The 248,343-nt window shown below is 45.5% G+C and overlaps 1 protein-coding gene across 5 annotated transcripts; it reads left to right on the plus strand.

The window, feature by feature from the left end:
• Window positions 1–33,182: 33,182 nt before the first annotated feature.
• PDE4B (phosphodiesterase 4B) lies at window positions 33,183–230,364 on the plus strand. Of its 5 annotated transcripts, none has more exons than XM_059822328.1 (17): window positions 55,881–56,214; window positions 80,774–80,776; window positions 167,735–167,929; window positions 170,485–170,521; window positions 170,629–170,686; window positions 173,536–173,542; window positions 186,856–186,886; window positions 202,302–202,445; window positions 217,830–217,923; window positions 221,434–221,612; window positions 222,205–222,303; window positions 222,442–222,606; window positions 223,008–223,107; window positions 223,815–223,969; window positions 224,066–224,188; window positions 225,229–225,411; window positions 228,295–230,364. In XM_059822328.1, the coding sequence occupies exons 1-17, from the start codon at window positions 55,979–55,981 to the stop codon at window positions 228,658–228,660; spliced, it is 2,175 nt and encodes a 724-aa protein (XP_059678311.1). In that variant the 5' UTR covers window positions 55,881–55,978; the 3' UTR covers window positions 228,661–230,364. The 5 variants fall into 5 exon arrangements, with proteins under 5 accessions (XP_059678308.1, XP_059678311.1, XP_059678310.1 ...); XM_059822327.1 differs by lacking the exons at window positions 80,774–80,776; window positions 186,856–186,886 and adding exons at window positions 184,131–184,161; window positions 184,799–184,819 and having other exon boundaries at window positions 170,629–170,666; window positions 173,523–173,542; window positions 202,286–202,445; XM_059822325.1 differs by lacking the exons at window positions 55,881–56,214; window positions 80,774–80,776; window positions 173,536–173,542; window positions 186,856–186,886 and adding exons at window positions 33,183–33,224; window positions 35,754–35,989; window positions 174,470–174,519 and having other exon boundaries at window positions 170,629–170,699; window positions 202,333–202,445.
• Window positions 230,365–248,343: the final 17,979 nt, after the last annotated feature.

Raw genomic sequence — 248,343 nt, forward strand, 5'->3', positions numbered from 1 at the left:
AGGGTAAATTTCATTGCCTGATCACAGGAGCACAGACAGCATCTGTTATACCCCATTTAATTCCCCTCTATTTGATATAGATGAGCTTCTTCAGCTATTTCAGCTGCAGTGGAAGGACAGAGATGGGAGCGCAAATATTCATTAACTCTGCCTAACGAATTAATTCATTGGTCTCTTACAGTATTCAGGGTATTTGTTTCCTTCCCCTATTTCCATATTGTCCTATTAATCTCCTAGCAGTCTGCAGCCTCCCATCAGTTTTCACCTGAATTCCTTTTTGTGGTACCAAGGCCTTTATGGAAGAGGAGAGGAGATGACAAAGCTGTTTGGGTTTGAGGAAAGAAGACAACTGTGGGGGGAGGTACTCTGCTTGTTGGTGTTGGCAGTACCAAGAAATCTCCTCCTGCTCCTCTCTGAAAAGAGGAATTTTGGAGGGGGCAGGGGGGAAACGAACCAAGAACAAACCAAGAAGATTGTGCAAAATACCACAAAATGGGAACCATTTTCTCAGTGGAAGCTCTGGGGCTGCGCTGCCTGTTGGGGGAGTGGTGGAGGGCGTAGGAACCGCAGGAACCAGGAAACGTGTCTGCTGGTGACGTCCTTCATGGTGCAACCCCAGCCAGCTAACCAGCAAAGAAGAGGTTGGGGAGGGAAGAAATTTCACCTTAGAGGCAGAAAAATTATCCTTTTTCTTTTGGCAATGGAGTAAGGGCTGTGTTCCCCTTCGCTTCCCCTTATTTTTAGCATCGCCAATATCAGCCATTCTCATTCAAAACACATTTGCTTTTACTCCCTTTCTATTTTAATAGGAAACATATCTTCTTTTTACTGTTTTGACAGTACCTCACTGAACCCATTTATTCTATTCTCTACAAGCTCTCCTACCACATTTATCGCCAAAGTATCCGAGTGCATTAAGCAAAATGACTAACATCTGCCAGGTTATTTTTTTCTCTCATTCTCCTCAGGAAAAAAATACGGATGCAACAGTGTCCTATTTTGTTAAGTGGGATGTTTTCCGGATCCTCTTTTACATATACATTGCTCTATTTTTTTATAGTAGAGAAAGCAAAGCTCAAGAAATATACACTTCACATGCAGCAATAATTGGCAACACATTTATTAATGATATTTACTTCTTGGTTCATTCCATATCCTCAGATTTGATCCCGAGATAGTTCTACTTTCTGGCCACAAAGCTGTACCACCCTGTCGCTGACCAGCAGTGATGAAGGTGTCTGCAATACTCTTCATCCTACTGGGCAGCCTTTTGGCTACGGTGAGCTTGCAGCACGGAGGATTAGGAAGGTGGGAACTCTGCACTTGATTTTGTTTTACGGGGAACTTGAGTAGAGTCCAGGATGGTTACCAGTGCTGCTGAGGTGATGTTCTGCAATGTCCTGTATACTAGCTGGAGTTTTTGCAGGGCTGTGAGCTTCCTTCCCAGCTGCATCACACTGCTGTACTTCAACTGAGACGTGACGAAGGCATGAATAATTGCAGTCAAGTCATACACCAGAATGGAACAGAAATGGTAAAAATTCACCTGGAGATGATGAAAAGCATTACTCAGACTGGCAAGTGAGAGCTCAGTGTCAACAACGCATCCAAAAATACTCTCGAGTTACTGCCTGAACTGACCACTTGTGCATCATCTCTACACTGTTGGCACTCAAGTGTTTATCACCAGATGTCTGTCCACTGACTGCTATGGGACCCTGTAAGTGGAGGAACACGGTCCCATTCCTGTGAAATAGATGTCCCCCTTCAGAAAACATTCAAAGCCTCGTAATGTATTATCCTGCCCGTTCCTGTATGGAAGGCAGTGGGATCCCAGGGTGAAAAGTTTTAGCATGAAGCGGCTCTCGAGAATGAGAACAGATGCCTCCCTCCTACCTACTGAGAGGAGGAGACCAATTCATCACTGCCGGTTAAACTGTTTCGTCTCTATGCCTTGGCCTAAATTTGTGCTGAGCTGTGAATATTAGCATCAGAGAGACACACGTGGAGGTGGCCTTTGGGCACCTTCTCTGTGGACTCTCACAGGAATGGGGAGGTTTCGCCATGAGCAGATAACCTGGTATGCCACAAGCGGGAATCTTCAGGATTTGCCCGACTGCTGGGTGTTTGAGAGTTCAAATGATGTCTGTGAGGAATGACAAAGGCATTGATCATACAGTATTGGTCAGTGTAAGTCGCTTGTAACCTTTTCACACAGCTGGCAGGATATCAGTCAGATTTATGGGTATTAAGTCCTTTAGGATGTTTAGAGCTTCTTGATAATGAAAAATTTGTGCTCATGAATGGTATTTGGTAACTATTAGTACAGCAGCGTTAATAAGAGTAAGCTTTGCAGCTTTCAGTATTCAGTTCTAGTGCAGATTATGAGCGTTCAGGATTGGTGGAATATCTCAATGCCATGGACGACGACTTGAAGTTGACTTGGCAGCTGCAGCAGAGGAAGGTAAGAATAACACAGGCTGTGATCGTATCACAGCCTGAGCTCTAAGAAGTTTCTTAATTTCATCCTCCCTGTATCAGCCTTTGCTATCTGTATTCAAGTTTCCAATAGGACGTCAGAAAGCCAGAGAACTGTGAAGAGAGGAGGATCATTTGAGTCCCCTGCTGCAAGCTAACATGCAGCAGTAACGACCAGGTCCTCCTCCCATCAGGGTGAAGCACTGCTGTCTATTAGGCTTTGGAACTTCGTCAGTGTTTGTGAATCGTTGACTGAATCAGGATTACTGATACTTCTTGTTGCCAGGGAGTTAAAAGATAGTATGTGCTGCCTGAAGGCTGTGGGGGACTAAGAGCAAGATTTTAATTTTCCTGGCCTTGTAGTCTAGAAGATAAGGGTTTCTTTTGGCCATTTGAGAATTTTGTGTCCTGCTGTAACTTATGTATGTTCAGTGCTTACAGTTAAAGAAACAACTCTCCTAAATACTCCATACCCAACAACCACGGATTTGCCTGAACCTAAACCACAGCGATTAAATCTAGAATCTAGGGAAGGGGTGCTGAAACTGACCTCACTGCAGAGTTTCACAAAGTTTAACACCCTTTCACACGAGACTCTTGATCAGATTTCTTACACGACTGTCCGACCAAGGCAGCACACAGAGGGGGGAAAAAAAATCACCTTGCTTCTTACTCACTGTTCCTGCATGCTATCAAAATGCTACAAATGGTTTTGCAGCCCAAATTTTATAAAAGGTACTGGCATGTTTTGAGAGGCCTAGGAAAAAAATCGTATAAATGTTTGAAGAGTGAAGAAAATGCCATGTATAATTAATTTGAAGAGTTTGATCTACTTGGTTTATCAAAAAGTGGATTACGCAGTGACTTGATTAGCATGTAAAACACGTTAAGTTTTTGGTTTAGCAGGGAAGGGCATAAGAATCACTGATTGAAAGCTGAAGTGAAACAAGTTCAAATCAAGAGTGTTAAGTACATACTTTGTCAGTGAGCAACCAGAGGAACAGACTGCTAAGTGGTGACTTCTCTGTCCTATCTTCTGACCCAGGCTGGGTGACTCTAGGAGATAAGCTTCAGTCAAATACACAACACTGAGCAGGAGGAAACTGGTGAAATGTAATGGCCTATGAAGTACAGAAGGTCAGACTAGAGCTGGTGCTGGTCTAGCTTGTCTCTTTTGGAGGCATTGGGACTTGTGTGCCTTAGTCTCTCCCAAAAGCACATCCTTCCCATGACAAAAATGAAGATGTTCCTTACCTAAGGGTGAGGCTTGCGGCAGGGAAAGCCTGTGTGTGTACTGGTGCAGACGGGTACGTGTCCATCCCTGTGGGGCAGCATATGGGGCCGTAAGCCACCCCAGCACTTTCAGACCTACGGTGCCATCCTGACCAGGGCTAGCAGAGGCTCACAGCTCCGTCTCAAGCAGGGCTCCTGCACACGCTGCCACACAGGCTGCTTTGGCCACTGGTGCTTTGCACGGGGGTGAACTATCCCTGGACAGCCGCTTAGTAATGCGGTATGGCACCGAGCGGCCTTCCTTTGCAGGACCTGGAGGTGGTCACAGCGGCAAGAGCCTAGCTGGCTGCTCTGCAAGGTGATGGCTCCTGTTTCTGCCAAAACTCAGCTGGAGTCCCTGTTGCCCCAGCCTCTAGTGTCTTGCTTTTGTGTGAGACAACAAAGTTCAGCTCCTGTGACCAAACATAAGCATCCTAAGGATGTCCACATCCAACCACGACATTGGGAAGAGTTGTCCGATCTAGTGGTGCAAATCTTCCTCTTTTGGGACTTCAGACTTGATAGGCTAGTAAATGCCTAATACCGGTATTTTACTGGCAAAGGAAAGGATGAGGTGGTAAGTTATAATTGTGCAAAACATTCTAGAGAAATGCTTTTTGCTTTAAAAATTCTGGCAGCACACCATGTATTCATGGCATCATGTATTCATGGAGGTTGCCTTTCTTCTGTACCCTTGCTTGCAATATGAAGTAATGAAGGAAATACAGTATATACCCAAAATGATCATTTGAATTACAACTGTTAGCAGTCTTACACTTTTTTTTTTTACACTACATGTACAGAAATAAATTTGCCCTTATTTGGGGGGGAGGGGAAAATGGAACTTTTGTTGATAATTAGTTTTATATTTTGTGTATGCTAAAAAGCAACTTCTGCATATTACAGAAGTCTATCAAGCAGTTATTGACTCTTAGTTTTACCATAATGTAACTGAATAGCTATACAGACAATCTTTTTTCCTCTTTATAATTATATGGTACAAAACTTTCATTCAATATCGTTCTTTTACACTGCACTGCATAAAGACTGGTTTATCAAGATCTGGTATGGTCTGTGCTGTGGGATACTAGGCTATGGGATGGTACTTGAGCAAGAATTACAACACAGCAGCCTTCTGTTCGGTTTTCAGAGGCTGTAGTCATTAATCCCTGAAAAAAATGAAGGGTCTATGTGTCACCCACAAATAGCGAGTTTAACTCTTAATTCAAAAGGTTTTATAATGAATACATTTTATTTTTTGTATTCTGAAGTTTTGGGAGTTGGAGTGGGTTCTTTAAGCCTTTTAAATGCTGTTCCTCAACCGTGATGACTAGAAACTTCCTCTTTTTTTTAAAATATGAACCAAGTTCTTCACGTCATTACTCCAGAAACTGGGCCTTTGATAAGGACATCAAACACCCAAAGATGTCACATCACTGTTAGGATCAAACAGAAGTTCCTACCGTGACAAAACCATATAAAATGAGTTATCCTTATCTTCCACGTCATGGGTGTTTGGGGGTGGTGTGACCATCCAGCGGCCTTAGCGTACAGATGTGAGACGCTTTGCCATTGCACCTTTAATGTAAGCAGCTGCCTCTTTGCCAGCCCAGCCAAGCTGTGCCGGCGTGGCTTTCCAGGCGCGTACAGCCGCGCGGACCTTCCAGGGGACGGATGGTGCCCCTGCCACGGCTGTGCTGGGGCGTCCTCCGCTCCACGCCTTAGGCTGCCGGGTGCTGAGGGCCACGTTTCCTGAGGCAAGTCCTCGAAGCGCCACGAGCTGCTTCCTCTCCTGCTCGGCCCCTACGCATGCAACGATAAATTGCCTTCCTGCGTTATTCCCGGGGAATTTGCGGCAGGCCTTCTCCCAGAGCTCACCCCGGAGGGCTGTTGGCCAAACGCGGCCGGCGAGGCCCGAAGGCTGTTGGTGCGCCTCACCCGTGGCTGCCCGTCCCGGGGGGCTGCGGGGGGACACCCTCATGGCTCCCGCGGCGGGCGGCGCTGGGCCTGTGCTCCCAGGCAGGGCCGGGCCGAGGGCTGCGGAGGGCCCCCCCTCGCCGGCGCTGCCGCCCCCCTGCCCGCGGCCGCCGCAGGCCCGGCCGGCCGCAGCTCCCCCCCGCCTCCAGGCCGGCCCGCCGCCGCTCGCCCCTCACGCCGCCCCCGCCCGGCGGGCGGGAAGCGGGGCGCTGAGGCGAGCCCGCCCCGCGCCCACAGGGGAAGGCGCCGCTCCCTCCCGGCAGCGCGGGGAAGGGCGCGGAGCGGGGCGCAGCCCAGCCCAGCCCAGCCCAGCCCAGCCGCCGGCGCAGCCCTGCCAGGTGGTGGCCCCGATAGCTCCGCCGCGCTAAGCCGCCGCCGCTCCCTGCTCGCGCCCCGCTGCCATTGCCGGCGCCGGCTGGGGAGAGCGGCGGAGCCATGGAGCGCTGAGGAGCGGCGGCGAGCGGGGCTGACGGCGAACCGCGCCGCCGCGGGCAGAGGAGCGCAGCTCCCAGAGACGCCGCCGGCGAAGGTAAGCGCTCCCCGGCTGCCCGCCCGCCGCTCCGGGCCCCCGGGCAGCCGCGCTGGGCTGCCGCCTGCGCCTGGCCGCCGCTCGCCTCCCTCGGCCGCCGCCCGGGGCCGGGTTCCGTCAGCCCCCGGCGCGGGAGGGGCGGGGCGGGGGTCCGTCCGCCGCCCTGCCCGGGGGTGCCGGTGGCGGAGGGCGTCGGGGCCCCGGGACCTGTTCCGAGCCCGGGGCTGGTCGGGGTGCGCGGCATCGCCGCCTGGGCGCAGCGGGCTGGGCTGAGGAAACACCTTCGGCACGTGTGGGCTCTTTCGGTGGCCCCGGTAAGTTTTGTCGTATGGAACCACACGGCGTTAAGAAGGGGCGGTTAAAGAAAAGGAAGGGTTTTGGTTTGCCGCAGAGGGAAGACGTACTTGAATTGTTGGGGTTTAAAATCATTTTCTTGCATCTTTTTCCAAATTTCTCTTGGAGTTGCTCATTTTACTTCGGACCCGTTCGGGCTGTCTTGTCGCAGCATCGCGTTCCATTTAAACCCGCGCCCCGGCGTCGTGCTCTCCCCCGCGCCGTCCCACAGCCGTGGGTGCCATGCCGTGCCTCCACCCCTGAAACGGGTCAGGCGTCGGCGGTACCTCCAAAGTCACCCGCAGCCTTGGCTCCGTGCAACTTCTCGGCGGGTCAGCCCTCCCAGCGTTGAATTTCTCCGTGGCATTTTCTCTTCTAGGCTTTACAGCTATGCATCATGTTCGCTAACATGTGGTTTGAGTCAGTCTGGGTTTTTTTTTCTGATTCTCCTTTTCTCAGTTCGGTGCCTGGTGGGAGTTGTGAGTTTAGAGAGGATCTGGAAGTGGAGCGTTTCCTCTGCGTAGCTCCGCATCAGCTCCGAGCAACAGCTGCCTGCAAGCCCATGGGGCCCCGTGCCGGAGAGGGGTACTCCTTTCACCTCCTCGGGTGAAGGCTGAGGAGTGATAAATCATCTCTGATGGGCAACGAGCTATTTACTCTAGGTCTCTCGAGGTGGAACGTAGCCACGGAGTTGTTTCGCGTGGTGCTCAGCGTCTGCTGCAGTAGAAAATATCCCAAGAGGTCACCTACACTGAAGAGAGAATTCCTGATAGATTTCTAAGTTATCTTAACAGCAGGATTCGTACCATGCTTTTTATTTTTTTCCTCTGAAATTCTGACGTCCAGAGGAAGCAGCAGTGAATAAGCTGAATAATTGCATTTGTACTTTTTAAATCCAATGAAACAGAGAACTTTCCATACCACTTTGAGAGAGACACTCCTATGCTGTGTCCTTCACTATCGGCTCCAGAGATGGTGGCCAGATTGTAAACAAACCTCCGATTTATAAATCATCTAGAATCTAAAGCTCTTTAGTACAAAGGGTGCTTTTCTAGTACGCTATTAAGTATACCGGCTGCATATAGCAGATTATTCATTGCACTTGTCTGTTTCTCTTGTCATCTAATCTATTTTAGTATGTTTCCACATGCCTGCTCAGGTACACCTGTATCTTACTTTATTCTCATCTTTGGACATTTTAGATTCCAGTAAACCGTTTTTAATGTAATGCTTAAATGTGAAAGTGAAATACAAGATTCAGCCTTGTTGGCTGCTTCTTCCAAAAACATCTTCAGGTTGAATTTGCATCCAGTTGCAGAAATTCAAGCGAAGTCTACTCTGTGTCATGGAGATAAGTGGTATACCAAATCCTGATCCCACGCTATTTTGGTATTTGTAGGGAGGACCCTTTTCTCATTTTCTGGTAGTAAATAGGGTGCTATCGTCTGCAAATACAGCCTCTTCCTAGCTAGGTTGCAAAAACTCTTCATTGGTCTTTGTGCCTTCTGATTATTGCAGTTTCCTTCTTTGCAGTTACCATTATACCAGTATGTGCCTTTGTATATTTGATGAAAATCTCACTGTCCAAACTGTTTTCCATACCTGTTGGTCTGACCACGCTGAACGCAATCATTAGATCCTTCTGCTGCTTCCTCTCTCGCCCCTCTCAAGTACCGTGAAAGTGCTACAGAGAGTTATGCTGCTTTGTTCGTTGTCTTTCCTCTCGCTTTTCCGGGCGCTCACCAGCCCATCCGTTTGCCCAGCGCTGGCAGCTTTGTGTCCCAGACCTTCCTATTCTTCCCCAGCCACCCCTGTAGTTACTTCCCAGCTCTTTCCAACTCACATGGAGGCTTCTCCTTATTCAGCATTCAAATCCTTACTCAAGGGTCTGACTTATCTATCAGGAAGCTTATCGCAGATTAGCTGACTAATCCTCCCTGTGAACAGTAGTCTTGTTTAAAAAGTCGTTACAATCAACTATCTCGAATTTCCATATTTAAAATGGATAGCCATGGATAGATTTGTAAAATCCTTCCTAAAATGGCAATTTGAAGTGCTGACAAGTTGGGCCAGTTGGGAAGATTTGTTTTACCCAAACAGCCCTACCCTGGAGTGATCCAAGCGGTGCAAGCTATTCCCCGTATAGGTGTGGGTAGTTCTTACACAATGAGAAAAATAGTGACAGAATGGTGTGGAGAGATACCTTTATTTGTTGAAAAAAAATGCCTATTATGCAGAAAATAAAGCATGTAAATCTTTACACTAGTTCCACCAATAAATGAAATTGTATAATTATGGCAGTAGGACAAATATAGCCTTAGCAGATGGAAAAAAATATTAGAAAGGCATAGAATGAATGATGATGGGAAAGAACTCCCCTAAACTTGAAGGCTATTGCAAACGAATGCATGTCTACTTACGTTAAATATTGCTTCTTCAGAAAAAGGATATTAATCTGATGTTGTTACTCAGGCTCCGGTTCCCCGCCCCCCCCCCCCCCTCCGAATTTCTGTTAGTTTAGAGAATTAAAATAATTTGTCAGCTTCACTTTCAGATTCTTGCTGCTGCTGCTGCAATGTTTTGGTTTCAGGCAATGCAGAGGAATGGTTATTTAGCTGTTTTAGGTAAAACATTTTAGCTGAATTTCTTTAATTATGAAAATATTCTTCAGCTTCAAAAACTTGTTTTTTCAAAAAAAGGACAAGTTGATAGTATCATGTTGCTTGCTAAAAACATGCATGAAAGGCCTGTTTCTTTTTTCTGTTAGTGCTGTTCTGCAAGTGTAAAATGTCATTGGTTCTGTTTGCCTGTAAGCCCTACATGCCATTACATCTAAAATAGTTTAAGAGTATATCCCTTATTCAGCTTAACAGAGAGAGTGTGATGAACAGCATAGAGAAGGTAAGTTAAGAGCCTTTTTCATGGTCATACAATATAAGAACAAGTAGGCATGCAGTGAAATTGAAAAATTCAAGACTGTTAATTTATTTTTTTTTCATTAGATGTATAATTAGGCTGAGGGACTATTTGCCAGAGTGTTCCTGAAGCACAGAACTTGGCTAGATCCAAAATAATGTCTTTAAATCACAGAAGTATCCAGAAGTATGAAAAACTTTCCAGATACTAAAAAGACAATTTTGGGGAGCTGTAGAAAAGATGTAAATGTTTATCCTTCATAGCTGAAGCCAGTCTCTGAGAAATAAGGCTTGGAGGAAACTTTCTAGGAGAGCAGATTATTCTACGTCTGCCTACAGTGGAATTTCTTGCACTTTCTGTTGAAGCATCTGGTGTTACTGTCAGTGATGAGAAAATAGATTAGTGGATGGCAATGAATTAGATCTGTGGCTATTCAGATGCTTAAAAAGTGTAATTCTGTAAGTGCACATGTGCGCTCTGATTTTGGCACTTTCCCATGTTTGCGCACTTAAGGATACACTTTGTTTATTTTATTAGTAAGTCAGGGGAAGAAGATCCAGAAAATTCCCCTGTAGTTGTCTTTGCATCTCCCTTTTCTTTCTGTCTGTGTGGGTTTTCTGTGTGTGTGGTTTGTGGGATTTTTTCCTCCCCTCCATCCATCTCTCTCTCCTGAATGTTCTCTCCTCTTTGGAAGCCAAGGAAAGAGCGTTATATATATTTTTGCCAATGGGGAATGAGGAGGCAAGTGGAACCAAAAGCTGTGTCGTGAGCTTTGCGCACGTGATGGTATTCGACTGCCTCCTTCAATCTATGCCTTCTCTTTCGCCTGCTGAGAGGTGGCCGGCAGGCAGAGAGAGGGGAGGGAAGAGGTCCCATTATGGGGGGAGGCATTGCCAGGTGTGGGTAGGACACGGATAACACATTTCCGTGAGGGCAACCAGGGTTGCTTACTGTTGGTAGGGGAGCCGTGAAACCAGGCTATGACAAACCGAGACGTAGGATCTGGAGGGGTCTGTGCAGGTTCAGGGCCTGGAAGAAGTAAGGACAATTGTGGTGGTACTGAAAATGTAGGTTGGGAATTCAGACAGTGTAGACCAAAGGTATTGTATAGAGTGCGTTATTTTATATAGAAAAAAAGGTAGCTTGTTTGGGGTAGAATTGTAAAGCTCGGTGCCTTATGGGCTGAACATCTTTACTGTGAAATCGTTGAAGAGTTGAGAGACAGATAAGAGTTGGTGCTAGCACAAACAAACGGTTGATGATGGGCTGTGGGACGGTGAAATAAGGCTGGATTGGATTTGGTGTTTGGGCTCAGGATGACGCGGGTGGGTGATAGGAGGTTACTGTTGGCTTAGGTGAAGTTACAGGAGGTTCTGGTGGGGTGGAAGTAGATGAGAGTTCAGTGCAACACGGCATAAAAAGCCACTGGAAAAGGGATGAGATCTGTCATGAGCTTAGGTGTTTTTCCCCACGTATAGAAATACTACATGTAGTAGCGTGACTAAAATTACAGTTAGGGATTGGCAAGCTGTGGATTGATGACCGTGTCTTTCTGTAACGCCAGTAAGGGCTGATACTAACAGGGGGAAATGCCTTGAAGGATAAGTCTTGGCTAGATGATGGTTAAAGCCACAGACAGGGCTAGGGTTGAGTTTCTGAGCTCGGATTTGGAAATGGGAGCAGCTAACACACTAGAAATGTGCTAAATTATGGTCCTTAAACTGTCATGGCTGGAGCCAAGTAGGCAAATGTCTTTTGATGGGCTCTGAAGATGAGCAGCCTTGCTGAGCTGGAGTTAAGATCCAGGTTTCCATTAAAACTTGGCTATGCTTAGATGTTTCCTGTCAGGCGGTGACCCTTGCCAGCAGCAATATAGGGACTGCTTTCCTGTCCCTGCAAGTGGAGTCAGCTCTAAGGTTTTTTGAGCCTTCGCTCTGTGAAGGATTCCATCCAACCCTTGGTGTAGCCATACTGACCCTTCCTTAGCAGTAAACCAAGCTGTTTGTCTCTTGCCTCGCTGGCTTTAGCCTTAGGAATAAATGTAGATGATCCTTTCAGAGACCTAAATCATAGGTTTAACTAGAGCAGTCCTAGCCCCCTGGGGTTGGGACGTTCACTACCCAACATTATACGTAGTGTGTCAGTGCCTTTTGTGCCCTAGACCAGAGGCTCCTTCAAACCAGGCCGTGGAGGCTGTCTTGGGGAAGCTAGAGCCAAAGGAACGTCCTGTCTGGGCACTTACAGGAAAGATGAACTTGGTCAAAAAGAGCTACAAGCTTCATGAATTCTTGTATCACTCAAGACTTTAAATCCTTATTGCTACTCTTCAGGGGTATATTCCCCTCTCTTTGCATTTCGTTCTCTGAAAATGAAAGCAGTAAGCTGACTGAGTCTTTTTAAGTTTCTTTTTATAGTTGAAACACTAGTTAATTCAGAGGACCTTTCCTTCTCAGGTGGTTGAAAACCTATGTGTTTTTGCTGTTGGTTGACCAAGAAATCTTACAGCAGTTCTGTTTTCCTGTGGGCTGTAGGTAATTTGATGAAATACCAGTATTTCAGTGTGTGAAGGGCGACGGAGCTGGTGAGGGGTCTGGAGCACAAGTCTGATGAGGAGCGGCTGAGGGAGCTGGGGTTGTTCAGTCTGGAGAAGAGGAGGCTGAGGGGAGACCTCATCGCTCTCTGCAACTCCCTGAAAGGGGGTTGTGGGGAGGTGGGTGTTGTTGTCTTCTCCCAACTGCCAAGTGACAGGACAAGAGGAGATGGCCTCAAGTTGCGCCAGGGGAGGTTTAGATTGGATATTAGGAAAAATTTCTTCACTGAGAGAGTTGTCAAGCATTGGAAGAGGCTGCCCAGGGAGGTGGTGGAGTCCCCATCCCTGGAGGTATTTGAAAGATGTGTGGATGAGGCGCTTAGGGGCATGGTGTAGAGGTGGACTTGTCAGGGTTAGGTTGATGGTTGGACTTGGTGATCTGACAGGTCTTTTCCAACCTAAATGATTCTATGATTCTATGAGCTTCTGATAACAGAAAAGCAGTGGAAGCCACCAGGATCCTTTGCGTTGCATCAGAGAAGTTGAGGTGGCTGATGTTCTCTTTGTTTCTTGGAGCGTTGTGAGCGATGCCTAGAAGAGGATGGAAAACCTCCTCAGCCGTTTTGTGTTATGTTGAAAGTCTAGGCTATGTTTCAGTGGGAGCACGAGCATGCAATCTATTAGATGGCATTTTTGAGAAATACTTTGAATGTCGTTTGCTGTATTTACTCTTCATTTGCAAACAGCTGTCTGTTGAGAACGTTAAACTGACCTGACTTAGCTGCTAAACAGTTAATATGTACTCGTTTGCTGGCCAATGACTTGCAGCACAGCTGATAATACTCTACTTTTGACCTGATTATCTGCAGCAGATTTCCCAGGGAACAGCAGCTATTTGTGGTAAAATGTGTGCCTTCCAAGCATGAAGTGCTAGTGAGCAGCAGCAGAACTAGAATGTCTGTAGTTAATACATGACAGGTAATAAAAGGCTGAGTAAAAGGGTAACCAAGCAGCAGGTACTAAGACCTTTTTTATCAAACGCTTTTCAACTTGCCCCAGCTAGGACAGGGATTGTTGGTGTGAGGTTTGCAATGAAAGAATTATTTTGCACAAGGTACTCCAGGCGTGTGTTGTAAAAGAATGCCCAGAGCAGAAGCTCTGTTCTACAAGTAAAGAAGAAGGAAGAGAGAAAAGGGGAAGGAGAGGTCATCTAAAATAAATTCAAGGAAACAGTATGGTCTCGAAGACTACAGAGAGCCAGGCAAGCACGGCCGAGTGGGGAGCAGCTAAAAAGCTCATGCCATAAGGTGGGTTTGTAAGTCATGTCTGTAAGAGAAAGTCATCTCTGCTTTCCTAAACCCAGAAGGAAACCCAACCTGTTGGCAATGTTTGAGAGACAATATTCTGCTGAGGTCGTTGTGTGTTTGTTACAGACAACGATACTTCAGGGACTCTGCAAAAGATAGTGCGAGCAAGAGCTTAATGCCAGGGTTTTCTCCTCAGTAGTCTTTTAGATGTTTTTCTTTTATAACAGTGTTTCTAAACTTGTAAACAAGAAGTTGACCCTTTCCTTTGCTAGAATAAATAACCATGATATTTTCATTTTTGTTTTTGCCTGGGGTCCTGAGTGAACTCAGGTGCCACTGACACATGGAAGAAACAGCGTTTCTTCTGGAAACTAATCCAAATAAAGTGATTGTCTGCAGCACACAAGAAGTCTGGGAGTTGTTGGAGCCGCCGTGTTTTCTCACTGACGTGTAAGAATCAGTTTTGGGACATAAACTATGAAATGTCAAGGAAAAAGGGGAGAAATTTCCCTTGATGGGGGAGAACCTTCTCTATTCTTCTTGTTGCTAAACAAAGCTTAACATCTGAGTCATGCAGATTGACGTGGATTGAATGCTCTCTGCCTGCAAGATGGTCGCCAAGTGAAAAACTACTTCAGACCTTTGGTTGAAGGAACAGTACTATGCTCAGATTGAAAAGTAAATTATTGCAATTGATTTTTGTTTCATTCATGCTTCTGTAATTCAGTAATTGCTTGAGGAAGCAATAGACTGCATACCACTTGAATAAACAGTACCAAAAAAATCTTTTGAAATTGCCAGAGCACTTGTTAAATGCGAAAGATAAATTTGGAGTGGAGCTCCTTGCAACAGGGATACTTTCAAGAGTGCTTATAAATAGTGAAAACAGGAACTTCAGGAAGAGAGGAATCCACAATGATTAATCCTCGGTAGTAACCACTTCTGAAACTATCAGCCCAAATAAGAAACAGAAAATGATCCAACCTCACAGGAGCTCTTGAGAAGAAAATAAGTATAAAACATATGGAAACCTTCAGGGTGAAGCTGCTCTGTTTGATGGGATTCTGTTCAAAGAGAATCATGTTCTCAGGATGCACAGTGTGCTCAGGAATACTAATCATAAATCTCACAGTGCCTGTGTGTGGTGCAAGAGCTAAACCCACTGCTGCCTATTTTGGTCATTCCACTTGAAGAAAAGGTGTCCATGTATAACATTTGCAATCGCTGTAGGCATCAGCTTGGAAAATTGTCACTGAAATAGCACAAGATTCCCCACTTTTCATCTGAGAATGGCTAGTGGTGTTTCGGGTTCACAGTAACACTGGCCGTCCTTGGGTGGGAGGCAAAGAACAATTAGAAGCAGGATGTTAAGTGTTATTTTGAGAGCTTGGATTCAGATCACCGCTTCTTCCAGAAGTGCTCCTCTTCCCACTGGAAAAAACTCTCAGGGTATCTAGCGTATATCTTTCAGGATCCTCAAAGGAGGGCAGAAAACTTGGCCCAGCATTCTCATCCTTGAAAGTTATAGAGGCTTCTCCAGGGAGCCTTGGTGGTGAGGCACAGCACAGAAAGAACAGAGTTGGAGGGTCGGATCGGGTGTAGCAGCATCCTTGCCTGCTAACCCCGAGGATTTCATGACAGGTTCTTGCTTGAGACAACTCCAAAAGGGGTACATCAGCAAGAAGCTCTAGGCAAGTGGTCCACTGCTATCATAACAATTAATATTTGGCCGTAATAGTTCTTATGATACCCTTCCCCACTGTTTTTTTCCCACGTTTGCAGGGTTGGGAGAAGTGAATATGCCTCAGTTAGTTTTGTTTTGTCTCAATTTTGCATTTCCTTTCTAGAATTCATTCAGAAATTTCTATTATAACCCCTCTTCACTGCACTTTCCTGATGAATGTATATATGTAACTTACAGACTTTTGGATGAAAACCATTAACAGAAGAGAAGTACTTGGGTAAGCAGGATGATTAGAAGCCTGGCACTTTTGCAAAGCTGGTGATCTTTTCCCATTCTGAGCTTTTCATTTCCTTTCAGTATATACATAATGTTTTGGTATCCTGAAATCCTCTGCCTATGCTGTTAAAGGTTTGATGTGTCACTTGCCATGTGTCCAGTGTTTCCCCTGTTCTGTAGGTGAATTGAGCCTGGGTGCTTTGCACGTTTTTCATTCATTTTTATTCATTTCTGTAGTTTTTGGAGGAGCCACAGGACCTTTTTTTTTTTCAGGCTGCTTGTGGGTCACCAATGGATCAATTCAGATATGCATTGAAGACTTTAAATGCCTTTTCTCAGAAAGGCAAGAACAAGACAGAGTTCAAATGAAGTCAGGTGTAAGAACTACAAAAATAAATACTTGTTTACTTAATGGTTAGTTTTCTTCTGGAGCCTATTGGCATATTCACAGAAAAATATATATTTTTAAAAAAGGAAAAATAATCAGGTCACAGGCAAGTAGCTAACTAGAAGGAAGTAGAAAGTTACATTCTTTAGCATCTTTGCTTGTTTCTTAATCATCCACTATCAGTGTAAAAAGTGTTTTGTACAAGTACTAGTCTACAAGACTAGTACTGTTCTGGTGCAAGAATCCTGTCGTGTAACATAGTTATAATGAAATTAATTCCTCAATTCAGTTATGTGTAGTAAAAGTTAGGAAGTACTTGATAAGCAAAAGGTAAGGTATTTGTTTAGACTCATGTAAAAATAGAGAAGCTTTATGATAAAAAATAGTAACTTAGCCCTAAGCGAACTCCTGCTGACTTTGTGCACATCAGTAGAAGTCTTTGATGGATTTTTCTAGATTAAATATTACTTCTCTTCTTTGACCTGAGATATTACTGTTGTGGAGTTCGCTTGTTGCTCTTATGACTAGGAGGAATTGATGCTAGCTGCATGTTTTTTGTGGGCACCACTGTTTTATTTTCAAAACAAGGAACAAGCAGGAGACATCTTCCAAACTCCTCTCTGTGGAATGGCTTATGCTTCCACACGCCTCTTCACCAGCAGAAATGGACATGCTCCCCTTCTGCTTCACCTTAGGGTAGTGGTAGTGATGTTCCTCCTGTAGCACCCACCTTTTAGGAAACTTCTTTTCTATGCTGGGGTTGAACGTATCAGAGAGAGCATTTGCAACCAGCCCCCAAGAAAAAATGCCCTTCTCCCTTCCCATAATTCACTATATGATTAGACTGCAATATGGTGCAATCCCTGGAGTAGTTATTGCTTTTTCCATTTTACTCTAATTGCTTCTTTATTTGGTAGGTCTTGTGGCTGCCTAATGGATCAAAGACCTGCATATGGGTAGGCACCAGCACTTGCTTTCCAGTATAACAGTGTAAAAATAGTAAGGAAATGGTGAACTGAAATGGAAGCCTCTACCTCAGAGCTGCCGTGCTGTCGGGTCCAGGCTCAACTTTTTAAAGTCTGCTTGCATGGAGTGGGCTGGGCAGCTGCAGAGCTTTGAATTCGTTTTTTCAATGCTCTTTTTGAGAGGTGGATCCCAGCCAGGTAAAAAGAGTGGATTGATATGGCAGTGCAAGTGGGCAATTGCTGGATGAAGGTATCTGTACATCGTCTGGTTCTGAAGGCAGTGGTTTGCCATACCTATAGCCCTGTTACCTTCTGTTCAATACCTTATAGTGCACTGAGCAGTGCAGGGGATCTTGCCGGTCTGCAGATTAGCTATGGATTTGGGAAAACACAAGTGATAGTTATAAAACCGTCTTAAGATCTGCCTGCTTCTTCCCAGAGCCATGGCAGACCCGTCTCCAGTACTTCAGGATAAATACGTATGCATTGGGTAATTATTCCCGTCATTGAGCCAGAGCACTTTTAATCCAGAGCACGTTCATTCTATTTCTACATTTGTTCCAGTTACTTTGTGGTTGTGTACAGCAGGTTTTCTTCAAGAAAGCTTATGCTTTTCAGGAAACCAAACCTATTTTGGTTTTCATTATTGATATTGTGTCTTTGGGAGCAAACAAGCTGCACCTGGATTAGTGCTGTGAAGTCCAGTCATGTGGCACACACAGCTGCTTCATACTGCTTTTTACTTCAGATATACACTTGCATTATTTTTTTTTTTAAAGTATGGTTACAAGGATAGGTTTTAAAAGGGTACTTGTAGGTGTCTAACAACTGTACTTTATAATCAGAGTAATTAAATTCATAGAAGGTAGTCGTTTGAAATAAAAAATTTGCAAGCAGCATAAAATTGTTCCTCGTGTTCTCATAGTTATCACTGCATACTTGGTGACTAAAATTTAGTGCATGTTTTTACACTGTAAATATAAACAACTATTGTTATCGTTTCCGTGATTTTTTTTGACTTAAAATGTCTGGACAAGATTTTTTTCCCTGTTGGAAATCTGTAGGATCAGATCATCTTTGCTTTTCCTGCAGAGGAGGGTGAAAGGAGTGTTCTCCATATGTCTGTGGGGTTAAAATTATCCTGAGCACTGTGTGGCTCTGGTTCTGCAGATGAGTGCAGTTCCACACTCTACAGCTAATATGGATAAGTCTAAATGGAGAAAGTAGTGCAACACTTCATTCCCGAGTCGTTCAGGCTGTAGGAAGATCAGGTTCTCCATTGCACCCAGTTGTCCCCATACCTATGGTTTGGCCCCTTTAAGCAGGACTTCTTTAAGTAAGCAGTAGACATTTTTGCAAAAATAAGCATATGAGGTGATACTGTAATCTTAATTTATTAACTCTCTGGGTATCTGCCAAAACTTCTATCGCAGAGACCTGCTGTCAGTTGTAAGGATACACAGGCTGTCTCCCAAGCCTGGTTAACTCAGCTGGGTGCTGAGAAGCCTCTGCCTACGGAGGGATGCAGCGTGCTGAACGCTGACACGCTGCAAGTGCCCGTCTAACAGATCTTGACTTACTGATTTTCAGTCTTTTCCATCCTGTCGCCCTCAAAATAGCTGGCAGTCATCTTGCGGCGTGCCAGGGTCCTGCCGTCCTTCGGAAGTGGAAGGAATTTGGTGTTTGGAGCCTTTCTACGTTAATTAAACACCGTGCAGGTCTGAAGTGGCAGGATGTCAGCCCTGTTTAATCCCTGCATGAATGGAGCAGGCAAGTGTCCTCCTTCCCTGCCCGCCTCGGGCAGCCAGGCTGAGGAAACTTGCCCGTCCTCCCCGGCCCGCGGCGCTGCCAAGGGAAGCGCAGTCTTCGCTTTTCTCCTCTGTTTCTGTGCTGTTGGGTAGAGGTGGCACTTCTGATCTCCAGCTCCAAAGCTGAGACAAGTGAAAAGGAAGGGGGCTAATTCTGCACGCTGCAATGCTGCTGGACCTTGGGATTTGCCTTGAGTTTCTTGCATTTCCCTGCCATTTCCAGCAGCAGAGGTCTGCCTGTTCATACCCCGAGGCTGTGAAATGTAGACCTAATAATTAGATTCTGACTGCTGCTTTGCTTGGGCTGTCAGTAGTTTTGCTTGCAAAGTGCTCAGTCTTTCTCTTCTGGGATGTATTATAAAATGCCAATTTCAGCCAGGTTACAAGCTGTTCTGTGCACCATGTTTATTGTAGAAAAACAGCTGAGGATAGATCTTTCTCAGATTTATTTTGGGCATCTTACTTGGTTTCAGGAAAAAAACATTTCCTTCTATTCTGAGTTCTCAAAGGAAGGAATATGAGCATTTCCTTATCTCAGTGGAAGGAGATTTATGGGGGGAGCACCAGAGTGCTGGAGCGAGTTAGGAATGTAAAAGCCTTTTGAAAGGAGAAGAGAAGCTATCATATAGTGCCTCCCCCAAAATCCTGTATGAACAGATTAAACTGAATGTAATTAATAACATCAAGAAGAAATCCATTAAGTTGTTATAGTAACTGGGAAGCTAAGGTTTAAAATGTATGATCTGAGTGACTCAGCTCTGGGGGAAGGGATCTGAAAGCCCACATACGGAGAGCTGGCAGCATCCTTTTCCCCGGTCTCTTCTCTGTCCGTGCCCTGGGAAGCTCCGCTGTAGGCATGTTGCATGGTTAAGGCTCTCACCAAATCCTGAGCTTATTTATCAGCAGGAAGGACGAGTTTATTCTATCCGCCCTATCTGCTGCAAAAAAAGCATGTGGTTTTCCTGTTGTGTATCTGTGTGACGGTTCATGCTTGTCTCTGCAGCATGTCTGGTGATCCTTGAAGAAAGTTGGCGAAACTCACCCAAAATATGTGGTAGTGGTAGCAGTGCTAGGTTGTTCTGAGAGGCTCATTCATAATGGGGAATAAGGAATCTGTGGGTTCTTGTGTCTTGCAGAGTAGCACTACCTCGTTTCTGGAGGTTCCCTGGAAGGAGGGAATCTACTGAGGTTTCAGAAAAGGGAATTTGTTCCCTATAACTTACTTGGGATCTGCTTATTGATGTAGGAGGAAGAGCATTACTTTCTTTGACCTCGTTAAAAATACTTGTGTAGAGTGAATGTGGGAAAGGATTGTTTTATTTGCCTGTCTACGTACTTTTGTTATTTGCACTCTGTATTTTCTCAGAATGCAGCTCCTACCACAACAGTACAGAAACATTTAGCTGCTTCTCTGCAAGAGTTCATGTCAGGCAGTGGCATGGGGTGTCTGAAGAACAGAGTGCAGATATCTGGGATGCTTCTTTCAGCCTGGTGTGAAGATGTTTTTTGCTGTTGTAATCTGGTTGGTTCTTAGTATGTAGTTCTGCATCCAGAATTAATAATAAACCTTTGAAATAGCAAAGGCTTGCTATTCCATTGTGAAATTCTCGTGACTGTGTGTAGCTTCTGCCTTAGGAACAATGAAGTTTTTGTTGAGCAATTAACTGCATAACGGCAAGCTCTAAACCTGGAAGTAATTTTGTAGTGTAGTGGCCTATGTTGATCTTAAAATATCTAGACAATATATAGAGATTTATTGCGTCTTGTTCCGTTAAAAAGACTAGTAAAAAGGCTTGTCGCTTTTATACAAGAATTTGGATTTATTAAAAAAAAATACAGCGGTAAGAGGCTGACTGTGTTGGACAACCTGTGTAGACTTCTTGGTATGTGTTTGACTGGTCTGATTTATCAGCTGGCCTGGTGTTGCAGTTACATCAGGTTTACGTGGAATTCACGTGCTGTAGGTAGACATTAATTTCTGATGAAATTTAAGGGTATCAAAGTATTTAATTTCTGATCCAAACTTAACATTTTGTTGATCAGCAATTAAGGTTAAAAGTAATCAGGCTCCATTCAGTCAATAGAAATGTTTATTATATTAATAGGAGATAAATGCACGTATATTTAACTATACAAAAACTGCAGGTGAGTATATGGTTGTACTACAGGCCCCAAGGAAATACTCTGTTAACTTGTGTAACGTGGGATTCCTTGATCGCTCTACTGGGGTGACGAGAATAAGGTGAAAAGCTGGTAGTTTTTTCAAAGGTGAGAAGCTGAAACTTTTTTCTTTTTTACCATTATATTCTTCAAACTATAAGAAAGATGTTGATATATTGCTTTAAATTTTGTAGGGAGAATAATCTCTGCTGTGAAATCCATCTAGTAATTTAATACTGCTGTTTTACAGGAATACAGCTGCCCTTTAGCTTTTCAGTAAGGTAATCCTGAAGGATGAGTTTTAAAACTCCTTTGTCCTGTTTACGCATTGGGGATTCATGTAGCTGGGTGGTAATCTAATGATTCGGTAGGGCCATAGTAAGTCGTATATCCTCTTAATCTGCTATCCACTGAAAATCCTTACCTTTATTTTTGTACAGCAATTTATAGAAATGAAAGAAAACATGCCAGTAGCCCTAAGTCAGTTCTCTTTCTTAACTGACTCAAAATTCTGTTGCCTGGGAGTGGTGCGGAAAGCCCCTGGTTGCCTGACGGTGCTGTAAGAAGTTGGTGGGTTTGAAGATTTTTCCGTACTGGAGAGGTGAGTCTAGAGGGCACCTACAGTGAGGGGCACATTACCACGGCTGTCCCGTTGTTGCATGGCTGAAACAGGACTGTGGTGGCTCCGTGCGGAGGCATCGTGTCCGCACGCAGACCCCGGACGATCCAGGCAACCTCCGCAAGCCTCTCTGATGCTCGGCGCGGCAGCGGGAGTTTCGTTGCTGAGAGCAGCAGCGACAGCAAGGTCAGGTCTCCAGTGTGTGATCTTGCTTATGGGAGAAGAATATAGGACGGGCAAGACATCTTTTTTCTTGGAAGCTGGCATTTCTTCTGCCCAGAAGAAAAGTCTGCTTTGCCATCCAGAGAAAGGAGCGCATTTTTTGTCTGAGTAAGGCACATCGTGCGAACAAAATGGGAAACCTGGCAGAACTGTTAGGCCACTCTTGTGACTTACAGCATTTTGTATGCTGATGTCTTGTGGCATAAAAAGGTCATTTTGTGTCTGCATCATGCTGCTGTTCTGAATTTTTTGCACTGGAACAAGCAAAAGCACCATATTCTTCCACCCTAAACTAAGAACAGTTTGAAAGAATGCTGTACTGATAATACCCAAATATTTTATTTCTGGAAAAAAGATACATGAGCTAGTACTTGATAATCTATGGCAAGTAGAATTACCTGTTTTAAAAAGAACTCAAATATTTCAAATATGTTCTTTTGCTTCATTGCTGCAAAGGTGAGGAACTGCCTTTTACCCCCAAATTTTCAAATCTTACTAGAAGATCAGCATCAATTGCAGTTACCAGCCTTCTTTTCAGCTGTAGTTGAATATCTCTTACTTTATAGGCCAGATACTATGGAAATGGTACCAGTTATTACAAACGTTGACTTTCGACATCACGACTCCATTTTCAGTTGCTATAATTTATCAAAATTACCAGCTGTGTGCAGAGCAGTAGCCATTTTCTTGGTAAGGCTGCATGTAACCAGGTTGGGATTCCTCCGACCGTGCTTTGAACAACCTGGGACTCTCATACATCCCTATGTCTTGGAATTTCCAGTTTTGCGATTCCCTTTGCAACTTCAGTGTTGAATAATTTGGACAGAAGAGCCAGAATTTTCTTGGTGATGCACACAAAAGAACCGTGACACAATGCTCGTCCCTGTGAAATGGTAAGTCTGTGCTCTGAAGCATGGGGATGCTGCAAGTAGAGGTTACGGAACAGTGCGCTCCTCATTAATTGCACTCTTTGAAGTGATTGAATTTGATCAAAACTTTCTAAAGTGTGCAGCATGAGGCAGACACTGAGTGTTGGAAGTATCACCCCACATAATTAAAGGTTTGAAGAGTTTTAAATAACTAGGCAAAAAATTACAATGAGAAGTTTGAAGAAAATGCTGGTGTTATCACTTTCACCTAACATAATAGCACTTGATTTCTGGGGAAGTTGCAGTGTGATCTAAAGTATTCTTTCATTAAAAAAAAAAAATTGCTGATCATTTCAGCCTGAAATCTAGAATAATGCAAATGTTTTCCCAACAAGCAAAATATCAGGCACAGAAGGAAACAAAATAGCAGTAGTATAAAGAAACAATAACATCTGCTTAGGCTAAAAGAAAAATCCTGGAATAAGAAAGCTTAAATATTCTTTTAAACCATTTTTTTTTAAAATCTCGTGTTACAAATTAGTTTTTCAGAATACAAAAAATTTGTCATGGATGCCTCTTAAAATATATGGAGTAAAATACTTTAATGGAAGTGGTCTTAGCTAGTGGTTGGTAGACAACGTCTGTGCATTTGAAGAATGCCAAAGGCTTTTCCTTTAGTCTTAATTTTAATAAAAAAAATTTTATTGGATGGACAGACAGAAATTTCATTCTGGAAGAAAAAATGACATAAATCAGGTTTGTAGCTGACCATGCTAAGCTAATGCAGTCATGTCCTTTTTAATATTCCAAATGCCATGCTTTGTCTTTGCAGATGAGATGTGAAATTTAATTTTTAGTTACTCTTTGTTTCTGTATGAAAAGGGGACTTTCTGAACAGCGGAGCCATTTGATGAACCACTTACCCTCCAAAGTGAGAGCATTATGACAAATGCTTTTAGGCATGAATTTTGGAATGGGCTTGAGTTCTCCTGACAAGCCTCAAATCCTACATTTAGAGGTTTTCCTTAGTTCTAAATGAACAATTAAGTTATTTTTGAAACCTCAGAATGCCACTGTTTTTTGATAAATAGTAAATAGGGGAGATGGGCGAAGAACGTGAGTTAAAAATAGGTTCTCTTCTAATCTGTGCATGCACAGTTTGTGTACTCTTTCCTGGGTGCTGTTGTGCAATGGTAAGCATAGCTGGTTTTCCGTCTTCTTTCTGGTTCTGCTTTGAATGATAAGTGATCTTGAGTCAGTCACGTATTTTTCTCTGTGGGTTTGTGTCCACTACTGTAAGGCTGAGCACGCTTGCCAAATGCTTTGAGGTCTGTGGGTGAAAAGTGTTGTAATGCTGTTAAATATACCCAAAGCCTAGGTAGGAGATGCCGAGACAACAGTTAGCTTTACTGGTGATATATATCTGTTTCTCTTCTGATGTGCACGTTCCGGTATATTTTATAAAATTTTTGAGACAATGCACTGTAGCACAGAATGATTATTCCTGTACTTGACAACAGAGTAATAGCAGCTACTGCTGCACAAAATCTGTGATCTAAAAAGAATAAATCCTTCGTATTTCACTAACAAAAATGATGCTGCAGACAGGCAGCGTGGTTAGAAACAATCTATCGTGCGTGGCTAGATGCTGTTACCCTAGAAGTAACCTCATGTTGTGCTCATTTAACAGCACGGAGGGGTCTGTCCCCGACTCTTCTTTCTCAGTCCTTGGGCTCCTTACAGGATTGTCTTTTATGCGCAATCTAGGATGCGTAATTTGTGAAAACGCAATTTATCAGCTGCACAATTCTTCTTCTCAGTGAAGAGAGCACACGGGGGCCAGGACAAACAGCAGCAGCCGTTTACCTTGTAACGGAGCATCGTTTTTCCTTTTTACTTAGTTTTTGTGTCTTGTCTGTGGTCAGAAAAGCTGGTTACCTATCTCGCTCTTATCACTGTGGAAGCATTTACTCTAATCGGCCATGGAACAGATTTTGCCTCAGGCAATTAAATTGTTTTGTTAGGTGGTGTTCCATGGCCCGCAGGGTTGTGGTTTTGAGTCTGGGCTGTGAGGTGAGCAGGACCTGCCCGAGCGTGAGGCCTCACGTCGAATGCTGTGTTCAGTGTTGGGCCCCTCACTCCAAGAAGGACACTGAGGCGCTGGAGTGTGTCCAGAGAAGGGCGACGGAGCTGGTGAGGGGTCTGGAGCACAAGTCTGCTGAGGAGCGGCTGAGGGAGCTGGGGGTGTTCAGTCTGGAGGAGAGGAGGCTGAGGGGAGACCTCATCGCTCTCTACAACTCCCTGAAAGGGGGTTGTGGGGAGGGGGGTGTTGGTCTCTTCTCCCAAGTGACAGTGATAGAACAAGAGGAGATGGCCTCAAGTTGCGCCAGGGGAGGTTCAGGCTGGATATTAGGAGAAATGTCTTTCCTGAGAGAGTGGTGAAGCATTGGAAGAGGCTGCCCAGGGAGGTGGTGGAGTCCCCATCCCTGGAGGTGTTCAAGGAATGTGTGGACGTGGCACTGCGGGACATGGTTTAGTGGACATGGTGGGGTTGGGGTGGTGGTTGGACTTGGTGATCTGACAGGTCTTTTCCAACCATAGTGATTCTGTGACTATCTGGTGCAGAAAACCACGGTGCCGCAGCACGGAGAGCTCTGTCCCCAGCTGTTGGCTGGGGCCTTCTCCTGTTTGAAGATGCTGCTGGGTATCTGATTGTGTGTGTTCAGCCCCTCATCTCCCTCTTTATAAGCCATCTGCAAATACGACAGAACAGCAAGAAGGGTTATGGGAGACTCAAGGTAGATTCTTGTTAAGGAAAAAAACAAAAAAGAGGGGGCAGCGTGCCTGGCTGGGGAGGAACCGAGGTGGTGCCTGGCTCGTCGCAGGGTGGGGGAAGGCTTCTGGGGCAGTGTGGAAGCGGCATTTATAGCAAGACTCTTACTTGCATGGGGCCTCACCAGAAGGAGCCCACCTTGCCTGCAGCATTGCACCGTGACTTCTCCCCTCGCCTGTAGACCTCGTTGGCCAGGCACGGCTGGTCAGCAGGTCAGAGATCTTGCTCCGGCATGTGGGGTGAGCTTCTGCCCTGTGACGCAGATGCGAAGCGCAGATGCAGCAGTGATAAAATAGAGTAGCTAAGCCTGTCTCTTGCATAACATGCAGGATTTGAGGGGTCTGCTGTTCACTGGGCTGTTAGCATTGCTTGTAGGTGCTTTGGACTTTCTCCTTCAGCCTCTTGCTGTGTAGCCAGTCTTCTTACTTTTGTGGGTCCCCTCCTTTGCAGGTCTCAGCTAGCTTTATTTTGGTTCTCTGTGGACCTCTTGCTGTTCTGATTTTGCATTTCATCTTTCCCCATCTATTCTTCAGCATTTTTTTTTCAAAGGGAAAAATTGGCAAGGTTAGGAATATTCCTCTAAGAGTTCTAGAGGATGCATTCTTTTGAGGATGGTCTTTATTTGTAGGCTTGATTGTGTACTTCTGTGCTTAGGATCATTGTGTTGCTTTGCTGCGTGGCTCCAGTATTAAAAAAAAAAAAGGGGGGGGGGGGAATCCTTCTTGTAGGCTGTTTGAACTTGGCTCTTCCCATAAAAACTGTAGGAGAAAGAGAGATCTGAGGATTTTGGAACTTCTCCTCTTGGACTACAGCAATACCTGGGCGAGTTTAGGAAGGTAAGAAATAAATCAGTGGTGTGAGGCAAGTGCCACATTAGCTGGCAGTGACACAGTAAGTTTCCCCACGCTGTTCATCCAGCCCATGCTAATCCTGCCTGATCTGCAGCGTTTCCGTTATCTATGTAGACCAGCAAGGCTTAGTGCATTATGCTCCTTTCCTAACAAAAACACACGGGCAACATGAATTCTGTTTTTTAAAAAGCAACCTACCAATCTAAAGGGGGAAAATTTGCGTTGCGTGTGTTTTCTGCCGCACTGTTTTTGGTTGTATTTTTAAACTGACGTGGTTTTTTTTTTTAAAAGCATAATTAATAATTGTTCTTTGCTCTCTGAAAGCTGTTCAGCTCCGCTCCGAGGAGTGGGAGGCTCTGCTAGTCATTTGCACATGGAACAAGAAAGGTATAAATCGCGTCTTTTAATAGTACACTCCACTTTCCTAAGTAATTACCTTGAAAATCCTGTATGTGCTGGTAGGTAGCACTGTTAAACTGTATGCTTTGTTGCTGTCAGAACTGAGTTTTAAATTAATTGCTTTTGACCGTGATAGCAGACAAACTGTTTTCAAAATACAAGATTTAAAAATCGGTAACAGTAAAGAAAATAGAATAGTGCTTTCTGCAATTCTTTCTCCTGCTCAGACTATTAACATTTGCCTGAAAGTTTCCTGAAAAAAATATGGTCATATTTTCTCAGCAGTAATAGTGAAAAATATTGCTTGTATTTCACGGGAGTTTTGCAGAGCACGTTAGGCCCAATGACAGTAAGCAACGTAATGATACGTTCAAATTAGTATTGATTTTCCTATCGCAATGGAAATAAATGAAGAGCAATGACAACCTGATTTTACCCTCTGCTGGAAATCAAAGAGTTACAGGAATTTCTGGAATAGACTGACTTGGTTATTCTCAGCTTTAATGATTAGATTGCCAGAGAAAAGATGAGTCTTTGCAATCCTCTTAACCTTGGCGATATCTCAGTAAGAAACCTCCTAATGAAAGATAAGACACTGTTTTAATAAGGATAATTTACCCAGTGGTAAGATGGGAAGGGAGGTGGGTGGTTTTTTAAGTTTTTTATTTGGCCCCGCACAACCTTGACTGAACTTTCTCAAATATGTACAAAGAGTATCCTGCGTACAGCATTCGCTTTTTGTAACAAAAGAATTGCTTTCATTTGTATTGTAGATAAATTTGCAACTTCGTTACGTCGCACAGATGCCCGATAGCTTAAAACCAGCAAACTAATTTAGACTAAGTTTGCATACTCAGCCTGTAATTCACAGGTTGGCAACTATGAGAAAGCTTAAAGCAGCCTTGGAAGAGGACAAAGTGAAGTAGTCACTTCTCTAGTTGGATGACATTGCTAGATCCTTAGCACTTCTATAGCAAACTTAGTTTCTGTGAGAACTGCAGGGATAAGAAATAAAGCTAGTTTTACCTCTCAGGGCAAATCCTTCTTTTCTGAGTCTGTTTTCATAGGTTACATGCATTTGTGCTAATAGATGCCCTTGCTTTTATTTTGCGTAGTGCTCTGAATTCTTCTCAGCATTTTATGAAAATTAGCGTGAATTGACTTTTCTGAGGAGTAGTGAGTTTCTTGGAGCTGCCATAAACTCTGCAGACCAGTTTGGTTGTTTCTGTTCACAAGAAATGGGAAAAGACCACTGAAAAACCAACTTCTTGCTGTCTAAATAAGGAGTAAAAAGGGCTGTTTGGGAAGTTCTTATGTACGTATTTCTGGGACGCTGTGTCCAAGTAGCTGGACATAATAGTGGTAGTCCCAGAGCTAAAAGTTTAAGGCTCAATACTAGAAAAAATAAGCCTGGAAAAAAATTGAAGGGAAAAAGGTATAGTTAATTCTTCCGTGGCTCAAGACTTTTGCGTCTGTGTGATGCAAAAATAAAATGGTACAATTCCTGAAACTAGTTTTTCAGGGGAATGTAATTTCTGCAGAAACATTTGGCTGGTGCTTCTTTGAAGTTTTATTTGCTGTGTGTACAGCTTGTAAACATACTGCATGTTTGGTCCTGCCGTAGGTGTATGGCTCCAGTACCTGCGGTGCTGCTGCCATGCTGTGCAGCCAGTTGGCCGTGACCTCCATTTCCTTTTTTGTGAGCAAACTGACCTTCTTAGCAATCCGAGGGTGAAGCGTCGCTCTCGCATTTTGAAGTTGCTGGTTTTGTTTAAGATAAAATACAAAACTGTCACCGTTCAGGTACCAATTGCTGTTTATACCTCAACTTGCCTTTGACCAATGTTAAATCCACGTAGGGTTTATTTTTCTTACAAGGAACCATGTGCAATTTCCAAGCCTGAAGTAAGAGCCCATGTGTTTTGTCTGGGAGAGCTAGACCTGAGATTAGCACTTTTTTTCTTTTGGTGACTGTCACCCTGTCTGAGTAGGTACTTCACCCCGTGAAGTTTCGATGATCTTTACGGAGAATCAAGTTTGAATCCCAGCTCACAAATGATGTAATTATCTGTGCGATCAGATAATCTCCTTCATCCCAGCCCTTTCTTTAGTAAAGCTTCTCTATTCATTCACCATCAGGTTTCTGTTTTTGTCTCTGATCATCTTCAGGTTCTGCTGAACCTGGAAGGATCAGCATTTTGTTGCTAGGAAAAACACCTCCCCAGTAATGTGTGTCATGGCCTGGGCAGCGCTGCTGGCAGTTGGGAAGAAACAGGTATGGTACTGCAGAATGTGCGCTATTCTCTAAGTTTCACCGGGTTTTGTTTTGTTTTTTCGCTGTCTCTCAAGCTTTGTGTCTTGCCTTCTTGAAAGGTGGGAGGAAATGAATTTAGAGTATGAAAGCAGCCAGATAAACAGCCCTGCTTGCCAAAACCTTTTGTTAATCCAAAGAACTAGCACTGCACGAGCAGGAAAAATGTAATCCTCCTGGCCCTGCCTTGTCTGTGTGTCATCGAGGAGGGGAGTATCTTTAGGGGTGAGAGGGTTAATGTGCTTGTCATATAACCCTGTGGCTTTAACGCTGCCCATGCAGAAGCCAAAATGTGTGGAAAAACAGCGACATGGTGAAATGTGTGTCTTGTATTTCAGATCATAGCAGAACTTGCACATTGAGATGCATTTTAGGAATTTCCTTAAATAGTGGATTTCACACTGGATGAGTTGAATAGCTATTTTTAAAAAAGTGTGTAGGAAAAGCAGGCTTTATCACACACATCCACGTAGTTTTATCCTCACTGCTGTCAGTTGCCAGTTTTGAACCCTGTTAATCCATACCTTCTCTGTAAGGCTTTATCACTCTGAAATTGCTGGAGCGTTTACTGTCATTTTTGAAAAACACGGTCATTGAGCACAAAAAAGTTTGGGTGGAAGAACTAGGTCAGCTTGGTGTAAAAAAAAAAAAAAAAAAAAAAAAAAAAAAAAAAAAAATCTCATACCCTACCTAGGATATGTTCCAGCAAAATGGATTGGACCCAACGGCAGCACTGAAAGAGTACTTTTCTTTGTAGTCTGCTATCAAATGCAAAGCCTTGCTGCTTTTAGGCATTCCCTGTTACCCACACTTAATCAGCCTGCTGGGATATACTTTCTTTTTGGAGAATTTGGGTAGTGGAGAGAAACTCTTTGCTTGTAACAAAAGATTGCATGAATTAGAAAATGTGCATGGGAAACATTTGCCAGTAAGCCTCTTTGGGTTGTTTTTAGTTTTTTTTTACACTAGATGTTCATCCCAGGTGTCAGATTTTTATAGAAAGACACAAGAAAAGAATGACTCAGATTCTAACAGTAGTTTAGTCATGACTAACGGAAGTCTTAGATTTTCTTGCTCGGCTCTTCAGATATGCAATCCACATTGAAATAAATATATAAGTTTTTTATAATTATTCATGTTCTGGCTGGACTTAGTTTGAAAAATTGATAAATATTTATAAAGGAAAGGAAGTTGTGGTATAAGAGGACTCAGGCTTTCACAGAAATGATCTGCTAGTCAGTCTGGTCCATCTCTCCATGTCTCATCTCCTTGTGTCGGTTCTGATCCTAAAGGTCAGCAAAATTTAGGAGACACTCTCAGGCTCTCATTCTTTCCGACTTTTTTCCCAAAGTTGTTTTCCTGGATACTTACTTATGTGTTTACTTATTTACTTCATTATGTATTTACTTATTTATTTATGTCAGTTTGTGAACTGACATATATTCAGGAGGGAAATGCGGTTGTTAGTCCCACTGTGGGACATGCCGCTGTGTGAGCTCCTTGTGTTGGGCATCACAAACTGCACAGCAGGGCAGTCACAAACATCTCAAACTTGTGCTTTATTAGGCACTAAAGGATCCACCTCTGAGACACAGATCTCTTAGTTCTGCTGCTTATGAAACTACTTCCTTCTTTTGTTCTTTCTGTGAATTTTGTCTACATATTACAGAGGTATACGTATTTATTTCTGGCAGCAAATGGTCATGCTGTATCTTCCTAGTCTGTGGATTCATGCCACTGTTATGGTCTTCTTTACCTGCATGGTATCATCTAATTTGCTGTCTGCTGTCAGTTTTGGATTCTTTTTATAACAGGGCTTTTTAGTTTCTCCCAATTGTTGAAGACTGATAACATTGTTAAACTTATTCTAGAATTTTATTCTGATACTGTACAATGACTTTTATATATTCTGCTCACACAGAATCACAGAATCACTATGGTTGGAAAAGACCTGTCAGATCATCAAGTCCAACCACCAACCCAACCCCACCATGCCCACTAAACCATGTCCCGCAGTGCCACGTCCACACCTTCCTTGAACACCTCCAGGGATGGTGACTCCACCACCTCCCTGGGCAGCCTCTTCCAGTGCTTCACTGCTCTCTCCGTAAAGACAGTAGAAACCTCCCCTGGTGTAACTTGAGGCCATCTCCTCTTGCCCTATCACTTGTCACTTGGGAGAAGAGACCAGCACCCGCATCTAATTGTGGTATGGATCAAAAGCTAGATAAGGTTTGCAGAGAGAAGTAACGTTGCCACACAACCGTGCTGCCAAGTATCAGGTTTTTAATAGCCATTCCACTGCTGTAATGTCTAAACCCACCCTGATTGCTTAGCTGGTGTGTGCATTTTGCCTGTTGTCATAAGAAGAGGGTTCTTGATCAGGCCATAGATCTGGTTTTCCCACTGGCCTTGGTCTGGTGACAGCCAGCGATGGATGCTGAGAGGAGAGCAAGCCTGGTGGGAGGCGTTGCAGAGTGCTTTTTGTTGTTTTCGGTCCTTTGCTCCCGGCCAGTCCCGTTCATCCTTTTCTGGAGGGAAGCTGTTTAGGTGCTTTAGAAGACAAATCCCTCAGCTCTTTTCCAATGCTGCTTCACAGAAGATGACGCGTACAGCCCTGTGTGCTGGTGCTGGTGCTGAAATGGCGAGTTATGTCTGGCGTGGATCTGAGCGCTCCGAATGCTTTGGCTGGCGATGAAGGGATATATGTGTTGGATGTGTGAACCCCGAGGAAATGAAAACAACTGGAGGTGCCTGTGCCACAGCCAGAACTGCAGGCAGACTCAACTACAGTGCTGGTGTTGTGTGTTAGTGTTTCCTTTGAGTTTGTTTTGTTCTCTTTCTCTCTCCTTCTCTTTCTTTCTTCCCCAGAGTGATCTGGTTTAGAGGGAAGCAGGTTCATTACAGCACTTCTCTTGTGCGTGGAAGAGCAGATGAGCAGCAGGCTCCTGGAGACTCTGATGTCCTTAGACCTCTGTCATGAGAGGCACCACTCTCTATTTAGATGCTATGCCTGAGAGTTAGTGTGGCTTTTTTTCTTTCAGCTTTTTTGATTTAAATAGGTAGAGGTGCAAGCTAAATATCATTTAACCTCGGCACAATGGTATTAAGCTGAATCTGAACCCTTGATGGCACACTTGTGTGGTGGTTGTAAGCCAAGCCGAGCTGCCACGCTTGAGCATTCAGCCTTCTCAATTCATTGTGGGGTGGGAACCAAAGAACCGGTCTGTAAAGCCAGCAATTGCTGTGTAAAATGGCTTTCAGTACCTGCTGCCGGGGCTTCGAACCTCGCAGTAGAAGTGAGTGGTGCAGGCTGCCTGCTTTCTGGCACCCTGACTGCTGGTAGTGGCAGGGAGGAGAATTAGGTGCCTGATTTTGATTCCCCATCTGCTCCTTACGGGCTGGGTAGATCACCAGGGTCTGGCAACCCTTTTTTGCAGGCAGTCTGAACTGCTTATTACTCTCCTGAACTTGGACTGCGTGAACAGGTGATGTGAATACAGTTCAAAATCCCCGACTTCTCAGAGTGAGCATCATGTTAGAAGTCTAACATCGCCAAGCCTGAAACCGTTGCACAGCTTTTTGTGGTGGCTTCAGCTCTGAAGTTCATGAACAGTGGCCCTTCAGCAGTCTTCTCCCTCAGAGATAATCCTTCCGAGCAGGGGAGAAAATTTGTCAGCACACAAAAAGCAGCACTCCAGCTCTACCTGTTCTTTGGGGAAAGAAAAGAAAAAACCCACAACCCTCAGTGTTCTCTCTATATAATCACGACTGTAGCTTTTTTGAGCGCTAAATCCACAGCAAGAAAGAGCAGGGGGCCATGTGCTGGTTTTCCCTGCTGCTTCGGCTGCTCGGCTGGGTTTCATTCCCCTTAGCACTCTTGCACAGTTCAAAGTGGCTGCAGCATCACCCTCTGCAGAGGCTGTAATTTAGTGGCTGAAGTGGTGTGTGCGTGCCAGTGTAATAATAAGTAATGTTTGTGAGTTATGATTAAATCTTAGAATCACATACAAATGCAATTCCTTTTCTTCTATGAGAGCCAGCTCAAGTCGTTCTTGGAGACCTTCTATACTGCACCTCTGAAACGGGCTCATTTAAAGAAAAATTCTCTGCAAGTAGAACCCGTTAGCTTTGGTCCCGTATTACTAGACATGTTTCAGGGCTTGCTTAGATTGCAGAGCCTTGTGGATACTGGTTACTTTTAACGTGGTTTTACTAAATATTGAATTGTCCTTTCACTAATAGCTATGCTTGCATAACATCTGCTGCCAAGTCTTTTATGAAAATGGACAGTAAGTTATAAATCAGCTGTGACGTTAGCAGTTAGCTCCATAGTTTATTATCAAAACAGTTTGTTATTCAAAAGTACAATTTTTTTCTTTCAGGTTTCCCATCTGAAGAAATTGGATTGAACAGCAAGAGTTTTTTATAACGGGGTGCACTTTAGTCTCGATAATGAAGAAAAGCAGAAGTGTCATGACAGTAACTGCAGATGAGGTAAATTTCTTCTAAAGGCATGTTTTCTTTTTCCCAGTACTTCATGAAAATGAGAATAAACGTTTGGTTTGTCTTATTTTGTAAGCATCAGCTGGTTTTGCTTTCATTACTCATGGATTTCCTTGGAGTTGTTTGTAGCTCATATAATAAGAAGAAAATAAGCCCTGCACATTTAAAACCAAACAAACCAAACCCCACGCTTACGAAAGGTTTAGAGGAGTCTTATGCAGAGCATATACCTTACTCTTCTGGCGGGCAGCAGGGAGCGTTCCCATACCTTATGGCAGTTCTGTTCTGGATCCCATCTTTGTGCCTCTGCTGTACTTGTATACTTAGAAGTGTTTCAGCATCTCTCCCCACTGTAGTTGCTGAACACCTAATGTGATGATGCATGTGTTATTCCATTACTGCGCTTGCTAATCATCATCATAATCCCCTATTAATTAAACTCCAGTTCCCATTCTCTGGAGAAATGTATCAGTTTGTAATGATGGCGTGATAACCGCAGCCTTAATTGTCTTGTTTGTCACAGCTGGGGCTCATCAAAGATGGAAAACCATGCGGAATGTATACGAAAATACAATGGAGGAACGGAACCTAATAGTTAGTGTATCCTATAGCACTCCTTCAATAAATAAGTGTTTCTTTTACACTCTTAGACCACATGTTGCAATGCTTCATAGTCAGTTTGCTTGAGCATGATGCTAGGTCCACTCAGTCCTTGGTGATTTTAATGAAAGCAGGCATCTGAAATCTAATGGGACGCTAGAAAACTCTGCTGTACACTTCTTAAATAATAACAAAAAAGTTAAACAGTCTTATAAAGATTGTTAATAAAGGCAGGTTAAGTCAGACCCTCATATAGAAGGCAGACTTTCTTTTCTGGAGTTCCTAGGAGTATTTTTGACCTGATTTTGCGCTACGAAAGAGTAGGGTTTGGATCACTGAAGATCTTTAGCATGTTTTTGGAAGCATAGCATGCCAAATATTTTAAACTTCTATCTAGGTCATTATGATTTTGATGCCGTAGTAACTTGATGAATCTGCACCAGCATGCCTTATAGCACTTCAGGCTATAATCAAGGAGTAAAAGTAGCTGTGGACCATCTTGTTTCCTGTCTGGGTGCTTTGTGTGGTTGTGGGATGGATAGCAAGTAGGGAAAGTTGAGAAAACTGGTAGTATGCCATTCTCCCATCAGTCTTGTCTTTCCTTCCCGTGTTGAGAGTCCCTGCTGAGAGGTAAAAGAGTAGACAGTACCACAGAGTTGTTTAATAGTCTCATGACTATGGAGAACATTACCGGGTTACCAGTTGTCACTCGTGTTTTCACTGAAGTGAGGTAGATCCTTCTATGCTCAGTGCTGGGCGTAGTGGTAGCTGTTCACAGGGAAAGTGAACCCAGGGATTTGGGGAGGCTGTAAGGTGGGCTTGGAAAGGTCTGAGAAGGGTGGAGGGAGCAGGGCAGAGATCAAAATTCAGGAGCAGGTAAAGAAGAGGAACAACGTAGAGGGCTTGCCATAGAATATATCCCTATCACAGTAAACCTCCAGCTTCTACTGGTAGCTCATCACACGCAATAAAGAAATGTTAGTATTGGACAATTATATTTGACTAGCTAAATTCTCTAAGACCAAAACTGACAACCCTCTCGCAGTGCTATATAATGTGCTTAAGTAATAAAGCTAAAAAAGATTTTTTTTTTTTCATTTGTAAAAATTTGCTTTCTCTGTTTGGGGATTTGAGGAGGGAAGGATTTTTTTTTCATACTTAATGTAATATCTGCCTCATAGAGTACCTGAAAAAAATGAAGATTTTACTATTGAGTAGAAGTACTACATTTCTAAATAAGAATAATAAAATAATAAAATAATAAATAATAAAATAATAAAAATCTGCTGTGGGAGGATTTCTGCCTTGTGTTTGAGAAGATTGACATCCAGTTCTGAGATTGTGGTGATGTTTTTAAATAAAAATCAGTCGAAACTAGAAGAGGAAAAACTGCTTCAACTGAGCAAAACCTTTTTTTGAGACTATTTCTATTAGGAATGCCAGATATGGGGTAGGGTAGCCTAGCTGGGAGTTCTTCTCACTGAATAGCTCTTGGATAATTCAGGATGTGTCCAAGTCCAGTATTCTTGCCACCTTTCTCTGCCTGGTGATTCATCAAAAAAAGTGGCAAACCAGTATGTTTGTGCTGTGGAGAGGAATGATACTTAAGATGGATGTTGAGCGGAATGTTCTCTGAAAACGTTCAAAATATGAAAAGTTTAACATATCACCGAATGACCTGGATTATTGAAGTGTTCAATTAGATTAGAATTAGATGTTGAATTTAGCTTATTAGTGAATTTTCAAGTTCATTCATAACTTCATAAATAACAATGCAGTGGAGTCAGGCTCTGCCGAGATTTCATTGTACAGTTATCTTTTGTGAGAAGCTATGACTGTAGAACAACAATTGAATGTGTTTTATCCTCACGGAGGAAAACATTTGTTTGCGGAACTTCAGTGCCTTCTCTGTCTTTGCAGAATGCTCTGGATTACCTGGAGTGTGGGTTGAGTAAGTCCTACAGTACTTCCAGCCATGCTCTGGGCATAGACCTCTGGAGAGGAAGAAGATGTTGTTCTGGTAATTTGCAGTTACCACCACTATCCCAAAGACAAACCGAAAAAGCGAGGACACCTGACAGAGACATCGTCTGTAGACCAACAACTCTCCCGTTGTTGACACCTCCAAGTATTGCAATCACTGCTTACCAAGACTGGTAGGTTATTTGCCTTTGTTATGAATCTCACGTGGTTGCTAGGGGAGTTTTTTAGGGTCTTTTGTTGTTTTCTGGTTTTGAGTGGGGTTTTTTCCCTTTTTTTTTTTTTTTTGGAAGAGACTAGGTAATTATCGTGTATATACTAATCGGTATTGTTGATGTCTATCAGTTGGTGTGTTGTGGACGTAATTTTACAAAGTGACTGCCTTCTTTGAAGTTCTACTTCTGTTCACTCTTTTTGTGCATCTTCATGAAACTTTTGTGTCGTAAATTCCAATCTTGGCCACAGGATTTGTGTAACTAGCTTTTCACCCACAGAAGAATTCGGGATGGTGGTAGAGTCTTCTACAACAGATTGAGGAAAAAGGCTTTAGCTCTCTGGCTATTTTCTGTCCAAGTGTTAGAAGAAAGGCTTGGAAAAGCATTTGAATGTGATGTTAAGCTCAAGAAAAGTCCCAAAGAAACTATCAGAGAGCTGATTAAAAAGGGGTTGCTAAGAGATGAGTTCCAAAACAGAAACTGAATGTAAAGTGCCAAAACAAGGAATCTCATATGGAGGGAGGAGAGGAAGACAAAGCCCCGAGTGTTCATGCATTGGAATTGCAATGGTAGATTTTAATGGCAAAATAAGGTTAGGTGTCCAGCTTGCCATATGAATCTTGAAATGGCATTGCAATGCAGCCTTAAAACCTGCACTCTCAACTTCAGATTTCAAGTGTGCTTTAGACTCTAGTTTTTAAGTGCTCCACTCTCAATTTCATTTGCTGGCTGCATGACTTGTTCACATCATCATTTCCAAGTCTGAATCTGGTTTTAGCGTCTGTTAAGCTCAGCTGGCATTTCAGTTTGCATTTGAACAATTATAGAGGACATCCTAAATTAATTTGTTAGAATCCTTTAAAAAACAGTTTTCCTACTGAAAATAGGGGTTTTAAACTATACATTTGAAGAGGTGAGATACAGAAATCAAAGAGGAATTAGCAGGGGCTTTGGTTTGATTTTTTGTGTTTAATTGCTGTGGATAAATTTAACAAAATGAGTTACCTAATTTCAGATGGATTGTGAATTTTGACAATAAGAGGGTTGCTTTACCTTGAAGAGCATTTTACGAGTGTTCCCTTTTGTGTATCTGCAGCAATGTGTAATCTTGACTGCAAGAGAATTGAGAGCCTATTCATAAGGTGTGCTTTTAAGAATGAGTTAGTTTTGATCTTTGAATACACCTTCATACACAATTTAGGGAAACCCAAGGGTTTGCAATGGATTTATCATTAGTTTCCCTTGTAACACAAGGGGGCATTGCTGCTCCTCTCTTCCGTTACAGCAGAATCAATGGATGCGTATTGTGTCGCACAACATGTATTTTTCTTGAACAGTATGCCAGTCAAAGAGAAAACACTCACAACTGTTACTCGGCTTACTGCTATTTCCTTACTGCTGTTAATCTCTTAGAAGTGAGCGGATAGCTTCCGACTTCTCTGTTTTGCTTGAATCTACCGTTTCTGTTTACAGCCCTATAGCAAGTTGGGAGTTGCTGGTTAGTGTGACTGCGACGCAGAGTGCTGTTCCACCACGTTGTTACACAGGCATCTTTGCATCCCCCTCACCTTTCTGACGTGGGCACCGGTTAGATTGACTGCTCTGGCAGCTGGGCAGAAAACTGGTCTAATCTTTCCCGTTTTCTCTTTAAGTCCTAGTCATCAAGGGCTTTTGAATAGGTTAGCACTGTTCTCCACCCCATGCCATGCAGTTCCTTACCTACGCAATTTCCAGTTGCTTGGGGCCTGACCACACTCTCGGGGAGCAGTCATGATTGAGATTTTTTTTGTGTAGGAGCGGTGCAAGTGGGATCTGGTCTCTAAGGTGTTTGGGCTTCTATATCGTGGTTCAGTTCTGCACCAAGTATGCCCCAAAGGCAGGTTATATTTGTGTAAGTCCGATATGTGCCATTGTGTTGAAACAGCTCTGGAATGATATGAGCATTCAGAGACTCAGTGAGTGGGCAATAAAGTGATAGGAAAATTTCAGTGTAGATAAATACAAAGTGATATATCTGAGCATGAAAGAAGCGTAGCTGCAAAACAATATTACTACTCAGGAGCAAGATCCTGGGTATAGAATAGAAGTCCAACAGAGTTGCAAGTTCAGTTCTTTTTAATGGTCAGAAAAGCAAATTAATTGTTAAAGATTTGAGGGAAAAGAATAGTGGGTAAAACGGAGAACATCAGGACGCCATGGTAGGAACCCATTACTTGGTCGAATGTTGAATATAGTGTACAGTTCTGGTCCTGCCTCTCAAAAAAAGGGTATAACAGAACTAAAAAGAGTTGAAGGCCTCTAAGATGATCAAACATATGGAATGGCTTCTGCACTGGGATTGACCAAGGAGGCTGGACCTCTTCAGCATAGAAAAGACAGTTCAGGAAAAGGATAGGACCAAGATCTTGCTAGTGCTACGAAGATGTAGTTGATCTATTGCTAACTGTCCCTTCCAATATGAGAACAAAGGGCCATCAAATAAATTGGTATGGCAGGCGCGAAGCAAGTGCAAGGAGGTGGTTCCTTATGCAGGTTCTGGTTAACGCTGTGGAACTTTGTGCTGTAGGACAGTGTAGATGCTAGGAGTTTGAGCAGGCTCAAGGGAAAGCTTAACAGATCCCTGGAGGAGTAATCTGTTGTGATTTCCTTCTGAATATGTAAACCCCATCCCTTGTTCAGCTTCTGAACTCCAAGTTGTTCAGGACTGGGAAGTATTCAAGGGGAAATATCATCTGTGTTTGCCTTTTGTTCCTTTCTGTTCTGTGCTTTTAATCTCTTGTGGCAGTCAAGATTATGGGCTAGGTGTACCATTGGCCTGACCAGTAAGACCATTCTTATATTACAAGTCTGGTTTTTTTTTCATCTCACTTTATGGGTATCTTTCCTTGGAGCTTTAATAAAAATGCTTGAGGCCACAGGCAGACAATTAACATGTTTTAAGCAATCAGGGGAAAATAAGGCTTTACATGCAGGGAGGCTGATGCCATTAAACAGTGTAAGTCTCAGGCTGGGACAGGAAAGAGGATATTGCTTGTGAAAAGAGTATCTAACTCTTAGTTCCATAGGATTATAGGATAATTCAGGCTGGAAAGGACCTCAGGAGGTTTCTAGTCCAACCCCTTGCTCGCAGTGAGGTCAGACCAGGTTGCTCAGGGGGCTTTATCTAGTTTGATCTTCAAAACCTCCAAGGATTGAAGGCTTCACATCCTCTTTGGGCAACCTGTTCTGCTGCGTGACTGTCATCAACTTGGAAAAAAGTGTCTGTATGTCTGGTCAGAATCTCTCTTGATTTGTCTTCTGCCAGTTGTCTTGTGTTTCCTAGCATTTCGGTGGAAGGTAATGGCAGTGTGCTGTTCCTTGGAAGCGTGGTGTGTATCTTCGTTAGTCCGTAAATCTACCCCATTAATGCAGCATGGAATATTCAGGTTGCACTGCTTTAGGCCCCTAATACTATATCTCTGGGCTATGGAAATAGTTCACTAAATTTATTCCCTGGGTTTAGCTTCAGGATGCAGAGGTTTCCTGACCTCTGTTTATGTTCCCAAAGGTAGAGAGTCTTGCTACAGCTTGTACAAGATCACGTTCATGGATATCATTACAGCAGTGGAGTTTGTGAATTGTGCAAAAGGAAACTCTTAACTGAAATTTAAATGTAAATGCCCTTGGTCTAAGATATTCGGGGTCCGCACAGCTAAAATGCTTAAACGATGTAAGGTCCAGATTTAGGTTTTCTGTAAGGTAAATCATCATACCTCTTATCCAATACAAATTGTTTAACATTCACTTAGTGTGGGTTTTTTTTCCTGAGGCTTCATAGAGTTGTAGCTTGGAGACGCTTTCTACAAGACATCATGGGACTCATTCAGAAGTGTGTAGGTTTACCCAAGCTTTCTGTAATCTGTTTGTGTGCATATGAACCCCCAAAGACAGATGTGAAACACCTCATTATGATGAAATGAAACACGATTCCTAGAAATAATGTCTTTATTTCCTTTCTCTAGTGTGCATAGCAGCTATCATCTTTTTTTGTAATGCCTGTAAGATTGTTAAAGAGCTTCCTAGTGATATCATGATGACGGTTGACTTTTCATGCTGATACACAAGTTCCTCATTACACTGTTATATTTAGTCGATCTTCAGAAATGCATACAAAACTTCTACAAGGGACATTGTCTCTTTTACTAGGACAGGTAGGGTGGAAGTGAGGCTTCCCAGGGGCATTTCATACTGAGCAAAGAAGTTACTTCAGTTTGGCGTTTTGTTTCCTATTTGTGCAAGCCATTGCAGTCTTTGTAGAAATTTATCATCTTAACCAGAAAAACAATAACGAAGTTTCTGGAGGGGCAGGGATAAATCGAAACCCGATCACCAGAGGGTTGCTCTGAACTGGAAGGTGCAAAAGCTCTGCCTCTTTTGTGGTTATTTCTCTTTTCTCCTGTAACTTGATTAAATCCCTGGGGAAACTCTCACTGTGAGTATTTGGGGTGTGCATTCTGCTGAGCCATTTTTCCCAGTTCTTCCATTTCCTGTTAGCACAAAATCTCCGCTATACGCTCATTATTTAACTTTTTATTGCTCTTGTGCTGGAATACTGTTTCGCGTTCTTCTGGATGGTTTATCTAGGCCCACTCTCATCTCCATTGCTCCAAAGCATTTCACTGTTTGTGCTCTGTATTGAGCAAAATGCCAAATGGCAAATATCTCTGTTATCAAATGAGATTTCTAAACTAAAATCCAGGAAGAGAGTTGATGTATAATAATATATCTGTGGTTCTTCCTGGAGCAATTTAGGAGGTGCCACAAATGTGAAATACAATGCTTCCCACTATTACGTATCCATCTTGCACAGCTCTGTATGTTACCAAGTTCTTCGCAAAACCTTACCTATCAATGGAGAACATAGCCACATTATATTACAGCAGCTTCAGTACTTTCTTTCCTTTGAAAAATATTGTTCGTTCTTGGTTAGTTGAAATTTGGTTCTATCATCACTGAAATGGTACAAAATTCATCCTGCAACATCAGTGCTGTGGTACAGACTATGCACTAAGAATGCACTGATTGTGGAAATTTAGCTGTTCCTGGGATTGCAGTAACTGTGGTTTGAAGAAAAGAATAACAGAGTTCAAATACCGAACACATTATCTGGGAGGGCTAGAGGAAAATAAGGCTATTCCTTCTGTAAGTAGTTTTTCTGCCGCATTTTTTCAGAAATCACCTTAGATTTAACTTTCAGTGGTAATACAAAAGTAAGAACCGTGAGAGGGTGAGCCATGACTTACATAAATATTTTAACTTAAGATACATGGGAACCTAACAAATAAAGCTGCTCCTGAGCTTTTTTTTTTTCATTTTTTTATTAGAACTGTTTTCTTGAGACCGGTGCTGGTCTGAGAAGATCTGTAACCAGCAAAGAAATAGCAGGCAGGCTGACTCCAAAGCAATAATTCTAAGCCAGCTGCAATGTAATAATATTTTGTGTGAAAATGGCAAGGCAGTACACATATAAAATAGCTTTCATGAATCATGCAAGGAAAGAGGTATATAGGATATAGATCTTCAAGTGGCAATCTGAATGTAGAATTCTTATAAGCTTCTTTTGCACAAATTTTCTCCATGTTTTCATAAATGTTGCTAAAATGTTTTCCACAATCCTGCTCCATATTTTATAACTAAAGCTTTGTGAAAATAAATCCAGGCAAGAGGGACGAACGAGGGTGTGAAGAATATATTTGTAGCTACACTTAGAGCATCCAAAATAGTTCTCTTACCCTATTTTTTGATACTTACCAGCTCCTGGGTTAGATTTGACGGCTAGCGTCTGATTTACACCATTTCTACACATTTGACTCAGGTCTGTGGACACGTTTTGACAGTTTTACATCAAGTTCCTATGTTGAAACAAAAATAAGTTCTATGATGAGTCCCAAAGCGTAAGGAAATAAAGGCCTTAAGAATTCTATTAAGAGTTGATATAGTTAATATTAAATATCGTAAGGAGTGCACTTTTTCAGGGCATAGAGATTCTGTTAAACATTCAGACTATGGTATTAAGTGTTGTATTGAAATGTGTGTTGCTAATTGTTCGATGCAAAAGCTACCTCGCTCTTCTGCAAGAGTGAAATGAGAACTCATTGGGTTTGAAGGAAGTTGTCTGCTAACAGAGTTGGTCGCTATTTGAGCCATGTTCTTGCCACTTACTAAAAAAAAAATTAACCATTAGTCTGTCTTTACTTTTTAAGATTTTTCTTTTTTTACAGCATTCGTAATTAACCAGCAAACTCTAGTGTTTTGCGTGTTTGTGAGCTTGGTGTATTATTGCTAGTCATTTGTCACTGACCAGCTCTACAGCTTGTTTTCTTCTGAAAGAATTTTATTGTGCAGGTTGGTGGTCAGAATCGAAAAAGAAAATATTAAGGAATTGATCCTATTTTCCATGTCCTTCTGAAAATCTTCCCGAAGTTGGGATATACAAAGAAGGACGTGTGAGGACATTACCGCATTCTGAAGTGTGTGTGCATGGTGAGGGCTGGCGCACGTATGTAGCGTCAAATCTATGCTTGTAGTACTGCACGTTGTTCTCCAGATGGTGATCGTGGGCAGCAAATTAGATGCAACATTAAAACCAAAACAAAACAAAAATTCAGTATAATTTTGGGCAACTGAGTCTGAGACCAAACCTTCAGCAGAAATGCCGACTTCAGCTAGGGCTGGCTCGTAGCCATCGTGAAGCTGTTAGGCTGGTAGTAATTAATAGAGGGATAGATAGGGTAAGGTAGAATGATAAAGGCGATGGAGATTTGCATGGAGGATTAAAAAGGGTAATAAAAATGTAGTCACGCCAGTAAACTAAGCAGAAGGTAGTATGCCCAGTCACTCCCTTACATATTTGAAATCTGTAAATCCCATGGAATGAAAGGAAGTATTTAGGGTAATAGGAAGATTAAGTAGGAACAGTGGGATGAAAACCAGAATTTCAGAAGGAGTAATGCTGTTTTGGAGAAGTGTGGGGCTTTTTTGTTTTGTTTTTTTAAATGTTGTTTCAGACTGTGGGATAATGCCCTGTGAAATAGGTTAAAGTCTTATTTCTTAGATCATTTCAAATTCAACCAGATAAGAACTGAAGAAATATGCTGCAAGCTTGGAGTAGAAAAAAATAGATGAGCTGGCTTCCCATATGAGGTGAAAAATAAAAACCTGGGAGGAAAAAAAAACCACCTTTAAAAACATGGTTTTTATTTTTATACCTATATTTAAAATTATTTACATCACAGAAAGGTTGACGTTGGAAGGGACCTCTGGACATCATCTGGTCCAAAATGTTTATTAGTTATATAAATCACATCAGTTTTTGTAATAAAGCAGGATCAATTATTCTGATTGAACATGCTCTCTGTATTTCACAAGCCTCTACCACATTTCGGGGGGGCATTTACTTACCTTGAAAAAGGAGGTCAACTGTATTCGTCATCACATCTCATATATTCTATGGGGAGAATAGTTTTTAATTACACCGTGCTGTTTCTGGAAAATCTATATGATAGCTTAGTTTTGAAAATCAGACTTACTATGATTTGTCCTAAGTTTCCTAACAATATGCAAGATGTAGAGAGTATTGAAGAGTGTTAGGTCTGGGAACAGTCCTAAAGGATTTCATCTGCTCAGTGATTCTGTTTGTTTGTTCGTCAGTAGGTAGAATATTATCTGGTACATTTAGGGATGGCTCATTCCTAGTGCTGAACACGGGATTTGGTAGGAGCTTGGAGTGCTGGGGACTCCTCAGGATAGCCTCTGAAAAGCTGAAAATGTTCTGCTGTACGATAGTTCTTGTATGTACATGTGTACAGGTAGATCATAAAAATTACATAAAGAAGTTCACTAAGGCTTAAATCTGTTTGGGTTCACCAAGGTGGGAGGTAGGGGCTGCTTGCTTAGTATGGGAAGAGGAAAATGCCTTGATTTTGTTGTCATTGTTGCCCCTCCCAGCCTCATTTTAACAGCCCACAAAGACGTGGAGGAAGAAAAGTAGGTAGTGAGATAATTTAGAGCAATGCCTTCTCTAAAATTTTGCTGCTTTCTCCCTTGGTAAGATGTTTCCACCAGAGAAGATCCCATCTCGACTTGGTTGGGGGGATGGTGGTGCTTCCTGGCCAGGAACTATGTAGAGTAGAGGATCAGTCAAAGAAAACAAGACTAAACCACGATGCTGTGTCGGCACTCGCGGTTAGCCTGCTCCCCTGGCTCTGCTACGAGAAGGTGGGTTTGTGGGGGGTCACTGGTGGACCCCCCATCCCCATCTGACATTATGGAACAAATCCTGGAGGGCTGTTCATAAAAATAAATCACAAGAATCCTTCATAATAGGAAAAAATGGTGGGCAACCCAAATATATAGGGGTCACCGCTTTCTCATTTTATATCTAGTTGGTACAAATGCAAACCTATCTGAAAAGAAACTGCGGCAGAGATAATTTATGCTATCTCTGAGTTATCACTGAAGTTATTTTCTCAGCTAAAAATACACAGATAAGTGTTTTGACTGCCTATATTTAGACATTGTTGCTCTCAGTTTTTGATGCTCTTGGATCTTCTCAGTTGGAATATTTTTTTATTTTTATGTTTTCAAGAAGGGCTAGGTAGAATAACTGTGATTTATGTGTGGTGTAGTTGGTATAGAGGAATTTTAAGAAGAAACATAATGTTGGATTAGTCATAGATTTTGAATTAAAAATATAATTATTTTATAAATGTCTTTTTGTAGACAATTTATATTTTGGTATTGCATTATAATCTTTTCCTTAGTTTGCATTTATTTGGTTTGTTGGATTTTAGCCTGTTTACGTGCTCAAAATGATAGCATCCCCTTTTTGTATGAATTGCAAGGTGAGCCCAGTAATTTCATTGAAGATGATCCTGAAGTTTGGTGCTGCAGGATTTGCCTGGAGATACTAGTCGTTCAAAGCAGAGGTAGCTGTAGGCACACAAAAAAGGCTTTTAATGATTCAATTATAATTATATACCTCAATCCGGAATGAGATAAGACAGCTTGAAACGTATCTAGAAGGGAAAGAAATGAGTCACTGTTAATTAGCAAAAGACAATGAAGCTTCTGAAATATTATGTTCAAACTTCATCTTCCCTAGAATATAAAATAAATGGAGATTATGGGAATACAGTTGATGTAAAAGGTGAATCAGACAAGAATTTGACACGACTTTCTTGTATCTTTAAACTTCTGACTAATGATAACTTCATCTGAAAGGAAAGCTGAAACCCAGTTTGCTTTGTAACCTGGAGAACTACCTTCTGGTTCTCAGCTGATCCGGGGCATTAGATATATTTTTGCTCAGTATTACACGTGATGGTGTGTGGTGGTGGTCCGTTTTGTGCTGCTGTGCAAGCAAAGCAGTTGTTTTAAATTTTGCTGTGAAGGTGTGTGTACCTCTAAAACGCACAACAGAATAAAAGGAATTGTTACGTGCATCAAAATGGTCTGTGTCCTTCCCAGCTTTCTTTCCCTGCGTGCTTGCTGGCAGCCGGCAGAGTCGTGCCCCGGCAGCACGGTGACCAGCGCTGTGTGTGGCATGTGCCTACGTGGTTTTTCAGCGATGCCTGAACTATCGCTGAAGCTCTGGGATACGGTGCAAGAGAAAGTGTCAATCCTGGTGCCAGCATACCAATCTGGCCATGCCGCATGGCCTGCACACCATCATATGGCCTCTCATGCTTTACACTGCTGTCAAGCAGTGGAGGAGTAAGCCACGGAGAACGAGAGGAAATGGCCTCAAGTTGTGCCAGGGGAGGTACAAACTGGATATTAGGAAAAATGTCTTTCCGGAGAGAGTGGTGAAGCATTGGAAGAGGCTGCCCAGGGAGGTGGTGGAGTCACCATCCCTGGAGGTGTTCAAGGAAGGTGTGGACGTGGCACTGCGGGACATGGTTTAGTGGGCATGGTGGGGTTGGGGTGGTGGTTGGACTTGGTGATCTGACAGGTCTTTTCCAACCTTAGTGATTCTGTGATTGTATTTGACAAGGGATAGGGGTTTTTTAGGTTGCTCTGGGGCTGGGATGCTACTTCGCTTTCCAGCATCGTGCCATGCCCATTTAACAGACCACCCGCTTGTGCAGCTCCCGTCCTGCATGTTGTATGTCTGGGAAGCTTAAATGCTTGGTGATTCCACACACCATGCACTCATCTCCCAGCCAAAATTCAACAAAGTCCACTTATAAATCACGTTTCTAAATACTCGTAACCAAGCTGCTAAATCAGTTTACTAACAACAATCACTGATCTGCTGTGAGCGGTTCCTCTGATTGGCAAGTCCCCCTTGAGACAGAAGTGCTTCTGTTGTCAGGACAGAATAAACCTATTCACTCTGCCAGTGATAAACCCTTCGTCCCTGGGTTCGGTTGTCTTCAGCGGTTGTGGTTAGTGTCAGACCGAGATGCTAGCCTGCCCTTTGTCTCCGGTGATTGCGGCTGTACCGCGTCCTCTGGGTCTGTGTCTGTCTGAGGAGGCAGCTACTGCCCGACAGCCTTGCGTGATACAGCTTGTGTTTGTGACTCGTGACTTCTTCTGTGTCTGGATGTAGGAAGCGCGTCCCTGGATGATTCCTCTTGCTAGTTTTGTGTTTGCCAGAACATCTCCAGGTTAGCTGGAAATCAACTCTTCCAACTACTGATTAATCTCGATAAATCTAGTAGAGGGTGTCCCTGCCCATGGCATGGGGGTTGGAACTAGGTGATCTTTAAGGTCCCTTCTAAGCCAAAGCATTCTGTGATTCTATGAATTACTTGTGGTCCATATCCACCTGGCACTGGTGGGTGTCAAATGCCTTTAGACCTTCTTTTACGTGTTTTCAGTAGCTACGTTGTGACCTCCTGGAGTCTCTTTAAACTTATTTTTTGTATCAATTCCTTCCTGGGTCCTTTGAAAAGAGACCCTGATAACATTGAGAGCGTCATTGGAATGAATTAGAGGACCAAGAACGTAGCGTTGTCCTCTGCGGCCGGCCTCAGCCACGTTCTGCAGGTTCTCACCCCGACTGCTGCTCCAGGAGGCTCGTTATCCATCGTTGGACACTCTCTTTCCATTAAGAAAAACATGAGACTTCTTATGTACTTGGACAGGCCACAGCCGCCTCCTCTCTTTAACCCCGTTTTTATTGGCACTAGGAGTGCGCTGGTCTCTAGGCTTTTGGCTGTGAATTTATTCCTTTAATTAAGCTGTAATGGACAAAGCTGTGTGTGAATTCTGACAATTTGCACAACGCATTTTCTGTTGTTTGCCAGCACCAAACATGAGGCACTTGGCTGAGCTGGAGGTTACAACCATGCTGTTGAACAGTAAATGTAGTGAGCTTTGTCTGTGGTGGGGTTTTTCTAGGGAAGACCAACTATAAATAAATGCACATTGTAAACCTGATACTGTTTAATTTGAGAGAGCTGATAAGGCGTAGATGATCTGAAGCACAAAGGAATTAAAATAACTTGCATGCAAACTGGAATGATGTTTTGTCAGTCAACTGCAGCAGAACTAAGAATCTGGAAGAGCAAGAGTGAAATACAAAACCTAAGCAGACTCAGATTAATGGTGAAGTTTTCTGTTCAGCTATCACAGGTGAGACCAGTAACAGAAAAGTATGTTTGCTCCTGAAAATGATTTAAATTCTTTCTCCGAAATGAGGAGAAGGATTGTCCAAGGCTAAGCATTCATTTTTGTACCCTTTCCATTGCCTGTGTGAGTGGAGATGTTGCCGACCAAACCAAACTGTAGCTTTCCAGGGGAATGTATGCACAAATGACCTGACAAAGTGGGTGCCTGAATTGGTTACGTGGGATTATCTGTTATCAGTAAGAACATTGCTCTGACAGAGCAATATTGATTTTTTTTTTTTCATACTTGTCATTGTATTGTGTCATTTTCATTCTAGTTATGTGAAAATTACAGATGCTAACATTTGTTTGCATTTCATATTGAATAAGGAGATTACCTGTGACTGAATTACAATGGGTGATACTGGCCAGTAGATACCGTGCCCGCAGTTGCCTCCGGACATGGGCGCAGAGGCATCTGCAGAGGCATCTCTGCACAGCCTTGAGCAAAGACCTGATCCTGGCTGTGGAATGCTGGTGACTCATGCGAGATGAGGTGCTTAGTCACAGGCAAATTCCTGGCAGAGGCAGGTGCAGCTAATGCTAATCACAGTCAGATAACACCCCGCTGAACGAATAAACCAACAGCCTGGCGAGAGGTGAGCTAGCCTGTCCAGGCGAATATCTTTTTAGAGATTCCTTCATACTACGTCTCTGTCGTAGCATAAAGCCGTTTCTCATCACATCAGATGTAAAGGATGTCTGAAATTCTAAGACTTTTTTGCATTGGCTTCTCTTTTCTCTGGAGTCAGCCCAGAGGTCTCTGCCTGTGTAGAATAAGTTGGCTTATTGAATTAATTTGTAAAATATTAATCTATAGCTCTGAAATGAGAAAAGAATCGCAAGTAATACAGATTGGTCTGACATCTGTGATTACTCACTATGGATAATATAGAAGGCAGTTAAATGTTCCCTGAGAAATACTCTAAATCAAGCACAATCAAAGTTGCTAAGGAAAGTATCTTACGTCATGCCCCAAGGGCTTATACTATATCAATTTGTTTCCTCATATGTATGTGCTAGGAGATAACAACATAAATACCTGTAAGAAAAAAATGGCATTGTAGCACAATAAGAAATTGTAATTTTTTTGTTTAAATACTAAAAAGTGCAAGGAACCCAGATAAATTGCATCTCTGACTTGCTGTGGTGTGGTTTACTGTGGACAAAAAATGTACCAAATCCAGTTCAGGACTAAATGGCAGGTGAAAGGCATCAGGCTTTCTGTTACTCTTGACTTCTTCATCCCTGTTCTGAATGCAGATAATTTTTCTGTGACAGAGGGCACCTTGTAGTGCTCTAGTTGAATGGTACAATGACCTGGTTGTCATACATGACTAATTCAGTGGGAACAGACGAGCATCCAAGCCACTCAAAACTCTCAAGGTATCTTTCTTAAAGATGGAGTTCGTTTATTTGTGACTAATCTGAAAAGCATTCTGGATCTTCTTGACCTTGTTAGGGGTAGTGGATGTTTTAAACACCTAAAAACGTATAAATTCATATACAGAAGCTGCGATTGTTGGGTGCAAAACCAAAAACTAATATACAAGCTGCTTATTGAATGTGGAATGGTCTGTTTGAAAGCAACTGGATGCTAATGAAATGGGAAGAGCTCAAAAGGTCACCTTTTATATAGGGTGGGTCCTGTTCAGCCTTTGCTAAGCTCATAGATGTGGGTAATTTCTCTGTGCTCGTCTCCTGACTCTCTGAAATAAACCAGGACGGACTTTTCCAGTTGCTTCTTTCTTTTGCAGTTGGCTCAGCTCTTACACTGCAAACCAAAGGGTTGCTAGGTGCTGTGGTTCTGTCTTCTGTGACCATTTATAGCGCTCCAAAACATCGCTTCAAAGGCCTATACAAGAATTACTAGTGTCTGCCCTGCAGAAAATTTCAGAGGCCCCTAAATCTGTGGGAATGGAGATACAGACTATATAATTTTAAACTATTAAATATAGAAAAACCTTATCTTCTAATGGTAATAGAAATTGCAGTGAATTGTTGTTGTTACTTTTTTTTGCCTCTTAAATGTGGGAAATTTGTCATGCAAACCAGTGATTAGTGATGTATTTCTGCCTCTCATTCAGCATCTCAATTCTGGAAACTTTCAAGGAAGTATAAGAAAAATCCTCAAACATGTCATTTGAAGTTTTCTGCCATGGAGCCATCTTTCAGAAGCTCTGGCTTGTGAGACAGCAGACGTTGTGATTGAGCAAAGGCAGGCATCTTTTTTTTTTTTTTTTTCCTTGCTTAAAAATTTACAAACCAAGCACCAAAAAACCTTCCACTTCTGAGCTGAAGAGACTTTCCTGTATTGGGCTTTGCTCAGCCCTCTGTTAAAGAAGATATTATTAAGGAAGGGTTGAAGAAGTTTACTACATCAGCATCGCTTCACAGCTTCCAGATAATATTGCTTTGCTGTTACATTTATATTATTGTTAAGCACTAGGTTTGTACTGCATGTTTTGGAAGTTTGATCACTGTGCTGTGGCTTTCCTTTACTGCGTTGTAGGAAGATGTGGCTGATCAAATTCATCTCAAATTACAATGGTGAATTCTTAGTATTCAGGCTAAATTACTATTTTAAAGCGTCAGAATTTGGTACGATGGTTTAAAAATGTCAATCATAGGTATATGTTTAAGTAGAGGCTATCATCAGATTTGCTGCTCCTCTGAGGGAGATAAAAGTAAATTTGGGACGAGGATGACGTAGAAGTAACTAATACTGATTTCTGCCTCTTATGTAATCAGTAGCACTCACCAGTGGAGTGGACATAGTGTGCCTCTTGGTCGTGATAGAAGGGAAATAAAGAAGGCATGAAGTACGTATTTTATCGTTTCCTCTTGTGTCAGTCTCTTCAGCTTACAAGCTTATAGTCTTCACCTTTCTTTTCCCTTTTTCTCTACTTCTGTTGTGTCTAGAGAATTAACTCCATCACTGGAAAGATTTAAGTTCTCCACCACAAACACATCCTCATGTATAGCACTAGCTGTACAGCTTTTTTTTGTTTTCTTGGCATCTTTTCCAGGTTTTAGCAATGCTGCATCCAGCTCTTCTTTTCACATCATTGTCGCCTTTCTAGCTCTTTCTCACCAGCCATTGCTCTGACTTAAAGCCTTGGCTGTCGTTTCCTATCCTTACATTTTCATCCACAGTGACTTCTGTTTTCACATTGAAGCATTATTCCTTGGCATCTGTTTTCCTGGCCACTTACCCTTCTTCAGCTTCCAGTTCATTGATACATTTTTTGTCTTGCTCTAAGTTTCCTCCTAGACATTTCTCTTTTGTTTGATTCATTTACCTCCCCCATCTTTGCCTGTCTCCCATTGCCTGGGCTGCTCTTATTCATTCCCAGCGCTGGCTCATCTCGGCAATTACATCTTCTGCCTTAGGCCTCGAACATAAGATCACGTCCATGTCAGTCCCGTGACATTTCCACTGCAAATTTATTCCCTCCTGTACTGCAGTCTTTTTAACTGAGTTGTTTTCCAGTGCAAGTGACTATTCCCATATTGTTGACTCTCTCTTCTACCTTCTCATTGCCTCTGCTTCTCTCTACTCACATGTCTTTCTTTATTGGTTTAGTCCAAGAGAAAATTGTCATTTTATAGCTTTTTTTCTCCCTTACTTTTCCCCTTTTCCTCAAAATCTTGTTCTTCTGTCCTTTCACAAACACAGATGTTCCTCAGCTGCTCTGTTCCTCTAAACTCATCACTTGCTTCACTGACCCAATTCTCATTCCAATTTCTAGTTTCCTGCATGATCACTCCTACTCTCATCAACCCTTTTCTTTTGTAATAGAAATATGATTTAGCTGACCTGTTAGAAGGGGACAATGATTTCACTGCCTCCTACTTAGGATTGTATTGCCCTTTCATCTCTCTCTGAGCTAATGGAGCTAATTGGCTTCTAGAGTTTCTCTCCTGGAAGTCCATCGTAGATCCTCTCCCAACCCATCTTCTACACTCTACATTTGGCAGAAATCCAGATGTTAAGTAGCGACAGTGCTGTGAGATTCCATAATGTTGCTGGCCCAATAGGTATTTTTACATCAAATGTATTCAAATTATAGTCTGAAAGAAAGATAGTGGCTTCTAAGAGTCAGGTTAAGTCCTTCCCTTGTGCATCCTCAACTATTAATAAAGGTTCTAGAGATGGCTATCCCTCCAGAGTGACCTTTACAGTCCCGTGTTTGCACAGATGCCTGACTTAAACCAAGCAAACACTGATATGTATGAGGGACCATGAAAGTCCTTCCAGGACTAACAAGCACAAAGGAACAGACTCTATTGCTGCAGGAGCGCATATTACATGTATGCATTTACACCGCAAATTGCTTGAACAACAATTAAAAATACGTGGGGAGGATCTGTGTTTTATATTTTATAATGATTGGCACACGTAGTAGTCTTAATTGTCAAAATGTTTGAAAGCTTGAAAAAGATCTTTATTTTTGGCTTTAAAGTCAGAATACTAAAATCCAGGATTTCTGAAAAGGAGACTCTGTACTTGATCAAAAATACGCTTCCCCTCAGTTTCCTTCCTTTGAAAAAGAAGTAGAAGTAGTACCAGCAAACCGCAATCCCTTGAAATAATTTTTCTAATTAATTTGCTGTCAGGTTAGCATTATCTTTGTGGGATGCCTTGCTAATGTGTTTGGATGGAACAATGACCTAAGTAACAGAGGAGAGGTTCCTAACTGGTTTTATCTAAACGTGCTTCTAGAAAGTGTGCTGTATGGAAGAATTATCCAATTACTCTGCTACCGGCTGAAAGTGCTGTGAAAAGTCAACTAACCACTCCTTCTTTCCTATTGAAGCATGTGGGACGTTTCACAGTTGCCTCTTCCCTGGCATTTTATTTTATCCTGGCAATTATGACTTAGAAACAGGTAAATAATAGTGCTACTGTAAAGAGAAAGTATGTATTCTTGTTGCTTAGCAATTGCTTGCAACACAATGAAGGTCAGCCTTTGATGAGGAATTCCATGCCTGAAAATGTTGTTTACCACCTATATCGGTTATTCTAATGAAATATATTAAAACCTTCTACAGTCCTAGACACTTTGGTAATCTAGGAAACTTGTATGAAAACTCACCCAAGTATACTTAAACATTTGAAAATTTCCTTAGTTGTCCTTGTTCTTCCAAGTGGTTTCATTTTCCTGCCAGTGCTACCAGGCCCTTTTCTTTAATCATCTTTTCCCCCTCCTCAACTCTTGCTTCGTATTACTGGCCCCTTTTCTGATGAGCTGGAATTACTTGTTACTCTTGGACTACTGATCCTGTTGCACACAATAATCTGTATTGATAGACAAATTATTGCATTGCACTGTGTTACTGGGACGTGACAGAAACTGAGGAAAGAGCGAGGTGCCTGTTGACCATTTTTGTTTGTATATTAGGGGAACTTCAGTAAACTGGTCCTTGTACCTGGTAACCTCTCCAGGTGTGCTGGTACCCTAGGTGTTCTGTCTACCTTTGCCTCCTGTTGCTGATGGTAACCTCGGCAAGCATAGCAAAATTCATTTTTCAGAATTATTGCCAAGTTTACTCTGATACCGAGCTTTCTTGCCAGTTAGCTCAAGTCTCTTGAGATGTTCTTGTTCTCACCTCTTCTTGGCTTATCCTGGAGTAAAGCAGCACGTCTTGACAGAAGTCCAATACTACAAATCAGTAGAGACTATATAGACATAGGCTGTGCGGTCCTCTGTGCATGCAAAATCAGAAGTTGGCAGCATGAAGGACGGTAGCTGAAACAGAGAGAGAGCTGTTCTACAGCCTTTTTCAGGTAACTGTTAGCTCCCATTGCCACCAAGATCTGGGAGGTATTTAACAGAAGAAATATCCTGTGCTGTAATGGTCAGCCTTCAAAATACTCTGAGGTTGTGTACCAAGCAACTAGTGTCCTAGACCTCAGCTTGGAAAAGCACCTGCCTTCTGGCTACCTAAAGCAGCGGGTGGCACTTTGTCTTTTCATTCTTTATGCTTCCACAAGGGTGAGCGGAGGCTTGTTTCTCCCCACAGCCTCCTTTTTCTGTCTTGTTAGCTTAATCTTTCTTGCATTTCTTCGCTCCATCAACGGTCTTTGCACATCTTGCCACAGTACTGCAGGCTGTGGGGCTGACATCTCATTACTAATTTATGACTGTCCAAATAACGAGAAGCACTCCCTTAATGGCCCCTGCTTCTGAAATATCTCTGAATTCAGGTAAGGAAAGTACATACTCAGTATGAGGAGCGTGACGTTGTACAGCATGTTTCATTGCTGAGTCCTTTTAAAAGGTGGGTTTCCCTTTATTCTCTTTGCCATTTTAATAGATTTATGAAAGGCATGGAAATACTGTTTCGTTAATATCAGATGTATTCTCACAAACCCCCTCCAATATCCCATTTTGCTTCCTGGTGAGTTAGAAAGTTCTTTTTTTTCTGTTTGGAATTCCAGATTCTAAGCATTTGTGTGGTTTTTATTTATCGTTCAGCATAGCTCTCAAGCTTCCCTTTGTCTTTCACTGGCTGTCAGTACAGTCGAGATGTAGAATAACAGATCACAGTCTAACACGTCATGATTTCTAAAGCATTAAATGGTCCTGTTCTGCTGCGGCGTGAACTTCTCAGTATCAGATAACACTGCAATTTCCACTATCTTTAGGTTAGGCTCAGGCAGGTCTTTCTACTTTTTTAAAAAAAAATAATAATAAATACGAATGGTGAAGAGCACAGCAGCAGGTTAGGTAGAATGTCTGGTAACTCTGTAGTCTCTGCTATAGGGAAGCTCTCTATAGCAAGCCATTTGCTTGAAGCTGAGGAAGGCATGCTAATGTTCTTGTAAAGTGGTGTGGGATATATGGAATGTATAGGGACTGGTGGGGATTTGTTGCGTGATAGATGCCTGTACCGTGCAATCAACCTCTTGCATGCAGATCAGAGCACTTTCATCGCAGGCTGGCTGGGTATACTCTTTCCTGTCTCCTCCTCCTTTAAAAAGAATTATTGTATTTACATTTCAGGTCACCTACTTTTGACCAGTTAGAAAGATGCTCTGCCACTCCCTGCAGTGTTTAGTACGTTCTTACTATCAGCATTGAATCTTGTTTTTAACTTCCTTGCCTGGATTTTTTTTTTTTTTAGCCTTGCAAGTGTAGAAGTTGGTTTCATGGTGTTTATGTCCAGAAAATATCTTTGCTTTTCTGTTTCTAAATACATATATTACTTAAATTAATTTGAATTAATGCCCACTGTCTTTGCAGGGAAGTGCCAGGTCCCCCATCCTTTGGTGTTTCTCTCTATTTTCTCTCCCTGTGCTAGCTTCTCCAGTGTTGGCTGCTGGGCTGGGGCTGTGCAGTGTCTGGCAGTGATTTTGCCTTTTGACCATATGTAGATCCCAGGACAGCAAAGGGCGCTGCTTCGGCCGTGTCCAGCTTCATCTGTGGAGCCTGCATTCTTGCACGCTTTGTTCTTGCAGAATATTATTCCTTGCTCCCCCCGCCCCCCCCGCTACTAGACCTTTTCTTCCTGGCCCACCCCGAGTGCTGCGCACATCTCTATCGGAGCCAGTCCTGCTGCTGTCCCGGGGGTCGCTCCGGGTGTGCCTGGGGTGCGCTCGGTGATGCCCAGCAACAATGTCATGGTGTTAGACGGCTCGTTAAAATTTCATGAGAATCCGACACGCTCATCACACAAGACGGAGCTGAACAGAGTCCAGTTGTCAAAATAATATCGAGCCAATAAGCATGTCATGGGTGGAGCTACTGCAGTACGGGTAAAACTAATTCTGAATGAAGACCTTTTTATTAAACATACTGGGCCTGAATGAATCGGGTTACTGGGCTTGCGACAGGCTAGGGAATTCCTTGGTTTTATTAGTGCACACTGAAAAATCCCGTGTTTTTCTGTTAAGTCTGTGAAGCCAAAATGCTGTAGGAAAGGGATTGATCAGGAGCCGGCTGTTATGAATTTTTCATGAGCTGGTGTGCGGGGCTGAATGGCTCCGGCGCGCGTCGGTGTGTGGCTGGCAGGCAAGCCGCATCCACACAGAGGCTGCTGACACAGAAACACTTTGGCGCATTTTCAGAGGGAGAGCTGGGCTGATAAAGGGTTTTCTGACAGCCCTGGCTTATCGTCCTTCAATTTATGCTGCTGTTGCTTCAGGCAGCCTTTCCATTTGGAGCCCAGCCTTGTGAATGAGCAGGGTAAGCTCCGCCGATTTATCAGCGTTTTTAATCTGCGGCGATGCCTGCGTGATGTGTTTTTGTTACGTTTTCTGAATGGTGAGAGCTCACATAACGTCTAAGCTATGACAGCAAAAGATTCTTCTAGGGAACTTGCTGCTCCAGAGTCAGAGATTTACATAAGGACTTTCAAAGAACAAATGCATTTAGAGCTCGAGCTTCCCAAGCTGCCTGGGAACAGACCTACGTCTCCAAAAATTTCTCCTCGCAGTTCACCGAGGAACTCTCCGTGCTTTTTCAGAAAGTTGCTCGTGAATAAAAGCATCCGCCAGCGTCGTCGCTTTACGGTGGCACATACATGGTAAGATCTGCTGGGTATCAGCGCGGGTTTACAAAACAGTGTGCGTAGCTGTGGTTTTAACAGGGGAAAATGAGCTGAGATTCATTCACGGTACTCCCTGCGAGTGTTAAATGAATAGAGCAGAAGGCAGCCAAAGTATGTATAATGCAGTGCCTCGACAATTGTCATTCAGCTTCTGTTCTCCAGAATAAATCCAGCCCATTGTTCATGTGTGCCACGGTTAATCTCTGTCGAACAAAGGCAGCAGCCGGTAACTTTCCCAGGCGTTATGTTGTTGTAGGTAGAACACATGAATTCATTTCAGAACCTTCAAGACATGTTTTTATCTTTGCCCGTGTCAGCTCCGACTGCAGATGACAGTACGGCGCAGACCGGGCGATTGGGGCAGGGTACTCTTGGAGTGGAATGCTGGAACGGGCTTTAACTTCACTGTGAGGTGCTTTTAAACAGTTTTTGCTGGCTACAAATATCCCTTCTTTCAGCCATTATTTTCAAGGAAACTCCAGCTAAGAGTCGTCTTCTCCCTCCCTTCAAATTACTAACCCCAAATAGTCAATTTGCATGCCATTACAGTTGATTGTGAGCTGCCTCTGACTGTCAGTTATCCTGGTTAAACCGTGCCATAAACAGTAATCAAAATACATAATTCAGGAAAATCTATGAGAATCTCATTGGTTCATTTTCTAAATTTACTCTATATGGGTCTCGTACGGTCCACCTTTTAAATTCCAAGTGTCTCTATAGATATGCAGTAGCTGACTGTGGGAATTAAACCAGAAAACTTTCAGTAACATGAATATTTTTAAACCCTGCTCACACATAGCCATATCCATTACCTTCCTGTTCCATAGATCGAATCAGAGGGGAGAGGGTGAGGCTATCCCATTTGTATCTGTATGAGCCAGTTGTTTCGGGGTATCTGAAATACCCATCCTTGTCTGCTACTTTTTAAAATAGAACATTATTTTAAAATGGTTTATTTGAGTCGTGCTGAAATATTTCAAGGCACTATTTACTTCTGAAGTGAATTACGAATTGCTTAGAGTGGATTAGTAGCTCTTACAGTTGTTCTGTGCTGTTAAACAGTAAGAAAAATAAGAGGAAAAACTGTGAACTTTGATACCAGGGGATTGTATTGAGTAGAACTGGCATAACCGACTTTTTTAATTTTTTTTAAAACACAGTCTGAAATGCATTTGGGGTGTAGCAGCATTCAATTCAAATTAGAATTCTAGAATCATGCAGTCTTTCTGCTTTTATGTTTTTCTTTTAAATCCAAGCAGTAATAGCCACCCAAACTGGTAACATGCTGTAAGGGTTTCAGTGTGTTCTTTAGCTTCCTCTAGCATTTTAATTAGTTGTAGTCAGTAATGTTTAGGTTTATAGACCTTAATTCCCTTGAACATCTGTCATATCTCTCAGCACTGAAACAGTGGGGGGCTGCTCGTCTTACCCCGACTAGCATGTTTTGAGAAATGCGTACTGTGGAAAGACGGTCCTGCGGGGAATTGGTAGAGCAGAATGTGGGCAGACTCAACGCAGGGTATCTGTATCATTCGGTGAAAAATACTTTTTATATATATATATATATATACACATACACACACATATATGCGCACAAAGGCACATATTTATAGGTGTAACTAATAATCTCTACTTGAATCCAGTTGAAAAGGCGGTGGGATTACTCTAGGTTCATTTTTTTAATGGAATGATGGAAGGTTCTCATACTCTTTCCATTTTTCACAGTCTTTATATCAGGTGGTCATGAACCGCACGTAAGTGTTTTAACCTTGGATAAGAAGTAAACGATTGTAGAACTGAAGAAAATTGCCCTTGCAAGGACAGGTTTCCACAACGTATGAGTGCGAGTACATGTTTAACGCAGTCAAAACATAGCAAATCCAGGCATCTTTTCAACTTGCTTTAGCATGTTATAAAACAGGAGGGAATTTAAGCTATTGAAGTGTGATACAACATTTCGTGAGAATGTCTGTACAGCTGTTGCCTGTGTGTTGTAGATGGTGCACTTTCAGCTGTGTAACTGAATTTGCTTATTAGTTGTGCGGTGCATGAAAACATCATCACCTGTGCTAAGCAAAAATGCCACTTATGTAAGGTGCTCTTTTGTGTTGAGCTGGGAAGTAGTATCTGGGTAGCAAAGGAATTACCTCAGGAGTGAGTGTACAAGAAGTATCAACTACACAGGATTACTAAGCGAGGAAATTAATTCATGCTGTTGGATAGCATATAATCTATAACTTTCGTAGCCTCATAAACAGTAAAATTCCTCAGCTGGGGGTTAGTGGCGTGGTAAATTGTCATCTTTCACCACCTTTATCATCATTGCTAATGTCGTTACTTGATGAATCTTCTGTTCACTCTTCTGTGCCCTTTCTTTTCAGTTTTCTTCTTCCCTTGCTCTTCTCCTTTCCTCTTTAACTAATTGACTTTCCTAGGCATTTTCCTTCTTTTATAACTGAATACATTTCAACTTCTTTCTCCTGATTATGCTGATGAAATCTCTGTCATCACCAGTCTTCTCCAATATCCACTCATCAGATCTTATCCAAAAACGAAGGCAAAATTTCGGATTTTTTTAAAAATAAGGCCATGCCTCAAATGCTTCTGTGCTCTGAATCTTTCTTTCCCTTAGCATCCAGGTCTCACGACAGCGCATGACCAACACGTCGACACAATTGCCTTCAAATATCTGTCAAGCTGATCCTTTCCTGCTCCAAACCCCTTCAACAGTTTGCCGTGGGTGCTGTTGCTGTGTCCCGTCTTCATATGCCTCATTCATACTAAATAACAGTACAAAAACTCCTAAGCCTTCGGTCTTTTTCCTCCACGAGAATCCACATCTCCTTTTCTTGCATCTAGCATTTTTGTCCTGGAGATCCTGAAAGCCCATCTCCTATTTCTCCCTTTCTGATAGTTGTATCACTTGCATTTTGGGAGGTTTGTGAGGAAAAGAGCAGGCAGTAGTTGACACAGCTTGAGACCTGTTAGTAGCCGTCTAAATTTTGAACATGCAGTGCACCCTACTTGCAGAGTTTCCTCTGCAGTCACCGGAGAGAGGACAGCATCTCCAGAAGACAAGGAGATACGCTTGGACCACAGCGCTTTCTCGTGTGAGCCGGGGCTAACACAGAAACAGCATGTTCCCTCTCCACCGCTCACCGTCTGTTCTCCCTCGCCCTGGCCTTAGCCCCAGGACTTTCAAAGCAATAGTTTTAAAAATGGCTTTTATTCTCTACAGGTCTGCCATCTTCTTTTTGTCAAGTAATTCTGTTAATATTACTGGGATTACACCCAAAACAAGGTTCTTCTCGGCAGTGTCTTGGAAGATCCTGAAAGTCTTCTAAAAGAAAGTAGATATTTTCTACGTGCACTCTGCTGCTTATAATACAGTTTCATGTATCTTGCAATATTTATCTTCAAGATTATGAATAGTTCTTAAATATTATTTATATAACCTAGATCACTTACTCGGTTTCTTAATGTATAGACCGTCATTGGCTATGCTGTGTGATGAGGACTAGCTTTTTAATGAAGTGATTTCTAGAGTATGATGTTTATTGTCTTTTCTTAACTAAGACTTTTGTGGGTTCTTTTAAATTAATTCACATTTAGCTTTCATCATTTTAGAGGTTTTAAGCTGGTTTGTTTTTTTTCCTTTATACCTGTTATCTAGTTTGTAAAGAAAATACAGTATAGAACAGAAATGGTATACTAGGAAATTTTGCTCTGTTTTTTCTTTTGGTTATCCTTCAATGCAATTGAAATATAGACACACATTTCCTTTTGAAAATACAATGTAAAATGTAAATCATATGCTAGCCTTAATTCTTTGAAAACATTATTTGTTTTCATTACACAATAATCTTCAGTGGTGGAATTTAGTAAGTTAAATAGTATGACACAATCCAGTCAGAGGGGTAGCATTTGAGTTTTTTCCAAGCCTGGTGAAAACCAACTGATTGGTTTAATTACTTGAAGCTGCCCAATGTACTGTAGGCATATCCAAGGCATCAAAAGATGTCATGTTTTGTTTTGCTTTCTGATCATTGTGCTTCTAGAACCAAATAAGAAAGACTTACCTAGTGGCAACCCACACCTGGAATAGCGCTCCAGAAAATTCGATTTTTGGAGACTGTCTGTATACTTGAAATTGCTGAGGATATCAGAAGTTTCTAAGATTCATGAATTTCTCCAGTCGTTTTGTCATGTTGTGGTGGTGTGTACAAGTCGCAGGACAGAACTGATACGGTGGACTGGAGCTCCTAGTGGGACCTCGTCCCTGTTGGAGTCCCTTTCAGCACCAAGCCCTAACGCGTCCAAGCGCGGAGATGTGGCCTCTGCCCTGTGCTGGCATCCCACGCACCAGGGCCTCTGCTCTGAGATCTCCTGGCCGGCTTCATCCAATACTTGGGCTAGAGGAACCGACTTCTGCTTTTGAGGCAAAGCTAGTGTCTCTCACCATAGCCTGTCTCCCTGAAAGCACTGTATGATGTGCTTCTGGACCCGTTTCAACTCTGCTATATATATAGTAGGATGCATTTCCATAGTTCCAGTGTTGAATAACACACTTGTCTTTACTTCAATGAGCTGATCTGTTTGTGTTTCTCACTGACTGTTGATGTGATTTGAAGCTTTTTTTTTTTTCATTTTGGAGAAATAGGATGATTCGCTTGCTTTCTGGAGTTTCTCTTTTGAGGTGGGACTGGTGTTGGACACACTGTGTTGCTCTGTTATCTACTGAAAGTCCTACGGGAAGCAAACTGAAGTGAGTAGGGAAAGGGATGGGGAAAAAACAGATGGTCCCCCTCGTTTTCTCTGCTGAATACGTTCTCACATCTGTCCTGAAGAGAGTTCCTGAGCGCTAGCAGCGAGTGGCAGGAAGGATTCCAAAGGACATGAAGGTGAGGAGGGAAGAGCTCTTCAGACAACAGAAATAAGTACCCACAACAAACACAGAACCAGCTGTGTAATCTTAACATCTCTTCTGACTGTACATCTTGCCTCTAAACCCTGTCTGCAGCCGTGGAACACGGAAAGGAGAAACTTCTTTCATCTGCCAGCCACTTATGTGGGAAAACATGGTGTTAAAATACTCACCAGCTATTAAAGATTCAAGCAAAGTACAACAGATTATTACAGTAATGATAATTTGATTTTGATAGGTTCAGACATTTCTCTGAGAGGGGGAGAGAGAGAGAGTGGATCCGTTCTCTGAGAAATAAATGCTATTTCTGGAATTTGTAATACCTTTAAGTTAGAGTAAATTTGTAATGTTTACAGTGTGCTAATCTATGAGGAATATAGATTCAGAGAGTTTTCATGACTTACTGTGGTGGCTGGGACCTGCCTAGAGAATCTGTGCCCTCCAACTCTCGTGCGCAGTTAATGTTTTCTGTGCCAAAATGGTTTCTTAAGGAAGCTTCACGGTTGAATTTAGCTTTGTTGAAAGCTATGTTGATGTGTAAAACTCGCCATTGTGATAGCATCTACAGATTTGTGCTGTACGTTTCCAGGAGATACAGTTTGATTCTTACGTGCTTGAGTTGGTTGCCAGGACAGACTGATAAACCACGAATGTACCCGCCACATAATTTATGCAGTGTCGATTAGCTTTGCTGCAGATCTGTACATTCACTGGTCCTTCATTGGTTTGGGGTTTTTTAATCTTTTTCAGCTTTTTTGTTTCTGAATAACCACAGCTAGCTCTCCTCAATGTTCTGCGTGTTTTTCTTGTATTACCTGGCATTACCTTATGAGAACATCACATGGGTTCCAAAATGATGGTGTGTTTCTCTGTCTCATAGCACGAGTTTGGGGGTAGTTTGACAAGTCGCGTTTGTAGGTTCTTCCGTAATGGTCATAGTATGGGCATTCTGCAATAGTCAAAAATTCATTCAGGTTAGAACAGGGACGATGTTCTTGGCAGAGGTGAATTAAAGCAGTGCCACAGAAAATGCTCTGCTGATTCTGTGATGGGCAGACTCGCAAACATAGATTTGGAGAAGTAGAAAGAAGAGAGCAGATTTGGGAAACTACAGCGTGAAAATTACAGTTGCTCTCGATTTCCTATTGGACTGCCTGAATGGGTAGGACACACAAAATGTAAATAACAGACCTGAACTCTGCTCATGGGATGCTGGGACTTTTACCAAGTTTTGGGAGGTGTTGCCTTGGATGAAAGCGTTTGGATCTGTGTTCTTCATTACACCTTATAATTCACTTCTTGCCTTTTCTACTATACTGTCTGGTCTGACAGAAAATATGGTGCTTTATGAATCAATAAGGCAGCGTTGCTTGATGTGTGCGAGTTCCTCTCTCAGCACAATATAAGGCTATAACTGATAATAAGTAGTAGACATTTGTGAAATGTACTGAAATAGTGACACACCAGCCTAATGATAAAGTGAAAGAAAAAGACTGGTGCAACAGCAGCTGATAATGTCTTGGGGTAAAAGATTGCCATAGCTTCCCGTGGAAAAAATTATTAATATGAAATATGGTTTTATTTTCCAAGAAATACATGCATAGATTCAATCTCTTCTTTCAGATAAACCTCTACCGCTGGGAAGCACCAGAAGAAAACTTAATATTAAGTTTTTAAGTTTCTCAAATTTTTTTGTCCTCTCAACACTACAAATAGGTATTGCTGAGGGGCAGAGCAGGTATTAAATAATATAAGACTCTGGAGAAACAGCATTATATTAGCTGATTTATTTTCCTCTTACGGTAAAAAAAACCCTAATTTTTTGTGTTGGACAAAATACTTGATTGATCTACTAGTACCTCCTGATAAATATAGACCTTCTGTGGTGTGGTATGCTATAGAATACTCACGTTTTCCACATCGCTCAGATGCTGCACTTAAATAGGAATCAGGTTTGACCCAGATCGCTTTGAGCTTTGACTCTCTCCAGTAAAACTGATTGACAAAAACGTGAGACGAGCTTGGAGTAAGAAGGCTGACAGGAGTACGTAGATTCAAGTTGGCCCTTAAATGAGTTGAGGAGGGAGGAAAGAGATACAGGTAGGAGGAGAGGGCAGTGCTGAGGGACCAAAAACGTACAGTTTGAGGTATTTTTTGACATTACAGACAACATCAGAGGAGGAAAAAGAACTGTTTCAAAACTTCCCAGTGGTGCAGAGAGGCTTCTGTCGCTTCAGAGATGGGGCCGTACCACAAGCGCTAGGGTTGAGATGGATGGCCAGCGTGAGACAAGGGGGTTACAGCTGCAGGGGCTGGACTGACCGACCCTGCTGCCAGACGTATCCACCAGCCTCTCTATCTCAGCAGCTTCCCTCTCTGCAGCAGCAGCCGCCAGCTGGCATGCTGTCATTGGCAGAGACAGCACTGGGGACATGGATTTTTTTTTTTTTCTTTTTTCGTTGTTGTTGCCATAATAATTTGCTACAGTAGGAAGCTGCCTACTTTGCTACTGTCTAGAACTTGTTTGGACTAGAAAGGGAGAGCTTTTATGGGCAGAATTAGGATGCCTGCACTTGCTAGAACTGAATTTACCTTTATATGCTCAATGTAACGTTGTTTAAAAGCCTTCTGCTTTTTTTTTCTAAGCCAGCAAGTTGCATTTTATCATGATAGAGCAATTTATTGCAGCTTTCTCCACAACAGATTTAAGCTCTATGAAGGCAAAACATCTGCACGGCAGTTAATGGAATTAAATGAGAGCCATTTTATCAGTTTGCCCTGAATCAATCTGTACTCATATGGAGAAAGAGTTTTTGTTGCACTTCCAATAGCCCCATGTGTCCAGCATTATGTAGTTCAGTTACTGCTAGGATGATGATTTTTCATTGTGCAGTTGTGTACAGTGTATGATGCGTCATGATGCAGACCTCAGAAAAGGAGTCTTATTCTGCATAAAACTGTACTGCAGGTAGATTCCTACATATGCATATACTGAATAATTTCCATTTCATTGCATATTTGCCTTGGTACGGTAACTTCTTGGATTCCTGTTTTATTGATTTCTGACGTAGCGAGCTGTCCAGGCATTGGCAAGGAAAAGCAAGCACATTGTACCATCTGAAAACGCACCTCCTGAAAGGAAACATACGGAGACATTAATCTCATTTATCAGTAGAAGAAAACAGAAATAAAATTATTTTTCTCTCAGCTCAGGCACAGCTTTTACACTGATACAGGTTGACAAAGGGCAAACAACAAAAATGTTTAAGAAATTACCTCCTTTTATGATATTGGCATGTAGTTTTCTACAATGGTATCACAGCGTTTACTGTATGTTCATGAAATGTGCAGAATATAGTTTGTAAATGAACAGTTGCTTGCTGCCTTTTCAGTATACAAAATGAACCATATAAAGAGCTATCTGAAAATTAGAAACATTTTGTGCTGCTACATCATTTCAGAAAGCTTTAATGAACCCTGCTGACATTGTACATATGCAGGTAATAATTGCATAATGATGGACAACTTCATTAGGTTAGAGGGAAAGTTCTTTCATAACAATAATGCAAAAATTAGCTCTTCTGTTTTATTGGATTCATTATTACCAAGATAGTTGGAGGGTCTGAACCTGTGCTGAACCCAGTGCATTCTGGAGCTCATGCCACAGAAATGAGGTCTACGGGAACTCGGCACCGTTCAGAAGGCATTCAGTCCTTGTAGGTTCAAGGGTATTTTCAGATCTCTGTTCCTTAGAATGGTATACCAAGTCAAATTTTATGTATTACTGTTTAAAGTTAATTTTTATCATGGACCTAATCATCCAGTTAAGACTGAAGTTCTGTGTGTCGGGTGCTATGTACTGCAGTGTTTCTCTTTTTTAAGCAGAGAAGACAAGATAGGGGGAAAAGAGTTACCAAAATGAACAAGTTAAAAGCATCCTATCCTATATTGCTTAGATAAGCACTCCTCTTGCGTATCTATGGATTATTGTATTTTGTATTTTTTCTGAGGGGGATGGGGAAAGGATGAAAAACAATCGAATATGACATGTGGAAACTCAAGAAGAGGTTGACAAGGAACGCAGAGCTGAGGCAAAGAACAGAATGGGACAGAAAGAAGGGCTAGGCAGGAGGAGCTGGACAGCACACTAATCCAGCGGGAAACAATTTCCAGATGACTCTGCATCGATTCTAATTGACGCAGTCACTGTTTGTCACTAGTGTGTCAGACTGTCCTTAGGCAGTTACAGCTCTGAGGGCCAGCTGCCGGAATGAAAGACCGATGCCGCTGGAAGAGGCAAGGCTTTGAAGACCTGACCCAGAGTTCTTCTCAGCCTTCCAAACCTGACCATCACTTCTGAAACTCCCTTTGGATTCAGGCTTTGGAGGAAGTTTTGTCTGTTTCTTTCAGGTGAGGACCTGATGTGAGTAACCTACACACTTATTGCCTTCAGGGTCTTTGCATCGGCACGCGGTTGTGAATACCTGATGAATACACTGCCAGCCTCGAGGTGGCTTGTAATACAGCCGTCTACTTCTCAGTTAGACTTCAGTTTCAGCTTTCAAATCTTTATTAAACCATCCTTAAGAGATTTGAATGCGTGTTTCCTGAAGACATGCAGACTATTACTGTTCAAATGTTGCAGAAAGCAATGTGGGGACTAATTTACCTAGCTAAGAAAGTAAAATCAAGTAAATCCACGTCCTGATGCTATTCATACAACACAGGAAAACTTCTGGGAAAATAAGCAATGTTCACTGCATGAGACACATCTGTTCCTAGCCCTACCTTATCTTCAAAAACTAGAATTTTATCCTGAAGAATCAAGTTCCCATGAATTTTCATAGCAATAGCATTTGCTTTTAAGAGGCTTAGGTAGTGTACTCTGGCAGAAGTATTTGCTTGAGACATGCAGGTCCATGTCGTTGAGAAGCTATGCTGGAGAGCCTTATACAAGCATCTGCTTCTGGTGGGTCAGTGCTGTAGCTCTCCTCAGGCACTTAGTCCAGCATTTGGAGTTCCTTCTCTGCCCAGTATTGTAGATGTATTTCATAATAGTGGTGTTTTCCTATGAATATGCTGAAAGCACAGAGTAGGTAGTATAATTTTTCTGATGTAGATACCTCTGTCTACATTGGCATCTCTTCTTGCAGCTTCAGATGACCTTAGATTAGTAGGTTGTACTCCTCTGGGCATATACGTTTCTGTGGGATTCCTTTACCTCACAGCCTGGAATGTGTTCCTATTTCTACCAAGACTGTTCATACTGCAGCTTTCACAGAAACAGAAATAGCAGCATAATGACCATCAATATGAGTAGACTGAGTTAGAGCAGTGTTTCCTCTGTCACGAAATCAAGCTGTTCTTATGCACCGCAGATGGAGACACCTCTCTGCTGATGGATAAATGGCATGGCACTCAGTGTGAGATTTGCACGGTTTCTATTAATGGCTGAGTGATTGGGAGTCCCACTGTAGGAGTTCATACACAAGTGTGTGATCAGCTGAGGATCTAATTCCTGTACATGCGAGTGCTCATTTAAGAGGTTCTCGGCCTATTTGCCTTACTCTGTCCCCTCTCAAGCAAGTTAGATGGGTGGGAAATCAGAATATTTGAATAAAAACCAGACGAGGCAGGTAATCCTAGGGAGGCTCATTTTCTGTAAATACTCACTTATTACAATCATGAGCACTTTCACAGTGCATACAAGGGCTTGATTTCCTGAGGGCTGTCACAACGATAGAGCTCCTAGCATCCTTATTTTGCATCCTTTATGGTATGCAGTGCCTAAGGGAGCAGTGTCTTCGCTGTGTCCCAGCCATCAGACTGGGCTGGGGCTACCTGGATGCTGTGCCCCTCCAGCCACGCTGCCTTCCCCAGTTGCTACTACTGTGGTAATTTACTCCGCAACCACGTGTTTGGTTCTGTCCTTATCCCAGTTGCCTGAGTTCTCTTTTTTGGGAGGGAGGGATGTAGGATCACAGAGTATTGTGGCTGGGAAACATGTGCTTTCCCGTTTGACGCAGAGAGCTTTGAGTTACCCATTGCGTGGGTGGACTGCAGGACTCTGGAGATGAACTGGGTTTGCTCGTGGTTATCAGAGTAACTGGATAGCATTCTGTATTTCAGTATTTCTTTAGTGGTTGACTTAAGCAGGAAAGTTTTCAAAGCAAGTAGTCATTATACGCATCTCTTAACTATCATCACTATAAATTAATGATGGCAAGCCACAGCCCCCCTTAACTTTTGAGATCTGAGTATCAGTCTGTTTTCCAAAGCTATCTCTTCCCCCTTAGGGAATGCATCCTTTTAAATCTAGGCAACGTCTGTATTGTCAGACTGGATCCCCTTAACAAACTATTCTGTTCAGCTGCTGGAGGTCAGAGGTGGAACATGAAAACAAATGGCTCTCTCCAGTGTTTGTAGATTGGGCTGCCTCCAGCCATTACTGGGTTTGCTGCTTACTTTTTTAACAGTTTGCTGTTAGATTAAACCAATGTATGCATTCAGTAAAGATACTCATCAAGAGGTCACAGTGTATTCATAAATTATTACAAGGCAGACCTTTTTATTTGATACTGAGCTCCTTCAGGTCAGATGAAATTGATGGAAGCTGCAAATGTTGCGTATTTCTGAATCATAGCCACTGAGACACTATTTGTTTATTTTTGTTCTCAAGGACAGCTGGTAACAAATGATAAATGATGTCCTTACCACACCTCACCTTACCCCACACCTCAACCCCCCCAAAACCCCCGAAGAATTCCATTGTCATTTAACTGATATTTGCAAGACAAATATCCTTAAATGCTGAGAAGAATGTATGAGGAACAATCCTACTGTCTCAAGAGATCTCGTCACAGTCACATTGGTAGTGAGATGCAGGTGGTTACATTGTCATAATGGCAAAGAAGGAACAAAAGAGAGAAGACGGTACAGGACGGAGAAGGTCACACTGGAAGATGCACGTTGAAAGAGAAGTTGGTGTAATGAGAAGCCCACTCTTTGTACAAACATGATCTTGAAATGGGCTTCTCTGGAGTACCACATCGTGGCAATCTCTGTAAGTCCAGGATCTATAGTCAGCTGCTGCCTTTTCTTCTAGCTTACAGAAGTGTTAAGCTATCATCTTAGGTGTTCGAGGAACGTGTGGACATGGTATCGCGGGACGTGGTTTAGTGGGCATGGTGGGGTTGGGTTGGTGGTTGGACTTGGTGATCTGACAGGTCTTTTCCAACCTTAATGATTAAGTGATTCTTATCACTCTCTACAATTACCTGAAAGGGGGTTGTGGGGAGGTGGGTGTTGGTCTCTTCTCCCAAGTGACTAGCGACAGGACAAGAGGAGATGGCCTCAAGTTGCGCCAGGGGAGGTTCAGGCTGGATATTAGGAGAAATTTCTTCATGGAGAGAGTTGTCAAGCATTGGAAGAGGCTGCCCAGGGAAGTGGTGGAGTCACCATCGCTGGAGGTGTTCAAGGAACGCATGGACATGGCACTGCGGGACATGGTTTAGTGGGCACAGTGGGGCTGGGTTGGTGGTTGGACTTGATGATCTGACAGGTCTTTTCCAACCTTAGTGATTCTGTGATCTCCATAGACTTAAGTGTGTGTTCTCCCACTCTCTGCCTACAACAAAACCACCTTCCTAAATCACCAAGAACTGAGGCTTCGTTCTGTTTTCAAGATGGGATTGATGAGAATCTGCACTATTGTACTTGAAACCTGCCTCCATAAGGAAAAAGAAAAATCTTTAAATGTCAGGCTATGCTATTTTTACAGCATATCCCAGGAAGAAGCTCTTGCATTGCTGCATGCATTCGCAATTGCGATACACTGCATGCCCACTGTAGACAATTATTACCGTTTGTCTTGTACTTGTCAGTTGTTATTTTACAACGAACAAAAATTTTGTAGGAAGTTGTAAATGCTTTCAGTTGGTCAGCCTGTTGTGAACTGAACGTGAATCTTCTTCAACCGTGCTTGGAAAGCGTTGAAGTTTTTTTGAGAACACTCTTCATACTTTGGGTTGGAATTTCATTTACTCAAATTCTGTAAAATAGGACTCCCCAGAGGGCTAAGTAAAAAAATGTCAGGACTCTGCTCTGTAGGATAGGAATATTTTCTGATAGGTTGTTTTTTTGTATTCAGAGCATATTTGTATTGTTTGTGATTCAGATAATATTAACCGCTAACAATATTTGACAGCGTACTCCCTTTGTAGTGTACTCGCTCAAAATAGCCTCAGGGTGGACTTGAGAAATGGGTTTGGTTTTAATGGTTGGTTAAAATAATTTAGGATGAGTTAACAGGACTTAAATTGATGTTAATTGACAAAGTGAAATTTGAAAAATATTATGAATTAAAATCATGGATCTATTCTGTAATAATAGATGTAGAAGAAATTACAAATTCTCCCTGTGGCCTGAGATGACGATTGCATTTCTGTGTCAGAGTATTCCTGTCGATCCTGATCCAGATCACTCACTCACCGTTCCCTCTATCGCTGGACCTCTCATTCAGACTCAAATATCAGACCTGGCTTTTTACTCAGTCTTTCTGTTATTTGACTTATTCTCACTTATTAGGTAAATCTCAAAAGAACATTAAAATTGAGAAACCATGATCTTGCTCCTGTGCTGAAGGGATGGGAGATGAAGCAAAAGAACGTGGCGGGAGATAGTCAAGCACAATATTGAGGTTTGCGTTATTAACTGTGTAAATAATGAGTATGGAAGCGAGCTCAAAAATACATAGGGCTGATGTTTAAAAATCTCATTTAAAGTTGCGTGCATGACAGTATAAGGCAAATATTCACAGATCTTCAAGTGATGCAATTTATCGGTCATTTCGGTCAAAATTTGCAAAACCAGGAGCGTAGCGTTAAGTTTTGAAGTTGTCTCTGAGATAAGTGACCAGACATTGGAAAATGTTGCCAACAGGAGGGCAACTCGCCCCCCAAGCTGGTGACAACTGGAGCAGTCAGCCTGGAGGTTTAAGTCCCGGGCATTTAGCTGTTTGGTTGCTTTTTTTCTTCAGTGATTCTCACCCAAACCAACACGCTGTTTCATTGTTAAAAATCTAATTTCCAAGTTGTTAAAGATAAAATTGCTCTTACAAGAAAGGTCTTGGTTAATTTCTGATGTCTCTTGTTAGTGTGTTATGAAGGTAAAGAGAAATAAATTCAAATCATTTCAAGACTTTAGGGAAAATATTTCTTATGTAATAAACACCACAGGTTTGTTCATTGAAATGTACTGGGGTGGAAACTGATTTCTTGGTGAAAGAGCAATTGCTCGTTGTAAATGAGTGGCAGCAGTCATTGTCAAATCCAAATTTTTTTCTGTGCAAACTGAATGGTCCTGGGTAGTAGTGACACAAACTTGAAATGGCATGGCCTGAGGCAAATAATACCCTGTCTAATGTATTTGATTTAGCAAAGATAACAAGCTGAGTTACATTTTTGCTTTCACTTACATTAATGGTTCCAGGAAAGGGAAGATAAGAAACTGAAACAAATTATTAAATCTGCCTTTTATCATGGTATCACTTAAGGTAAAATCCAGTGATGCCTTAAGAAATCTTTGGAAAAAAATGTAGTATTTGGTGCTATATAGAGAAAAATAGAATATATAATGTATTTTTTGTTAGATTTACAGCAACTGGGGGTTTTGGTAGAGCGTTTGGTTAAATATCTAATGAATAATTCAGGGTCACTAATTTATGAACCCTGTCATATGGACTAAAAGCCAACCTTCAGGGCCTTAGACAAAGAGAATAAATACACAGAATTTAGCTAAACAGTGACCAAACTGGGAAGTTAGTGTGGTGGGAGGGGATGCTGTGATAAGCCTGGAAAACTTGAAGGGCATCAGCTCTTGGCTGAAAGAGGGAATGATTTAATTCTGATAGATTATTTTAGCAGTCAATATTAAAATCTCTCAGCAGAAGCAGTAAGCCTATTATATTAATAAAACACTAAGTTATATGAGCAGAAGCATTTTGATATGAGCACACAGGTGGACTTCAGGACCTTCGTGTCTATACTCTGTAATTCTGTGAAACGGTTTTGTTGGACCAAGTATCCGATGCATTTTTGATGCTGTACTTCTGCCAGGCGTGATAGGGAACTGGAAAACAAAGGGGAGGATGTCTCCCCGATGAGCTTGCAGTCTTAATTAACAAGACTTAACGAAAGCAACTACCACAGATAAAGGTTAAAAAGAGATAGGAGACAGAAAAGTAAATCTCAAATAGGGACAAGAATTAAAGCAGAGATGCTAATGTCCAAGAATACTTTGCCTCCGCCAAGATCAGCAGACATTAATACAAATGCTTTTCAGAGCTGCAAATGGCCTATTTTCATCCTTGATCTCTTGATCTACATTTTCAGAAATTTAAATTTTGGATTTCAAAGCCAAATAACGCATTTCACAGGCTTACAGAACAGTTCATTGTAACGTATGTCACCTTTCCAAGCAGACGCATTTTGAAAGCATTTGGGGTTTAAAGTAATACAGAAATCTCTAAAAACAGCAGTATGTTGCAATTGGAAATAGCTTTTTATTTTTCATTTCAGTGCGACCCTAGTGTAGGCAATTATCTGATATTCCCCATTTGACATAAAGGCCCTGGGTTGGGAATCCTGTAGCTTGTAACAATTGAGCAGATAGGCTTACTCTAAGGGAGAACCGTTCACAAAAATTACAGGTAATTTTATCCGAGCGAAAAGAAATAGCAATGATCACTTAAAGTTTCAGAGCTGTTCGGTACCCTTCAGTCGGCCTTTTCTTGTGGCAGACATCTCCTTCAAGTAACTCTTTGTTGATATGTGATGGTACAATTGTGGTTTTGGGGTACAATTTTATTTATTCATTTGTTTATTTATAAAAGGCAATAGAGAGGTGTTGGTTTTTTAATGGTGATGTGGTCTGTCATAGGGCTTGCTGAGTCTCTTGGGATCTAGGAACCAGGAAACTGTAATGGTGAGAATTTTGGGATGTTGAAAAATTGATCTCTGCAGCTTCTTGCAGCTGAAGCAAGTTTGGCTTCGTGCACTGAAGCTAAATTGATGTGATAACTCTGGCTGGTTTTGTCACCAGTAATTCTTGCCTTGAGCAGGGTATTAAAAAGGGCAAATGAATTAAAACCAGAACTGCTACTGACTATGCATTTTTATTTGACTTTCTTGAGGTTAAATTAATTGTTGACAGAGATTATTTAGGTAGATTGGTTTTGTGCTACAGTTTAAATTAAGCCATTGTGGTATTACTTAGCATGCAGAAAAGATCCTTCCAAATTTTGAAAAGGTCACTACTGTTAATCATTTCGGGAAGGCAATAAAATATTCTAGTAGTGACTCAACTGAAAGGAATAACCAAGATTAAAAACTTTTTAGTTCTTAATAAGTGTAAGTGGGATATAAGGGGGCATATGGAAGAGAAGCCTTTGCTGCGGCGTTCAGATGGAAGACTACTGGGTACGAGTGTTTACAGTGATTTGTTAGTTTTGGTTAATTCATGTTGTCAATCCTTGCGACAAAGGTATTCAGCTAACCATGTTGTATAGCTAAAGAATATAATTTGGGGGGGGGGGCGTTATTTGGTTTTAGGTTTTTCAGCTTACTGCCACAATTAAACAAATTGGAGATTCATCATGGGTTAGATTTTGGACTCCTCAAATTTCAGAGGTGTTTGCTGTAGTAGGTATTTGTGGTTGAGTTTGATTCTGATGAGCTGCGGAGCTCCCAGTGACTTCACTTTGAGTAAAGTGAGAAACTTCTGTGTATTGAGACCCTTCTCATTTTCCAGCTGGGTACCCCAAAATGGAATCAAACTTTATGCATTTTTAAGGTTTTCATCAATAATATTAATAGGTCTTTTGTGCTACTGGAAATGGCATTCACTTTGGTAAGGTCTTGGTAAGGAGGAGTCAGTGCAGACCAAAAGAAGGTATAAGCACATATGAATAATAGGTACCTAATGCAACCATTCCTGTTCAAGAATTACTACAAATATATTTTCCATGAGATAACTTCTTTATGGAAAAGTTGTCACAGGTCTCATAGGAACAAGATCCTATTTTCATTTTAAGACTGGTTTATTTTTAATCATTTTTAGTCATCCTTTCAGGATCACAAAATTATTTTTGAAAATAATCCACTAACCTTCTCTGCAGCTTGGTATTTATGTTAAATAGGATGTATAGATGCAGTACAAATAGAAGAATAGACAAACTATGAAGTAACTCAGAGTTATTGTTTAGCCATGCCACTAATGAGATCTTCCTTCCCCCTCACCCCCAAAGTCTGTGAATCCTAACTAATGAGGAGTTCCTTTAGTTTACAGAACACATGAGCAGAATAAATATTGAAGGATTTAGCATAATAACATCTATTTGTTGTATCTTTGAATGTCTAGCCCATGTTTAATTCTATTTTGTATATACCCGATGATCATCTGTTTGCTATTAAGCATTCTATTCCGCACAAGCTAATCGATGCTCTGACGATGCACTCCGCATACTCTGTGCTCGCAGTCTGCCGGGCGAGGGGGACTCCTCACCCAGCACAGATCCTGCCCCAAAGGTGCACGGTTTCCTGTTCTGATAACCTGCTCAGCTGTGGAGTACACGGATGAGTATTCCTGCGGGTCTAGAATAAATTGTCCTTAGTGTCAGAGCTTCAGCTATGTGACAGACTATTCGTATTTAGTAAATATTGTGGTCTAGAAGCTTCTTCCAATAGCCTACACTTTTATTCTGCATTTCATCTCATTATTCCTAGCAATGCTTTTATCTTTTAGCATTCTAATATGTTTTTTCCTTCTTGTGTTAATACCTGGAAACAAATGTTGACAATCAGCATAACTATATTAGCTATAACATGCCTAAAAGATTACTGTTTTCTTATTTTAATCTTTCTTTATACTAATCCCACGGGGCCTTTTATGCTTGTTTTCTATTTCCTTTCAAACCTGTCTAGTTTCTCCATAGCAAAGACTGTCATTTCAGGTGTCAGCATTGTGTTTGGTTTTCTGTGCCTGGAGTATCCCTATCCTACTAATTTTTACTCATAAACAAGGGAGTTTCTAATGTTTTAGGCATATGATCTCAAGAATCCAATTTCATTTGAGTGTCCTGCTGTTCGTGCATCTCTCGGGCTAATGCATTTTCCTGTAGACAATTTGTTTAGCTGAGGTTTTAATCAGCTGTAGCATCTATTTTTTGTTCCTGCTTTTACCAATCTGTAGAGAGTGAATCGGCATTCAAGCTGACGTGGAACACATTGACTTCACGTTTCTAATCTTGCATTTAATTTTTAGAAACGTGGGGGACATCTTCATATCTTTAAATATTTTTAAGATACTGGCTAGCTTATTTAGCTTTTAAAACAAGTTTTTTCATTCCACTGCAGTAATCCTTTCCTGAACTGGTTGGTTTGAGCCATTTTGATTGGTGTGACATGTGGGGGCCTCCTGCTGCTATACTTGGATTTACGTTATATGCTGAACATTAATCTCCAGGTCATCAAGTTTAAGTCTTCTGAGGACAGACCAAGAGGAATTTTCTGTGCTGAATGTTTCTGAGTTGCTGTCTGTACAGAAAGTGCCTTACCAGCATCCAGACAGTGGTTCTCCTTACTCTTCACCTTTGATTTGCAGTAGTCAGTCATTGTATGTCAACGCCAGCCTGCACGGGGCAGGGCTGTGGTGTTTTGTCCCCGGTGTCCCAATGGGAAGCGGTGGCACTGGTCTGCACTGCCGATGGAGAGCGGCAGGAATGGAAGTGGCCCTTCGCTCCCATGGGACTTCATCTCGCAGCTTGAAGCATGGTCAGTGAACGTCATGGTTGGGTCTGAGGAGCAGAGTTATCACTCAGGTTTGTGCTTTGATACTTGGGGGGCTTGGGTAATTGCAGGGCCTTGGAGGCTTGAAGCAAGACCTTTAGTCACTCTGGATGCTGGGTGAGGAGCGGGCGCTAGCAGCAGATGAGCTCTGTGTCCAGAGGGACATAAGCAGGAGGAGAAAGGCCAATGGCAGGAGGAAAGAGCCAGGAGGAGTTATGTACGTGATGTGTCACATTTACTTTAATTTGGAAGCAGCGCTGCTTCTGCTTCTCTAGCCCGAGAGAGCCCCTCCTGTGCAGTGTGTCAGAGTCCTGTTTTCCAGAAGAGCCCCTCACCATGCCGTCCATCTGTCTGTCTGAGGAAGCAGCCTGTCATCAGCCATGCGAAGGAGGTGTGTGGCCGCTGGAGCACCGAGCTCCCTGTCAGCTGGAGGGGCTGCGAGGTACCATGGATGGAGCTATCTCAAGGCACCAACAAAACAGGCAACTACCCACAGGGGCAGTGGGAGAGGGCAGCAGCTCTCCTGCTGTGCTGCCAGCTCAGGGGGTGGCGAGGAGCTGCACAGGGCTGTCCCTCCCCAGTACACCCCCGGGAGAGCTCGGGGTGTGGAGGTGCAGGACAGTTGCCTGCCACCAGCAGCAGGACAGAGCCCTGCTCTGTGCCATGTGCTGGAAGAGGAGAGGTTCTCGCATGGGCCGTGCCAGAAGATGGAAGTGAGAAACACCCTTCTCCCTACCACCACCCCCGGCTCGCTGCCCTCGCCTCCATATCAGCCCCAGCAACATTACTGCTCCCCGTCAGACCGCTTGTGCTGCTGCGATGAAACGCAGGCTTTCCTTCACTGCTGAGAGGCTGTGAGCTGGCTCTGCAAGGCACCATGAGAGACCCCAGGAACTCTGCTGCAACGTCATTTTTAAGGATACAGTAATTAATGTACAAATTCTCCTGTAGCCAGGGTAAGTCCGGGAATGTGAGAGGCAGCGTTGCTCTGGGACATGTGCATCTGCCGGAGCAAGTGTTTTGACAACTCCCATATGTTGCCACCTACACAAGGAAATGTAATTTCTGCCAGATCAGCCTTAATCCTTCCTCGGTGAGAACGCTAATGTTTCGCAAGGCACTTTACTATTGACCAATCTTCCACCAATTCATACATCATCGTTCCAGATCGGTCATGTCATTTCTAGGGTCTGATGAGATATTTAGAGTATTGAAGTTTCTGCTGTTCCCTCTGCACCAGCACTGCGTATGTTTTCCAGGAACGTTTAAGCCGCAGTGTGTTGGAGAGGGGGCTCGGGAAGCTCTGTTATGGGGAGGCTCTTCGGAGAGCAGGAAAACATCCTCCGGGGAGTACCTGAGCAATACGTGTTGTCTCCTCATCCGTCCCCTTCTCCTGCACTGAAGGTTTCATTTGGCTGTCACCAAGAGATTATCCCAAAGTACAAATCAGATCCATGAGAAGAGATTAAATTTACTTTTTTTTTTTAAAGCTGAATTCATCCCAGGTTTTGTTTGTGGGTTTGTTTTTTTCTTTTTTATTGGCAGACCACTATTGCAGGGCACCATGCTGTGACTGAAGCGGCAGTAGACGGAATGCAGTAGTTACACCAATTGCTGTTTAGGTTCATCTACTATTTTTAATTGGTCTGTTGTCCCTTCGTAAGCTATCTATTGTCTTGTGGATCATGCTGTTAAGTAGCGCAGTGTGTATACTTCATTTCTCCAGTCTCAAAATATCTGTGTGTAAAACAACCATGGTTAAAACTGCAGTCCCTCACAGAGCACCACTGGATTTTGGCAAGCTGGATTTTATGAGTTTTGGAAAACAATTTGCTTTTCAGTATAAGGAGCCCTTCAGTTAATGCACTAACTTTTAAGGGCTGAAAATATCGATGGAGTGTCCAGGTGGAGTAAAAATGAAAATTGTTTCAGTTTTATTGTTGAAATAAGAATTGGAAATTTGGCCAGTCCAAAATTTGAGTTGCTGTATGATTGTGGGCAGTTGATGATCTCTGGTAAAAATGAGGCTGAAAACCAGAAGGTTGCACCATAAACCACAATTCTTTGTTCTGCTTCCAACACAAATTAGCCAAACTGCTGCCTCGTTTTGTTGGGGTTGGTTTTGATGCCTATTGGTATGCTTTTAACACAACCAGCATGAGAGGTTACATGCAGTTTCCGTGATGTTTTTCGTTTGCACGTTTTTTCTTTCAGAGGTTCATAGTCATCCCATAAATTCTTTTCTGAATTTTAGCAGTTTTTCACTAATGGAATTAATACATATTGCAGAGACTAATTATTCATATCTGTATGACTTGGTTTAGTGAATGTTGTGGTCAGGATTTATGGGCATCAAGTGTACCTAGTTTGTTGACCTCCAGCCAAAACCATGGAAGAAAGATTCGGTGGAAGCTCGCTTTGGCATAACCACAAATAGCAATTTCCGCCAGGCTCCGGTGTAGATGAATTCACCGTACATGATGAGAAAAGAGAGGGAGGGGGTGTGAGTACAGTGTATTGGAGACTTGTGCCTCGTCGTGGCTGCTGACTGATACCCAGAGTAGACGATTCTTGGCGGAGTGACCATCCAGTTGTTGTTTTTCATGGCTGCCTTGGGATTGCGGTATTTGCAGATACCAGTCAGGTGAGGAAAGACTTGTCTTGGTGCAGCACTCTGCAGAACGGGCTGCTCTCTCTGCTGGGTGAAGCTGATTGTGTGGAACACCCAGTGTCACCCAGTGCCACCTTCTCTGGCCAAGGGGAAACTCTGACAAATCCTGATGAGCCTCCGTTGCCCACCCCAAAGTGGTGGGGCATTCTGGAAGCAGAGAGTCACGAGAGATTTATTTTTTTTATTTAAATGTATTCATGGATGATTTTTTTCCCTTTGAGAAGCATGACTGTTCAGATGATTCACCGTTGCATTCTTGTAGGAATTTCAGCGCCACAGAACAAGCAATCACAATAGCATATACTCGTGTTGCAGCTTGTTTACTTGAGAAAATATTCATAACACAAATAGTAATCATTAATCCGTATGCATCTTCTCAACTGTAATTGTTAAATTAATTTTAGGATATTTTTAACCAATTTCATGGTTATGATCTGCGTGTCAAGTCTGTGTATAGACATCACACTCGAAGACTACTTCCACTGAAAAGTCTGTACGTTTACTGAAAAGCTGAGCTACTTTAATATTGAGTTATTGATATTAGGCCAACAGAGTGGATAGATACTTTTGCCTACAGCACTAGAAGCATATCATTTTGTGCATTGTAATCTGTTACAATAATAATTTTCTTGTCCTTGCAACACATATCTCTATTTGGCTGGCTGAGCAATAATTTTGCTTGTAATCTCTATGTCCAGAAAGGCAAATACAACATTAGAGAAGCCTGAGGAAACATCCTCGGAGCAAATCACTTGCATTTTCACATGTTACTTTTATGAGATGTTACAGAATTTTACTGCGAAAAAGTGTGGTAGACAGAAAGAAGCAAGGTAAGATAGTCGTCAGAAAGGCTTTGGCTGCTGTGGTTGTTTTTAATCTATATATAGAATTGCAACAAAGCAAAGAGTTGCATTTCTAGCAGTCGTCCTAGTGGTCTGGAGATGGCTAAATGCAGTATTGTCAGACTGAAAGTGGAGTGACAACTGATGCTTTTTTCAGGCTTTGAACACAATGCTGAATATTACTGCTCTGAGAAAACAAGGCAGGTAGGAGATACTCGGCCCTACTGCAAGTAGTGACGTTGTAGCTGCACGATTGTGTCCAGGGACCTCACTTGAAGAAGAAGAATTTGAGAGAATCTGAAAGAAAATGGCAGAAATAGCAAACATTGCCTATCAGGAAAGATTAAAAATTGGTGTTATTTACTCTAGAGGCAATTACTTTCTTTTAGTTACATAAAAAGTTTCAGGAGAAGGAGTCTTCTCTCTATGACTGCTGCAGGTAGGGCAAGAGATAATTAGCAAGTCCTGCAGCAAAGGAGATTATCAGGGTGTAGGCGTTCAGACAAGCTTCGGTGGAAGGATGATGAAGAACTGAACTCCATTGCCTGGGCAAGCTGTAAGGTCTTCATCGCTGGATGACCTGAATCGTTCGTTGAATGCAGCCAGAAAGTTTTGGATTTAGTTGAACCTACTTTGGACTGTGGGAAGAGCCCAGATGACTTCTTGAAATCCTTCACAGGGATGTCTTTCTGTTCGTAAAAGAGGTACGTTAGATATTCAAGGGAACTTCTGTGACAGCACTGAAAGAGATCTTCTATGACAATGTAATATATATAGTAAAATACCAGGAATGAACATGAAAGAACATTTATCTTAAGAAATACTACTCCTTTATCTACTTAAAGTCCCTTTTTTATGCAGGCATGTAGGTGAGTACAAATCTCATTCTACTTCATAAAAACAAGAGGAATGAGACATCTGATAACACTACAGCTTGTGTAACGATGTTCTCCACTGTAAGTTGTCGTACTAAGCCTCCCACCTGGTACAAATGACTGTAAGGTATAAAGGCTGTGTCTGCAGTGAAAAGAAGCTGGCAAAGGTCTATAATGCAGTGAAAAGGAGGATTGTAGCATTCGCATTACTGCTTTTACCTAAGTTCTTAAAAAATATCTCTGTGGGATGCGCTGCTGGAATTGCAGTTACCCTGTGCACAGTACAGGGGGTTCTCAGGAATTGTAATTAACCTATATCCCTCCGTACTCGCTGTGAAGGCGTAAGTCACCTTACGTATGCGTCTGGTGCTTTGAACCATAGGTCAGAGTGGAAAATAATTGCTGGGAAGATTGATGATTGCAGTTACATAAGGCATTGCAGGTCACGTATTCCATTTGAGTCGCCCCTACGGTCACACTGTGGTGGTGTTAAACGTGTCCGAGGTGTTACCAGGATAACCTTCCCATCCTCCATGTGGCTGTTCCCTGGGCAGATGTATTGAGCTCCAGGGCACACCATGCAAATCTCAAGTCCTCCAGGTCTCTTCAGTGGGCTCATTTTATTTGTTGGGTTTTTCTTCTCGTTTTACATTGAGGTGCTGCTGTGATCTCTCCTGCCTCCGTTTGCCAAATATTTATCACCTGTATTGTTGGAAAAGCTGGATTCCATTACCAGCCCCTCCACAGTGTGCGTCCCCTCTCCCCGATGAGACCAAAGTCCTCTCTCCAGAGGGAGGAGATGATCTGTGAATTTTTTTTTAAGTGTAGATCCTTAATTAGAGAGGAAAAAAAAAGGTACACTTGAACAAGACAGTGCAACATCTGCTGTGGACTAATATTATGAAACTGTTACCAGCTTTTTAGTTTTTCCATGAGAAAAAAAATGTTATTCTTCTGCAACAGGCAGAGGTACACAGACTGACTTAGTTTGGTCTTTAAGATCTGCCACCTTGATGACCACAGGAAAAGCTATCGTTGATACAGTCAAGTTTTGTCCATGTTAGCAAATAATGGTAATAGGAGGCTCAATAAGAGCAAGTCTGGAGCGGAAAATAGTGGTGAAGAACCAGCGTCCACAGCCGTTTGTCCTCAGGGTTTTACTTTGGGCTGGTTCCATAAACTGAGTGCCCGTTAGGGGCTGGAGAGCCCTGGGTGCCTCTGGGGTGCACCTTCCAGTTCAGCGTCACCAGAGAAGCTCCAGTTTGTGTACCTCAAGACTGCCCCAGACTGCAACCAAATACCGTTAATGGGGACAGCTGGGAGAGTTGCTTCAAAAGTCAGCTTCCAGTGTGAACAAGAACAGGAATGAGGGCATACAGCGGGTGACACCCATTGTTGGACGTTGATCATGGTCCCTTCCAGCAGAAGATACATTTATCTTCTGCTTCAAGCAGTAGTGGTAGAAACCACAGCACCTGTTTCTTCACGTGGGGTCGGTGAGTATCCTTGCGTGCCTTGCGTGGTGGTGTCCATCATCCGTATTTCTTCTTCCTCGCTCACAATTAACATGAAGGGTTTTTGGCATGATGCAGCATGTGGAAACTAGTGTCGTGAATTGCCTCTATCCTCTCACCTCAAGAATAATAACTGAAATAAAAATAAGATGAGGTAGTTGGCTACAAATCCACTACTACCTGGTTATTATGGCAGTTATCAAGGGACAGTGGAAACAGTACAGTCTGTATTTCATGGCTGATGCTACCACCTTTAAATTGGGTCAGTAAGAGTGAGGAGGAGCAGAGAGTCTGGTGGAAGCCTGTATACACTGAAATGCGTGTCAGTATACGTTTCTGTAGAAGGCATATAGAGAGGAGGAAAAGCCACGGAGTGGTGGGGCCTGAAAGGGATGCTATTGTTAATGTAGAGCATAGCATGTACCCTTACGAAAAAACAAACAAACAAACAAGATCGCCCAAAGAGGAAATCTTCCTAATAGTCTTGTGCCCCCTGAATTACATCCAGGTTGTTTTTGTAACAGGAATGAATTTTTTTAAAAATCCATTGCAACTCTGTCTTGTCCAGCACTTCAGTGAGAATGAAGTTGTTTTATTAAAATCCTGATAATTATTATTTAAATACACATTTTTAATTGGGTTGAGAAACTGGCGAATGGTACAACTCTCCCACAGAAGTTTTCACCTATTTTCATTATTGGCGAATGATTTCAGTTATTGCCTCTATCCCCAAATCTCCTTCGCATGTGACTGTAGAGATGAAAATGCCGGTAAGACTACAGTGGCTGTTTCGATATAATCTCATTGAGAAGTTGAATAATATGCATTTATATTGTGTTTACCACCCATGCCAGAAGATAATATTTTTTTTCATTCTTTTTTTCACTGTCGTTTCAGAGCATGTGCAGTTGGTTAGGGACTTACGTAGGGCTGAAAGTCCAGCCTTCCAATGTCAAAAACCGCCAGGATTTTCACGGGCAGGATTTCATTTCATAGTTGTCTTTCTGAGTAAAGTATAAATCTTTGTATCGTTAATCTAATTCTTGGGTCTCTTCTTGTCTTACAGAATAGAATAAAAGGCAGCTCTTTATGTTAGCCAGGAGCACTTCATACAAGGTTAATTATAATTTTGCGGATAATCCCTTACTCTGATGCCAGCTGTTCTGGACAGAATTGGATGTACCTACCCAGGGTTTGAAATACAGCAACATCACATCCTTGATAAGCTTTTATTTTGCTTATAATGCATCTTGCGTGGCAATTGGCAGCCTGGATCAATGTAACCACTTAGGTACCAGCCTCAGTAATGTGTTTCTTGATTGTTTGATTTTTAATTTAGTAGAACTTGTACTGTGAACCACAGTCAAGCCATCCTTCTGTTGTATCAGTGACACTTGTGTTCTACGTATTTTATTATGAACGTTATTTTCTGTCACTTACTCTTAGATTAGTAGCTGCTTTGCTTCATGTGACATGTTGTATGTCCCCTCACCTAGGATTTTGTTCTGTAGGATAAAAAGTCATGCAATTTTAACTAAGAAATTATATTTATTTTTTTATTAATGAAGTCCGTTGTGAAAGTTACCTAACATTTTCAAGGATTAAACCAATTTTAGCTGTCAGCATCTCTAAAGGCCATTTATATTATAGAGAACTGTAAGGATATAGTATAGTATAGTGTAGACCTCTAATTACAGGGCCACTGGAGGGAAAGGGTTGCCACGAGGGTGTGCTTACCCTTGGCAATGTAGTGTTTGATGGGTGTGCTCTTAATAAAGAAGCCTTGCGTGGGGCTCAGGTCCCTACAGTCAAGGGGACCGGAGATGCATCTCTCCAAAGGAAAGGTCGTTACCGGCTCCAGCGGTTTCCCTAAGTACGTCAGCACAGCACAGGGGACAGGCTAACGAGTGTCGAATAATCCATCTCCTCTGCAGTGGGTAGTACTTCAGTACAATTAACCTTCTTATTTCACGTTCATGATGAGATGAGATGACCTAGTGAATTTATAAGTGGAGTGAATTCTGCCGTGTTCCTGGGAGATTCTGCTTTGCTCTGAAGAGTCATTGAGCGCTATCAAATTGCTGTCCCAGTAATGGCAACCCTTTCTGCTGTGCTCTGTCGTCATGTCTTTGCTGCTTGTGAATGGAGATCCTTATTTTTAAACAAATTGTATCACTTTCAGATTGGCAGGAGCCTGTTGTCTGCATATATAGTAAAGTTTAATGCAAACAAATAAAAAACAATAGCAAATGATTGCATATATGAGTGCAATAATGAGAACTAATTCAGGGTATTTATTTGTTTTGGAGAAAGAATTACGATTTGTTCCTTTTCATGGAAGTGGATTCTCTATTGGGAGCAATTTCTGAATGTCCCCTTCTTCATTAGGCAATAATTCTTACCATAAGCATAGGGAGAACGCTTAAGACACCTAAAACCACATCCACACAAAAAAGGATTTTTAGTGTTATTTGTAGTGCTTTAGAAGAGCTAGCACTGGGAGTTTCGACCTTTAAACATATATATCGCGTGCCTTTTTGATATTTAAATTAAAACACTATTCTTCCTTTTCTTTTCACCTCCCTGAGGCTTTAGAATAGTTTTGTGAGACATTTAAATGAAAACTTGAATGGCTTTAAATTTTACATGTCCTGACGAAGAAATTAAGGCTGCCGTCATTACTGTGAAGAGAGAACATGGAAACCGTGATCACAACAGAGGCAGGCAGGGTTGAGGTCTGCACCTGCAAATAAATCAGAGGAGTTTGAGGTACTTTGGGACACTGAAAGTTTAGCGAGAAGTTACAAGGGAGAGGTACTGAAACGTGGCTAAAATAAGAAAGAGGGTGGAATGGGGGCAAATAAGCAGCGAGGGACAGGCTAAAAATTTGGATTCCTTTGCCTTTTCTGTGTTCTGTGGTTATACACACACTAAAGGAGGTGCCAGCACCCAGGTACCATCAAGATGCAAACGCTGTAAGAAAAAAATACTGTGTTCTCTGTTGAGTTATCTCAAGGTGGGTAGTGCATGCAGAGGAAACATCCTTCTTGTTGGGGGGCTGGAATCAACAGAGGCTGATAAAGGAAAATAAATGTCGCCCAATAAAACAATTCTTTTTTTACAAAGTATTTCTTCAGGTGGAAATTTCCATTCTGTCTTGCGGTTTGATGTGTTTGTGTGCTCGGACTTTCAAGTGACTTTGTGAAATGCCTGAAGTTACTCACACACTGAAAGCAGCAGGAGTTACTCCTCTTCAATCATCAGAAATCAGTAGATTGTACCTTGTGGTAAGACTTAAAGTCTAACAGCATTAATTTCTGGCAGGTATTTTCCTTGCGTAGGACCTGATTCTTCTGGAATCTTAAAACACGTTTTTGCAGTAACTGTTAAGGTTTAGAGTGAGGAATGTGGGTACTGTAGCAATGTTAGGATGTTTTGTCTTCGGAATCTGACTTTTCTTGGTTTTATTTCAGTAGACAGTCTTGCTTTCCTCAATGCATACACTGATTTACTGATAAAGAAAACATGAGAAGAAATCAAGAAAGGAAAAAGTTATTAAAAAGATCTTGGAAAACTTTCAAGTCAAGTAAATATACCTGTATTTCATTAATCGTATTTGCAGGTAGGAGCAAAGCCCAGCAGCGTTGCAGCAATGACCAGGCAAGCCAGTCTTGCTGTTATTGGAACCTGCTCCCTCCAGCGAGGCTGTCCTTGCCCGCCTTGCGCCCGTAGTTCAGTAGGACTCAAAGGATCTCGTGACGTACTTCAAGTATGTCAAGTTCTGGTGGCTGAAACTTTGGAATGCAAGCAGATTTTAACAGAAATGGAGGGGTTTTTCTTTGGGCTGTTTTTCTTTGGGCTATCATGCCAAGGAATGAGCATCTTTGAACACCAACATGTGCCAGGCATTCAGCGGGTAGATTAAAAAAACCCAAATAAAGGGAGAAAAAGGCAAAAGCCAGCAGAAAACAAACTGGCGTGGGTTTTGCCCTTTTCAAACTTATTTGAAAAAATAATTGCTTTTACCTATGTTGATACTGTGTCAGAGGGGGTGGCCAGACTTCGTGAATTATATTCAGTCACAAGTCATTCGCCATCGATCTGCCAGTTTTCCGCCCTGACATTTAATGGCTGTCAGTTGCTCATCATTTTAAGAATAGTGGTGGAGGGAAAAATGGTAGTCTGATAATGGGAAAACAACCATTATGTCAAGAAAATGTTTGAAATTCTGCATTTTAATTATTGCCTTCTACCATGAAAGACACAGGTGGGAGTCATTAACTCAAAAATAACCCCCAAAAAACAACCCACCCCAAACCAACCTCTTCTTCAATTCTGATTTGAAAACAGGTCATAGTGAAATTACAGTAGTATTCGGTAATGTTAAAAATGAGAAAAATTGCATATTAAGAAAAAGATTGACCAGAGTAATCTCCTTCTCAGGAAGGACCAACAGGTAACAGAAAAGGGGATATTTTTTGAAATTCAAATGAAGATTTAAAATTGCGTATGACAGAGTTGACATATAAGCAAATATTGGGGGGGACGGGGACACGACCCACTGTGAAGCCCAGCTGATGAGATTTCTACCTGAATAAGGTTTACTTATTTGTACTCAAAATCCGTTACTTGGTTATTAAGCTTGGTAATGTTTTGGTGAGTGAAAAATTAGTTGCTTTGTATTTGTAAATGGGGAAAAATAGTATGTAGAACAGGCTTAAATTACACCTCTCAGGAGAAAAGGTTCAGAGACCTCTCCTAGAGCTTACAGAGATGACTGAGTGTCCATACAGCCGGGAATATTGCTTGCTTGTTCTTTCTTGCATGAAATAGGGACTTTGAAAAATTATGGAATAATCAGCACAGCTCGGAGTCATCTAAGGAGCCTTTGCAAGAACTGACTAACTTTTTTAATAAGCAAAGACCATTAAAATATAATGAGGAAATGCGGGTTGTGTACCAGTACATGCTGTTGTTAAATAATCCTGTACTGAGCGACAGTGCTTGGTGCAAATTTACCTTCGATTCCTGCCTATGCCGTTAAAACAACAACTGGCTGTAGACCCCCCCGTGCTTCTCGTAGCATCCCTCCGAGCTGCCTGGATGCGGGCGTTACCCCGGGCAGGGGGTCAGCCCCGGATGGCACGGAGAGGGAAGGGAGGTGGCGGCAGCTCAGCTGCTCCCAGGGAGCTGTTATATCAGCGGGGAGAGGCAAGAGCGATGCTTTATGCAGCATTGTTGTAACCATGACACTAAGGACGTCATCCCGTGAAAATAGCAGTTGGAACATTTGTGGAACAAAGCTGAAGCGGCTCTGCTTTTCCGTGCGAGAGTCCTTAGCAGAGCGATACCATATGCATACTGTTCATTTACATATAGATTAACTATCCCCTCTCAGCTAGTTTCTGGCTTTTTAAAAACACGCTCAGAATTAAGATTGGAATTGCAAACCAGTCCACAGGCTCGAGGAATCGTTCTAGTTTTCAGCAAGGGGATTCTTCTACTTGCAGAGAAACATCGTGCACTGCAGGCATGAGCAGGCTCCTCCGCGTGCCGAGGGGCGGTGGGAGAGGAGGGCGGTGGGATGGGGTCCGGCCAGGTTTCTCCTCAGCATTGCTTTGCGTGGCAGCTCTGCTGATTCAACAGCCTTGCACTTATTGGGTCCTACCCTCCTCTGAATAAAACTGATGAAAGCCAGAGCTGGCTGTGCTGTAATGGAGAAGTATTAGTGCCCTGGAAATGCTATTAAAGCAATTTTTATGGCCGTGTTGAACCCAGAGCAAACCTATAAGTAAAAACACTGGGGAAGGGAGGGCAGCAGATGCGAAAACAGCCTAAAGGTAAAGGAAAGGGATGAAGTAATGCCAGCGAAGAGGGAAGCGTGTTGAGGGGAAGGACAAAAGGGATGGAGGCTGGAGGAGGAGCGGGGAAGGAGGGAGACAAAGCGGGGCAGGGGGTCAGCCGGGCTGACGTCACGCACCGGCTGCAGCTGCCTGCGCCGGGCTCGGGCGCTGCCGGCCTGGCGTGCCTCCTCTTTCCCCATCGTGTCAGTGATTTATACTGCAGCAGGTTTTCTGTATGGTTTTGTGTCTAAAAGCTGGGAAGGGGGTAGAAACACGAAGCTCCCAAAGAGCAGCTGAAGGCACGGTCCTCTCTGAGATACGCCACGCAAGAGAGACCCGTGAGAAATCCCTCTGCCCGTGAGAAAGTGGGGCATCGCGCTCTGCGGGTGCTGCCGTCGCCTGCCGAGGCGGAGCAGGGCTGAAGGCACGCTCCCCCTCTTCTTCCCTGGCCACCTCCATGCCACGGTGGGGTATTTTCCACCTGGGAGAGCCTAAGAGAAAGTACAGAGGTTGCACCTGAGGGCTTTCATGCGTGTCACTCGTGCTGGTGTATTAGTCACAAGAACACTCACAATTTAATTTTTGGGGGGTTTTTTTGTTTATACTAAGACCTGTCAGTTCTGTTTCAGTTTTCCCTGGAGTGGTATGAAAAAGAATGGGATTATAAGGGAATCATCGCATTTGTAATGCTAGAAAAGTAAATCCTTCTTTGTTTGTAATGGAGTTGTTTAACAGGAGGTCAGATGCAACAAGGCGTGAGAAAGAAAGGTAAATCATTACAAGGGAGTCCCAGGTGTGCTTCCAGGCTGACATTACCTCCCTGGAGATCTGCAGGATCTGCAGCCTTCTTGCAAGGAATAGTTCTTTTCCCATGAAAATTGAAAGTTTACCGATAAATAACAAAATCAATGACCAGGAAGATTAATTGCTAACTTGGACATTTGACCTCTCTTTCAAAAAGAATGAGTTATTTATGTTCATAGATAAATATTATTAATTGAGCTCTTTCCTGCTTTAAATAAATTGTCAGAGAGTAAAATTGATGTTAAGCATTTTTGTCTCCAGTATGTAGTGAGAGAGCAATGAGCTCCAAGTTTTGAATAATTTTCAGACTTTTTTTGTACTATTGAGAGAAATTGAGGAAAATTTTACTTGACTTCAGGGAATAAATTCAGCAGAAATGCTAGAGAAATTGAGATCTCTTTTAACTCCTGTGGGCTTTTCAAGTCTAGAAACTGGATATCACTTTTGTATTAAATATTCAGGGTTGTGTAATGATTTGCATGCTCCCTTTTAAGCTGAAGGTGCGCTTTCTTCCATTGAATGTATGTTGAGAAAACCCAGTAAGTCATGCAAGGAGTTCTACACTGTGTTCCATGAGGCTGCTTCGAATGCGATTCTCCCAGCTGAAAGAAGCATTTGGGTAAGTTTTTCCCAGTGCACTTGAGGGCTTCCATAGCGTCTCCGGTAGTTCAAAGCCTCTCTCGCTGCCTCTTCATTGAGTGATAGGTCTGACTCATCTCCATCTTTAGCTTACTCATACTTAATATTGAAAGTGTCTTCAAAGGAAGGAGATCTAGAAAAACTTTTCACTCCTGGCAACACCCACAACAAAGGCTTGAGTCAATATATTCAACACAAAATGATTGACGTAAAAGGAATCAAAGTTTGATTTGGCAAAAGACATTTCAACCTGAGAAGAAATGTAAATCCCTTAACTAACAGCACAACCAAGACAGCATTGTCGAAAACAACCGATCATCTGCATCAAAGGCACTGCTGGTGCTCTTGTTCTGTGTCCTCGGATCAAAGTTTCCTCTATCCATAAATGATCTTCACTAGAAATTGTTGATTAGTTTTCCATCAGCTCCCTCGCACTCTGCAAAATCCTGAAGGTGATGTTAGGAGTGAACCGCAGGGAGGACGCAGGAAGAGAGGACAGGAGGAATGAGCTCACCGACCAACTGTCTGAAGAGCAAAATAAGTGGCTGCTGCATTGATTCTGTTCTGTGGGTCTGCCTAATGCATCCTGGCATTTGTATTCTGTATTATTGTCTGAGGCAATTACTTCCAGTCCTGTTGCAACCCAGCAGGAGACTGTTAGAGTAAGGAACATCCTCGGTGCAGCTCGAACATGGTTGAGGTCCTTGTGTTGAGCAGTAGGGCATAAAATGGCAGAAGTGCCTTGCTGACTTCTTGGTCATCAGCATGGGAAGCAAGTCCAAACTGCAAGAGTTTTCTGAGCTGCCAACATCGTCTGGCTGTATCTAGATTAGACACGGTATTTAATAAAGATAGCAGTTCTTCATATTTAGCTTTTAGATAAACATCTTGGGTTGGAAGTTCCTCTTATTTTCTATCAATGTTGTATACATCCAGTCTAGGTTTGCAGCTAGGACAAACTCTTCACTAAATATAACGCGTATTTTAGGATGTCGAGCATTTCCCATGACTTGAGGCATGCCAGCAAAGTCAGTAGTCTTCACCTCACTCTACACAATGCACTATTGCGCTGTCCATTTTCACACAAAAGCTGATTTTCCACTGGGATAAGAAAAGTGTTTATTACTATTATATACCCATATATAGCTGTATGCTGTTTGTCATCAGTTCTCAAATTACATTTTCACTGCTGCATGGCTGTCATTATGGTACATGTATTCAGCCATATTTCTCCTCATATTCCTGGTATCTCCAGCTTTAAAAATGAGCTCTATTTATTCAAATTATTTCCCAAGGATATGTTGAAGTGTGATTTGTACTACTCCATCTGCTGCCTGAGGAGGAGGAAGAGAAATGCACTTTAATAATGAGAGCTTTAAGAAGACAAGCATATGTAGTTCAGAAATTCTTTTTTTATTTTTTTTTTTTAAATACTGTTTCAGGCTCTAAAGTGGGGCTGAAAGTATTAGGGTTCTCAGTAAAAAAGCATGGGGAACATCTCTCTAATTGAATCCGAACAAGATAATGTTAATATAAAACAGGGCCGACTGAAATAGCTTGCCATGGTAGATTCTCCGTCATCTAAGTGGAGTTTTACAAGAGTTCTTCCCTCTTAAATCAACAATTTGAGATAAAAACCCATTCAGTTTCTTGGCTGGCTTTTTAAGTGTGACATGATCGTATAAATTTGTAAAAATGGAACAAATGGGGGCTTCCAGCACTGTTATAGAACTATCACACTGTGCTATTTTTGTTGCATTTCTAAGTGGAGTGAAGCGTACAGCTACACCAAGTGTTTTTTTTTTTGGTATGGAACAGACCCTTTGGGTATTTTTATTTGTAATTCATAGCTGTAGTTTTTCCCTGGCTTCCACCTTTCAAAAAAAGTCCCCTTTGGATGGCAGGTCGCACACAGCAAAGTTGCATCTCCACTCCCCCGTGCCGTCTCCTCTCTCTTCTGGAGCGAGGTCCTGATTCTTCTAATCAAAGAAATAGTGCTTTCCACCTAAAAGTTTCCAGTTTTTTACTTCCCTTCTCGGGATTTGATGCAGAAACTTCTGAGTTTCTTTAAAGCTTTTAAAAGGAACTTTTCATTAAAAATAAATAATGTGGAAGAGTTAATTTTAATTTAGATCTTAAGAATTCAGAATTAAAGAACTTAACTTCAGAATTACATGATACCAGCGAAGGACACCTGCATGTTTGTTTAGCCCTACAGCACAGAGGGGTCTATTAAACTTTTAAGGAACAATTTTGCCATCATTAAAGTCAGTGACAGAACTCCCTTTAACATCAGTGGAAGCAGGATCAGGCCTTTAGCAGGGTAAACTATGACTCCTTTAGCGTACTATCCATTTCAAATGTAGGAGATACCACAGCAGTATTGCCACAGTATTTAATAGCGCCTTTTATATATTTAACCTGCTTGAACCTTTATTTTTAAGGATTCACACGCTCTCTGTATTGTGACCCATAGGCACTAAAAGAACTAAACTTCAATGTTTTATTCTAATTCCTAGAGTATTTAAATGACTTTCAAAAAGAGCTTTGCATAAATAATTCAAGTTCTAGAATATACTTGGTTAAATGCAGATTTTGTGTTTTCGTAATATATGTGAAATACGCGTTTTCATTGCTTTTATACACTTAGCATTTTTACAAACTGCCTACATTTATGGAAAAGTTTCTAGTTGCCAGCTGTGGGGCTTGGTAGTTTCCTCCCTTGTGCCTGTGTGATGAAGAGTTCCTTCCCAAAGAAGTCAGTAGAGTTACAGGCTAGTAAGCAGGTAGGTACTTTTAAAAATATAAGTGTATATATGAATATAAATATATATATTTATATGTATATAGGTGTGTGTATATATAACATATGAAATACTGAGCTGGCAAACAACTCAAATATTTCCACTCTGCACCAATGCCAGATTGCAACTGTTTCTGAAAATGCTTCTGAATCACAGAAGCAATTGAGAAAACAAGTTGGTACCATTTTTAGTACATTGTCTCAAGAGAATGGCTCATAAAAAGTGCATGAAGATAGTCACGAAAATGGCTTACAATTTTCTTCCTGCCCACATTTTTTTTGGTCCGAATGTTGTGTTCTGCACATTGCAGGAAGAGTTCAAGAGGGTCAGCCCTCACAGCAGGCTACACTGTACCACGGCGCTGGCTGATGTATCAGGCTTGGCAGCTCCTTGTCTTCAGGGGTTCCTCGGTAACTTCATTGTTGAAGCAGGTGACCTGTTGTTAAAGCAGAATTAGGCTTTTGTGTGCCTTCAGGATTTTCCCCCTGAAGTTTCCCTTGCCTTTGCGATTTTCCAGGTTAGCTATTGATTTAAAACATTCATCATCATTTTAAAGTGACGTAAAATGCAAAGCAACCGGATCCCTGCTCGATGCATCAGGCCGAATGTATCCTTGGACCTACCTACCAACACCTGGAGGGGTGGCACTGAAGGCTCGCTGGGCTCATTCAGATATATTATTGGCTTTCTTCTAACATGATTTAGTCCGAGAGAGCCAGCCTGCGATTTGTGCGCAGTTTGTGGTTCAGAGGGGACGTGAACGTTGTCTGAGTGCTCCTTCCCGTCCCTCGGCGCTCTGGCAACAACTGAGAGCTGCTGCTGCCGCCGTCTCTGCCACCGGCGATGCCACCGGCGATGCCACCAGGTAATCCCTGGCGTGAGCTCAGGTTAGCGTAAGGTTTAAACCTCTGGGCTAGTTTGGGGAATTTTGTGTAATGTAGAATATCACATGAACAAATCGATCCTTTCTACTCTTCTCCCCGCCAAGTACGCTTTGGTTTTTTCTTTTTCTTTTTTCCATGATTAAAAAAAAAAAAAAATGCACTTTCTAGGCTCAGGTTTCTGTGCTGTCCTTCCCTAACAGCGACGGGCTGGGCTCTTTCAAAGCCATTGCCATTGCGAATGCGCATGAGCCAACACACGCCAACAAATGTAAACTTTGGCTGGTGACTGCTTTATATTCCAGTTTCGCTCGTATGTATATAGCGGACCTGATGCACAGCTAAAGCCGTGAGCTCAGCTGAGTGCCACATCTTCCATTTTTCTAGATGTTTTAAGCAGAAAATAAATTTGACTGGTTTCTTTCTTTGTAGAGAAGAATCCAGCCAACCTGGAGTTTCAGAGCTGCTGCATTTCTGTGGCAGAGGTTTGTGAAGCGAGCACTGACACAGCTCACACTGCCATGGGAACAGCACTTGGATAATGCTTTTTAATCCACTGTAATCAAGTACATAATCAACATAATTAATTTTTATACTGTTGCTCTCCTTGGTTCACATGGAAAGCTATCAGATATTGCTAAATTGGTCCTAATTCGGGGGGAGTATTTTCCTTAAGTATTCTAGGTAATTTCCTTTTTAGCTAGCTGCTAATTGCTAATCTTTATATTGACGAAATTTGGTTTACCTGATGTTACCTTTACCCTACTGCTTTGAGATTTAATTACGTGGAAATACTACTTTGGGAGTGACATCTGTTTCTTTGCAAAAAGCCAGTAAAATTCATAGCTCCATTTTTTTAATGGACAGAACAGTAAATCGGGGCCAGGATGAAAAATTTAAAACCAGAAGATTATTTTACTGATTATCTATAATTATCTAAATTTACGTTGGAGGGCCTTTTCACTGTTAACTGGAGCTGAAATACTGACCTGCGTGAAGCATGAAGTTTGCATTGTCACTTTTATTGTTTGTTTTAGTTGAATGATAATGAACATTTAAATGATCATTTCTGGAAGTTAATGACTAAGACAAAGGACTTGGAGCTGTTCTCTGCAGTGCCCCATGGGCGATACCCGGCATCTCTGCATGTTGTCTGGATGATCAGGTTGGATGCAGGTCCAGTGTGGAAATAACCCCCCCCTCCAACTCTGTGATTATTTCTTTTGTCACTAATGGTTCGTTCTTTGCCGTTTCTTTTGTCCCTGATGTTCTGGACCGGCACCGCCTGGTTCTTGTCCCTGTCCACGGCAGCAGGGTGCCAGGGTAGGAAAGGAGCGCTGAAGGGTAGCAGCGATGCCCGGAGCCTCGTGCTATTCTTTCACACCGTGGGAAGTCGGCCCCAAAGGCTCTCTAGTTTATTTTTCTCGACTTGCTGAACTTGGCTGCATCGTATTGAGCCCAGTGCTGGGCAGAATCGACTTTGCATCCCCATCCTCAGATTCCCTACGAAATTCCACCTAAACTGTGAACTTCAGCTGGGTTAATTAAGCACAAATTTTTAAACTCTTTTCATCAAGACAGAGGAGTGTGTTCTGCTGTCACTGTTGCAGACACAGGCTGTATTTCCCAAGTTGTTTTGGTTTTGCTTTTATACATTCCTTTTATACTGAAAAGGGGGATTATTATAGTTGCAATTACCATGGAAACAATTACCATAAAGTATTGATCGACCAAGATAGATTAGTAAGCACAAAAGGATAGAGGTTGTCTCTATGGAAACATGGACATTTAGAGCTATTTTTTTTCTTAAGAAAATAACTTGTTTCTTTCCCCTGAACAAGCTTCTAGTCCAGTTTAAAACCACTTTGTAGTTTTAATTCAAATTGCTTATGTAAGCAATACTGTGTTTTAATATAATTTTCTTTAGAGAAAATCTCTGAAATAGACCTTTTTTAAAAAAAAAAAGAGGGCTTGCATCATTTTCACAGCATTTTTTCATATTAAAACGTAGCTGAAATGTATCATTAATCATTAATGAAAACAGGTCAACAGAATAGGCCGTTTGCTTCTGAAAGTTAGCATTTGGTAGGGGTTTGTGTTAATGGATTAACAAAGGAATAACTAACCTGTTGTTACTTTGAGTGGCACAGGGAGTTCAGCATTCAGTAATGCTTTGTGGCGTTAGTTGTTGGCTGTTCCAGCTCCTGCTGTAAGATCCAGGTGAGCATTCCTATCCAGTTCACATACGAAATGGAATTCAAACACTTTATCACTCAGAAGCATGCCCTCCTCTTTTTCTAGCCGCAGTTGATCGTATTTCTTGTCTTCTAGCTTACGGAAGTGTTAAGCTATCATCTTAGGTGTTCAAGGAAGGTGTGGACGTGGCACTGCGGGACATGGTTTAGTGGGCATGGTGGGGTTGGGGTGGTGGTTGGACTTGGTGATCTGACAGGTCTTTTCCAACCATAGTGATTCTGTGATTCCTCCCGGTGGCTGCAGTGACTTGAGTTCCTCGTGTTTTGGGTTTGGCACCAAAGCGAGTCTGAACGATTTTGCCACATGGTCACTCCTGTCAGGTACTATCTTGTTTAGTAAGAGCTGAAGTTGGATTCCTCCTTCTAATATAAAGTATATAGTTACTCATCTTGAGAATATGCAGCACTTAGAGTAGCTGGAGATTTGTTTTAGTCACTCCTTAAATTCCTCTAGCGAAATGAAATGAGAATGGGGTCCTTCATTGTTTCATAAATGGTTTGGATGCTCTAACCTCTAATGGCAATATTTATTTCTTTAAGCAAAGAGCAGTTGCATTAAGCTGTATTCTGTGTATCGCCAACTGCTTCTATTTTCTTTTTAAATTTTATTGTAAGTCAGTTTTTGCTAGTGCTGGAGCTCTCTGGCACTTTCCATTGTGAAATGGTTGCTCCCATGCAGGTTCACCTCTCCCATGCCTTGGGTAAAGGTGTGGGTTTGGCAGCAGCTCATCCACTATGGTTTGCATACGCCTCCTCTCCTAATCTGGAGCTTAGCTTACGGACATAGGTCTCCGCACTGTGGAGATGGGTGTTTAAAATAGGTGGCAAAGGAAGACAAAAAGGAGAATAGCTTGAAGGGTGATCTGATAAACAAGCAAATTATGTAATTTTATTCTTTGTGGGTTCCTCTCCTGCAAATGTTAAGAAAATCTTATTCTTTTCCTGTCCCCTGTGGGGAAGGCAGCCCTTCCCCATAGAATGAATGAAGAGATCAGTATTGCTGTTACTAAACTTGTTGCTACAATAGTCGTAGTCTCTGCTCTTTAATGAATGGAATATAAATCACGTTGTTTGCTTGCGTTCTCCCGCTGGTTGTAGTACATACTGCTTCCTGCAATGGGAGACGTGCCCGCCAGCGTCCACAATCGCTCGGTTGCTCCGTCTCTTTGCTAACTGAACTGGAGAGGATTGTTCTGTTGTAATGGATATTTTCTTACTTGACCGTACCTAAAACATTCAATGAGCAAACCTGTTCTTACGGGATGTCAATTGCCTGGCCCGCTGAAAGGGATGGAGAAGTGTCGTCGTAACCGGAGACGTGTCAGCAGCCTCTGAGGGACACGTGTTTCGTTGGGTAAAGAGGGAACAGGCTGCCCAGGGAGGTGGTGGAGTCACCATTGCTGGAGGTGTTCAAGGAAGGTGTGGACGTGGCATTGTGGGACATGGTTTAGTGGGCATGGTGGGGTTGGGGTGGTGGTTGGACTTGATGGTCTTGCAGGTCTTTTCCAACCATAATGATTCTGTGAACCTGTTTTCATCGAGGCAGCTCCGAGTTACGTTGTCAGGAGTTCTTTTCTTAAGCCTAACGAACATGACATGAAGCTAGAGCCTTGTCAGGGTATTAATTGATAGCTAATCCCAAACGACTGTGGAGCAGCGTGCTATGCAAGCATCATTTTTCCTAAGTGCTCGCTCAAGTTTTTGTGGACAGATAATGAGATTTAGTGTAAACTGTGTGCTAAAGTGACACAATATGGAAGTCCTTATTACTGTAATGTCCTGCAGTTTTCACGTTCCCAACTGCAAAACTGTTTTGGTCAGCCTGTCCCAGATAAGGAGGAGGTAGAAGAGGCTGACCGGCCGGAAAGGTGGGCCAGGGCAGCTCAGTGATCCCAGTGCTGGGGAAGTTTCTTTTGCTGGAGTTGCATCTTCTGTTACAACTAATTAGTACAAGTTTCTGGGAGCAGGAATTGTCTTTACCAGTTAGTTTGTGCCGCACCAGAAAACGACAGCTTGCGCCACAGATTGAACGAAACGATGACAGTGCTTGGGCTGCTGTGATTAGCACAATCCTGCAACGGGTGCAGGGCTCGTCATTTATCTATTCCGCTGTGCTGCTTTCTCCTAAGTGCTGTATTCATTCATAAAATACAAGAAAAGGGGCTTATATGTAAAGGTAGTAATTCAGAAAAAACATTTTTTTCTGTGTACCAAGAGCTATAATTTAAAAAATAATGTCATCCTATGCTTATACATAGTTGAGCCTTCATTACAAACGATGTAAAGATACTTAGTTCCGTGTCAGATTTTTGACAAATAGCTGGTTTTAGTAGTGCAAGTGATTTGTGATGTTTCTTGCCATGAAGTATTGCTTGAATTTATTTTTCCAGTTGTTTGTATAGGAATTCAACAGCCATATGTAATATTTATGCCCTTTCAGGGGAAGTGGAGATTTTAAGCTTTGTAATAACAATGTAAATGTATATATAGCACCTTTCTTCATGAGAAATTCCATGTGTCATCAAGATGTGAATTACTGGAATTTCATGGCAATCTAAAAATAATTAGCATAAAACACAGAGAAGGGGCAAATGCAAAAAAAAGAGAAATAGCCGGGCTTCTGCCAGACAACGAGGTTCAGTGGCGGAGCAAATGCTGTGTACGAGAAATGTAAAATGGTAAGGTCTTACTACATTTGAAAAATACAGGGCTACGTTTTACTTCAAGCTATGGCTTGTATAATGCACCAGGGCTGGACTGGGAGCGTTGGACTGTCGGATAAGGAAAATCTCATCGAATTTCTGTGTTTTCTGCGTAATGCTTTGCCGGTAGTGATTGTTATTACAAGTTAAGTGCAAAAACTCCTTTCTGCTCTTGAGGTTTTCCCTGTCTTTGTCCTGGGTTATCTGGATTGCATCTCTTAGACTTTTGAAAACTTTTGTAATTTTAGACTTAGAAAATCTAAAATAAAAAAATCCAGACATCCTAAAGGTTCTTCTTGGTCATGGAAAATATGTTTTAGTATATCCATTGGCTGTCAAAATCACTTCGATAAATTACTGTGACTTGGACATTATGCTGTTGTGTCAAACACGGTGAAGATTTTGAAGAATTACAATTGAATGCTAATTAGATTTTGATTAAAGTAATTCTGTGGACAACACTTTCTTTTCCTGGGGGAAAACGTGCACTGGTGATCCCAGAACCGCTAAATATTTAAAAGTTTGTTTCTGCTTTAAAATGTACTTTATATGCAAATTATATTAGAAATAATCAGGCAGCATTTTGAACATGGGTTTCATGGAAATTCTTGAAATTATTAGGCAGCATTGCTAATTGGAAGTGCAGACATGAATGTTGGAGCCAAGGAAAAACATGATTAAATCATTTGTTGCCCTTTGATAGGCACATTGGATTCACGTAATAATCTTTAGTTTAATTTCCTTTTTTTAATGCATTCAAAACAATAGCTAATTTTTCTAACTCGAATGGGTATTCTAGTGGTTGACGTTAATTTGTCAGGAGATAAATACTTCATATAGAGTCTTGTCTGTCAAAAACTTGTAAGGTCACCAAACACCAAGGTGTGTCGTCCAGATAAACTAAATTCAAGAAGTTTATAATCCAGATCCCTCGATATAAACAAGCCTCATTATTACTGCAGTATTTTTTTTGCCTCTAACACATGAGGACATGTTAAGAGGGTCATTTCAAGAAAGGTAAATTCAAGGGTGGGCTTTGCATTACGTTATGGGTGAGCTGCGGGTGGAATTGTGTTCGCCTTATCTGACAGTTAATTCTGGGATCCAGGAGTGCCTCCTCCAAGCCTGCATCCCTCCTCATCTTCCTCCGGTCCCACGATTGCGTGAAGTTTTGGCATTAAGTTATCGTAAGGCAAGAGGTGAAATCTAAGGGGACACCTGGTAAAATGCAGACTTCTGAAAAACAAAAAAACAAGTAATGGGTTGCAAAATTGATTCTGCTGGATTTCTCTGTGCGATGGTGCAGCATTCCAGCGGTTGGAGATGTTCATGGTGCTAGAAGGAACCACCTCCCAGAGGGAACATCACCAAGGAAAGCTACATTTTGTGTAGTCAAACATGCAGAGTTAAAATAAACATTGACAAAAGGGGCTTTGCATTAGAAAATTGCAAGAAGAATATAAACAAACACTGAGAAGTTTGTTAGACAGAAGGCAGAAAGCTAGGCTGCTCTGCAGTGAGCAGGAGTTAAATGCTGACGCAGGTACAGGTCCGAAGCTAAGGAAGCAAGCTTATTTAATCCAACAGACAAGAATGAATTAGTAAGACCTGACAATGTAAGCTGAAAAATGGAAGAATTTAGTTTGGTTTAAACTGCACGTCAGTAGGTGAATGGAGTTGCATGTTCTGGTTGCTTGGGCTGGCAAGGCATTGACCTTGAGCAAGGTCTGAACCTTTCCTCTCCTGTGTCTACAGAGAGCTCCGAAAAACTGAACGTGGAAGACAAAAATGGTTTGTCCAAGTTTTAGCAGAGAGTCTAGAAAGGAGGTGGGGTTTGGGATCAAACATTGGAAGAGGCTGCCCAGGGAGGTGGTGGAGTCACCATTCCTGGAGGTGTTCAAGGAAGGTGTGGACGTGGCACTGCGGGACATGGTTTAGTGGGCATGGGGGGGTTGGGGTGGTGGTTGGACCTGATGATTTTACAGGTCTTTTCCAACCATAGTGATTCTGTGATTCTGTTTTGTGGCTGGTTGTTTCAGCATCAGCACATTTGAAAAGGGCTTAGGTAGCATCCGGTGGTGGCCCGTCGGTCAAGGGAAGGGAACCGGGTAACGGGACCGCCCTAATTCTGTTCACATCCCCTGGCTCTTAGGAGCTGAGGGTACCCGGGCAAAGGCACCAGAAAGTGCGAACTCTAGTACAAACTAGTCATAGAAAACCTCAGCTTTCTTTCCAAATAAACGACCTGCAGTGACCCTATCACGACAGCTTCCCCACGTGAGTATTTCTAAATAACTGCTGTAGAAGCCAGCTGTAGGCTGGTCTCACACTCATCACTTGAACCTGCACTGTGGCTTTCAATGTATGGGGTGCGAGACAGATGTGTCCTTAAAAAGTAATTGTGCTCACCTCTGATTAAATGAGTGCCTCTTAGTTGTAAAACAAGAAATTCACCCTGAAAATATTGAATAGAAATTGATTTTTATATTTACCTAAACACTCTTTAAAAATTATTTATTTTTTCTTTTATGCAATTTTATCCATTTTTCAAATTTTAGAATACAGCAATTCTTTCATCTCTCCCTTTTTAAAATCAAATGTAATATAGTCCAGAGCTGACCTTACTGACAGTGTTGTTTCCCATTCTGCTCTGCATTGTTCTTTATGTTTATATCTCGATTATTTCTAGCAGCGTACACACAAATACAATATTATTCCTGTTTGCACTGTCACAAAAACATTTGCTTTCTGTGCTGTGTCTTTTCGTGGTCTGGTTCCCTTCATTAACACAAGAGATGTTAAATATTTAGTGTTATATAAATAAGTACCTTAATAGTATCTTAAACATCTCATAAATTGAATTTCTTACTGATTGAAGAGAACTTGCAAAAAAAATGTCAGCCTGAAGGAAAATAAGTCCATTAAGGTAGGAAAAGCGGCATTTGAGAAATAATGCAATGTCCTTGTCAGCTACAAAACAATTGCAGGCTTCCAGATTGTACGTAATTATTTTCTACTCTTTTTAAGCTCGTCTCCATGTGAAGGGAGGATGATAACTTGCTGGGGATTCCCCTGACAGCATCCATAAACAGGAATGTATGAACTGCCTCCTTTTCGCCACAAAACAATCGGGCTGTTGAGGCAAAACAAAGATTTTTTTTTTTATTATTGTTTTTTTAATATATATATATATTTTTTTTTTCATCCCAGGGTGTCTTTTTTGCCTTTTAGACTGTGGTATCACGAAGTGTCATTTTTTGTAACTTTGAGTCATTTGACTGAAATAATGTCTACTTGTACTTGAATTTCTGTAGTCCACCCCTGCTTTAGCTTGAAGACTTGTTCTAGCAGGTGTATAGACACATGTTGGTCCAGATGTGGTGCTCGGATCTCTTGGGGAAATTGTGCTTAATATTAAGCTTCGTTCTGCAGACCTCTTCCCAGGAGGTGGGTGTCAAGAGCAAAAATTTGTTCTGCCTGTCCTTGACACGGGGACAAGAAAAACCTTCTGGAGAAGGCTGGGTGGCATTATAACAGTACGTGGTGGAGGCTTCAGAGGAGAAAGCATCAGAAATTTGCCATCATCTGTAACTCTTGCGATATGGAGACTAATTCTGATGAATCTAGTTGTACATATGAAGTTGCCACCAGCATATTTCCACAATGCTCAGCACCAGTCATCAGAATATAACCAATAATATTCTGGCTGTGCGTTTAATTTTAGAAATTAGGAAAGCAAGTGGAGATTACTTCATACAGTAGAGTGATCTGATAGAGCAAGAGGAAGGGAGTAGTGGTATGATACAGGAAAAAGCTGAATATGTAATAACAGATGCAAGCCAAGATGGGCGTACAGATGAGCACCGAAGAAGATGGAAGATACGTTAGCGTGTGGGCTGCCAGTACATGTATATTTGTAGGAGACAGAATACTGTCGTCTGGGGCAGGGGTGGCAGGATGACAAGGCAGGTATTTAAAGCTGAAAGATGAGACTCCTGTAGAGATTTTCTTCCCAGATTCTTTTTTTTTGTACACTGTTGGCATCAAAAAGAAGAGCTGCTTACATGTAGCTGAAAGCAGAGCTTGCCCCTGGAGCTCTGTGCGCAGAGTGGCAAAAAACAGCACCGCAGCAGGCAGGAAAAATCAGGAAGTTTGTGATGAGGACAGAGAACGTGAAGTGCCATACTTGGAGGTGACCAGAGAAAATAATAGTGAGCCACACAATATGGTTTCATGTTCTTCTTTCTAGAAGAAAATATACAAATCGTTTATGGGAATGACCCAAAAGATTTTCTGTAATGGGATACAAGATTGCTTTGGGCTGATGAGTTAGTTCATGTTGAGTCAGTGAAGGCATCAGCCCTAGAAAGCAAGATGTTCCCGCTGCTCGTTTGTGCGGCTGTCGCTGCGGATAACGAGCTCAGCCCACACGGCCACTTACGGGCTCCATATTAATGTGTTTGTTTCCTTCTGGTATCAAAACAAGGACAGCGAGAACTGAACCTCTGCCCACCACAAGAAATGGAGAGAAGAGGGAGAGCACTAGAAAATGTTCAGGCTGGGAATTTACAATTTTATCACTGACATTACCCTTTTCAGTATTGTGTGTTGAGTATGGTGGTGCTTGGGAAGGACCCATCAGTAACACTAGATGCTCTCAGCGTGCTTCTCCTTCATGTTTATTCTAAAAGAAATCTGAAACAGGGTCACGGAAAAATGAAGTCCTGAAATAATCAGCCCCTTGAAAGTGAAAGAAGCATAAAGAACTATTTATGCTCTATTTGTAATGGGAGCGGGTTCAGTAGCGTTAGTTGTACCCCTAGTTTAGCGTGAGCTAGAGCCCGGGGTGGTCGGCCATCGGCGCTGCCGAACCGTGAGCCCCGTGGCAGTGCTCTTGGAAAGCCCTTCCAGGGCAAGGAGCCTGAAGGTCCTCCCTGTGCAGAAGGACATGAGCCATCCCAAAGCTTCCCAGGCTGGTGCCAAGGACCAAGAGGAGCAGCCCTGTAGGGTGTAAGGGCATCTCAGCCCAGAGCTGTGAACTCATCCTGCGCGTTGGTGTGACGCAGAAGAAGCAAAGCCGGCCAGCGCTTGGGCTCTTCCTTGGTGTATTTTGTTTTTAACAAACCAATGTTTTCTGCTTAAAGTTTTCTGATTGTTTTTTAATGTCGTTCTTGGTGGCCTTGGGAAGTATCTTCTCTGACTCCCCTCTGGAAGCTGGTGCAGATGGTGCCTATCCCTCACCTGAGCCTGCTTCCGACGAGTTGCAGTGTCTCTCCCGACCGAGTAAAGACGGCATCTGTGGCTGCATGTTCTGCTTCTTGTCCCAGCAGTGTGCCCGATGGCCATCTGAATTAGCTTTGTGCTTTCTCATTTCAGGAAGGTGATTTGTGGACATGATTATTTCACGGAATCTGCAGCCATCCAGGTCCTGCTATTATTTATTGTTCTTTCTTGTAACTTGTGCTGGAGCTGTAGGAACTGGTGTGAGATTTTGGGTTCAGGTGTGAATTGTTTGTTCTGTTGGTCAAGATCTTGGTGGATTTAGTTAGGATAATACCAATGCAGATGACTGGGTCTCCTTTTAATTTGGGGTTTTTTAATCTTTGGCCCTTTTGCTGCTCTGCATGGGGGGGGGCCCGAGTCCTGTTCTGGCTGGGATGTCACCAAGTAGAGCCTCCACCTCCATTTGCCGGTTGCAGAAGGGCTGTAGTTCTCCTTATCTCCCTCTCGCAGGAGCTTCAGAGGACCTGGGGCGTTAGTTTACAGATCAGTAGACATGGCGTTTGCTGACGTCTGATGGCTGTCGCTGTAATGAATTGTTCCGGGGTGCTCCCCATCCCTGGTGCTGGCGTGGCTTGAACTGGCAGTGGGGCCGTTTCCCATCGTGGGAGAGGAGGCTGCTCGCAGCCAGTGCTGTGCTCGGGATGTGCGGAGCTGCTTTGCATGGGAGCAAGTCAGTGTGTTGCAGCCGAGTAGTCGTTTCTGATTTTCTGGGGTTTCTCTGTGTTATAAACATAATTTTGATGCTGTCTAAATCAAATCAGGGCACAGCAGAACTGTATTTCTCATGGTGACACCTGCATTGCCCTGGTAAATCAGTTTTTCACAAGGTGAAACATATTCATGTTGTCCGTTACGAAAAAATTCCGGGTTGAATATTACAATATACAGAGAAGTAACTCATTTTCTATTTAAAAATGAAATTTATCCATTATCAGGTTTAGCAGAATTGTGCGATTAGAAACGTTAAGTAGAAAAGATACTTTTCTTTTTTTTTATTCAGGCCTTCAGTGATGTTTTTAATCTCTAGCTGAAACGCTTTCATCTGTGATGAAAAAGACGTTATTGGATATCCCTGCAAGCTGCAGAGCAAACCTCAGACTTGACGTCTCTGCTTGTCTCCACACCACACCAACACGGCAGGTCAATAAGCTTTAATTCCGACCCCTCCCCATAAGCCCTGCACTGCTAAGAAGCCCATCTGGAGCTATTTTTTTTAATTCAAAGCAAAACCTTTCATGTATAAATATCAATTGCTACTTCCATTTCAGTGGAATTTGAGGGGTTATTTTTGTGTTACTTCAGAAAGAATATTTTAAAAGTTAGAGGCTGCTATCCATCTATGTCAGTAAATTGAGAAAGCCCAGGAAATTCAGGGTAATACCGTACAGCATATGCAGATCGTTTATAACATCTCCTATGTTTTCCCATTTTATATCCACCTCTGAAATCCAAAAAGAAAAAAACGCCTCGTAACTGACAGCCTGTAAATCTTTTCAGGATTTTCAGTTGATGGTACAAAGGATTGTTAACAATGGATAGTTTACACGAGTTTTTAAATGGATTTTATAATTCTGATAGAATAAATGGCCCAGAGGAAACCATTGGTATATACACGTCCCCACCGGGCAGCATCAACGCTAGCGGTGAGTTCTCGCTGCAAGTGGAGTATGACGTGGGTTACACGACAAAAAAATTAATAATGCTCCTCAGGGACTAGTTTTATGTTAATTTTCCAGAGTTTTTCAGGGGACATTTTGTAATCTGAAATGTTCAGCAGATTCAGGAAAAACCTGTTTATGAAGAAATTCCTATTTTTTTACTTACTGTATTCTGATGGTCTTGTCAAAAAGCGAGTGGTAGATGGGGCAGATCTGTAGATAGGAAATACCAGGAGCAATGAATAAGAGCTGTTGAGTTATGATGCGTAGGGGAGAAATCCTACTGACAAGTGTTGGTGCCTGATACTTGTTATCACGTGAATCCTCACTGATTCCTTCTCTGAAGGTTTTATTTTCTCCTAGCCTGTTTAGTCCACTTTTACAAACAAAAATGCATTAACTTTGAATTATAAAAGTATTATTCTAATTTATTATTCCAAACAAAATGCCTCTTTCCTGAAGAAATGCATCCCGTCTTTTTAGAAGTTGTATTAGAGATCTTAATTTCAAGTTTTAATTTGTTGTATTGCAGCTGTAGGGAATAAATGTCATAAACTGAAAGTTTACTCCTGAGAAATACTTCTTTTCAATCCATCTTTTTCAGCTGTAGTTTAAAAGCATCAAGTTTCTTAAACCGTCTAAATAAATAAATAAATTTCCCCTCCTCAGAAGAATATTACTTTTGTATAACGTCGCTTAATTTATGTGGCTGTTTTATTAATTAGTAGGTATACCTGGGACATTCCTGGTTTCTGGGTGGTTTTGCATTTTGTCCATCACCTCTTAAGGCATCGTGATAAACTTCACTAATCCTGTCTCGTTAGCAGCACTCATTGCTCACACTTCCAAACAGATTAATCAATATGTATTTCTCTGACATCGCTTCAGACATGAATCGTACGCATTTGCACGCACAAACGAGGGCAGATTTGCTGGATTCTCGGTTTGCCGGTCCCTCCCGCCAGCTGCCCCACGGGAACTTATTAAACTCGGGGGAAGGAAGAGCATCTCCTGTGACAAAGCGTTTGCCATGTTTTCTTTATTTTTAACAAACACTAGAGTACATGCAGACAGTGAGTTTTCATTGTGCGCATACCAAAGAGATATTTCTAGACAACCACTAGCTGATACTTGTTTTCTAAAATATAAATTCTTATCTTTTCAAGTTGAAGAGGATCTTCTGTCTTCCTCAGATTTGCTTCTGAATAGCAGCCGCACCTGTTAAGGAGCAAGTCGATAGACTATTGAGTCACCCAAATGTTCGATAGCCCTAAATTTTGGATGGAGCCAGTGTCCCTTTCGGTCCCACAGCCTTCGCGCGCCTGCAGGTGGTTTGTCCATGCTCCCCATCCACAGAGTGAAATGGGCTCGTCAAGGACTAGATTTCAGTTCCCGTTCCTTATTTCTATGAGAAGGATTGCTGTGGATCTTCACTTCCCAGAGAGCTGAAGGAAGGAGGTCTGCATCGTATGTAATAAGTAGGAATTTATCCAGGCACAGCAGGTCGGTGGTAGGAGCTAACCTAAGTTCCCTACATTCAGGGTGATTAATAATTCATGCCTAAAGCATTAGACATCTAACTCGAGTGCATTGCTAGTCCGTACAGTGGGAACATATATCTCCTGTTTTCTTTTTTTATACTTATATGGTATTTATCTATTTCACAAAGAATTCCGTGTGCTTTACAAGAGTAGGATGAAAAAATGTCTTTTGCCCAAATCTGGTATTATTGACGTGGGGTCATGGGACGTTGAGGCACATTCGTTCACTAGAGTTTGCCAAATGGGGATTTCATCTGATGATCAGGTATCAAAGCAAGTCAACAAAGACTATGGAGGGTGTGGAGCTAAGGGCAGCTATTGCAACCCGTGCATAGGGGTCTCTCATGGAGCATATGTCTCTATCAGTGACACCGTAAGTGATGTGTCGCATGCTGAGCCTTGTAAATTTAGTCTTTCAGGTCAAGCTGGTTATTTGCTATAGTCAAAGGGCAACTAACTTCTTCCCTTTAGACTTGATGCATTATTCATACCGCCTTCTTGGAAATACCTGGTGGCAGTACTAGAAGAGTCAATTATATTTTTTAAAACAAAATCTTCCTATTGTGTTTTTGAAGGGTATGTATTTTTCATAACTGTAATGTGGATAGTCGCTAAACCATTAGTATTTTTTAAAGTCAGTGTTTTTCAAGATGCATACTTTCCTCATGAAAAATGCATGTGTTTTGATAACATAAATTATCCCTATGCTTCAGTTCAAATTAAAATCAGTTCCGATGATATAGTGAATATTTTAAAAGTCTGTTGTTTGTTCATAAAAGGCTGATGGGAATGGTGAGTATACTTTTAAAAACAACTACAATTTCTGGAATGAAAACAAATTCCAAGCAAAGGCAAAATAGCATAGATTTAATCAACAGCTAGAAGAAGAAAATAATTAAAGACAAGGGCAAGGCCCCAAGCAACCTGGTCTAGTCGGACCTGCTTGTAGCAGGGTTTGGATGAGACTCTTCCAGAGGTCCCTTCTAACCTAAACTGTCCTGTGAGTCTGTGATTTCTGGGGTCCAGAAGGATTAGAGTCCTTCTGTGCATCAGATATCTCAGGAAGAAATGTAGATACCTTGCAGCTATGGAATAATCTGATTTCTTACTCAAAACCTGCTGTAACACTTGTAAGTTCCTGCATATTGCTGCTAGGAACAATCTTCTTACAAGACCACTATGAAAAGAGGAAAAGAAAATAGAGGAGAAAAGGGGAAAGTACGGTGATGAAGCAGAAAGCAGATGTAAATGGTGTACATGTATTACACACTGTAATATTCTGCATCTCAGCTGTAACCAGCATTATTCTTTGTTGCAAACGTTTCAGTTGGGTGTATGTCAAATGCAGGATTTTCAGCAGTCAGTGAAGGAGTGAACCTTGGTAAAAACTAGCCAAGAAGTTGATTAAGTTCCATACTAATCCATTCAGGTAGGCTTCCTGGGATTTCCTCCATCCAAGGTATTTCATGGTGTCCTGGCAGCCCTGTGCCTGGGCTACGGGATAGCGCATCCCCACTCTCGCTTCCACCTTAAATCTGGGAGGCGAAGCACAGTAAATCCCGATAGTTTTAACTTACACATAAAAAGCAAGATGAATAATATATTCCTACTACTACACATGAAGCTACATTTTATATTTTGAGCAACCTGGTCTAGTGGAAGTTGTCCCTGCCCATGGCAGGGGGTTTGGAACTAGGTGATCTTTAACCCAAACCATTCTATGGTTCTATGATTCTATAAAAAATACCATCTAATGTAGGACTATGTAATTATTTAGAGGAACTTTCCAAATTAAAAATGCTATCAGAGACCTTTATTCAGGTGGTAACTGACACCTTCTTGGAAAAATACAGAAAACAGAAAAATCTTACCCACTTTAATAATTTATGTTATTTTAATTTCTTTGTGTTCTTTGTGAGAAGACTGTTTTCAGAGAAGCTTTACAATTTAATTTGCAGACTCCCACACGCGGCACAATGCTATTGCCTCACAAATGCAGCAGGTTAATGCGTAACCTGGAGCAAATCAGACTAATAAAAAAAAAGAAACATTTTGTTTTGCTTGAAACCTAATGCTGTTATCTGAGTTGCCAGTGAGGGTATCAGAATGTCTCCCACTGTCTTTTTACTTTTGTATTAGATTTGCCTCTAGTAAGGGGATATAAATAAATTTTATACGTTGGTTCCTCGAAATTAATATCTTTTTTAAAGCCTTCTTTCTGCCACCTGGTCTGCAGTCTATGTGAAAATAACTTCTGTAGCTCATGGCAACAGCATTTTAACAGTTCCTAGCCTGTAGTTTGCCCAACAACTTTTAATTCAGAGTTGACATTTGGTTTAGCTGATGGCAACTCTTCCTCGCAATTAGCATGTGTGGCCATCAGGTTGGCGAGAGTGACTTCATATTCTTCGTGCATCCTTCAACTGACTGCTCTTGGCTTGGATGGGTGCACTCTTTGCTGGGTAAAAACTGGCTGGATGGCCGGGCCCAAAGGGTTGTGGTGAATGGAGTTCAATCCAGTTGGCAGCCGGTCACAAGTGGTATTCCCCAGGGCTCAATATTGGGGCCAGTTCTGTTTAATAGCTTTATCAATGATGTGGACGAGGGGATCGAGTGCTCCCTAAGTAAGTTTGCAGATGACACCAAGTTGGGCGGGAGTGTTGATCTGCTGGAGGGCAGGAAGGCTCTGCAGAGGGATCTGGACAGGCTGGATCCATGGGCTGAGGGCAATTGTATGAGGTTCAACACGGCCAAGTGCCGGGTCCTGCACTTGGGTCACAACAACCCCATGCAACACTACAGGCTTGGGGACGAGTGGCTGGAAAGGTGCCCGGCGGAAAAGGACCTGGGGGTGTTGGTCGACAGCCGGCTGAATATGAGCCGGCAGTGTGCCCAGGTGGCCAAGAAGGCCAACGCCATCCTGGCCTGTATCAGAAATGGTGTGGGCAGCAGGAGTAGGGAGGGGATCGTGCCCCTGTACTCGGCGCTGGTGAGGCTGCACCTCAAATGCTGTGTTCAGTGTTGGGCCCCTCACTCCAAGAAGGACCTTGAGGTGCTGGAGTGTGTCCAGAGAAGGGCGACGGAGCTGGTGAGGGGTCTGGAGCACAAGTGTGATGAGGAGCGGCTGAGGGAGCTGGAGTTGTTCAGTCTGGAGAAGAGGAGGCTGAGGGGAGACCTCATCGCTCTCTGCAACTCCCTGAAAGGGGGTTGTGGGGAGGTGGGTGTTGGTCTCTTCTCCCAAGTGACAAGTGATGGGACAAGAGGAGATGGCCTCAAGTTGCGCCAGGGGAGGTTTAGGCTGGATATTAGGAAAAACTTCTTCACTGAAAGGCTTGTCAGACACTGGAAGAGGCTGCCCAGGGAGGTGGTGGAGTCCCCATCCCTGGAGGTATTTAAAAGACATGTGGATGAGGCGCTTGGGGACGTGGTTGTTGGTGGACTTGGCAGCGTTAGGTTAACAGTTGGACTTGATGTTCTTAAAGGTCTTTTCCAACCTAAATGATTCTATGATTCTGTGATTCAGTGACCTAATGCTGGAGCTGCATCACATCCTCTTCTTTCAAGGCAGGTAGTTTTCCTTCTTGCATTAGCCACTGTAGCAAAGAGCAGTAGCAGGAATCCCATCCTAGTGAAGAAGTCTTGCTAATGTAGTCTTGATCGGCAGAACAGCTAGAAGAGAGCACTTGAGTCGTCACATTTAATCCTTGGCAGACAGAATCCAAAAGTGCCCACGCACCACCACTGCATTTTCCAGCACCCTATAACAAACTTAAAACATGCTGTAAAGGGCAGAGGCTACATCTCATCTCTGTGACATTCCGTGATGCTCCTTGACCGTTTGAACTGGTAGGAGGATTTCTCCCTGGCTCCAGATATTGTCCGTTGGCTCCCAGCAGGGCACGCTTACCAGCTCCTTAAAATGGAATGGTCCTGAGTGCAACTGCACTATTGACATCCGTGCTGTGGGGCGGGAGGGGGCTCTTCTTTGCTCCCCCAGAGCTTTATCTTCCTTCCCTGGGCAGACCTAAGTAATCTGGTCTTCTCTGGAAGGCCAACTTAATAGACGCTTATGTCCAGAACTACCGTCATCGGCCTTGCTGTGCTTACACATTGCCAAATCTTGCTGGATTTCGGCTGTTAATATAAAATTTTGGAAACTATCTCAAAGGAAAAAGACACGCTTCCATAGCTGCATTGCCTGTTATGCATGGTTTAAAAATGAAATACAAGAACTGAGAGTTTTTTAGCATAAGCATTATCATGTATTTGGGGAAAAAAACCTGAATACATTTAATTCTTGGTTTTGAAAATTTGCAGTCAAGTGGAAAAATAAAATCCTAGAGGGGGTATTAGATGACTGCTGTCAAATACAGCTGCATACAAAAAATGAGAGTATTGCTATGGAAGTATGCCATCACCTTGCTATTTGAAAAAGCAGTCCATCATTTTAATAAATGTTACAGCTACAACAGCGGCCAGAGTCGTTTCAGTCTAGCAAGGGGCTTAGTTTGCACCTCTTCCCCCAGAAGAAGGGCTGGCGTGAGAAAGTCTTAAGTTCTTAAAGTGTCACAAGTCTGACATGGGTGGCGTTCCTTTTGGAATAAAGCAAGGAACAGAGTTTATCACATCTCCTTTCACAGCTGTGGGTTGCTCCATGTAGACGATCACGTGGGTTTGTGCTCATGGTAAGCCAAGCCGTCTCCTCACTGGTGCCAGAAGGGACAATCACGCGTTCCCGGTGCCGCCTCATGGTCAGCCACACCATAGCCGGTCCAGTAGGAAATTAACTTGCAAACCAAACAAAAATATCTCTTCGCGTGCAGCTCAGCCAAGTGAAACGCTCAGCCAGCAGCAGGAGGGAGAGGGCTGAAACCGCACCCTGCCCTCCCTGTTTTGGCACCAAAAGTGGACAGTTTTGTGACTGCGCCCACGTTGACAGACCTGAGCTGGGCTGATTTAAAGGCAGTTTAGTTACTGCTTGCACTGCGTGCGCTAACTGGTGATCCTGTGATTCTGGCTAACTGTGATTTCTGCTAGGCTTAGTGCTTCTACGGCGCTTGGTTCGAGCAGTGCTGGCTTGCCTACAGCCAGTGCGTTTGTGCCCGGGTGAACTGGAGCACAGAGACCTCAACAGTGGTGAATAAAATGTGCGAATCCAGCAAAGGAGGGAACGCTGACAGTCATAGCAATATACAGGGGAAATGCAAGAGCCTGCCTTACCCGGAGTCGCTGCCACGGCTGTAAGGAAAAGCTTTGCCCAAGTCCCATGATGAGAAGGTCCTACAGGCTCAGCCCTAGATCAGACCAGGGACTTGTCTTCTTCCTCTCTACTTAGGTCTTCTATTTCCTTTATATCAATTAAAATTTAGTAGAGTTACAGTTTTTCAAATGTTTCATCCCCAGTATCTTACAGATGACACTTCCGTTGCATTTAACAGTAAGCTATGGAAAGTGAAGTTTTCTTTTTCATCTTCATGTTTTGTTTTAATTCAGATTTTGATATCAGAATGTTGTGCATACTGAGCTTTGGACTAGCAGAAAGATTCATGACTGTATCTTGATTGTATTGAGAACCATGATTTTATCCATACGGTATAATGCAACGCCGTGAACAATGCAGTAGCTTCACGGAAAAGTAATTATAGTATGTACATACAAAAATGAAGGCATATTCTGCCATCTATTCTGGAAGCTCCTTGATGTGCGTTGAGGCTGGAGCCTTCATTTTGGCAGTTGAGTTGCTTGTGGTTTTATCACCGTAGTATTAATTCCAATACATGCCGGTTGCTTATTTTGTTTTGCTTTTTTTTTATTTGAATGAGGGGGGAACAAACATCAGCTCTGAAGGATTTCTTAAAAACCCAAAAAACCCAATTCAGATTTCACCAGAGACTCCTGGGTAAATCTAGCCACTGCCGCTGCTCAACAGTGTATTTTTATCCGAGAGCTGTCTCTGCAGGTAGCCGTGGCGGGTAGGCACTGTAATACAGGTTTCATGGTTTCCTGGTGGAATCCCACCGAATCTTGCAAGCCGCTTCCCGTCAGCAAATTCCCTGTTCAGCAGTCTCCGTTGTAGGCAATTGGAGAGATCTTTTGAACGCATTTTATTTACCAAGTGTATTAAAACGCCCACGTAGATGTCACTGGGGGTTTCTTGGTAAAGGCTGTATTTAAAATGTTTAGGCTGTGTGTTGCTTGACTGATGGGGTGCAAAAGGCTCATTTTCAGCCATTGTTTCTACTGCTTAGATTGTACCAGTCACTTTTTTAAAGCTTTAGAGGCAGTAAACAAAGATGCAAAGATTTTATTGAATGGTTTTCGTAGGATGGGTCTAACTGCTTTCTCTGCTCGATGGCTGTGTTAGGGGTTGCGATGGACATGCAAGCCGATCATCTTGCCACCGACTAGTGCTACCAAATGTACCAAATTTAGTGGGACAAGTGCTGGCCCACCATGATGAATAATTATGAATCTATTTTAAATTTCATTAATTGATGGAATAAAATTTCATTTGAAAGGGGAAGCCGAACTGTGTGGCCTAACACTGGTGGCTGTGCACGTGTGTAATGTTGGCGCTCGTTCTGTTGGTGGCTTTGGCAGAGGGGTCAAGAGGTGGACGAGCCCTTGGGACTCAATATGAAGGAGGACCTTCATGATGAGGTAGCTTCCATAGCAAAATCAGGAGACTCTTATCGCCATCATGTGGGAGCTGTGATTGCCCAGAGCCCGACGGGGCATCTCAGCGCGGTGGCCGCCCTGTGACATCCACTGCGTGCCCTGTCCTGTCGTAGCTGTCAGACGAGCCTTGGCAGTTGATGGCTCTCTGGCAGTGAGTGCCACCGCCCTCACTTCTGGTCTCTCCAGTGGAGTCCCAGTGGGCTGGTGGTTCTCCTGGCAATTGGGAGGTAGAGATTTTCCAACAACTGTTTCGTCTGTTGCCTCTCCCAAGCGGTGCTGGTATTCCCTTTAGAGGTAGGTATCTGTGACAACTGCTTATTTCCCCCATGCTCTTCCCAACAGCTTCCTTTGATTTCTCTCTGTTGAAGACCAAGTTGAAGACCAGCGCTGTTTCTTTTTTGCCAAACCACCACCATTATTAGCAGTACTACTATCTTTAAAATTAAAACTTCTAAGGACATTCATCCTTGTTTCTTTCTGAAGAGCAGTGGAGCATATAAATAAATTTTGATTTTTTTCTTGACCTGGGGATGACTAGGCACCAGCCTGGCCTTACGATCCTTAATGATGTTTTCTACTGCTTTATTTTTGTTGTAGTAACAGAGTTTAAAAGTGTATGGTTCTGCAGAGAAAATCCTTCTTTTGTAAAATCCCATAGTGTTCCCACCTCAGAATTTACTGATTAGGCATCAAATACAGCAGTCAAAGCCAGAAGAAATTGTTTCAGAGGTCTGTAAGCTTTAATTTGATTCCCTTTTGAATTGGCTTGATGGACCGAACCCTTGCTCAAGTCAAGTCCACTCTTTCTACTTATATGATGTGTGTATGCTCATGAAAAATAAATGTGAACAGTAAAAGAGCTCTGAGTTTTTGTAAGTATCTTGCTCAGAGTAATAATGCAGTGCCATGAATTCAAGAGCAGCAGGGATATTTGGGCAAGTTTAAGGATGTTGATGCATATTACTTTAATATGCAAGAGGATGCTGGGAATTAGTGTTCATTTCCACTAAAGCAGGATACATTGATCGTTTTCCAGAAAATCACTGGATTGCCTGTTTTCACTCTACACTGATAAAGTCTTTAGTTTTTCATTTCGTAACTCTCATTAGGTGCTGATTTGGAAAATACTTTGTTACTATAAGGTAAACTATTCAACAGGTTTTTTTCCCCCCCAGTGTAAGTATTTGTATATTTGTGCTGTGAAGATTTAAAATAAAGATGTGGGAGAGGGCAGGAGGCACCAGCCCAAACCTTTTTGTTTCAGTTTGCATCTGGTCGGCCTCTGGTGATCACCTTTTATGACTGCCTGCCAGGAGTGGATCGATCACGTGCAGAACAGCTTCGGGGCAGGTGCTTGTCTCAGCAAAAGTGCTTTTTAAAAATTGGTCTTACGTGACTAGCTTGGTCATTGAACCCCACGGGAATTAAGTTACTTTGGAATTCTTTTTTTTTTAATTCGTGCTTGCAATGCAATCGGGCGTTGGTAGCTCAGGCTGTGCTCTCGGTTGCTGCAGCTGGGTTGTTTCTCCACCCAACTCAAGCATCTAAATCGAGCTCAGGTCCAGCTGCCGGCTGCAGGACTCATCAGGGAGAGAAAAAGGCAAACTCCCTTCATTTATAAAAGCATTTTTTGCATTTCTGAAGACCACGACTCTGATCTCTGACCTCTGGCCAAGGCTGAACAGAGGTTGGCCATGTTCAGGAAGGCTGAAGTCCTGTGAGAAACCGCAGAATAGCTTTGTACCGTCAACTCGAAGAGCAATTCTTTTGGTGAGGCTAAGTCAGATGAATTTCCACCACTCCTTTTTCAACTGTCTTAACCAATATCAATATCTTACGAACTCTTACATATTACCTAGCTGTTATTAAATAGCATTGCCCTGAGTTCTGGCTGTGTTCATTCTTAGACATTCAGTGAATTTTATGTGCAGCATACCATTAGGATAATAACCATTAGGATGGTTATTTTTTATTCCGATAAATCTGTTCCACACCTGACATCAACTCGCATCCTTGTGCAGTTCCAGATGTTCTGTCTATTAAATCTATGCTTGCAAGTACTGTATCAAGTTTATTGTAAGTATGAAAGTGTTGTTTAATTCTTATTTTATCTCACACTTTCTAGTTCACATTAAATTATTAGTTTACATATTACTTTGCTGCAATGGAAAAGAGCTCTACTTCATTATAAAAGTGCAGAGCCTAATTTTTAAGAGTTATGTATTTGCTGCTGCTGTCACTTTGATGCTTTCCTAGTATGTGATTTTCATATTTTTATATTACTCATGTTTGAAGTAATGAATGTTAATGCCGATAAATTGTCACAAACAAAAAATAGAAAAGGTTACAGTTCATTATTGCATTTGTTTGACTAAAGATTTTTTCCAAGATTTAACTTAAAATACCTTCTAGTATTGTTAAAGTGTGTCCATAGCAAGTTGCCTTTCTAGTTTTCAAGGATTATCTCATTAGGATGTCGTGAGCTGACCCCTGTTTTGAAGCCTGCCATCATTGCCGTTGTGGCTTGGGCAAGTTGCTCTCTGTGCCTTGGGGAGATGTACGGGGAGATGGGTGCAGGTGGCCCACGAGGAAGGCGCGTCTTGCTGCCTCCGGCTCTTTATGGACCTCTTTGCCAAGGGACAGTTTGGGTATGGTGAATCTCTGTCCCAAGTGTGGATAGCTGCCAAATTCAATGGATTCATGGGTTAGGCTTTCCTGCCAGATTGGGGAAGCCTAATTTGTGGATCCCAAACAGGGTTGGGGTGGGAACGAGATACAGTGGTAAGACAGACTGTGGGCATCACGGATGGATGCAAAACTAGGATATTAAGCAAGGGAATGACCTTACTGGTGAAAGAGAAACTGCAAATTGGCAGACTTGTGTGGATCATTTACTTGGAGCTGATTCTTCTGAATTGACATGCTTTTTAGGATCTGTCCTTAGTCATCGTTTTAAAACTCATATTGCATTTCAGTATTAAAGCACTGCAGTTTGGCAGCATTTTATTTATGCTAAATTTTTAGCTTTGTGAAATTCATAATGAACTTCATAATGAGCTACCAGGACAATTAGCGAAAACAGGGCTTTAAAATGATTAGTGTATGTATTGCATGGAAGGATTGATTTCATGTGCGTGGTGGTGAAGTTGGGCTCATTGAGTGACATTTTCAAAAGTAGAACTGGGTTTTTATTAACAAGTATTCTCATAGCTCCAGTGTGCCCTATTTACACTGGTTGGCATGTTGGAGACACGTAAACAGTTACGTTTAATTATTTGTTAGCAAGTATGAGTTCATCTGAGTGGTTACCTTCAGCCAGATCTCCCATCTGTTGCTGGTGTGTCTTAGTCTTTCTGGGACAGATTTCCAGATGCTCTAACAAGATCTCCTTGAAGTCAAAGGCAATTAGACGTGCCAGCTTCCCTCAGATAAAGAAAGAGTTAAAAATTGGTGCGCCATGAGAAGAATATAGCTGAAAGCACAATGAATTACTCTGTTCGGTTTTGAAAGCAGTGAGTGCAGAGAGGAGAAAATTCATAATGAAAAAGTTGGAATAAAATACATATTAAGCTGTTTTTTTTAAACAACCTGAATTATTCATGTGCAGCTGAAATCCCACGGAGGGGCTACTGTGAGATTAATAACCCGCTCAGCCTTGTTAATGTCACTTGAAGCCCCCTCGGTAGAATTACTGTCATGTACAATTAGACAAACATTAATCTATATGTTACTGTTTTCTTTAGCAGAAATGACATTCAACTTGTTTGTTTCTGATTCTATTAACTAGATACAATTTTCAGCTAATATCAGACATAACAGTTTTTAGTTGCTCCTCAAATAAAGAAAATATATATTCACTGGGCTAGAAACCATTTTGTCCAATTCTTAAACACACCAATATAGGAGGCTAATGTCTTCCAGATGTGCTTCTCACATGGGGGACTTAGAGAAAAATCAGGTTGACTCCAAGTTTCCGTTCTCCAAAGTTCAGGAACAGATACATCTTGCAACTGAGGCTGCTCACCACTGGAAACGCCTTTTTGGCTTGTGAAACCTCAGAGCTTTTCAGATGTTCATGTTTGAGATTTTGGTGGAGCTTTTGATTCGCCACAGAAAAATTGGCCAGTATCCATACGGAATATGATGCAAGAACAGAGATAACTGTAGTTGCTTAATCTTCTTAACACAGACCGGTCTTGTTGCGCTCCCAGTGAGGGATGGTTCTGTGGTCCATATTGCCCTCCACTACACTTATGCATATTGATGACTTTATTCAACGTACAACATGACCTACCTTCTTTGTCATCCATAATGTTAAGTTGTCTCTTGCAGAACAGAATTACCCTAGAGATCGGAGGAATGGAAAACATTAAGAAGCTCAGCTACCCATCGTTCAAAACAAGATAGTTTTCACACCAGCTGCTTCCCGGTATATGTATTTTCTGTGACAACCGGGGCAATTTTCTGTCTCAGCAGGTAGATTGTCTCTTTGCAGTATGTAGAGCTGTATACAGCTGTTGTTTAGGAGGAGCTGAAGAGACAGAGGTATGATATTAGGATCCAACGCAACTCGAAGTCAGTGGATCATTTCGCTCTGAACAGTAGGGGTTGAGCTGTGCTTCTAATGAAGCGTTTCTTAGGCAGACAGGGAAGTGTCATTTATCAGCCGTGAATTGCCTCATTTAGGAGACTAGATGCATCTCAGAATTTTCTGCTGTTGTGTCGGTTGCTTTCAGAATAGAGAGGGAATTTAATATCTAACCTGCTCTTTGGGGAGAAGTAGCAATACATTGCGTACTGCAGCAATAATTTGTGTTTCAGCGGGCCAGCCTTCCTGCGGCTGGAAGCACGAGGCTGGGGGTGTACGGATAACACCCGGCCACTCACACCTCGACATTTGAAAAGGTCATCACTTTTGAGATAACTACCACTTCTTGCTTCAAGCATTGAGGTCCCAACACATTGTACATGCAAGGGTATTGTAACATGAACGGAGAAGGATGTTTCACGAATGCCTGTTTATGATGATTGCAAACCATGCTAAATCTGCGTAGCTTTCTTGCGATTCAGGGTTGTGTATTTGCTGTCGACCATGAAAACAGTGGTAACAGTTCTGCAATGGTACATTATTCTTCAGTTGCTGTATGAATAATAGAGAAGGACCAGAAAACCAAAAGATGCTGGGTTGCATGTAGTCCCTGTCAGAGTCCTTCAGCCTTTTCTTTCAAAGGAAGGCACGAAGCACAACTGACTGAAGACGGGAGAGGATATATTCTTCTTAAATCAACTTAAACAGAAAGGCAAGTAATGCTTATCTTGCCGGTAGTCACTTCAGTCCACAAGGTAGGAAACCTTGCTCAGCCTGGCCCTACCTATTGTATTTGTAATGTCAGTGTAACTCTAAATCCTGGTCTTTAATAGGACGAGCTTCTATAGAAGTAAGAGGAGATGGCTGCGCAGCTCTCCATCAGAAAGATGAGCAGATTTCTTTCAAGGCTGTCTGTGTTAACTTGTATTATGGTAGTTTTAGTCACCTGAAAGTTTCTGACTTACAGAAGCAGTAGACACCGTAACTTTTCCAAGCAGACTACAGCAGGATCTTCAAGAGGATGTTCATCATCTTCTTTTCCCCGTAATGAGGTTTTCTGCCCAAAAGGCTGTTTATATATTGCCCTAAATATATGACAGAACTAATTGCTGGTTAATAGAAATACCGGATTTACTGCTGTGTGTGGTAGTACGTGGGGGTCATCTGGGAAAACACACATACCTCCCAAATCCAAAATAGGACAGTCTGACCTTGCTGACTCAGCAGCAGTATCTACATACACACATCTATTTGTGTGTGATAACATGAGGTGTAATTTAGCCTGAAGTCTCTTTCTCTCCTCTTGCCTTCCCTGCCTCCCATTACTTAATATTCTCTTTTTTCCCCCAGTACTTCCCCTGTAAATGACCCCACCATAGGTTGCCCCCTCCAGTCTAACAGGCTATTTGTCTCTGATTTTGGTGAATCACTTAAGGGCATACGTTCCAGTTACACCACATTAATTTCCTTTAGTGTAGTCTAGACACGTAAGAAAATACAGTATTTTGATGCAGAGCTTTACATTTTCAGATGGTGATTCGAGATTCATTTCTGTATCAACTCTTCTCAATGGCTGTGATTCTTCTCAGGGCAGTGCTTTAGTCATGAAGAGATTAAACCCCTGCTTCAGCCAGAAACTTAAGCGCATATTCAACATTAAGCACAATAATCTTTATCCATAAAAGCATTCAAATTCCCTTCCCTGTGATTTACCTCTGTTTGTTCAACGGATTCAACTCACAAGTGTCATGACGCTTTCTTTTATTGAAAATCACTCTATTTATTGTGGAAAAAACCTTGCAGTGTAATGTTTAATGAAAAAGACGTGATGGTCAGAGAATAAACCTTTCTCATTTTAAAACATTTAGACAAGGAAAAGGAAAATCTATTAGAAGCAAGTGAGAGAATCTCCAGAGAATGGTAATACAAGTTAAGGGCTGTGAAACAGTTTTGCTCCCAGGTTCAGTTTTGCTGTATGAAACATGAAGTTATAATTTTGTAAATCTTTTTTTTAATGATCCATTTCCCCAAGTAGCCCAGTAGTAGAAATTAACAGAAATAATATTTTGATAATCTGTTCAGTGCATAGCAAAAATACCCTATAATTTATGAAAGTATAAGAATTAAGAATAGAATTAGAGAATTATATAAAATTACAGACTTACATAATAAATAATTCTATAAGTCTTTAAAACTTCTTTTTAGGAAAAAATACCTACTTGACAGTAGAATTTAATAGGTAATTCTTTTCCATTTATCTTTTCAGATAATTTTTTGTAGAATTCAATTGGCATCTTTTTAATTGAAATTATATAGAGATTTTCTACAGTAAAAACGCCGAGGAATCATAAGCAGAGTAGAATTGGCCAATATATTTTAAACGAAACTGTCCAGTTCCTTTTAACTAAGTTCCCCAGGCCGTATTTATCTTTCTAGTGAAAGAATCTACCTACTTTCTCTGACTGCAGGATTTTGATTCTTGAACAATTTTCATGTTGTGGATGTGTTTGTTAAGAGCATAGCGCTGGGCCTGCAGCCACAAATACAAGCTTTTACCTTTGTTTCTACTGGGTTAAGTTGTGCTGGTGGAAATCTAGAACGGTTGACTCTTTGGGCCATTCTGTATTCTGACTCCTGGTCCATTATATCATAGAATAGAATCGTTTAGGTTGGAAAAGACCTTTAAGATCATCGAGTCCAACCGTAAACCTAACGCTGCCAAGTCCACCACTAAACCACGTCCCCAAGCGCCTCATCCGCACGTCTTTTAAATACCTCCAGGGATGGGGACTCCACCACCTCCCTGGGCAGCCTCTTCCAGTGTCTGACAACCCTGCCAGTGAAGAAGTTTTTCCTAATATCCAATCTAAACCTCCGCTGGCACAACTTGAGGTCGTTTCTGTATATTTATGAATATAAAGATTTGGAAAGTGGACGTTGTGAAGACCAGGATACATGTGTTTCTTGATCCCGCTGGCTGAAGCAACCATGCCAGCTCTTGCCGAAACTTGTACAAGTGTATCTGCAGTGGTCCAGCATCTTCCTGGGGTGTGAAAAAGGATTTTGCTCCTGACTACAAAAGCTCTATAGCTAAGCTGATCAATCAAGCGATATTATTTTGAGTTTTCTACAGTAGTTTATAGTAGAGCAAACAGTATTTGGCTAAAAGTCGGTGCTAACGACAGTGCTTCGTACTAGAGCCCAAGTAAAGTACTGACAAGGTATGTGCGGGTGGTGGTACTTGATAGTGCTTCAGCCTGTGCGGCCAAATGTTGTTTACAACAGGCACTACCAGCAGCACGTTGATGGTTATTCAAGCTTTTAAAGTCTCCTAAACAAATAAATGTTACCTCTTGATTGTTTCAGCTTTGTTTGTCACTTAAAGGTTTTCTTTTAATCTAGGTGCAGAGTATAGCTAAATCCAAATTACCAAATTCTTTTAAATGGGCAAGCAATTATATATCTTAGAGTAATTCAGTGGGTTTATTGTTTTGGTTGATACAAAGACTTACTACTCCAATAATTGAGATAAATGCATTTTCATTGTGTTCTATTGCTAATAAAATAGTTGCGATTTAACATCTTGCTGGCTCAAAATAGCTAGACCTTGGGCCTAATTACAGAGTTTTCTTCTGCTTAAGATTGTGTGCGATGGAGGTTGAAAGGGTTTGTTTCCAAGGAAACAAATGCGCTGCACTTGCCTTGCATCAAACGTTTCCTGTAAGAAAATGCCATAACCAGGTTCCCGGGAGAGAAAAGTGTCGGGAGGTAACGGCGGCCTGTGCGGAGCCTTTCTCTAAAAACATCTGGGTTCGTGTTTTCCTGAAACTGGGAGTGTATTTCTCAAATTGCTGTTTGGGTGTGTGAAAAAAGCGCTGTAGTGTCAGCATGAGAATTCTGGCGTCTCAGGCTTTGTCACCCCGGCTCAGCGGGGTTTCTTTTGTGCAGGTGTCATATGTGCTCTTGAAAGAATATGCAGTGCTATTGGAGCATCCTTTATGGTTAAAATAATATACCCACTATTTTATATTACGGCTCTACTGTTAGGTGCAGCTTTTATTTTCCATATTAGAGAAAGAAAGTCAAGATAATTTGGGTAGACATATTTTTGACTTTTTATGCATCACTACTGTCAGGTCTAGAAAACCTTTTGCAGCTGCGCAGTGCTTTGGGCTGGGGAGGTGCTTCACGTTTCTTGCCCTTTTCTCTGAAATTTGGTTTTGTCAGGGAAATGGGGGCAATTAAAAATGGTTTGAAAATCGTAGTAGAGGGTAAACAAATTGGAAAGAGTCCAGATGCCCAAGTCCAAAAGTTTTTTGTGTGTGTGTGTTGTTTTTTTTTTTTTTCCCCAAAGTTGGAAACATTTAGGAAGCGCGTGCCTTCTCTCTGTTCCTGAGATAGTGATATTTAGAGGGTAGGGAACGTAAGTGATAAGGAATACAGTTAAATATACATGCTCACGATGCCGGGCTGCGACATGGACTATTCTGAGATGCATGAGTAAGTCTCTTGAAGGACTTAAACCTCTTAATGAAATCTGTTCTGGGAATAGTATTTTATCATCATATACAATAGGTCGCCCAGAAAGCCAGACAGGAGCAGTCCACAGAAAACATCATTGAGAATGGTGGGAGAGGCAGACTTTGTGCAGAACAAGTCTGTCCTTCTTCCCAGGTCCTGGACTAGGTGGGACTGAAATCCTAAAATCCTCATTTTAGCCCTGGTGTATTTGGAAACGGTGTGTTTCTACCTATAGTGTTGAACTGCATGGTCAAGCACGATTAATCAGTTTTATCTATTTGAAATTAATATATATGTCTTAAATTATGTGCAATGTCATTTCTCCTTCAAAACGTTGTTATAATGCCAAACTTCAGTAAAATAGGTGTATGTTTTCTGTGGGGCTTTGGCAGGTCTCGCACTCTTGAAAAGTGAGATCCCCAGTTTCCTGCAAAGCCGTTGCTGGCAAAATTTCACCTAGTTCAGAGAGAGCGATGCTTTGGGGATTCCTGAGTCCCGAGCCTGATCCCCTGGGAGAAGCGGTGCTTCCAGCGATGGTGGGAGAGGGGTGCGAGTGCTGTAACACACCCCAGCACTGCCCGAGGCTGCCGTACCCTGGGAATTAGATGCTTTTCCACTGCTGGTAATAATGGCAGGAAAAGGACCGTTATCTGGACAAACACTTTCTGTACTGCGACGTGATATAAACCCCTTCAGTGCACCTCTAAATGACAGATGGGTACATGTGCTCATGTGAAGCTGATCCTTATGACGCTGTCTTTGTGGTAGTCTGTTGGAACAACAGTAGATATTCCCTCCAATTCTCTCTGGGGATGCCTGTCCTCTAATTAGGTTCAACACAGAAAATAAACTTAGAAAATAAGAAAATAATAATTACTTTAAGAAGTTTGTGCCCAGGTGGCCAAGAAGGCCAACGGCATCCTGGCCTGTATCAGAAATGGTGTGGGCAGCAGGAGCAGGGAGGGGATCGTGCCCCTGTACTCGGCGCTGGTGAGGCCGCACCTCAAATGCTGTGTTCAGTGTTGGGCCCCTCACTACAAGAAAGACATTGAGGTGCTGGAGCGTGTCCAGAGAAGGGTGACGGAGCTGGTGAGGGGTCTGGAGCACAAGTCTGCTGAGGAGCGGCTGAGGGAGCTGGGGTTGTTCAGTCTGGAGAAGAGGAGGCTGAGGGGAGACCTCATCGCTCTCTACAACTCCCTGAAAGGGGGTTGTGGGGAGGTGGGTGTTGGTCTCTTCTCCCAAGTGACAAGTGACAGGACTAGAGGAGATGGCCTCAAGTTGTGCCAGGGGAGGTTCAGGCTGGATATTAGGAAAAATGTCTTTCCCGAGAGAGTGGTGAAGCACTGGAAGAGGCTGCCCAGGGAGGTGGTGGGGTCACCATCCCTGGAGGTGTTCAAGGAAGGTGTGGACGTGGCACTGGGGGACATGGTTTAGTGGGCATGGTGGGGTTGGGGTGGTGGTTGACTCGATGATCTGACAGGTCTTTTCCAACCATAGTGATTCTGTGATCCTGTGAACCTCTGTGTCTTTACAACCATTGTTTCTGTTTTTGCAAAGCTGATTTCCCACCAGGGAAGATGGGAAGGTGAGGGAGATGGATTCCTGATGTATGTACCTTGAGAATAACAGTTCTGTGTATTTAGTGAGAACAAAATGTAATAGTTAGTCACAGAAGTGACAAGATCTGTTGCTAAATACACAGGAGGAGCAGGTTTGCAAGGAACACATTCTTTTTATTCAGTCCCATTTCAGCTCATCCTTGTTGCTTCTGCACTGCATTTGAGATCTCTTTGCAGGGTGATCCCAATGGAAAGTGTTGGGATGGATGCTTAAATATCTGTCTAGCTCATACATACATTAGTTTAAAGGCCACAGGGTAGCACAAGTGTTTCTAAAAGATGAGGATTGTATAAAACCGGTGAATGTTGTGGCCATGAAGCTGTTATCTCCTTGATACAGCTTCCAAGTATGTTTCTTCATGTTCACCAACCTTTTTGTTAAACGATGGTTAATATTCTCTCGTTTTCACCTTGCTTGGCCGCTGAAGGGTTTGAGTGGGGTTCCCCATGCTCCCCGTGCTTAGAGGGTTGCAGTTTTACAGGAATGGAGACTGCAGTTCAGCCAATATAGGGAAAAAAGGAGAAAACGTCCTGCGCTCAACAGACCACCACCACTTCTTTATGCCCCCAAGTGAAGGAGATCTAAAACCAGAGTCCAGCAGCGCCAGGAGCAGGAGATGAGGTAGAAGTACCCACAGCAGGTCTAAGCCACCCTGGAGCTCACCCGGTTCAGAGCAAATTATTGCCATGTGCTGTATGTATTTCACAGTGTGCTGCGCTCTGTGACGGGCGTTTAATGGGGAAGCATGACTTACTTTGTATAGCTAACTCTGGGAAGTGTTCTGGGATAATGATGGCACATTCACTCTTTTCAAATTAGTCTAAAATTATGATTGTTCTGATTTTTCACAGTTTTAGCACGCCACAATCTTCTGGCTTGGATGAATGCATAGAGACTTGCATATTATTCTGGTGCTGGAAGTTAAAATGAGAGTGATTTCAATACAAAAAAATAACTATTGCCAATATAAGTTACTTCTTTGATACAGAAATATATCCTTGAGAGGGAAGTTTCAGTATGCCAAGGCAATGATGTATTGAACAAAATCTTACCATTGGTAAATTTTGCAATATTGTCTTAGCTTTTTTAGCTTTCGGAAGGGGTCTGAGAAACTGAAGATCCCCTACTTTTCAGGGTGCAGGGGTCATAATATTTGTTAAAGGTAGATGAAGAGCCTTGTTCCTAGACTTGTAAGTAAGAGCCTTCTCTCTGTCCCGCCCCAGATGGTTGTCCTCAGTTTCTGCAAGGCACACGGTACTCGTCTTCTCACTTTCTACTTGACTGGGGTAAGGATGTGACTCCTGGAGGTGGGGTACAGCGATGACAGGCACCAGCCTGCTTTCGGGAGCTGGTGATGGCCATTTCATGTCCCAGCAAGTGCTAAGTGGTAAATTTGCAAAGACTTGGAAGCCCCTCCTTATGGGGTCCGCTTGGGATGACCATGGCCGCGGCCAGTGGTGGATGTAAAATACTTGCTTGCAAGCGAGGAAACGTCCGGAGAATGAGATTAAATTTTCCTGTCTGTTCTGGGGCTTCTTCCCTGTCATGAAATCAGATGTAATAGAAAATATTTTAAAATATTTTCATGCAGACGGATTTGTACTCAAAGGAAATAGAGAACATGATGGGAGTTAACATTATGGGAGAGAGCAGAAAGGAGCAATCTGAGTGCCTGAGGAAACTGCTGCTTTCCCCCGTCTCCTGTCAGGAGATAGCTCCTTAAGTACTGCACTCCGAAATTGTCATCTGCTTGTTTTAACACAAAATGCCATCATGTAAAAATACCCCTTCTTCACTCAAGGAGATTTGAAAGCTAATGCTCTCAAAAACTACAGCATAAAGGGTTGAAGACACACACACAAAAAAAGAAAAAAGTGTTGAGGGTTATAAGTCACAATATTATGACCTATGTTAAAGAGGCAATTATCTTTTTCACGTATAACTCGGTGCTGTAGATCAGGTCTAGGGAAGCCAGCAAAGCTCGTTGCTGCTGAGTGCCTTCCCGCCCGCCGCCCTGGTCCTTGTGCTTTATAACGTCTAGAAATCCGCTCCTTTACGTAGGTACCTACATTTGAGTCCCGCTTTAGATGCTCGAGTCGGAAAATGCCAGGGCCACGTCAGGGCCCAGGGCTGTGTTTCTGGGGTTTTGTTACTCACCCAGAAGACATCCAGCCTGGTGCGGGGCTCAGATTTTCTTCCTGGTCTGCAGCAGGGAGTGGGAAGGTGGAAGAGTGTGCCGGCGTCGGGCGTTTGTTCGGCATCTGCTTTTCCAGATGGCTCCACCGATGGAGGGAGGACCCCGAGTCACGGCTTGGAAAGCTTGGGAAGCCTCACAATGCTTGATACGTTACCGCCTAACTACTCTGAGATGCCTCATCTCTAATTATTAGTCTGCTTACAGGTGGTGATACTCTGATCTGCAAGGGATTACAGCACTTTTTCTGTTACTTCGTTTAATCTCATCCAGAAAGCAGCCACCAGTGTTTCTTCCCTAACCGAGGTAATACAGCGACTGCATCTCCAAAGAAGCGAAGCATCAAGAGCAAATAAATTTCGTCTTAGGCATAAAGCTCATTTTGAAAAATTTGTGGTAGTTTCTGTTTCCGTCAGATAAATGATGCTTGGGTTTGCTTTAGTCACCTCGCATGCTGCGGTGGGAACTCGCATCCCCTGCAGCGTCTCTTCCACAAATTGGTTTGCGAAAGCTTTAGAGGCTGGAAGTAGCCAAAGTGGAACTTAAAATTAAAGCTCCCTAAAGATGCAATAAAATCGTAGATCAAAATATAACCCAGATGGAAATGTGTTCAGTGCATGCACTTCTTCTGTGTACAGCACATTCCCAGCTTTGAGATTTTGGTGTGCTCTCACCAAAAATGTGCATTCTAAAGATGTCATCATACATGCTGATGGCATAAAATAGATAAAAACTCTCCCACTAATTAATTGCAAGCTAAGTCAGTACTAAGACCCCTTGGAGGTGGTTATGAAGAACGTGGCGCTCAGTATTCACAAACCAGCTGCCGTTGTTGATTCATTATGTTATTTTCTGTTGGAAACTTTTCAGAAACGTTCGCTGGGAAGTTGCAGGGTGGATTGACTATCAACGAGCTGATTTTCCGTTTTTTCCCACTTTTTTCTAGTTTCCTCTGTTTCTTGGACACGCTCTTTTTGACTCTCTCCCACTTATCCACACCGGTCTGGTGCATCGTCGGTGGCTCACCTGCTCTGACGTCTTCCCCCAGCAACTCCTCTTTCTTTCTGCCTCCCATATCGTCTTAAACCCGCTGGGAAGACGAGGCAGGGCAAGGGACCATTCTCTGGGATGAACTGGGGAGCGCTGGCTTCCGCATGAAGTTATCCCAAGCGCATGCAATCGCGTGACAGCAACTGAGCGCTTCTGAGTCTTGCTGTTGCTTTGATGGGAACTGTCATTTGTTCCGTTCTCTGCCCGATCCCATATAGCACGCTGCTTGCTTTAGTGCTGCGCTAGTCACTCGCTCAGCTCAAAGGTATCTCGCACATTTTTTACGGAAACGCTGCTTTTCTGGGCTGCGGCACGATTTAAGAGCCGGGTCCTGCGTGTCGAGGCACGCTCTGCGGCGCAGGAGGGGATGCCCTGCGCATCGCCCTGTGCCTGCTGCATGCTTCGCTCTGTGCGGTGGCCAGCGGCAGCGGGCAGAGAGGTTTGGGGGGTTCTCCGAGGGAAAAGGCTGTGCTCTGTTCTGAAGGCAAACACTGTCTCTTGGATTTAGCCCCCTTTGCGTGAACGGTTTGCTTTGAACCGCCTCCTCTTCCACGTGAAGTTGCTTGGCTTGAATGTTACCCGTTTGAAAATCCAGTTTTATTTACGGGAAGAGGGGAAGGAAGGTGGTGGTGAGAAAGATGGGGGTGATGTATCTGTTTGGAAAAGATGAATCGTCCTGGGGGGCACTTTGTTCTTGCATTTGTGGAGGAGAGATTCAGGGTATATTGATAGCATCGCTCCAGAAGGTGAAGTTTTCCTGCTGCCAAATGACTTTTAGTGATGCCGCTTTTGGAAAACATAAAAGTGCTTGTGCTGTCTCCCGCCTGCATTTATCCGGAGCTCTGCAGACTGAGTTCAACGGGAGCATAAGATGATGGGAGGGAGCCCATCATTCACGTTCAGCACCTCTTAAACGCCCGTCGCACGGGTGTAAGTGACTGCACCAGCCTCAGAGCAGGGGCAAAACCAGCCCTGAATAGTTGAGCTGACAATTAAAGTCATCCGCATTGGCAAGAGATTTCTGTGAGCCTGTCCCTAATGAATACACACCTGTAATTATGCTTGCTACTTTCTGCAGTCCAACGCTCGGCTGCTTTTAGACTTGTATTCCTGCGAGGTCTTTGGCACATGCATTTTGCAGCAGAGTCTGCGGGAGATCCAGGTCGGGTTTGGGAGCCGGTAATTTCCTGGCACACCAAATTACCTGCAGGTCTCAAGTCAGCTTACAGCAGGTATAGCTTATTATTTGGTGAATAGAATTCCAAAATTCAAGAAAAAGAGATTATCTTAAAATTATGTTTGATGAGCTAATTATTTTGAATGGGTATATGTTTTATGATTGCATTTCCTCAATGAGTATATTTTTCAGTATTACACAGAGAATGCTGGTATTTAATGTAAGGGTTGATAAGGTAATGTTCCTGCAGCTCTTGGGTCAGTCCTTGGGCAGAGAACTGTTTTAGAGAAAAAAAGGAAATTAGAATTGCAAATCGGTATTTCATCATTGTGAATCAGTGTGGCCAGAAAGCAAGCATGAATGAAAAGCTTCTGCGTGGCTGAGCAGTTGGGTTGGTGCACAAGCAATCGCATCCTTTCCAAGTCAATAGATAGCTTTGTCCCTGTGGCCCGTGACAAAAAAAACCCCAACATTTGTGGAAGGGTCGATACCGCTCTGCAAAACAGCGAATAAAATACGGGGGAGCAGCATTAGAGCAGATGTTTGTTTCTGAGTGGTTTTCATATGTAGCAATATGTTTAACATATTTATCGATGATCTGGATGAGGGGACTGAGTGCTCCCTCAGCAAGTTTGCAGATGACACCAAGTGGGGTGGGAGTGTTGATCTGCTGGAGGGCAGGAAGGCTCTGCAGAGGGATCTGGACAGGCTGGATCGATGGGCCGCGGGCAATTGTGTGAGGTTCAACACGGCCAAGTGCCGTTGTTGGTTACAACAACCCCACGCAACACTACAGGCTTGGGGACAAGTGGCTGGAAAGCTGCCTGGCGGAAAAGGACCTGGGGGTGTTGATGGACAGCCAGCTGGATATGAGCCGGCAGTGTGCCCAGGTGGCCAAGAAGGCCAACGCCATCCTGGCCGGTATCAGAAATGGTGTGGGCAGCAGGAGCAGGGAGGGGATCGTGCCCCTGTACTCGGCGCTGGTGAGGCCGCACCTCGAATGCTGTGTTCAGTGTTGGGCCCCTCACAACAAGAAGGACACTGAGGTGCTGGAGCGTGTCCAGAGAAGGGCGACGGAGCTGGTGAGGGGTCTGGAGCACAAGTCTGATGAGGAGCGGCTGAGGGAGCTGGGGTTGTTCAGTCTGGAGAAGAGGAGGCTGAGGGGAGACCTCATCGCTCTCTGCAACTCCCTGAAAGGGGGTTGTGGGGAGGTGGGTGTTGGTCTCTTCTCCCAAGTGACAAGCGACGGGACAAGAGGAGATGGCCTCAAGTTGTGTCAGGGGAGGTTCAGGCTGGATATTAGGAGAAATGTCTTTCCTGAGAGAGTGGTGAAGCACTGGAAGAGGCTGCCCAGGGAGATGGTGGAGTCACCATCGCTGGAGGTGTTCAAGGAAGGTGTGGACGTGGCACTGCGGGACATGGTTTAGTGGGCATGGTGGGGTTGGGTTGGTGGTTGGACTTGATGATCTGACAGGTCTTTTCCAACCATAGTGATTCTGTGATTCTGTGATTCATGCTTTTTGATCATAAGCTAGGATGTTGGCATTTTATCCTGATTATTCCACTACTAACAACTAAGAGGAAGACAAAATATTTCTCTAAACATGTTTAGTATTTTATTTATTTATCCGGGGTGAAAACCACAATATGCTCTTGCATTAGTATAGGGTCTTTAATCTGGAAAGAGATAGCATCAAATGTGCGTATTTTTCCAACTGTGCTGCGCTTCTGGTTTGTCTCAAGATATCCAAAATATCAGCTGATTTTTTTCAGGCTGCTGTGTCTGTGCCTTTCGAGGACACAGAACATTACTGAGCCTTTGCAGCAACCTGATGTTGATTGAGGGAATAAAGGTAACAAAGTGCTGAAGGGCCTGGAGTGTTTCAAGCCGGCAGGATAACGGGCCAGCTGCGCAATAGCTGCATTGTATAACTTTTTTGAAAGACGTGGAAAAATGTTACATGCTGGTTTTCTAGCAAATGGTTTTGAAGAGTCTGTGCAATTTTTCCCAAAACGTTTGACATTTCCCTGGTGGAGCATCGGGATTGGGGCTGCCAGGATGGACCGATGGGACTAGGGCTCATCGTTAGTAGGGCTTGCAAAGCCATTTTATCCTCTAATTAATAAACATATTAAATATGTAGATGTGGCACCCCATGGATAAATATCAAAATGAACAGTTTGATGACTTTTTGAAGTGTGTAGGAGTTGGAGGCAGGGCACTCAGCGGTGCTTAGACCCAGAAGTGATGTAGAAGTGGGTTCTGATCATAGCCCTGAGAGTTATATTCATTTATGTCATGTTGATACTGCAATTGCTAGTCTTTCATTTGGGTCTTTAGTGGAGGATAATTATTCAACTGTCTGAGAAGCTATAGGCGAAAAAACCATGAGAATGACTTATTATCCTTCCCACCCAGCCACCATTTGATTACTGCTGTGTTCCCTGCAATTATCCACATCAAGTTCAGGATGCTCGATGAAGGGAAAGGTTGGGAACGTGAAGGGAGATACCATACAAATGGGAGCAGGGAGAGAAAATGCAGAATCTCAGTGTGGTAGGATAGAAAAGAAGCAATAGCACACGAAAACGTCTGTTACCAAATTAGCAGTGAGTTAATTTTTTCACCAAGAAGAATGAGAATAATGTTGAAGGCCAACGTGGCAGACTTTCTATTCGAGAGGGACATGCCGGTGTTTTTTCCCAGGCATGGGGGTGGAGGGCACAGCCATTTTAAACCTGGTAATATTTTAATGTACCGGCCCGAGAGCTGGGGAAGAACTCAAAGGGCAGAAGGAGGGTGTTAAAAAGGAATTTCTTGGAGTCGCATGAAATCGTGAGAGTTTTCGACTTTCTGGGTGCAGACTGGATGAGAAGCCAGCGGAGTGACGGGTGGGAGCTCTTTGGGGGTGACAGTGGTTTGTTGCTCCCCAAGCCCACAATGTTAGCACATCCATTGGGAACGGCCCGGAGGCTTGGGTTAAGCTCATCATGTGAGCGGAATTTCTCTTATTTGAAAGCAAATTAAATTTCAGCCTGCCCCACGGGTTCAGTTCCTTGAGTTAACTCTCACACACAGTGTTTTTCATTTATGAAAACCACATGGGGTGTATCAGCGGGCTTGCGATGCTGGGTTTTGCTAGCTTGACGGTAGGTACCAAGTATGTGTAGAAGCCTGTGATGCTGGGCTTTATTTCATGGAAGAGCCGGAGGGCACACTGGAGTTGCGATCTAGAAATTCCTGCATCATTAAGAAATGCCTGAAATACCTTCTGAGTGGAGTTTTCAACTATGTCCAAACCAACATGCATTTCCAGCATAAACATCACTTTTGAAAATCTAAATTCCCTTTTTGAAGCCAGTGAGAGCAGAATTGATGTCTCCGCTGGCTGCGTGTAAAAATGGCCATTTGTACAACTACTTGTTGTACCAGTAGTACAGTCTGCAGGCTGGGGTTGACAGTGCGCATGTGTCTGTGTATCTGTGTAATTATCTCCTTCCATATATGTTTGTGGGTATTTTTTCATATATAAGATGCGTAATTCTGTGGTCTACGCTGATTTGAAAGCAAAATTATTCGCCGCTGCATGTAAAACTGTATTCTTCCAAAACAAAGTGACTAAAGGGGAGGTGCAGCAAAGATAAATGAGAGGTGCAAACTGTTTGCGTATGGAGTATCCATACTCCACCTTTACAGGCACGCTCACTTTATTATTATACTTTTAAGTTGCCCCTACAGTTTTCTGAACTGTTTTTTAATGTCAGTAGAATAAAATACGGTGAGGTGATCATGCCCCTGTACTCGGCGCTGGTGAGGCCGCACCTCGAATGCTGTGTTCAGTTTTGGCCCCTCACTCCAAGAAGGACACTGAGGTGCTGGAGCGTGTCCAGAGAAGGGCGACGGAGCTGGTGAGGGGTCTGGAGCACAAGTCTGATGAGGAGCGGCTGAGGGAGCTGGGGTTGTTCAGTCTGGAGAAGAGGAGGCTGAGGGGAGACCTCATCGCTCTCTACAACTCCCTGAAAGGGGGTTGTGGGGAGGTGGGTGTTGGTCTCTTCTCCCAAGTGACAAGTGATGGGACAAGAGGAGATGGCCTCAAGTTGCGCCAGGGGAGGTTCAGGCTGGATATTAGGAGAAATGTCTTTCCTGAGAGAGTGGTGAAGCACTGGAAGAGGCTGCCCAGGGAGGTGGTGGAGTCCCCATCCCTGGAGGTGTTCAAGGAAGGTGTGGACGTGGCACTGCGGGACATGGTTTAGTGGGCATGGTGGGGTTGGGGTGGTGGTTGGACTCGATGGTCTTACGGGTCTTTTCCAACCTTAGTGATTCTGTGTGATCTAACAGTTACAGAAGAGAAGCACATAGTTCTTCAAGTCTGGGTTTTTTCTTAGCTTTGACGAAGTGCCAGCTGGTGAGTTGTGACTGCGTATGTAATGACATTGCCGGTCTACCCCTTCCTGTGTGTTTTGAAATTGGATTTGAGATCTTAATTAATTAAAACAGCTACTCGTTCCCCTTTCCATTTCGGACTTAACTGCAGGGTGGGGTGGTCCGGCGGGTTTCAGTCTCGGTTTGTGGACCCCCTCCCCAGTGCCACAGGCTCTCATGCTGTCCCCTCTTCCTGCTTTGGGTACCCGCCTCTCTGCAGGTAGGGAACATTCTGCATCGCTTATGACTCTGATGAAATGTAAAGCCCATTTGTACCTATAGAAAGCTCATTTATACATGTTTGCTTCCGCATTTGATTTCAGCTGATGATAAAATCCTTTCCTTTTGGTTGTCAAGGTGAAATGTCTCGAGACTTCACTGGGAGGAAAGAATCCAGTAAACGGAAAATTTGCTCTTACACACTGCGCATTTCTTGACATTGAACTTTTTGATTCCCAAACAGAAGGAAGCGCAGCGTGTGCTGCAGCCTCATTAGCGTAACCCCCTTCCTTGCCCCCGCGTTCGGGTGGACGGCAGCGCTGCCTGGGCAGGGACGCGTGGGCAGGCAGATCCCCTTTCAGCATTCCCAAACCATCGCACTGGTGCTGCTGGAAGCGCTTTAAATTCTCCTGTATTTAACCAGCCCTCCCTTTGTCCCCAGATCCCCTCCCCGGCTCTGCGTCCCCAGCACCGACTCTGGTGACGGTGCAGCCTCTCCGAGCGCCGGCGGCAGCCCCGGCACGGGTGCGTGGCGGGGGGCTGGCAGCCAAGCCCCGGGCTGCGCTGCTGCGGAAAGCCCTGATTTCGGGAGCTGCTTCGGCTCTGTGGCGGCTGTCTTCCACCACCCACCCCCTGACGTCTCGATGCACCAGGGAGCTGTGCTGGGTTTGATGTTCAGCGGCGGGATTTAGATGTAAATCTTGTAAAATTCCATTTTATGCAGAGACACGCAAATCTGCTCTCGCTCAAAGGCTCTGGGTGAAGTTGCAGCTGCGGACGTACCTGCTCAGAGGATTTTCCTGCAGGCAGAGCACCTCTGCAGCCGGGCGGAGGGAGGGCTGGAGAGGCAGCTAGGGATCTCGTCCAGAAACACGGACCCGTCCCTGAGTGACAGGAGTAACGCAGAGCACACCCGTGTCTGTGCAGAGTGACCCCTTGCAGGGAGCTCGCAACCCTCCGAAAGCTTTGCTCTTTCTTCTAGTTTGGTGGGATGGATGAGCCAGGCCTTTTGCCGTAGAGACGTGCTCCCTCCTGCCCGTAACCCCTAACCTGGACAGGGACCTGGGTCCCCCCGTTGCTGCCTGTACCTGTGTCACCCCCGGGACCTCATCCCTCGCATCCACGGTGCGGCGCGGGTTACGCGGGAGGGACCTGGCAGCGGAGTTTCTGCAGCGTCAGAAAACTTTGATTCATCTGTGAAGGTGGTGAATGAACGAGGGATGTGACCTGGAAAGGGTAAACAGGAAAATGGGGATGTTTCTCCAGTTTGGAAAAGGCTTGCTTTTTTTTCCCCCTCTGTCTCAGGATCACTGGAAGGGATTATACAAATGAGAGCAGGAAACTGCAGTCAGGGCTTTGCCAGAAATAGTTTTTTTTTTTTTTTTTTCCTTCTGATATAAATGAAGAAATATGGGAGTCCATAGAGGCTGTTCCACATGCACCCTCACATTTTGATTGCCAAGTCATTTGCATTCGTATATAAAGTGACATCTACCCTGCAATGGGAGTTGACATGTAATCACAAAGAATAAAAACTCCAGGAAACATCTACGTGCCACCGATACAACTTCAGAAAGATAGAAGTTTGGAACAAGCGGAAAATGTACTGAATATTTTCGGATGAGTTGAAGAGAAGTATCGTCTTGGAAGATGTTAAATATTAATTTTTTACCTAATCGCCGTCATTCGTGGATTTGGTAAGTATTACTTGGTTTTGTCCGGATCAGAGCAGTTCTAGTGGGCAAAAGAGCTTGAAAGTGTGCGGTTTACATTTGCAAAAAGCAGCTGCTGAACAGAAGCATTGATAAGGATATGCGTGTTCCTCAAGCTGTAAAACTGTCACGGTGCTGGCTGAGTATTTTCTTTTCCTCTGTCTTTCCTGATCAGATTTTGATCTCACAACACACCCTCACGACGCCTAGTAATTGGCAGGGGGGAGGGTGAGAAAGGGATGGAAAATTTTGTATTGTGCTTAACTATTTTTGTTATAAGGTGTGTGTGAACATACATTTTCATTTTAAAAAGTAATGAGTCACTAACACGTCTTTTCACTGGAGTGATTTCATGGCGTTACCTCTGTACCTTCTCAAGTCTGCTGTCAACTACTGTAGCATTTTAATAAGCAGATGGAGCTGCCGCTGCTGCCTCCGCTCTGATCCGGTCGTGTTAGGGCAGAGGGAGATGTGAGGGAAACTTCAGAGGCACGTCCCACAGCGGGTACCGCGGGCTGTGTTTGATAGACTGCACCGAAATGGCTTTCCTTTGTGTAGGTAAAGGTCCGCTGTTGGAGTCAAGGTATGAAGTCATTGGCTAGTGTGATATATATGTTCTTACAGCTGCAGCTATTCTATGTAGTCTATACAGCATCTTGTAAGAGTATAAAATACAGAGAGGGTTTTATATTCTAGACATTCAAACACTGTGTTTTGTAATATTACCTATACGCATATATATTCTGGTCTCACATAGGATTTATTCTATGTAATCTTATTATTGCTTATAATCGTCTCACTGTGGCTCCCCCTGCATTAGGCTCTATAGCTCAGTATTTGTGCATATTAATAAAAATATCAAGGCTCTGAGTCTTAAACGGTGCTGTAAAGAGGCACAGTTAGCTTTCCTTCTCCAGAGCCCAGAGTCTGCTCATCAAGAAAAGCTGTGTGTGGTGTTTCAGGGACAGGAGAATGGAAAGGTAAATATTTAGAGAAGAGGAAAAATGCATTATTATATTATCGGAAGACCTCTGGTTAAAGCAAATGTTAAGAAAGGAAGAAACAGGGGGCCCCTAGAAACAAGGAGGCAGCAAGAAGGGGAAGGAAGGAAGGTCCCACCGGTTGCTCGAGTTCCCCGTGCGAGGTGCTGTGTGTCCTCCCTTCCCAAGGACTGGTTCACATCCGTGTGAGGTTTTCTTAATTAAATAACCCAATGGTATCTGTCATTACATTGCATAAACATTAGGGCGTTGATGAATTGATTGATAGCTGAGATGGGGAAGATTGCTCTTTCTCCGCTGCGCTGCGGGTTGGGATGGACGGCGAGGTCGGTCTCCCTCCCACTGCCGGCTGCGCCAGCCCATGGGAGCCACGGCGGTGGCACGGCGCTGCCCGGACACCCTCTGCCCTTCTGCCGGACAGACCTGGTGGCACGTGTCACCTCACCGCTTCACACGGCTGCTGCGTGCTCAGGAGGGCAAAGGGTGTTGGCAGCACGGGTTCCTACCCGGCCGAAGAGGTCCAGCACGTGCTGCTCGGGTGGGTGTGCTGGCGACCGTGCCACCTCTCCCGTCCTCCTGTCCTTACCGTGCTCGCTCTGTTCGACTCCTGTATTCACTCCCAAGCAGGTGTAATGCTTGCAGAGAAACAAGGACCGTGTAATCAAGGTGTCAAATGTACGATTGCTGTGCAACATGTCGCACAGTCTCCTAGTTTCAGACAAGCACGTTACCAGCGTTCATCATCTTTGTACCAAAATACTCAGCTTTTCTTTCTCCATACATGCCCATTCATCTGCAGCGGTAGAGGAGAGTTCAGATGTGACATCCAGGTGTGCATGTTGAAGATCCTAGCAGGATCTCGACAAGCAGCGTCCACAGGAGCGTCAAAATCTGTATAATGTTGCCCCTGCCAAATTGTTTCTGTCCGCGAGCAAGCTCCAAAGGCACCCGGCCATGGGGGATGTGGTCCGGTGCTGGCAGATCGGGCTGGGCGAGCTCAGGAAGGAAGATATGACTTTGCTGCCAGTGCTCAGTGACATGCCAGATCTGAAGGACCGAGATAAGTGAGGAACCACGTGGCTGCGCCTGATGCAGCGGCAGAGCCCATATTAGACCTATCTTGACATTATTACCATGGCTTCCCCTTGATGTTTTGGCCGGGGGAGTTGTTGGTTGGATTTTGTTGTGACCCGAGTCCTGCACTTGGGTCACAACAATGCCTCGCAACGCTACAGGCTTGGGGACGAGTGGCTGGAAAGGTGCCCGGCAGAAAAGGACCTGGGGGTGTTGATTGACAGCCGGCTGGATATGAGCCGGCAGTGTGCCCAGGTGGCCAAGAAGGCCAACGGCATCCTGGCCTGTATCAGAAATGGTGTGGCCAGCAGGAGCAGGGAGGGGATCGTGCCCCTGTACTCGGCGCTGGTGAGGCCGCACCTCGAATGCTGTGTTCAGTGTTGGGCCCCTCACTCCAAGAAGGACACTGAGGTGCTGGAGCGTGTCCAGAGAAGGGCGACGGAGCTGGTGAGGGGTCTGGAGCACAAGTCTGATGAGGAGCGGCTGAGGGAGCTGGGGTTGTTCAGTCTGGAGAAGAGGAGGCTGAGGGGAGACCTCATCGCTCTCTACAACTCCCTGAAAGGAGGTTGTGGTGAGGTGGGTGTTGGTCTCTTCTCCCAAGTGACAAGTGACAGGACAAGAGGAGATGGCCTCAAGTTGTGCCAGGGGAGGTTCAGGCTGGATATTAGGAAAAACAACTTCACGGAAAGGGTTGTCAGATACTGGAAGAGGCTGCCCGGGGAGGTGGTGGAGTCCCCATCCCTGGAGGTATTTAAAAGACGTGTGGATGAGGCGCTTGGGGACGTGGTTATTGGTGGACTTGGCAGGGTTAGGTTTACGGTTGGACTTGATGATCTTAAAGGTCTTTTCCAACCTAAATGATTCTATGATTCTATGATTTAGCAAGTTCCTCTTGAGGAGAAACCCTAGTAGTTTAAGACAGAGGAATACTGGATCAGGAGGAAAGGGGTTGGAAGCGTTAATCAATTTGCCAGAGTTACAAATGCCAGGAAGAGGAGAGACCACGTGCATTAGTTACAGACAGTGCTAACGCCTGTGCAGAGCAGAGGGTGTCACGGAAATACACGTTTCATTTGGAGAAGGGAGAAATACATTTCTGTAGTTGCAAGAGCAACATAAATAATTTTAGCTCCAGGAAATGTAGAACCGAAATAAATGCTCAACAGCACCATGATGCTAAGAGGGAGAGTTGGCAGAGATGGGTCCCGGAGACAAGTGGGGCCATCGGAGCCCATCTGATCAATCAGGGAATTTTCAGGTAATTTAAAACTGTACAGCTCAAAGGGAGGCCTGCCAGTATATTGATTTACAGAGGGGATAGGGGTTATCCTACAAAAAATTCACTTAACATGCGCACAGGTGGAAAGAAAGCATATTCTTGGCCCCATGCTGGTCTAGTTACCGTTTCAGACTGAGTCTTGCTAATCACGACCTTTGTAACCGCCTGGTTGCTTCTTCAGGGCACCCATCGTGGCTGAGATTCATTAGTTACTGCTAGCCATTTCCACTGCATCTCCAGGCATTTTGTTCCTTGCTAATAAATTTCTGGTCCTTTTCTGAGCTTCTCTTTCCCCTGCCCCTCATGCCTAAGCAAACTCTGTAAATGAACTTTAAAAAAAAAAGTATTGTAGACGTTGGTGGAAGCGTAACCGTTCACTGATCTGAACTATCCAAAATGTATTAATTAAATTAAACAAATCAACCAAGTAAGCATTCCCTGCCAGGTGGGTATGCAAGTGAACACGCAACTGCTCCGTATTGCAAAGGGGTCATTAAAACCAGGCGCTAACGATGCATTTCAGAGAAGGGTGCAGCCTGGGGCCAGCCTGAGTGGCCTTTAGGTTCGGAGCACCGTGTTCTCCTCCAGGATCAAGAGAGGGTCCGGTGGCTCCCGTCCAGACGTGGACGATGTGGGGCATCGGTCGCTGCTGCTTTTGGGGGGCAGAAGTCTTTGCGCTGTGCTGAGGGATGCTCTGGCTGGACTGGGGCTTTGGGAGCGGTTTTGGGGAAAGGGAAAATCGTCGCCTGCAGTTGGGAGTGCACCAGTGTATCAGGTCTTATAAATGCATGGGGGAGAGGTGGGAAACGTTGTGGTCGATGCTCGTTCACCGGGATGTTTTAAAACTCAAGTCTGACCCATGCACAAGTGATGCAGAGGCTGAACCACAGCTGCGTTGCGTCGATGGGGGAGCAGAAGCTCTGTCATAAGACAACAAAGTGGTGGGACAAAACCCCAGGTCTCTGCTTCTGGTTGACAATGGGGATTTCCCGGAGGTGCTCCACAGCCCGCAGATAGCTGCAGTCAGAGTTGTAGGTGCTCTTGGCGTATCTTTGTATCAGTGCTGAAATATAAACATATTTATCATAGGGGCAATAACCACAGGATGCAAAATAGCCATCCTGGCATTAACTTTTTCAACTCAATTCTAACCGGGATGTTTGCAGTTGGATATGAGGCTGGAAGCATTTTTCATGCTGTGGTTCCATATATACTGACTCTGATTTTTAAATTGATTTTTGAAGTACCTGACTCTTCTCCTCAGAGAAGGAGAGTTCGGTATGGTCTGGGAGTTAACACTCTCCAACGTCATAGGTAAAAATCTGTTCTACCTTCAAGTTATCTTGTTTTGTGGGGCTTAGCTGTAACTTTAGGCATGCTTAAACCATCTTGATTGTCTTCGTGTATTAATTCCATAGTCTTCTATAAATAGGTACTGTCTTCTACAAAGAAATTATTTATATGCAGAGGGTAGGTTTGAGAGACATAACTCAGAAATCTGTAGGCACAATTTAGAAAGAGAAAGCCAAATATTTCTCTTGTGCTCACAAATGGCTGTAGGAAGCACAAAGAATACACTGTTGAAACGTGTCTGCAGCGAAGACAATGCCTGGCTGAAACGGGCTTTTTAACCATCGAATAATGGGGATTTAATTGGGTCTGAGCAACGCAGCGTTTGCTTTCACTGTTTGAAAAGCTGCTTATGGAGGAATTCTGGTGGAGGAATGGGGCTTGGTATTTAGTGACCTTTCCCTTCTCTTCATGCTGTATCTTTTCAAGTTGTTTCTGGCTATGTTTTCACGCTGGTCTTGCAAGGCAGAAGATAAGAGTTAGAGCATTCGAGGCTGCTCTTGTGGTATTTACAGTATCATATTTACATTAATTACCTTAACTTCCAGTGAAATAATCTATGTAACTTTATTTGGATGGGAAACTCTTTTTAGCCAAGTTCATGTGTATCTATAGCTGTCACGCACATTAAGTTCTTTTTTGAGCCTTTTCCTCCTCCTCCTTCTTGACTTGTCTAAGACGCAGAGGTCTCAGTCCTTACTTGATGCAAACAGCCCTCGCTGTGTCGGTCCCCTCGACAGGTCGGGGTGAGCCTGGATGGAGTAGACACTACTCCCCAGCCTGGCCTTGGTGGGTCTCCAGCGAATACCCTTGGGTTTCGGTGGCATCCAGGGATGACCAGGAAGCCACATAGTGACTTTCTCATGTGAGTCCAGGTTCTCCTTGAATGTTTTTAGAGGGGAAGGCAGTGGGCTTCTTCCTAATGAGGGGGGATACCACTGGGTGCTCCACTGGCTTGCAAAGCTCTGCTCATTACCGTCCTTGTTCTTCAGCCTCTAAGCAGGCTTCTGCGTCTCTGATTTTTATACTTCCCTCATCACCAGTGCATATAAGCTTGAGAGATTATTTGTAATAGTGCTACAGAGAGTTAAGATAATTTTCTTTCTTCCTACATGATCCCCGCCACTTCCCTGTGATTGCGGCCGGGTCCTGAGACCCCGTCCTGGCCACCACCACTGATACCCATTCCCCCTCGCGTGCTCCATGGTGGCTTAGGAGATGCTGTCTGGCTCTCCAGACAAGTGCCGTGCAGAGCAGTCCTGTGCTGTACCGTGCTCACGCAGCCGGATTTGATATCTCAGCCGAGAAGGGCTGGATGAACTGGGACAATTCCTTGATAAACCGAAGGTGCTGTGAAAGGAGGACGTGTGGCTTCACAGCATCCAGCAGTAATTCATCGGATCAAATGATATCACGGGTTGATTTCTTATTGAGCTTGTTTTCATGTTTAACAGTTAGATTGATGGAATTAGCACGTTTTCATATGCTTTCCTTAAAAAAAAAAGCTAAAAAAGGTAAACTTCTATTAAAGGCTTGCAGTCATTTTGTTTTCTAGAATTTATAGTGAGAGCTACATAAAAAAGCAACAGAACCATACAAGTAATGGGGGGGGGGGGGGGGGGGGGGCGGCGGCATATATCCTGGTAAATGATTATTAAATCCCTTTCTAAGCCAAGCAACAATATTGTTACTTTGGACTTTTTTTTTTTCTTCCAAAAAAATGAAACTTCCATAATTTAGCAAAGAGCTTTAGTGCTTTAATACATTTCCCATCTGCAGTTTTTAATACCGTTTTCATTGTTAGTGGTACCGCACCAAAAAAAAAATGCTCTGCAAGTAATGGGGAGCATTTGCCGTTGTAAATGCTGAAGCAGCTCCGCTTTGGTGCCGTGCCGGGAGTGCGTGATTGATCGCATCTGCCTGAGCCGTCACCCTGCGAGGAGCAGCAGAGCGGGGCGGGCTGGGTGCGGTGCCGCCGTCTCGCTGAGCTCTAATTTCGCTGGCCCGTTGACGTCACTGGGAGGTTTCAAACCAGCCCGGTACGTCTAGTAAACTTGCACATAAATGAAAGAATGAAGAACCAGAAAGGCTGATTCCTCGTGCAGCAGTCGCGGGCGGAGCGGGCTTCTCTTTTTAAGAATATATTTTTTTTTAACCTTTTTGTACCTAAACGTAGAGAAGTGCTTTTGAGAAAGCAGCAGCGTCATTACAAAGCGATTCTAAAGATGCTTCGTGGTAAAAGAGTCACATTTCCGAGAAGGCTCTGCCCGCCGTGTCCTCGGGCCAGCGTCGGATGTGGGCTGCGTGACTATGGATGTGTGAGCTCTCAACCCAGAACAATATTGATTTACAGGGATGCATCACTGGTAGCTAATGCACAAGAATAAAAATGAGGTTTTTCTCTCAGGAAACCTTTCCTGTTTTGTTGTTTTCACATCCTTTGTCTAGTTAGCATTTAAATAAATAAAACTGCAATTATAATAAGCGTTGGGGATCATCTGTGAGAAATTGAACAAAGACTGTAAAAATGCTGAGAAAGGGGAGGGGGGCTGCAGGAGAAGACCTGCTGTTGCTTACCTGCTACACACAGCCTCGTCTGCCCCACACCGCTTCTTACGAATAGTGCCGACGTGCAGCATTTTAATAATTTTGCCGGGTGCCTGCGCAAACCAGCTGTAGTTTTGTGAGGCCTATGATGCTCCCGCTATGTCAGATAGATCTGCTGAAATGAAGCAGAGCTCATTATAATGTTGCCTTGCTGAGAAATACCGGCACCTCCGCTCAGATGGATGCTCTCTGTTCTTCCGGAGGTAACCAAACAGCTTTTTTAATTGTAGTTCAGACGGTTTAGAACATAATTTTACAACAGTCATAAAAAATAAACATGCTATTGGCATCGTTATATTACGTGGAATGGTATCTTTTTGTGTTCTGCGTTATAAGCTTCAGGATTTTTCTTTTCTATATGGTTGCCCTCAGAATGATGAGGGAAAGATGGCTCGCTGTGAACCGGACGGAGGGTGACCAGGGCACGGTTCGAGATGGCTCTCCTCTCGTGGCAGCCGGACGCTGACATAAATCTGCCATAATCCAGAGTTTCCCGGGACAGAAGCAGTGGAAATAGGAGTTGGATAATGACTATAGGTTTGGTTTTGCAATGTGGGGGGAAGGATTTTTAATCACACCTTATTTCCTTTAAGAAGTCCTTCTGAGGAACCTCATCTAGATGAGGAATAAATACCATGACTATAATTCCGAATCTGTGTTACCCAGTGCTGACCAGGATAGAATCAGAGAACAGAATCATGGAATCATTTAGGTTGGAAAGGACCTTTAAGATCATCGAGACCAACTGTTAACCTAACCCTTCCAAGTCCACCGGGACGTGAGCCATGCAGGACTGCCTACGGGATAACGCTTTGTTTAGTTCTCAGGTTAAACTCAGGCTGAGCTTGGGACCTGGGGAGCAGAGGGCAGCGCCCAGCGTCCGTCTGTCCTGCTCTGGGCATCGTCTTGGGCAGGGTGCTCCTACGCAGGGTGCGCCTGGCTTTATTCTGTGCAGAAGCAACTTGAGCAGAAGTAACTCAAGGGGAATGTCGTGTGGCCTCTGGAATAGCTTTTTCATTTTTCCCATCAGCAAAGGGGATAAATTGTAGGGGCGGGTTCGTTGGTAATGTGGAGCTATTCTCAGGGTGGCAGAACTGTAAAGCACAAGCTATGGGAGGGTGTGTTTAGAAGAGAATTCACTTGACTTCTAGAATTCTTTGTATTTAACAAAGCCCAGGTCAGGAGGAACCCAAAATTTCACTCATTCCTTCGGCAGATTTCAAACCTGTTTTTCATTGTGTTGTTCCCTGTAACAGCTAACAGCCCAGAGATTGCCTCACGGGCCAGTAAGTTTGTAGCTAAAAGAAATCTTTATCCCAGTTGTTAACCTCTGTAAAAGAGGTTTATGAAGCAAATCCCGATAAAGCTTTAGAAACAAGAATCTGCCTTCCTAAGCCTGCTAAGATACAAGAGTACAAAAAGCCCCAGAACTTCTTAGAAACGCCGAGACCCATTTTTGCATTCCCCGGTGCCGCGGCGCAGGGAGCGGTGGCCCGCGTGCCCAGCGTCTCGGCAGCAATATTCCCGCAGCGAGAACCCCAAGCAGCCCGGGTCAAGGTCAAGCCCCCGCCATGCGCATGTGCTATAATAGTCCTTAGTTATGTTGCCACCTATTTTTTAACCGAGCTTCTCACCTCGTTTGCTTTTCCAGGCAGCGCCTGACGCCCCAGCTGACGGGCTGGGTGCTGCGGGCAGCGAGCAGGCAGGAGCTCCTGCGCCTGTCGCCTTTGGGAGTTCTGAACAGAGCGGCGCTAAAAAGGCACCAGTTAGTGCACGTGTGCTACGATTTGCTTTCAAAAGACTGTCAGTGAGTCAACTGTGAGCGTTCGTCTCGGGGAAAGGCTGATCCCTGACTAAGACCGGCCGGGCACTCTTGCCAAGTTTAAAATTAAACCTTTAAAGCAATAGCCTGAAACAGAAAAGAGGGAAAAAATCAAACCCAGCAACCTCCAGCCAGCTTCTGACAGACCATTTGTTATTGCGGGCAGAACATGTTTTCCATAATTTTATTCTTGAAAACAGCTCCATAGTTTTCGCAGGAGCTTTCCAGGCAAATTTTCCTCCTGAGCAAGTCAAGCTTGGCGAGGCTGCAGCATCACACTAAACACAACTTTTTGCAATGTTTTAAGCAATTTTTGCTGTGTCTCTCCCTCCGAGGTGTTTATACCTACTCTGTGTAAGTGTTGACTCCAAACAAAGTTCAACAATTAATGTAAGCAGTCACAACAAAAAAAATAACCCAGCTAGTTCTATAGTGGTTAACACAATTCTGAAACTTTATAAAAACTCTCACGATTCCTCTGTTATGATGGATGACTTCCCCTATTTCCTTTTCCTTTCTGTTCATGTGTTTGCTTGGATTATATACCAGCATGAAACTTGTGTTCGTAATGCAAGTGTCAGATGGGGACTTCACTGTTAAGATTCCCTTTAGCCTCCCCCTTTGCTTTCCAGAGAGCTGCTGGACCACGCACAGCATCTGCGGCAGGGAATGGGGGCCCCTCTATTCAATGCCACATGCTGTGCCCCCAAATTTGCTATTCAGTGTGAAAGAATGATGCTGCTAAGGTTTTCTCTAGGAGCTAGTCCCTGAAAGCTGGAGGACATCGGAACCTGCCGTGTATTTGCATGTTTTCTTAGATGAAGGCAATAGGTGTAGTGAAATGACAGTGAACTGAATTAATCCAAAGGGCCTGCTTCCATTATAAAATATTTGTAGAAGCCATGGATAAAACATGATACGTTGATCATATAAACTAACGGAATAAATGCATTATTTGATGATTTAAGCAATACAGTTTGGGGATAGGAGTGCAGAAAAAGTGGAAGACTGGAAAAAGCGTTTCCTGGAAACGTGTTTGTAAAAATGAGCAGGTAGTAGTCTAGACAATTGCTTCCACGGGATTAAAATCTGTCATTGTTAAAAGCCTATTAAAAGCAGATTTGCCACATTTAAAGAAGCATATATTGTATTGCCTACCCCGGCTCAGAAGCTCTTTTGATTTCAGTGGCTTGGCCCACTGTCAAAAGCACAAGCATGAGCAAAACGCAGCATATGCCATTGGTGGGTTTGTTTATAGAAGTAAGAGAATTAGGAGAGGAACTGAATTTGATAGACAGTATGTATTTGGCTTTTAGGAGAGCATGAAATACAGCTTTGGGTCTTCAAGTTGACTCTCATAAGGGGAGAGCTGTAATACGGCCCGAAAACTGGCTGTTAGCTGAAGGTGCGGGTGGGTGGTCGGGGGAGCATCAGTAGGATCCTGCGAGGACGGGCTGCTCAGGGAGCCTGTTATTGCCTAGCCTGGAGGTATTATTATCTGCAGAGAAATGAGCAAAACCCTTGGTGTCTTGGTGTGAAAAAATGACAAATAAATACTTGGTTTCCTGCATATTAGTCAAAGAGAAGGAGAGGGAGCTGGGAAGGGTGGACAGCAGCGTGGTGGTCCTCCGGGTAGGCTGGCAGGAAAGGCGAAATGAGGATGAACCGAAAGATGCTGAGAGTAACACGAGAAATAAGCTGGTAGTCACCGCGCAGTCTGGCAAAGACCGTTTGGCGTAGCAGACTCGGTATCTAGGGCAGCAGCTGACGTATTTCCAAGGAAGTCACAGCAGTTATTAGGAGTTTGGGGTTTAAGGTGGAAAACGAGGCAGATTCAGCACAATGCAGGAGCGGAGTGGGCTGCGAGGTGACCCGCAGGAGCTGGATGGGCAGGGTGCCTCGTGCTGCTGCCCACTGATTCAACCGACTTCTTGACCTCAGAGAACCTTGAACCTGGTTTGAAAGACTCATACGTGTGAGTTCAGTGGTTATTTGTGTTTTCCACCCTGGCTCCAAGAGGACGAGCAAGATGCTTTACCTGTAGGCTTTTTGGGAGAAGGAGCTTGTGCTGCAAAGTGAGACGAGCACGGAGGTGCTGGACACGGTGCAGAGTCTTTCCCTGGGGGAGTCAGAGGAGAGCACTGGGACACGTCCGTGCCGGGGAGGGACTGGCTCGTGCTCGTGAGAACGTTTAAGTGGGAGCCTGCTTAAAAGCAAACGTTATGCATCGGGATGGTGCTTCAGTTAGCTCGCTGGTGCGTGATTGCTGCAAAGACAAGTAAAGCTTTTCTGTAATTTTGTGCGCTTGTTTGGAGGACAGAATAGGAGCTCTCTGAAGAAACCAACATAAAATAAAAATAGCTAACATCCTGAGAAGAAAGCCTGAAGAATTAGTGGCTGGCAAAATCTGAAGGTGCAGTTCCTGTAAAAAAGATAGAAGCAAGTACCTTGAGGTGGTGGCATGTCGATAATGTTTTATTGTACGCTGAGCGCTGGATGTTGCTTAGAGATTGAAAAAAAAAAGTGTTTTCACTTGTAATACATGCCAGATCATTTTATAATGCATAAGGAGAGGGGTTTATTCAGCCAAATAGTAAACTTCGGATGTTCCTCATGTTCTTTCCAGTAAACGTGTTGTGAAGGGACAAACGTGTTTGTGGGACATGGTTTAGTGGGCATGGTGGGGTTTGTTGGTTGATGGTTGGACTTGATGATCTGACAGGTCTTTTCCAACCTTAGTGATTCTGTGATTTAAAGGACGCCAACACACTTAGAGATGTGCATAAATACCGGACGATGAGAGAAAAGAACGAGTTTGGAAATGAGGTTGCGAAGGCGGGTGGGGGAAGTCCTCTCTCAGGCCGGTCAGTCTCTTCCACGCTTGCGGGGGGATCCGCCCGACAGGCCCCAAAGACTTTCGCTGTTCACTGAAAATGGCAAACAAACCACACCTGGGTGTGGCACGTAGGCGCAGACACCACCTCTATTATGTGATTAAGTATTTATCAGAGGAAACTGTTGGTGTGTCTAGCAGGCTTCTTGGAGGCTAATAGAGGAGGCTAATAGCAGGCCATTTCTAATATTTCATGCTACTTCGTTATGCGTTTTGAATTAAGCTCTATCAGACTGATACACCATTCCGCTTTAGCTGGTAAGGCACATGCATTTTAATGAGACGATCCCTTTCTTTTTGATAAACTGTATCAGACACCCATACTTCTTCCCTTATGTTTCTATAAAACTATGTGTATTTTTCTCTCAAGACAGCATGTTTTAGCTGCTGTCTGTGGTGGTTGGACTTGATGATCTTACAGGTCTTTTCCAGCCTTAGTGATTCTGTGATTCTGTAAACCAGAAGGGTATGAGATGAAATAATTACCTGAAAACCCATGCAGTCACAGAATCACAACCATCAACCCAACCCCACCATGCCCACTAAACCATGTCCCGCAGTGCCACGTCTACATGTTTTTTGATGTGCAGATGCTAATTCTGTCTGATGGAGAGCAGATACCTTCAGGTTTGGTATCTAAAATTCACTGTGTTCAAGTAAAATATTTAACAGCTTTTGTTTTTATGATATGACCACATGAATCCTAAAACCCCAAATCTGTTTCATTTAATAGTAAGTCCCTCATGGCTAATTTTGTATGCAGTACACAGAATAGCATGACTATTCTGGGATATGATCCCAGTAACAGTGGTGAGTCATCAGCCGCAGCAACAGGAATGATATGAGGAGCTGTTTATTACTGCTCTTCTAAGCTGTGAGTTCTTCTAAGCAGTGAGTTCATCTAGAAATTATGTAATTATTCCTCCTGGATTATTTCTCTTATTGGTTTGTAATTACAAAATATTCTCAGAACACTTCTGTATTTTAAAATTAAGTCCTCAGAATGAGTTAATGTGAGAAGAACTAAGAGATTAAATCTTGCCTTGTTTATATTCATTTTATTTGACTTTATCAATAATACAGCTTTCTAGACGTTGTTGCACAAACGTCACCTTTTCCTGCAAAACTGGTTAGCGCATCATTCACTGGTTCGTAAGTTTATAAACAAATATTTGGGGTAGAATCATCTGGTCTTGGAAACTGGTAGGAGGGGAAATTCCATGTAGGAGCCCATGGCTCGTTGTTTCTTGGGTGGGAGAAGGGCTGAATGTGTAACCGTTGGAGGAGTTGTCCTCATCGCCTCCGAACTGCCGGCTCTCCCCGGAGAGGGATGAGGAGACCCACAAGCTTTTAGGGAGCATGTGCTGCCACCCAAGTCCTCCGCCAACGGGTACTTGTGTTTGTAAACAGCCTTCATTGCCAAGTGCTGGTCCGTACATGTTTATCCAAGAAAAAGCAGCACTGCCACTGCAAAAGTGAAAGGCAGGTCGTTGGCAAGAACTTCTTCCTAAGAAAAAGGAAAGTGGGTGTTAAACCCTCTCGAAGGCCCCTGGCACCACCTGGGTGTCCCGGAAGCCCTGCACGGAGAGCTCGGGGAAGCTGCTGGCCCCAGCCCTTGGACCCAGGCTGGAGCTCTTGGGCAACGTTCCCAGCCTGGTGTACTTCTTCCCAGCAGTGCGTGAATGCTGACTTGTCTTGCTGTTTTACATCAACTCGCACCCTGTCTACAGTTCCTTTTTAGACATACGCAATATTTGGTTTTGTGTTCTGCATCGCCAGAAATCGTGGGGGAGCCCCAGACCTATTCTAGAAGGTCACCTCCTTATGGTCTCAGTCCACCGAAGCGTTGCTGTGCCTAGACGTTCCCATATCCTAGGTGCGGGATACCCCGGCTGACCCTTAAATGGCTCCTTCATCCCCTGCCTGCACATGCCAACATGGCTGTATGGAATTTCTGGGGACCCTACAGCCAGGGCTCACCCTTACCCCTGCAAAAACGTGATTCAGCAGTGCCTCATATGTCATGATATACACCAGCAGAGGAAATCATTACGAAAAATATAGTCAGAATTAAAATTTCGGGTAATTTTTTCACTTAACCATTCTCCACCAGCTGTGGGTCTGCTGCACTCTTCTCTGCACCGGCCACCTAGCAATGAGTTTAGGTGAAAGGCAAGACATTGGAATTCGCTTGGGTAACGTTTTGATTCCCTGCCGTGTTTCTAAGCCTGAATTCTTGCGCTTCACTTGCGGCTCTTGGTCACTGGGGAAATGGTATCGATGTTGTCATACATCGAGGCAGACGGTACAGTGTCAGAGTCAAAAGATCTTGATCCCTGCACTGTTCGTCATATTCCCACCACTGTTTCAGCCCCCCTGAAATCTTGAAGTGCACTTGTTCATTTGTAGGTATGTGACAAGTTTGTCCGTGGAAAGTTGCTGTAGCATTGAGATTACTTTTTTTTGTCTTTGCCTAGAGCTGAAAAGAGAAAAAAAAAGCCTTATGATAGACTTCAAAGCAGCCCATGTTCTTGTTGGTACCTATGGGAACAGAAGATGCTGTCGTGTTTGTCCCCAGTTGAAATTCCGTTGTGAGCTGAGCCACAGCATATCCAAGAAGTATATTTTGGTGTGTAGAGAAGGACCTTCCCAACCAAAATTCTGTTGGCAGTTTTTTCACCCGCAGGAGCAGATCCGGGGCATTTTGGCATAACCTGACCAGAGACGAGATGGAGCATGAAGCAGTTTCCCGGTAGAGTTGGTGTATTTGGTAGTGAATATATTTTGCAGTGATTCAAAGGCTGTAGATTAAAAAAACAAAGCAATAAATCTGTGGTATCTTGCCACAAGTGCTGTGGGAAGCCAGAGGCAGCAGGTCTACTGGGTGCCAACAGGGCACCGAGTCAATGAGGCGGCAGAATTTGGCCCCAAAATTCCCCTTTCACAGAACGGAGGAAGGAGCCGTGATGCAGCTCTCTGCTAATTAGAGAAGCCTGCTCTCTCTTCAGCAGTTGCCTAGTATTTCCCAGATGTTTGCAATCTTCATATAAACATATAATAAAACAATTAATCTCAGGGAAGTAAGGCTGCGGCTCTCGGTAGGTGACTGGGGAAGTCACTTCCCTGTGGCTGCGTCCCCGCTGCCGCTCGTTCCGCTTGGCTGCTGGTGCAGGTGACAAGCTGGCGTCGGCTGCACCGGCACCGTGGCACGTGAGGACGGCAGGTCCTCTGCCGTGACTCTTAATGGAAACGTGCGCCTGCTCCTTGGCATCCAGCAAAGCTTAAAGCAGGGAAATACGGATCTGTTAAACTGCGGTGTGTGCGTCGCCAACCTGCTCACTCCTGAGAGGCTCCACTCTTTTGGTGTTCTGCGGAGTTAGATAAACATTTCTTAGATTTACTCTCTATTTAGAAAGAGGAAAAAAGTGATGTCCTCTTTATAATCTATTCCTATAAACTCAACACAGCCTGAGTATTTCAAAACTTATACAAAGGGCAAGCTAGCAAGGCTCTTGAAAAGCTCTAAAACACATTTTATTGTTCAGTTATCTTAGGTAAGTATTATTTTTACACTGATCATATGTAATTTTGTTTTAATCTTTATCATATGCTGTATTTTGACATTTCTGTTCAATTTTTATCACTTCCTTAGCATAGGAATAGACCTTTAAGAATGGTTTAGCAATTAGTTTGGAAGGAGAGGTTAATTAAAAATACGAAGGCAGTGGTGAAATGGGTCTGTCTTAGGTACATCATTCTAGGTCCTATTGGGTGTTTCTAATTAGACAACTTTTTTTTTTCCAGATCAAGTAAATGCAGCAGATTTCTGTCTTAAAGCATTCAGTGTGGTGCCGTGTATGACAGGGTGAGATGTAAGCTGGAGGTGTGGATTGCAACAAGAGCTGTAAGGTGGATACGGCATGAGCTGCAGGGGAAATGCACTGAAATTGGTGGTACGACACGGACAGCTCGTAGGCTGGAGAAAGTTAGCAATGGGGTTTCTCAGGGATAAATCCTCCATCTGATCTTCTGAAATATTTTTATGGCTATGTTTGTGTTGATTCCATCTTTTGATCTTCCTTCCACCGGCTGTCACACATTGTGGTACAGCCCTGGAAGGATTGCCTGGCCTTGGTGAAGTTCAGCAATACAGAGCATAAGGTCGCGTACGTGGGGATTAGTAAGAAAAGCTTCAGCCAGACACTGGAAACTCATTAGCTGCAAACAGCTGAGGAGGAGAGCCAGCGTGCTGACTGCAGGAGAACTGCAAACCATGAGCCCCGTACAGCTTTGTGGTGGGCGTGGGCTCTCTCCAGCGAGCATTTGTGGTCCAGCTGAGATGCTGGTGGTGAGACCTCGCGGTGGAGCGGTGCCCGCTGGGGAGCAGCACCCCAGGGCATCACCGCTGGGGCAGCTGGGGAGGAGTACTAGAAATTTGAAGAAACCAAGTACTCAGGAGAAAGCTTGGTAAGTTTATGGAGGAGATTGTCTGGTGTAGAGTCTGCAGTACCAGAGGACTGGACGAAGGGACCCACGAAGTTTCTTCCAGATTTCTGGACCTGAATCTTGCTCTGCCATGTAATTGCTTCCATGCTATTACATGAGACAGGGTATTGGCTTGGGTGGGAGTGATTTAAAGACTGGGTGAGATGAATTTCCCACTGAAGTGCTGCAGTCTGTCCCAGTCCTGATGGCCTCAGATCCCTGATCCCTGTTCCCAGCTCTTGGTCTTTTGGGAGCCATCCCAGCTGCAAGCCCCTTACCCAGCGTGTGGAGTCTAGCCGTGGGATCAATGCCTTGGTGTCACCTGCTTGCCTGTGACCCTGCAGTGGGCCAGCTCAGCTCAATAAACCCATGGAAAACTCGCATTGCTTTGCCTTGGGTGCGCGTTGTGCCGGGTGGGAGCAGGGTGGGGGCAGCGGGGCCACCCCTGGGCCGGCTGAGCCCTGGAGAAGCTTCACCATAAAAACACCAAGGGAAAGAAATTGAAGCCAGGTGGAGGAAGTGCAGTCAGGGATTTCTTATGAATCATCTCTACTTCAGCTAAAGCGAGAATCCCGCACAGGTCGACAGTTCCCGACTCTGGCGAAAGCCCTGGGGGCATTGAAGCTGGATGACATCACGAGGAAGAGGAATGAATTCACACGGAGGGTGACACCAGTGAACTAAATTCTTTGTTTTGCTGGCTGAGTTGTGCCTTGCAGAGCACAGAGAGACTGAGCACCCGGAGAGGTTCAAGATGTGTCCTTCTTACTTGTGATCTGAGTCCAGTTTTGGGACTGAGAGCCTGTCGGTCTCCTAAACAAACATTTCTTCTTAACCCTTTCTGATGCTGAGGAACAGAAAAGAAGTGGTTGGTTCTGTGTGCTGTCCACATCAACGGCGAGTGAGTGTGAAGTGGGGACCACAGCCTGTCTCAATGGAGTGTCCTGGGTCAGTGAATCCAAGAGCAGAAGCTGTGTCCTGCCTGATTGTGAAGAACCACTGCATGGACGCATACGGACTGCACAGCATTTGGAGGGACGCCCACCACTCATAGCAGGCAAAAACTAGTCCCTCTCTTGCAAGAAGCAAGGCAGAGAGGATGCCCCACAGTTCCAGGGAGCATCGTCCTTGGCCGTCCTCCATCACTAAGTCGCTCTGGCACGTGCCTCTCCACCTCCCATAGGGCCACCTGGCTGCAGAGCTCCGATGTCCAGCCAAGAGAAGAAAGGCAGGGCTAGGAACTTCTTCATTACACGTTGTCTGCTCCTGAAGTTCCACATCTCTTGAGATCAGCGTGCTTCTTGATGCTGCTTCAACGAGGATACTGGGTTCTGGTTTGAGTCCTGGTGTTGGGCCAAGTTGTCGAGTTCCTCGTGACCATCTCGGCAGGGCCATCGAGCTCCCAGTGTTGTACGACACTGTAACTCTAGGGAGAGCGAGTCTGCCTGGTTGCAGCTTGATTTCGTCTATTTGCGGTTAGAGACACTTCTGAGAACAGAGATTTACTGGAGGACAGTAGCAGCGAAGGAGATGCTGTGTCTGTATCTAGCCATGTAGAGTGCATAAAAGGGCTTTCTTGAAAATCTAGAGAATAAATATTAGCTGAAGAACAGACATCTGTGAGCGAAGTTTTGAAGTGGGTATATATTGAGTGTCCTAGTTTCACTCAAATCACAAAAGGCTGCCTACGTTTTTTTTTTCATCTATAAAGATAGTAAATTGTTTGGAGTGGAGTCTGGAAGAACAAGCTGACCCCCTTTTGCTTTACTGCAATAAAATTATACAGTGTGTTGAAAACTATTTTATTAAACTCTACACTTACGCTGCTTTCCCAGACCAGTTTTAGCTCCGGTGGAGCAAGCCCCGCTAATGAGGTCAGCTGATGATTGATGCAATATTATATATTTATTTCAGATTAAATGTGTTAAGAACTGGATTCTGGCAAAAAAAAAAATCCGTTCTCAGGAGGAAGCACAGAAAATTGCCAAAGCTCTAGCAGAAGTATTGCCTTCAGTCAGGTCTGACGTGTTAGTACAACAGTATATGGAAGTATAAATAGTGTGCTGCTAACGTATGTTAGCTGCGTTGCTTAATGCGTGGCTGGAAGGTGCTGGGGCTGTAGCAGTATACACGCAAAGGGGGAACATTTATAGAATAAGGGACGGAGTGTCTAAGAATCAACCAGCCCCCTCACATAACGCTTTGCTTTCCTTGTCAGCACTCCCGTGCATCCCTAAATAAACTCTGCAATTATATCCTCTTCTTCAGAAGAGGTGCAATTCTGTGGCTCCGGTGCTGCGGAGCCGAGTCTGAGCGAGCGAGCAAGCGAGCTCCGGTGCCGGTGAGCCAAGGCCACAGCGTGGCTCCTGCGAGCTCGCAGCTGGGGACCGAGCGGCAGCCGAGATTTCCAGCCCAAACTCTCTGTCTCTTTACTTCTCTGAGTTTAAGTCATGAACTTACCAGTCACACATTTTATGCAATTTAATATCTTTTACGTGACTGCATTTTCTCTTCTGTTATTAAAAAAGAAAAGGAAAAGCTCTCATGGGCATGAATGAGGATTTATATAATAGGTTGCAATGGCTCCATCAAAGCCATTGTGCTCCATCTTGTGAATATCTATTTAATCAGTGGTTTTAAAAAAAGACCTTATTTGTGCTAAGTGATTTTTCTTTCTTAGACTGCAGCAAGAATTTCATACTCTTGTGAAGACGGAGTGCAGCCGGTCCAGCTACTCTAGGCTTGAATGCTGCTATTGAACTGCCTTTGTGCTGGAAAGAGGTTCAAGGACTAAAGACGCTATTCAGATTATTATGGAGCTGCTACAAGGGTCTAGGAAGGAGCGTTGCTAGGATGTTACTTCTGTGACGAAGTACCGGGGTTTATTAACTAATCTATTAAATTCAAGTCAATAAGCAGCTCAGTTACGCTCACTCACATTTTCTACATCACAAGTTTGCTTGACAAGCCACATCCTTCCATGGGTCACCACTATAATTTAGGAGTTAGGCCAACTTTTGATGTCTTGAAGGCAACCCAGAAGGCTTCAGCCCCCACTCCCAGAGAGAGCTTTGCTCCGTCAGCCCTCGCAAGAGTTGCCCTCGCCGCGCAGGTAAGAGCAGTGTGTAGTTAAGGCAGCACTGCTGGCTCCCAAGCCACCGGGCCAGTGTGCAGGAAAGTCACGGCGGGGATGAGATCCACCACCGTGTCCACGGTTACGTTCTCGGTGGCTTTTTGCTTCCACCTCAGCCAAGGAAATGAAAGGGGATGGGAGTTAATTCTGGCTTTGTTTACTGAGACTCGTGGAGCCTGCGAGTATAATTTTAGACAGAATTTGGTTTCCGTGTGTGGCTCGTTAACAACATGCACAAAAAAGGTTGCGTTGTTAGATTAAGTCACGGAGAACATTTCTTACAATAGTAAAGTAAAAAGCCATAATGAATAAGATGTGTTTCTACCGGTAATAAATCTTTGCACTTAAGCAGGGTGACTTCTGCATGGCTTCTCAAGCTGGCACGTGCCATTTTCCTCTCTGCTCTATGTTATTGAATACGCTGAACAGTCTCCCCTGCCCAATTAAAGCAGTACCTTGGCAGAAAGCAAAAATCACAAACCGTTTAGGGCTGACTCTGCTAAGAACAAAAGGGCTTGACATTAGGGTTTTGTTCCCTGGTTGCATCTCATGCCACCCAGCTATCTTGTTTGCTCTTCACATGACTTGCCATCAGGCCCTCGATATCTGCGTGGCATTTTATGTTCCCCTTGGTCAGATGTTTTGCTGGGTGACGCCAGGTTATTAATATAGCGTGTCACATTTTGTTCCTGCTGAGCGGTATAAAGGGAATACCCGTTGTTTGTCTCCCACCCTGGGTCTGTAATCTTGATCTTTTCCAGACGCTCCCGGCGGCTGGCAGACAGATAGCGCGCCGTCCTGCTCGCCCTGGGACTGATTGGTTTCTTGGCCATCATCCAGTTCCAAGTACATCAACACATTTGCAGAAAGGTTTCCTAACCTGAAAGCTCAGAGCTTGAAGGAAGGAAGGAGCCGGATTTCTGCTGGAGTTCAGCAAAAGCACAGGGAGCAAGGGGAAGAGTTTCAGAAACTGCATCTCGGCTTGGGCTGGAGAAGACAGATGCCTGAGCTGGGGTGGGAGGGTGTGGGCCGGTGCTAAGTCTCCTTCCAGTCTCCTGCCAGGATTTAATCTGAGCTTGAATGGGCTAATTTTAATCCACCTTTCCAATTTAAATTATATGGCTAGCAGTGACCTAGCACATGCAGCTTTTCTGCAGGCAGATGAAGGGTTAAACACCCCCGTTGGGTGCTGAGCTGCGGGAAGAACGCTCACCTCTACAGCTTGTAGAAGTCTTGATCTGAAAACGGGTATCGAGCACGTACCGCTGGGCTCAGCCCTCGCAGGAGGTGTTGGTGTGCGCCGGGGTGCTTGCTCAGCGCCGTTGATCACCTCTGCCCGCTTGTTCTTCATTAGCTCAGTACAAACCTTTATCAATACAATAAAATACTCAGGATGTCTAGATTCTATTAGCTCAAGAATGAAGCTTTTACTATGATGATGTAAGTCTTAAACTGCAGTCAGTTATAATGATTGTGTGCCATGCCTACACATTTATGCTTATTCACGCCGAAAACTTCACCTTCTGCGTTATTAAATGGTAATCAATTGTAGCAAGTACTCTGCTAATATTTCTTCCTAATCTCCAAGTGTTTGTGGCTGTATTGCTGCATTGTTTGCTATTACTGGACTTGATGACTTATAGCTGCATTTAATATATTAATAGTTTGGGGCTGCAATGTATTTTGCTCTCTGCTCCCGCATCTCTATTTCTTTTGAAGAGCGCAGCTTTATGATTTATAGTAAGTGACTCCAGAACAGTGAGTCCAGCAAGTGATTTTCAACATGAAACAGAGCTTCTAAGGGATCACTAATTAAGTAAGATCAAAATGAGCCCTGAAGCAGGTCTTGGGAAGATTTGCAGGTCTAGAGAAAATAAGTGTTATTAAATGATATTGTGGGTGCCAACAGTGCACTATCTGCTTTTACATCAGAGAAATAATTCCTTCCCAAGAGGTGTTTAGAAACACAGCACAGAGGGGTTGGTTGAGATGCAGTGTCTAATGCCGCAGCGTGAGGAGGCAGGGTAGGAGGCTGGCAGGAGCTTTTCTGAAGGGCTTTATGGCAGGATGATGAGCTGAGGAAGGACTTGAGCAAGGAGATAATTTGGCAATAAGAAGGCGCAGACTGTTGCAAGCACAAACATGCCATAGAGGAGTCACAAGATGGTTGTGAAACTGCGTGTAGAGGAAGTGGCAAGCTGGGAATTTCAGCCAGGCGATGGGAGCCAGGAACGGAGCAGAGATTCCTGTGCCGTCTCGGTGAGAGCAGGAGAGCTGGGATGAGAACTGCGTCGATCTGGGCACCCGCAGAGGGGCTGGCCTGTGCAGACGCACACCACGGTTTGGAAGACTTGTTTTGGATGGAGAAGCAAGCTGTAAGGATGCCAGAAAGGTTAAAGGAAAAAAAAAAACAGATAATGGATATCGTATGTAATGGGTAATAATGTTTACCTCCTTCCTGAAGTGTTCTGTGATCAATAGCTGGCAGGCCTGCAAGGACTGACATCCTGAGCTCCGCCACACCTGGAAAATCTGGGGCCTTGTTTTTACTGTATGAGCTCACCATTTGGCATAAACTACGTGAAATATGCTGCAAAACTTTTGCCTTGCCTGGCTTTTTGGGCCCATAGTCACTCCTGTAGAAGGTTTTGCTCTTGCTGCCCACCATTTCTGTCTTCTCTCCATGTTGTAGAAGGATTTCTTTCTGTGAAATCCACTTTGCTGTCCGGAATTATTAAGGTTCATTTCAGAGCATGTGATTTAATAGCAGAAAATAAGAATCTGTGTTTTAAACTCAGCCTTTTGTTTTCAAACAGCCTGAGGAAGGAAGGCAGGGAGCGCGGGCAGGCAGAGTGTGTCACTGCTGGTCACCGCCACGGCTGCGCTCAGGTATCCCTTGCAGCTCACCGGCATCGTTAGTAAAAATGCAAACATACGGAAATACTGCTTTGTGCATGCCAACAAATGGCACACTTTGTATTTACCGCCTCTGCCTGCGAACGTGCCGAGGTGTGGGGCTTATCTAGAGCTACGGTAATGGCGTCGGTGGCAGAGGCGATGCCGGAGGGGTCTCGTTTGGGATGGTGCAACGTGCTTTTGACACCAGCCCCTTGCTTGTGTCTTGCTTGTGTCTCCCCGTACCGCATGCCTTGCTGTGCTGGCCGGGCTTCGGCTTAGCACAGGAGAGAAGGGGTTTGGTGGGCGGCTTTCTGCCTTCCCCGTGCGGCACTGGGGGCGTGGGAAGGGGGCAAGGAGACCCCAAACCTGGCAGCTTGTTTCTGCCAAGTCTCTTCCTATGACAACCCCCAAATAAGCGTGCTTCTAGAGAGCGGAGGGATGCTCAGTGGGATGCGGCTCGTCGTGGTGACTCACAGACTCCGATGGGGAAACGTGGGCACGGCAGGAACCGGCTCCCTCCGAGTGAGCCGGGACGGGGTTCCCTCCCGTGTCCGTCGGGGGCAAAGCCCAAGTGCCAGCTGTGGGAGGAGCCTCCTACGCCACTGGGCTCAGTCCCACAATATTGTCGTCAATTATGCTCTTAATCCCACCAGTAATAACACCAAGTTGGTGTTTACCCCCATCACTCCTACAGGAAAGCTGTTCAGTGATCTGTCTGCTCTCGAGGCAAAAAATTTTCCTCCGGTTTCCAGCCTCAGTTAATTCTGTCCGTTTTATACCCGCTTGTTCTTGTGCCAGCGATGTCCTTTAGCTTAAAGATCTCGTCTCCTCTGCTGGCCTTTGCCCCCAGTGCACATACAGCAGCAGGGCACCATCCCTCAGCGGGCTTTTCAGCAGGGTGAACGAGCTGAGCCCCTCTGGCCTTACCGTCAAGACCCTGATATGTTAATGGGAATAAAAGAAATGAGCAGTGAGAAGCGCGGTGACGGCTGCAGCTGTGATTGACCAGAGCGAGTAAGGAGCTGCAATTTAAAAACAAACCTATGAGCCATTTCTCTGCCTTTGCTTAGCTGCAGCGATGACGGAAATACCATGGTTGGCAGTGAAGTAGCTACAGCAAATATTCAATTGTAGTTGTATTAACCACAGGGTATCGGTATCGCTCGTTATTGCGGTACCCTGGAAGAGGGTGCTGTTTCCAACCGTCCGTTCGGTACATGTGCCAAACCACTTAGATGGAGTAAACATGCGACTTTCTGCCAAAGGGCCAGATTTTTCCATCCTTAGTATTTTGTCCTCAAATAGTACCAGTTGGCAGATGCTCGTGATTTGGATGAGGCTACTTTTGCATTAAGCTGCTGCTGGGCCTGAAACGATCAATAAGAGCTATAAAAAAGATTGCCCTTGAAATCACATCGGTATACTTTGCCATTTGCTATGTACAGTGTCTTTTGATATTGATATAAAAGATGAAGAGTATGGACATCGGAAAGATGTGAAGCAAGTAAATTTTTGCTGAAATGTACCCAATCAGATTCATTCTTTTTGGAAGGGCCGAGTCTCCAAAGGATTTAATAATCTGAATACCATCTTAGGACATTTTATTGTTCTTTGGCTGGCAGGGAACACAGATACCAATTATGGAGATAAATCCAAAAACCAGGTCAAATAATTATTTTATGAATCAAGTGAAAAGGCTTGGTGCATTTCTCAGTGCAGCAGCTTTCCACACATCCACTGTTGGACTTTTGGGTGGTGTAGGTGGGCTGAAGGTAGTTTAAAAAGTTAGTGCAGAAAACCTGTAAATCTTCTGACCCGAAGGCTGTCTGTCGTCCCAGTTCAGATTAGCCAGGTAAAATGGAAAAATCTGTGGTCTCTGCAACTTGTTAAAAATTATTATCACTTTATTCTGGTCTCCAGTCTGCTTGACAGCGGATAAGAACAGCTATTCGATTTGTAGCTGATGCCTTCGTGCAGGCTGTCGCAGCCGGCCGGAGTCACGGCAGAGCGAAGCGGCTCGCTGTGAGCTTGCCGGCCTGTTTGAAAAGGCCAGAGTGCCTCTTGGAGTCGTGCCAGGCGATCCTCTTTTTAAGGTCAGGATGAAATAAACCATGACTCTGGCTGGCAGCCTCCTGATGCTCCGGTTCTGTACAGATCCGGGAACACTTTCCTATGTACTGGAAGCGGAGGTCGTTTGCCATACGGGACCCTTGAGACTCGTGCTGCTGGCTTGCGTTTGCCGTTAGTGCACTATATGCTTTGGGAAGAGTGTTAAGTGCAGACTGCGCTTAATAGGTATAGGCGATACTTTAAGATGCATTGACAAAAGATGCGATATATGGCTGTAATTCCCCTTCCGTTACCAGTAATACCTGGTGGGGAAAAGGCGAGGCTGGACACCGTGTACACACGTGCTGGGTGGAATTACCCACCCCAAGCTGGCTCTGGGGAGGGAGCGGGGCTTCTCCGTAAGCTGAAATGCCGTAAGGTGTCCTGGAGCCCCATCAGAAGGCACCAGGCTCAGCTGCAGCCCCACACCGGGGTCCTGATCACACGAGCCAGGCCACCGCAGGCAGCCTCCTCCGCGGGAGGCAACATCCGTGTCTTGTGTATTGGGAAGGAGGGGCTGTAAAATGTTACAGTGCTCAGATGCAGCTGTAAAAGCTGAACTGACACTGAACAGAGCATAACAGCCGGGCCAGACTGGGATAAATACTGTCCCGTAACTTGAATGTAAACATCTGTGCCGCAGAACAGCACCGCTTCGCAGAGCAGGTGATGCCAAAATCTGGCGAGCGTCTGCTGAGGAGCACCGTGCTGTCCCCCTGCCACCTGTACCGCCGGCCACGGGCGTGTGACTGCCTGTCCAGCACCTTTCCAGCAGGGAATAGGTGGCAATTGTCCCTGCGGTGAGACCCAGCCGGGTCCTTCAGCAGAGCAAAAGCACAGCCCATGTGCTGGAGCAGATTTGGCTTTGCTGGGCTGTGAGCGGGTGGAGGGTGCTGGAAACACCCGCAAGGCGAGGAGACGAGCTGTGTAAGTGCTGCACAGGGAGGGTGATACCTCGTTAATACCTCAGCTCGGGCAGCCGCGGTGGGGAAGAAAAGGAGCTACTCCGCCGGTTGCTAGCTAGAATATTTTCAGGAGGAAGAAGCCCTTAGGAAGTGGCGTTGCTGCCTGTGCTAAGAGTGATCGCGCTCAGACCCAACTGCATTTACAAGCTCTGGAAGTGAAACTAGGGAGGGTGTCTGCTGTGTTTGACTATGCCTTGCATTTTCCAGAGATTGATGGCAGCGAACCATAGTAAGATGATAAAATAGCCCAGGATGTGCAATTGGAAAAATAGCAACTGGTTTATAGAATTCAGGATTTCTTCTTTGGGGGACTTAAACAACCACATGACGTTAGCTTGTAACAGGACAACGTCAAGCTGCTTACCTGTAGTAAACATGAAAAGGATTAGATTTCTTGGAACCCTCCATGCTAGAAGAAAATCCAACCTCATTTTTACCTCCCTCCTGTACTTTTGCGACCATGTCCTGGTGACTGTTCGGGCACAGCGCAAGGCTGCAGCCGGCTGGGCGCGGCACTGCGTGCCATCCTGAGGCATGCATGGTGGCTCCGCAGCCTGGTGGCTTTCACCAGTGCCGGTGAGGGAATGGCAGTGGGGAGAAGTAACAGCTCAAGGACCTGACGTGCAAGACGCTGAGAGTTTCAGGCAGTGGTTGCTGCAGACACTGAACAAGTAGGTAGCACAATGGCTTCTTTGTAGTGAATAGGGCTTTAAAAAACTAAATGAGCACTTTGTAACATCCCTTGAAACCCAAGAGTGCTTGTGCCGAGCTGGCAGCTGAACTGATGTTTGCTGCTGTGCAAACCATGAGCCTCGCTGGGGTATTGCTGAGGAGTTATGCTGGAGAGCTGTAAGGGCGCTGGCTGTGTATATTCATTTTTGTCTTTGTGCTACGCTGAAGATGGACCTGGGCTGCCAAGGGAGCACCACCAGCTCTCCGGTCTGCCTTGGGCTCCAGGTGTTTGAATCAGGGCCTGTGATTCAAAGCAGTCTGTAAGCACAAGGCAAGCGAATGCCTGGCCCCATCCTGTGCGATGGCAGACAGGCTGCGGGCCGTGGCAGGGAGCTCTGGTTATTCTGCCTCATTGTACCTGTTGAACAAGAGAGCTGCTAGGAAGAGTGAACCTCTATATTCAGAGATAGAAAAAGTCAAATAAACATATATTTTTGCTTTGTGATGCACACGGAGGCTTAATAAAATGTTTAGCAGCAGGTGACAGGTCACATTACAAACACTTAAGTAAGTGCTGCTGGGTTTTCCGTGCCAGGCAGCTGTGATACACGGTGCTGGGGAGGGACTGCAAGGAGTTTGGTGGCCGTATTTCAGGAGGCACGGGTGTTTGGGCTCGGGAGATAAAAAAGAGTTAGGAGCCACATGAGGGACAAACCTGACAGAGGGATTTGAACACTTCTGAGAAGCCCCTGCGAGAAACAAGATTTTCCCCTTGGTGGGAGAAGGTCAGGAGGGGAACAAAAGCACTAATACCTGGGGTGCTGAGAGCGGTCAGCCTCACGGAGCCTGTGCCTGTGCTGGGGTGTCTGCATCGGCTGTCAGTGTGCTCAGCTCCGGCATGCCCGCTGTGCGTCCGATCCTGTTTCATTAAGTGCTGATGGTTTCAAGCACAGACCTTTCCGCGTGAAAGATTATTTAGAAAAAACAGCAAGCTGTTCTGATAATGGGAAACAGGTGCACAAAATTAGATAGCAGTGAGAAGCAGTCGTGCCTGTACACATCGGAAGATGTAAGAAACAGCATTTTTCATTGCTAATGGTGTTAAAAATCCAGCTGAATGTCTTGGTGAGAAGCGGGGCTCTAATGTTTGTGAGAGGATCTTTATAACGAGCAGAGTCTGCCCAAACTTCCTGAAATACTGTATTTTGGAAACATATTTGATACCATAATAAAGGTGGTACCGTAGTTAGAAGATCAGGAGTAATGCCCTCAGGAATGAGTCTGGTAAGGCAAAGCAGATGGTAAGCCCTCTTGCAGAGTCAGTGCTGTCATCCTCAGGAAAAGTGTAAATTCATAATATAAACAAAAAATACACAAGCCTCCTGGTTGATAGACTTAAATGTGTCTATCTTTGTGGTTTGTGTTACAGATCTAGAAACAAACTGTGGGGCTGCGTAGCTCTCATGGTAACCATTTGACTTGCAAAGACTATTCAAATGACTCTGAATTACATCAAAATCGTGGTGCAATCCTGTTTTTCAGTTTTTATGCCAAATCTTACCACGTTCCAAGACTGCTGGTGGGCAATGGTAATCCAGGGACAATGCGTTCCCACTGCTTCCTTACTGCTATTCCACCAAGAAGTTTTGTGCCAAGACCCCCTTGCAGAGGTGGATGAAAGAGCTCCGCAGCCTGAATTGTTGGATAAGTTGGAGGCAGCATCTTCTGTTGGGACACTTTGGCAGCTGCGATGCTTTCATGTGAGGGTGGTGCTGTGCTGTGGGAAGGAGCAGGGCTGGTTTAGGATTGATTTAGGACTGCTTCGATGGGGACGGGTCCTCATGCAGGCTGCAGGGAGCTGGCCCTGTTGCTGGGTGGGGGCAAAGACGGCTGGAGGGTGATGGGGAGTCCCGCAGCAGGGATCCCTCTGCCTGCAGAGGCTCGGTTGGACCTTCCCCCTGTGATAAAGGACTGCAGTAGTTTTTAATGTAGAGATATTGTAGTCATTACTGTAAAACTACAGATTTTGGACGGTTGGGGTTCGCTTTTATTGATTTTCTTTGTTTTGCAGAATGACGCATGAAATCTCCTTGTGTTTCACAGTTGAGCGTGATTTCTCATGGCTCGCCATTGCTTATTTCCTCTGTTCGTTACCGTGTTAACAATCACATCTTTCCACAGGTCCCAAGCAAGTGCCCCCTTAGCTGCTTGTCAGAGTGAGCTACAGCTAACTCCTGCCACCTGCTGTCTTCTTCTTTGCTCTTCACTTTATTAAGATCCTGGTTTATTAAAAAAATGCAGAGGGACAAAGGAGACGGGGCTGCACCTGCCCCATCGCTTGCATGGACCTCCCTGCTGAGCATCGCTCTGCAGCCACCCTGCTCCTCCCGCTGCCGACCCCGCCGCCTCCTCTCCTCTGCCACCACCAGCTTTCCTCTCATCCGACCGAGTAAGCGGAGAGCTTGGGCGTTGTGTTTAACTGCAGCCTGGCTCCAGGAGAAAGCCAGGGGACAGGCCACCTTCCTTCACAGCTCTGCAGCACTGAAAGGGGCAGCTTGCTGGGCTGTGGCGCTGCCCCTGCCGTTGCACGCTTCGCCTTCGCCGCGCTGGCTGTGCGCTTGCTGGGTTGGGTTTTGCTTGGTGGGTTTGCTGTTCCCTGTGGCTGGCACTGGGACTTGGGGCTTTCTGTGTCCAGCGGATTCCCCTCTTCATCAGCTGCTGGGTTTCTGCTGGTGGTCAGTAACCCTGAGAATATGCTCACCTCAGGGGTGCCGCTCACCCGCGCTCATGAATCGCACATTCGTAAATCCACCGGTAAAAGCAGAAGGGCCTCAGGAGACTTGTTTTTGTCTGTCAGTCAAGTCTTTGATTTGCAATTGTTTTCTGACATAGGGATTGCACCACTGATTCATGTCAGTGGTTAACTAATGCCTGTCCCATACGGACACTGTCACCTTTCCTCCTGTGGAGCCAGTTTTTGGCTCTGTGCAAGTGGGCTCCACTCCTTAGAAGCCCTCGGTGGCCTCCAGACACACCGTCACCCCCTGAGACTGTCACAGCACTTGGAAACATTGGCTGAATAAACCTGATAACACATGGTGGAGGGAGGGGGGGAATGGTGTCAGCTGGGTGCGCTGGAGCTCCCAAGACCATAGACCATAGCAAGGCACGCTTTTTAGAGAGGAGATCTCCTACGGGGGACAGGTATTTATGTAACTTACCTTGAAGTTTTTATAGGGCCCGTGATTATCAAGTTTGTGACCTATGTGTTTAGGTAAGACAATTACAAGTCTCAACCGTGCCCACTTAATCCTGAGCATGCTGGGCATCCACATGCTCGTGCAGAAGAGCCCCTAGGGTCGGCACAGGGGGTAAGGGAAGGAAGAGGCACATCATGGTGGGAGACTGCTTTGGACCAAAGCTATTTCATCCACCATCCCTTGGTATGGACATGGGGTGAGGAGCGACTGTAGAATACAGATCAAGTGTTTGCTGATTCTTTTACCTCTGGAGGTTGCTGCCACTGCTTCAGTGCTCCTGTGCCAACTTTGTTTGGCAAATAAGGTGTCTTGACTGCCAGTGCTGAAGATAAACTGCAAAGCAAATTTTAACTTTTTTTCTCTAGCCTATTGTACCGGTGCTTTGTACTTTGCCATCTTTATTTTTAACTAGGCAAATGCTGCTTTATTTTCCACTTACGCGAAGACTATGGGGTGTTGCAAACTTTGGAGAGGACCCTTACAATCTGTGGAGTACTGTGAAGATGATGCCACACTGATGATTAAGTTTTTCCGGCAAAGCTCATCAGTTAACTTCCAATGAAAAAATGTAGTGGAAAACACAGCTCTGAGGGGGCAACTTTATAATCTAATGGCAATTCTTACCAATTTCAGCAAATGTTTGGGAGATGTTTTTTCCCATGAGGATGCAATTCCAGATGGGCCATTGTAGAAACCAAGAGCAACTGGTGAACTTACCGTGCAGCAGAGATTTGAAAAACGTAAGGTTAAGCTCTTGCTCTACATATCTCAGGCCGCATTGTCCTAATGTTGGGCCATCTGGGGAAAATAGTTTCCCATATTTGACTTCTTGTAACTATTAAAAAGCCATGAGAGCAGAGACTTAGACCTGGTGGCCAGCCTGGTGAAGAGCTTGCCCACCCAGCTGTACCACTGGGAGTGCCTGTTCACCAGCACAAAATAGGACACTCTTGGTAGAGATAACTACAAACTTCTGGTTAGCCTTCAGTTTTTGGGGGGCAATTTTCTGTTAACTTAATGGCTGAGCACATGGTTGGCTGAGTGCTGGATCAGGCCCAAGGAAGGGGAGCCAGATGAGGGGGCTGGCATGGCTGCAAGCTGAACTTGCGGAAAGAAATAAAAATGCCTTTCCAGCTGGATTAACTGCATGATCCGTGCTGCAGAATCCCAGGTGCTGGCACAGGCAGCACGGGCAGCATGCAGCCAGGAGCTGGGTGCATGCACGTGGCATGGCTGGAAGCAGCCACGGCGCTCCGAGCTGGGCGTCAACTGTGCCGGGCTTCTCGCTAACTCAGCCCGGATGTTTCCAGCTCATCCCAGCGTGAGCCACAAGTGCTGTAGAAATCTGAAAACTTCCATGTTTCAGGCAAACTGTTTCCTGGGGAGTTCTGCCTTTGCCAAGGTTTAACCTCCACCTTTACGCAGGCCACAGAGCACCAGGGTCTTCCTTACCCTCCGGCTACGACACTGTTCGCATCCTCCGAAGGTACTGAAAATCTCCCGGGTCTTAGGTGGGAACTTCTGCAGGAGTGACTCAGAATAGGCCTAGGTTGGCAGAGAACTTCTTTTTTTTTGTTAAAAGAGGGGAAGGGAAGGGGATTTGACTATCTTCCACCTACCTCAAGGCATAGCAGCCGTGCTACGGTAAGCCATGCAAACCCAGATCGTTGGTGGATACTTTCCCTCGTACTAAACTTACTCCTTTGCTGCTGGTAGTCATCTTTGCAAAAGATCCCCTTATCAGCCTTGCCCTTGCCTCCCTCCCTTTGTTTCTTCCCTTGCTTGCTTTAAACCTTGTGTGTTAATTTTTCTTCCCAAACTGATTGCTGACGTCTACTAGCAAGCAGCTGGTACAGTATCAAGCAGCCAGAAGAAGCTCCCCTCAGCTAAATGCTCAGATCTAGCTCATTGCGGTATTTCCATTTGTGTCAGTAAACTAAATGTTCTCGATTGAAGGTTTTGCAATAAAATGTTTTGAGTAATCAGAGTTAATTTTCTGAATAGGTATGGATAAATTATCAGCTGGCTGTTGTTTTTAGATGCCATAGCTACAGAGCTGAGTTTCTTCTGTTGATTACTTTGTGGCTATAAATAAAGTGTACTCAAGCTGTCAATGGTAAAAGAGCAGATAATAAAGAGTAAAAGAAAAGAATATTAATTGAGCAATTACCGGTTTCAAGATGTACTTATGCAGCTGGTTAAGTAAATGCTACAGCGAGGCATGGTAGATGTAGGAATCTCCTTCAATGCGTACTGTATTATACTGGTGCCCTGCCTTTGGATTTCCAAAGAATCGAAAAATCTTTGCACTGGTGCTTATGTTTTTTTTAATTGCATTAATTAAATGCGTGTTCCCATGCATTTTTTAATACTTGAGGAACCGTATGTGGGACCAAATAGCACGAGACCAAAGTAGTTACCCTCTGTCTGCAGCCATGAGGAACAGATCAACTGCCAGGAGCCCTAGTCTCATATTGCTCCACCTCAGTAAGTAGTTTGTGGAGACATCAAAAGTAACTGAGCACCCACTCCCTCCCAAGCACATACACAACTGTAAATAAATATTTATGCTATAAATATAACTGCTCAAGCAAAGTATGCATTCCCTCACAGGCAATGTATTATTACTGATATTTGATAAATTGTTCAGTAATTCGTCAGTTGTTGTTCATACGAAGTAGTTGGTGTATGAAGTTAAAAGCGCCAGGAAGCAGCTTGCAGCAGGAGCTGCCGTGTCAGAGCCTGCTGCCTGTGTTTCACCGTCACTGCTGCTTCCAGGGCAGCTCCTGCGTCCCCCTCCTGCATTGCAAGAGGCAGTTTGGCGTCACACCATAGCTCGGTGCTCCTCCAGGCAAGGCATTCAGTTTTATTATATGGGAACCTGAAGTGCTTCTGCAAAACCTAAGACTGAGGTTGTAGTTGGTGCCCAGGCTTTGAATGGTGGGAGAGTTTGTCCCCTGCGCTGCGTCCTTCCTGGCAATTCCCAGAGAACCAAGGACAGACTATGCCATAAAATTTGGATTTTAATCGGATTTCCTGATCAGGAGGTAGAAGGCCTTAATGCTTTGAGGTGTCAGGTCACAGGGGAGAGGCTGCCTTTGTTCGGGGCCTGCTTGGTCTTTCGTCCTCCGCGTTCCCATGTCTAAATAATGCAGGTCGAGTTCAGCAATGGCACCTTCACGTGGTTTTCTCTGAGACTTTCTCTACCTGTGATTCCCTTCTGCAGTGTTTGGTATTTGTTCTCCTCTTCTTATCTATCCCTCAGTCGACTTGTATTGAATCTCTGTACTGTACTCAGAGTAGAGAAGGAGAGTAAGCTGAGACACATTTTGCAACTGGACGCAGACTCCCTTATTTTTTTCACGATTCTGTGTGTTACTTACTTTCAGGTCTGCCAGAGGTTTTGCAGGTTTTTTTGTCTGGGTACTTTATCTGCCTCCTCCTGCAGCAGTGAAAAGCACACTGCATGCTCTGCAGAGCGGAGGGAGAGACAGGGTCTTCCCTGCCACCGCGCTCAGGGGGATCTTTTGACTTGACATGATGACTGGGGGCAGGCAGCAGCAGGGAGGGATGGAGAAACGTATGGCTGGGATTGCAGCTCGATGCTGTGGCCACGGTCCGAGTGTATGCCCAGCTGGGTGGTGCAGTTAAGGGTGGTCATCAGGCACAATAAATCGGGAGGACATCGGGAACGGGGAGAGGCACATGCCCTGGTAGGAGTGAGGACTCAGCTCCTAGTGCAAGTGAGATGAAGCCTCAGGCTTCCAAAGGCAAGAAGATTCATACTGAACGCAGCCGTACTTCCCCTGGCTTAGCTGGAACATGGTCACACATATGGTATTTATATCAGATCCAAATGCCCAAGCAAAGGAGGCCAACCTGCTTATTTTCAAGGTTTACGAGGGGTGTCACTTGCTAAAGTGTCCAGGGTGACTTCAGCCACAAGTTGCAGCAGCCAAGTTATGAAACCATAAGAAAGTGGGTGTATAATGGAAACGGTGACAGAAGGTTTGGGGCTTTTTTAAAAGTTTTTAAACAGTCCTCCATTTTGCAGCCCAGCTGTTTGAAATTCACTGAACTAATCTCTCGAATGGCCAAGACATGAACTATGGCTGAAAAGAGACTCAGGCACCCAGCTCGCACAACTGCCAAGTCCTCACCAGTCTCACGGGATTTCAAAAGTTTGCTTTCAGAGCGGATGGGGACAGGGCTTGGCTGGAGGATGGTGGCATGCCACGGCTCCTTTAGCCCCTGTAACACTTGCAAGGCTCGTAGCGAGGTTTGGCAAATCACACCTCCTGACTCGTGCAAACACTGCGGCCGTGGGGGCAGCGTGGCGAGAGCTGTGGAGCTTGGGGACGGTGTTTGGCTGTTGCATGCTCGTGCTGAGAGCGACAGGAGCTGTGCTGAGCTTAGAGAAATTCAGGCTGAAGGAAGACTGAGCAGATGTAGTCAGGAAAGAAGCCTCGGGGGTAAACGTTCTATCGTAATACAGAGTCCTGCTTGCATACAATAGAAATATGCCAGTGAGAGGCTCCAGTAAACGTAGCCCTGCGTCTCCTGTACTGAGCAAATGACACGGTGTGAGCAACGTCGAGGCGATACACTGAGGACAGTCCTGCGCCATGCACTGAAAAACATCTTTTCGCAGATGCGCGTGACACACAGTATGTGTTTTGTTCGCAGCTTCGATGTGGAAAATGGCCCGTCACCAGGTCGCAGCCCGCTGGACCCGCAGGCCAGCTCCTCATCAGGACTCGTATTGCACACGACGTTCCCAGGCCACAGCCAGCGCAGGGAGTCGTTCCTGTACAGATCCGACAGCGACTATGACTTATCACCAAAGACGATGTCCAGGAACTCTTCTCTCCCAAGTGAACAGTAAGCATAAATTCAGCTCATATCACATTTTACAGTAACTAAGAGCTTTACGTGGCCTCCTGTAATCCTCAGAGCTCTGTTAAGAGGTGCTTATGGGTGCTACTCGCATTTCATAGCCTGAGTGCCCAAGACAGTCGCTTTTATGGTCTGCCAAGACATGACTTCCCTCTCCCCATTACTTGAAATATTCCCCTTTTCTCCGTAATTTAGCAGAAGAGCTTTCAAATCCGTACCCTGAAATAATAGGGAATTTTGGCCTTTTACCTTTCTTGGTACTAGTTCTTCACATGAGAGTTTGTGTTTGGGGAGTGAAGCACTTGCAGCTAACTGCAGGGTGAAGCCAGGGCTGCGCTCAGGGCAGAGACTGCTGCAAGCTGCCCACGTCCGCGCTGGGCCTGCCAGCAGGAGAGCCCTGTCGCTCCGGCGCTTGGCTTGCTTGGTGTTTTTCTGCACTCTCTTTTCTCCATTATACTCTCACCGTGTGTTCTCAGAGCCTGGTTAACATCACCTCTGCTTTTTCTTAAGTAGGTAACGCTCCATTAGCCTGGACAATAGAAATATGACTGTACTTATATTTACAGTATTAGTCGTCTCGATCCTGTTTTCTGTCATGGGTTGTTCGCTAGAACGGAGCGGAAAATATAGCAGAAAGCCGAGACAGATGGTTGAGCTTGAGAGGATCAATACAACCCAGAGAGTGGAGCTTAAATGAGTGTCCTGGATTTGCAGCCTTTTGTTTTAAAAGGCACAGTTTAAAGTTTTAAAGTGACCATTAAGCTGTAAAAATGCTTATAAAAAGAGTTTAACTGTTACGAAAGCGCTGCAAGTTTTGTCATGAAATAGAAATCTAAATATTAGCGAGATCCATGAGGAGAATTCTCCTGAAAGAGAATATCCCTCCCTGTTAGTTAACATTTAGTAAATATTTACCGGAGACAAAAGTAACCACTCCAAATTATGCAAATACCATGTTTTGTGTAAACGGTGGATTTTCACAATTGCGCCCTGTTCCGGGAGGTGTGCTGGAGGAGACAGCTGTGCTGGGGTGGGGAGAGCCCCGTGCAGCTGTGCCCAGCACCCTCATTTCCCCAGCTTCATGGCTGCCTGCAGTTAGAGGTCTCCATTTACTGCAGGCATCAGGGCTCCCGCAGCACTCAGGGGAGCTGGCATCTCCACGCTGACCTGGTTTTGACATCAGTCTTGAGACAACTTTAATTAAACTGTGGACTTAGCAGCACTGATACCCGAGTCTGGACAAGTGGACGTGCTCTGTGGCAGCGCAGCCAGGGAGAATACCGCTTTGAAGGGGTCCCACACTAGTGGACACCTCTCTAGAGGTGCCAGTGGCATCCTGCAGCCATGCCTGCTCTCTCCTGCCTGCAACCGTGCCTGCTTTCCTGCCTGTAGCCGTGCCTGCTCTTGTGCCTGCAACCATGCCTGCTCTCCTGCCTGCAGCCGTGCCTGCTCTCCTGCCTGCAACCATGCCTGCTCTCTCCTGCCTGCAGCCGTGCCTGCTCTCCTGCCTGCAGCTGTGCCTGCTCTCCTGCCTGCAGCCATGCCTGCAACCATGCCTGCTCTCCTGCCTGCGACCATGCCTGCTCTCTCCTGCCTGCAGCTGTGCCTGCGACCATGCCTGCAGCCACGCCTGCTTTCTCCTGCCTGCAGCCGTGGCTGCAACCATGCCTACTCTCTCCTGCCTGCAGCTGTGCCTGCTCTCCTGCCTGCAGCCAGGCCTGCAACCATGCGTGCTCTCCTGCTTGCGACCATGCCTTCTCTCCTGCCTGCAACCATGCCTGCTCTCTCCTGCCTGCAGCCGTGCCTGCTCTCCTGCCTGCAACCGTGCCTGTCTCTTGCCTGCATCCATGCCTGTCTCCTGCCCTCGCTCAGTGCATCAGATGCACATGGTACAAAACACCCAGAGGGACGGGAGCCCACCCGCAGCCGCACCACCGGGTTGCCTTGCTTTCCAGCCAGGATCAGGTCTGCGCTGCACAGCGATAGCTCTGCCCTGCCATGTCTCAGTTAGGTAAATCATACCGGATTTTTCATATACGCACAAGTGCTATATATAATATCACAAAAAAAATCCCTCCTATTGATGGTGACGATGTATTTTCCTCAGAACTTCTGCTCAAATCTTCCATGATGAAAACGGCCGGACAAAACCCAGCGTCTGAGTAACTTTAAAGACTGTGACAGAGATCAACAAAAGCCAGGAAATTCAAAGCTGACCTTTCCCCGGACCGTTATGGGTTTTTTTCCACCGCGGTGCCAGCGTGCTGCCTTAACTTTTGGATTTCCTGGCTTTTATTGCCTGGTGTTACCAATCTGAGCAGTTGCTCCAGCCGGGTTGTTTTGGAGATACGCTGCCAGACCTTTCCATTAGGAACAAGATTTTATGTAGTGTTAAATAAACGCTGCATGGGTTAATGTTTTTTTTTTTTTTTTGTGGTGGGCGCTGCCCGGGGAAACCTCCCTCTGTAAAATGCTCTTTCTCTGAGGTGAATGACGCCCAGTTTGAGGTAAATTTACACGTTTTCTCCATTTCTCCTTAGGCATGGGGACGACCTGATTGTCACACCTTTCGCCCAGGTGAGTTGGCAGCCTGTTGGCCTCTCAAATTTCAAAAAAAAACCCCAAATCCAAAGCTAAAACCTGAGGTGGGGAAGGTAACGCCTCTGTTTTTGCCTCCCTCCTAGGTGCTGGCCAGTCTACGAAGTGTGAGGAACAACTTCACGCTCCTGACCAATTTGCACGGCACCTCCAACAAGTAAGCCCCTCGGTTTTCGTTCTCTTACGGTTCGCACGCAGCAGGGGCCGGCGGGGTCCCAGGAGGGGCGGCGGCGGCCGGGTCCGGCCGCCGCCGCCCCTCCTGGGACCCCGCCGGCCCCGGGCTACCGCCGCGCTGCCTTGCGGCCCACTCCGCGGTTTGCGCGGGAAGCCAGGGGGCGCCAGAGCGCAGTCCGCCTCGCGCCGTCGTCTCCCACCTCAGGGAGCGCCCGCGGGCGGACACCTCCCCGGGGCATCGCCCCCCCCCACCCCCGGCGGCCTCCATTCCCCTTCCTCACCCCTCACCCTGCCACTGTCGCAGCCCTCACTGCTCAGTCATGGCGCCAGACTGGAAAAGCATGGTGAACCTGAGGAGGGAGTGATGTGTTTCTGCTTGGGAAGGGGGTACGATGTGTTTCTGGGTATGTTGGGTGCGTGTGGTGTCTTCCTCACTTTGCCACTTTGGCTGTCCCGGGCGTTCGTCAGGCGCCCGGCTCGGCGCAGAGGCGTCGGTGTTCGGTCAAGCTGTGGGGCTGGCCTGCATTTCCACCGTTGTTTCACAAGGGAGGCGGTCACGGGCAAAGGGGAGACGCCAAGGAGGGAAACCCCAAGCGCGAGGCTGTGGGGACAGTGAGGGTTTCCCTGGCAGGGCATGGAGCTCGGCTCCAGGGGCCTGCCCAGAGGACCAGCCGGCGCTGCCGGCAGGCTGGGGATCCTACGTCGCTTCGTTTGGCACTGTAGTTGCGCTGAGTGGGAAGGTGATGCACTGAAGAGGAGGACGTTGGTTTTTATACCTGCTGAACAGGAGAAACCAAACAAACTCCTTTTTACGCCTTTGTCCGGAACCACCGTTTCCCCTTAGCTATTTATAATGAGCCAGTCATCGTGATTTTCTGGCCTGTTTTGCCCCAAGAGAGCTGTTTTGCGTGAAACCAGCATCATTCGTTCCTGGTGACGTCGGGTAACGCACCCACCCATCCCACCCTGGGACTGGCAGGCGCTGCTCGCTCAAAGTGTCCCGCTGGCTCCCGAAGCGTAGGACGAGGTGCGAAATTGCACGCCAGTGGGACGCCGCGGGCTTGCTTCACCGCTGCACGCGTGAGTGGCATCGCCTGGGTGCCCACTGTGGACTCTGCTTTCTGCCTTCCCACACAATCTTGTGTTTTACATAAAGCCCAGCATTTTTTTCCGGGCGTGAGGTTTTCCTCCCGTTGATTTCTGTTTGCAAATTTCGATCGGAAGGAACGGACGCATTCCAAGATGGAGGTTAATAGAAAAACAGATGGCTGTGAAATAGATTCCTTTTTTTTTAAGCTTTGCTTTTTTGAACAGCTCGAGCATTTCAGCAGTTCCTAATGAGGAATCTGAAATTGGACGGGGCCGGAAGGAAGCGAGGGCGTAACCTGTAGGACACAGAGGCATCTTGCAGTGTCCTTTTGAAAACATTCCCAGATTTGATTGAGGTATAAAGTCATGTGGCCAGCCAAAGTAAAAGTCGTTAAATGTTTAAACCATTATATACCAAACATCCAAGTCCGTGGCGGAATGTGCTTCCAGGCGCTGCGGAGCTTCCCGCACAATTTCCAAACAGCTCTGCTGGGTTACAGCCGTGCTGCCAGCTCATGATTTTATCATATGTCTCATGATATGTGGTATTTTACTTAAACTTCTGCTCTGGGGATCATGAGAATCTCAGCTTTTCTTTAGCCCCTCCTCTCCCCTCTTTTTTCCTCTTCTCCACCCCCCCGCCCCGAGAATGAAAAAGAGGATGCTGTCCCACATATTGACAGAAATGCTGGAAAATATGAATGTTAAGGGCTAGAGGAAAAAAAAAACAACTAGAAGTCATATTTTTTGGACTTTAACATCAGGGTTTTTAAAACAGTTTCCTGATTGGAAAAGAGGAGAGTATGATTAATGGTTTTGGAGTGCCTGAGTTTGGCAGATGCGGCCCAGGACACGATCAGAAAGCATCCGGCGCCTACTCCTCTTAATACCCGCCGGCAAGGAAGAAGGAGCGGGAAGTGGGAGCCGTGTACACTTGAGCGTGGTGGTGTCTAAGAAGGGACAGTGCTGTCGAAACCCAGATCTCTGGGTCTCTGTTGCCTGCGCCCTGGCTGCCGCAGAAACCAGGATGGGCACAGCCAGGACGTAATTTGAGGATGCCGGGAGCAGTGCCGTTCCCTTTTCAGGCTCTGCAGAGGGGAATACCCTACTGAATACTAGCTTATCCCTCCCCGCCCCCCCGAAGGCATGTCTGTGCAACTCAGCGTGGGGTTTGGAGATACCTGGAGCACGTCTCCCCAGATACTGGAAGCGCTGCAGCCGCGGCGTGGTGTCCCTGTTGGGGAGTTTCTGTTTTTTTAGAGATTTCAAGATTTGGCTTTTCAAAGGCTCAGCAGAGGCAGGTTGGGGCAGATTTTCAGAGAAGTCGGCATCCAACATGTGCGCCCTGTGCTGAACCCTTCGAAGAATCTGGGTCCCGCAGCTCCTTCCAGAAAAGCCGAGCATTTGAAATCCCAGCTGGCAAATTGGGTGCTGCTCCCAGAGGAGCTGCTGCTCAGGAGCAGGCTTTGGAGCCCCGCCGGCCCCCGCAGTGCCGGCCGGTCGGGAGGCTGGGGCCAAGGGTTTGACTGTAGCTGCCCTACTCTAACGCAGACCTTACCTGGATAGCAAGGCCTTCCTGGAGCACTTCTGAAGAACCCCCCGGAGCTACAGTTGCAGCAGAACTGAGCCGCTCACTTGCTTTGATTTTAGCTTCAAAGGAGAGCTGGCAAATAATGGATGTTTCAGTTCAGTGGCTGAGTCAAAAAATTGGGGTTAGGAGGTTGGCTAAGAGAGAGTGTGGGGAAATCTGGCTTCAGTTAAAGTGTATCAGAAAGTTCTTAGGGAAGCAAAAGCCTAAAGTTTCGTTTTCGGTCAGCCTGAAATACTGCGTTCCATCCAAAATGAAGTATCTTGATTTTAGTGTCAACTCTTCTTACCTTCTTTGAAAAAGAAGTCTCTTTTTTCCCAAGTAAATTATGGTTTCAACTTGAAAAATTAACAGTTTTATTTGGCAAATCTCACAGTGAAATACTTTGACATTTGGAGAAATACTGCACCCTTTTTCCAGTCAGACCCTATTTGCTTGACTTGAGCCAATTTTTCAAATAGCTTTTGGTCCTTCTGAAATCCAGTCTTTTCTGGTGACGTGGTTGCTCCCAGTCAAAAAAATGTCCTTCAGCTGTTTCAGAGCTTACGCTAGTGACTGCAGCATCTTCTTACTCGCTTCCAGGTGCAATTCAAACTGTTAACTGTAGGGTTTAAAGCTGTACATTTCTCACCTTCCCTATGGCATTGCCTTGCAGCCTGCATGCTGGCGTAGCAGTTGATGTTGCTTCAGTCCAGACCTTGTAGGGAAAAGCTTTTCGGGAGAAGGCCTTGATTTGAGGGGACCCACTGACCCCTGCAGCCACAGAGACCGGCCCTTGCTGACTTCCAGGCATATTTTGAGCAGAAAGTTGCAACGGCAGTGTGGGATAATGGCCTGGTATACCTTCTGCTCAGCATGCGTGTGTGTGCTTAGCCAGAGGACATAACATGTTTGGGTTTTCCTAACAGATTATTGATATTGGTCATTAACTGCCAAATCATTTTAAAGTGGTTTGGGCTTCTTTGTGAGTATGAAAAAGGATTTTTTAACTGTGGGAGTTGGCAGTTCAAACTGCCAGCAGGGTTTGAAATGATAAAATAATAACCTATTTATAGAGTATTCTTTATCCCTCTTAGGAGATCTCCAGCAACGAGTCAGCCACCTGTCTCCAGAGTTAACCTGCAAGGTATGTGTGTGACTTTGATAATCACCTGCAAGGTCAAATGCAGACGACGCTTATTGCACATCATTTTACTAACTGCCTCTTCTCTGCCCCCTCCCCCTGGTGCAATTCTGGGCTCACAGAGCTTCTTCTAGGTTACTCGTGCAAAACCAATACAAGAGAACCATCAGGCCCAAAATATTGTTATTTTAATAGTTTGGGTTTGGGGTTTATCCTTGTATGTTAGCATAAAAGACGAACATGATTTTGGTTTGATAGTCATGGCCACAGTGACTGCTATTCTTCTGAGTCCCTGTGCTGCACAGGCCTGGACAAGCCCCAGCCTACAAGCCTTGAACAGGCTCAGACACAGCTGTATTTTTTTCATTGTTTATTTCGGTTTGTTTCCATGTGATCTATGTAAAAATTGCTATCTCAAAAACCTTTCTCAGGTGAAACTTCCTCTGCTTTTATTAGGCTGCCCTGGAACAGCATTTTTTTGTTCCCGTTGTTTGCTTGCGGTCTTTTGAAATCTACATTTAGCGATCGAATGAGAGCAGAAGTCAGTGAGTGTGGCTAATCGCATCTTCTTTCCTGCCTGGTCACCCCACCCTGCACATGGTGTCCCTCAGTCACCTTGTCCTCGCCCCCGTGTCTGGTCAGAGACCACAGCCAACACACGTAGGTTTGACTACGATCACGGAGGAGAATGACACCGAGCAAAGCCTCTAGACAGAGGGCACCGGGCAGTGCTCTGCGTACAGCTTGCGCTAGAGCCTGGGCAAGCAAGGGACCCCCGAGGGGGCACAGCGTCTGCCCAGGGTGCCAAAGGAAGATGGGCTAGGCAGCAGTGTGAGCCCAGCCAGCAGAGGTAGGGAGCAGTCGTGGTGGGAGCAGGGGCCTGCTCAGGTGGGGTGAAGTGCCGAGGGTGGGAAGCAGAGGCAACCTGCTTATGACAAGTTTCTTTATTTTTACACCTGGATTTAGCCATGCAGTGCTGAGGGCTTGTGGGACCCCTCTCAGGAACAGAGCTGGCCCTGCTTGCACTAATCTAAAGGTTACTCCCACAGAGAAGGAGATAAAATTTGGAGGGGTGCCCATTTGTAAGGTTTAATCTCAGCCTTTCCAATAATTATGTGCTAGGAGCTTAATAAAGCTTAATTTTTACAGTGTGTGAAGCCTGAATAACTGTCATTTCCTTTCATGCTGTGTATTATTTACTGTCTGGAGACACGTATAGTCCTGGAGACTTCCAGATTAAGTTCCTCAGAACTTGTTAATGGGATGTGAAAACCTCCAATGCAGAAAGAAAACTGGACAACACGATCTTAAATGCCTTCTCCTTCACTCCCTTTCTGTGAACCGTGTCAAGTCAGGGCTAGCAGGAATGCAGCTCGTCACCTTATTTAAAAATCTGTTCTAGCAAGACTTTGATTTTGTGGCCTGTGTGAAAAAAATCATGGAAAATTTCATAAGCTTTCCATAGATCTGTTTATATAGGTTACAGAATCTAGTAACGAGGAGAGAATTCCCTTCCAGGAATTTTTAGATTAATTTTCTTAACACTTTCTGTGGAAAGAATCGCTTTCAACTTTTTAACGCTTTGTGGACATTTTTCTACAGTATGGCCAACATGAGCCGTAGGATAGTTGTTACTTTTTAGCTAACCCAAGCTTCTAATGCTGGGAATACATGAAAATATCAGCTTCCTTTTTGATTGAAGGCTCTGACACACATAATTGGAGAGCAAGTTTTTGTGTTACCCTGCAAAGCTCAAAAAGAGAAAGCAACTGAGAAGAATCCAACTTTTAGCATTTTTAACCTTGTGATCCTGACTCATGGTTTTTAGTGTTTCAGTGCCAGTAATTATATGTGGATGGGTGGATATATCTAAAATAAATCATATTAACATCTTACCTGAGATGTGAAAAAAGAAAATGTCCAGATGTGGAGATGAGCCACGCTGGATGCGTTTTCAGGATGCAGATTTTTATTTGGTGACAAAAGGACTGTGGAAGAAAACTACAGCTCAGCTGCTTGTGGAGTTTGTAAAAAGTAGAGAAGTATAGGCTGGATTTGTGGCCCCTCAAGGAAGTGAGTTTTTAACCATGTAATTGAACTGACTTTGGGTGAAGCGTTCAAATGAAACAAAAAATGTGAGTTGTATCATTACAACATAAGTGAATTGTGACAGTTTGTAGGTAAGACTAAGAAATGTTTTTGAGTTTGATAGGAAACTGTGTCATTTCCTACATGAAAGAAGGCAATATTGACATTATTAGTGAAAAAGCCTGGCGTTCTTGGTTAAAGTCAGTTTCAGATTGTTTTCCTTGATGAATTTCATCAGCTCGCACAGGATCTAGTCTCCAGGCTGAAGCAGTCCCTTTCCGGTCAGCCTAAGACATTGCATCTGCCATACTGTCACACCCCTGTGCTGAGGGCCTCAGGCGTGAGCTTGCTGAGAAGGGGCGGCAGCTCTGACACACTGAAGGAAGGCTCTGAAAACCAGCTGCCGTGTTCACAAATTGGCAGGTGGTTTACAAGGCTTAGAGTCGTAGCCGAGAGAGGGGATGTGCTCTTCTGCGGTGAGCCAGCACCCGGACACCTGCCTACTCACCTCCGTGGTAGGTGGTGTACTCTCAGCTCACGTTCTCCCCGTGCTCACGTGAAAACAGAGGTGTAGTGAGGAATGCCAGTGTTACTCCATCTTGCAGTTATTTGTTTTCTTATTTTGTGCAATTCTAGCGTGTAAGCCAGGACCACTCTCAATTTCTGACCTTATTTACATGTTGCGTTTGGTGTCCCTGCTTTGCTGCCCAGAGTGCATTCCAGGTTCCTGTAGAGCCTCTCTCGTTTCCCGGTGGAGGCTGGAGTCCTCCTGTCCAGCGGTTGCCTTGATCAATTTGGTGACTGCCATCCTTTACCTATTTACTGCCATTGTTACGTTTTGTAACTCATTTCAGTATAGCAGAAAACAATGATGGCTGTTTACTTTCTAAGGAAGTTTCCATTTAAATGCAGCAAGAACAAAGATCCTTGGGGGAATATTTTTTTTTTCAGTGTTTGCGGCTTTTTTTTTCCCTAAATGGCTTCTGATTTGGAAATTATGAAAGGAAGGAGAGATTTTCCTATCGGAACACTTCCAGATGTATGCCAACGGCTCCTGCGTCTGAAAGGACGCAGAGTGTTTTTCCTGAAAGTTTTGGAGAAGGAAACAGTAATGTTTTGATTGGGACTAGGCTGCGTTACATCCCTCTAGATAAAAGAATGCGCTTTGAAATGAAATGTGTTTATATTCTCTGGATCGGTTAGTCGGCAAAGCTCAGAATTTTATTTTAGCTCTCCCATGTCACACATTGATTCATAGATTTACCACAATCGATTGACATCAGTATGAGCACCTCGTATATGTCTCCTTTTATTTGTCATTAGTGGAGTGATTTATATCCTGTTATGAAAAGTAGAGAACTCAGGGTTTAAAGCAAACTAGCATACATTTATAAAATTACCCTGGAGGGAGACAAATTACATTCAGCATTTGCACTGGAAGTAATGCATGCCAGCTGTTTACTCCAGCTAGAATATTACAGGCTTTGTCAGTTGTTTCAAACCGAGAGGAGCCAAACCTGGTGCTAGTCTACTCCCGAGGAGTTGCATCACTGCAGACCCAGGCCCATGGCGAAATGAATGAGTCGTGATGAAATTACGAAATTCTTTTTCTTTTTTGCTTTCATTTTCTTGAAAGCATGAAAAATTGTGGCCAGGTTTTTCATGGGACAAAGTGATTTCAAAGCCGATACTGATGTCACTATAAATTTCAGAGCTTTCTTAACCTTAGAACCATGGCCATAAAAGGAAGAGGACCATGTATTGAACATCCGGTGTTTTGTCCTTGGTATCAGCTTCAGTAAATCTGGCAGATTTTTCCTGTTATTTTGTTATAACTGCAGATCACAGGAACCAACAAAATTGCTTTTATGAATTAACTGAGAAGCCATAATGTGGAAATATGAAGCCATAGCAAAAAGTACATAAATCCTTAATTAGCTCATGTACTGCACAGCTGGGAAGGATAATGGGAATCCTTCAGACCATGAGGTCCCTGGGCGGTGTACGGCATTACAGAGTGTAATTGCGCAGGGCAAGGATTACGAACGGGTGCTACCCAGCTACCTTCTCTGGAGTTATAGAAACAATGATATAAACACATTGTCGCACAAGTGTCTGTGATGTTTCTTTCTCCTGTTCTCCTTTTTTTTTTTTTTTTTTTTTTTTGAAATGCAGCCTCTGTCACAGTTACTTTCATTGACCTTTGTGCTACCTTGGGCTCAGTGAATCCATCAGCGTCTTCTCTTCTCGCTTCAGCTCTCCCCTCCCCTGGCATCAGTGAAAGATCTTTAGATTCTACCCAGTTGATTGAACTAATAAATTCTTTAACCAGCAACAAGTCTGGCGGTTCCTGCTTAGTTTTGTTCCTTCCTCCATGTTTATTTACTTCACTGGCCCCAATTCCTTCTGAATTAAATCACCTTTCACTGGCCGCCACATTCAGTCTCAGCCTCTCGCTCTTCCACCCATTTTGGTACAACCTTTTCTCCATCTGTTTTGCTTCCTTTGTATTTTTCCCAGGTCTTTTTCGTATTGTCCTATTCTTTCTCTCAGCTCAGCACAGGATTGGTGCTGTTTCCTTAGATTCCCAATATCAAGGCCTCTCCCTCACTGCACGGCGATGCTCGTGTACCCGGTCTTCACGTTTGTCTGAGCTAGCGCAGGCTCTTCAGGCCGTCACCTTGCCTTTGTAGTGCACGTATAGAAGCTTGTGCGTTACCTGTGGGCGCTGCCGTACGTGACCGCCCCCCCCCCCGCCCCGTTGCAGAGGTTGTGGAGAAGGCGCTGTCCCAGCCATGATGCAACAGGGAGCGAGAAGCCTTTTCCAGACGAACAGGGGGACAGGGGAGAGGTGGCACATGTCTGCCGAAAGAGCGATACCCAGATGGACAGTGTTTCCCCATAGTGGTTCGTTTGATAGGCCGTTGCATTTACTGATGGCTGACGGGAGCAAAGCATCGCGTTAAGGGTCAAACAGTGTTGTGTGCTTCCTGGAGCTGTGAGGGGTTTGCAGAAACTTTTCTCAAGAGCAGGCAACCATGTGCCCCTTGGATACTTTCAACACTGAATAATTATAGTGTGTCCTCACAATTAATTATATACCTAGCAATATAATATAGCTGATTTGCTTTGCAACCTGAGGCTTTGGGGGGTGTAGAGCTTTGGGCTATGTCACACACAGGCTTTTCAGGGCTCATGGGATTAAAGCTTTGTTAAGATTCCTCTCTGGGGATGGGAGTGAAAGGCTGGTATTTTTCTTGCTTGTGCCTTAGCCTCTGCTCTCCTGTACATCTGCACGTTTGTATGCACGTCTCACATGCCTTTACACGAACTCAGAACTTGTACTCTTTCATTTTTTATGTGGGTGTAAGATGTACACAGACTCGTGCACGAACATTTGTATAAAGCGTAAACAAAAGACTGGATAATGCTGGTGCTTGTGCTAATGAGAGTCCCAACTTTTTGTCCGGGTTAACAAGCCCTGTGCATCAAAGTCAGCTCTTGGTTACAAATATCTATAAATCCCAAGAATTAGTATGGAGCTCACGCTCTTGCACCATACTTCCTCTGCTTGGCGTGTGGAGAATGGCTCTGGACATAGATGAAAAAGAGGATTCGTTTTGAAATTCTGTTGGTCTGCCGTGAGTTTGGCTGAAGATCTGGCCTTTAGATTTTGAAACAGATTGTACAAGTCAAGTAGATGTGGTGTTTTAGGCTTTTAACAAGTGTGCAAGAGGAGCTGTATATGACCAAACAGCTGAGCTAAGAAGTATCTGATTGTGCACAGTCAATTCAGTGGTGCTGTAGACTTACTTATTACTACAAATATTATTTTTAAAGGATGCGGTGCTATAACGATGTGGGTTATTTAGAAACTAGGCAAAACTGTACAAGAAATCAGATAGATATCAGCTTAATGATGTGACTGAGTAAAATCAAGGCTGTTGAATGGTAAAGTGATTCTTACTGCTTGGAGAAATTAAAAGTGCGTTCCAGTGTCAACTTTAAAAGTTACCTGCAGCTGACCCAGCCGCAGACGGCGCTGGGGACGTCCAAAGACCGTTCCTTGCTCTTCAGAGGTAGTTCATTCCCGCGGAGAGTCCGTTTCGTGTGTTGCGCCTGCCTGCGAACACACACCCCCTGAAAGTTGGACTCATGCATCTTAGTAAGTATTTCAGTTATGCTATTGACGTCAATGCAGTCATTAAATAGATTGCCGGCCCTCCCATCAGTAAACCTGTGCCAAAGACCTAGAGGCAGACACATTTTAAAAGAAGAACATCAGGTTTTCTTTTAGCATTTGGAGAGAATAAGGAAAAAGTTTCTTCTGAAGTCACTACACTTTGCAATAAGGGAGGGGTTTTTTGCTTAGTTTTCTAAGACTCATTTTCTGTGAAGATAATTGCTGCATTTTATTTAACACACTTCTGTTATGTTACTGTGCGCATAACCTGCTCCAAATGAGACTAAAGAGTAATTTTTTGCGATCAGCTCCAGCTGAAAAATGACGCTCATTTTAGGTCTCCCGGCTAGATTTATTTGTGTATCAAGTAACAGAAGGTATTCAGGCAAACCTGCTTAGCCTTTGACTCCAGAAATTCTGCAAGGATTGATTTCATGACATCTATATAAGAAAATAGCCTTCATTTCGCCTCGGCAGGCTCTGAAGACATACAAGCTAATCATGACTCCATAGCAACGGATAAAAACTGTTTTCCCCTCCGCCCCACCTGTGGATGTCACATGAAGATGCTACACGTGCTGCTGCCATCAGGAGCCTGTCACTCCCTGGGGCCCAGCTGCCATCTGCGGCTGTGGGGCGAGTGGCCGCGATGCCAGCGGGACTCGCTGTGCGCACTCACGCTGTCCCGCTGTGTTTCTGAGTCCGGCTGGGCTCTCCTGGGCTGGCCGAGACGTCCATTCATTACCGTGGCCGGGGAGATGCCTACCTCCCGGAGCTGCCGTCCTGCTCGTTGCTAAAGGCAGCTCCGGGTTGTGCAGTTCTCCTTGCCCGGTATCGGGAATGGCTCTGGCCGTCAGACAGAGGCTCCAAAGGGGCTGCGAGCTGAAAACCTAAGGACATATATAGATGGCATCCTCACCCAGGTGGAGGGAGTACCTTTCCTTTGACGAGATAAGCAGGTATGTCATCATCAACAGCAGCAATGCCTTTTTGAAGAACAGTTGAGGAGCCAAACCGCTGGGGTTTTTTGTCAAGGTTGTCATTTCACTTGATGATACCACCCTCTGCTACATAGGATAAAACCCCAGTCATAGGTTATTAAAAGGGCTTCTCTCGGATGGGTGATTGCTTTCTGAATGATCCAGGCAACTGCAAACCCAAGGTGGCAAAGAAGAGATCTTCACAGAGGCATGCTCTCATTGTGTCCCCATATTCACTCTGCTCTTTAAGCACAGGTCAAGCCCTGAAAGCCCTGTATTGCTTTACTCAGCTCCCATTCGTATGGGATTGCTTAAGGCCTCTGCGAAGACAATGAGACTTTGTCATTGCTAATATCAGAGTTGATAAAATCTGTGTTTCTTTTGTTTTCTGCATAGAATGATAATAGTTGCTGTGGGTGAGATTTTGACATCGCAGTCTTCAGTGTACTGAATCAGTTCCATATGAGTTTAAGAAATGTGTACTTGATCTGAGAAAAAAACCCAAACCAAAACAAACAAAAACACCCAAACCAAACTTCTGGCAGGCTGAGTTATTTTTTTTAGGTCGTGGGGCACAGTTTGTGCATGCCTTAGTGATGAACAGGGTTCCTCATTGTCCCACTGATTTGAGCCCCTTCAACTTCCATGTCATCAGCATTTTCCAGCCAGTGGGAGCTGAAATGGACTCCTGAAAGCACCCATCAGCTCATCCCCGCGGCAGCTATATATAAGTTTCTCCTTCCTCCCCCGAGGTTGAGCTTGCTGCTGCAGCATTGTGTCCCGGACACAGCTGGCCATGGGAGTGTGAGAGGCTGCATCCGAGTATCTGTGCAGAGCCGTTCCCAGGGTAATGCACCGCACAAATCCCAGAGCCATCAGCCTGTCCTTGGACAGTCCCAATGTTCAAAACTCTGTCCTCCTGCAGGAGCTGATTCCAAGTGTAAGTTGCTTTCTCGTTGTGTTTTAAAAAGTAAGTATTTCTAGCTTTGTGTTTTGATTGTCAGCGACCAAATCATTCCGTCCGTAGCTGGGCAGGAACTCCCGCTGACTGTTTCGTATTTATTAGTCTTCGTGGGAGCCGTGTTTGATTCTAGTTTGTAGAGGCGTATACAGAGGGTAGAGCGCTGGCCGTGATGGACAGAATTTGAATTCGCCCATTGTCCTCTGTAGGGTAGACATTTTGCCCACCAAAGATAACAATTATAAAGATTAAAACTTCAAGAGCTTTTAAAATCAATGTATAAACCCGGTAGAACTAAAACAGGGAGCAAAGGATTGCTAACGCACTTTTCCCTCTATTCAGTTACAGAATTGCATCCATTCTGAGACATGGTTTAGACTCACCGATTCCCAAACCGTGATGCTGAACAATGCACGTATTGACTGTTTTCAGTGTTCAAATCACCCAGAAATGCTCTGGTTTTATTAGCAGTATCTTTTCATCTCCTGGTTGGCTAAAAAAGATTTATATAGTTAAGCATGGTATGCTTATTCATGTAGGCATAATGTCATTGTGCAACTGGTAAAGAATGTTACGCTAATAGTTAATGAAACATTTTATTGTAATATTGTTTTCTCTGTAAGAAGTGTCTGTAAATGACAGCCTCAAGTATTGTATAATCGTGATACTTTTTTGACAGAAAGGAAACAACTGTTAATTATTTATGGTTATTAATAAAACATGCCAGGTTCTTAAGTTAATTCAGTTCACTGGAAAAATATGTATGCTTACAAAGATTGAAATTTTTTAAGCGGTAGACTTTAAAAAAAACTCTAAATACGTCCATCCCTGTGGAATATATTTTCATTTCTAAAGGTATCATTGATTGACTTTGTTGTGCGTTCAGGCACTTGATCATTTTAGGAATTCGGAAGGGGAAAAAAAACCAAAACCCAAACTCTAGCAGGGTGTTGATTTGACAGTTAATGTCTTTTGATTTTGTGTTCAGTAGCGTGCCTGTCAAAGGCCTGTGGCAAACAGCCTTTCATCAACGGGAAGAGGAGTAGGATCTGACCCAAGGTTAGACGCTGTGTTCTGTTGTTTACTCTGGAGCCATAATCAGTGGCTAGTATTCAGTACTAAATACTTACTAAAGTATTACTAAATACTTACTAAATACTATTTAGTATTCAGTACTAAATACTTACGTAGTTAGATTTAATTTTAAGAGAGCTATGCTTTTTAATGTAGATATTCTAGTATAAATATCCTGCTGTCATAAATACACCTTTCCAAGAGGAAATTAAACATCTGTGCATATGAAAACTCCTCTACCACACCTCCACACTCGTCAAAAGATTTCTTAAACAGACATTTTTGCATTGTCTCTCAAAGACTCCAGGTTCCAGGCATTTAGAGCAAGGCTTTGGATCCAGCTTGCCAGGGCCCTTAGAGCATATTCCAGACATCCCAATGTTTTCATTTAGAACAGGTTGAATCCAGTTAGGCCTTTCATGCTGCAAGCCTGTGTTTAGGGAGGTTTTACAAGCTTAGCACTTAATATCAAAATGATTCTAAAATGTCACATTTTACAAATAATGTATTTTTCTTTAAATACCCTGTGTTAGGTTGACAAAGGCAGGACACAGTTATAGCAATCGTTGTATTCTCTGAAAAACCAGCCTACGATTCTGAGAAGTAGAAAAGCCAGCCTGTCTTCCTGCTCCCCTTCCCTCCCTCCCTGCCTCCTTCCCTCTCTGAGTTTGATGAGCAGTGACCTGACATTGTGGCCCTGCTGTTACTGACTCGAGTGCAGGACATTTGGATCCGCACTGGGAGTGCGCACACTGGTCTGGGACAGCCCAAGAGGACATGGTACAACCCTCTGCTCTGCGGGACCTATCATCTGAGGAGTTGAGCGCAGTGTGGGGCCAATCCTGCTAGCAAAAATTCAAAGAAGTAAACATCCGCAAGTTGGCAGTGCGTTAGCAAACATAAGCGCAAGGTTTGTCAATCGTAGACCTTGCTAGTATTTGACAGTTGTGTAATGTTTTCCTCCTGTTCTTCCCAAGGATACTTCTTGAAGAAGAGAAATCCAGATACAAGTTTCCAGTCTAACTGGAGTATTTTCTGTTTTAGCAGTAATACTTTATGGGACATGGTCCACATCCAGAGCCTACTCAAATAACATATGCTGGGCCTTCATCTTAATTCAAGTTCTTTGGGCAGGGTATTTCCCGAAATTCCTGTTTCTGAAATGTCACGAACTGTTTGCAGCTTCCTGGGTTTCAACTATATTGCGTGAGACACTTAAATATTTATTTCCATCCACTTACAGTGGGAACGTACTATCCAGGTAAAAGCCAAAAATCTGTTACTCACACTTTATAGATCAGGAACAAAAAAATGAAACACAAGAAGAGCTGATGCTCACACCACATTTTTCAGCAGCAGCTGCTCATTCTGAGCCTGCCTTTGTAACGCATCCAAATGTGGTCAATTTAGCATGCTGCTAGAGTGTCTCTTACTGCAAATTGCCTTAAATGGAAACTCATGTGCAGCTTAAAATCTGATGTTTCACAAAAACTGTATGAATTTCACTGAACTTATTTCACAGAATTAATTACTTCAGAGAGTGACAGTGCAGAGGCCTTGGCCAAGGCTAACATGAGGTGCCTCTATTACGCTGCTGAACGTAAGAAATTCTGAAAGGTGCCACATAGCATAAAACTTAAAGCATGAAAAGTAACCACCGGAATAATCTGCAGCAGGCCAACCCATATTTGACCTTCAGTGGGGAACATTTCCATTTCCATGTCCATTTAATCTGATATTTTAACTGAGATTGTTAATAAGGGTGCCTTTAGTATAGCTGACATTTTGATTTCCTTGAACTCGGTTTGAGGTGCTTAAATAAATATATTTTGAGGGCCTTAATTAAATGTATTTTGAGAGCGGAAGGCTGTTCTTACCTGTGCTGGCTATAGCAATTTGACAAGGGCTTACACTTCCAAGTCTGCCCATCATTGCTGTGTTCGAGTTTATCCTCCATCTGTCCCTTCAAGGCAGCGCTCTGATTGCTTAGCTCTAGTGTGAACAGCCTGATTTGGGTCAGGGCTGAGACCCCAGATTCGGGGAAAGTAGTCATACAGGACTCAGACCTCCAGGTTTAATCACCTTTCGGCAAAAATGATCCAGATGGAAGGAAAAAACATAAATGAATTATTATCTGGTGTTCTGTATTATCTGATTTTGGATAACCACGTAGTGAATCTGATGCTGTGTCCCTGGCCGTGTCGGGGAAAATATGGTCCAGTTCTGACCCATGTCCCGAGCACATCTTTTAAAAAGCTGGCGACCAGGGTGTGATGGCCTCAGTTTGAAGGTGACACAGAGGCACAGTGGAGATCAGCACGTGAAAGGTTTAATATGGAATATCAAAAGCTGTCAAAACAAATGATGCTGGTTTGTAGGATACTGACATCTCCCTCTTCCTCCCCACCCTTTTACCCGTGGGACTTACTCTGTGATTTTAAACAGATTATTCTAAAAGGCTGTACGTGCAGTTTAGTAAACATAAAGCACACTGACTCACAGCTATGAACAGCTGAAATTGTTCGCTAGGGTAGATTAATACAGATGATTAGCACAGTGAATATTTTAGCTCTGTTGTCAGCTACTGCAGGTCTGAAGATTTTTAGTTTTGTGACTCCGAATGTTCAGAGTTACAGTGTGTGGACATGCAAAAAGTGAAGCCCTTTGTCCCAGGGTGCCACCCAAGAGCTATCTGAAGGACACTGGCTTAACACGCAAAACATTCCATATTTTCAAAAGCTGGAGGATCGCGGATTAAGAAACAATGTTCTTAATTGCGTGTGCTTTCAGATTGTTCAAGCTATTTCTGCTGGTTCTGCTGTATGACCGACCCATGATCTGCAGTGAGCAATACTCTGACTTCCCACAGTGTCGTTTGGTACAATTACAGATCAGTCGATAGGGCTTACTCAGAGTATCACCTGAAAACCAAATATGTCAAAACAGGTCATTTTTTGCAGCACGCTGCATAGTTGAGTGGCTGTGCTCGGTGTGGAGTAGTGATATCTCTGGGTTTCAGTTGTAGGATGACAGTCATATTCATTTATTTTGAGAGGCCAAGTAAGGGCAGAAAGTTCAAATAAGGTAAATCGGCAGGGTTGACATTATTACCCTTTGGGTACATAAAATATCTATTGTAGGAGAACAGATTAAAATTCCAAACTAAATCAGTTTTTTAAGCTTCCATCCTAAAGGATAATGCTTTCAAGGAATTACATTTAGCCATGAAAAAAACCCACCATTTAATTATATTTTATAATTAATATCATTTAAATAGCTGGCATGGTGGCTCAAAAGATAACAGATGACTGTGTGTCCAGTCTTTCCAAGGCTGAGAGCGGGGCATACAGATGCAAAGGTTGATATGTGTGTTGAAGAATTCCCATGAATTATGGTTGGGATGCTTCCAGGAGCCACATTCTTAACTTTCATATTGAAGACCTTAAGGAAATTAAATTGAGAGGAAATGGAGGACAATTTTGTGTTAAATTGTAAGCCTTCCAGGAGCCAAGGAAACTGATTTAAAGAGGTCTAACATTTTACCAATAGCCTGTTCTGCATTACTGTGGTGACGTGGGGAGCCTTATTCTGACCCTCATTTAAAATTTCTGAGTAATTTGCCTCATGAAGAGCTAAGGTTTATTAATAAACTTTGTCTTTACATCTAATGCCAGTGGCCAAGTGGAGCTTTTCGAGTGGATCAGCACTGTGCTTTGTACTTCCAGGATTCGTTCCCGAGGTTCCTCTTCCATTTCCTTTTCCAGTATTTGGAGTTTCACCAGAGCCAGAGGACTTTCACTCTGACAGAATATTTAGACCATAAGTTTTATTATCTCCAGGTTAAGCCGGTTCAAAACCTGATTTAATGGCTACAGATGGGTATGTGGATGAAAGTAACATCTGAATTCCTTGGCAGCTCCAAATGCAGACCTTTTTGTTTGTGGTTTGCAAAACTCTTATGAACAGTGAAATAGAATAAGGTTAGTCCCTTGCATCTTTCATGTTTTCAGGGTTCTTTTCCCTTTGTTGAACTAAAATCGTTGCTGTGGTCTGTCTAGATAGTTCCTTCCTTGTCTTAGGCCTGTTGTGAAAGTCAGCTCACGGTTTCTCAAGGCGGAGTTTTCAGTGCAGCGGTGGGGGCGCAGGCTCCCAGTTTTGCAGGGGTATGCGCACAGAGAGACAGCTCAGGAGGGGCACTGCCTCTGGGCTCAGCTGGGGGCCGATGTGGGCAAGAGCCCGCGCTCCAACACACGCGTCGTGGGTGCACAGCACCTGGTAGCGAAGTGCAGGAGCCCTCAGTCTGGCTGTGGGTGAGCCAGCTCCAGAACCGGAAGCCGTCTCGCCACAACAGCACAGGATGGTGCCCCACCTAATTAAGCCTGTTGAAAGGCAGGGCTAATTAGTTTAGGTGGAGTGCCTTGTTAGCACAACGATGTTGCTTCCAGGATCCAAGTTGGTTTCCCTGCACGTGTAAGCTTACCAGCCCTCTCCGAGCCAGCCCACATGTATCAAATGAGATAATACACTGCACGGCACAGGTAAATCCTAAGTGGGTAGCTAGGTAATTTCATAATCATATCCTGATTTTTCAGTGTCTTTCTCACACTCGTGCATTCACATGCACGCCATGCGCTCAGGAAGAAAACATTTCTACTCGCACAGTGAAATGTCCATCTTACTGCGATGCGGCCTTTCCTTGTTCAGCCGGAGAAACAAAAACACAATCTGGGCACCCCATCATTTACACGAGTTGGGATTGGGATTTCAATCCCCGGGCTCAGCTCTAGGTCTGGGCTGGAGGCTGCCTTCTGCGGCCCATTGAAACTGATGGTCATCTCTGTCCCCAGCCTGCAGCTCTCTGGGCTGCTTTCGCTGCACTTTGAGGAGCGTGTTGAGTAAAGGTGTGATGGGGATTCACTTGATTTAAAAATTCATAATTGTCTGTCTTCAGAAATGCGTTTGAGGTATGTGTTTATTTTCTTACGAAACGTCATCTGAAGAATCATTTTCAGCATTCTCCTTGCAGCTCTCTCCTTTAAATGCTCTGTCAGTCATTTGCACTCATTTTGTTAGACCCTGTGTAGGAGAGGTACTCTCTTGCGTCGTATTTTTCCTCCTGTCTTGTGATTAAGGCAAGAATCCTACAGGGCAACAAGGAATCAAGCCCGGTCAGTAAAACAATAACGCGCCAAACCGTGTGTTTGCTCCCCGAGATAAAGTTGGAACTGAGCAATCTTTCCCGTGCATTCGACAGGCCAAGATTAGATTCTGCCCCTCTTGCCATTTCTGCTTCTCCCTCTCCGTGGACTGAGGAATTCCTACTATGCAGGCAAATCCCGTTCCCAGATTCCCCCGTGATATCGCTGCTAAGTGACATCTGACAAGATGCTTCCTGCATTTTGTTACTTCCATTTGGCACCATAGAAGCACTGTCACTTACCCTTCTGATTTGTGGCAGCTACGCTGTATCGTTCACTCCGTGTGGCTGCCATGGGGAGGAAGGACACTGCAGAAACGGGGACTGCCTTGTGGTAAAACACGCCATCCCACCCTAGGGTGAGACGGTATCTCCAATCTAAATCCTTCTTCAGAACTTCTCCAGTTTTCCTCACTCGTTAGCATTTCAGATTAAACCTTTGGGCTTATCTTCAGATCAGAAATTACCTCTCTGGGAAGCTTCATAGGCTTCTATTAGCCACCTTAAGGTGTTCTTAGTGTTTACGCCTCATTTTTGCACCTCATTGTCATGCAAAAGGTGCAGTATTAACTTTGCTTTGGGAATCTTGATCTTTAATCTTTATACTGTAGCATTTTTAAAGTTGAGGTTTACAGAACTGTTTTAGAGTGCATGCGTATCTGACACATGTCAACACACAAAATAAATGGAAGACTACTTTTTTAGTTTAATTCAGGACCCTGGCTTTTTATTAGCTAGTCCTTTCCAAGTGGTTTCCAATGCTCCATCTCAGCTGAACAGAGATGTTAGTATCATTTATTCTGCGGGAATGGAGATTCATGATGAGACATCTTCTACACTCTGCTGCAATGCCCACTGAAACTACGGTCCTTCTCTCTGAGCAACATTTGGTAAATCCAGTTCTTTGCAAGGCAATACCTGAGTAGCATCCTCTCCCCATTTTCGTCATTCTTTTTCAGCCTGTTTTTAAGGTGTCTGTGGGGATATCACAGGCTTTCCCGTCAGCAGTCCGTGAAAAACTACAGCTATACCCCCCAGCCAACTCCTTCTTCAGTTCTGAGCTTCAGCTTCTTGTGCTCAGCCGGGCACTACACCCAGGCTGAACTGTGAGATTATCCCAGGCGGGTTTCTCGGCCGTCGGTTGCCTCTTCCATGTCGTCATCCTCTCCTAGAAGGAGCAATGCTGCTGGTTCTCTCGGGACCCTGGGCACTGACGTTAGAGGACTAACTCTAACGATAAGTACTGCTTGTGGGCACCCACAGTTATTGCCACAAAGCCTGGCAATATTGAGTGACTTCTCCAGCTCCCGCGATAATAAACCGCAATCACCCTGCTCTAGGCTAATTGGTAAGCAATTGCCTAGTTACTGCTAACAGTCAGTGGTCTGTTCAGTGAGTTGCCAGCCTGTGTGGGTCCTCGGTGACCTGATTCTCATGACCTGGCTGGTGATCCACCCCAACCAGCCTGCACACCAGCACTGGTGGGTATAATCAGGGCTTCTGCAGGTTTGTCCAGTTCTGGCTTAACTGGCTTCATCAGGGCTTGGCTTTTGCTCCAGGCTGATGAAGCCAGATATGAGTTTCCTTGAAATGTTTCATTTTTTCCTCAAAGCGGTGGCTGGGCCCCCATGACTGATCTCTTGCCACTCACCTTGGGGTGGGTTGCAGGAATCAGGATCAAAGCAAGGCCGGGGGGACGTGCTGGCCAGCACCAGGGCTCTGCAAAAACTCTTCTGTTTCCTGCTGAGAGCTTCCATTTACTGCTTGGTCTCAACACGCTGTCATTGTCATAAGATTAATTTCACGTAACTTCAGCCACCTAAAAATTATAGACCAATCTTAAGAAGTGGCTGTTTTCTGAAGAAAACGTGTTGCGAGCTTGGGAGCAAACCATCCTGTTGTGCAGGAAGGTCAGGAATTTCAGCAGAAGCCAACTCAGTCGAGCAAGGAGCTTCTTAGCGAGTCAAAGTGCAAGAAGAGAGCAGGCGAAGAGTGAAAAGGACTGGTAACAAGGGGGGGAATGTAAAAGCATGTGGGGTGAAGTCGGGCAGACCAAAGACTGACGGAGCTGTGGCTAGCGAGGGGACTCCAATGTGGGTATGGAGGAAGGAAGGGAAGTTCAGAAAAAGTGTTTATCTATGGGGGAAACAGCCTAGTGACAACTGGTCCACAAAAGGCTGAAGTACTCGGTGCCTTTTTTGTTTCGGTCTTGGCAGACAGAGACTTGAACCCACGCCCCAGTGCCCACCAGCCTGCTTGGGAAGGACAGGGATGGACAGCAATGAGGGCACAGTGTGTTAGGGGCAACCTAGAGGAGGTGGATGTGTTCAAGTCCACGGCGTTGGACAGGATTCAAGCTGGAAAAGCTGGATGATGTGACTATAAGGTCACTGTGCGTCCTTCACGAAAAATTGTGGTGCTTGGGAAGGTCTGTGACAACAGGAGAAGGGTCCATCTTTGCGAAAGACGAAGGGGATCTGGGGAACTACGGACTAGTCAGGCTCTTGTCGGTCACTGGAGAGGTCGCTGAGGGTGTCCGCTGGAGTCTGTTTCCAAACACAGGAAGGACAAGAAAGTAAATTGGGAATGGTAGACACAAATTTGCCAAGGGCAAATTGTGCTTGAAAGCCCCGACCTCCTTCTCCAAGGGCTAGGAGGATGGCCTGGGGAGATGGGGGGAGCTGTGGGTGGGTATACCTGGCTGCAATGAGCACTTTGGCACTGTTTCCCACAGCATTCCCATGTGGAAGCTGAGGTGGCATTGGCCGGCCAAACGGACCGTTGGCAGGGTTGGATATTGCTGGACCACCAGGCTGTAAGGGTGGTGATGCAGGCTGCGTGTCCAGCTGATGGCTGATGACAGGAAGGGTGTGGGGTGTCAGTGCCCTACAGCTACTCGAGCATCAGGCTGATGCTGTTCATTAGCTGGGGATAGTCCTGCTCTGAGCGGGAGGCTGGAGCAGATGACCTCCGGAGGGCCCTTCCAGCCAGTTTCTGTGACTCTGCGGTAGAGAGGTGCCTTCTGCAGTTAGTGGAGAAGGACAGGCACCTCCGGAGGGTGATTCAGCCCATCGCAGCAGTCATGCTGAGAATAGACCAGGATCACCCCTCGGAGGTCCCAGCCACTTTCCACTGACTGTGCGGGGAGCTTAGGTGATTAACTTTTAGACAGCTAAAGATAGCTCAGATGAGCCCCCCCGCCCCCAGTGACATTTCTCCAGGCTAATATTACTGCTTATCGCCGTTGCTCAAATTACGTTGCAGCTGGCTCAGTGATCGGGCAGCGAGTGCATTGGCTGTTGACTCAGAAACATCACTGCTACTATGGCAGTCGAGTGACTAGCAGATGTCTCCTGCGCTTCGCGTCGTGGCCGAGTCACGCTGCAAGCATTCCTCCTGTCACTGGAAGCCTCTGCTTCGGTGGTTAAATGAGCTGTGGCTTCTTCCTTCTTGGGATGGCTGCAGCGTGGGGACGTGAAGCGGTCTGGTTTCATGTCGTTCCCTACAGGCAGGAGGTTTTTTCTTTCTCCCTTTCATATTGCTTTCCGCGGTCTCCGTGCCTTCGCTTGGTGTGGTGTCTCTGCTTGCCCCCTGGAGTCCTCCAGTTTGAACCTGGATGTGTCCCCGACGTTCTTGGCGGGTGCTGTTTTAGTCACTGCCTTGGCGTCTTCAGCAATTTTGGAGCCGTTTTTCTAGGGGCTGAGTTTTCCCAGCAGCCTTTCTGGGCAGCTGAAATGGTATGTCCCAGAAAGGACCTGTCTTTAATTAGGGAACTTATAATGCCAGACTCCTCAGCAGTGTAACAGAAGAGTTCGTTTCTTCTGCTCTTTGTTGTTTTGAAAAAAAAAAAAGCCAAAAAGAAAAATGCCCCCCAAAATCTTGGCCTTATTTTGCCTGAGGTTGCAGCGCATGTCAAATGCTTTCATCAACCATTTCAGTATCACAAGCGTTATTCCTGGCAGCAGCATCTCACTCATTTCCTGGCATTTTTCGCAATTAGCAGTAAAAAGCTTTCACTTCATTTTTTTGTCTCTATCTTCCTCTATCATCTCTGAATACAGACTCCATTGTTTCTGCTGCTTTTGAGCCTGTGTTAAGATTTTGTCTGCGTTCCCCCACAGCTGGATCTCCTCCAGTGCCACCTCTTCAGTGTACCTTCAGCAGTGGCTTTGCCAGTTACTCCCATCGTCTCTCTTTGCAAGGGTTTTGCTACCCTGGCCTCTCTTACCACGCCTCATGTATTAGCGCTGGGTAACAGAAAAGTCCACCTTTCTAAAATAGCTTTTTGCTAAAAGCGTTACTTCGAGCCATGCTGCTCTCCGTGCATTTGCATGCAGTGCCCATGCCCACACCATCCGCAGCCTGCCCGTCTCCTGCCGAGCTCTGGCACCCGCTGGCCCTGCTCCACGTCTCTCCCGGTGCCCAGCGCGGCTGCATCATGCCAGGGAGCAAACGAAGAGCCCTTCGCTCTTACTCCCACCTCCCTTGCACGCCGGAGGGAGGCTGCGGTATGGCTGCAGGTGTGAGAAATGTGAGAGGGGACAGCTAGAGTTACTGGTTGAACTGGAGTCCCAAAAATACAGTCGGGAGGGGGGAGAAGGGCAGGATCGTCCATTTGTTCGGGGAGTTGCTCAAGAACATACTGGCTCCACCTGTTCCACAGGTGCTGGGGCTTTGTGCCTTTCTTAGCACATCTGCACTTATCTTTGCAAAAGATATAATTAGTTTCATCGCATACAATGAAATGTTGGGGGGGGGGGAGTGCATCTAAATACTCTGTCGTTCCCATGATTTGAGATTACTCTGTAATTCCAGCCCTGCGGTCCAGCGGACTGGGAGTGTGCAAGTGTCCATAAACCTACAAGAGGGAACATGTTCGTGCGCTGGCAGCGTTGCCGGCACGTGTGACGTTGGGTAGTTCTGCTGGATACATCTTGCTTTTAAATAGTACTTTCTTGTACATACATTTCTAGCTTTTGTGCTTGAGTAAAGGTTGTAGACTCCCTCAATATTGAAAAACATACAGGGCATCTATAAAAGAAACCTGTAATTACAGGATATAGGGTTTGTTCAGTGCTTGCAGTTTGTAAGATGGTGCTATCAGACTTGGACATCCTCGCTGCAGATTTTAAATGAATCACTGCAGTTGTGCTCTGTGCCTTTGATTTTGTTTCCTGTGAATTTTCAAACCCATCTACAGAACAATTTTCTTAAATACTTTTGCTGGATCTGTTAGAACAATGGCTTAATTCAAGGAAATAGCTCTCTGCTCATGGGTAGTCATGAATGCACTAACAGGATACATTAAACAAATAAATTATTTGGTGTCAGTTATTCACTCGGCATTGTCAAGGATAAATATGTAAACATGTCCGCACAATCTGTAAGCAACCACAGATACATTAGGGAAGGCAAAGGGTAAGTGGCTGACAGCCTGCACAAGGCCCTATTCTATCAAGTTTTGGCATGTCGTTTGTTGATAAACCTGTTTAACTGAACATGCTCCATGCTCCCGGGTTTTAGAGTGATGCTAGACACTGGCTAGTAATTATTGCAGGGCATATAACGAATCTCACTTTCTGAAGTTAAAATAGCCATATTCTTTTGTTGAAGGGAACTGGAGGGAGCACCTTTGGTGATCTGGATCTATGTGACTTTTATCTAAGCCATGACTACATGAGTATCTTGTTAAATCATACAGGACACCCTTTCTTTTTTTCCCTCCTCCTTCTCCTCCTCCTTCTCCTTCTCCTTCTCCTTCTCCTTCTCCTTCTCCTTCTCCTTCTCCTTCTCCTTCTCCTTCTCCTTCTCCTTCTCCTTCTCCCTCTCCTTCTTTCTCCTTCTCTTTCTCCTTCTCCTTCCTTTTTCTCTCCTTTAACCTGCATCAGGACTTGAAATCAAATGGGTCTCAGCTGAAGCACAGATGAGTTCTGCTGGTGGATCAGTCTTTTGTGGATCAGGTTGTATGTGAGGATCCCACAGAGAGGGCTTCTGCCAGCTTGCTTACATGTAAGCTCTTAGTCATTAGTAGTCAAGGACTGAGAAATGCAAATGAAGCCTTCAGTAAGCGTTAATGATATCTATACCGCTCACAAAATAATAATCTGTCATTCACTTGATTAACTAGAGGATCTCCCTTCTCATCTTAATCTTTTTTTGTCATCTATAATAATGACAACAATTATGATAATCTATAATAAATATAGTATGCTATATAATTAAAAATGGCTTGTCTTCAAGTCCTCTGATGAATTCTAAGTGATAAAAACTCATAATGTATATTGTTACAATTTTTAAGAAATGTCCATATCTGACTGTGCTTTCATTTTTTTTTTTTTACTTTGTAAATTACTTTAAATATCTGTAAATAAGCAAAATATTCAAATGTGCCTCAAACCTCTGTGACAGGCGTTGTGTCCTATGGATTCACACTGAGAAGTACATCCATTTTCAAATTGCACCCTTAATGTTATTTTCAAGCATTTCTATGAGTTAGGAGCCTGTGAGTGTGCTTTCAAACATTTCCTAAAGCAGAGTTCTCGGTGCCTGCAAGCGGTTTCACGCACGAGGATAAACATTGACATGTTCCCGTACAAGGACATGAGGGCTTCAGAAGCCCCAGCTCACCTAAGAGCCGTAGTGGAGCTCAGTTCACCAAATCTCCCGATTAGTGACCGTTTGTTTCCCTGTCACTAGTGGGAGTTAGGAAGCCTTTTCTTCTGTAATACTTGTATTTTAATCTTTTGTTTCTAATGAGTGTTTGCCTGCTTCAGGTTTTGTTGAATTTTATCAGTTTGGTAAACATTCGGGGAACATTTCAGTGCCTGCCTATTGCCACGTTGCACATACTGGATTTGGGAACAGATCCAGTATGAAAGCCTTTCCAAGGCAAAAGTGAGCAACTGCTCTTATTAATTTTACTTTTAAATGAAAAAATTCGATCCCGAGTCTGAACTGTTGTTGAGGTAAGGTTAAGATAGAGTGATAACCTTTTTTATTAAATCAACCGGGATCACTGGAAAATGGGCACTTCAGTGACCTCAGTGGCTGTCCCTCGAGTCTCAGAGGAATTGCTGCTACGAAGGCAGGCTGGAGCTGAGCGCAGAGTGCTTGTGGGAGGGACGGCCTCAAATGTTAAAGAAGTTTATAATTATAAATAGCTCCAATTTATTGCAGCCAGGATGCAATTAAATGTAAATAACCCAGAAGATGTCTTAACTGGCACTGTAAACAAGTGGCTCTGCGTGGGGAATAGGATATACTGTGTTAAAGCTGGGAAGACGGCTGTAAGCTGCCGTGCCTTACTTGTCACCCTTCACTGTAAAAGTGTCTCTTCGATATTTTTTGGCACAGAAAGCAGCCCTTTGTGACAGAGACTGTTCAGGGGGTTTTGAGTCTTAAACTCTACGTGCCTAAGGTTTACACGCGAACTTACAATCCATTAGAAGTAACTATTTCTTTTCTTTGCGGAATTAGGAATTAAGTTTTTATCAGTACAGTCAGTCCATAATTTGATCTTTAAGAGCTGAAGAGAGCTGAGTTTCTAAAGATGTCTGCAAATATTTGCATTCAACGTTTCTCGCCTGCCAAATTGGTCAATCTGTTCACAAGATGGATAGATACCTGTAAGTAATATTAGGCTGCTTAAGTGTGTTTCACTAGCTCGTGGAAGACTTAGTTATTTGGCACCTACAATATTCTACTGAGCAAAGAGAAGAACTGCAACTCCTCTCCAATTTTTTAACTCACCTGTTTGGGATCTGGTATTTTGGCCACTCTAAAACTTTTTAGGCTTTACGCTTTCTGCCAGAAACAAGGAATACTATGTCTTAACGTATTTATTTAAAAGGGACTAGGGTGACAAGAAAGAATCGTGAGGGAATCGGGAGAGAGAAAAACTCACTTTGAATTTTGGTGTTTCGATCTAGTTTCAAAATGTTTCCTAACGTGGTTTATCATCTCCTGCGTAAGCCAAGGGCAAAGCCGCCATTCACTCCGGCGGCTTGGGGACTGGGGTCTCAGCCCCACCATCCTGCCTCACTGCCTCATGGGGCTCGGCGCATTCGGATAACAGGATGGGGGACAGCGCATTTGTGGGTTAAGAGAGGAACCAGACTGCGCGGCTGCAGCAGCAGATAACATTGGCCTCATGCTCAGAGATATCCCGGCCCACTGCGAGGGTGAGCGCAGGGGCTGGCACGCAGAGCCGTGCAGCGGCGAGGGGCTGTAGCTCTGTGCTGCAGAGAAACGTGGTACAGACGGGGTTGCTGGGGCAGCGTTGGGCAAGAGTTCGTCATACTACGACCCCTTCTCATCTGCAACACTTCATAGGCCTTCTGATGAAGTGCGTATGTGCCCTTACGCTGAACCACTCCCAGGAAGGAGGATGATCTCCAAAACCTTTCACTTTTCAAGTATTCAAGAAGAAAAAAAGCCTCAAGTTCTTATTCATTAGCAGCTCTCACCGTGAGAAAACGATAGCATGGCCAAGTCAGTAAATGGGAAAAAGCTCCTAAAAATGGTCTGCTAAGTCACTTCTCTAGTGAGAAATACTGTATGTTCCATCAGCTTACAGAGATGAAAAAGAAATAGATGGCAAAAAATACCAAAAATGCAGTTGTTGCAAAATACTGGCGCAGAAATGAATTGCATTTAAGTACGTTAGAGCGTTCTAAGTGCCAATGGAAAAATATTAAATGGTGTGAGGCTTCTGTAGGCTCGGCCAGTCTGTCCTCTGATGGACTGGCAGCAAATCAGGTCCAATCACAAAATGTCACCTCAGCTCCTGCTAAATTGCTGCCAGGATCAAAAGTCATGCACAAACACCGTGTAATACTTGAAAACTGAAATGAACTCCTTTTGTTAATTAGTTCTTTACGCTGTCTCGGAAATGATTTCACGTAGGGCACTAGAAAAAATGACGGAAATGCTGGTTATAATTTTACGGGTAGGTTATGCAACACCCAAATATAAACTGAAACATGATATGGTTGAAGACGCATCCATATGGTATTCCAGGAGACGGTATCCAGAAATTGCAGGACTGTTTCCGTAAGTGACCATGTGCATCAGCTGTACCAGGTTGCACTCCTGATGTCAGTGGGACACTCACATTGGATTCAGGGAAAGAACATGTCATGTAGCATCTAAACTTATGTTTACTGTTTATTTGAATCCATGTAGTGACACTAGGAACTGCTCAGCGAGAGAATCCCGATGCACTTCATCTTTCTCCTCTGACACTTCTTTTTCTTCTCCCCCTGCTTTTGTAGGATTCCTCTGTTCTCCCACTCGCATTTTAACCCTGCCATCGCTTCCAGTCCCCTCCTGTGCCCCACACGGCCACCTCTGCAGAAGCAAATGCGGTGGCTGCAGGCAGCGCTGGCACTGAAGCATCACGGGCTATCGAGAGAGTATTGTACTCTCGTATATCGTGCTGTATTGAACGCAGCGCTGGCTGTGCCGTCTGCAGGGGCTGGTGCTGCAGGACCACCGAGCAGGGTGGAAGGTGGCGCAGGGCGTCAGGAAGGGAGGAGCTGCTCCGTCTTGTAGCGGCTGTGTTGCGTTCTGCCATAAAGTATGTTTTCCCTTATCAGTATCAAAATGTACTGTTAATTTTAAAATATTCAAATGTGATTGATGTGGTACAGATCCATGAATATTAACTATTAAAAAATTTAGAAAATCTATATTATTCCCTTTTAAGATCATTCCCACAGAAAGTTATTACATTCGTAGAACAGCAACTTCTAATTGGCGTTATATCTGACTGTTATTTTTGGATAGCTGTGTATCTTACAACATTTCACTAGGGACTTGGAGTATGTGTTTTAATTTTACATGCTGTTTTTCAAAAACACCTGGTGCAAATTTAGCCTTGTCTATGGAATCGTAACCAGTGCTTTCACAATTTATTTGTAACTAGTCACAACAAGTTTAACAAACAGGGAGTTAGCAGAGCTGCACGCGCCCAAGGAGGGCTGGTTTGGTACGAACTGGGGTTTCCAGGTTGATTGGTCTCAGACTTGGGTCACTTAGAAAGTGGCTTAGGAGACAGTTACTGAGCTTCTAAGAAGAGTTGAGCTTGGGCTGTCTTCCTTCTGTTGGGGACGGTAGTGTCTTTTCTTCTACTCAACTGTCTAATTTCTTGAAACTCGTGGGACTGTGGTATCTTTGACGAACTTACTGGCCAAGCAAACTGAGCTAAAACGCAGCAGCAGGTTCAGAAATGACTGAGGAAGGAGGGCAGGGAGGGTGGAGAAGCTGAAAGGCGTGCAGACACCTGGAAGGAGGCACACCATCAGAGCTTCATTTCACAAGATTCGTTTCCTTAAGAAAATGAGTGAAAAAGAAAATTTGGATTAGTCAAAACCAAAGGACTTAAGAGAGCTGCCCAAGGATGCAGGTGATGCATCTTTCCCTGGGTCTGAAGAGCCAGGTGGGGCTGTGGGCAGGCCAGTGGAAATGTGCAGGCTGGTGTAGTGCCAGAAAAAGCAAGTTCTGAAAGAAACTGTTAACAGTGCTTTATATGGAAATAGGCTTCTTCTAGACGGGGCACTAAAGAGCTTTTGAACTGTAGCAGAACTCACCCTTTTTTTTTTCCTTAAAATGATATTTATCACTTTACTGTATCTTTGCCATTGAAATGACTAGAGATACTGTAAGTGGCAGTTTTCAAAACATCTGCATTTAAATCGTTAGTCTATTGTCCTCTAAAAGTTTTTGTTGAAAAGGCCTAAGTAAGCGATAACGCTCCTATTTTGACGTGAGTAGGCCAGGCTGCAGCCTGAAGGGATTCCGGTTGTTCACAGGCTTCCTTGGGGTAGCCTCACTGAAAGGCAGCTCACGCTGCCAGACGCCAGTGGGAGGGAAGGGTCGCTTTGCACAACTGTCCAGATACCCTCTGCTAAAAATTCTGAAAAACATTTAGAATGTATAAAACATCCATTGAAATTTTATCTCATCGTCTGAAAACTAAAAATAAAATTTTAAAGAATTTAGAGCTGGCGGTAGCCTAGTACCAAACCCTCTATATCTATATAGAGAGATATATAGATAGATATATTAGATATATTAGCTCTATACCTAAGCCCTGAAGTTTCCTAATTCACATTGTTCTCCTTAGTATCTAGTATCTTTCCTTGTTTTTTTCTTTTTCTTTTATTACACTAAACTCAGATTGCAAAGCAAGGCAATAGCCTGGACCCTTCCTCAGCTCTGGGGAAAAGAAGTCCTTCCGTATCAAGTGCAGACTTCTGTTCTCGGTCTTGCCTTGCCCTGACGGTTCTTTCGGAGGTGAGGACTTGAAGGGAAGTGGTAGGGGCAGCAGATCCTGCAACCCTGACCCTGGGCAAGGCTGGAAAGCCCCAAACGGCTTAAATTCGGGTCTGGTGCCACAGTGAGCCTATTCCTGCTCCTGCTAGGGGAATGCACGCCTAGCTGGCGCCTGGAGAGTCTTAGAGCAGGGGAACACGTTACAGTAACACAGCAGGGTTCATTATTTAAACATATGTTTAGTTTGTCTGAGAGGATGACTTTTTTCCTATTCCTAAAATCATGATTTAGCCTGTGTGACTTTTATCAATGGAAACATTTTCTATTACAAGGAATTTGATCCCTTCCAGGTCAACTAATTCACATGATAAAGTAGTTGATAGAGAATATGCATGTTAGAAAGGAAAATACGCCCCAGTTCTGTGTGTTTTGGCTATTTCCACCTGCTTTTTGACATATGTGTCGCAGAAGTATGCAATAACGAGGTTACTTGCCATGTTTGGAGCTCTGTGAGCACAGAAAAAAACATTAACTTTCAATGCCACAAAGATTCAGATTTACTGAATCTTTAAAAAGCGTCTGTGCCAAGTGCTCCCTGCGAGTTCATCGCTGAATGACTGTTGGGCAGCGTGTATTTTCTGCCATGTAACTTCAAACACTGAACGTACGGTCTCTATACAATACTTACTAATCAAGATCATGGCTTTATGGTGACTGATGAAGAGAATCTGTCCTTATGAAGGCAGATACTGGCACGAGGCGCAGCGCCTTCCCCCCAGGACACGGGGGGCCGCAGAGGGTGGCAGCCCTGCGGGGAGCGCACCCCGTGCAGTCCCAGCGAGCCTTTGATAGGGAGGGCAGTGGCATCCACATGTATGGGGCATATGTGTATACAGAGTATGTGCTATACAGCAGATAACTTTGCTGAGTGTATATCATAGCAATCCTGACCACTGATGTCACTGTTACCTGCTCAGCCAGTGCCACTAGAAATGCTGAATCCATTAGCTTTGACAGATTTATGGGGTAAGCATATGTCACTGGTATTATGAGAAGCAGTTACATTCATGTGGAGATTTTATGATTCACTGTATCCGCTTATGTAAACCTCAACTTCTACGTCGAGAGCCGCTCAGGAGCACGTTGTCCTGCTGGCAGGGTCAAGGAGCAGAGCTCGGTGGGAGCGGGGAGCAGGGGCTGGCGGGGCTGGGGAGTAGGGCTGGCAAGGCTCGGGTGCAGGGCCTGCTGGCGGGTGCACTGGGTGGCACTGGGGAGCAGGACCAGCGGGGTGCAGGGCTGGTGTAGTTGATGGTCAAGGCTGGTGGGGAGTAAGGGCCGATGGGGTTGGGGAGCCAGGGCCGGTGGGGAGCAGGGATGGCTGGGCTGGGGAGCAGGGGCTGGCAAGGAGCAGGGATTGATGGGGTTAAGGAGTGGGACCAGGTGGGGCTGGGGAGCAGGGCCGGTGGGACTGAGGACTAGCACAGGTGGGAGTAGGGATTGGCAGGGAGCAGGAACAGGCGGGAGCAGGGTGGAGGGGCTGGTGGGGAGCAGGACCAGGCAGGGTTGGGGAGCAGGGCTGGTGGGGAGCAGGACCAGCCAGGGCTGGGGAGCAGGCCCGGGGAGCAGGCTGTGGCAGGGCGCGGGGGCCCGGCCGGGCGGGGAGCGGGGCTGGCGCAGTACCAGCATCCCGGGCGCGGGCGGCGGGGGCGGCCCGGGCCCCCGCAGCAGCCGGGGGGGGGGGGGGGCGGCTCTCCCGGAGCCGCAGCCCGGCCGTGCCCTGCCCGGGGGGCGCCCGGTTCCGCGTCCCGCGGGGGCAGGGCGGGCTGCGGGGCGGGGGCGGGCCGGGGCGGGCCGGGGCGGGCGGCCGGGGCCGGGGCCGTGCCGGGTGCCAGCGGCGGGCGGGGATTTGCTCGCCGGCGGCGAGGGGAGCGCAGCGGTGGCCGCATGATGAGGGAGCGGTGCGGCACCTCCGGCGGCGCTGGCGGCGGCTCGGGCGGCCCCGCCATGGAGAGACTGCCGCCGCGCCAGCCCGACTACATGTCCGTCTGCCTCTTCGCAGAGGAGCCCTACCAGAAGCTGGCCATGGAGACGCTGGAGGAGCTCGACTGGTGCCTGGATCAGCTGGAGACCATCCAGACCTACCGCTCCGTCAGCGAGATGGCATCCAACAAGGTGAGCCGAGCGGCGGGGAGATGCGGGGCAGGGATGCGGAGCGGCGCGGGGCACGGCAGCGTGATGCCCGGCCCGTCTGCGCGTCTGTGCGGGAGGGCAACTCCGAGTTCCTCCCGGGGAAGGGGGTGCGGGTTTCCCCCGCACAGGCACGGCCGGACAAGAGTGGCGGTGGCACGGGGGGACGGCGTGGGGAGAGCGATCCTTACCGCCGGGCTCATTTCTGAGAAGTTAGAGAGGTTTCAATTAGCGCCGGTCCCTTCGGAACCGATATTACCAGAACACTGTGAAAACGCCCGCATTTAACTGACTTTTGAAGTGATAATTTGTTATCTTCCTTGTTGTCTGTCCGTAATAATGGCAAACTCTAAACATTGTGGTACGTTATTGTATTGCTGTTTTGTCTTTCGGTAAGCGTTTAATTGCGTTTGTAATGTGGTGGGCTGGCTCGGCACCGCTTGCCAGCGCACGGCGAGGGTGCGGAGTCAGCGATCGTGCGGGGGCAATGAGCTCGGGGGGGCTGCTCGCCCGCCGCCCGGACCTTTCTGCTCTGCCGGCGTTTCATGCGCCCTGAGCGTTTCGATCTGAGTGTTTCGGCGAGGAGTGAGGTGCTAAAATAAAGCACGCTGTGCTAAAAGTGGGAGAAGCGGGAGGGAGAGCAGGGTCCCGGCAGCACGCTGAGAAGCAGCAGAGGGGAAAGCAAGCGAACTGCGAGGTCCGAACGCCTTTGTGCAACTTCTGGAAGTTGATGTTGCCACCCACCCACCCCGCCCCCCCAGCCCCGTCCTGCCGAGCCGAAGCACCGGGCGGGTTTCGCCCCAGCCTCTCCCCCGGTCGGGCCCGGCTGGGCGGCGCGGGTGCCGCCGGACGGGAGCCGCTCCCTCCCCCGGGGCCGGGGCCGGGGCCGGGGCCGCCGCCCCGCTCTCACCCCCGCCGCTGCCCCGGGGCAGCGCTTGGCTGCCGGCGGAGCCTTCGCGCCTGCGGGACAGGCTGGCTGCTCCCCGTCCCCGTGCCTTGGGGGGGTTTCCAAGCGCTCTCTGCACCCACGCTTTCCCGGCGTGGTTACAGCCGTGCGGCGTCCGAGGGAGCAGGGCAGGCAGCCCCAGAAATGGGCTCGCTCTGTCTCTGGGGTGATGCCTGCTGCATCCCTGCCTTCGACCAGTTGCCATGGTTAAAGCCAGTTCCGACTTGTACTGCACGAACCCGGTGTCATTACTATTATTTTTTCTTTCCTAATTGGAAATTAATGAAATCAGAAACGCTGAACCATAAACTGATTTTATGGGAAAAGTTGAGCAAAGAAATCCCGTCTTATTTCAGCTTCCTCCTCTGTTAGTGATTACCACGACGTGCAGGGGCAAAGGAAGCAATAAAATTTTATAGACCGAGCTTTCAAGAAAGGAATATTTTTTTTTTTTTTTTTTTTTTAGTTTGTGTTGAGGGAAGCCAGGGTGAAAGTTGAGAGAGGCTTAGGCTGCAGAGAAGCCTGCGCCTCCGATGTGGACGCTGATGCCCTTCATTTTGAGATTTTTTTTTTTTTCTTTTTGCTGAGTGCCCAATCTGGACTTGTGAAGGTGAAAGACTAACTAAATTGCTTATTGTAGTAATTAAAAGTTGTGATCCCTCTCTGTCCAAACGGCTTACAGCTGGGTCTAGCAAAAGCTTCCCGAAACTTTGTTCTTTCATAACCAGTTTCTGAAATGTCTGCATTTTTTGGTCAACTTCCAGTATCGTTTTCATCTGTGAAAGAAAAGCATAAAATGGCCTCACACCTCGCTTTCCTTTCCTTACATATTGACACAAATTAGTTTGGGGGTTTGCGGCTTTCACGTTTTGGTGGCAGATGTACGATCTGCAGAGCGATCCCGCAGTGCAAGAAGCTGAAAGGGGCATCTTCAGGAGGAGGCCGCAACTCGTCAGGCTTTTCCCTTTGCCAAGGATCCCGCTCAGCTGCCCGCTTTGGTCACAGGCATTTAATTTTTTCACCGGTAAATAGCAAAACAGTCAGATGTTTTGAAAACAGGATGCTTGGGCTCCACGTTATTAAAGAAAAACGGAAAGAGAAGCAGCATAGATAGGAAGAAAGCAAATAGACTCAGCATGCTCCCAAGTGCAAGAGCAGTATAAACAGTGACCTATCTTCCTGACCTCCGCTCTCGCCGAGTTCCTGGCCCCGCGCCACCCAAGCCAAACTACGTCATTTGAGACTGATAGTAGGCATGGCACAGCTGTTGCAAGTGTGACTCGAATTTCCTGTCTCCTTCCTGACAGACGTAGTTTAGAAAATCCAGAGTTGCAACAACAGCAGGCAGAGAGGGAGGATCTCGGCATACGTGTTCGCAGGGTGATTCTCAGAAGTCCTGCACCAAAAAGGAATCGCTGGGGGGAAACGCCATGCAGGACGGCATCCTGGCTATAAGCTGATGGTTTTCGGAAAGCATCAGTTAAAACATGTGCGTATACTTTTTTAAGATGTGAGTTAATTACAGAAGTGACGAAATGAGCAGCTAATCTTACTGGCAGCTAACGAGTCTGGTTGCATTGACATCACTGTGAGCCAAGGGAGCACTGCCGCTTGCATGGTGGGACCCTAAGAGCGGGGATCGGACATAAAACTGGCAAAGAGGGGAACTCTGTTCCCTGGGTGTGCCGTTGTTGGTGTCCGTGAGTCCTGAAGCGTTACCGGAGCAGAACCTGAGCCGCAAACCGGCCCAAATCCCTTGCTGCTCCGGCTGCAAGCTTCTGCTAAAGAGCAACTGACCATGCACTGGTGCCCTTGACTTTCTAAATTTGAGAAAAAAAACTACCTGGTTGCAGAAAATGCAACTGACATGAAGGGAATTTATTCTCCTAATATTATATTAACCTTTTGCTGTGAGTAGAGTATGGCACTGCAGCTTTGCATTGAAACGAAATTACCTGTAAAGCTCTGTAGGCACTCAGTGCTGCCTGTGGAAGCAGACCATGCATATTTACGTTATTGTAACGTATATATTCTCTTTTTTCCTGCATTTATCACCCTGTCCAGCTTCCAGCTCAGGCAACTGCTGTGTCTCTGAAGGATTTGTGAGTCATGGGCCTGCTGATAAAGAGGGGGTATTTTCTCTCTTGGTGGCCACCCTGTAATGTTGCGTTTGGCATTAGGCAGCTGTCCGCAGCCTCACTTGTCCTGCAGACAGAAGCGTAGGACCCCCTCTGCTCTATTACCTAATATAGCATTTGGGATCTGGGGGAGGACACACTCAGTGCCTCCCCCGGATCATAAAAAGGGGCAAGTATTTTTCCTAGCTGAAATGCTGGTCTTGCCAGCTTTAGGTTTTTATGGGGCCGTAATATCATAGAAATGAGGGATGGAGAAAATATACCTGCCTGTCAGTGCAGGACACAGCCCAGATCACACGTAAAATGGCAATATCTGAACGGACCTGAGCAGCACCTTGCCATCTCCTTAAATTAGCCCAGTCTTATGCAGAGGTTTTTGCAGTCCATCGAGTAAGTAAACGGACAGGTAACATAACTTGCAGTCTGTGGGGATATTCTGATTTTCAGTAGACAGAGGTGTTGTCATGAAGGTGCCTGCCTTGTGCTCTTGCAACTTTTGAAACCCTCTTCTCTCCCCAGGCTGTCTGTGCCGCTACAAACACTGCAGAGTAGATCCTTCAACTCTCTTATTTCAACTCTCAGAGACCTCTCCGTTACTACCAAGTGCTGAATAACGTGACTTAAATCTTGCCTCCCAAGGCTGTTCTCGGCCAGCGGCTCAGGGCAGCAGCACGGCGAGGCTCCGTGCTCCTATCTTCGTTGCTTGTGAGCCAGAAGCCGCTAAGATAAACATAACTGATTTCATTTTGCTTGTATTTCAAAGGGCATTTCGGTTAGAAAAGAGAAGCAAGGCCGCACCTAGCTTTAAGGAGACAGTGGCTAAATAAACATCTGGACACTAATGTAAACTCCTGAGGTCCGTGGTGGAGGTCGAGGGCGGCGCAGGGCCAAGTGCCAGCAGCGTATGTGCTGGGCTGCACAGCCTCCACGCTCGCTCGCCTGTCTTCTGCCAGTCCGTCAGCCCCGAACCTTGTCCTCGTCGTACGTGATGTTTCCCTTAAGTGGTGCCGAGCTGTTTAGTCTTTTGCTTGCTTTTGCTGTAACTTCCTTTGTTTAATATGCTTTAAAATAGCCGAGCACCGCACAAAGAGAGGCTTGTTCGCTTGTGCAGCAGCCAGCGAAACAAAGAGACTTCCACGTCTCCTGTTTTTACAAGCCGGGATGAATCACTGAGCTCCGCACGCGGTTCCCCAGCCGCATGCCGGTATTCCCCTCGCCCGGGGACTCGTGTTATGGAAACAGGGATCCGTAACACTCTGGAGTGCGTCCGGCTGGTCGGAGCAGCCCCTGGCATTGCTCCGCAGTGGTCCCTGCAGAGCTGGTCCCTGCAGAGCCCTATCCCACGGTGCGTGCTCCACGGTGGTTAACTGTTTCTTAGACGTACAGCTGCTGTCTGCAGAGCAGGACGCTAGACGATCATCGTGCTTGATGAACACTGCGGTAGGAGCTGTTTATAACTGAGGTTGGGGATATTCACTCCATCTTTCTTTCATCTGATGGCATTGTATTTGTGTTGGAGATGTCCTTGTTCTAGAGGACAGGGCACCGTACTTCTTAAGGCAAAGCTGTGCGTGATGCGGGAGCCAGGTTTTTTAACAGGGACACTTGGGAGTGGTGAACATGAGGTTCCAGTGAAGCCCGCTGGGTGAGGGGAAGCCGGCTCTGGATGGTGGCTCTGCCCCAGGCTGTGAAACCCCTCAAAGCTCCTCATGGATGTTCAAGACTTGGGGGGCTGGGGCTGAGTCGTCATCTGCGTATCAGTTCTCATCACTATCATAAATGGACTTTTAGGGTAGCTGTCTCTGTATCCATCCTATTCCTCCTCCCTTGCTCTTTGGCCACTAAAATAAATCATTCTGATTATATCAAATACGTCATAAGAGTGGGGTGGAATAGTGGGGCCGTACATGGGCTTATTTAACAATCTAATAGTTTGGTTTTGCAAGCCCTCTGGGCTGCCAGTTTCCAGATATCTTAGTTAAACTGATTCAAATATTAAAAAAAAAAAAAAAGAAATACTGGAAAGCAGCACCATTGTCCTTGTAAAGTGCCAGTACGGTGTCAGGAGCCAGTGCCACCAGTGGAGATACCCTCCTAGAGCAAAGCGGTGTTGAGTGGCGGATGCTTTCTCATCCTCTGGGACCGTTGCAGTAAACGGGTGGGAAAAGCCCGTACGAGGACAATCCCACGGCCACGTGCCATACGTGCTGCTGCTGCACATCTAGATAGCCACCGCAGAGGTGAAGACTTTGGGGTTTGAATTTTGCTTCAAACCCACCTTCCCAGGAGCCTTTCTCGGGAGCTGCTATCCTCCGGGACACGATGGTGCCCAGGACCTTCTAGCCCGTCCTTTAAACATTTCTGCTTGTACTTGGGTATGATGGGTTTTAAAGTTCTGCATTCTCAGACTTTTACGTTGTAACACATTAGGGTGGGGCTTAAATAAATAATAGCTCAAAGGCAGGTTCAAAATGAATCATGATTTGAGGGCAGGACTAGAGAGTGACTAACTGTTCGGAGCAGTGTCCTCTCTGGAAGTGAAGTGAGGATACTGGAGATGCGTGAAATCTCAGAGGAGAAGCATCACTTAGGATGGGAGCGGGCTGTGAAGGATTTCAAAGTAGGATTTAATCCTCGGAGCAGTCCTGATCCTGACCCTGATTTTGTGGACCAGGCCAGTTTCCACAGCCTGACTCCAAACTCTTTGGTTTTTACCCAGGTGCAGAGCAACTGCTTTCCGAGGGGTAGCTGGTGATCAAAATATTTGCACTAAGTGAAACTTAATTGAAAGATGTTGTGTTATCAAAGCCAAAACATGTTGTGGAGATGTACTGGTTTGAAGGCTCATCCGTCAGAGCTCTTAGGGGGAGAGATTCCTCTGATTAAAGCCTTTGCTCTGTGTTTAAAGCAAACAAACGAGAAGTGCCTCACCTTGCTGCTGGTTTAGCACAGCTGGGCAAATGCTACATAAAAATTATTCTGCAAATCATTTGCCTATCTCTATGTGAGAAGGATTTTTCATTTAAATATATTTACATTAATTACAATATTCCGTATGGTTTTGGTGCTTGCATTAGGCTTATTTTCATTTTGGCAAGACCAACTGCCATGGTTTTTTTGGGGCGATGCTGTATTGTAGAGCTACACTGACTTCTTCCACAGGACTTACTCTTTATCCTGTGTTTTCTGAAACAAACAGACTTTTTGATTAAATGTTGCCAGAGTTTTTCTCATCATGGGCATCTTGGAAAAGTCATCTCGGGGCACAAAGTTATTTGAATTTTCCAAAGCCTGTTCTCCTACTCAGGTAAAACCCCAGCTGGATTTGCCTAAATGATGACTGCAGAGCCTGACTCAAATTTAAATTAAATTTAAATTGCTGCTTCATACGATTAACAAAATCCCATGTTTAATTGTATTGCTCTCTTGTTAAATGACAAATGCGCTTCCCTGTCAGTTCTTTTTTTTTTTTTTTTTTGCTGAAGGTTGAGAATATAATCCAGGCACATTTCATCTGAATGTCCAGCATCTCCTTACGGTTCACGCCTGAGCTTGGCAGGAGCAGGGATGCCTCTGCCTGCTCCCTGCCTGCCCTGGCAGGGACGAGCAGCTGGGGAGGCTCTCTGGTTTGTGGGCTCTCTTTACGTAGTCGTTTGGCTTCCTTTGGCACTCGAGGCTTCATCAGTGTGGTTTGCATGGGTGTGACTGACAGAAGATTTTGGTCTGAGATCTGCAGCCTTCTAGAGCGCGATCTGCTCTCGAGGCCACAGATGTTGTCAGCTGCATCAGGTCTTTCTTTAATCAACTTTATGTCAACAAACAAGCTGCTGTAGGTTTTAATTTTGCTGTTGCTTCCTAGCCTTCAGCTCGGGCTGGTGCTCATCGTCTCTTCTTCCTGATTTTCTTTTTGCAGTCAACACGCCAAACATTTTTCCACCTGGTAAAACTCTACGAAAATGATTTTGCAGAACAAGTGGTTTTGCTTGTTTCCGGTTTTATTGACTCGCCTCTCATTTGAGTGAAGAATAAAAGCGGTGCTGGGATGAAAAACTGGTGTGAATGCTCACCACGCTGCGCTCAGCTGTGTGCTAATCTTAGGAGTTAGCCCTTGCCTGTAACGTGCCATTTATGTGGTCGTTCCTCCTTACAGCGCAACTTGTTTTACGGTATAAAATGCACCTTTCAACGATGGAGAGAGAGTGCGGTTCCCAGGGGATCGCTGCTGAGCTTCTGTCTGGTTGAGAGCTCTTGCCGTGTGCAGTTTGGTGCTTGCTGGTGAGGAAACTCATGCAAAATAGAATAAGCTGACATGTAGACTCCAGATATAGTTGCATGTATTAATTGGCCAGAAGACACCTATTCTTAAATATAGGAAGAGCGTTTTGGATGAAGCAGAAACCGACCTGAGCCTCTTCCGAAGGAACCCAAAGCTTCAGTTCAAGCTGCAGACCAGGCCATACCTCGCTGCCGCGGTTTTTCCACCCGAGGAGACACGCAATATGTGCTTTGTCACACCACTCAGCGTGAAACCTTGAACTCCCTCAGTCCTGGTATTTCATGTCAATCCAAACAAGTGTAAATCTAAACCAAGGGCTGGTGGGTACAAAACACCGCGGTACGGGGTACACCGAGCCTTGAATTCATCGGCGATAGGTGCTGCAGGACTGCCCCAACCGAGGAGGTGGTAAGCAGATTTGGCCCTGCAGGGTACGGCAGGCATTTTCTCCGTGTGCCAACAAAAACTCAGGCGGGCACACCTTACAAACACATGACACATTCCTTTTCAGGAAAGTAAACGGAGTGGTTTCTCCATGACCTTACCAATTCCCCAGCATTGAGTGGAGGGGTTTTTCTTCTGCCTTACCAGTTCCCAGCAAGTGAGTAACATGCCCCGAGCCTGCTTTTAAATAAGGAAATTCGGTATCGTTTCTAAGCAGTGCTAATTCACAGTGCTTTCCTTGGGCAGGATCCTACAGGGAGTTTTTTCTTTCCGGCATTTTAATGCAATTTGCATATTTCAAGTCTCATTTGTCTGGAAATGAGCTGGAAATGTACCGGTGATAACACTCCTGCTTCAGGTTCCACTTCATCACTTTTTAAGCCCCGTGTTGCGTAAATACGTCCCACCCAAGGGAGGTTCTGCTGCTTTCAGAAATGCTAAACTTTACGGGTAAAATCTGAATATTGTTCTGTCTACATCAGATATATGTTATTGCTTTCATAAGCAGCCACATGCTGATTTATGGCAACATGCTATTTATTTATCAACATTTACATTGTGGATTTTTAAATTATTCTCATAACATAAGGCCAACAAGTTGGTCATGATGTTACTCCTTTAAAGTCTTCCTTTGAACATATATATAAATCAACTCGCCTTTGATGTGAAATTGGAGATTTCATAACTGTGTGTTTACTTTTTGGTTTAAAAAATAAGCTGAAGGGAAAACAAAAAAAACACCCAGAAACCAAATAGTACTTTGTATCTCATTAAAAATAGTTTCTAGCGCATTAAAAACTATATTGTTTTAGGAAACAAGAACTAGAAAGAGTTGCAAAAGCATTTGATTTTTTTAATGACTGATAGTTGACTGCAACCATTCCACTTTTCTTCAGGCACTGAAATATGTCTGCAGACTTTGTCCTTCAGTACTGATTAGTGTGAAATGGGCTTATTTTTTCTTTAAACATTTAAATGCACCTTCCCATCATCCTTCATGTGAGTGCTTAAAAAGGAAAATCGATAGAAATTATGAAGTAACAAGGACAGCTGCAAATTTGGTGGACACAGTCCTTTCTGTAAGTGATGTAACATCAGGAAAGCACAGATAAACGATCAGGTTACTGCTCCTATTCATGAACAAATTTTAACTCTTTTGACTTGCAAACTTTTTAAGAAACGACAAAAGAAGTGCTCCAGCGCTCCAGAATCGGCAGGTTTTCCAAATGTAGTTTGGGGAAAAAACGGAGTAAGGAAAAATTACCTTCAGAGAGTTACAAGGTGCTCGTGTGCCAGAGATCTGCTTGTCTCAGGAGCGAGCAGGGGGTGTCCAGGTTTGGTACCGGCCGCTGACCCGGGATCGCAGCCTGTGAGCCTGCCTCGCTCTGCCTGTGCTCGGGCAAAATCCTAACTCCTGGAGTTCTGTCTGCCTAAGGGTTAGGTGTCTCTGTGCATTACAGGAACAAGGTATCTGTGTCAGGAAGGAAGAGCGAGGTATCTACAAATATTTCTTCTAGCTTCCTAAACGCAGGCGGTGAGATTAATCTCATTTTTTTCAAAATCTGCAGTAGTGCATGAGTGTCACATCCATTCCCTTCGAGCGACCGGAGGTCCAGACAAAAGCATTACACATTTGCTGTTTGACTTGGTTGCCGTATACACGCATGAGTAATTTCCCTCCTGCGTGTAAATAATTTCCGTCTGGACTCTCGTTCCTGCTCCGTCACACGGGCAGGTGAGTGTCAGCTCTTCCCAGCTCCGGGTGCTGGGCATCCAATTATTCCCAGAAGAGCCGTGGAAATGAATGGAGTTACACCAATGTTTAATTGCACCTCTGAAACTGAAGGGATTTACCTGAGCAATTAAGCTGAGAAGGGTTCAGCCCAGCTGCCTTTGCGTGGAAATCAAAGGCGAAAGTAACCCTCCTACCACAAATCCTTTTGTTCTAAGGTTTTTTAGGAGCCGTGGAAGAGCGAGGGATGTAATGTTTGCGTCAGAAGGGTGGGTCCCCGGGAACGGAGTTTATAAACATTTTTACGCACTGGAGATTTGCACCGAGATTCCTCCATCAAAGTGCGGGGTGGGACCCCACTCTCCCTAGGTACTCCGAGCTGGAGCCCCGCAGCATCTTAGCAGCTCTTTTATCTTGAAATTGCCCTCAGCTCCTGCAAATGACTAAAAATTTTTTAAGCAGCCTCTTTGCATAAGGACTCTTGGCCTCAGGGAACCCCAGCTGGTATAAATCGACTTCAAAGGATTTACATCAGCAGCAGATACATCCTCCTGTCTTTATTCTCCCTGTAAAGCACCAGGAACACCTCTGATGCTGTACTCAAAGGGGAAGAGGAACAGGAATAACAACAGGACTAGCGCTGGAGCTGGCGTGGGGCTGGAAAGGCCAAAAACTGTGCGTGCCTCTGCGTGGCTCTCCCTAACCTTCCTAGAAAGGAAGAGAGTCTTTTCTTCCATAAAGAGCCAGAAAGGTGGGATTTTCCACACTGAAGCTCCGGGGAGATTTCCCGTGTGCGGCTGGATGCTGCCCTGGACTCCACCCCATGTCACACATGGTGGCCCCGGAGCCAACGTGGCTCCCAGCGTGCTTGGGCTCCTGAATCTGGCAAATCCTATCAGAAATTAGGCCAAATTTTCTTCCTCGACAAAAACGAAGGCAAGCAAGCTTTGCCTGCAGAGCATTCGGTTAGGACCGGGTGAAGGACCAGCTGCTGAGTGGTTGAAGGAGCTGCCACGCACTCGGTGCCGATGCCACCGCCCTCCCACGCGCCCGCAGAGGTCCCCATGGTCGTGTCCTTGCAGAGCCTCGCGCTGGGGCCAGCGCTCAGCCCCACGATGCAAATAGTGTGACTGCCGGTGCAGAGAAAACGTGAGCAGCGAGGGTGCAGTGTGGGCAGCCAAGAGGGGAACTGTGAGTGAACTTTCCCAACGATAATCAAGGAAATTACCGCACGCACGCACGACTGGGGAGCTGGAAAGAAACTGTGATTCCCTCTACCAGAGAATACATGAAAAAGGGTCACTGCTGGTAATCAAAGAATGATTCAATTTCTGGGAGACTTAATTTGGTTCAGATGACTGCTGCAGTTACTTCAGAGCATGCAAAACAGGAAAACTCCATGCGATGCGATGGCTTTTTCTCACACAACCCTCCAGATGGTTTTAGACCTCTGTGACTTGCTGGGAAGGTCAGCTGTATCACCATGTGTATTCGGTTATTGAAAATTTCAGTTGGGGCTTCATCTTGTTTGCGTTATCTGCACTCTTTTCATCAGTTGAATGTGTTAATTGCATGGTCCTGTGACTGGAGTTCGGAGTAGAGAGAAGGGAGCCCCAAGCCCGTTTCCTGATTTTGCTTCTTTTTAAGGGAAAACCCCCTTGAGTCAGGGTGGGCATCCCCTCCCGTGGGCATCCTCGTGTGTGCGCATGCGTATTCTTATGTGTGCTTCAGTTCCCATCTGTACAGCGAGGTTATCAGTGCTTACTTCCTTCGTAAAAGGCACCGAGATGATTATTAATTATGAAAATAACAGCACACGTCGCTGATAGGCATTATTGTAACTGCCGAGCTGAGGGCCATGCTGCGCTCATGCACGACCTCTTTAACGCAGCAACGCTTCTGTTTGCTTAATGGCAGAGCAGTTGGTATTTTCTCATTGCTAGCGTGCAATCTGTTTGTTTTACCCTTTGCTGTCAAATCGATTTAACAAAGGGATCGTTACAGAGGTTTGCACATGACATCAGTCATTGATCTGCGCAGAGAGGCAGCAACGTGCTTTCTCCCCGCGGGCACCGCCGGCAAATGGCAAAGCAGTTCAGAGGAAGCGGTGTCGCTCCAGAGCATCCTGACATCAAGGGAAGCTCAGGAAAAATCCCAAATACCTACCACGAGCAGCAAAGACATTGCGATTACCGAGCGCACCATCAGCATGCCTCGGTCCGTACTGAACTGTGGTGTTTTTAAAAGGGTATGGTGTTATTAAGTAAATCCTGCTTAGGTGCCGGCGTCATTCAGATGGTAAATTGCAATAAACTTTGCCAAGCGTGTGGGTATTCTCATAGCACTGTGGGTGTCTCGGCTGGGTTTGGCACCAACAGTCCTTTCAGCAGTGCTGTAATACCGCTGTCTGTGTTTATCAAAGGCTGCTGATTAAAAGTCTGGAAAAGTGAGCAAGATTAAGGCTTAAGGATTAAGATGAAGGGGACAGATTTCTGGTTAAAGATCAGATATAAGAATCCCAAGGTCTTTTATCTGTCCTCATCTCTGCTGCAGATGGCTTGGGTGACCTTGTGGAGGCCGTTTAATTGCTTTGTGCCTCTGTGAAAAGGCGGCAGCTACCCTTTGTACTTTACGAAGCCAGTTGTGAGGTAAAGGCATTTTTTTCAACTGTTTGTCCACCATTTGGGATTATTTGTCTGAAAAGGGTGATTGTATAGAAAATCCGACTGATTCAATGTTGCTTAAAAGTTGTTTGTGTGATCATCTGATTATGGTGGTTTCCTTGTAAAGATAAAGGTCTTGATCCAGAGAAAAGTTTCAGCATGTGCTTCTCTGTAAGTCTGTGGGAGTGCTCATGTGTTGGTGGCTGGTGCTTGTGACCGGCGAAAATACGTCACTGTGAGGAACGATAGGGTCAGAGCTCTCCTCTCCTCCCACGGGCTTTCTCTTACTTGGTTTTCATTCTTGCTGCCACTCGTTCTCCATCACTAAGGTTTCTCTTAGGAGTTTCAAAAAGGCTTTTGTCCTTCTTGGTTGGCGTGAAGTTTAGTGGAGACCCTGTGAGCCAAAGCCTATGCCCATGACCCAGCGCTGTGGGATGCCCGCCTGGGCAGCCAGCATCTTTCACATCCCGCCCCTGCCAATATCCCATGAGACGGCATCCTTCACGTCCCGCTCCTGCCCATATCCCATGAGACGGCATCCTTCACATCCCGCTCCTGCCTGTATCCCGTGAGATGGCATCCTTCACATCCCGCTCCTGCCTGTATCCTGTGAGATGGCATCCTTCACATCCCACTCCTGCCCCTATCCCATGAGATGGCATCTTTCACATCCCGCTCCTGCCTGTATCCCGTGAGACAGTATTTACACTGGCTGAGTAACCCACAAAGTGAAGCGTCGCTGTGTGACATTCACACTGGCAGGGCGAGGCAGGTTGCTGCAAGAGAGGACAGCAGAGATGGTGGTGGCAAAGTCCGAGCAGATAGCACCCCATCTTTGGTCTGCACAGATAGCCAGGTGGTAAAAGGGAGGTGGCATCAGCTTTCCACCCCTGATGATCATAAATTCAAACAAAAGAAGGTGGGTTCACAACTTCATTTGCTCTGTGTGGTTTTTGTGGCCGAAAGGCTGAGCGGGAGTCCCATCTGGACGGCGCTGAGCAGCGGCTGGAGCCGTGCCTGGCCAGCGAGGTGTGATTTTCGTGGTGCTCAGTGCTGGTCCGGCAGCCTGGGCAGGCAGGGAGCTGCGGGCTCTGCATGGGCCGTGTGCCGGCTCTGCATCTCCCTGCCCGTCAGCTCTTGCAGCTGAGGCCGGGGCTGCGATGCAGCACAGGCTGCCCCCCGCGCCCTGCGCGTCCCCACAGCGCGCGAGGAAGCCTCGTGACGTCACACCAAGCGAGGCTGATAACGTTTAATCAAGGCAGTGGGAGAAAGGAAATAATTTTAGACCAAAGATTGCACTTTTATTTTAGGAATCCTGGCCGCTGTCGTGCAGCGTGTTACAGCCAGCAATCACCAAGGACGTCCTAGAGCAGTATGAGTGCGGCACATCCGCGGTGCTCCCTTGCTGTGATCTGTATCGCGTGCACAGTATGATGAGCTTTGCTTTTGATTTGATGCTAAAAGGACAGCTACAGCTTCCTAATAAAGTGACTGCATTTCAGTTTAAAATAAAAATGAAAGTAATGAGTAAATCTTGAAATTCGGATTGTGAATATATTCTTGTAAGAAAGAATTTACTAAAGTCTTGTATTGTGATTGCAGACTGACATTACAGATTTAAGGTTATTATTAGTTTATACCTCTTACCTGAAAAATATTTCCAGTTTGTTAAGGGGTATTTTGCTACATTGCTACATTTTGCCCTTTACTGTGTAGGGCGAAAAATGTATGACACTGAAAATGTGAAAAAATACGCTTTTAAAAATCCATACGTGAATACGTGCTTTGAAAATCCTCGGTCTCTGTGATGAAGAGGATTAAAAAAAAGCAGAAATGGAGAAGAGACTACTGCCTACTTTTGACTTATTTAAATATGCACAGACCTTCCTCCATTTTAATCTTCCTTATAAAAAGATGGCTGTGTTACTAAAGCTGGCAACCCCTCAGAAACCGGCATCATTTTTTTGTCGTACAGTTCAGCTGAGCAAGGCTAATGTGGAGTGGGGACCCCCTTCAGCCAACTAAGCAACGAGGACGATTCATAATTCATAAGTGCTTCCAGCCATCCAGCTGAATACATTTGGATTAGTTCTCGTTTCTTCGTGCAATCCCTGATTTCATTATTCTCTCCTGCGAGCAAATACACCCACGTTCAGCCCTCTGCAAAGATGCTATGCCAAGCTTGGCTTTGTCTGGGATTAGCAACTGCCGGGCTTTGGGGGATCTCTGGCTTTGATGAACGCTGATTTTATTTTTTTTTTTATTGACTGGGGAGGGGGGCTGTCCGTGTGCCCGAGGAGCTCTCCTGTCTGACCGGCGATTTCTCCGTGAGGATTTGTGGACGGTGGCGTGGAGTTTTCCAAAATGCCTGAAGCAAACTATTTGTTATCTGTATCTTGGGGTTACATTAAGGTGGGTTTTAAATCCTGAAGGCTTAAAAATGACTGGTTTTTTGTGCTGTATTGCTTGGATAAAACCTCTGTAAGGAAAACATGCTTTTTAAATGGTTATTTATGTGTACTGTATGGCAAGAGATAAACATGTGTGTGTACTGTGCATGCGGCGTACATGTATGTAAATTTTTTTCCCCTTTGGGAATTCACTGTTGCGGGATAAAATGATGCAGCAATGAAAATGTGTAGAAAATTAGGAGGATCATAGCATGTGTATCTGGGTGAACAAATGCTTGAATCTTGCATTTTACTGTAATGATCCAAGCAGATCTTCAGATTTATGGCATATTTCTCCTCTGCTCTGTTCTGAAGATATGCAGTTGTCTTTTACTTGCATAATTCAAAATGGAGCAAACTTAGAATTTTCAGAACAAAAGAAGGTTATGGGATGTGGAATTTAAAACCAGTAGAAGAATTTGATCTTTCAGAGAGATTACCTGAAACGTTATCTTCTCATTTGTTACAGTAAAAACTAATATCCATCTTTGGAGGAAATTCATTTTGTAGTTTAGTGTACTGAAAAGAAATACCTAGTCATGATGATGCTGAACAGTATCGAAATGAAACCATATGTCGCTGACTCCATTCACAATATCTCCAGAATTTTGCTTTTAACATCTTGTTTGTGGACTTGCTTGTGATACAGTTAGAGCCATATTAATTTGGAAAAGCATTCAGAAAAATGCCATCTTTGTGTATGTGCTCTTCCCCTCCCAGTTCAAGAGGATGCTGAACCGGGAGCTGACACACCTCTCCGAGATGAGCCGCTCTGGCAACCAGGTGTCCGAGTACATTTCCAACACTTTCCTGGGTAAGGCATTGCATCCCAAGCTTTCAGGTGACTCTAAGATAACGATTAATGGCAGCCTAATACCCACCGGTCAATGCTTGTGCCCAGTTTTCCTTTGGGGCAGAGCGTTATTTAAATGTTTTGATTTTTCACTTTCAAAGTGGATATGCAGAGGAAAATAACACAGTGTTTGAATAAGTCTATCCACAAAAGAATTCCTTCTCCAAATCAAAAGATTTTTCTGTTCGGATTGAATTAAGTTATCGGTAGCTACGTTATGCAATATTTGATTTTTGTGTTGACCTTAAGGAAAGGACAAAGTCACACAAGCCTAACTGCATACTCTCATCTTTGCAACTACTGCCTCTTACAGCTGCATCTTCCCCCTTCAGAGACAGGGTTCAGACAAGTAGGTTGAGCCCAGACATTTTATATATTACGTATCTGCTCATTTTGCACTGGAAGTCAGAATAAAGGGTAAAGAGAATATTTTGCATGTCATTAGTTTTGTTGGAGCTCTTAGGACTACTGGCATGAATTAATCCTCTGTGTTTACACAATATACTTGTTATGAAAAAATAGAATTTTTTGTGTTTTCAAGCAGCTTAGAGTTTGTGACCATTTGCATATAAACCGAAGCTTAGCAGAGGACCCTCGTATACATATCTCTGAGTCCAACAGCTTCAAATGCTGAGTGTATGTGGGATGCCGGAGCTTGTGAGGGACTCATGCCCTGCGGTTATGACAGCCCAGAACGCATTCACTGTATGACACGCAATTATTTCCATTAAGGGATTTTAAAGTGATTTCAATAGCCAGTTGCAACTGGAACTACTGCGTGCATTTAGGACACATCACATCTTTAATAATCCGTGTTAAGTCTGTAGCTGCTTTGTGGGAATCCATTGGCCCTGTCTTACCACTCAGCTTAATCATGACATCCAGAACATGAATTAATATAGGGAATAGAAGCAAGACTGCCTAGTTGCCAGCCAGCAGGCCACTTCTCCAGCTGGAGCGCCCGGAGCGTACACAGCGCGCCGGGGAGCGTGACCACCATGGCATTTTCAGGGAGTTTGTTGTTCATCAGCTCTTGCCAGTAGGCATATGTCTCTGGAGCAGGATGTGCTGCAGCATAAATACCCTCTGTGGCATGATACTGTGGACCTGATATAAGACTAATAAACCACACACACGCTCAAGTTAGTGGAGTCTGTGTCTCAGCAGGGGCTGATTAGCTGAAGCCGCTGCTGGTGCTCATGGGGCTGTATTAGTCCCTGTGCTCAGGCTGGGTCAGGTAACTGCATTTCCCTTTGCAGGTCTTGACAACGGTCTTGTTCATTCCCGCTCTGCTTCTTCTCACGTATTCTGTAACGGTGACGTCCTTGTGTTTTGTGGCAGTATGAGGGCCACTCAACCACTTAGGGCCGTGTTAATGCCGAGTGGTGCAGGCTCTTAAGATTGGGCCAGATTGCAACTTGATTGCTCATATTAAAAAGAAATGAGTAAAGCTTTTAAAAGGATCTTAAAGCTTTTTTAGGAAGTCACGCTGTTACATTTTTATGAATTACTTTTTCCTCCCCCTAAAATCTGGTTTAAAATTAAATGAACACACAAAATAAGAGGAGTCTACAACTGAGGAAGTTACAGAATCATTAAGGTTGGAAAGGACCTGTCAGATCATCAAGTCCAACCATCAACCCAACCCCACCATGCCCACTAAACCATGTCCCGCAGTGCCACTTCCACACCTTCCTTGAACACCTCCAGGGATGGTGACTCCACCACCTCCCTGAACAGCCTTTTCCAATGTCTGACAACCCTTTCAGTGAAGAAGTTTTTCCTAATATCCAATCTGAACCTCCCCTGGCACAACTTGAGGCCATCTCCTCTTGTCCTGTCGCTTGGGAGAAGAGACCAACACCCACCTCCCCGCAACCCCCTTTCAGGGAGTTGTAGAGAGCGATGAGGTGTCCCCTCAGCCTCCTCTTCTCCAGACTGAAGAACCCCAGTTCCCTCAGCCACAAACTAAAAAAGGAAATATGTGGATAGGACATTCGTTTATCTCCAAACAGCGTTTTTTAGATGGGGATAACTTAACAGATTTTAAAACCAGATCACGTGACTTCATTCAGTCTCTTGACTTTATTAAACGAGCTGAGGAAGGCACCAAGGAATGATGCCCTCTGCAGCGGGGCCAGTCCTGCAGTCACCATGTGGTCAGCGAGAGCAAGGACGCCGGCTTTACATCCGTGTGAAGGACAAAGATGAAAAGCGATGTTTTTATCGTTGGCCACATCACCTAAACAGGGAAGATCACGATGGCCTTTCAGCACGTGCCCTTTCCTAAGGGGCGAGGAGTGTTGCTGCTGCCACCACCGTGGAGCCATGATTTAACAAATGAGAGATTTCTGTTCAGGAATGTCCATTTTACGCTGCCTTAGTGTTAGTCATTGCTAAGGAGATTATATAGAGGAAAGTCCTTCTGTTGTTCAGCAAAAACACACAAGGGAAACACCCACTGATGTCAGCTTGACTGTTGCTGTGAATAATGGCTTCCTTCTTAATTGCAGTGTTGCACACACACTGGTAGTTCTTATTTCAGAGATTTTTAATTAAGCCAAGGCAAGAGTAACTAATGCCTAGATGCCTAGTCCCTCCAGAGGTCCTCAGAGATGCAAAGGTGCAAAGAGATTATAGTAGCCTTTTTTAAAAGTTAATGAAAAAATGGTTAGTATGAAAGTAATGAGCCACCGTATCGCCATTTTAATGCAGCAAATAAATCAGCTGTAAAGGCAGTAAGTAGCATGTGTGGATAGATTTATTTATTAAACACATCTCCACAGCCAAGTTTGTGCCCCACTAGGTGCCTACTTAATGTGCACTAATACTGCTGCTGTCTCTAAGCACGACAATAGAAATGTGGCCTGGGCATTATATGTTCTACTGTACATATTTGTAAAGGGCAAACCTTTAATAAATCAGTGACACAGATTTGTTATTGAGTTGGTGTTTTAAGAGCAGGGGGTATGGAGATAGATTTGGCCCTCATAAGTATCAGCAGAGTGAATGTGAAAATAAATGCTTATGTACTTTATTGAGGAAAAATGTGCTGTTTGAATATATATTTTATTTTCCTGAAAATAGGTAGTAAAAATTAATTGAGATCTTGCCATAAGCAGAACCTGGAGCCCTTCAGACATGGAGAGCTGGCTCCTGGACACGCACTGTATCCCCAAGCGAGGCAGCTTTACAATGGCTAAGATGAAAGCAGCCTGGCACTTCATGTCCCAGCAGGGCTCAGTGGGAAGGTTTGGTCTTGCAGAGGGCAAACAGAGGTTATGTGGCTGTTTTACTTTGATTTTGGTTCAGTTTGGTCCCAAAATCAGAGAAGGTGCCCAGCGGAAACACATGGGTTTGAACTGGTGTGCAGAGCCACTTAATCAGCAAAGCTAAGGGTTGATTTTGGGGGCTGTGATGGGTGCTTACACCGCAAACGATGTTGACTCATTTCACCTTTATTTGTTACAGACAAGCAGAATGATGTGGAGATTCCTTCTCCCACCCAGAAAGACAGAGAGAAGAAGAAAAAACAGCAGCTCATGACACAGATTAGTGGAGTGAAAAAATTAATGCATAGTTCAAGCTTAAATAACACCAGCATTTCACGATTTGGTGTGAAAACAGAAAAGGAAGACCATCTGGCCAAGGTACGACAGATTCTTGCGGTTCTGAGAGAATCGGTAATATCCGGAAGCTGGGGACGGACTGCCTGGGTGGACTGCCCCCCCCCTTATAAAACTGGAACCAGTATCCCTGCAGTGATGTGGCCATTACAAATGCTGTAATAAATGGTACCAGGCCATAACAGCACATACTATGTTCATAAATTCCTTGAAAATATTCCTAGAATATTAAAAAAAAAGTGATGAAGGCTGAGCAGAGCAATTATCAAACACAGAAACATATAACAACCCTGTGTCCAGCAAACTGGCTATGGGGCCTTTGTCTCTGTCAGGGCATTTCTTCTTGCTACCTGGGAACAGGCATCGCAAATAATTCCCCTGCCACACAGAGAAGTGCCGTATCCTTGTACAAGTGCTTTGGCATCAGCCCTTCACAGTTACTCTGTTCATGTACTTTATTAAGTACGCGTGTTCGTGCACTTACGTAATTACCACAATGAAGATTGAATTTGCATCATTTTCAACTTTTGGAAAATGCAAAAGACTTGGTGCAAGTACTAAACGCAGAATTGTCTTGAAAAATGTTGCAACTGTTCTCTCTTTGTCCTTTCAAAAGGAACTGGAAGATCTGAATAAGTGGGGTCTCAACATATTCAATGTTGCAAGGTATTCCCACAACAGGCCGCTCACCTGCATTATGTACGCTATATTTCAGGTTGGTGATTTTCTGATGAAATTTGCTGTTCCTTTACAATGCTATTTTAGTTTCTAATTGCTTTCTGTTTTGTCGCCTTCTACCGTATGACATCCTTATTTGATATATGCATGTATGCTTGTACCATTTATTATACAGGAGCGAGATCTCCTAAAAACATTCAAGATCTCATCAGACACTTTTGTAACATACATGATGACGCTAGAAGACCACTACCATTCGGATGTAGCTTACCACAACAGCCTCCACGCTGCTGATGTTGCCCAGTCCACGCACGTTCTGCTCTCTACTCCTGCGCTGGATGTGAGTTACCTAGTTTGAGCTAAGTGCTTTGTGTTGGGCAATCGTTGTGGTTTAATGTGGGATGGCGGCTTAAAAACCAGCACACTGCCGATGGGAACATAGAAGAAAAACCTTAACGCGTAGCACTCAGACTTGCAAAAAGCAGTCTGCTGCCTGCTCTTCTGGGGGCTCAGTTTACTGCCAGGGAAATCACCATTAAGAAATTTCAGCAGCCGCTTTGCCTGGAATCTCTGTTTTATCTTGAAGAGCACATGCTGCTTGTAGACCTTTCTTCTGAGTAAATGTCTTATCCTCAGAAAACTAATTTAAAAACCACAATTCGTTTTTCTAAATCAGCCTCTCAAACTGTTGAGAGATAAAACATAAGGACTTTACTGACAAATTCCTTTTTTCCTTCCTAGGCCGTCTTCACTGATTTGGAAATCCTTGCTGCAATTTTTGCAGCTGCAATTCATGATGTGGATCACCCCGGTGTCTCCAACCAATTTCTTATTAATACAAGTGAGTTTTGTTTCAAATACAGTAATAATTTCATCTGCAAACTTGGAAACTAATGGAAATGCATTTTCCATTACAGCGAGGTCACAAATTATGACTTTCAGACTGCATTGCTTTCTGAAAATATTGTGCAGTAAACTACTGAGATGTTTTGAAATAAAGCAGTAATTAAAATGAAATTCCTAACAAAGGAAGCTATTGTAGTGCAATTTGCAAAGTGCCCTTGAATCCTGTGAATATTACTACTTGCTAACGCATCATAATTCTTCCAGTCCTGAGTGCAAATTTTATCATTAATATAAGATAAATAATGTTATTGCTATTGACAACGATAAAGCTAAATATTGTGGTTCATATTGTGTTCTGCAACAGGCTAAGCATGTATCTTGATTCCAAAATATGAGTATTGTTCTTTTTTGGAAAGCGTGTTTGCAGGATTCATGCTTTTTGTTGTCAGTGATTCTGAAGCCCGTAACTAAGTCAACCAAGTACTATTTTGTTCATTAGAGCCGAGCGAAGGGCTGTTTATATTGTATACATATGTGCTCGGATTAGACAACCGCACGCTCTTGGCACACGTGAAGCAAAAAAGGAAAACTTTTCCCGAATTATAGCATACAGATAAACATTTCAGCACCCAGGACAAGCGTTTGCTGTTTGAAATCACACATTCCACATGCCGGAGTCACATATTTATGTTGCTTTGCTAGATTCCGAACTAGCCCTGATGTACAATGATGAATCCGTCTTGGAGAACCACCATCTCGCTGTGGGTTTCAAACTGCTTCAAGAGGAGCACTGTGACATCTTCCAGAACCTGACCAAGAAACAGCGCCAGACGCTCAGGAAGATGGTGATCGACATGGTATGAACTATGGACACCCTGCTCCTCATCTTAAACAAAAAACTGGCTTCTTTGTATGGTTGCCTGTACTGAGATTGTGTTTTCACTTCTGTAAAGGTATTGGCAACAGATATGTCCAAGCATATGAGTCTGTTAGCTGATCTGAAGACTATGGTGGAAACTAAGAAAGTGACCAGTTCAGGAGTCCTCCTTCTGGACAACTACACAGACAGAATACAGGTACGACCGCCAAGTTTCCTGGATTTTGTGGATTTTGTTCAGGGTGGAAGAAACCATCCTCTTGTTTTCACTGTGGCTTTTAAAAGGACCGTATGTAGAAGCTACTGACGGAAATTTTCAGCAATGATTTTCTTCTGTTCTGCCCCACAAAGAGGTACAAGGTAGCCCCATACCTTTTAGGTGAAGGGGGTTATGTTTTTAACGCTTAGAGCATGGAACTGCAAACATGCACATTCTTTTGAGATGAATCTATAAGGCTGGGTTTTTGAGGGCTCCTGAATTTCCTTGCGGCTTTCTCCCGTGTGTTTCTCCTGTTGAAAAAGTACAGCAAGATTGCTATAGCATTGTGAGATTGCAAGAATTTAATTTGTAACTCCATACCTGAAGCAACTCTCACACTGAGCTGAAATTCATGGTGTACAGTCTGTTCCCCATCTAATCTAATCCTTGGTTTACAGAAATGACAAAGCAGTACTGGAACGGGGTTACGTAGTTAGCAGGGCAAGATACATCCTGATCTCCTCTCCACTTTGATGGCCAGCTTCTTAAGAACAGGCTCATGGGAAAACTCTCTTTACATTTTTATTTAAGACTGCTTATGTTAAAGCAGGTCACTCTGTTGCTGTCTAAATCCTTGTGGCCACAGTTAGTCAGGCACATTTTTTGTGTGTGTGGAAGGGATATTACTCATTTAATAAAGTAGGAGCATTTAACCATCTGAGAGCATGAAAATAAATTTTGAATGGTGGGAAGCACCTGCATTCAAAAACAAAACCTGTATGATGCAATTAACATTGCCACAACTGCACCCTGGGTAAGTGTCGAGTTGTCTGAAAAACATATAGCATGTTTTACTTTTGAGGTGGACCGTAGCAGCTAGTCTCATATATGGAGATGTTTTGATGTTAATAATTTTATAGGCCGTTGCATAATCAAAGAGTCTTGTGGTTAAATGTCCTGAATGAAGCAAGCAGATACAGCTTGAAACCATCCTCTTTTTCCATTTGATTTTATGAGTTTTCTGATTAATGTAATTGCAGGTTCTCCGAAATATGGTACATTGCGCGGACTTGAGTAATCCCACAAAGTCTCTGGAGCTGTACCGGCAGTGGACGGACAGGATCATGGAGGAGTTCTTCCAGCAGGGAGACAAAGAGCGAGAAAGAGGAATGGAAATCAGTCCAATGTGCGACAAACACACAGCGTCAGTGGAAAAATCACAGGTAATTGGCCGTGAGCTGCATTTTTGTACTGCCTAAGCTTGTATTTTTAAAGCGGAGACAAAATTCATCTGCTTTCTCTAGCACAATTAGGCAAACAGCCAGCTGTTCAGAGGGTTGGTTCTGATTGACCCTGACATCCAACTGTGCCTGAAGCTCATATAGCCTGGCGAAGCCGTTCAGATGCGTTTATGTACCCCTTGGCATCTCCTTATTTCCAAATGCGTGTTCATCTTGCCCTGTTTGCGTCCCAGTTTCCAGAGTGAGTCGGTTTCCTTTTGTTCCCCAGGCTTGAGAAGTGCAATTCTGATCTCCCCTTCCTTCTGCCAGGTCTCTTCTGCCTTCACGCCCTCCAGCCTCCTTAATTAGCACCTCCTAAACCTGCTGATGTCATGCCCCGTGTTAGACATTTATAGCAATGCCAGCCCCATTGAACTGCAGGGTTAGGGGCTTCTCCCAGCTCAGATCCACTTCAGGGTGCTGCAAAAGTCTGGATGTCAGTCGTTACGCAGCCTCGTGCAGAACAGTTTTGCAGTGCATGATCTGGCCGGTTAAGTTAGAGGTCTGATGGAGCTGCTGTGTGCCGGGCGAAGTCAAAGAAACATTTATGTATGTCAATACAAGCCTTAAAAGGAGCTGGATATGTCTTGTTTTTTGAGATTAACTGGCTCATCCCTAGTTCTGATTCATAGATTAAACGGTTTCACAGTCAGATTTTGTTCTGACCCATGGAGCACAGGCCGTAAAATTTCACCCTGTTAGTCTGTAATGAAGCCGGTAATTTATGTTTACCTAAACTTATTCCAGTCTTTATATAATGTTGTCTTGGTTGTTGTTTTTAAATGACTCGAGCAAGTCATCATCGAGGTTTTTCAGCTTGAATAAGTAACAAAATTGATGATAATTATTTCCAAATGTCCTCTAGGGCTAAGCCAAGTGGTTTCAAAATTATTCACTCAACCGCATGGTGATTTTGTTGGAAAAATCTGTCTTATTTGTTAACCTAACAAGAAATGAATCCTTCGGCCAGGCTTGGCCAGCAAATGCCCATGTGCGCCGCATGTGAGCTCCAATTCATTTTTTGTTTCACATTTGCACTTCACAGAGGTTTCAAAATGGCATTTTTGCTATGCAAAAAGAACAGGAGTGGCACGAAATGGCTACCATTGAAATCCCAACTAGTGGCAAAGGAGAAAGGGAGGTGGCATGTCTGTTCTGGAGTGAAACAAGGAATTGATTGGAAAATAGTATGCAAGTATTTCAAAGCTCTAGATGCTACCTCTTTACATCAAAATATTTTAAGATCAGTGCTCAGCCATCTGGCCAGCTATTCCCTGATTTGGGATGTTTGTTTAAAGAAACACTGACCTGGTTACAAAGCAACCGATCTCTAGCCATTGGTGCTGTATAGCCCTTGAGCGTTTTGGGTGGCGGTGAAGCCATCAGCGAACCATAGAGAATTTTTTTTCACTTTAAAAGTGCTCCGGAACATGTGCTGCAGGAAATTTTCATCACCTTTTTGTTTAAGCTGCCTCAACAGTATGTTACAATTGAATGTTAATGGTTCTATTGACATCCTGTTGTGTCTGAAGGAGGCATGTGTGATTTCCAAAGCAAACATCTGCACGTTGAGTCTGGCCCCTCTGAGAGCCATTTTCCTGCTGCACAGAAATGTTGTCCAGCGGAGCGAGGAGAGAAGTGACACATTCTGCCAAGACGGAAGAATTTCAATCCTCTTTATGGTCATTCAGTTTTCTCCATCCTGGACGTACGTCCTCTTAGTCAGACAATTGAAAAATGATTTAGCTCGGAGCTTACGCGCCAACTGGCGGAAGGACTGACAGGCTCGGCCACAACCCTCACTGTTTCCACCGCTGGCACGTTACTCCATGGGAGTCGAGCAACAGCGGTCTGTCCGCCTTTGTGCGGGAGGAGTACTTCTTGGGATGAGCTGACCTGCTCTCTGCACTCTTTCCAAAACAAACTGAAAGGAAAGCTCTACCCTGGCTGGCTCTGCAGAGAAACACGGTGGCTGCTTTGGCAGGGTAGAGAAGAAATAGAATCATAGAATCGTTTAGGTTGGAAAAGGCCTTTAGGATCATCAAGTCCAACTGTTAACCTAGCACTGCTAAGTCCAGCAAATGCCGAAATGTTTAAAGATGCAGGACCATGAAACAGTTCAGAATAGGGACAAACTACGCACTATAGTAAAATACACCTGAAGGTCAAACTTCAGTCCGTAAAAGCAGTGGTGTTTGGTGTTAGGACGGCTGCTCGCCATGGGAGCACTGGTGTTTTCAGAGCCGCTAGCCACATCAGTACCCTGTGGTAACGGCAGAGCTGCCATAAATGCGCCAGCCTTGTCCGCAGTCATCGGGGAGTCCTATCTGAGAGACAGCAAACTTCCTCAGTGCTTCGGATAGGGCAATGATCACCTAAAATGCCTCTCTGCCCTAACAGCTGGTAAGAGGCATCCCTCGGTGGGATGTTCTGTCTTCAGAGCGATGGCTCTACCCCGACTTCTGCAGGGCAGGGGTTGACCCGCTAGTCAGGAACCAACATCTACAGGGATATTTAAAATCATGCGTGCATGCAGGGATGGGATTGGCAGCTCCATCGTTGAGTTTCCCGGTGGCTCCTGCTTGTAGTTAAACTTTCATCCAAGGTTTGATTTGGATGAGATGTCACCCTAGTCCAGCATTGTAGGTGCAGCTTTGGGTGCCGGATGGTTATGTCTGCGATGAGACTGTGCTGGTTTGGGGGCTTGCTCTGAGGTGGGTATTTTGCTTGTAAAAATCATGTATTAGCAGCATTTGAGCTCTTTAGACACCCATCTGCCTCTAGCCGTTCCCTTCCCCTAAGCGTGCGTGTTCCTGTGTTTCTCAGGTGGGATTCATTGACTACATCGTCCATCCGCTCTGGGAGACGTGGGCTGACCTGGTGCAGCCCGATGCCCAGGACATCCTGGACACGCTGGAGGACAACAGGAACTGGTACCAGAGCATGATCCCTCAGAGCCCATCCCCTCCGCTGGAGGAGCGGGGCAGGGACTGTCAGAGCCTGATGGAGAAGTTCCAGTTTGAACTGACGCTGGAGGAGGAGGATTCAGATGGACCGGAGAAGGATGGTGAGAGCATCGGCTACTTCAGCAATACAAAGACACTGGCCGTGGCCGACCCAGGGGAAGAGGATTCACAGAGGGAGGCGAACATAGAAATTGTGACGGAAGATACGTCTCCTGTCGACACATAATGCCCTGTACCTGTGTGAGTGGATTTTAAACACTTAACAAGCATGCAAGCAGTCTCACGGACTGGCCTGCAGCCTGGGTCTGAGGCCTGTGTCTAACATTGGCTGAAAGATCTTCCCAGCTACTTGAGATTGGAGTCAGGGTTAAAGAGCGTGTAGTGAATGATTGCTCAGGAAATTAACAGGTGATTTACATTGTGGTTTAAGCCTTGTCAGCTAAGAGCACCGTGTGGTCCTGGAGCTGGCTTGGGTCGTGACTGAAGAGTAAACGACACACAACTGAGAGATTTTATACTGTTAGTTTTGGAATTTATACCAGTTAGACTGATAGAAACTACTGATTAATAACTCTCCATATAAACCTGTCCACCTGACCACCTGTCTGCAGACCTGTGTGCCTTCTTTGTAAACACTTTCATGTCTTTTCAAGAGTCTATTAATTAAATACACAGAGTTTAGTATAAAAAGCGACACAAAGTGTTTCAAAATTGACGGATACTTTTTTGATTCTTCCTGTTACAAGAAGCAGTCTTCCTTTTTTCATGGGCAATACCTGTCACTTTATTGCAGTTAATCACTTTTACAGACTAAATAGAAGGGAAACCCTCTGTTTTGCATTTACTGCACCTTTAATCGTCGTCTTCATACCCCAGGTGTCCCATTTAAAGTCACGTCATGCCATCGCGCACCATCTCTGTTCGCTTGCTAGGAATAACAGTATTTTTTCCTCAACGGGCTTTTATTTTTGTCGTGCGCAGGATAGAGGGTAGTTTGTTTCCATGGCACAGCGCAGTACCTATAGAAGTAAGCGTGATAAGGCAGCGTGTGACGTGCGTTCCCCCTCGGCAGCTCCTTGGCTCAGCGGAAATTGCACGCTCAGATATTTGTGTTTCTCTCGCCTATCGTTCCTGTTTCCTAGGTTTAGACCCACCATCCTCCTCCTGCACTGCCTTGAGCTCTAACACCTCCATTACTGTTTATAACAGTGTATTTATTACGTAATGTATATACTGTAATGTTTTGTAAGTTATTAATTTATATGAATTAACATTGCCTGTCGGCGGCGATGTTAATTGTGTAGAAAACTCGGAATAAGAGTTGCCTTTTTTTCTTGTAACCTTTTGTATTGCATAAAATACAAGAACCTGAACATAGCTGAAGAGACAGACGCAACCCAGGAAGGGCATTCGGGTGGCAGCCGCCCGCGGGGGGTTCGTCTTCACGGCGAGCCGGCGGGGGGGACACCGGACCCCAGGGCAGCGGGCGAGCGGTTGGAAGTGCTGAAAACCTGGAGGGGGGGGAACCGAGAAAAAGAAACCCCCACGAACGGGCCGGCTTTTAAATGTCACGTTCCAATTTCTGAACAACCCAATGTGAATTTCTATGACAAAAATGTGAACTGATGTAATAATTGTGCTGTGAAACTTCTTCTGACAAAGCTTGTCCGGCATCGTGAGCGGTGTCAATCTCAGTTTGTAAAATATGTTTCAAGCTTTTGGTCCAACTTGTGACTAACTAGTTAATGAAAATAGCACAGTTGTGCATGATCAATGGGTTTGTATGTCTGTTGAACACTGCATTGTTCCAGGTGGTTATTTTATTGTTTCCAAAAGTTTCACACAATGTATGTTATAGTATTATATATTGTGTTCAGATGCATTCTTAAGAGATTTTTATATGAAGTGAATAAATGAAAGCATGACCCTGCCTGCGGCTCTTCGTGCTGCTTTTTTTAACAGGTCGGCGTGGGCAGTATCGCAACCGCAGGCGAAGGCGGCTGCGCTCGCTGTGCACGGCTGGGACCCGGCTGGCACTGGGGCTGCAGTAAAACTTGAACCCTCCCGTGGCCGAAACCCAGCAGACACGCGGAGCCCTTGTCTTACGGACGGGAAGAGAAGGGTTTCTGCAGCCAAAGGGCACGGCTGCCCTCTCAATCGCGCCGGCTGCGAGGCCTTTGCCTTCCCGAGCGGCAGCCGGCGGCGGAGCGGGGCCGATGCCGGTGGCAGCGGCGACAGGAAGGCGGTGCAGACAGGAAGGCGATGGCTGCGGCCGGCAGCGCAGCCTTTGCCCGGCACGGGGCGGCACCGGGGCCGGCTCGCGGGCTGCTTTCATGTCCCGGCCTGACCCAAAACAACTGACTTTCCAGTAAAAAAACATCCTGCCGGCAGGCAGTGGGGGGTGGCGAGGGACGGCGGGGACCCCGTGCCAGCAGGGACTCCCCCTGGGCCACCCTCGGCGCGGGCGGTGCCCGGAGGAGACCCTGCTGTAGCACCCGTGGGTCTCGGGCGGGCTTTCCCCAGACTCGCTGTCTCCAAGACGAAGCCACATGAAAGCGCAGATCCCCCATCCCGCGCCTGCCTTCCCACCCAGCCCTTCGTGGGATCAGCGATCACCAACCCACCTTCATGCGAACACCTCCGGTGCAGGGGGAAGGGGGCTTCAGCCTCAGCTGACCCCGGGCTCGGCGGCAGGCGTGGGGACTGGACGTGGGCCGACCGGCCCCAACGCCTCCCACAGCACCTTGCCAGGGTTTGAACCACTGGTGAAAACTTTTTGGCAGTGCCGATACCAATTTCTCTTTTTTCCAGTGAATTCACCCCTGTGCATCGTTCACACGCGCCTTTGTGTCGGCTGCGTCCAGGCCGTGCCCGGCGCTGTGCCCGTGGCTCCCGGGGATGTGCGGAGATGGGAAACGGGTTATTGGCCTGGAAAAACATTTGCAGTTCTGTGTGGAGAAAGTGGCCAACTAGGACAGACAGCAAAGAGCTGAAGTTGCAGGTGAACCACCAAGCCACAGCCAGCGGACGTGTTAGGAGGGAGGTGGTGTGCTCGGGTGCGGGGCCAAGACGGGCACGGGGTGCTCTGCCCGGGCCCCCCCTCTCCACGCGTGCTCCCCTCCCCTCCGCCAGCCTTCGCTTGCTTGCTTTCTTTCCCTTCCAATGACCTAGTTCTGCCAGGCAGCGGTTTCATCGTGAGTGCATGCAAACACGGTGGTGTTGCTCTGGCGCTGAAATAACAGCCTCCTTTCACTTCTCCTTCTCAGCAGCGGCAGAGAAAACGCTCCGATGGCAGCGACGTTGCAAAACTAACCCCAATCCTGCCTGCTTTCCCTCTGGTTTTGGGGTGGGAAATCCCAGTTCAGGTGCTGGCTCAGTTTTCCTCCTTTCCTCAGGGGATGAGGAACGCGTCTTGGCTCTGCTTCACCGTCCTCACGTCCAAAACTGCTGCTGGCCCCGAGCGCCCCGTGGGATTTGCATGGTTTCCTTCAGCATCGGAAGCACGTCCGCGTGGCGGCAGCGATGTGGTGCTTCCTCCTCGCTCGTTAGCGGCCCGGATGGACAGTGCTGATGGGTGCCTGCTCCTGCCCCGGTGGTCCCCCCCGTGGGTGCTGCCCCCAGTGACCCCCCCCAGCAGGTCCTGGCTGCGCCCAGAGGGGCTGGGAATCGCTGCCGCTCGGATACTGGGGGAAAAACAGGATGAAAAACAAAACTTGCAGCAAAACGGGGTGCAGAAAGCACGCCTTTCCGGAGAGGGGGAGGCTCCCAGGTCTGCAACTGGGGCGTGCAACTAGCTGTGCAACCCAGGCATGCAACCAGCTGTGCAACCGCGGTGTGCGACTAGCTGCAGCGTGCAACCCTGGCGTGCAACCGCAGTGTGCAACTGCGATGTGCAACCCGGGAGCGCAGCTGGGCTGTGCGGCCCAGGCGCGCGGTGGGGGTGCGTGGCGCGCGGTGGGGGTGCGTAACGCTCAGTGGGGCCGGGTCCAGGTCCAGGAGGGGCTGGGGTGTGTGCGGGGTCGATGGTGCGGGGTCCCAGCCCGGCCGGAGGGGCTCAGGACCTCCAGCCCGGGGGCTGCAGGACGAGGGGAGCACACGCTGTCCCCTCCTTGCTGCCAGCGTTAGTGATGGATGTTACCAACAGCCCCTACTTCCGCAGTGGCCAAGTGGCAGCCGTCCTCCAGGACATAGTTTCCCGCTGAGGCCATGGAGCTGGGTTTTCAGGGGGGATTTCCAGCAGCCATAAACCCGCCCGTGGGTGTCAATCCTGGGGATGAGCCGCTCTTCACTCCGCGCCAGGAATGGAGCCGGCGCTTCCCGGCAGCGCAGGGACAAGGGTCCTGCAGAGCCCCCGTCGCTGCCAGGAAACTTCTGACCCGGAGGTCGGTGTTGTTAATAGAAACCATGATGCAAAGAAATAAAATAATAAACCGGCTCTGTTGCTTTTTCCCATGGCGCACGGGCGCTGCGCCTGCTCTCCCGGGTGTGGGGCCGGTTTTCCATGTTCTTTTTTCCCCCTGGTCCATGGGAGTGAGCCGTGGACGGCACGGTGCAGCCGCCGGCAGTGCCTGCCGCTGCCCAAGCCACTCGTGGTGTTCTCCTCCGGTGAAAAGCATTGAAGAAATCGGGTTTCTTCCAAGGAAATGCTTCGAGAATGCGGATTTCTCATCTGAATAACAACAGGCAGCGGCAGCTTTGTGCCAAGCCATCGGGCTGGCATCTGGGGGTGTCCCGTGCCCCCCTGCCTGGGGACAGGGACACAGGTCCCCGTGCTGGGGCACCGAACGCCAAACATTGGGGTGGCCGAAGCCCCAGCAATCGCCTGCGGTTTGCAAACACAGCAAAAAGACCTTCAGAAATGTGTTTTTATTGCCACAGGTGCTCAGTTCCTGGAAGCTGAATGCTGCTGCTCATGTTTTGCCCGCACCAAGGTTTGCTTCGTGCCCATCATGTTCGCACAGGCGATGCCCCATGTCCCTGAGCACACTGTGGTCCATGGCCCTGTGTCCCTCTGTGTGCCAACCAGCGGGATGGAGCATTTCCCAGGTTATAATCCAACCATAAGGATTTGCACAGTGCTGCAAAACAGTTTGCTGGCCGGGGAGATTTAGGTGCCACTGGCTTAGAGTTCACCTAAAAGTCCTACAGACGGAAAAAAAAGAAATGAAAATCCGAAGCACTGACAGTTTCATAGTCAAAAACAGGAAGGAGCTGGGGGCTGGCGCACAAAGCACAGATTTTATCGAGTCTGTGGTGTTGGAACGGAGCCCGAGGGCTCACGGCACCGGTAGCCTCCGTGCAAAGGGGAGGTGGGTCTCCTGGTCTGGCAGCGGGGACGCCGGCTGGGATCCCAGGGCTGGCCGGGAAGGACAGGGCAGGTTGTGGCCCGGCTGATGCGATTTAAGATGCGTTTAGGTGTTTTAGCTCTCCCAACCATCCCTGCTGGGGTGGCACAAGGAGCCTGTCCCCAAGTGCTCCCCATTCCCAAGGTCGCCCTGTCCCCCAGGTCTCCCCATCCCCAAGGGCTCCCCATCCCCGCAACTTACTGGTGGGAGCACTCGGACTCACACGCCGTGAGCTGGGCGCAGCTTGTGCTGGCGACGCGGTTACGCGCGAGGGGCCAAAGGCTGCCTTTGCTCACAGCAGCTGGGCCGGCTGCGGTTTGGCACTGTTTTGGGGGGCTGCAGGGGTGCTGGTGAAGGGCTGACCCCCAGGGGACAGCGGGACCAGCCTGGGGACCACCTCATCCCCACGGCAAGCTTCTCATTGCAGAGTGAAGATTGCTGCAATTAAAAATTTGTATCTGTTGCAGAAGACATTTCCCCGCAGGAAGCGGCCGTTGCTGGCAGTGGGTCCTGCCGTGGGTCCCACGCGGGGTGCCCGCCCCCCTGGGTCCCCCCCCGCCCTGTTGCTGGTGTTTGAAGCAGCTTCGGATGGGGCCAAGCAGAGGATTTCGGTTTACATGAAATAGTTCTGCTTTATGTCTTCCTTTGCCTTTGCCACCCTCCCGCTGCGCTGCCTGGGGTGGGCCCTGCGAGCGGCCCTGCTCCGGCCGGGCATCACACCACGCTTCGGGGTGCACGCCGCTGTGCTTTGGGGTGCAGCATGGCACAAGTTGGGGTGCAGCCTGCTGCAGTTCCGGGTGCACTGTGCAGCGTTTCGGGGTTGACTGAGTGGCCTGAGGAGGGGGTCACCGCCACACTGCGGACAGATTTCAGTCTGTGACAAGGGCAGGGCCAGGGAGTCGTCCCCAGGGAGCGCGGGTCCCCACGGCGTGGGGCTCAGCCGGCTGCAGCACCCGCTGCCGGCCCCATCCTGCCCGCACACGGCTGCCTGCACAGCTGTACAGCTCCATCCTGCCTGCACAGCTTCCATCCTGCCCACACAGCTCCATCCTGCCCGCACATGGCTGCCTACACAGCTGTACAGCCCCATCCTGCCTGCACACAGCTGCCTACACAGCTGTACAGCTCCATCCTGCCTGCCTACAGCTGCCTGCACAGCTGTACAGCTCCATCCTGCCCACACATGGCTGCCTACACAGCTGTACAGCCCCATCCTGCCTGCACACAGCTGCCTGCACAGCTGTACAGCTCCATCCTGCCTGCACATGGCTGCCTGCACAGCTGTACAGCTCCATCCTGCCTACACAGCTCCATCCTGCCCGCACATGGCTGCCTGCACAGCTGCACAGCTCCATCCTGCCTGCACAGCTCCATCCTGCCTGCACATGGCTGCCTGCACAGCTGTACAGCCCCATCCTGCCTGCACATGGCTGCCTGCACAGCTGTACAGCTCCATCCTGCCCGCACAGCTCCATCCTGCCCGCACACGGCTGCCTGCACAGCTGTACAGCCCCATCCTGCCCACACATGGCTGCCTGCACAGCTGTACAGCCCCATCCTGCCTGCCCACAGCTGCCTGCACAGCTGCACAGCTCCATCCTGCCCGCACACGGCTGCCTGCACAGCTGTACAGCTCCATCTGCCGAGGCCCCAGACCACTGCACAGCGCAGTGCGCACTGCGGGACACTGCACAGCCGGGATGTGCACGGCGGGCGGGGATGTCCACTGCGGGGGACACAGTTTGGACTGGTGCACAGCTGGGACTGCATACTGCTGGAAGGGTGCACGGCTGCCGGCCCCCCCCATCTGGCGCAGTTCACAGCTGGAGACTCAGGACAGCTGGTGCTTGAGCACAGCTGGATCCCCACACAGCTGGAGCCATGCACAGCTGGAACCTCGCACAGCTGGATCATTGCACAGCTGGACCCCCACACAGCTGAATCCCTGCACAGCTGGATCATTGCACAGCTGGGACCCCACACAGCTGGATCATTGCACAGCTGGAACCTCGCACGGCTGGATCATTGCACAGCTGGGACCCCACACAGCTGGATCATTGCACAGCTGGAACCTCGCACGGCTGGATCATTGCACAGCTGCGACCCCACACAGCTGAATCCCTGCACAGCTGGATCATTGCACAGCTGGAACCCCACACAGCTGGAGGCAGCAGCTCCAGGCCTCCTTTGGGGTCCTCACCTCTGGGGATCTCTCTGCCTTCTCTGCCAGGTTGCAGAGGTGTTTCCCGGCACAAGCCCCTGCCCTCTCCCCGCTCCGATGTGCTCCGGCATCACTCCCTCTTGCTCCCCAGGAGCTCACGGTTTCGCATTCACTGGGCTGATGTGCAAGTGCAGCTGGTGGGATCCAAACCGACCTGTCTGACCCATGGCCCAGCCACGACCCAACTTCTTTGTCTCCCACCTTCTGTTCCTCCCATCTAACATGCACCACCTTCAGCTCCCGCACCTTTTTTTATAGGGTCTTGCTGTAAAGGTCTTGCAGATAAATCTCTTTTTTACACAGGAGGGATAAATGTTTCTTCCCTGGCAATGTGGGCCACATTGCTGGTGGCTGGGGGATGCAATCACGTGAAGGGGATTTACAGGCGCTCGACCAAACGTGACATTGCCACCGCACCGAAGGTGGGGAGTCACGAGGCTGAGCTTACACACCGCAGCAGCAACAAAGCCGAGCGTTTGACTTCCATTTGCCTTGAACTAGGCTGGCCATCATCTCTCCACGAAGCGTGCTCCCACCCAGCCCGCAGCGATGTCTGGAAACAACCTTGGAAGGGTGAAGGAGACACCAGGAAGGACCATGTCCTTCGCAGGGGGTTGGAGAGCATCTTCTCAGGGCTTTGGAAACCGCTGGGGGCAAACACTTTCCCTCCAGGGCACCACGGGTCTTCATTAACAGCACCCGCTGCCTAAGGGTGCCCTTGCAGACCCCGCGTAGGGCTGCTGGGCAGGTGGGTGTCATACCTACGCAGCAGTCAGGGCGATCACCCATAGGAGCACCCCAATGCCCAAGTAATGGCCCTCTCCGCAGAAAAATACAGGTAAATCCTTGCAGCGACCCCAAAGCAAGCTGTTAGGGCTGGGGGAGCTGAGGTAGAAGGCAGCACAACGGTGATAAGAATATTTTCAGTGGTAAAATAACTTATTTTTTCCATAACCTCACAGCTGAGCTATTTGGGTTAAACCTTCCCCCCAAAAAATAGAAAGAAAAAAAATCAGCCCGGGGCGGGCAACTGTCAGAAAGCAGCAGCGTGACTGGGTGGTGCCCGGCTGCGGCGCTGGGGAGCGGGGAGCGGGACGCGCTCCCCGTGGGTACCTGTGCCAGCCGCATCTCCTGCCGAGCTGCACCCACCCGTGCAGCGAGCGGGGCTCCCGCCTGCCCCAGGTTTGGCCGGACCCGTGTGGGTTCTGCTGCTTCGGCTGCCGTGGGGATACAGCAGAGCCCTGTTGCTCCCAGGGAGCGCGGGTTTGCTCCCGCACGGTCAAGGCTGTTGGGGTTTTCTTTAAACTCTTCAAAGTTAATAAGCCGTGGCGCCTAGAGGGAAAAACACAACTGAAATGGTGTTGGATTTGGATCAGTGCAAAAATTCCCAGTTTAGCTTCCGCTGGCGCTTCCCATCCCAGAACCGTGGGGTACCTGGGGCTGTGCTCACCCGCGGGCGGAAGCCCCCCCAAACCGGCGCTGGGCAGCGCATCTTTGGCTCGCTTGCTTTTGTTTTGCTGCGGATCATAGGTAACCCCGGTCTTGTTCCGCGAATTTTTTCTCCCCTTGCCAATTGATACTCTAATTAAGCTAAGGCTTAAACTACGGGGAAGAGGGGAACAGCGCAGGAGCTCAGAGCCTGCTTTTATTTGTGCTCATGTCTAACGAGGGAACAGTGTCCGAACACATGAAGTTTCTTTGAAATACTCACAGCGGACACTGTTCCTATCGAGTTTATTTTGCATTTGAGAGCCGATGCCTGCTTCGCCCCCCGCTTACTGCTGAGCCTCCCTTTCCACCCTTGGGGTGCAGCGCTTCAAATGAAATGAGTGCCTCTTCGGGCAGAATTGGATGAAATGGTATTTTTGGGGCTCCCCTACATGCGTCTGCCCAGGGGCCAGATCCTGCCCGGGCTTCCCCTTGGGGGCACACGGGGAGGCCCCGTCGCATCCTGAAAGCGCGCTCGGGGCTGATGCTCTCAGCGATCGAATCCAAAAGGGGTTTAATAATATTTAGGACCAGGCGTGCGGTGTGGAGCGGGGCTGCTGGCTGCAAAACCCCATGCCCGTGGGGCGCATGAGGACTGTTTCAGTGTTGCTGAAAGCCTTCTTTCTAGCAAAAAAACCAAAAGGCAATAACAATATTCCCTCCGCCACCTCTTTTCTGAACATTGTCCCCTTCAGGCCCAGAAACGGTGGCAACCTGGGTGCGTGGGGGGCCGAGGAGGCTCCAGGGACAGGGTTTTCACTCAGACCCCTGTCCCCACCCGGTGCGGGAGGACGGCAGGGCCGGAGCATCCCCAGGGCTGCGCCTCAGCTGCGCCTCGTCCCGGTCGGGGTGTGGTGCTGGGGTGCTGAGGTGATGAGCCTGATTAGCCCCTGCTGAGCAGGGGTGTGGGCGAGGGCTAGGAGGAGCTCCTGGTGCAGGGGAAGCTGCCGAGAGGAAGAGGAGGAGGGTGCAGAGGAAGGTGGGTTCTGGTGTGGTGTGTGCAGATGGTGTCCTTCCTGGCTGGGTGGAGGAGGGTTTCGGTCACCACTCCACCAGCGGTGCTGGTAAATGGGCATTTCTGAGCCCGGCGCCTCTTGGTAGTGTGATTTGCAGCGATACGGAGCAGGAATCGCAGCTACGCTGGCAGGAGCAGCTCGCAGGGCGTGCATGGGACTCCCATCGTGCCCTTACACCCCAGGGCGTAGCCTAATTACCTCTGCTTACATGATCGCTATTAAATAAGGTAGAGTTGGCTCCGGCAGCGTTAAATCGCTCCTTGAGCGTGCACGTTGTGCCTTCGCTCCGCCAACACCTCTGTGCCGGAGGGGCACCCGGCTGCCGCTCGGCGGAGGGCCCTGCTCCGCAAAATGTGAGTTTTTTGGGGACACCGAATGGGCCTACCAGCTCCGGCACGCGGGTGCCTGCCGCCCTCCGCGTCCCGCTCGTGCTTGGTGACAGAGGCAGTTGGTCCCACGAGACGCCGTGTTTGGTTTCAGGGGAACCACTGCCCATTTCCAACCCTGTTGTGACTTGTGCCGCGGTCGTGATTTGGTTTGGGGGGGGGGGCGTTGTTCGCTGTGCCGGTTCTTAGCTTGGGCAGGGTGCTTTGGGGGGTGCTTGGCAGGGTGCAGAGCGTTTTGCAGGGCGCTCCTTGGGTTGCGTGTCCCCTGGGGTGGTTTCCCTGCATGCCAGCGGGGCAGGCGTGGGGCGAGGGCAGGAGGCAGCATGCAGGGAAGCGTGGGCAGGAGGGGGGCTGGCGAGGCTGGGGGGGATGCCGGGGTGCAGCATGTGCCTGTGCCATGCTCCGCTCCTGTTGCAATCCCAGTGAGCCTCCTCCGTGCCAAAGATTTGCTGCTCTCCGTATCCAGGGGCGAGCCGAGGGTGTTGAGGTTCTCTTTAAGCTCCCGATGAGCACGTTTTCCCCAGCGCCGCTGGGAAACCAGACCCCCCGTCCGGCTCTCCTGCCTCTCTGAGCACCCGTCCCCGAAGGGCTGTGGCGCTGTCGGCGAGGGCCCGCTCCCGCGTCTCTCCTCGGAGCAGCTCACTGAGACGGAAAGGGCCCGGCAGCTCTTTGTGCATGGGAAAACCGGGATGAATAGAGCGAAAAACTAATAGAGCAGAAGGTAACTGGCTTTATTGTGGAGTGAGGAGCAGCTGCGTCATGAAAGGGGCCCTGTGCCCGGGGATGCGGGTGGGCTGTGGTCCCCCGTGCTCCCACCCGGGGTGCTGGCAGCGAGGTCCCCATGACGGGCAGGAAGGGGTGAGCCGGGGGCTGGCGGGACTCATTCCCGTGAGCTCCTGGGGCTGGTGCAGCCCTGCGCTCGCCGGGAGGCGGCGGATGCACGTGCAATGCTCTGGCTGAACAAAACACGACGCAGGGGGTCGAGCCCAGTAGCATCTCGGGGCATGGCCTTTTGGGGTTCAGCTTCACAGGCAGCGGCGTTTCCAAGAAGGTTGTGTAAGCCCATTCGGCGCTCGGGACCCCGCTGATGGGCTGATCTGCCTCCGCGCCCTCCTGAGCTCGTTGGAGACTTGGGCGAGACACTTCTGGTGGGGCCCCGCGTCTCCCAGCCCCCTTCCCTGGTAGGGAGAAGCCTTTTCAACGAGGAATCTTGTAAAAATATCACTTTATTAGAGCCCAAATGGCAGCCCATGCAAGGGTCTGGGTTTGTCTTTAGCTGTCCTACAGAAAGCACAAAGGTCCGTGTTCGCGGTGAGACTCCCGCATCCCAGGGTTTATCTCCTCACGCACACCGACCTCCAGCACCTCGCACGGAAGACACTAATTTTCTCGGGGAAGAGGCAAATGGTTGAAGTCTGTTGGAAAGTTTATTTTGCAGGTGATGGGGGAGAAATCCCGAGCGCTGCGTGGTGATGGGAGGTATCTATCGGTAATGAGGCTGCCGGGGTTCTGGCCTCACCCGCTCTATTTCCACCTGGAACAGCTAAATGGATGAGCCTATTTTTAGTAAAGGTTTAGTTACGGTTTAGCGAAAGGGTTGCGGAGCCACGTACGCGGAGATGTAAACAATCCACCGGCTGCCTGTTAATGCCGAGGGATTTGCCAGGGCCAGATCCTGCGCGGGGATGAGGTTGGCGGATTGGAGCTTTATTTAGCAAATCCCCGTCTGCGCTGCGCCCCGCGCTCCTCGCCCGCCCCGGGCGCACCGTGTCCCCGGCCGGCCGGGGGACGAGCCGGGCTCCTCCGCTCCCGCAGCGCCTGTCACATGTACCCAAAGCATGACTCTGCTCAGATATGAGTAATGCACTCCGGTGACTCATTTTCTGTCTTTTTTTTTTTTTTTAAGGCCGTTGACTTTGTCTGTTGATGTTTACTTGCAGCCTCCTAACGCGTATCCTTCAGGAGCTGCTTGAGATTTCCAGCGCTTTTGCTGAGAAATGTCCATGTGTCAGCTAGCGTGCTTGGAAATCATTTGGAAATCCATAAATACCAATTTTACCTTGAAATGAGAGGGGCTTGCCGGCACGCTGCCCTCCCCGCGGAGACAGGTGTGCTCCAGCAATGACCCGGCTCTTCCCGTGCCTCCCGGCTTTGGGAAGAGCCTGCGCAGGGAGCAGGTTCATGGTGTTGTTAGCGTGGGGTTAATTTTGCCCTCGGGAAGAGGAGTTTTGGTCTTGCCACATGGCAGGAATTGTTTCATAAGGTTGAGACAGCCCGCAGAGCCGACCGAAGCTGGAGCTGCGCTGTGGTCAGCAATAACCCGTGATTTTTCCCACCCGTGCTAATGCCGTATGTGCTGGTGGGATGCAGAGGCTGCCGTAACTCAGCCTTGAAATGGAGGAATTTGGTGAAAAGAACTTATTTACCCATTGCCCAGCTTGGGAGGGGGGTTGCAGGGGAAGTCACGGCTCTTCTCGCCTGTTTAAGGAATAGAAGCCCTGGCGAGGAGCGTCACAAGAGCCGCGGGAGGTGGGCTGCCGGCTCTGTCCCGGCTGGAAGCAGAGCTGCTGGGATGCAGGGTGGCTGCGGCAGCGCCGTGCCCTGCTGTGCAACACCTGCATGAATTTCGGAGGATAAGTGTTATTTTGGTGTGTCCGGGAGGGATTTGGACACGGCAGCTGTGTGCCCATCACCTGGGCGTCCTGGCAGATGAGCCAGCCCGGTTCCTCGGGGTGTTTCGGGGCTGGTCGGGGCGGCAGCGGGGCAACGTTCAGTGGGTTGCGCTGGCCCTGGGATTACAAACGGATTTCCCGAAGGTGCTGGGCACCCTTCCCTGCAACCCCACTGAGAGTGCAGGCAGCTGAGGCGGGTCGCAGGAGCTCCTTGCGGGGATTAAACAAACCATCTGTTAAATAATCCCGTCCCTCCAGCACGTGGTGGTGTTTCTTGCCGGCTGGGATTGCCGGGGATGCTTTGGGGCTGGGGACAGTCGATATTGGAGACTCGGTTGTGGTGTTGAAGCATGTTTCCCCACTGGTGTATCCAAACTCTCGGAGGTGCTTGGCTTTGGGATTTTTTTTTTTAGTGGGAAAACAATGGATTAATGTTTTTTAATGGGAAAAATGATGCAGGTGTTGCTCTCCCCGCTTGTGAGCGGGGTGAAGTCCTGTGAAATGCATGTGGCTGACTGGGATGGTGATGCAGAGTGAGATGCAGAGGTTACGTTTCCATCGCGGATACAAGGTCACGCTGAAAAGCCGCGGTTGCGAGTCCTGAAACGGGCTGGTTGTGCTACAACCCCACCGCTGTGCCGGGCGGGGAGGCAGCTCCTCCACCCATGCAGGCTGCTGCTGCTGGTCCTAATCCCCGTCTTCGCTGGGCGCTGAGCTGCGGTGGTGGCCTCGGGGACAGACCCACGTGTGTCCCCAGCATGGGCGTCCCGCTGTCCCTTGCAGCGGTGGGTGCTGTTTCGGATGAGCACACTGGGGGTGCGGCTCCTGTTCTCCCAGCCGTGCACGGGGACCGCTTCAGTGCAGGTGTGAGGGGTTTTAAAGCATCTTTCCCACCAGCGAAAAAATAATATAACCAAACTTTTGGTGCCGGTTAAAGCCATTTGCCAGAACCAGTGTTGTATCTCGCGTATTTACTGGGGTCATCCTAGTAGTGTCCCGCGTAACTCCTACGTTGGCACTGCCTGTTGCCTCCAGCCAAACCCCCCCGCCCCTGTAGCAGCGCTGAGAAGTGGTTTTCAAGCCGGCGAGGGTCGTGCACCCCATGGGGGGGCTGGCGGGGGCGATGCTCGGCTCTGCGCTGGGGGGCTGGATGCCCTGGCCGGCGGAGAGAAATGGGGGGGACGTGGCAGTTTGCTGGGACGGGCTCATAGCATCGGCTCGGGTGGCAGCTCACCGGGCAGCGGTGGCACCCGCTGCTGCTGGCCACGGTGATGGGAGACGATGGGGGGGTGGCCCGGGCAGAGGCTGGGGGGCAGCTCTTGCAGCCCCCCCGGTCCCTCCCCAGCCTCTTTTGTTCCCTGATCCGGTGATGCTTCGGCCGCTCTTCAGGCGAAATTAATTCCCAGGCGCTCTCGGAAGGCTGTCGGGGAGAAATTTCTCCCGCATCATCCTTTCGGGGCTAATTGCTGGTGATGTGACGTCAGCCCGATGGATTTCTCTCTTGAATGGCTGCGGGAGAGGCGAGGAGGGCCCGGCACCCGCGGATGTGCACCCGAGCTCGCAGCCCTTCTGCTCGCCCAGCGCGCCGAAGCTCGTGCCCAGAGTGAGCTCCGCTGCCTTCTCCAGGCTGGATTTATTTCCCCCCCCCCTTGCCAGCCGGTCTCCCCGCACGCTCCTAATCTGACAGCGCCCGGTAATTAATCCGGCTCCGCCGGCCGCTGCAATAGGATTAGAGGGAGGGGAAGTGCGTCACGAGGTACGAAGAGGGGTTATGCTTTTGGTGAAAGTGAGGTGGGGGGGAAAAATGGGAAATAGGCTGGTGTGGTCCTTGGGGGGGTTGTGTCGGGAGCGAGCGCGCATGTGACGAGGTGCGGGGCGGGAGGGATCGGCTGCGCCGGAGCCGAGCCCGGCTCGTCCTCCCTTTCTCTCAGCATCCTCCGGTGATCCTGGAGGTGATACAGGCACAGCATCCATGGCCTGCCGTTAGCCTCGGCGCTTAGTTATTTTTTTCCTCCTTGTTATGCTGGCAGCTGAGCGAGCCGGGGATCGGAGGCGTTTGATTGAAGGGCTTACATTAAGCATCTGGTAACCGGGATCGTATTCTCCTGTATTTTTTCAGGCTCCTTGGAAATTGAGGAATGCAATTCTGCCACCATGATGGAAGGTAGGTGATGATCTGAGCATGTCTTTCGGGATCGCTAGAGTTTGAAATGCAATGGTGGAGGAAGGAGGATGTACTGAACCTGTGTGTGTGTGAATCCTTTTCCTTTTTAAAAAAAAAAAATAATAATAAAAATAAAATCCTCCCCCCCCCCCCCCCCCAATCCCAATCAAACCCAAGCACCCTGCTCACTGCCGGCGAGCTGGCGGATGCTGATATAACATCAAGCCCATCAGACTATTTGCAATTCCATCCCCAGCCCTGCGTAGGCAGTTCGGGGTACGCAAACGCCCGGTTAACCGGCAGAGCCGCCGGTTCCTCCAGCTGGCGAGGCGACAGCCCGCGCCGGCGTGGTTGGTCGGCATTAAGGTCCTTTGAGCGTTATTTTACCCTCTGCTTGGAAACCCACCTTCTCAGCCTGGCGTGATGCACGGAGGATGAATTGAAGTGTTATCTGTACGCGCAGCCCGGGGGCTGTAATGCCTGGCGATGATAGATGGGATGCTGTGGTTTTGCAGCGTAGCTGTACGGATGAGCATCTTTTCAGTAGGAAACAAGGATATTTGAACTTAAGGTAATTTTCTGCCGTGTAGTGTCACTGGTTTGAAGACGCAGGCTCTGGGGAAGGGGGGGGATGTTGCATTGAGGCTTATTGGAATAAAAAAAGGCAATGAGAATGAAACACGGGCTCCAGGCACAAGGTACTTCAGGGAGTGTTGTGAGACTGTGCGTCTGATCGTGTGTGGGAAAAGCCCCTGGCAGTAAAGACATTTTAACCTATGTTTTTTCTCGGCCATATGTAAAGCTTTTCTCTTTTTTTTTTTTAATGCCTTCTGGAGTAAGATGTAGGGAAAGGAAGACTTTTTCATATTTTTTTTTAGCAGAAAAGATACTTCAGGGCCAACAAGATCAAAATATTCTTTTTTTTCTTTATGGGTCTGCCTCAGCGAGGGCTGTGCGGAGCCGCATCCAGCGCCGGGCTCGCGGCGCTGCCGGCATGCTAACCAGGCAGCTGCCCGGCCTTCCCCGAGATGACAGGCAGAAATTGGGCTGCCTCTTGGTGTGTCCCTGTAAATCATGGTCTGCTACCCTGCCCAAATTAACCTAGAAAGGCGTCGGGCTCCACGTAACCGAGACGTCTTGTATTGACTTAAGATATTTGCCTAACCTTGGAAATTCAGGGGCTGTAATGGCCATGTGTCAACACACAGGAATTGCTTCTTGCTATTTTTTTTCGATTCCTTGGTGTTAAATGAGCGGTGTTGTCCTTCGCTATGAGGAAATGCCTCCAATGTCTTCTCTAATATTGATGATAAAGTCACAGGCAAAAGAGACTTTAATTTTAGACCATGACATCAAACTCAACGCACCATGCTGACATACATGACACGGTGGGAACCAGGCACACAGCCTGTGCGAGAAGAGGTAATTTTAGAGAAGCCTTCGTTAACAACGCGGTTTCTCTCAAAAGTGCCTGTGTTTGTGGAGGAATTAATGTAGCTAAATCGAAGTTGGCCTGCTGTAATTCTTGGTTTGGGTTATTTAACTAGTTTTGAGGCTGGTTGGGGGGAAGGCGGTTGGGTTTTTTGTTTGTTTGGTTTGGGTTTTTTCCTTGAGGATTTTTGCCTTGCTTGTGAAATGCCCACGATGTGCTGCTGTGCGGGAGCCTCAGCCGCCGTGGCCCGGGCAAGGGGCTGGCAGGGGATGTCCTGCCCCGCACCGGGGAGGTCGCCCAGGGCTGGGGCAGCCGGCTCTTCGGGCTCCGGCTCCGGCGGAATCACCTTTCATGAAATAGTCTCTCATTAAAAAAAAAAAACAAAACCTAGCTGTAAAAAGTTTCCCCATTATCTGTGACTTATTAAACTGCTTAACGTGTTGTTCGCCAACTAGCTAATGCGTACAGGAACCTAGAACAGAAGCGAGAAAACAGCGTTAGAAGAAATAATTACTGCTTTTGATGAATTTTTAAACAGTTGGAAATTGTCTCTTTGTGGAAGAGTGAAACTTTTGTGATCAATATCCTACTGAAGCACCGACGCCTTGCAGAGCTGCTTTATTTTAATACAAGAATGCTTTTGAATGCGCTTGGCTTAATTTGGTCTGAAACTTTTGAACCCGCACAAGATACCTACAGTTCCCGGCCGTAAACGTGTTAAAGGGTTTTTATTATTACTTTAATTACTTAAATCACTTGTTTCACCAAAATGTTGGACACTGTGCTGGAAGCTGAGGGCGGAGCTCGGGGAGGAGCTGGGCTGTGCCCACCCGGCGCGTGCCGGTGCCCACGGGCAGCCCCAGTACCCCCGGGGTGCAGAGCACGGGGCCACCCGGCGTCACCCACGGCCGGTGGGATGGACCTGGCTCGGTTGATGTTTTTGGATCCTCTTCTTTGGAAACAAGAGAATTTGGCTCCTTGCGAATGATGCAGGACGCGCAGTTTGTACTAGTTTGTTCCAAACCCAATATGGAATATTTTCGCATTCTCCTGGTAGATGGGGAGAAAAAGTGCATATTTTTCACCGTATGCTTAAAAATCGCAATGATATCTAAAAAAACTCAATGTGGATGCTGTCTGAAGAAACCAGTCCTTGCTGGGAGGAGAACTGAACACATGCCACATGAGGTCTTGACCACCAGAACTGGATGGTCCTCCACCTCCACGGCACGGCGGGGTGCAGCGTTGTCGCCATTGCTCAGTGGGCTCGGTGCATTGGGGATGGCTTTGCTGTGCTTGGACTCGCTCACAGAGGTGGAAAGTAGGTGTTGGGGATGGGGACTAAAACCCCCCAGCTTTGAATTGACAAAAATAACCCGCAGCGAAACTGCGTCGCGTGTCAGCGCTAGATCTGGGACCGAAACTGCTGCTGGAAAGGTCTGTGTGTGTCTGGCTGTAGATAGGAGAGGTATTTTGATGTTCCCTTTGATTGTAAAATAACTCGCCAGTACTCAGAAATGCACTGGGCATGTCATTACGGTAAACATCCGTGCACAAGAACAAGTTTATCTCCTTTTTTAAACGATCTGTTGCATCTCCAACGTACTGAAGGTATTTTATACAGCTTAATTAAGTTTTGAAATCGCTGCTGCAACATGTCACTCAAACCAGAAGCTCTGCGATGTTCGGCAAGATTGGATGACCGTGTGGCTGGTGGGAGCGGCTGCGGTTCCATTAGAGAAGGTCATTTCTTCTTCTGCAGGTGGTGGTACGTGCATTTTTCCAGAGCCCAAACCAGACATTTGCTGGGGAGAAGCTTTCCCAGAGTGGAAATTTCTCTGTAACTCTCTCCTCCAGGGTTTTTGGCACCTGTTTCTGGGGAGTTCAGGCACTCTGGGAACTTCCATGGATGACTGGTCACATCCAAAATGGCAAACGCTTTCTTGCATCATCTTTTAGCAATGGTTGCCTCCGGGCCTTACGTTATCATCATGCTGAACAGGCAGTACTGGGACCAGAGGCATCTAATGGCAAATAAAAAAGCCTTTTTCTTGATTAGGCAAGAAAATTGGCTTTATTATATTTTAGGTGGTCTCGCTTCAGTAAACGACGTATTTAAATGTGCCTGCTGTTGGCCGTGTGACTCGGCAAGGAAATGACCTGGTAGAAACATTGGGTTTTCTTTTGAGGAAGCCAATAGCAGGTTTGAGGCAATTAACATAAATTCAGGTGTGGATGGCAAAACCGTCCCAGAAAATACATGAGGACCGTAACACCAAATTAGGGCCTGGATTTTCCAATACGTTGTTTGAGCAGTAACCCATGACCGAGCTCGGGCTTGCAAAGAGGCTCAGGGCTTTGGCTTGTAGGCGCATCTCCAGCCATGCCCTGAGATGCAAGGGGGACTTTTTCAGACCTGCTGGAAGTGCTGCCTAACCGGCAGACCAGACACTGGTGGGGAAACTATTTTTTCATGAATGCAAGAAAAGATTATGTTTGACCCTTCCGTTCCGCCCTGCGTGGCGATGCTGTCCCTGAGCCAGCGGCTCGGGTCCCCTCGTAGCCCAGGGTGGGCACAGGGCTGGGGACGTTTCACCACTTCTCCAACTTAGACATGCATAAAGCCTTTTTGGGGTGTGTTTTGAGGGCTGATCCTGCCTGCAGACTGAGGTTTTGAGCTACTGAGGATGAGGCATGTGAAAATGGGGGCTCGGGAAGCGAAGCGTTTGTGATGGAAACGGCAAGGCGCTCTTTAGCTCTTGGTTTTGTGGGTTCAAAAGCAGGGATGTGACTAGTGTCTCCAGCCCAGAGTCACTCTGGGGAGTGTGACATGCTCCCATGTTGCATTGTGGTGCTTCCAGCGATGTCCCATGCACTCCGGATTGGTGCCAGGCTGGCAAAACCGGACCCGAAGAGCATCCCCGTCAATTTTGAATCAATTTGTTCAGCAGTCCCAAGGTCAGGCAGCTTCAACAGGTCGTACTAGCAACTTCTGGTCTATGGTGGGGTGGAAAAAAACCCCTTTTGGCAGGCATCTAAACCCTTCCCACTGAGCTGGTTTGGGTTTTTCCAGCTCTAGTCCACTGGCAGCGTGTTTCTCCATGCTAAAGGAGGGAAGGGATAAATGGCTGTAGCTCAAAACCAGCAACCACCAAGTAAAAGGCTCCACCCAAACTCTGGGAATT

The sequence above is a fragment of the Gavia stellata genome, chromosome 10 (genome assembly GCF_030936135.1).
Source record: "Gavia stellata isolate bGavSte3 chromosome 10, bGavSte3.hap2, whole genome shotgun sequence".
Taxonomy (NCBI): domain Eukaryota; kingdom Metazoa; phylum Chordata; class Aves; order Gaviiformes; family Gaviidae; genus Gavia; species Gavia stellata.

What these genes read in the sequence shown, in the direction of transcription:
- PDE4B (XM_059822325.1), top strand. Translation starts at nt 33,183, where the DNA reads ATGAAGAAAAGCAGAAGTGTCATGACAGTAACTGCAGATGAG. An exon ending in TTGTCACACCTTTCGCCCAG is followed by an intron (nt 170,522 to 170,628) that starts GTGAGTTGGCAG and finishes CCTCCCTCCTAG; the next exon opens with GTGCTGGCCAGTCTACGAAG. An exon ending in TTATGTACGCTATATTTCAG is followed by an intron (nt 222,304 to 222,441) that starts GTTGGTGATTTT and finishes TTTATTATACAG; the next exon opens with GAGCGAGATCTCCTAAAAAC.